This window comes from Rhamphochromis sp. 'chilingali', assembly GCF_963969265.1.
Source record: "Rhamphochromis sp. 'chilingali' genome assembly, chromosome: 22".
Lineage (NCBI taxonomy): Eukaryota > Metazoa > Chordata > Actinopteri > Cichliformes > Cichlidae > Rhamphochromis > Rhamphochromis sp. 'chilingali'.
The window spans coordinates 4497312-4785669 of record NC_137950.1 but is presented as its reverse complement, the minus strand read 5'-3'; the positions used below and the strand labels follow the sequence as shown (position 1 = coordinate 4785669).

The 288358-nt window shown below is 40.9% G+C and overlaps 1 protein-coding gene across 1 annotated transcript; it reads left to right on the top strand.

Annotated features, from left to right (window-relative positions):
• The first annotated feature begins 94568 nt into the window (after positions 1–94568).
• dnah9 (dynein, axonemal, heavy chain 9) lies at positions 94569–280243 on the top strand. The gene is made up of 78 exons (XM_080873050.1): positions 94569–94948; positions 95600–95796; positions 95885–96043; positions 97297–97427; positions 97569–97780; positions 99392–99625; positions 99714–99881; positions 100322–100438; positions 100553–100703; positions 103224–103338; positions 103536–103604; positions 108168–108294; positions 108593–108739; positions 110908–111016; positions 119258–119499; positions 119681–119816; positions 122492–122688; positions 122764–123026; positions 123201–123362; positions 123904–124126; positions 124347–124513; positions 128223–128366; positions 128534–128693; positions 130122–130277; positions 131667–131799; positions 131888–132165; positions 132554–132684; positions 132789–132915; positions 133345–133497; positions 133960–134085; positions 137332–137571; positions 137761–137921; positions 142974–143130; positions 144072–144176; positions 150151–150308; positions 151905–152043; positions 155890–156177; positions 159895–160105; positions 160201–160328; positions 160637–160745; positions 162101–162248; positions 162796–162970; positions 163807–163980; positions 165106–165313; positions 166822–166987; positions 167689–167791; positions 172459–172698; positions 178432–178593; positions 179435–179631; positions 182470–182632; positions 182847–182970; positions 189211–189353; positions 197936–198097; positions 198349–198582; positions 207083–207163; positions 207598–207777; positions 208302–208532; positions 209650–209844; positions 210935–211054; positions 214575–214763; positions 218078–218313; positions 218406–218528; positions 220545–220749; positions 225893–226057; positions 227243–227383; positions 228748–228918; positions 229097–229219; positions 233923–234116; positions 235676–235824; positions 237898–238025; positions 241937–242164; positions 244738–244929; positions 245058–245249; positions 250460–250630; positions 261110–261292; positions 275156–275409; positions 275492–275627; positions 277427–280243. Exons 1-78 carry the CDS (start codon positions 94586–94588, stop codon positions 277652–277654), a joined length of 13407 nt encoding a protein of 4468 aa, XP_080729176.1. The 5' UTR covers positions 94569–94585; the 3' UTR covers positions 277655–280243.
• The last annotated feature ends 8115 nt before the right edge of the window (positions 280244–288358 follow it).

The window sequence follows — 288358 nt, the reverse complement described above, 5'->3', positions numbered from 1 at the left end:
TAAAGTTTTCTGTATATTCTCATCACTTATAATCTCTCTGTAAATGTATTTTTAGAATTTTTATTTTGTGTTATTTATTACATTAGAATGATTTTATAAACATCTGTGTTTGAATTTCATTGAACAGTACAAACCGCTGTCTTACTGTGTTGACCCCTACTTCTAAAGTACTTACTGAATATAAGTTGCAACTATTTCTTCTCATAATATTCACCAGTATATACATATAAACTATTTTATATTTATATAAAAAAAGAAGTCAAATGAAATCAACTCTTCAGCAAGAATGAGAATTCAAAATACTTCCGTCATCCCATATTTGGCAAATTCTTATATTACACTGGATAAAAAGATGACGAAATAGGAATAAATACTTGCTAATATCACGGACACCACAGAGATCATATTAATCTCAGGCTGTGCTTAAACACTTTTTAGAAACGTGTAAAACCACACTCCACAATGAAGCCATCATGACTGAAATGCTTTCAATGATGTCGTCTGTCATTTTTAATACATCAAATCTATGAGAGTTGAGAATTCCTTAACATGTAACTTTAAACCTGAGATCAGTTTTTAATAGATTCTTTTGAATCTTACTCTGACCTGGTGACAAAGACAAACAGATTTATTGTATTTATTGTATTATTTGATCCTGACTGACTGAACATGGAAAAGTTTTTACACATGGAAATTAAACAAATTATTAATGCTCTGAGGAAAGACGGCTCTCTTGGCTAAATATTGCATCCAGAAGTCAAAAATATCATGGAGCATGAGACAGCAATGAGCATTTACATCACGCTTTACCTGAAACCATGATCTTTGCCTAATTTGAACTTTTGTTTAGCTAACCACGTATCATATTCTGAGAGGAAAAAAAATCAAGCATAAGTGGAAACTTTAGCCCAGAAAGACTTTAGATAATTTAAATTAGCAGCAAAAACCTGTAATACACTCAAAAGCAAAACTTTTAAGTAAAATGTCGAGCTTTAGCACCTTCAAAATGTTCCAGCTGTTCAGTTTGACCAGTGTATGAAGAAAGGACTGCTACAGCTGATTGAAAAATTCCAGCTATTATTGGACAGGACTGTGTGCAAACCAGTCATGTACCAGTACGCACTGCTGTAGGTTCTGGGACAATGAAAGTGAAAAGCAACAGTTCTGTGCTTGATTAATGCACTGTTACAATGTTTATTTTCATCGCTTCCCTTCATGAGAACTCTCCCTCTTTTTTTAACCCGAAAATAAATGTGTAATCAAAGCAGTCAGTCTTGATTCAAAGCATACGTCACTCAGAATGTACTAGCTCTTTATCGGCTCAAAAATCAGGAAAAGGAAAACTAAAGATATAGCATGATGGAACATCTGCAAATAGCTCAATAATTGCTCCATTCTGCCGTTCTCCTCTAGCACACTTAAAGCTTTCAAACATTCATTTTCTTTAAATGTACAAAAACAATATAAATATTGTTTCAGAAAACAATCACAAAAACAAACTATGGTAAATAACATTACAAAAGCGATACAAACGATATTGACTGGGAAGCATGAATGATAATTAAACGTTGAAGTACTTTGTTCTTTTTTCATTCATGAGATTCGTCACACAACATTAATGATTCATTCTAAGCCATTAGGAGGCTCTTAATTTGGAACACAAAACAACTAAACTCAGCAACTCTGGCTTTATTTGAGTTCAGATGATGATCTGTTTTCAAATCAATAATCTTTATGTGTGAATTTTGTGGATTTTATTGTTAAAAGACCAATCAGTGCTATGCACTGTGACCCATCCTGTCTGTCTTGTTGACACTGTTAACAATTATCTACCATGCTGACGGAGACCTGCAGAGTCTGAGTTGTGGCTGTTGCGTTTTTCTTAATCCATAAGAGTTAATATGATGTTGACCAACTCTGTGCAGCTAGAACAGCTTCAACTCTTCTCTGAAAGCTTTCCACAAGCTTTAGGAATGTGTTTATGGAAATTTTTGAACATTCTTACAGAAGGGCAATCGTGAGATCACACACTGATGTTGGACGAGAAGACTTGACTCACAGTCTCTGCTCTAATTCCAAAGGTTCTGTCGATTTGAGGTCAGGACTCCGCGCTGCCCAGTCAAGCTCTTCGACACCAACATGGACCTGCTTTTGTGCCCACTGCTTTTGAGTTAATCTGAAGACTGCATGATTTTTGGAGGTCTGTAGTGATTGACTCTACAGAAGATCGGTGGCCTCTGCACACTATGCACGTTACATGCACGTTACATGGCCTACCAATATACTCTGTTATAATACCACTAGGAGCTGACTGCAGAGTTCTTAGCACTGAAGAACTTGTTGTTTCGGTGAGATGAAGATACCACACTGTAATTCACTGAGCTCCTCAGAGCTCCTCATTCTTTCACAAATGTTTGCAGAACCTGCCTGAATGCTTAGGTGCCTGAAGTGATTGGAAAACCTAAATTCAGTGATTTGAATGGGCGAGTGAACACTTTTGGCAATAAAAAGTGTACTTTTCCTCTAACGGTACTTAGTTTTTCACACGCTGCTTTGGCATTTTAACTTAATCTTTGAGGAATAATTAATTAAATGGTGTAATATATTATGTACTGTTTTTCATCTCAGGTTATATTTACCTAATATAAAGACCTGATAAGGACTAGGATCATTTTTATCATATCCAGATTTGTAAAACCTTAAAATTGAAAAAGGGTGTACCCCTGTATGGCATTGCTTTCAATTTCTGTCCAAAAACTATATGAGTAGTATAAAATGTTGACCCTTTAATGGCTAATATTATCCCCATCTGGATGTTTATTTAGAGGGTGTGAGATAATAAGTCCTATAATTAGTGTTAGTAGGTGGTTTTTATTATTTTTTTGCAACCTGCTCTTTGACATGTTAGCCTGATGATGATCATATTAAATATCTACAACCATGCAATGCATTTGGCTTGGTGCAGGTTAATCAGTTTTTAAAAAATTAATTATATTCATGTAACAAAAATCAAGTCTTGCCCGCAAACAGCTATTCACATTTCAACTGTAGACAACTGTAAAAAACAAGGTTCTCAGGATGCTTATTGAAATGCCTGAACATCCTCTTGCAGCACAACAATGGAAAAAAGTAACCAGCAAACCTAAAGACTCAAGCTGTGGCTGACTCAAGTTAATTTGCAGTAGCTTTAATTAATGTGAACTTATATAATTTTCACAGACCTTTAGAAACTAATCACTCACCATTTACAAGGATTACCATTTATTAGGATGAGCCATAGTGTAACATAATTATCCTCAAAATATCTCCAAACATTTCTAGTCAGTTATCAAGCACAACATTTGTTCTTCTGTTGTAAAAAGGTTGCCATAAAAATATTTTACAATAAATTGAAAATTAGGCTTTTTAGAATTGTTGCTGTTAGAGAAAACGACAGGATTTGTAAAAATTAATTCTGTAGTTCTCACTCAATGATGTCATTTTCAGGTTATGATGGTAACTGATTAGAATTAGAAAGCTAACTTATTTTTTCAGTGCATCATTAATTTTAGAACACAGTTAAGCAAAAAATCTAAATTGTATATGGAGGAGAGAAAATGTCCCTTTGTTGCAACCCATCGTGTGACATTTGTGTTTTGAAGGAGTACAACGAAGCCTGTTCATAGGGTAAAGCTAGATTTCCTATGGCACAGCTCTCAGCTTAGCAGAGGGCTTGACTAATAGCTTTCTTTTCAAATGATCGCTTTGCTACACGACTTCAGAAGAAGGCAGAAAGCATGAAATTCAATTATGGCGCACACGCTCCGCAGCCCTGTCCAGAGCTGTCCACTTTAATCCCCCCGTTTGCCCTCAAGGATTTTCAGCCTCTTTCAGTTGGATGTCTTCTCCAAGTTCTCTCCTGTACTTGTGTTGGCCTTATGTGTGCCTTGTACAGTTTGTATTTCCCTTCTGGCTTTGACCTTACCGTGGCCTGCCTCTAACTTTAGAAGTTCCCGCCTGACTCTTATTCCTGATCTTTGGCTAGTGCATCCCTCTTGCTGACCCTTTCCCTCCTAATCCGTCTTCAATTTTACTTTTTTATTGTTAAAGAATGACAAGAATGCCATAAACGATGGGATATGTTACCCATGGGTGAATACCTTTGTGGTAATTAGGATCATAGAAATTATGACTCAGCTGTCAGAAATACAAAACAAAACAAAACACAAGTGGTGTGATTTCATACACCCTAAAAACATTGTAAGAAGGGATTCATGGTGGATGGATGTTTTAACAAAACACTGGACTTCGACATGGGAGACTGCTGTTTGTTTCCTGTTTCCTACCAATGGTCAGCATTTCATCGTCAACCAGTCTCTAACTCTAGCCAAGAAGTTATTCTTTCAACCGTGAAGACTGAAGTCCCCCAACCTTAATGAACCTGATGTTTTTAAACCAAACCACAATTTTCCCTAACCACAACAAGATACTCCTCAGCTTAAATGAATCATAACATTGTGGTGGCAAATCAGGAAAAAAAATAACAAAGCAGTGAAAATGAAAAATGCTGTGCTGCCAAAAGAAGCACGGCATTGGAAATACTACTCATACTCTTGACTTATAATGGATTTAAAATACAAATGATAATTCGATCGAAACGTATTGCTCATTACCTTCTTAAGTTGTGTCCACACAGGAAGTGATTGGCTTTGGTTACCGAGGAAACTGGTAATTGGCCTTTTCACCTGTGGTTGCTTGATGTGACTGAATACCTTCTGTATTCTCTGGCCACCACATGGTGAGTGGAACATCTAACATTTAGGATCAGGTGACTTGAGATTAATGTAAAGTGTTGGTTATTGTTTCAGTTACATGTGATTAGAAGCTGAGGCTGCAATGAAATCATCATGAAATATACTAGAAAAAAACAATGGTGTATGTAGTTCTTCTTTCAACTGGAAATACCTAAAAAAAAATAGAGAATGTATTGACTGACTATGTTAAAAAAATGAAGAGGTTATTCTTAAATGTTGGAAAACAACTAATCAACATTTCTGAAATAAGACTTAATGGGGGACTTGGTCTCTAGGTCTGGGCCGAGGTTTTAAAGCAGGTCAATGCCAGAAACAGAAGGACCGCCAAAAAATGCAGGGGAGGTTTCCTGCCCCAGACCTGGGCTGGGAACACAGCATCCTCAGACCCCCCCCCCCCCCCCCCCCCCCCCCCCCCCCCCCCACCCTTGAGGATGAAAGACAGAGGAGAGAATCATGTCGTGTTCCTACACTCGGCTGTGCTGGCTTCACTCCTGAATGTTTCAGCTGATGGATTTTATATCTTCTTTTTCTGTCTCTATGTGACTTTATGACTGTCTCTTGGTCACTGCCTTGGAGTCTCACTTCATGTATGATTTCTGCCTCATCCTCACTCCCTCCCCTCGTGAGTCCACTTCCTGTCTTCCGTGCATATTAGTCTCAGAGGGATCGACTACAAGCAAAGTTGTGGTCTGGCCTGTGGTCAGGAACTGATTCAATGATTTCCAAAGCGTAATGACATAATAGTAAGATTTGTAGTGCAAATTGTTGAATGGCAATAATATTCCCTAGGGGACAACAATTTTGATATATGTCACAATCTGTGGTCTAGTGCCTTTAGACTGCAACACTCAGCTAAAGCCAAGAGCTCAAACAGAAAAAGAGACAGAAAACTTTCTGACACTTTGTTCCAGACAAAAGCGTATTTGATTATTCTTCTAATAAAATTACATGAGAAACAAGATATGCCATTGATTACAGGCTCCAGTTCACACAACTCTGAAACGGAGGAAGAAGTATTTAAACACTATGGCTGATAAAGTACATTACTATTCTCTTATCAGATATGCTGCTAACACAGCCAGCCATGAACGTATGGGAAATCCCATGCTTTTTGCCTCAATAGACAGTGATTGTGTCACAAGGGGCCAAGAGGCTGGGGACCCACAAATCACTTCTTTGAGTATCAGACCTCTAAATTCAATATGATGTCCAAAGGCTCCACATGAACTTTCACACTGTCTGTTTATTTGGCTCTAGAAGTCATGGGCTCATCCAATTATCTCGCTTAAGATTATATGACAGCTAGTGATGATTAAAAAAAAAAAAAAGAAGCACTTTTGGGCTGATGCCAAGATGAGGGGCTCCCAGGGGGTGCTGGTGTGGGGGTGGAGGGCTGTGGATGGAAATAGCAGTGCAGACTGTGGGGAAAGCCCCTGTACATTCTGGGACAGTAACCACAGGCCTGCCTGATGGACAAACAACTGTAGTAGTGGCGGTTGTCGTACTAGTGACGTTAAGTGAAGGCCCTTTTGGCAGCACTGTGCAACATATCTTGTTTGGTTCTGTTTGTGGCCAAGCAGATGGGAAACAAGCTGATTCCATGTTCTCGGGAGGTCCTGGGGGAGTGGAGGACCAGAGGGAGGAGATTCTGCCAAAATTCCATGTCGGCTTGGCATGACTATGCCGACGACACTCCACAACAATCTACTCTTGCTCAGGGGTAATGGCTTTGTCACTAAAAAAGGTCAATGGAAGGCAAAATGTTGACATCAGAGTCATAGCTTGCACAGCTACATAAGGTCACAGTATCACATGCTGGCCATCAGAACAAATAAACAACAGTAAACCAAGTTTCTGTCACACTGCTGGAACACATCACAAAAGGCATATCTGGTCACATTCATCAGTTAGAATCAAAGAGCCCTTCAATGGAATCAGACCCGTGGGTATTTTCACTTACCCATGGTATTAAAATGCTTGTTTGTTATCCCGACTGCTCACAATTTGATCCAATCGCAATATGCAAATTAGCTAGACAAGGCTGGCTGGCTTGGTGCATCCCAGGTCAAGTGAAGCAATGGTGCTCTATGGACTAATTTGTTTTCTCCATTTCCAAGCTGGCTAAGGTTCTGCTACCGCTAGTAAAGTAAGTCATGTTTTAACTTATGGGACTGAGGCAAATTCATTCTACAAACAAGCTATTTTTGCAACACCTCTACCTCTACATGTCATTTTCTGTCAGTTCGTCACACTGCCATGACGTTCTGATGGCAAAGGCAAAAAAAAAGACTTTACAGGGTTTTTTTGGAGGTGTAGTCGTAGGCTACGTCCACACGTACACGGGTATTTTTGAAAACAGAGATTTTCCGTTTTCGTTTTAAAAAATTATCCCGTCCACACGTAAACGCAGAAATGAAGGAAAACGCTGCTAGGAACATGCCAAAGCAACAGGTGGCGATATATTCCTAGCCGTGCAGAAATGTTGGCCAATCAGAAGTCTAGAAGCGTCGGTGGGAAAAAGTAAACAAAGCTGGGGCATAGAAGCAGAACCGAGTCGTATGTGTGGAGGGACAGTAACTGTGTGTATATATAAGCATTTAAACACTGCAGAGAGTACACTTAGAAGTAACAGTATTGTAGAAATTCATTTCACCGAAACAATAACATGGCGCACAGTGTGACGTCAAAAAATGCGCACACCTTTGACACCACGTAAATGCAAAAATGGAGTTTTCAAAAATATCCACCCTGGCCGGAGTTTTTAAAAATCTCCGTTTTCAGTGACCAAAATTGCCGTTTACGTGTGGACGAAAGGTGCAAACGCATAGAAAAATCTGTGTTTTCAAAAATGTGGACATAGCCCTAATCTTTTGATCATCTGTAAAACAGCTGTTTCAGTTTAAGCGTGGTTTTCAATAAATTGCACACTCAAAAAATGTTTTGTCTCAGTCCCATTTCTTCTTGTTGCACATTTAAGCTCTACTTGGAACCTTGTTAAGATCCAACAATGCAAAATATGATTTTTCACCATTTTCCAAGTGTTCTTAAACTTTTGATTGGGATTGTGTATGATAGTCTTCAGTTGTAATGCAAAGCACATAAATGGGAGTAGACGTACAGTAAAAATATCACATGCTACTCAAAAAATCTAACCAGAAAATAAAGCAGAAAAAAGGAGTCCGGAGACAGAAGCAAATATACAATGATCTCTGTTAACAGACAATTTTCTGGGCTATAACTGTATCTAGGTGCTTGTTATACTAATGCAAGAGCTAATATTCTGCCAGTGTGGACATACGGAGTTTCGATGTTTTCATAGCTGCATTAATTCATGCATAGACTCAGAATTGCTTCTGAAGCTTTCTCAACTTCTAAACGTAACTGTTGTTCAAGATTTATTAACTCCAAGGCCAATATGAACAGCTCAAGTAGAAATACCACTGTGCAAGTGTGAATGCAAAATATAACATTGCACACTATGGTGTAGGCTTTACAGGGACTCAATGAAGCAGTAAGCTTTAGGAGTATGTTCTGGATACAGAACGCATAGTTCCTTAAGTAGAAATAGTATTGACACACAGTAAAATGCAGCTTTTTAGCAGGTATTTTAGACTTGGTTCTATCTTCACCAACCTGAGTGTGATGCTGAAAAGTAAAAAGTTGACTGGAAGCATATGATTACAGCCGTGACTACACTTAACTATCAGTGGGTATCATACCAGTTTAATTAATTTCAGTCACATGAAAAGAAATAAAACTAGGCTCAATATGAGGCCTAGCTGCATTCGCTACTTTTGTTTACCATGAGCAGAGCTGGGTCCGAGCTCTTACACGTGTATGCCAAGTGCACCCGATCCCATGGCAACAGCATGTAAAATAAGTAATTTTTCATATTCTGAGACATTATCTGATAATTCCCACAGTCCTTCACTTACAGGCTACAGACAACATATGCAGAGTGCATTGCAAATGCAATAAACATTAACATGCATGATGGGCAAAATGATGGAAAGCATGTCTGACGCTAATAGGCAAAAGCATATCATGAAAAATTACAGGTCTCATCATAAGAATGTTAAATATCAACACGATCCCTTCGATGTTCTGTAAGATTGAATAAGAGGCGGTGACCCGTGTATTTTGAGTAGCCCGATGCACCACGGTGGTGTCATCTGCAGCTAGTGGTACCATAAGCAAACATGACGCCCTATGAACCATAAGAGGAGGAAGTTTGCAGGCAGAGGCCCTTGTGAATGTGATGGTGTGGATATAGCTCCGGTCACGTCAGACTGTGTGGGAAACACAAAGAGGGCCAGGCCGAGTCACATGGGTCGTCCCGCTCCCAAAGACGGGACTCGCTCTCCTCCTCTCTCTGTTCCTTCAATCTTTCACTCATTCCTTTTTTTTACTGGCAGGCCCACCCTTATGTATCTTTCTCTCACTCACACACACGCACGCACGCACGCACACACACACACACACACACACACACACACACACACACACACACACATACAAATAGGCCTCCATTACATTCTCTATTTATGCTTTACTCCCTTTATGTGAGAGCCTTGCTTGTTTTTCATTTTCCTCTTTCAAAAATGTCAAAATGTATTAGTCCATATATAAGCAAAGAATATAACAGTAATGAGAATGCATTTGGATATAATACAAATCTTTCTCTGTGTGATTTAATGTTTGCGTTGTACGCTGTCATATCAAAAGTTAACATGCATCCAGCTGCATAATGGAACATGTGCTAAGTAGAGCACGTGTGCACACGCAGGGGTATTGTATGGTTAAGTCTGTTTACTTTAGCGTTTATTTATTCAACTATTAACTATTAAAGCTTTATATATACAGATGGCATGCACCTTTCCTTGTTTCTTGTGGGGCTGGAAAAATAAAGTAAGGTCTAAGCCAAGGTGAAGTGCCAAAAACTGCAGTTCCTGTACTGGCCACTTGAGGTTTGCTCTAAAAGCGAGTCAACCCCGATACACAACAGCAGTGAAAGAAAGAAGTCTGGACTCTAATGCAAGAACAAAAATCTTTTCACAAAAGACCTGTCATTTAACAGTGCCATATTATTTATTGGCATAACATAACAAAGTTCTCATAGAGACTCCATGTGGACAAAACTGCTGGCCCCAAAATTTGCACCTGCAGGATCTGATAGGCCATGGAAACCCATGTCATGAAGCTGGCTCGCTGTGGTTTGTAAATGCTTCCACTTTGCAATAAAACCCCTCAGAGCTGATCATGTAATATGTAGGAAGGAGAAATTTTAACTGATTTGTTACAACAGTGGTATCCTAATTGATTGATTTTTATATAGAGCTTTTCTACTCTCCCAGAGTTCTTAAAGCTCTCAATACAACATGCCACATTCACACAAACACTTTCTTCTAAGCTTTTTAGTGCTTCCTAACTAACATTCATACTCCGATGGATGCATCGGAGGGCAACTTGGGGTTAGTATCTTGCCCAAGGATGCTTGGCATGCAGACTGGCAGAGCCAGGGATCAAACCACTAACCTTCCAATCAGTAGATGACCTGCTTTACCTCCTGAGCTACAGCCACCACGAACGTTATCAAGGGAAGCTGTTAGAACGACCCTTTCCTCCAAAAATGTTTGTAAAGCTAGAGTGCATGGCCAGGTGTGACTTTGTACGCCTGAAGCAATGAGACTGAAAACACGTGAATTAAAAAAATTTAGGCACTTGGTCGAATATATTTGTCTACATGTATGTAGTGTATCCTGGTGAAGTGAGAAACAAGACAAAATGTGACTATACAATTTGTCACTGTGTACATTATTCAATTTTACTATACCATATGCATTCCAATGAAACACTGCTCACCTGTTTGTTAATCTTTAAAATGAAAAAGCACTTTTTCTCTGATTAATTATGTTAAGTTTAGAACACAAATTTAATGTAAATCACATCTTTAATAATGTCTCATGGTTACTTACTTATGCTTTATTTTGATATCACAAGATAGGTGTTAAACCCAAGTATTATTGACCATCGTGCCAATCGGATATCAAGAGTGTAGATACATCTATTAGGTCATGTTAGGTCACTCAGCTGTAAATGTAAATCTTTTTGTTTGTGTTTATTGTCTGTAGCTTGATTTATAAAGGTACCGTTACAAAGAACAGGTAAATAATTTATTTTTAAAACATTTATTGAGTCAACTTTTTTATTAGAAAGTGATACTGCACAGCCTATTGTACAGCTGAGAAAACAGAAGAAATGGGCAGATGTAAATAGGATAATGTTTGTGTTGCAGCAGTAATTCCCCTGATATGCATTTAGACTACATTTGATTGATGATTCCAGAGAGAATCCCGTGAAAACCCATCCTCTGTCCTACACACAGAAACAAAAACCAAACAAACAAAGCATATAATAAGCTGTTGGGTACAAACACATGCTATTTTAAAAATGCTTTTGGCCACATTGCACCTGTTAACAAACCACTGGCACTGTTTTCTGAGGCTGACAGGAAAAGGTCTCGAAATAGCTTTCCCATGAGCCTCTGGTCCAAAATAAAATAAAGGGAGCTGGCAGGAACCACCCACTGCAGTAGAGGAACCCTGTCATGGGAACCATGCTGAACTGTCTGTGAAGATTTGAGCTGAAATAAATGAAAGTATCTCGATCTCCTTCGCAAATGCAAGTGCTCATTTATCTTTGGCGAAGAAGAAAACAGGATCCGCCTCTATGTGTGTGTGCGAGCATGTGTATGCGTTTCCATGTGTACCAGTGCTTGCACGCTGGGCGGACACGTGCTGGTGCTTGCGTAGGTGCCTTGTTGACCTGCCTAAGACGCGATCAGTGAGGAGAGGAATAAGCAAATCACATCAGAAGTGTGAGAGTGGAGAGCCAATAAGACCTGTAAACAAAAAAGGGCATGCTAGCCATTATTGCCAAAGTAAACATGTGTGTGCAGCACACTTCAACAAAAACATTTACATTAAACGGCACACAAAAGACCATTTATTAAAAGAAAACAATAATGCTTCACGACTTACAAAGCTGAAGCATCTCTGAAAACCCAAACTGCTCATATCCAAAGAAAAGTGAGGATTCCACTGAAACGAATCAGGTTTTTGGGGGCGCTGAAGCAGAATCGACTTAAGCGAGGCACACCGACCACAGTGTTCACCTTTCTCTGCTTCATTCTCAGACTGCACTGCTATTTTAGGGACCTCTGATGACTCCGTCTTGGCCACATCTCCTTTTTTCCACTGCAGAAAAAAGTTATTCATAATCCTCCCAATAACTCAACACTGTTTGTCCAATGTGATAAAGCAAAGGGAGCGCTCACAATCTAAATTTGCATTCTTCAGAGGTGAATGGCTTTGTCAGCTGGAGTAATACAGCTTGCTGCTTTGCCTTCTCTCGCTACAGGGAGGCTGTTTACATGGGGGACATCGCAGAGATCCAGAGAGGAGACAATGCTTCTGGCTTTCTTCCCGCAAGATAGGTCTCCGTGGGTGGGCAGCGTTTCACCCGCTGATGCTCCAAGATCATCCTTGAGACACACAAGATGAATAAAACTCTTAAAGGATTTGACAGACTTTGTGCCAAATAGTTCATTTTATGACATGGCTCTCCTCTCAAATGCACTTTCTGGACTTCAGAGCCTGTCACTTGAAGGGGAAAGATGAAAAATCTCAATATTCTCAGAAAAGCTACAAAAGAAAAACAAAAAGTTGTCGAAGGGAATCCCCATTAATCTAATTTAATCCCAGCAGTTTGCGGGAACTTTAGAGTGCAGGTCAAGAACTCAAGGCCAAAGGCTAGAGGTGGAGCAACAAACCGATCTAAGGGGTGATGAGAGGAAACCCCAGATCTGCTCTCAGCCATTTTGACTTGAAGTAATCAAAAACTTTCATCGAGGGATCAAGCAGGATTAAATCTGGGAGTAGCTCATTTAACTGAAAATGCTTGCAGATGACGTAAAGACGCTGCCGCAGGTTGGCCCTTCAGATTGATGGACATTTTGGTCTTTGTTTTGCTCTTTGGGGTGGAAGTTTATTATGACTCTACAGTGTTAATTTTAAGCCAAGTGAAAGTACTTTTCACTGAAATGTGGGGGGGGCATAGATAACATGTACCTCAGAGGCCTTAAAGTGCTATCTTTACAGAGTTAGAAAGTACTCTCTATCAGCCACAAGGAGCAGTCACTTAACACTGGGATTTATGGGTACAAGGAGGGAGTTGTTGACACATGATAGCTAGCAGTGAGTACTTAAAGAATTGAATGTCCAAAATGAACTGAGTGTAAACACCAGCTAAAGCCTTTACTAAGCAATTTTCTCCTGTAGTTTTTAAATTACTGCACTGAAACAAAAGTAAAACAAAGATGGTAGAATTAAATGATCAAAACAAAAATAATTCCCAGTTAGTTAATAAATAAAATCAAAGCTAGCAAATCTTACTAAGCTAGCTAACTAAAAAGAGCTAAAATAATTCTTAAAATGTGCAATTAAAGTTCCTTTATTTAGAAATTGTTGTTTGCCCCTAACAACAGTTAAAACTGATTCTTTTTTTATTGTTACACAGTTCTTCTAATATTACGCCAACAGTAACAAAGTTAGTTGTAATTTTTCAGCATATCTCACAGTTTGGAAGCTATGTGACTGAAATGACTCTGGGTTTGTTATTTCGAAGCTCCTAAATAAATGAACTGCAAAAGAACCATGCCTTCAAATTCAGTAATTCAAGAAAACCCTTTCCTGTTTCATGTCAACATGAATAAAACATGAAGCTTACTTTTTAAATTATGGTCATTCTGCAAGAGTTTGAAATGGTCATTATCTGGGGCAAGCGTATTTGTTAGCAAGACGTGCTTGCCAAGTTGTAACCAGTGAGCGTGCAGTTTTCCCAGATCCACATCGCCGCTTGTAATATCCGGTTTTAAAAGGCCAGGATGGCGGTGGCAAAAATATTAAGTGCAACACGACTTCACTAAGCTTCTGAGATTACAAGAGGAGTGGAAGGTTTTTGGTGTTCTTGGCCAATAGTTTTTACTGCCTTATGACAGTTGTTGGGGTGCACAGGCATGAAGGCATGAATGGTGAAGAAACAGCAAATATTGGTATCTAGTAATGAGTCCGTCATCAAAATCCACAAGATGAAAAAAAACCCCATTAACACTTTGATTGCATGCTGAGTGGAGACATATGAGGATCACCTGCCAGTACGATGTCTTATCTCCAGACACAGCCTCACTCAGACTAAGCTGAACTTCTGCATGACTTTTTTTTTTCTTCCAGCAGGGAATTTATGGGCACGAAACTAAAACACTTTGTTCTACACTCAGCCTCCCATTTCTGTTCTCTCCCACAGCCTTGGGGCGGTACAAGAAGCTGAGCTTTATCCTACCACCTGAACTTCATTACTCTGCTCGTTTATGACTAGGTACATCTTGTGTTTTGTCTTTTCTTCTGAAATATCTCATGGGTCACAGAGTCAGGCTTGAACCTATGATTCACCTGAGATTTTGACTGGCACTTGGAGTTGTTGAGGTTTTTTTACAATAAAGAGTAAAAAATAAATAGGATGGATGCCTTTTCCTTGAACAAAAATTTCCCAGAGCAGGGAGCTGTTAGCTGTTACTGCTTTTGACACGGCTCAATCACTTCTTTTTGCAAACTTATATCTTACTGGGTTGACCCAGCGTCTTTTCCAGTGTCTGCTTCCAAAATCCTGCTTTTGATCATAGGAAACATTCTCTGACAATCTTGAAGTTGTGAATCACTATGTCTGACAGGCTGTTTTTCTAATCCAGAAAAAAGCCTTATTTAGGCCAGTGCAGTACACTCCAATCTAAAATCATACAGCTCAATATAACTCAAAAGCAAACATCTCTATAATAGGTTTCTATAATAGAGCCATGCAGATCACCCAGAATTAATGGCCTAATATTTCTGATGTGCAGAGTAAGGATGGGTATTTCAAGCACAAATACAATGCAGAATCCAACTATTCTTCGAAAATCGACCCCCAACCATTCTCAAATTGTTGCTGTAGATGTGTGACATGGTGCCGTTACATGATGGCCATTGCACTGCACCTTTTCTTTCTTCAATTTTAGAAGGTGCTCCATATCAGATTTTTTGATGGCTATGCTAATCCTTTGCACACTGCATCCCAATAGCTTTTCTGACTTTTATAAATTATCTTAATACGGAAATAATATTCTTTGACTGACTTTTATTTAACTATTGTTATTTGCATGGTCAAAATAACTGTTTTTGTTTTTGTTTTTTTTGTGAGTGATATTAACTTAAAGCAATCAAGTAACAACAATGAAAACAATGAAAATTCCACTCCCACCAGTAGGAGGAAGTAGTGCACTGAAATGTCCAATCTGCTGAAAAGAGGAAGAAGAGCAGCTGCGAGGGTGTACTGTCATGCCCAGTACCCCACTTCAAATTTTAACCCTTCCCTGTTCTTAGGGCAGAACACTGGCACAACTGTTAGACAGCTCATAATTAAGACTTTTAATAAATGAATGTTAGGATTGTTTTGGCAGTAAAGACCAGCTATCCTGGCCATTGTTCCTCAGGTGGGCCTCATCTACAAATTTTAACAAAAAAATGTGAGATGTAATTGTCGTACTGTCCTTTATTCTGATACCTGACGTTGCTTCTCTAAGTTTTGAGCATTTTTTAAAGAAATAAAATATTACTTTACTTTGGGCTGTGTTTTTGCTATATGTATGGATGTGACTATTTTATAAGAATGGAGCTGTTTTTTTATTTGTTCCTTTTGATTTCTGAAGCTCTCCAGTGTCACAAGTTACACACTTTATTTGTTTAGAACCATGCAAACCGATCATCTTTAAAAAATGCCATTTTTTACTAACTCAAGAGTACGTCTGAATTTTCTTCCTGTCAAAAGGGAGGTTTTTGTGCTTCTCATTGTTGGGTTTTTCTTTGTATTATTGCAGGGTCTTTACCTTATAATATACAGGACCTGAAGGAAACGGCAGCTGTGATTCAGTGCTATGTAAATACAATTTAAGTGAATAAATTAAGAAATAATGTAAATAATATCAAATATTACTTTACTGGATGTAGGCAAATTTGAAGTTGAAAAAGAATCAGTAAAGATTTTAAGTTAAACTCTAAATCCCATTGCCCAAACTTTTCAGTAATTTCTGAGCCTTTCAACCCATTTGATCTGCCATTAAGCACTTTGCACATGGGCATCGCTGACTACAAAGCCCTTTCTTCCAATAATGGTCAAGCAATTCATCCCAAACATGGGAATTAAGGAAAACAGTGATATCTTTACAGTTTTTGCCCGTTGCTTGAACACTATAAACCCATGCTCAGACTAAAGTAACACAACGTGAAGCTTTTGTTACCATACCTCAAACACATGTACCCATACCTTAAACAAAAGCGCTGCTTTGCACCCCAGTACCAATTATGCAACACTCCTACTCCTTTATGCAACACACCTACCCCTTTATGCAACACACATGGTCCTGCATGCTACACTCTATTTCATACATAAGACACTTCGCTCACAAAATGAAATCTCAGGGTGCCATTCGGAAAACACATGTATCCAAAATACAAAACACATCGGATAATTGCAACCACTCAAATACACACCTGAAGGCACGTACTTGCAAAACCGAACACCAATTAGCCAACTACAAAAAGCCCTCAGCGTAGCCATTTCAAGAACTTTGCAAGCATGGATGGAGGGAGAGCAAGAGGAAGAGGAAGAGGTAGAGGAGGAGGAGGAAGAGGAGGAGAAGGCCGAAGAGGCCATGAACGGACCCATATTTCTGATGAAATAAGAGCAACTTTGGTGGACCATGTCATCAACCATGGCCTGACTATGAGGGAAGCTGGGCAGAGAGTCCACCCACATCTAAGCCGCTTCACAGTGGCATCTGTAATACGAACATTCCGACTAGAAAACAGGTATGTCTTCACCTCCATACCTTCTGCTCTACTCAGATGGTTTCATAGCACTGTTCTACAGTATATCACATTACCATATCAAGTGTACGGGGTGCTAATGCTCCTTTTGCAGCCAAAGTGGCTGATTCCTTATATTGAAGTACAGTGTTGTACAGTGGATGACACAGTACATACAGTAAAGTACTGTAAGAAAAATAAGCAAACCGATGACAATATGTGGTTGTATTCCTCCAGAATGACCCGAAGACCTTCTGGGGGAGGACGGCAACGCCTGTTCACACAACAGCAGGAACTTGCCGTTGTGGACCTAGTGAGGGCAGACAATGCCATCCGTCTCCACCAGCTACGACGGAAAATACTTGCAGACAGGCGAGTGTTCAGCAACATAAACCATGTGAGCATCACCACCATCAGACGCATCTTGGGTAAACACAGCATCACCATGAAGCAGCTCTACAGAGTCCCATTCGAGAGGAACAGTGACAGGGTTTCGACATGCAAGAGGATATTTTCCCCGGTGCCCAGCGGGAGAGGACACTGCTTGCGATGTTGATGAGGTCCTGTGGCCAGACCCCAACAGACGGCGGGATCCATGAGCCCACTTATGCACAATTGTCATGGTTTTTTGTGTTTACAGTATAGTGTTTTTTCTATTGCAGTATTATTGTGTTGTGGGTTTTTTTTTTTTTTTGCTTTATCTGAATTCATGGTACTGCGATGTACACTATTGAGTAGGTCTATTTGCGTTTTTGGTTGTTTGGAAATGTGTCTCCTGTAAATGTGCCTTCTGAATACACAATGGAAATCAAGGACTGCAGTGTTTTATGTAAAGAAGACTAGTGTGTTCCCCCTGATCTGTAAGTGTTTGCATATGATGCAAGTATGTGTCATTTTGTCAACAGAGTTACATTTTGACAGAGGAATGTTAGGTTTTGACAGCAGAGTTTAGGTTTTGGGAGTGGAGTTTCATTTTGGCACAGATGTGTATGGTATATTTCCCAGTGTTGTGTCGTGTTTACTTGTGTTTAGAGTTTTGGCACAATGAGCGACGTTTTGCCAAATGTGTTCAAGCAACGGGCAAAAACTGTAAATGATCGTGTAGCAGATGTGAAATGGTCACAATTCGTACATTATATCTCAGCTACAATCGCACCACTGAGATTTACAGATGTGATCTTGAGACTAGCTGTCTTTAAACGGTTTTAAGCTACTCTTTGAGTTTGTGGCTTTATGGCTTGTTTGGGGTGTAGCGCTGAGAACAGTAACATGACCTATGTTTGACCCCTTGGGTTCACCTTTGACCCAAAGGAAGTTATAAAATGAGTAATCTGCTGTTGGTAAAGGGTTTAAACTGTTCAGAGATCATGAAACAATGCTGGCACAAGATCCAAAGTGTCTCTAAACTGAGGTGCCATGAGATCACGGTAGAGTAGCATGCATACTGTCTGTGTGTGTGTGCGTGTGTGTGTGTGTGTGTGTGTGACAAAGTAAGGTTTCTTATGCATACCTCTTATCGGCAAGGCCTCTTTCCAGGAAAATGAATTGGAAAAATAGCAACATAAAATATGTGAACAGAAACCAGAGGGATGTTTGAGTGACACTAGTTTGATGTTGCAGGTCTCCTGACACAGGCCCTGCTGCTAAGGCCTGACAGTAAAAACGCCCCGTGAGCTCCCCTGTCACAGACTGTAATAAATGTCACAACTGTGAACTCTGTCTCACACAGACAAAAGGCACACCATTAAACAATTAACACACAGTAAGCCTGTAAAATTGCTACTAAGAATTCAACTAAACAAAACAGCTCCTGCAAACTGATATGTACTTTTTTTTTTCCAAAGCTGAAATGTTTATGGGGTGGAAAAAAAACTCACCTTTCATGAAGGCCAGTAATGTTAAAATCCCTAAAGACTATCCATAAAGATATCGTTTTTAGACATGAGTACAATCAGTCTGTATTACTCTGTTAAAGGATATTAAAGGTAAAAATGGTAGCTATAATAACAGGTATGGGAAAATACAATAATCCTTTGGTAATAAAATTGTTTCCACTGACAGTTTAGGCTTTGTCAGTGTAGGGTTTAAGTATAAATTAACCAGAGAAGACTGAGTACTAAAAAACTCCCAGAAACAATCTTGAACATGGTTTTCAAAACATGGTTTTGTTGCAGTTATAATTAACAAAATGAAAGACGTACAGTTTCTGCTGTACAGTTTTACAATATAGAAATTTACAATCTGGAAAGGCACACACCTGTCTATATAAGGTCACATTTTTGACAATGCATGTAAGAACACAAACCATGAAGTCTAAGGAATTGTCTGTAGACCTCAAACCACGGACTAACAGTATCCCACAGCTGTTTATGTTTTTGAACCCATTTTGCACAGAGAGGCATTTTTTGAAAAATGTATTGACAGCAATGTTGAATATTATTACACAGGAAAAAACAACTGCAAGTAAAATAATTCCACTGTTACTGTAACAATAGAAAAGTGTTAATAATCGCACTGAGGCAAACAGCTCCTGTCAAAAATATACGAGACTTAAAGAAAAGAAAGCCTGTATCATTCCTGTATCAAGACAAAGCTTCATGTCCACCACCTGTTCAAGAGACATAATGATAATGGGTAACTCAGCGCTACATCTCTTCAATGCAATGCCATCCAATAGAACTGTTCTGCAAGAAAAGGTGGGTTTAAAACTCAACTGTTTCCAATATTCTAATTCCCTTATATGTCAACCAGAAGGAAGAAATAAGAAATAGAAATTGCTCCTATTTTGTAATTTGTGCAGAATAGTGATCCATAACCAATACAATCAAAATCAACAACTTCATTATTCTGTGAAATAAATGGTCTTTGAACAGACTCCACATGTTTAGTTTGTGACTGACAGATTATCAAAGTATTCAAGCACAAACCCGTCAAACGCTCCAGTGATCTGTGTGGATTATGATGCTTTGACACACTCTCCTCTAGCTCTCCGCAGGGCAACAAAATGCCAAATAAACACGCATATAACCAAGCAGCCAATAAATACACCAGAATAGCATGACAAGAATGTTCACACAGTTAATATGGATTCCACAGAGTGCCAACAGTCTGTGCCAATCCCAGTGGGAATCTGGGAGAGGGTGCAACATCAAAATGGCCACATTCCAAAAGCCAGTGCTTATTATGCAAGAGTGATATTATAGAGTTAAAGTGAGGAAAAACAGGAAGGTCATACCAGCTAAAGTCTAACTTAAAGGCTATGCAAGCCATCTGATTTTAGTATCTTGCATAAGCAAACACAAAAACAGACTCACACACATACAGAATCTCAACAAGCAATCGTTTATGTATCTTGGAAGTATTAACAAGAGGTCAGCAGATATCCATCTTTCAATAAACCCGATGGCTTTGATTAATTAGGAGCTAGAATTTCTTTAATCAGCTGTGTCAGGTATCAAATTACATCACCCTGACTGAATAGCAGAATAATAACCTGTGTTTTATAAAATATAGTACTTCATGAAGTTCCTAAACCAGCGAAGAAAAAAACACAAATCCAGTCTATGTGGTTTAATAGATCCAGTAAACATAATTCTTTCCCATGAGATAAGAGAACTACAAAACCTTTCCAAGGAAATAACGCTGACATGAAGTCATGTTGTTGTTCTCAGCTACACTAATGACAGCATCAAGTATTTTAGTAGAAGAAAGATCCAACAAAAACAGCAGCAGCAATAACCTTTAATACTGATTATCTCTTTACAGGCTCCAAGTGTAAATTTGAGAGCATCTTCTCTAACCTTCGGGGCAGAAGCACATCATTCTTCTGCTTCATTATGAATGTTCACAAGAACGAATGCTGACATGGAATCCATTTTATTTGTGTGTTTTTTTGCAATCATACACATCTTTTTCGCCCCCGAGTGATGGATTTAGTGTAACATCTGTTTCAGGATACGAACAACAAGGCCATAACCCTGTGGAAGCATTCCCAGCCTTGCCCATGTCCATTCATCCAGACCAATGCCCATGCATGACAGTTTTACTTTGGTCTTTTTCAGCCCTGTTATTTTGATCTACGTATGCTCTCTGCTTAAGGTAAAGTTAGACTGAGAGATTCCAAACTAGAAGAACTGGAAGAGCTCTTCTTGTGTACAGTAGACTGATATTACAGGCGCATCAAGTACGCAAACATCACAAGTCTCCCATTACAACAGAGAAATCATACTGTGATACTGAGGGAGCTCTGGTACGTTGTGCTTTTCATATGTGCGTATACCAATGTGTTTTTATGGATGCACAACTCTCTCCTGTGAAGCTTCGCCACAATCCTTGTATGCTTCCGGCAACACCGTGCCAGTTGATTAATTACTAATCATCTTGGCGGTACAGAGAGGCCTGTTTTAACGACATGAGTTTTTTAAAAACAGAGAATCCAAATCAAAGATGCATTCTTTCTAAAGGCCAGGTTAGGTTTTATTGAATATAGTGTGAAGTTCATTTTGTAAAGTATGGTTTTCATTTCAGTTATAAATAATGATTAAGTAGAGTAGTGACAGCAAAAATGCTGTGCTGAAGACTCCACAATAAGAGCGAGCAGTAGGGGATATCACAGTGGTAAAGTTACTACCGTAACATTACCACTGTGACATAATTTAATGTTACCAAGTTATTTTAAAAATACATTATCACAAATTATAATTTTGCCATTTTATTTATTATTTATATTATTTATTATTTATTTTATTTATTTTTACATAATTTGGGAAATTTCTGAAAGTAAAGCTTATGGATCAGATATATCTGGATCCATGAGGAAAATTGCTCGTTGTATCTTAAGCCTGCCCTAAGCACCCAGAAATCATGCACTTGTGCCTTGAGTGACTCAACTTATGTTTGTCCAGGTATGTTCTTTGATCATGAAAGGTTAACCATTTAATATTATATGTGAATAAGGGTCACTGTGATTTATACATGTGACAGTTTTCATCAGCTTTAGGGTGTTTTCAGTGTTTTGCTTGATAGCAGGTAAAAAAGAGCGGTGCTTTAATGAACGGTCAGTTAAATGTTGGTCATTTTAGCAACTAAAAGACAGTCTGGCCACAGGAGGTCAGGTCACACACTATTAGCAGATCTAATCACATGTATCTGATAGCAGGTGGTTCAGAGAGCATATAACCAAATAAGCACTATGAGCCAACCTGGCCAAAGTCTTATTTTTCCTTTTAATAGAAACTGGCAACCACAACAAGCCATCTGACAGCTTCTAATTCATTCTTTCTGTTGAATGTTTCTACGGTGTACTTTTGTTACCAGTAGCAGGTTATGATCACATAACCCGGATAAATGCATACCTATGAAGTGTGTCCCATCCTTAAACTTGAGCTTCTTCATTGATGTTTTTCCCCTCATCATTACCGTGATCAAGATTTCACTGGAAGTAAGGAATTTATTTCTTTTAAAGCAGAAGTGCTTTATAAAGGAAGAAACAGGTGATAGGAAATAAAGGAAAACTTTGAGGTTCTTGGTGGAGAATGATAAGACATGAACATTTTCTTAAGTTTATATACAAAAACCCCACTTACACTGTGCTTCTAGGAAATAATCTCTCATTGTCATTCTCTCCAATGGCACTTTGGGGAAACCCATAATTTCCTCATCACGGTTCATGAACAGTGTCACAAAAGTGTTGCTCAATTACCAGTCTTAACAGCAGTGCAAGCAGCCAACCATGGAGCTGACCACAAAAGAAGCAGGTAGCATTCAACAGGAAATGTCACCTCGGTCAATTACCCATGAGCTTACATGTTGCCAAAACAACCATTAATCCCAGCGGTGAGCACAAGGAGGACTAGTGCAGCTTCCAAACCTTCTGCCAAGACAAAAATGACTTTCAGAGTGAGAGACAAAGGAGAAAGTATGTTATATGACAGACTGATGTGAACAATCAAATATCTATGCTGGCTGCTGAACTTATATGTTCAATTCAATTCAGTTCAATTTTATTTACATAGAACCAAATCAGAGCAACAGTTGCTTCAAGACAAAAAAGGAGAAAACCTTACAATCAGATGGCCCCCTATGAGTAAGTGCTTTGGCGACTGTGGGAAGGAAACAATCCTTTTAAACACAAAGAACGTCCGGCAGAACCAGACTTTCTTACAGGAAAAACATGGACAAGAGGAGAAAATTATTCACGCTTTTGCAAATTTACAACTTTGCCAGAATCTATACTTCTGAAAAACTCCTTTCTACTTTTCCAGAACATGTCACGTGCTGTCATTCTCTAAACTCGTATTAAGACCTAAAGACTAGAAAACAGTTACAAGGAGAGAGCATGATATCTCATATAGCCTGTTACTGTAAACTTTCTAAAGGTATGTGCAAGATGATGAACAGTGAAGGCTCAAACATAAAAATGAACAGTATACACAAGTGAAACCAGACTCATCCCACACTTTGCACTTCAAAAAATCATGAGTTGTGTCACAAATCTCCTGGGAGCCACGTGTCCTGTCATCACAGGGTTCAGCTGGAGAATATAACAACCGGACCAATGAATCAGCTGTGTTGTTGGTATGAAAGGCCACAATGAAATGTATGCTGTAGCTATAGCAACACAGCCTTCTCTAATGTATACTCCATGTGTGTGAGTCATACATACGCATCATTTTCCAGTTACAAGGCATTTCTTACTAAATAACACATTAATCAAGTGTCAGAGGCGCCGGTGAGGTCGGCTGCCGTCACGACTGCTCCGACCACTTTTTCTTTGTCTTTGTTTTTTAAGTTAGTTTTCAGCGTTTCTAAATCGGCAAAATCATCACCATTGGGTACATTAGGTATGACAGTGACACTCTTGTTTCTATTGGTTTACAATGTACTCACAATTCGAAGTTTTTAACTCCGGATCCGAGCTGGCCGAGTGAGATCTCGAGGGAGAACAAAGGGAAGCGGCGGCGGCCTAGAGGGAAGCGAGCCGGCGTCAGGAACAGGCTGAGAGCTCGTGCACACCGCACACCTCTGCCTAGCATCCTGCTCGCCAACGTCCAGTCACTGGAGAACAAGCTTGACGACCTCAGGGCCAGGATAAAGTTCCAGAGAGACATTCGGGACTGCAATCTCCTCTGCTTCACCGAGACATGGCTGAACCCAGCGGTGCCTGACCACGCCATCCAGCCGGCCGAGTTCTTCTCGGTTCACCGCATGGACAGGACACGGGACTCGGGGAAGTCAAGGGGAGGCGGCGTGTGTTTAATGGTGAACAACAACTGGTGCAACAGTGCGAACGTTGTTCCTCTCACACGCTCCTGCACACCAAATCTGGAACTACTGTCCATCATGTGTCGTCCTTTTTATCTACCTCGGGAATTTACATCGGTCATTGTAAGTGCCGTTTATATTCCACCACAAGCGGACACGGTCACCGCCTTATGCGAGCTGCATGAGGCACTCACACAGCACCAGACACAACACCGGGACGCTGCGCTTATTGTGACGGGGGACTTTAATAGCGCCAACCTCAAACGCGCAGCGCCGAACTTTTATCGACACATCACCTGCCCCACCAGGGGTGAAAGGACACTGGACCACTGCTACACTACGGTCAAGGACGGCTACAAGGCACAATCCCGCCCCCCGTTTGGCAAATCTGATCACGCCGCCATCTTCCTCATGCCAAAATACAAACAAAGGCTGAAACAGGAAGTTCCGGTTCAGAGGAAGGTCGCGCGCTGGACGGATCAATCGGTGGCCGCGTTACAGGACGCACTCGATGACGCAGACTGGGGCATGTTCAGAAACAGCTCCGACGATGACGTCAACGTGTTTACGGAAGCGGTTGTGGGATTCATCGGGAAACTAGCGGATGATACCGTGGAGACAAAGACTATCACAACGTTTCCCAACCAGAAGCCGTGGGTGGATAAAACCATCCGCGACGCTCTGAGATCCCGCACCGCTGCCTACAACACGGGACTCATGACGGGGGACATGGACCCGTACAAAGCCGCGTCATATAACGTGCGGAGGGCGGTGAAAGAGGCGAAGCAGCGCTACGGGAGGAAACTAGAGTCACAACTCCAACAGAGTGACTCTAGGAGCCTGTGGCGGGGACTAAGGACAATAACGGACTATAAAGCACCAACAACCGGTATGACGAACGCGGCCGTGACTCTGGCAGACGAGCTGAACACTTTCTATGCTCGCTTCGAGGCTGCAGCTAAGGTCTCCAACAATGCTAGTGTTAGCGGCGCTAACGGCTGCAGACAGGAAGATACTGCCAGCACCGGAAACGTGCTCGTCATCTCCGAGCATGAAGTAAGGAGAGCCTTCAAGAGAGTGAACACCAGGAAAGCAGCAGGACCAGACGGCATCCCAGGTCGTATCCTAAGAGACTGCGCATACCAGCTAGCTCCTGTGTTCACTGAGATATTCAACATCTCTTTATCTCAGTCGGTGATCCCCACATGCTTCAAAGAGTCCATCATTGTTCCTGTCCCGAAGAAACCCCACCCTGCTTCTCTCAATGACTATCGCCCTGTAGCCCTCACCTCAGTAGTGATGAAGTGCTTTGAACGCCTGGTCAGAGACTTCATCATTTCTTCACTACCAGACACACTGGACCCACTACAGTTCGCTTACCGTCCAAATCGTTCCACAGACGATGCCATCTCTCATCTCCTCCACACATCACTCACTCACTTGGACACTAGAAGGGGGAATTATGTTAAAATGCTCTTCATAGACTACAGCTCTGCATTTAACACCATAATTCCCTCCACACTCACCACCAAGCTGGAGCATCTGGGACTCAGCTCATCTATGTGTCAGTGGATCTCCAACTTCCTAACTGGCAGACCACAGGCAGTAAGGATGGGCGGACATGTCTCAGCCTCCACCACTCTCAGCACTGGCGCCCCCCAGGGGTGTGTTCTGAGCCCCCTGCTGTACTCTTTGTACACATATGACTGTGTGGCCACTACCAGCTCCACCACCATCATCAAGTTTGCTGACGACACCGTCGTGGTGGGCCTGATCTCTGATAACAACGAGACGGCCTACGTGAAGGAGATTAGGAATCTGGAGAACTGGTGCCAGAGGAACAACCTCCTTCTAAACGTCAGTAAGACAAAGGAGCTGATAGTGGACTTCAGCACTAAGCAGGAGAGGAACTACCAGACCCCCGTCATCAACGAGTGCCCAGTGGAGAGAGTGGACAGCTTCAAATACCTCGGAGTTCACATCACGCAGGACCTGTCATGGTCCTGTCACATCAACACCGTGGTGAAAAGGCCCGACAGCGTCTACCACCTCAGACGCTTGAGAGACTTCCAACTGCCCTCCAAGGTGCTCAGGAACTTTTACTCGTGCACCATAGAGAGCATCCTGGCGGGAAACATCTTAACCTGGTTCGGGAACAGCACCATGCAGGACAGACGAGCTCTACAGAGGGTTGTGCGGTCAGCTGAGCGCACCATCCGCTCCGAGCTCCCTGACCTGCACTCAATCTACAGCAGGCGGTGCTGGACCAAGGCCAGGAAGATGGTGAAGGACCTCAGCCATCCCAACAACAGACTGTTCTCTCTGTTGAGGTCAGGAAAGCGATTCCGCTCCCTGAAGACCAACACAGAGAGACTGAGGAGGAGCTTCTTCCCGCAGGCGATACGGTCTCTCAATCACACCACCACACAGTACTGACCCACACATACAGTTCTTACACACACACTGGACTTTCTGGACTTTGGTTTTGCACAACACTGGTCACTATATTCTTCATTTCCGGTTAATACTTGTACAGCTGCTGTTATTGTGTATATATTTATTTATATTTAGATTTCTTCATACATTCTTATATAGTTCTATATTGTGTATTGTGTATTTTGTTGTACAGTTATTTTATTTTCAACTTTAATTTATATATTTATCTTTATCTTATTCTTCCCAGTTAAATTTACCCTTCATTCTAATTTGTGTTGTACAGTTATTTCATTTTTAACCTTAATTTATATTTTATTCCTTCCTAGTTAAATTTACCCTTTTTAATTTTTCATATTTATTTCCTATCTTATTCATAGCCTTTTCCTTTTTTGTTTTCTTTAGGTCACGAGCAGTTGTCCAAGCATTTCACTACATATCGTACTGTGTATGACTGTGTACGTGACAAATAAAATTTGAATTTGAATTTGAATTTGAAAGCATGCTATTACCATTATATAGACAAAAGATTAGAGTGTAATATTGAAAACTACTGACATTTAAAGTATAACTAACTAAAAATAAACAAAAAATATAAAAGCAATCAAACTAATGTGCCCAGTAAAATGTATTCATATCAGAATGCCTCTGACACGTTAGCTAACACACTACCCTAAGGAACCATTATTTATAGCACACCACTAGCTAATTACACAGCCAGCAGATTTAGAGCAATTATCCTATTTTACTTGAGTCTACAGGCTATGGACTCTCCGCTTACATCATTTAAAATACCAGAGGTTTCAGCCACAGACAGCCGAGTCTTCAGCTTGGTATGTTTGCCAAGTCTTTTTCAATTATGGCTCAGTCACACTAGAGTAAAAATAAAATGGCAACTTCCTGGTGACCAGGGGAAAAAAATCAGAGGTTATCCAGAGATTGTAATGAATTTCTTTTGCAGTTGTAAGAAATTGCATTGACCAACTGGTCATCCAGAGGTTGCTTCAAATTATGTAGCACCTTGATGCTCACTGAAGCTGTACTGTAAGTTAAACTTACCAGGTGCTACGTATTTACTCAAAGTTTGCTCTTCTGTCAAATAGAGTAGTACACACTGCGTGTAATAGTACTTTAGAAAGACTGCAAAATACGTAGCAGACATTGTCATAGCAGGCAAAGCACAGGTGTAACTAATATCACTAACAATGGCTCTCTTCCATGTGCGTGTCCCACAAAGATATGTCAAAGGAACGGCATGCACAGACTCACGGTCCTGTAGCCAACTCACCTGCATGAAATTCAGCAGTCATTACTTCATGTTATAAGATGCACCTGGACTCTTCCTGCTAAAACATGTGGCTAAGACTTGAATCCTATGGGTCTCAGTTTGGAAACTGTTTATTTAAGTTTTCCATTTTTCAAATCCAAGGTCTAAAAATAGAGAGTGTGGTATGCGTTAAAGACTGGAAAGCTCTCTGACACAAACTTGCTGTTTGAGCTTCATAAATAAATTCTCCTACATTTTTGTATTTTCAGTAGGACTAAAATACCTCAGCACGGACACTTGAGCCAATGAATCTTCATCTAACTCTATTAGGTCAACAGTTACATTTATCTGGATTTGTGACCAAACAGCCAAACCGATGCGATCACCATCAGGACCAGTTATACTTTTTCATGTTAACTAGCAAACATTAGCATGCTTACAATGTAATATCCTGCTTAGAATATAAATGTTACTGTAACTTCCATACCTGTCATGGCGTTCATGTCAGCATCAAAGCCATACTAGTTATTTAATATTTTAAAACACTTTAATAGAACACTCTCATGTCCGAGTCTGCAGCAAAACAAACACCTTTGTTTAATTGTGCTTTTAGTATTTCCTCGGTTAACTAAAATATCAGCTGGTGAGATCAGATACACCTGATGGCAACTGTACTGTTGAGTTGTGAGAATTTTGACAATACGCTCACAAAAAGATCTGTTAAAGCGAAAATAGCTGTCATAAAGACACACTTGACATTACGATCTCTGATTAGATGGCTACTGACTTATTTATTTAAAAGTAATAAATTTAAATAATATTAAAAGTGACAGACAATAAAAAGTGATATACACAAGCAGAGTTGCACAAGTAACTTTGAAAAAGTAATTAATTATAGTTACTAGTTACTTCCTGAAAAAAGTAACTGAGTTAATAACTGTGTTACAAGATTCTAAAAGTAATTAATTACTTGAAAAGTAACGATTGCGTTACTTTAAAAAAAAATGTCTAACCCTCTGTTGTAGAGTATAATTGGCTATTTTTGACTACTTTTGATGTTTCCTCTACATTTTACCTTTAAAAACTATTTACTTTGCCTTGTTTGGTATCATACTTTTCAGCACAACCTCACGTGTCTGAATTTACAGTTATCTTTTCATTTTGACATACTATATTAACAGTATCGATCTAAAATCAGACAAAAAACATAAAATCTGAGTAGAAAAAGTTATCTTTTTTACTGTAACAACCAAAAACATGTTTATTGAATCATATTTCATAACTTTAAATGCAAATATAAATTGTCAATTTTAAAATTATATGCACAAGTTCTGCAAACAACAAAGTTATTTTCAGCCATTTAACTTTTACCCCTTTTATTTATAACCTTTTCAAACTATTTACATAACAATCAGCTGTTCTGCATTTAATGAGATGCAACATAAATTATTTGTGCCACTCCAAATATTTCTGTCCACTATAAAGGAGAACATCACAGCCTGATACCTGCAGGTCTGACAGCAGCAGGTGTATGACTCCTGTTTCTACCTGGAGACAGCAGTCGCCTCATTGTTCTGACACACAACACAAAACTATCCACAACACTGCACACTAACTACACAAGACAACAAATTTACTACACACTTCAAACACGCTAAACGTCACAAATCTCTCACATCTTTCTCTCTTTTTCTGCTGTCTTTCTCTCAAAACTATTGTGACAAAACTATTCAGGAAAAAACGGCTCTGGTTTCACGTGGCCTATCAGCACAATTTAAAAACTGGTATATATCACCTTGTTGCTTTGTCATCTTAAAGTGGTCGTGTGATTGGCTTGCCACGACTACTTTATTCTTCCTCAGTCAAACAGCAGGGCCCTATTTCAGGAAGCCGGTTTAGTGCAAACTCTGAGTAAGTAAACCCTGAGTTAACGAAAACTCTGGGTTTTCAGTTTCACAAGGCGAGTTTAGATTAATTCTGAGTGAGTTACTATGACGACACACTCCGTGAAGCTAACCTGCCCCCTAGCAGGTTTACTTCAACTAACCCTGACGTTCTCCGCCTCTTTGTCGGAAACCTGACTGTAGGAAGTGTCAGACATGGCGTGTCCCTTCCTTGAAGAGCCAGTAGATGTTGAAGCCCAAATTCTCCGCAGAGCTCTCCGCCGGGAGAGAGTGATTAGAGCGCGTTTGGACATTTTATCATTTCCTGATGATTTCCTGTGTGAACGTTACCGTTTTTCAGCACAATCTACAATTTATTTGAATAACATCCTCAGGCCTAATATTGCTCATGTGACACATCGCGGACATTCTCTCAGTTCTGTACATATTATTTGTATTGCACTTCGGTTTTTTGCAAACGGGAGCTTTCTGTATAATATTGGTGACGCTGAGCACGTTTCCAAGGCTACCGTCTGTCGGGCAGTCAGGAATGTTACAGTTGCACTGAAACGTCTCCTGCACTCGTCTGTGGTGTTCCCCGGTCATAGACCCACAAGATTTATCAAAGAGGGATGCCACAAAATTGCAGGTATCAGGATGAACAAAACTTAATTCATGATGTGGTGATACTTGAACTACTACTTAAATTTTACATTTATTTTCACGGTTCCCAGGCGTGATTGGCTGTACAGATGGCACTCACATTCCAATCATTGCTCCTTCAGTAAATGAAGGAGACTATGTGAACAGGAAGTCTTTCCACAGCATTAATGTAAAGGTACATAGTTCCCTGTAGCATTTCAAACTAACAAATTATTTCATTATAGTAATGGATGCTAATTTGTGTTCTCTGCACTGTGAAGATCATGTGTGATGCTGCCAACATTATCACAAATGTGGAAGCCAAGTGGCCAGGCTCTGTGAGTGGTGGTGGTGGAGGACCCCCACCTGTTTTTCGGGCCTCCGCTTTTTTTCTAGTGGCCATAACGGGTCACATTTGAGCATACAGAGTAAGCAAATATGTACTTGTAATGCTCAGATAATTTCAATAAGTGCTTACAGAGGGGAAATTAATGTAGCCTCTAACTGCAATTGATTTACATCGGACAAACAGACCAAGCACTATGGCTCATAATACAATTACACCTCACCTGTTTGGACTATATTTTTATATTTCATTTTTACTTGCTGCCAGGAACATTTGGGGCCTGTTGGGTTGCACCTGCGCTCACATCACATCACAAAATAAAATGTATGAAATTAAAAATAAAATAAAATATAATAAAATAACGTGTTAAATGGGTGGAAATCCCTAGATCAATGTTTAAATTAACACTCACGCATTGACTCTGTCGGCTATGTTTTGCCATGCATGCTCCCTTTCTTTTGTAGCTGAGGCTGTGTTACTTTTTTTCTGCAAAATTTGCATGTTATCGGCATATGCTGCCATCAGAATTTCGGCCTCAAGTGCTGTAAAATACATTGACCGCGCCTTCTTTCCCTCCGTCTCCATGGTGACTCGCTTAATCTGTGCTCCACTAATCAGGGCTTAATGTATCCTCGTGCGCGCGCTTAATTTGGGGTTAAAGCAACTCCGCGTTGATTGAACTAATTGTTATCAGCCTTTCTGAAACCGAATATTCTGAGTTGGACAGTTCGGGGTTACTCAACCCTGAGTATCGTTTTTCACTCTGAGTTTTCTAAACCGGCTTCCTGAAATAGGGCCCAGCATTCATGCGATTGTTTTGCCCCCTTAGCTCCAGGTGTTGTGCCAAAACGTGATCGTTTGCCAGGAAGTGATTGCTGCCTGCGGGAGCGCGCAGCTGCTTAAAGCTGTAGCGCCCAGATTACTTACAGCTGATACAAGATGCGGTAAACTGAAGACAGCTTCAACCGTCGGTTTGTTGAAAAATAGTAACGCAATCACACCGCATTTTCTTATTAGTAACGGTAACGGCGTTGTAATGATAGAAATAGTAATTAGTTAGATTACTTGTTACTGAAAAAAGTAACGCCGTTATTCCCAACACTGTACACAAGTTAATATTCAAAAAGTTAGTCATACCTTTACAGTGTGTAAACGATTACCACTAGATGTCAGTATATTGCAGTGAACAGAATTCTGTTTTTTTACCTCTCATTTGAAGTGCGTAATCTTAGCTATATCGGCTGCTGTCGGACAAACAACTCTCACAACCTCACTTCTGTCTGATGACGGTTATACTAAGGTGAGTTTTTGAGGATATCTTAAACTTTTCTGTTTTGCAGCATTGTAGTATTGTTTTGTTTGGTGGCGTTAGTAAATCCGTTGCTGAAGTGGATCTGTCTGAATGCAACAATGTCAGACAGTTAGTGAATAAACTCATACATGTGAGAATGTAATCGAACTCTTTATCAAAGAGAAAATGTTTAGGGTTTTTTTTTTTTTTTTTTTTTTAGGAAACTCAAGCCTAACATCAGCTGGCATTATGTTAACTTATAGCCAGCTATTTTTATTGTGTAGCGCCAGCTGTCCAGAGATGGTGGCATATCTAATCCAACAATACTTAACTGCAACAATATCTGGAATAAATAAGCATGTTTATGCACGTTTTGTTTGTAAGTGCACTCAGTTCAGGAGATAAAACTTAAACTGAGTAGGAAGTGGATGATGTGGAAATGAGGGAGAAGAGAGAGCAGTGTCTGCGAGGAGAAACTGATGGTATATGTGTACAAATTTAAATGGTCATATATATATATATATATATATATAAAAAACACCCAGCACGCCCCTGCGGGCGGTTTATCCTTCAAGCTCGGGTCCTCTACCAGAGGCCTGGGAGCTTGAGGGTCCTGCGCAGTATCTTAGCTGTTCCCAGGACTGCGCTCTTCTGGACAGAGATCTCCGATGTTATTCCCGGGATCTGCTGGAGCCACTCGCCTAGCTTGGGAGTCACCGCACCTAGTGCTCCGATTACCACGGGGACCACCGTTACCTTCACCCTCCACATCCTCTCCAGCTCTTCTCTGAGCCCTTGGTATTTCTCCAGCTTCTCGTGTTCCTTCTTCCTGATATTGCTGTCATTCGGAACCGCTACATCGATCACTACGGCCGTCTTCTTCTGTTTGTCTACCACCACTATGTCCGGTTGGTTAGCCACCACCATTTTGTCCGTCTGTATCTGGAAGTCCCACAGGATCTTAGCTCGGTCATTCTCCACCACCCTTGGGGGCATCTCCCATTTTGACCTCGGGACTTCTAGGTTATACTCGGCACAGATGTTCCTGTACACTATGCCGGCCACTTGGTTATGGCGTTCCATGTATGCCTTGCCTGCTAGCATCTTGCACCCTGCTGTTATGTGCTGGATTGTCTCTGGGGCATCTTTACACAGCCTGCACCTGGGGTCTTGCCTGGTGTGATAGACCCCAGCCTCTATGGATCTTGTACTCAGAGCTTGTTCTTGTGCTGCCATGATTAGTGCCTCTGTGCTGTCTTTCAGTCCAGCTTTGTCCAGCCACTGGTAGGATTTCTGGATATCAGCCACCTCCTCTATCTGCCGGTGGTACATACCGTGCAGGGGCCTGTCCTTCCATGATGGTTCCTCGTCTCCCTCCTCTTTCTTGGGTTTCTGCTGCCTGAGGTATTCACTGAGCACTCGGTCAGTTGGGGCCATCTTCCCAATGTATTCTTGGATGTTCGTTGTCTCATCCTGGACTGTGGTGCTGACACTCACCAGTCCCCGGCCCCCTTCCTTCCGCTTAGCGTACAGTCTCAGGGTGCTGGACTTGGGGTGAAACCCTCCATGCATGGTCAGGAGCTTTCTTGTCTTTATGTCAGTGGCTTCTATCTCCTCCTTTGGCCAGCCTATTACCCCAGCAGGGTACCTGATCACGGGCAGGGCGTATGTGTTGATGGCCCGGATCTTGTTCTTACCATTCAGCTGACTCCTCAGGACTTGCCTGACCCTCTGCAGGTACTTGGTGGTTGCAGCCTTTCTAGCGGCCTCTTCATGGTTCCCATTTGCCTGCGGGATCCCCAGGTACTTGTAACTGTCCTCTATGTCTGCAATGTTGCCTTCTGGTAGTTCAGTCCCCTCAGTTCTGACTACCTTCCCTCTCTTTGTTACCATCCGACTACACTTCTCCAGTCCGAACGACATTCCAATGTCATTGCTGTATAGCCTGGTAGTGTGGATCAGTGAATCGATGTCTCGTTCACTCTTGGCATACAGCTTGATGTCATCCATGTACAGGAGGTGGCTGACAACTGCTCCGTTCCGTAGTCGGTATCCGTAGCCAGTCTTGTTAATGATCTCACTGAGGGGGTTCAGGCCTATGCAGAACAGCAGTGGGGACAGAGCATCTCCTTGGTAGATCCCGCACTTGATGGTAACTTGTGCTATGGGCTTGGAGTTGGCCTCTAGTGTTGTACGCCACATCCCCATTGAGTTCCTGATGAAGGCTCTTAGGGTCCCATTGATCTTGTACAATTCTAGGCATTCCAGTATCCAGCTGTGGGGCATTGAGTCATAGGCCTTCTTGTAATCAATCCAGGCAGTGCACAGGTTGGTCAGTCTGGTCTTGCAGTCTCGGCTGATTGTTCTGTCTACCAGTAGCTGGTGTTTTGCGCCTCTGGTATTCTTGCCAATTCCTTTCTGTGTCCCGCTCATGTATTGACCCATGTGCCTGTTCATCTTAGCCGATATGATGCCTGACAGGAGCTTCCATGTAGTACTGAGGCAGGTTATTGGTCGGTAGTTGGAGGGGACCGGTCCCTTCTTGGGGTCCTTGGGGATCAGGACCGTCCGGCCTTCAGTTAGCCATTCCGGGTGTCTCTCGTTAACTAGCAGCTGGTTCATTTGTGCTGCCAGACGCTCGTGGAGTGCAGTCAGCTTCTTCAGCCAGTAGGCGTGAACCATGTCGGGCCCTGGTGCTGTCCAACTCTTCATACTGGAGACCCTTTCTTGGATATCTGCCACTGTGATGGTTACTGGACCCTGTTCAGGGAGGTCGCTGTGGTCTGCCCTCAGATCCACTAGCCACTGAGCATTGCCGTTATGGGTTGCATCCTTCTCCCATATGCTCTTCCAGTATTGCTCCGTCTCCAGCCTTGGTGGTGCTGTTCTCTTATTGTTCCCTTGCCACTGAGAGTACACCTTTGCTGGTTCTGTGGAGAACAGCTGGTTTATTCTCCTGCCTTCTATCTCTCTGGTGTACCTCCTCAAGCGGCTGGCCAAGGCTGTGAGTCTTTGCTTGGCAGTTTCCAAGGCCTCAGGTATGGACAGCTTGCTGTATTTCTTAGGCACCTTATTTGTCGCACCTTTCTGCAACTCTGTTAGTTGGCTAACCTCCCTCCGTGCTACTTTGATCTTGCCCTCTAGCCTCCTTCTCCATGGAGGGTACTGCCCCTTGTGGCTGTTCAACTTGTAGCCAAGCATCTCACTGATCACTGCTGCCGTATTGTAGATCAGCTTGTTAGTGTCGGTAATCGTGGTTGTAGGTATTGCCCGTAGTGCTGCATTAACATCATCTAGCAGACCTTCTGAGGGTACTTCACGTAATCTTGGTAACCGGCTACGGGGGATCCAGGTTTCAAGCTTGGCCATGATCCTATTTTTCAGGTCAGTTCCTCTCGCACTCAACGATCCTTCTCCTATCGCACTTGGGGCTATGTACCCAATCTCGGGTGGGGGTGATGATATCTCCCCCCTGACCTGGCGTCCTGACTCCTCCTTGCCGTAGCATTTGTGTTGTACCTCGTCAATCTCTCTCTCTCTCTCTCTATATATATATATATATATATATATATATATATATATATATATATATATATATATATAGAGAGAGAGAGAGAGAGAGAGAGAGAGAGAGAGTTTGAAAGCACTGTTTGTGATCTTTAAATTAAAAACGCAGTAAATTAAACCATGTATGACACGTGGCCGGTCTCTAGCCACATATACTCTATTGCCCAAAGTATTTGATCATCTTCACACACTTAGTTCATAGGTACAGCTATAACAGCCATAACATCTTCAACTCTTCTAGGAATACTTTCCTCATTTTTTAGGAGTGTATTTATGGTTTAGGACTCTGTGCAGACCAGTCAAGCTCTTCCATACCAAACTCACTCATGTGTGCCTATATGTATCTTGCTTGTACACTAGTGTGCATTCATGTTATAACAGGATGGCGCCATCCCCAAACTGTTCTGACAAAGTTGGGACCATGAAATTGTCCAAAATGTCTTGGTATGCTAAAGCATTAAGAGTTCCTTTCACTGAAACTAAGGGACCAACCACAACTCCTGAAAAACAACCCCACATCATATGCCCACCTCTACCAAACTTTGCATTTGGCACAGTACAGTCAGACAAGTACCGTTCTCTTGGTAACTACTAAACTCAGACTCCCCCAGTGGATCACCAGACAAAGAAGCATGTGTCGTCACTCCAGAGAACACGTCTTCACTGCTCTAAAGTCTAACTAGTCAGCCATGGAAACCCAGCCAGCCACTGTTCTTGAGTTAATCTGAAAGCCACCTGAAGTTTGGAGGTCTTTAGACTAATACGACAAGTAGTTGACTGTAGAATGAAACCTTTTGGCAATATGGCGTGCATAAAAGGTGATTAGGTGGAACAACGATGTTCATCTCGGCCACTGTATTCAAGGTGACAGGGCAACATGACGGCTTCCACAAACTGGAGCCTGATCCTGTGTATTTGAATTGATTAATACTAAGGTTACAAGAATTAAATGCACACTAGGAGATGTATATTGATAAGTACAATATTCTTTTTTTTTACCAAACCAACTCACTTGAAAATTGGTGGGAAATTCACTCAGTTATAATGATTTTTATTGTGGACAGACCTCAAGTCTCCCTAAACAAGCATGAGGACATATGGGTGTTATGGTGACTGTAAATTTTTGTGCTCGGTGTAGGAGTGGGAAGGACAGCGATTAACATCCCTGGGCCCCTCCTTTGCATCAGTGGCAGGCTTTGGTAACATTTTATATAGCTCTTGAGAATGTCAGGGAATGTATGCACTTCTATACTTTTCATTCATCAATGGTTCATGTCATGTATTATACAGCAGTACAGAACTGGACACCTTAAATTTCAACACTTCTGCTCAAGCCATCACAGCAGACTAAACATTGAAGTCATTAACAAATGCAGTTGGAAATTTAACAGCCATCTTAATAATGCCTAAAAAACACAACAGAAATATGTAAATTACCAACAGAATAACCACATTATAATTGATCAAGTAAAATAAAAACAGTAAAAATTTTATATGAAGCATTTATTCTTTTTTGTAGCCCTCAATCATCACAGTGGCATTCAGTCATCAAAACTTTGTAAATGTTTCATATAAAATTGCAGGCTTTGGAAACCTGGAGTGTGCTCATACTTTCCTTCCTCATTTCCTTTAATTATTTCACGAGTGAGAACATGCAGCATTTGCTCATCCTGGTCTCCTCGTGTAACAGAGAAATGAAAAAAATTAAATTAAATTAAAATCTTTAAAATTGTCATGTTATTCTGTCATAGCAGTGTTTTTTGATCTAATTATTCTTGCATACATTGTTGTTTTAGGGCTCAGAGAAGATCATATGTATGTGCTGCACAGACACCTCTGTTAAGTGTATTGAGGTACAAAACTGTTCACAAACATTGGGTTTTAAGTCCGATATTGTCAGGGTGCCATATTGGTGAACTTTTACTACCTGGTTCTGCAGTTATTGACTTGGTTCTAATTGGCCACCACAGCAATTAAGACGCTCCAACTTGTATCTAAGCAGTCCTACAAGAAGGAAAAAAATAACTTCTTTTAACATGTCCAAATCATATCTCTCATTAAACACAGTTCAATAGCTTGCTTACATTATTGCAGCATGTCTGCCAAACAAACAGCACCACCACACTGTTGGTTTGCCAGACAAGCAGATAAATGTTTGTTTACTCTGGGTAAGTCATTGGTGGGGAATGCAAGCTGTTAAGGGTGGGTGGTGCTGATATTTTGTTTGCATTTATGTCTCTGTGTGTGGCTACAAATGCAGTATGTGATTGGCTGTATATGCACCGTGTGTTCATGTTTTTACTACGGCCAAACAGAATTTGGACCGAACATGTGTAAGCACTTGAGGACCACTGTATGTAAACGCTGTATGAAAACCAATTTAGTATAGTAAATATGAAATGGCGAAATGTTTATGCAAATGTAATTAACACACTAATGGGCTTTCATATCAACAAATATTGATTGAGAACATCTGCTTGATGTGTGAGATCAGTACATTCCTCAGGAAAGGTTGCATTACAACACCCACGGTTTAATCAGGTGCAGTAAGCACTGCTCTGCCAAGTCAGAAACAAAATAACAAAAAAAGGAACAGAAAATAACAGCTTATCGATGTCTTCTCCGAGAAAATCTAAATCTGGTTAGTGAGATCAGGCATTGCTCTCAGGTGAACTTGCTATCTAATTAAACCCCGTTCTATAAACACTGTATCCTATTGTAAACAGTGCATATGTATCTTCAGCATACCTGATAGTCATCATTACAGGCCATTTAACTATGGCCAGATGGTTAGGTGCATTCCAGTGATGGCAAATTTTAAACACAAGTACAAGTAGAAGTGCATTAGAGTAGAAAGCCTATATCATCACATTGATCTCCTCTTATGTTAAGAAAAAAGCAAAGTCGTTGCTGTTTAATCATTATGCCAAATATGCTTTTAGAAACTATTAAGGCAGCATTACTGTCTGTTTAATTCAAAGTTGCTGCAAGCGATAACAGACACATTTGAAGGAAATATTGTTAGATTTAAGGCACTCTAAACATTTGACAGCTGAACAGCGACGCTGTGTGTATTTTTTCTCTTCTTTTTTTAGAAAGCAATTTAAATTCTATGGGTCATGTTATTTTTACATCCTGGTTGATTTGGAAACCAGATTTTAGACACATCATAGAATCAAATGATGATTAATACATGCCCATCACACAACTGTATAAGTATTTGTAGTATTTCTGGTGGGAGGCAACCTGTCTTTATTCAACAACCGTCCAGCACGAAGTCACTAAAATCATTCTCAGCAAAGTCAACTTTGAGGAAAGCAACTGAGTTTTGTTGTTTGCTGAGATGGTCTCCATGAAAGTCAATGATTTGCAATGAGTTGTAAAATGATTCATTGTCCACTGTCTAACGAAACACATTTCTGGATACTGCAAAAATACAATCAAAAGAAGAACAGAAAATTTTCAGATGACTGTAAAACTATTTTTGCATAGATATTAATACAAGTGTGCAATAACATTTAGGTTTTCCCTCTCAGGTGCGATTGCTACAGAAATGTTTGACTTAAACCAACTGTTAAACAAAAAATAGTCAGAAGTTCAACCTGAGTCTCTGTGGTTTCCATCAAAGGATGGTTTAGAAGGCCAAGCAAAAGTAATGGCGAGACATGATTTTACTTCACCCAGAGTCTTAAGTTTCTTAAATAGCATTAAGGCTATTGAAACAAAAAAAATAGGAATATAGAATTTCGACACAGGAGAAAAATAATAATAATCCAGCAGAAATTTTTATTAAAGCACATTAAATGGAACATAATTCACTTAGTAGAGCCTAACTGTAGAACGGCATAATTATTTAGGCACTTGGCAAACTTGCTGTTTTATAGAAACATAATCAGGCAACCAACCGAATCAGGTTACCTACTGCTAAGCGTCACAGATGAGTTGTGCTCATTAGCACCAATCAATCCAGACTGATTACCTTTGGGTCTGTTTGGGAATCTGTATACATTTATAAATAAGCAGCAACACAATCTGTCTATGCGTTTTTGGAGAAAAGCTACCTCCCACCAGGCAACCTATGTGATGGGCTTTTGTGAAAGTGGCCAGCAGTTAACGGTCTTGCATACTCAACTTCTGACTGACCAGCTGGTCATTGCAACCACGCACAAATTGTTTCTGCCAGTAACAACAGACCACTCTAGAAGCTTGGCTAGATACTGCTGGTGAAGGTGGACGGTGACGGCAAAGCAAACAGGACCCAAGATGCTTGGCAGGTGCCTGTTGACAGCAAAGGAGATAGAACTGCTACAGAGCCTTGGCAGATGGACAAAAAGGCAGGGGAGGAGGCTGGTGACAGTGGAGGAGGAGACTTTCTGGAGGCTTGGCTGGCAGGAAGGAAAAAGGGTTGAGTGCTAGTGGGCGAGATGGAGTCCCTCTGGAATAGGAGGGCAATAAAGCAGGACTGGATCAGGCAGCTCAGGAACCACAGACTCAGTTGGCTCACTGGATTGCAAAAGGTAGATAAACCAAAACTAAGAAACCTAAAGGCTAAATTGAGAAACTAATCATACAGAAACCAACTGGAAATATCTGTTACACAAAGCTAAAAAAAACAAAACAAAAAACAACCAAAAAACTCAAAACACCACAAACACAGGAATCCAACTATTAATACAAAAAGGAGTCTATGACAAGATTGCCTTATTGTGAAGACGCAGCTTTTTCTTTTCTAAAAATTAGATGTAGGAAAGCAGTCGGTAGTGCAAAGCATTTTACTCAGTGAGATTAAATTACAAGCAGAATAGTTGCATGTGTCCAAGGCGAAGTTCTCCAGTAGAAATAAAAACTTTCAGACTGTCAGGTTTATATGCTGCGACTCGTGATGATCAGTGGTTGGATCTTGATAGCAAAAACAAGTTAAGATTTATTCACAAACATGTGAAGTCTTTAGACAAATACCATCTGTTCTTTGTTAATGTGATTGGAGGGTAAATGGGGCTGACTGTATTGATCCTTTTATATAAACGCTGCAGGCTCAACCAATTTGCTTCCTAAACTGAACAGGATTCTGTCATCTACTGCACATATTTACAGGAACATTATTCCACGGCTAAGCCTTTGAAGTTAAAGCAAACGCAAGAGCAAATACCTTGCACAGGTATGAATGTGAAGGCGAGGAACATTGAGCTCTCAATGGAAGGTTAAAGGAGTAGAAAGCCTCACGGATCACATCTCATGAATTCAATCCCTTTAAGCCATGTCACAAACCCACCAAAGTATTAGACAGATTCCGCTCCAGGAATTCATGATGACATCTTAAAACCATTTTGTGCACAGCAGCAGAATAAACTCATTAAAGTTCGCAAAGGTGTTGCTTAACCAGCCAGATTTGTCTGTATCTTTTTCTCAGAGGCTTTTTGATCCTTCATTCCAATTCCATTTTTTTCATGGGACTTTATTAGAGGTTGATGCCAGTATTAGGCAGTAGAAGACCGCAGCTCATCTTCAGAAAAGTTTTAATATAAAGACTTTTAATTGCAAAACCAAGTCAATTAGCTGAAGAAACACGCGCTACCAGATTATCTCTTTAATAGTGTCTCTCTCTTTATCTTTCCTGCTGTTGAATTCCTAAATGTAATGCTAGAACGTACACCTCTTATGCACCTCTTATTAGTCGTCCCACTGTTGATCATGAGAATCATCCCATTTCCCCCTGATGTTTTTATTCAACTGGGCATTCTGTTGAATATATCCTCTATCTGTGAGGCATGTAAAGGAAAAAAAATTGATGACAGTATGCTAACTCAGAAAGAAATCTAAAGGCTTCATCTCTCTTAACAGCCTCAATGCTATTAGTACAATAATGCTACTGTGTGACTCCTTCCTGCCAACGTGCCAAAAGCACTCACTGCTTTACATACACAATGCAATTGATTTCACTTTGAATTTACAATATGTATGGAAGGTAGATGAGCGATGTGGCTCATAGCACACGCATACACTCATACAGCCCAGAATTTACATAACAGATCTGAACGAACTTGACAGAAGCTTTTATTATAGCATGTAAAGTAAGAAAAAAAGTGCAACTGCAGGATCAAAACAGATGTTTTACATCTGGACTGACTTCTGCATAAGCTAAACACATTACTTATTATTGCAATTACTCGTGTCTTACAATGTAATTAGACATCATAGGAAACCCATAGGCAGCATTTCAGCAACCCAAATAATGTAGGATGTGTGTGCCAAGTCAGTTTACTGGAAGTCTAATTGGACACATGTGATGAGAAGTACTAATACATGTGCAAACCGGTAACGTGCGGCTAGTATGGCATTCAGCTGTGTTAACTGTCAAGGGAGGTGAAATAGAGGGCGTGAAACTCAAAGCCCGACTTAACCACAGTTTCACTAACTAAATGTTGTTCATACTCAATGAATCTGTGGTGCATGAAGCACAAAATTTGTGTTTGACTGTCAGAAGCATTATTCCACTGCTAACGTGGAAAAAACATGCTCTGTTTAATTTATTCCATATTAGTGGTCAGGCTTTAGGGATCATGTTGGTTCAGCTGCTCCAGAAATGCTTGCAAACCTAAAGATATTACTGTATGCTGAAACCTTTGTTCTAATTAGTTAATATAGGCAGGGTAATTTTAGCATCCCTGGTAAACATCACAGTGGAAAAATATTCGGTAAAATGAAAATGAATGGGCACAACAGTTTGCTCATGTTATTATGGATGTAAACTGAAAATCATCCTGAATAGTATTTTTTTTTATCAGCTTCCTCTTATAATAATTTACTTCAAAATGTGCTTGGTAGCACAATAGTTTAAACTTTGTTTTTTATCAAGGTCTGCAGGCCTGAAAACCTGAAAAGAACTTATGGTGTCACGAAAAAAGCATTGAGTCTGGTATGTAAGCCCATCCTTTTTCACCTATTTGTTGGTAAGATTTATTATAGTGGATACAACTGATGAGTTTCAAAGATTTAGATGCTTTTGTTAATGATGGTCAGATTGTTTCGTCAGAGATGGATTACCTAAATGTGGGCAAATATAATACAGATTGTTCTTATTCCTAGAGGTATAAAGAATTACCTGAACAGTGTTGATTCAGAAAGAGTTGAACATTTTATTTTTTGTAGGTAAAATTTACAAATGTCCCCTAAATCCCCAAATTGTATGTGTTAATGATGGCAGTAGACGGTGCTGATGCAACATGCTAGTTCAAAACCTCCCAAAGAAGTTTTTTCTGTGTTGAAATCTAGTGAATGTGAATCCCACAGGATATGGTTTACATATTTTTTATACAACATCTGCCTTATGGAGCTGTGTAAGGATAAAAATGTTTAATCATGGGATAGAGAGAATCTCTCAGACCATCTTTGTATTGATTTGCAGCAACCAAACTATTCCAATAAAATATCCAACACACTAAAACAGAACCAATTCCCTCAATTTAAATTTTTTATCTGTATAGCATCCTGGCCTAGACATTACAATAAGGCAGTCTGACTAACTGCACCAATTATTCATATAACATTACCATGTTGTTTGCATGCCAAGCTGGTGAGGTTATGCTTATCTATACTTTAGTATATTGCATGACCTATTACACAGGTCTTAGGAGAAGAAGAAAGGAAACGTCATTGCACGTGAGTGTTAAGTGAATATGAGTGTTTCTTGAGGGAAATCAAGGAGATCAGTATCAGAGGGACATAACAGGAAACGCTGTAGGGCTTGTGGCAAAAAAGAAAAACAAAAAAAGCTCTAAAGAGACCTATTAGAATAATTAACAGCGATATATGAGCAAGTAAATAAATAATTACTTAGCAGGTTAAGGTGACCAACAGGCCACAAAGATAGTGATTATATGAGCTCTTTGAAACACGAGCACAGCATTCTTCTGAAGCCTTAACAACTGAACATATCCCCAAGTCCATTTAAATGATTTGTCTCCTGCCACTTGGAGGATCTCCCACGAAATTCAACACCATGATTGCTTCATGTTTTTATGTTTTATGTTTTTTCACAAGAGAAATGTAAGAAGAAACTAACACAGCAGGTTTCAATGCTATAAAAACTGCTAATGAAGATGATAGAAGTGTCTCCCACTCCCTTGTATTTGAGGAGAGAAACATGAAGCACAACAATATTATTACTCCAGGTAAAAGGAATTCAAAGGCACTTAATCAGAAGGACAAACTCCTTTCGGGAGTCAGTCATGAAGGTTCTTATTGCAATCAAAGGCAAGACAACACCAACCTGTCTTTATAGGCACATCTCCTGTTTAAGTAGAAGCAAACTTTGATACTCGCAAATTTCTTAAATCATAATGACGACATACAAGTTGGAATAAAACCCTAGATCTCTCTAGAAAGGTTTTTTGTTTGAAAGAAATAATAGCGTTTGTGTGTTTTTCATAAGAAAGTCTCAGTTTAACATTAGGCAGATGTTCTCAAATCAACCAGATTGTGGTGATTTCTTGCAACTCCCTAAGAGACATATTTTTACATTTGAAATGGAAGTTGTGGCAAAATGCTCTTATTCCATGGCAACACATGGTCTATTGCTATTTTCATAGATGCTGCAATTACTACAAAGTTGTAGGTATGTACCACAACAAAGCAGTCAGACAATCCAATACAAAAAGCACCCAAAGCAGACACACAATTAAGTGAATCATTCCAACTATTCAAAGTAGGGAATGAGGCCAAGTAAATGCTACAGAATCATCAGGACATCTGTCAATCAACAGTTAACTCAGTTATCCTAATGGATGAGTTTTTAAAAATTCCCCAAAGTTCACAGGGTGAAACTATCAAAAGAGGCCAAAACCATTTTTGCACCAGGCTGTAAAATGTTTTGTAACATTTGTTGGCTGTTGGAGGGACTCCAGATTTTGCAACTTGGCTTAATTTTTAAGTTCGGGGGGTTTCCTCTTGTTTGAACCAGGTTTTAACTTCCTTTAGCTCCCTCGCTGTATTAGAGTCTTTACCTTACAATATAAAGTGCCTTGAGGCAAGTGTTGTTGTTATTTGATGCAGTATAAATAAAACTGAATTTAATTTAATTCCCAATCATTTTAATCTAGATTTCTTCTGATTGGCTGCCCCTCATGAGCAGAGTTATGTGCTTGAGATGATCATATTAGGGATATCTGCATTTGTTGACATCAAACACCATTAGTGTTTTACTTGTTGCCTAAATGAAACCCAGGCTGTGGCCATTATTCAGTGAGTACTGTTTCTTAAGCTGCTGCTCAGAACAAAACACGTCTCCTATTTAGCATGAATGACCATGAGCAGTTCTCTCAAAGTTTGGGAGTGAGCTGTAGTAACAAAATAAAATCAATGCTTAGAGTAAGAAAATTGACTATTATATGAGACTGAAATGTTGGTTTTGATTAAAACAATAATTAAAGTTTTCATTTTCCCTAAAGCTCAAAAAGCTCCAGACAAAACTGTCATTCAGAAGAGGAGAAAAACACTTCTTAAGTTTGTCGAGTACATCAGTTTTTGCACAAGGCCTTAATCATATAAATAGTGTTTCATACTCCATCGTGTTTTATCTGTAAAACAACACACTTCTGTGGTTCTATGTTTCCTTAATGTACAGCGCGTTTGCTATCAGTCACACAAAAGCTTTGGCCCGCTTCCTCTTCCTCGTGTCAACTGCACTGACCTGCAAAAGACCGAAGCAAGTGAGAATTCTTTTATTCTGGAAAAGTCACACGGGTAATGTTTGTTTTTCAAGCTGTGGAAGCAGGACACTTCCTCGCAGAGATCTTTTAAAACTCCAAAACGTAAACTGTGTCATTACTCTAAATCGTGTTTTGCCCCATGCCCATAATAAGTAAGTAAACAAGGCCTAAATCCATGAAAATATATGAAAATGCTGCAGCCTTAGCTCGCTCTGCCATGCTGCAATCATGTTATTAATGGAAGAAACCAGATTGTTTGGATATCATATCCCCATGATAATTAAATCCAAATGTTTTGAAACGAAAGCTTATCCAGTACATGACTGTTGGCTGTATCACAGATGAATTGATGCAGTGTAGGTAAATAAACACACGGATAAGAGGGTTTGTTCATGACTGAAAGCAAACGCTAACCTTGTTTTTTGTAAATCCATTGAGGCAAGTTATCATGGTGTTATGACATCACAATACACTCATGGAGCATGAGTTAAGCAAGATTAAAAAAAAAAGACAACTGGCCTCACCTCTTCAGACATCGGCCTATAATTTTGCAAGTTCTATGCAACACAGGTTTTTCAAACATCTTTTAGCTTGTCATCATGCACAAATGAAACACTCAAATAGCCATCATGTTATACAGACAAGCAGAGCACTAACCTCAACATTAGTCTCATAGTTTCACTCACCAGCATATGCTGCTCGGACAGCTGCTTTCCATAAACAGTAATTGGATTCACTTGTTTTAATTTACTTCAGTACTGTCGGCTCCATCCATAACTCACTTCAGATACATGATTATTCAAACATTTTACGTTCAATTTCCTGTATAGTAATTACCCAGAGGAGAGAAGTGAGTAGTGTCCTCACACCCGCTCATGCCTGCTCCCATATCCAAGAACTGGACAGCATGCAAAGCACAGAGTCTGCCACCACACTCATTTGCATAATGCAGATCTGACAGTGACTTCCTTCCTGCTGCTAACATCACTGTCAGTGGAAATAGCTGAATAGCTGTCTCTTCTTCTCTTAACAATGGTGATCAATAGGGATATATTAGCATTTAGGCACGTTATAAGTATGTGCATACATTGGTTGCAATTTAGGACATTTTCAATATATAACTAGCACTTAACACAGTGGATTGGTTCTGTCCCCGTCTCTCTTTCCTTAACTTCCTGCAGGCTTCTAATCAATCTGCTGCCACTGGTCTCTACTGTTTATTTGTCTCTCTTTTCTTTAACAATGCATCAAAGTGTCCACTGTATCGTATACAGTGTTACTGCTTAGCTTTGGAATAAGTTTGCCTAAAATTACACTCACACAAACACAGATATATGTTGATAACAATTTAGAGATTCACATTCCATTATCAATATCACTCATTTATTCAGTTCTTGTTGTATTCCCACTGGCTCACCACTAGTCACCAGTTAGGCTACAGTCCCACACACCAACACAAATCCATATCCTAATGAGAACAAAGACATGAGCGTTCTCTTGCTATTTAGGTATGAACACAAAACCAACAACAAAAAGCAAAGATGAAAACCAGCACAAAGACACTTGAAACCATTGTCACAGTGACTGCACTGTAGAAACATGCACAGGTAGAAACACAGGCTACAGCCTCACTGCTTTTGTTACCTGTTAAAGTTCAGGGTCTGGCTGCAGGGCTTGGGTCAGCATTCACTCAGATTTAAGGTCACTCTGGGTTCTTGGCTAGCTTAACGTTAGCATGCTGTCTGTGGAGAGGTTGCAAAGAGCTGAAGTTGTGTTAGCAGCATAATGCAGTTGTTTCTGTCGTTGATGCAGTTTCTACTTTACCACCATGCTGTTGTCCTTTTGTGCTATAAAAATAAAAGTAATGTCTACATCCATGCACAACTGAAAACAGCTGATTGTAACAAGTGCAAGTGATAGGGAGGCAGACAACAGTTCCAAGGAACTGAACTACTGGGAACAGGTTCTCTACAAGACCCTGTTCTCTAACTATGGGTGACATGGATTTGTTTGGGGTAGCAGATTACAATACAATACAATACAACTTTATTTGTATAGCACATTTAAAACCAGAGGTAGCTAAATTGCTTCACATAATCCAATAAAACAGTAGTAAAGTACAAAGGCAGATAAGATAGCAGGTGGGAGGCATTGATTAACCAAGCATACAAGTATACAAGTACGCAGATAAGCAAGCAAGACTTAACGATAAAAACAATAAACCAATATAACCAAAAGAGAGAGAAGGGGAGGGCAAGAAAGTGCACTTAAAAGGCATGCTCTAGGAGGCCAGGAAGGCTAAGCTAAAACGGTGGGTTTTCAATCAAGACTTGAAGGTCTGGATCGAGGTTAGCCCATTTTTGCACATTTGTCACACTGAGGTATTTTCTTAATATGGAAGATGGACCTACACATTGCCATGGTTTAAATGTAGAGACATTTATGATAGATCACATTGCTAATAGGTACACACTGCGGTTTTGCTATTGGCCTTTTCAAACTGTGTACTATTTATTCAGCTCAAGCTGTTTTTTAAAAAGAAATTGTTTTCGATTGTTATAAAAGAAGAACACAGCCTAACTTTTCTTAAACCTTTTCTCCTGAAATATGTGCAATGTAATGTTTTTACACCATTTTCTTTCTCTTTTTTTCTGAAAGGATGTTGTCAGTTTGTTATGTTGTTATCGGACTGGTTTTACCTTGATTTACTTTCCACTTTCAGGTGTTTTTGCCTTTATTGGTTGCCACTGTTATTGTTATAAAAGCTATCTGTACTTCTTATTTTTTTATTAGAAAAATTAATTCAAACTATTCAAAAGTGACATGCGACACAGAATATGAGGGGCAGAGGTTAGAGTGGTTTTTTTTCCCCTTGTCGCCATGAGCTGTTAAAAAAACAAATCACAAAGAGGAATACAACAGAACATTTATTTCTCTAACAGAATTGTTTAAACAAAGCAATAGACAGTGACTTTTCATTCCTATTATGGTCTGCCTTGTAATAGATACAGTGAGCTTTATGTGTAAAATTGGTAGACAGCACCACTACAGATCCATTTCCAATGGGTTTTGGCTTATTTCAAAGAAGATCATACAGTACGCACCATACTACTAATTGCCAATGAAAGGCCTCAGTGGTTGAGGATGATCCCATGTTTGCTGCTGTATTCAATGACAACATGATTGTGTCCTAATTTTTCAGTAAGTACAGCATCATCACTGTACTTAAATTATGTGGAACTATATATAAAAATTGAAGTATAGAGAAAACCTTTATGCAGTCAGTAATCAGAAAAACCTGTTTTAGTTCTGGCGGACATTAAAATACATAAAGATGATGAAGTGGAAAGATGAGAAGCTACGATACAAGATACAGGAAAATCTTTTCAAGCATTTAGTGAACACTGGAGAATCCCTTGGACTGCACTTTTGCTACACTGTTAAATTAATGTTAACAAACCTTATTATCAAAGGATGAGTAAAAATATTTCAGCTGATATGGGCGGCTCATCTTGTGACTATAAATAGTCATTTTTGATTTGCCGTTGTTTCCATTAGAGGCCAGTGGTTTCATTGGAAACTGCATAATGCTGCTGGAATGAGAGCAGCAGATGCAGCCTTCAAGTGTTGTCAGGACTACTGTGTTATTCAGAGTTTCACTCATGCTTTGTCTATGACCAAGAGTAACATATCCAAATAAGCTTTTGTTTTTGTCTTTGTAAGGCATCGTGTGAGCAGATGGTATGTTTCTGCAGCACCATTAATTTCAAATTCGGTTTTGAAATTATACGTTGTTTGCAAATAGGTGACAAAAAAGTAGCACAAAGTGTGGATAATTTAACCCGAACGTAAAAACACAGTATTTTCTTATAGTGTAGCAGGAGAATAAAGCAGAAGTGGAGAAAAAAACCAACTTCCCTACAAAGTCACTCATAACTAATAAAAAAAGTTCAGTATTTTCTGCAATTTTTTCTCAGGTTTTTAAATAATTCATCTTATATATTTGTATGTTTTCTTTTTTACATTTTTGTTGTAATTATTTAACATTATGAATTGCGTGTGTTTGTCTACATCAATAATGATAAATTAGGGGCCCTTAAACTGTCATTGTTTCCAGAGGCATCAATTCATGCATACAAGACACACTAGAACAGCACCTACCTAGCAATGCAAACCTTTGTCAAGCATTAATCTATCACATCTGTGCCTACATATTTGAGATAATTCAGCCCTTTTTTACTAAGGTTGTCAGCGATCGGTAGGAGCCATTATCTAATTAGAAAACACTTTGTTTTTAAAGAGGACATTAAATACTAAACATATAAGGGCTAATTTACATCAAGGAGCAGGGAAAAAACAAATAATTAAAAGATAGCTCCACGTTACAGTCTCCTTCACTTACATTTGTGCTTCGCTTTTTCCCATTCTAATATGAAGTCATCCAATCAGTGAGATGATGTAAAGAAAAAAAAAGGTCTTGAAAAAGTGTGGCGTCTCTTCCTTTTTTTCCCCACACATTGACCTATTTTTCCTGCAGACATCCTGCTGATGGGATTCCTGGTTGTAGTGGGGTAAGAAACTTTGTTGTGTTTGTGGTGTAGTTATGTATGTAGTAAACTGTTTGGGCATAAAATATTGCTGTTTTGGTCTACTTATTTAAGACAGCATATCAGGACAGTGATCCTAAACATATATTATTTTTAATGGTGATCGGTTTACTCCAAGAGTCATTTTACTGGCCTCAAACATAGTTCTTATTCCAGGCAAAAAGTCAGCATAACTGTTCTATGTCACTTTACAGTTGGATAAAGTTAAATGTGAACCTCTTGTTATGCTGATAATCTCCACTTTATGTTAGTAAATGATGCTGTCATTAATATACAGCAGACATCTTGTCCACTGCTCTCTGGCCTCTGTGACAGCCAGCTTCTCGCCCACAGCTTTTTCAACATTGCAGGCAGCATTTAGTCCAACTTTATTTCTATAAATGGTAGTTAGATTGGCTGTTGTTGTCCCAATGCAACAATGCAACCTCAGTTTGGAATGTAAGATTATATATATATATGTATATGTATTTTTATGTATTTTTTTCACAACTTGGATGAAATGTAACTTGACTAATCACAAAGAAAGCTTGTGTCTAATATTACTTTAAATGGTCTTTCCTTTTGTTGATGTTACTGATGTGTGACCAGTGGTTTCGTTGTAAAAATAATAATAGGGGAAGGGGAGGTCAATTTATATCATCAAATGCTTTCACAAATAGTAAGACCACCCCTGTTCTCTGTTTGCCATCTGGGGTGGGGAGAAGTTGGCCGTCTGGTTGGTTTCTGTGATACGAATCTTCCCTGCTCCTGCAGGAACGGGGGCGGTATGCTCATCTTCACCCCAGAAACATCTCTTGGGTCTGGGGGTGGATGGCCCCAGAGGCGATGGTGCCTGGAACTGGGAGTGTAGAGTATGTACGGGGAGTGTGTGTAACGTGTTCATTTCTGTTTGTTTCTGTGTTGGGCGAGTGCTGAGCATTTGTATGTGTGTCCATGAGGGTGGGAATGCATGTATGTATCTGTGTGTGTCTGCCTGTCTTTGTCTATATAAGATAAGATAAGATAAGATAAGATAAGATAAGATAAGATAAGATAAGATAAGATAAGATAGAACTTTATTAATCCCTCGGGTGGGTTCCTCTGGGAAATTCGACTTCCAAAAAAAAAGCACAGCAACGACCGAAGTTACAGTTACAGAATTGTTATATATATATATATATATATATACACACACACACACACACACACACACACACACACACACACACACACACACACACACACACACACACACACACACACACACATATATAAATACAGAGACAATATAAATAAAATATACAAAGGGGATAAATAGAATAAATAGGAATAAAAAAATAAAAATACAAGTGAATTGCACATTTCAAGTATTGAGTCTATTGCACTGTTGACTATTTACAAAAAGTATTGCACAAGGTATTGTACAGTGAGGTGAAGGGGCACTACAGCTTAGTTGTTCCCCCCTCCTTTGTCCTCCTGTTTCCCCTCCCTCTCCCCTCCAGAGAGGAGTCAGATCGGGTCCGACTCCACCTCTCTCCATGCCTGCTTCATGTTCTGGGGGGCAGGGCTATGGCTACTATTATGGCTACTACACCTATAATTAGATTGTTATATGGAGAAACCTTTTGAATTCAAGCACGGTCACACACACATGTGTGCACACGGGTGTTCACAGACACACACTATCTTCCTTGGCAGCTGCCTCTAAGCATACCACACATTGCCGGTCTTGTGTGCTACTCAGTAACATTCAGTATTTGTTATTGACTGTTACATATGCTTATTTTGGTTGTAGAGGTTTCCCTACTGTGTTGTTCTCTTATTCTCGTCTTCTTCTTTTTTTTTTCAAGCAGGTGATCTAGTGCAGCGGTCCCCAACCCCCGGGCCTTGGACCGGTACCGGTCCGTGAGTTGTTTGGTACCGGGCCAGGAGAGTTGAGGCTCAGGTGTGAAATGTATGGTTTTCAGGGTTTTTATCGGTTTTCAGCGTTATTTTGTTATCGTTTTTATCGTTAACTTGGTTTTCCTGGGTCTTTTCACGTGTGTTATGAATAAATCTTCTTTTTTTCGGTACCGGTACTACTTTTATTTTGTTGTATTTATCCGCGACACCTTAAAGGCCGGTCCGTGAAAATATTGTCGGGCATAAACCGGTCCGTGGCGCAAAAAAGGTTGGGGACCGCTGATCTAGTGGATTTTACTGTCTTTTCTCTCTGTCCCTTTTGTCCTCTGTTTTTTTCCCTCTCCTTTTCTTGAACTTCTCTTGTCTACATCTTTCCCTTTCCTATCCCCCAGCCATGTCTGTTCTGATTGTAATAATTTAAAAGTAAAATAAATAAATAAATAATTAAAGAATAAAGATTAATCAAACGGACCAGTATGGCAAAGCCTTAATGGTCCACTTGGAAAAATAAAATCTTTTGCGCATTTTATTGGCCGTCAGACAATAATTTTGATTGCTACAGTGCCAGACAATGTAACTCTGCCTGTGAAGAAACTTATGTTTGTGGTGTGGAAATATGTGTACACACACATATATATATATATATATATATATATATATATATATATGTGTGTGTGTACACATATATATATATATATATATATATATATATATATATATATATATATATATATATATATATATATATATTCTTTACAACTTGGATGAAATGTCACTTGACATATCGCCAGAAAAGCTTCTGTTTAATATTACTTTAAATGGTCTTTGCTTTTGCTGATGTGTGACCAGTGGTTTCACTGGAAAAATATTAATAGGGGCAGGGGAGTTCAATTGATATCATCAAATGCTTTCAGAAACAGTAAGAATATTTGTTAGAACACCCCCGTTCTCTGTTTGCCATCTGGGGCATGGGGCCAGGAGGAGAAGTTGGCCGTCTGGTTGGGGTCTGTGATGCTAATCTTCCCTGCTGCAGCAGGAACGGGGGCTGTATGGTCATCTCCACCCCAGAGCAAAGGGAAACATCTCCTGGGTCTGGGGGCGGATGGCCCCTCTGGCGATGGTGCCTGGACTGGGAGTGTAGAGTATGTATGGGGAGTGTGAGTGTGTGTACAGTGGTCATTTCTGTTTGTTTCCTTGTTGGGCGAGTGCTGAGTATTTGTATATGTGTACATGAGGGTGAAAATGCATGTCTGTATCTGTGTGTGCCTGTCTGTCTATGTGTCAGGTCGGGTCTTAGACTCCACCTCTCTGGGAACCCCCCTATATGTATTTTTGATTTCATGTCTTCATCAGATCCTGACAGAAGTAAATTTGCTCTTTAACTGCTAAATGTTCTATTTTGTTCGCTAGCTAGTCGATTTCTGAGAATTGTCAAATTTTGTCACTGCTGCAAATGGAAACTCCCACAATGAGAACTCGAGAATGAACTAGTCAGAAAACTTTCCTTTAAAAATACAAATTGCAAAACATAGATAAATAGATAATATGCAAATTAAAGAAGCTCCGTGGACCGACTTGCAGACAGTGAAGGACACTGTGACGTTGACTTAAAGTCAACACATTAAGGTAAAAAAGGAGATACCAAAAACAACTTAACCAGACGTCTACTATTAACACATTATTATATTACTATTACAGTATTTTTTGGACTATAAGGTGCACTTAAAATCCTTTAATTTTCTCAAAAATTTACAGTGCGCCTTATGTATTAATTCTGGTTGTGCTTACTGCCCTCGAACCGATTTTATGTGGTACACGGCACTCAAAAATCTGTCGGAAAATATTTTAGTACGACTTTGGTAACCTTCGAAGCCGCACCGCTTGATGGATTGTTGGAGCATCACAGCTACCATAGTCAGGAGCCTCGCAGAGTAATCCGGGTCCAAACTCAGCTTCAGGTCACAAAGTCAAACAAATCACTTAAAAACTGTCTAAATTGTTTCATCTTGAAGAAAATGATCAGTGTTGCTGCATTACCAGGTGTAACAACTAAGTTTAAAATCCAGGCAAACAAAATTTAATAAATTTAACAAAGTTAGAAATTAGCAGGAAGTTAGCTAACTAGTTTCCACCTAAATATGATATAGCATGTTCTGATTGAGGGATTTCTTAAATTAAAATCTCTGCTATAACTTCCAACATAAATGAAGACAGAAAACTAAACAGCAGTGACTTTTGTAGCATTACTGAAGTTGGACTAGCTGATACATAGTGATATACTACGTCACACCTTCCCAAAGTGTGGGGCCCGCCCCCTAGGGGGGGTGCAGAGCCATGGCAGGGGGGGCGCGGGATGAAAAGGGGGAAAAGAAAACAAAATGCTTGGACACTGTTAGCACGGGGCGCCTACAGAAACGCAAAGCAGGAGATGAAGCATCGCTGAATATGTTTCCAAACCAACTTCATTCTAAGCCAAAGACTAGAAAATATGGTGAAGCAAATCTTCCCTTTGGCTTCACCTCCACAAGTGCCGAGGTAGGTCTCCCCTGCAGAATTGGTTTTCCCTTAGTGGGAGCAGCGCTGGGCTCTTCAAATCATGGACAAACAGTATCCTATATTCGTGATTTTTAGTTCACAAACATTTCTTGTAATGACTAACGACTCCTGACATTTTGGAGATATACATACTATATACAATGGAGATATACAATGAAAATAATGATAATATGAAATAATATCAGGCTCATCAGGCCACGATTTGTTCCCCCGGTTCAAATCACGGACAAACAGTATCCCACAGCTGTTTATGTTTTTAAACCTATTTTGCCCAGAGAGGCATTTTTTGAAAAATGTATTGATAGCAATGTTGAATATTATTACACAGGAAAAAAAACAACTACATGTAAAATAATCACACCGTGATGCCTCTGCCTTTCTAACTGCGTGTGTGTATGTAAGCGTGTAAAACCTGCAGATAGTCAGATTAACAGTAACAGTATTTTGTCTCTATCTGCCATTCATGTAAACAATAACGTGGCGCACAGCGTGACGTGAAAAAAAGGCACATACCTTTGATGTTGCGTAACGAACTTTGTATTCCTCGTCCACACGTAAACGCAAAAAAGGAGTTTTAAAAAAAATCTCAGTTTTCGGTGATTCCGAGGGGGGTGCAACATTTTTCTTGTAAAACAAAGGGGGACGCAACAAAAAAAGTTTGGGAACCACTGTACTACGTGATCGCTAGCGACACAGCTATGTTAGCATAACATAAACACTGGGAAGCTGGAGGATGAATGCTAGCTTTTTTCCACTCAACAAAAGTTAATGCGAGGGTTCCTGATAGTTAGGAACAAATGCAATCGCATGGCAGGATGCTGTAAATGGACCAAACTTCAGTCAGGAGAACAACTGAGATAATCCATCCACAATATGAGGTTAGTCATTAATATACTGCAACAACATGGGAATAGAGCAGCTGTGATAGAATACAGCATTAATGAATCAATGGTACGGAAGTGGAGGAAGCAAGAAGAATGAGTTTAATAAAGTTTGACTTATCTGACTGTTTTGTTTTCGCTTAATGCGCCTTATGGTAGAGTTAGGTCCATATACAGTGGGGCAAAAAAATATTTAGTCAGCCACCGATTGTGCAAGTTCCCCCACCTAAAATGATGACAGAGGTCAGTAATTTGCACCAGAGGTACACTTCAACTGTGAGAGACAGAATGTGAAAAAAAAAATCCATGAATCCACATGGTAGGATTTGTAAAGAATTTATTCGTAAATTAGGGTGGAAAATAAGTATTTGGTCACCTCAAACAAGGAAAATCTCTGGCTCTCACAGACCTGTAACGTCTTCTGTAAGAAGCTTTTCTGTCCCCCACTCGTTACCTGTATGAATGGCACCTGTTTGAACTCATCATCTGTATAAAAGACACCTGTCCACAGCCTCAAACAGTCAGACTCCAAACTCCGCCATGGCCAAGACCAAAGAGCTTTCGAAGGACACCAGGAAAAGTATTGTAGACCTGCACCAGACTGGGAAGAGTGAATCTACAATAGGCAAGCAGCTTGGTGTGAAAAAATCAACTGTGGGAGCAATCATCAGAAAATGGAAGACATACAAGACCACTGATAATCTCCCTCGATCTGGGGCTCCACGCAAGATCTCATCCCGTGGGGTCAAAATGATCATGAGAACGGTGAGCAAAGATCCCAGAACCACACGGGGGGACCTGGTGAATGACCTGCAGAGAGCTGGGACCAAAGTAACAAAGGTCACCATCAGTAACACACTACAACGGCAGGGAATCAAATCCCGCAGTGCCAGACGTGTTCCGCTGCTGAAGCCAGTGCATGTCCAGGCCCGTCTGAAGTTTGCCAGAGAGCACATGGATGATACAGCAGAGGATTGGGAGAATGTCATGTGGTCAGATGAAACCAAAGTAGAACTTTTTGGTATAAACTCAACTCGTCGTGTTTGGAGGAAGAAGAATACTGAGTTGCATCCCAAGAACACCATACCTACTGTGAAGCATGGGGGTGGAAACATCATGCTATGGGGCTGTTTTTCTGCCAAGGGGACAGGACGACTGATCCGTGTTAAGGACAGAATGAATGGGGCCATGTATCGTGAGATTTTGAGCCAAAACCTCCTTCCATCAGTGAGAACTTTGAAGATGAAACGAGGCTGGGTCTTCCAACATGACAATGATCCAAAACACACCGCCCGGGCAACAAAGGAGTGGCTCCGTAAGAAGCATTTGAAAGTCCTGGAGTGGCCTAGCCAGTCTCCAGACCTCAACCCCATAGAAAATCTGTGGCGGGAGTTGAAAGTCCGTGTTGCTCGGCGACAGCCCCAAAACATCACTGCTCTCGAGAAGATCTGCATGGAGGAATGGGCCAAAATACCAGCTACTGTGTGTGCAAACCTGGTAAAGACCTATAGTAAACGTTTGACCTCTGTTATTGCCAACAAAGGTTATGTTACAAAGTATTGAGTTGTATTTTTGTTATTGACCAAATACTTATTTTCCACCCTGATTTACGAATAAATTCTTTACAAATCCTACCATGTGGATTCATGGATTTTTTTTTCACATTCTGTCTCTCACAGTTGAAGTGTACCTCTGGTGCAAATTACTGACCTCTGTCATCATTTTAGGTGGGGGAACTTGCACAATCGGTGGCTGACTAAATACTTTTTTGCCCCACTGTATATTTGGACAGTTTTGTTCTTGTTTTGTTTTACCTGTTTTCTGAAACATTCCCATTATAGTTATATAATGGATATGGATATAATGTGTAGACTTTCAGCTTTCATTTGAGGTTATCCACATTCAAACTGGATGAAGTGTTTCCAAGGTGAAGAGAAACCCATTCACAACAGCCAACCACCAACCAACACAGTCACCAACACTCTCCAGGAGTAGATGTATTGATATCCAAGTCAGCCATAAAGAGAAGACTACCATGAAAGTAAATACAGCACAGTTCTGGAAAAACATCTTTTGGACAGATGAAACCAAGATCAACTTCTACTAGAATGTAGGCAAGAAAAAAGTATACAGGGAGTGCAGAATTATTAGGCAAATGAGTATTTTGTCCACATCATCCTCTTCATGCATGTTGTCTTACTCCAAGCTGTATAGGCTCGAAAGCCTACTACCAATTAAGCATATTAGGTGATGTGCATCTCTGTAATGAGAAGGGGTGTGGTCTAATGACATCAACACCCTATATCAGGTGTGCATAATTATTAGGCAACTTCCTTTCCTTTGGCAAAATGGGTCAAAAGAACGACTTGACAGGCTCAGAAAAGTCAAAAATAGTGAGATATCTTGCAGAGGGATGCAGCAGTCTCAAAATTGCAAAGCTTCTGAAACGTGATCATCGAACAATCAAGCGTTTCATTCAAAATAGTCAACAGGGTCGCAAGAAGCGTGTGGAAAAACCAATCTGAACCCCATTGAGAACCTGTGGTCCATCATCAAATGTGAGATTTACAAGGAGGGAAAACAGTACACCTCTCTGAACAGTGTCAGTGGCTGTGGTTGCTGCTGCACGCAATGTTGATGGTGAACAGATCAAAACACTGACAGAATCCATGGATGGCAGGCTTTTGAGTGTCCTTGCAAAGAAAGGTGGCTATATTGGTCGCTGATTTGTTTTTGTTTTGTTTTTGAATGTCAGAAATGTATATTTGTGAATGTGGAGATGTTATATTGGTTTCACTGGTAAAAATAAATCATTGAAATGGGTATATATTTGTTTTTTGTTAAGTTGCCTAATAATTATGCACAGTAATAGTCACCTGCACACACAGATATCCCCCTAAAATAGCTAAAACTAAAAACAAACTAAAACCTACTTCCAAAAACATTCAGCTTTGATATTAATGAGTTTTTTGGGTTCATTGAGAACATGGTTGTTGTTCAATAATAAAATTATTCCTCAAAAATACAACTTGCCTAATAATTCTGCACTCCCTGTAGAGAAGGCGTGGAAGAGCTCATAGCTTATCGCTCAAAGCATACCACATCATCTATAGAACACGACGGAGGCAGTGTGATGGCTTGGGTGTGCATGGTTGCCAGTGGCACTGGGACACTAGTGTTTATTGATGATGCACACAGGACAGAAGCAGCCAAATGAATTCTGAGGTGTTCAGGACATATTGTCTGTTCAAATCCAGCTAAATGCAGTCAAATTGATTGGGTGGCATTTCAGAATACAGATGGACAATGACCCAAAACATACAGCCAAAGCAACCCAGGAGTTTATTTAAGCAAAGAAGTGAAAAATTCTTGAAGGGTCAAGTCAGTCACCTGATCTTAGCCCAATTAAGCATCCATTTCACTTGTTAAAGATTAAACTTCACACAGAAAGGCCCACAAACAACCCACAACTGAAAGCTACTGGTAGAAGGCCTGGCAGAGCATTAAAAAGGAGGAAACCCAGCTTTTGTTGATGTCCACGAGTTCAAGACTTCAGGCTGTCAGAGGGTTTTGAACAAAGTAAACGAAATGAACATTTTATTTTCAGTTTCAGTTGTCTCTGTCCAAATATTTATGGCCCTAACTGTATTTTTCTTTCTTGTAGTAAAATTTGTCTTAAGCCGGTCTTTATACTACAGTATCCCAGTACTGTTCATATTAGGTTTTGAACTAATCCTCCCTAAAACCTTAAATCTTATTCATTACGAGCTATTTTAAGTTGGATTTACTCTTGTGATTGAGATCCCGGTATAACTTAGTTGCACTTGATTCTTAAGTCACTGACTGATAAACTGCATACTCTGTTGTTGCCAGAACTGAAGCAGTACAACACGACCTCAGACTAATTCAACTGTATTTTTCTATTTGAGGAATTCTGTGTCTGGCTTAAAACAGATGCAATGTGATCTTCAAACTTACACTTTCAACTTATCAGTTCTAGAACATTCTCTCTTTCGGGGTCATCAAGATGAGTTATGACTAAATTCTTAGTTCTTCATTATCTATTGGATACTGAAGTTATGAAAACTGAAACCTGGAAGTTTAGAGGTGAGTTAGGGGGAACCACTGTCTTCCAGCATCATATAGTTGTGGTTCGAACATGAAATAAAACATATTTGGAAAGTAGCCCAGCTGTCATAGAGGTGGGATACACTCTTGGTTGTCCAATACAAACAGACAGCCACACGCTAATATCCATGACATGATCCATGACAAAATTGCAAGCTAATCTAACAAACATGCCTTTGGACTATGGAAGGACCCCAGTGTAGGTACAGAGAGAACATGCAAGCCCCACACAGAAAGTATTAGTAGTTTTATGTAGATGTTTTTAGTTTTGGCGTGTTTGCTCCTGGTAAGGTCTTTGAGACACTTTGTGCTTTGGAAAAATATCTATTTTAAGTAGTGATTGAAAGAGTTGTAATAGAGTACAGCACTAAAAGACAAAGTAGAGCTGAGCAGGAATCAAATGATTTTTTAAAGGCTTTAATCATAAACACTGAGAATTAATGATTCATCCTAAGGGAAACATGAATGCAAGAACTAGATTCAATTATTTCAACAGACAAAAGCATGAGGCGTCAGGAACTTCAAGAGGGGACATCTTTTCAAACACATTTTATAGTCTTTCTTTTAATTGTAATATCTTTCATCTCATCTTACTTAACATATAATTTGTAAACATTTGATCTTTTTTCTTTGATTCTTTGAAGTTTTTGTTTGAAAAAATAAATAAAAACTAGGATTTTTGAGATATACTATGACAATAAAATTCAACATTAAGTGAATGTGGTCGTCAGCCTTTGTTATCCTGTTTATTAATGATCGTCTGCTTCGTGCCTCAGCAGCCAAGGCTGGGAGATTACCCACCTTTTCATTCCCAACTACATCACTGGTTGGAAGAAACACTGAGGTGAGTAAGAAATTGGAAGCATGTGTTTTTCACATGTTTCATTATGCCTTGGCCTGGCATCCCAACAGCGGCATTATGCTCTCGCATGTTTGTTCTGCATTTCATTCACATACTACAAACAAATGTTATGATGTGCAGTCAAATGCTAGAGGGGCACTGGTCCATGGACGGGAAACATAAAACAAACCAATCTTAACTAAACAGATTAAGCACCCTGATCAGAATGCTCGGTGTTACCTGTGTGATGATAATATCAAGCTATATGTTTAAACTAGAACCAGATCTGTGTGCATCTTACGAGTCACCCACCTTTGACTGAATCGGGGCAATGAGCTGATGATCAAATTTTTTGACCAGAAGACTGAGGCGAATAGTTTGGGGTAACGTCACCGCATACTTTGGTGAGTCATAGATCTGGAGGTCTAGTGGGTGAGGTGGGGGTGGAGGGGTACAGAGTGATCTTATGATGTTGTAATTTAATGTAGAGTGTGTCACATTTTCTAAAAATAACAACCTTTTCAGACTGAAATAGTAGCTCTATTTCTGTTTCGCTGTTTCTTTTGGACGCGTCTGATGCTCTCTCTACGGGGTGTGCATGCTAGCAAGAGAGAGTGGGAGGAAGGGAGAGAATGTGTTGTTTTGTTTTTCATTCTTTCCCCCTTTAAAGAGGAGGGGGGGAAGATGAGGGGAGCAGCCAAAACCCTTTCAATCATCCATGCAAACTACCCACAGTTGTCCAAACCATTAAAACTTGCAATGAGTCCACTCTTACAGTGGCAAACACTGAGTGCATTCCTTTGTGGGAAAGCTGGTCACTTGATTTAGGACTGGGGTCTGAGCTAGATTGGCTCTACAATATGTCCTTCTAGTCAACAATGTGCTCTAATGACTGGAAGCAAATTGATAACATTTGTTTCAGAAAGCTCTTGTCGGACTGGAACACCAGGTTTAAGCTTACAGCTAAGCCCACGATGTGTTACACGATTACGATGGAGGTAAAGAATTATATCATTTTTCACTGTAATTCTTTCAGCGCAGTCCAGTTGGAGAAGGTGAGCTATGAATCATTGGAGCCTGAATATATTACTCATTCTCCTTAAACCGATGGTTATAGCCTCTCCAGCCTCACTCCATTCACCCTGGTCAACATGCTCCCTCTCTACTCTACATACAGTTGATGTGCTGTACTTAAAGGCACCTCTGTTTGGGTTGACTTGCCTTTAAAAGCCTTGCAGCTAAAACAACTTCCTAAAGGCTTTTTCTATCCCAAACACAGACGAAGGAATGTGTGTTTTACACAAACAGGCCATGCAGGATATTAGCACACAGCACAGGCTGACAGTGATGTGTGTTTGGGGAATACAACAACAAAGCTGCAAGTATAGTGACAAACTAGAGCTGCCATTAGTAGCTTGGAAGCACTTTTCAACCGTGTCTCCTTCAAGTACATTAAAAGATGGTACTTTAGTGCTTGGATCTAACCGCAACCCCAATATAACTCTTTGTGTGTGGTTGTGTCAACCAGTCACAGAACATATTATCTCTGTCTCTAGCAACCAGTGTTTACCATGGGGTCACTGACTAGTCTCTAGCCCTGTTTAACATGGTCTGTTACAGACACATTCACAGAAATGATGATATCGCCTGAAAATGGCGAATTTATTGGGAAACACAAATCCAGTGCCCCCTGACCAACATTAGCATTTATTTGAAGTCATAGTTTTGGTTTACTGACATTTTAAATAGGTTTTATTGCCATTCCAGGAGCCAGAGTTTCTAAGAATTTAAAAGGTTCTATGGAGCCAATGACCTGATTATTCTCACTGCCGAAATCATTATATACAATTCAGGTCCTTTTGGTTTTATAACAATTTGTTTGTGGACCTTTATTTTTCTAGTTTTGCATGTAGGGTTCTGCAGTGTTGAAATATAGCGCTCTATTGTTGTTGGGTTTTTTTTTATCTTTATGTATCTTGTTCATTACATGTTCCTTATAGTGTTATCATTCATTCCTTCAGTACCTGATGGCCCTAGGTTCATTTTGTTAATTCCCCCTTTGTGTTGCTCTTCTGTTCCTCGAGTTTTGTCTCTGCATTTGTCATGTTGTACAGTGTGTGTGTGTTGTCTGAGTCATCCCTTGTTCTTTATTGTGTTGTCTCTCATTTCCCGGTGTTTTCCCAAGATTTCTGGAATTTGGATTTCCTAGAAAGTTGTGTTTTCATGGATTTAGCTGTCTTGGTGTGGGAACAGATTGAGAACAGTCTCATATCACTTCTGTTTTGGGCTGGATTAACTCTTCCATTTCCTCTAGACTTGTCCCTAAATGGTTTAAGCTGCCAAAATATGACCACCACCTCTTTGACAGTATGTTATTATTTGGGTTGTTGCTACTTGCAAGCCCCACCATATGTTAATTTGCTACTAACCAAAGGAAAAGGAGTGAGAGTGACTTCATCGCCACCTTTCCACATTAGTTCAGCTTTAGCCAAGTTTTACACAAGTCTGACAGTAACACATCCTTTCACTTTATGCCAAATTATTCCCAGTCAGAATTTTCACCTGGACGCTCCCTTAACTCAGATTTCCAACTCGGAAGGTCAAAGAAGTCCATGAGGTAACAATCCAAGATGGTGGAAGTGAATGCAAACGCTAGTAAAAGTTTTTATTTGTACAGCCACTCTTGTATATTTGTGACTCACTAAATAAGAGAACTGACTGAGCTCTGTCTGTGAATATGCTGCATTCACAGATAGAGCTTTGAAGTGCAGTTACGCTGTATTACTAGTGCTCTGCCATGCTAAGCAAAAAACTTTTCTGACTTGTGAGCAGTGTTAGGTGTAACATGTTACTGTAATCACATTACGTTTTACCTTTTGCAGTAATGTAACCTTCTACTGTACTAAATTCAGAAGTTACAGTTACATTATCACTTGCGCTACAAAAGTTCTTCAGTTATCTGCTCAAACAAACAACAAAATCATCAAGCAAACGTGTTTTTTCTTTCTGCTGTCTGCTAGCCAACATAAAGCTCTGTAGGAAATCAGAGGGATGAACCCCGGTTCAACAACCAGAGCCTGAACTTCAACAAGTAGCAAAGGCAGCGAGGAGCAACCAGGCTTGGTAGCATCCATTTCTGCTTGTTCGTGTTTCTAGAATAGAATTGCTTTGTTAACTCCCATGAAGTCTCCTTGGGTCAATTTTTATCTTTGCTTTGTATGCTGCCTTTGTGTTAATATGTAAATATTAAAAGAAAGATCTTGCGTGTGTTATTAGGAAAGGGATTTGTGTTTTGTGTGATTAAATGACAATGCATTTCAGGTTATTGCAGCATAAGGCTTCTTAGATTGGATAGGATAATATTGGGGTTTGTGTAAATTATTGGAGTTATGGTTGCAATGCTGTCAGATTAGCTCAGTAGTCAATAGTGAGGAGTTTATTTGCAGTAGTTAGTTGATTCATGAGCCAAATAACCAGAAAGTGTCTGGTTTGAAGATCAACACATCTTTTATGCAGTCACAGTCTTTACACACACTACCTGCCAGCAGCCCTTTCTCAGAGTCTCTCATTCTCTCTATCAACATATTTCTGTAGAAACTGCACCATTAATAAGGCTTTCAGAGATTAAATAAGGCTTATTTGTTAGCAGTAATATCATCTTCAGTAAAAAAAAATCAACAAGAAGTCAGCTATGTGATTATTTTATCTATATTATGAGAAACTGACATGAAACTCAATATTTATGACGAGGTTTAGATGGTTTGGAAAGGTGCAGAGGAAGGAAAGCAGATATATTGGACAAAGGATGTTGAATATGGAGTTAAAAAGGGAGACGTCAGAAGAGGTTCATGGATGTCATAAAAGAGGACAAGCAAAAGGTTGGCATGAAAGTCGAGGATGCTTGGGATAGGATGAGCAGGAGCAAGATAATCCACTGTGGCGACCCCTAAAGGGAGCAGTCAATAGCAGATTGACATGAAACTCTATCACCTGGTTCAAATATGAGCGCCTGCCTCTGCCAATGCTTGTCTGAAAGGCAACATTCAGATGCCAGTTGAATGAGGAACTCCCAGTAAAGATGGCCTGATGACAGGATAAGACTGACTTGAACACTCAGAAGGTTCACGTCTGGGTTCATATATGCCAAATCATGATATTGCCAGATGTGTAATCATTGTATGGATGGCGCACTACGGCCGAATTTATGCTGCACAAAAGGTCAGTATTTCATAGTTGGATTCAAAGAACTCGGCAGTGGCACTTTTTGTTCTGGAGCATGATCTCATTGCTAATGATAACTGACTCAACTCCAAACACGAGAGGGGTGAGAAATTAAAACACTACGAGGCACCTACAGTGCAGCTACAGTAAAGCAGGTCCATGACGTAATGTTTCTCAAAAGCAACAGGGCGAGGTCTAAACACATGAAAGCCCTGTTTCCAATTGGAAACAGATTTGACCTGACAAGTGTGATTGTAGCCTGTTGTTTCAAGACAAGACTTTGGAGATACTCTGTGTGTGTGTGTGTGTGTGTGTGTGTGTGTGTGTGTGTGTGTGTGTGTGTGTGTGTGTGTGTGTGTGTGTGTGTGTGTGTGTGTGTGTGTGTGTGTGTGTGTGTGTGTGTGCAGGGAGAGTAGAGATAACGCTGGAGAGTTAGGTGGCTGGCTTTAAATTTCTTTTTACCATACATGAAATCCACAAACACCATGCAGCCAGGGGGAACTTAAGAGATGGAGATGAGCCTCGAGGTGCAGCTGATGAATGCACGAGACCAGCCAAGCAACATAAAAAGAGATCTGTGTAGCCATTGAAGTGAATTTCAAGCAGTTGTTTCTAATTAGGTCCGGCTCCTGGGATCATCCCAGAAGATACGTTCCTCCTGAACGTCTCTGCTTCTATAAACAATCCTCCTTTGCTTCTTGAGCTGACTGGGCCTCAGACCTGGACCCCAACATTCACCTAAGCCAATATGTCTACACAGACTCACTGCTCGACTTACTTTTGACTAATAATAATCAGATTTGGAATATTTGTCCAGTGCGTTTTGGACAATTTAAATTCTGTACATCAGCATTTAAATGTGTAGTCCACTGGAAACTATTTCTCTAAGGTGAATTATACCATTACCTTCCTTTGTTGGCTGTTTTAATTCAGTCCAGAGTGTCCTGGTAACTTTTAATCACGTCCATAAATTTGAAAGGTAACAAAGGTATTTTTGCCAGAATAAAGATCTTTTTCATTTCTTTTCATTTTTAAGTTCACCACCATTTATCAGCTGACTATAAATTTACCTTTTTTAAAACATGATTTTTTTTAATGGTATTTGCACACTTGTGACAAATACATCAGCTGAAAGAAATAAAAGCTAGAAAAGCTTCATACTGTATTCTGTATAACGTATTCTACGCTAGATTCGACACAGCGAACACCATGAGACCGGACAGTGTGCGCACCGCGGATGACGTCAGTGCGCACACTGTGTCTGAGGAGGATGTGCGGAAGTGCTTCAGGAAGGTGAACGCACGCAAAGCTACTGGTCCGGACGGGATTCCCGGCCGCGTCCTCAGGTCATGCGCGGCTCAGCTGGCTGGAGTGTTCACGCACATCTTCAACCTTTCCCTCTCTCTGTCTGTAGTCCCAGCCTGCTTCAAAATGGCCACCATCGTCCCTGTACCCAAATCCTCCACCATCTCCTCATTGAACGACTGGCGACCTGTAGCCCTGACCCCCATCGTAAGCAAATGCTTCGAGAAGCTGGTCAGGGACTTCATCTGCTCTGCACTACCCGACTCACTGGACCCTCTACAGTTCGCATACCGCCACAACAGGTCCACTGATGATGCCATAGCCCTGACACTACACACTGCCCTGTCACACCTGGAGAAGAGAGACACGTATGTGAGGATGCTGTTTGTAGATTACAGCTCAGCATTCAATACCATCGTTCCCTCGAAGCTGGACAGGAAACTGCAGGATCTAGGACTGAGCAGCTCCCTCTGCAGCTGGATCCTTAGCTTCCTGTCTGACAGACGCCAGGTGGTCAGACTGGGCAGCATCACCTCATCCCCCATCACACTGAACACTGGTGCTCCACAGGGGTGTGTACTGAGCCCTCTCCTATACTCACTCTACACCTACGACTGCACAGCCACTAACAGCTCCAACATCATTGTGAAGTTTGCGGACGACACTACAGTGGTGGGTCTTATCACCAACGGTGATGAGACGGCTTACAGGGAGGAGGTCAGCGCCCTGACCCACTGGTGTCAAGACAACCATCTCACCCTCAACGTCGCAAAGACAAAGGAGTTGATAGTGGACTTCCGGAGGTGCAGAGAAGTACACACCCCCATCACCATCAACGGCGCTGCTGTGGAGAGAGTGAGCAGCTTCCGGTTCCTTGGCGTACATCTGACTGAGGATCTTACGTGGTCAGTACACACAAACAAAACAGTGAAGAAGGCGCAGCAGCGCCTCTTCTTTCTCAGGAGACTGAAAAGATTCGGCATGAGCCCCCGCATCCTCAGGACCTTCTATCGCTGTGCCATTGAGAGCATCCTCACTGGATGCATCACCACCTGGTATGGCAACAGCACCGCCTACAACTGCAAAGCTCTCCAGCGAGTAGTGCGGTGCTCTGAACGGATAATTGGAGGTGAGCTTCCCTCCCTCCAAGACATCTACAGGAAGCGGTGCCTGAGGAAAGCGGGGAGGATCATCAAGGACTCCAGTCACCCCAGCCATAAACTGTTCAGACTGCTTCCATCAGGAAGGAGGTTCTGCAGCATCCGGTCCCGTACCAGCAGACTGAGAGACAGCTTTTTCCATCAGGCCATCAGACTGCTGAACACGTCATAGACACCTTAGCTTCACTACTGGAACTTTAACATTATGCACTCCACACTGTATATAAATGCCACTTGTTTTGCACATATTCAACTCTGTATATTTTATATATTTTTTATTATTATTATTATTATTATTATTTTATTTTTATTTTTTTACTATTTAATTTGTAAAAATTAAATAGTAACACACACACACACACACACACACACACACACACGTAGGAAAATATTTAGTATACACATCCAGAAATGCATACACTATTATATATTGTACATAATTAGTTTCAGGTTGGCCATTCTTGTATTTTGCTCGTTTGTGTTGTTGTGTTTGCACATCTCTGTTGCTTGTGGGGCTCGCACACAAGAATTTCACTCGCATGTGCTGTGCCAGTGTGCCTGCACATGTGATGTGACAATAAAAAGTGATTTGATTTGATTTGATTTACTGGCTAATGTTTAGCCATCGCTTGTGTCCATTATATCAAATTTGTTCCCATTATATGAGGTGAGCTTCCTCTTGTTAACTAAGTTGCCCAACATGTGAGATGTAGACACAGGGTTTGAAAAAGCTGCTAATAACTCAACATTAGCAAGGAAAGCTCTGACAATGTTGAAGAAGGGACAGCAACTCTGACCAGTTTAATAAAACAGGCAAGTTGAGGAAATGCAGGCTCTGCAGCACTTTTAGCATCTATGAGAATGGCTGAATGTGAAGTTCAACCAACTGCTTTGCCAATACTTGACATTTATTTCTCATTTATATTTAATCCCCCCTTGTAGATATAAACAGTTGAACATGTCACACACTGTTCTTTTAATTTGACAGCTTTTGTTTTGTTATTAATATAATTTAATATACTTTAAAAATGAAGATGTAGGCCTTTGTTTCTGAGTTCATGAATAACAGCTGGTTGTTTAATTGTTTAATATGCACATTTTTTCAAAAGGTTTAAAAATAAGAAAAAAATTAAAGCCTGAGATACGGTTATTACTGAAAATCAATTTATTCAGTTTGATTATTGAACTTTAATTGTTTTTTCTTCTTTGTCTTTTTGCTTTTTTTGTTTTTTGGTAAAATGTGATTTTAAAGGTGTTGATGCTACAAAAATACTACACTGGAAGGAGTTCCAAGCAGTTAATTCAATTATTTGTTGTCTGTGTAAGTTTTCGCTTTCTCTTTATTATTATACACGTACATACAAGTGCGTATATAAGTTGCTGTTGTTGTTTTTTAAAGTTAATAATGACCAAAATAAAGAATTCGAATTGTTTTGAAGTCGCCATCTTGGCTGTGTACAGCCAGAAATAAGTTTCTGCTGAAATTGAGCAGAAAGATGGAGCTGACACCCGTAAAGGCACCTCACCTTTCATTCTTCACTTTTATTTGATTAATAATGGAAGTTTTCCTGTCGATGTAATTGTTGTTTTAAAAACAAACAAACATTGGGGATGCAATAGCATTAGCTAGGGGAGAGCTAACAGCTAAAATGTATAATTGAGCTTATTTTTATTTATTCTTTAGCAACATGATATTAACAACACATACAGGGCAATAATAAAATTTTCTCCTCACCTCTGTCTGGACAATGTTAAGATTAGCATACATTTTATTTATATTACCTGCAGACCATCTTCTAATGGTTTGACCCGGATGGTTGATATCCACTTCTTGCAATATTTTTAGTTGAAGTAGATTTACTTCATCTTTGTTTTCCTTAAATAGGTAAAATCAGTAACATTAAAGCTGGAAAGTTACAGAAAGAAATGAATCTATCGTTGCTCAATTCCATAGTTTAGTTCCTGGTTAGTTCATTTTATCTCATTTTATATAATGGCAACAAAGATAATCAAGCAGTATTTTACTTCAGGAAGGCCTTTGGAGCATATGTTGGATGCTCAGTTGATTTTCTCATAGTTTCTTTAGTTTCAGCATTATCTTCTCCATGACTAATAACTGAACTTATAATTGCCTGTACTGTTAGAACAAGTTCATCTTTGCATCCTCACTTTAAATGCTTGCTGAGGTTATTATCTTTTTTCGCTCCATCAGACGCTTACAGTTATGAATCTTAACTCCATGCCTTTGAAGCCACTATCACAATGCATACTTCAGTGAAGTATCTTCATCCTTTTCTATCATACTTTGATCACAAAGTAGGAGTCAGACACAAAAACTGTTAAAAGAACTTGAATTTGGACGAGTCAAGCAGAGGACAGGTGAGGTTTGCAATTCTTTCTGAATGACACAGCACAATATTATTTCACTATTATTTATGCTTTAGCTTTGTTATTCCAGATTGCTTCGCTTTATAAAACTTGTGTCCTGAATAAAAGGAAGCCAGATTTTTTTCAGAATGCCAATTCTCTTATAAATTCGCTTTACTATGCGGCAAACAAAGACGATGAGAAGATATATTGCATAACTCACACTGACTTGTCGGTGGAGGTTTGATACAGCGGCGGGGTAATCCTGATCCACCAAAAGGGTTGTCCTCACCCGGCCCTGTTGCTGCTCCACATGTACTTCGACAGTATGTGTGTTTGTGTGTGAAGCAACGTGTTCTCTCCTCCCAGCAGTCTGAAGCTCTCTTTAGAGCTATTTATAATCAGGGTTCTTGTTTGCAGACTGGGTTGTTACCTCTGCAAGCTTATCTCTGACTTATTTGATAGAGTAGTGAGGTCATTGGATAAAAGTGATTTCTATAAAACAGTCATGCAACAACTGGAAATGAATGCGTTCCAGTAGCTAATTAGTTCAATCACTTAGACTGAAAGACTGCTTTATTTTCAAAACTATCCTCGCAGTGCTTGTGTCAACACATTTACACGACATGACACTCAAAATCAATCTTTGACGTTTATTATAATTATAATTTTCTGTTTACATCTACGAGTGTTAAACTGTTCATCTTCATGTTCACGACTGGTAAACTGGACCAAATAGTGACACATGTCTGAGCTTGGTGTTCCCATGGTTACAACATGATCAAATCTGAAGTAAAATACAGTCCACCCCAACCTGACTTTAACTTTGACAGATCAGAATTAAATGTGCATCAGTTTTCTTCAGTTTGGATTTTTTGCATGGAAAGAACTGCACTAGATTTCGTGTGTCTTTTTTCTAACCACTTTAGTGGTGCAAGTTCAAACCAAAATCGAGTTAAACAATTAAAAGACACTGTGGAAAACTGGAGTACCAGTATTGCTAGCCATTTGGCACATGGGTCGTACAAAATATCCACCAGTACAGCTTCAAAAGTGGGAGGAAAAGCTGGTTTGTATGTCCATAGCCTTATATTTTAAATTTAGTGAACATTATAGTGGCACATTTGAAAAATAACAAGCCCAAAAGCCTTGACACAGCTAGCCACACTTTAACTACAGTTTGGACACTTGTCCAAAGTGTACCTCTTCACATAACTGTATGATTAAACAGTATAGCCAAGTTTCTGTCATGTCAATTCTCTTTCTCATCAGTTTGACAGACAGTCCAGCGCCTGGGAAAAGTGGCATTGCGGCTGAATGGAAAGCATTAAGAGCTTTCAGCGATGCCCCAAGGCAGGCTCATATGATACCCTGTAAGAGAGGGGCTAATATTTTACAGTCAGCTTGGTATTTACCAGAAGCTTGTAGCGTTTACCGCAGATCAAGACCAAAGTATCAAAACATTCAGAGGATGAGCGATGAACCTGCCTCTCAGCTCTCTTCCGTCTATTACAGACAAGGGGTTCAGTTGTTGGTCATGAACAGTGAACAGAGAAAAATGCACCATGTCAAAGTTTGGGGGATAAAAGTTAGACGCCAAACATGACGTCGATGTCAGGCATCTAAAATGTGACACCGAAGAACTCATAGCCTGTGAGGCACAGCCGTGACGTAATCCATGATACATAGCAATAAAATGTAGAAAATCCTCTTTTGTAAAACATGAGAGGGAGAAGTTAGACTGTTTGATTGATGGAATTGTTACAGAGTCTACTTAACAAACCTCTAAATTTAGATCTGATTTCGTATCCCTGTTCTGAGTATGAATTTCTGGCCTCCAACCCAGGCATTACCTCAGCCATGGAGCTTTGAGTGAGTGCGGTGTGCTTGAAGACTGGGCAGAAAGGCTGCTGTCATCCAGTCGTAATAGCAACTATTGGTATGTTGAACCGAACCCAGCCTGGAGTGTAATGGCAAAACAAGCACAATTGTTCACATCCAGATATATTATTCCTGCTGCTGCAAACTGAAAACATGCTCATGTTTGTGCCGGGCCTCTTCACGCAGGGAGGTAATGAGGGCCAGAGGGGCCAGGTGGTCTGGGTTTCCTCAAAGCTTTCACTCGTATACCTTTATTTGCATTTTGACAAATGTTCCCGCTGTGAATAATCACAGTGCATCAAGTCCACCTTATGAGCTGTAGGCTGATGTAAGAGAAGAAAGAAAGAGGAGAAGATGACATGCACCTCTGTTGAGCTCTGGCCTTCCGTGGGATTAAGGAAGTACTTCATTTGCATTAGAAAAACATAAATTCGTTGTCAAGGCCAGTTGTTCAGCATGTAACATGGATAAACTCAATGAGCTTGGGCTGGATACAAATACGAGTGATCAATTTGTCACACAATAACTTAGACTCCAGCACAGTGTGTATTTACCCATATGGAAAAGATATATATAAATCTTATAAAGTTTGTATCTGTCTTGTGTGAAACTTGTATGAAAAGCATATAAGAGTGAAAACAGATATAAGATCCCTTGAAAAATTATATAATGAAACTTGTATGTTTTGGATACTTACTAAAACAATGTATGAAAGTAATGCGAAAGTGGCCACTTTCATGAGTAAATCATGTAAGCCTTATATGATTTACTCATGAAAGTGGCCACTTTCATGAGTAATCACATATAAGTTTTTACTATTTCTTTTCCGTATGGGTACTCTACTCACATACCAGACTGCTTTAAGCTGCTGTCTATTTGAAACAGGCTGATTTTAGTAATGGACCTAAAAAAGAAGTAATAATTATATTTGTACTCTTTTACTTCTTCAAAGTGCTAATGAGCAGCTTAGCATCTTTCAGCCTGCTGTTTTATTTTTAAGGCCCTTAGCTTTTTTCTTTAACTTTCTTTATCTTAATTTGCTGCTTTTTCTTTGCAAATGGCAAAAATGCAAAGTTAACAACAATTCAAGAAAAAAAATCAGCTCTTAAACTTACCACTTTAAGAAAGATACATTCAGGAGCTGGTGTATATATTGTGTTCACTGGGTCATTTACAGTGACACAAGTCAGTACAATGATGACTAAATGCTAGACGATAAAAGATTAACTGCTTTAACATATTCCAGTACCACCTTTACAACTTTACCTTTTCTTTGGTGTCTGGTTATGGTTGGTTCTATACAGAGCCTAAGCTTAGCTTTACAGACTGTTTTAGTTGTTTACTGTTCCCACGGGGAAGCTCTGCATTTGCCTATGAAGAGCCTATAGCGAGGGTACCTACTCAAATATGCAGTCCTCCCCCCAAAAAACCCCAAAACAACAAAAGCATTTAGCTCTATGTTGATGCTACGTGTGGGTCAAAATGTGATTGGTTGGAAGGGAGTAGCAGCACCACTGCCTTCCAAGGGAGAAAGGAAATGTCATCTTAAGCAGCATGAAAGCCACAGACAGTGACTTCAGTTGACAAAGTGGACAGCTTTTTTAACAGTAGGTTTCACTTCAGATCTTTGCATATTTTAACTTTGCTCTACTCTGTGGTTGTTTGAAGGCCCAATGACCTCATCAAGACTGTCATTTGTGACAGTATACAAGCTATAACTCATAGATGATGGCCTGCAAAGCTGTCCTTAATATCTGAGCAGGACAAATACAAAAGTATAAAAAAAGACATAAAAAATAGTGACTTAATCTAAGATGCCCATTTTGGGGACGTGGAAGGAATTTAATCCGGAAGGCAATGGAGGCAATTCCACACAATGAGGTCCAAAAACCAGGAGCTCCCAACCCAGCGTCTTGCTGTGAGCTAACTAAGTACTCCTAACCACTGCACCAGTGCAAGTATGTGCAGCCTCTGCTGAGAAGTAGCATACTTAACGTGACTGTTTCTGGGGACATGAGCTGTGAGGGTAAATGAAATCTGCAGAATAATTTGATTTGGAGGTTGTAACTATTTTTGCATTTTGAACTGACAGACAGAATAAAAGCTGTCTCTGCATTCCCAGATCTTAGTGGTTCCTTTCCCGAGTACAGTGTTACAATAACTGATGGAAAAAGCCAAAACTGTGTAAATAGGACTAATGATAAATCACAAATTTATTTTAACTTGTGGATTTGGAGCTCTGATGTTCCCCCTTACAATGACTGAACCATATAACCATAAGTTCGACCCAAACCCACTAACTAAACACATATGCCTCCATGATCTGCATTAATATCTTCAGCAGGGACTGTAACCACCTCGTAAATGACATTGGCAGCACAGGCAAGGACATTAGTGAACTTCCAAGTTTAAAAAAAAAATCCTACCAGAGTAGAAGGACTGTATTTAAGACGACTGTTTTCTGATTTTCTTTTTCAGTTTAATCCCACCCTTCTTGTGGCCCCTTCAAGGAAGTGTACTCCAAACGCTGCTCTGACCTCTTTTTGTTAAACATCTATTAATGTTGCACTGAATCCTCCTTTGAAAAATTTTCTTCTGTTAAAATGAAGGAGCACAGAAAATGGCTCACTTAATTCGTATGTAAAATATTAATATCAATGATCATCAATGAAAACATGATGTGAACATTTCTTTTCCAGGCATGAAATAAGATTTAGGAATGTGGTAATTAAAGCGCTGTCAACGTCAATGATTTTCTCCATATGAGGTCTTGTTCTGAAAAGCATGACACTGTATTTCACACTTTAAATGGCATGAAAGAATTCACAGCGAACATGTAAGGAGACGTCATGTTTATGTTAAGGGTATTTCTTTCCGCAACCTGTGCAATGTGCACATTTCAAGCTGTTTCGTTTCAATAATCTCACGAGTGAATTTTGAGCAAAACACAGAGAAATCTTTTATTTATAGAAGACTTGCAAACATGCTGATCGCATGTTACGCAAATGACATGAATATTTCATGACATAACTCGTATAATGAGCATTCAAAACAGATTTCCTCACACTTCGTGGCCTGAGTCGCAGATGGAACAGAAGAGGCGTAGTGTGATACCCGCAACAGGCATGACTTTCAAAATAAGCACACTGTTTTCCTTCAAATTTGGTTTGGGGCTCAGAGAGCAATGAAAGGATTTCTACTGGGTTATCTATCATCAATACTGCTATCAATACAGTCCGCCAGATGATTACTCACTCGAATTTTGCCGATACCGAAAGAAAAAAATATCAGTTACTAATGAATTAGATTAATGTTTTAGCTGAGAATTTATGTGACGCAGTCTTGTTGGGCTGCTCTGTTTTATAACATTCACTTGACCTTTCACCACATGCTCGAGTAGCTGCAAGGCTCCATGGGAAATTGAAAGTCAAAATGGTAGGAATTCATCCACATGCTGTCAAACATTTTTGCACAAATTTTCCAGCGAAATATCCAAAATACATGAAAGCACACAGTGATTCCATGAACCCCCAAAGTCCAAACTCTTATCTGGTTTTAAGATTGATTTTGGCCTTCAAAGTCCTGACATCAAACAGGGAGAAAATAGGATTTCATCTCCCAAGCTTTCACCTGCGTGTGTAAACAACGTCCAGGAGTGTCTTTAATACATCAAATGAAGTTTGATGCATATTCTCTTGCAGCCAACATAAACATTACGCTGTTGCTTTTAAATCTAGGAGGACATCTTGGGACAGCCAGCCAGGGCTTAGCGATTACAAGAGAAACTAATTTATGATTCCTTTCTTGTCTGACTTGGTAGGCTAGTTTCAGGAGTGAGGAGAAACACTGCAAAGGTTTCAGCCAGCTGGTCATTGCAGCTAGTGTTTCTTCACAGTTAAATTATGCTTAAATAGTACATTACTGATATACTTATATCCATATATTTCAATATAATAATGCATTATATTACAGCTCTTGCTACAAGCAGGCTTCCTACTTTCACACCTGTGATGAAATAACCTGAACACCTATATTATATCAAAATAACCAAAGTATCTTCACTTGCACTTCTCTCAACGAGCTTGAAACAGAATATGTGGCTTCATCCATGAAATTGGCTCCAGTTTTTGTGAATTATGTTAAATATTTCAACTTATAAAGTTTAGGGTGAAAAAGAATAACAAGTTTTCCTTAAGAATAATATTCATTTTCAATTGAAAAATAACCATGCACCCATTTATGTAATAATAATAATAATGATAATGGATTGGATTTATATAGCGCTTTTCAAGGCACCCAAAGCGCTTTACAATGCCACTATTCATTCACTCTCACATTCACACACTGGTGGAGGCAGCTACGGTTGTAGCCACAGCTGCCCTGGGGCAGACTGACAGAAGCCAGGCTGCCATTTTGCGCCATCAGCCCCTCTGGCCATCACCAGTAGGCGGTAGGTGAAGTGTCTTGCCCAAGGACACAACGACCAGGACAGAGAGCCTGGGGATCGAACCGGCGACCTGGTTACAGATACGCTTCCCAACCACCTGAGCCACGGTCGTAAACAAAAGGTATGGCTAAGTGAACATATTAATTAAGTTATTAATTATTAATTGAATATATCTTCATAAAGGGTCATCTCCCTATCTGCAAAGCGATACTTCTGAATGAGGGAAGAATCAACGGTGGCCCCGAAGTGTCAAATGCACTGCAACTTAAGAAATCCCCAGCAAAAAGAAAAACATTGCAAAAACACAATAAAAAGTTGAATAAAACACAATGGAAATAGAACAAAACTGAGTCTCATGAAACAGAACAGAGTTGTTTTTGCAGACAGAATAGCTGCAGAAGTGACAGAAACCAAACCATGTGACTGTCTTGATGCATGCTCAATCATCCAGGTAAGAGAAGCCCAGGAAGTTCATTCTGTTCATCTGGACGTAGCCTTTACAATGGGAGAAACGTAAGTGACTTCCTCAGTTTCAGCAGACTGCAGGTTTTTAATATGCAAATTGCTATGACCATTCACAGAGAGTTGGGGAATGGCTCCAATCACAGCATTGTAAGATGGTGAAAGATGTACCCTTAGGTCCCCCTCCTCAATTCACAGATGGTCTTTCCCTTTTCACATAAATGGAATCCTTGACTCCCCCCCTTTCTTTTTTATCCTCCTCCCTGTCCACGATGTGTACATCTTTATCACAGAAACAGTGACCTCTGGCCTGTCGGTGTAAATATTGGACTGAGGCAAACTTGGTGGTTGCATCGTTGCTGGCAGAGGTTGGACCAAACACAGGACTCAGAACCTCAAGCAGTAAAATAATAGGTGGTTAATAAAAATAAAATGAAATACACTAATCTAGACAAATGAGACAAGGGAAGAAAACTGGATATATTATGCACGACGCTCCAGACTATCAAAATAAGACAGGAAGTAACGCACACTGAGACTCAGACTAAGATATGTGGGCGCGACACTAGAACTGGGGAGAAACAGACATGGAGACATGACTGGGAAGGATAACAAAACATGGAGATGAAACTTGGGCAGACATGAACAGCCCAGAACTATAACTGCAAACTCAGAGGCACTGGAAAGTGGCATGTTCAGAAACTAGAACATGATTAACTTGTGCTTTCAAAGAAGTAAAAAGGAAATCCAAAACAAAACTCAAACAGTGGATGGAAGACCCGAGACGATGGCAAGTGGAGGGTTCATCGATGTTGTGAGGGGGAAAAGAAGCTAATGTGTGTTTCTATCACATGATTTATACAGGGAGTGCAGAATTATTAGGCAAGTTGTATTTTTGAGGAATAATTTTATTATTGAACAACAACCATGTTCTCAATGAACCCAAAAAACTCATTAATATCAAAGCTGAATGTTTTTGGAAGTAGTTTTTAGTTTGTTTTTAGTTTTAGCTATTTTAGGGGGATATCTGTGTGTGCAGGTGACTATTACTGTGCATAATTATTAGGCAACTTAACAAAAAACAAATATATACCCATTTCAATGATTTATTTTTACCAGTGAAACCAATATAACATCTCCACATTCACAAATATACATTTCTGACATTCAAAAACAAAACAAAAACAAATCAGCGACCAATATAGCCACCTTTCTTTGCAAGGACACTCAAAAGCCTGCCATCCATGGATTCTGTCAGTGTTTTGATCTGTTTACCATCAACATTGCGTGCAGCAGCAACCACAGCCTCCCAGACACTGTTCAGAGAGGTGTTCTGTTTTCCCTCCTTGTAAATCTCACATTTGATGATGGACCACAGGTTCTCAATGGGGTTCAGATCAGGTGAACAAGGAGGCCATGTCATTAGTTTTTCTTCTTTTATACCCTTTCTTGCCAGCCAAGCTGTGGAGTACTTGGAAGCTGATGGAGCATTGTCCTGCATGAAAATCATGTTTTTCTTGAAGGATGCAGACTTCTTCCTGTACCACTGCTTGAAGAAGGTGTCTTCCAGAAACTGGCAGTAGGACTGGGAGTTGAGCTTGACTCCATCCTCAACCCGAAAAGGCCCCACAAGCTCATCTTTGATGATACCAGCCCAAACCAGTACTCCACCTCCACCTTGCTGGCGTCTGAGTCGGACTGGAGCTCTCTGCCCTTTACCAATCCAGCCACGGGCCCATCCATCTGGCCCATCAAGACTCACTCTCATTTCATCAGTCCATAAAACCTTAGAAAAACCAGTCTTGAGATATTTCTTGGCCCAGTCTTGACGTTTCAGCTTGTGTGTCTTGTTCAGTGGTGGTCGTCTTTCAGCCTTTCTTACCTTGGCCATGTCTCTGAGTATTGCACACCTTGTGCTTTTGGGCACTCCAGTGATGTTGCAGCTCTGAAATACGGCCAAACTGGTGGCAAGTGGCATCTTGGCAGCTGCACGCTTGACTTTTCTCAGTTCATGGGCAGTTATTTTGCGCCTTGGTTTTTCCACACGCTTCTTGCGACCCTGTTGACTATTTTGAATGAAACGCTTGATTGTTCGATGATCACGCTTCAGAAGCTTTGCAATTTTGAGACTGCTGCATCCCTCTGCAAGATATCTCACTATTTTTGACTTTTCTGAGCCTGTCAAGTCCTTCTTTTGACCCATTTTGCCAAAGGAAAGGAAGTTGCCTAATAATTATGCACACCTGATATAGAGTGTTGATGTCATTAGACCACACCCCTTCTCATTACAGAGATGCACATCACCTAATATGCTTAATTGGTAGTAGGCTTTCGAGCCTATAAAGCTTGGGGTAAGACAACATGCATGAAGAGGATGATGTGGACAAAATACTAATTTGCCTAATAATTCTGCACTCCCTGTATAATACAGTAGATACATATGTGTTTGCTATTAGCCATTTACTGTTAGCTTGTCACTCCCTGAACTGTTGTTCATGCCAAACGCAGTGGGCAAGATATTAACCCTTATGTTGCTCTCTGATGCATCCATCTGGATATGAATATGTGTGAAAGGTTTAATGAGGCAAGTTGTGTAAAGTGCTTTGAGTGCTCAGGTAGACAAGTCCAGTGGGACTTTCATATTAACTCTGGAAGAACATTTAGACTATATAGTCTATATTTAAAAAATGAAAGAGCAATACATCTTTGTTTCAATAAAAACATCAAAATTATTCCTATGTAACATTCAGATGTAACTGAAATATTAAAAGGGAACCTAATCTAAAAAAAAAAAAAAAAAAGAGCTAAAACTGTTGAAGTCAGAGTGTTGGGGATTTTGAATGGACTGGGGTTCATTTCTGTTGCTCTAACCAGGAATATGATTTTGATCAAAAGTGAGGAAGCTTAGCTGGAGTAATGTCAGATGAAAACTGTAAGGCTAACAGCCCTGTTTTTAATATCAGTCCGTCATTATAACTACATTAGTTGCTATTCATATATCTAGTTGCAGTATTTGGAGTGTCTATAAATTTTCCAGCCTGCCTAGAAAATATATGTAATATTATGCTGTAGTATAACCAAGAGGAGACCGATGATGAGTGACGAGTAATGGTATTGAATACGGCGTACTATGAGACCAATGTTCAATTTAGAGGATGGTGGAAAAGAAGCATCATGTTTCAGTTTCTGAAGAACTTTACCTGTTAAACACATCTGACAAACAGAACATGGCTCTGCGTGCCCTCATGTTTTTGGTGTACTTTGGTGTAAGGTGTCACACTCGGACTCTGAGACATAGACTGATGAAGTAACAACTGAAGTGAGAAGCAAATTTGTTCAGCATTCAACTGATCTACCCACCAGTTTTTGACAATGGTAGGAATCTTTTATTGATTTTTAAGGGTTATTTGATTTACAGAAATTTCCCTGTGGAACACTGACCAGTGTTTTTATTCTCTGCAAGCATTTTTTTTACAGCGTATAATAATTGTTTAATGCTTTTTTTAAACTCTTCGATCTGTTTGATGTGTTGCTAATATGGTAAGTTACTATTCCCAACTACTGTTCCCTGAACATTTTAATTACACCTCACACAGTACTAAAATGAAATCAGCACCCCAGCACATGACCTGACCCACTCCACTCAGCAGTATGGTGTCCAGAGACCTCAGGATGTGCAAGACATTAAGCAAGTACAGGTTCTTCTGTGACAACATTTGCAATGCTGTTTTCAGAACTATGCCACAATCTCTGGGCTTGAAACTGAACTCGGAATGCTGAAGGAAAAAGAGAGAGAAGAGAGCCTCTACAGACAAGCTGCCACAACTCTTGGGGACCCAGAGGCAGAGAAAACCCAAGTTCAATTATGTCAAGGATGATGCCTCTTTAGAAAACCAGATTATGTCAATGATGTGGAACCAATGGCAGCAGGAGGTGAACCAGCTTAAAGAGGAGATCAGCCTCAGAGACGATGAAATCCAGAAACTGCAGAAGGGGAATGGATGTCTCTTTGAAGTTCACCAACACCAAGAAACAGCTGTCAGGCAAAGAAGCCAAAGACCTCCAGAGAGAAAAGGACTACCGGTAGTAAACACAGCTCTGTGGAGCAAAAACTCCACCTTTTTCTCTCGCTGCCACTTGTTAGAGAGGGACATGAAGGAACTGCAGGAGTAGAAGAAAAAACTTGAAGGAAGAAGATATAGAAATGTGGTAAAAATACAGAGAAACTGAAAATGAGAATAAGAAACAGGAAGCGTGTGTGGAGAGTATTCTGGAAATGGAGATGACAATACTAGGAGCAGCTACTTTGCAACACGGTAATGGCTTTTGTTCAAAACAGCAAGGCAAGGCTACTGTCTGTTATTATCTCACTACTAAGTCAGGAAAACAGCACTCATGTCTTAGAGCATATTTTGTTAAGGATGTCTGCACTATTTTTCCTTATTTTATGTTTACACTATTAAAAGGTGACTGTTCATATAAATCATGATTTCCAAATACTGAGGTCGGTGTATGTGCCAGTAATTACTGCGAGTCACAAGCTCAGACTTGAAACAGTTTTTTCTACTCTTGGCCCTGTATGATGTCATTTCCTATGTTGACACTAATATGGTCAACATAAGCACAGATCTACTGTCCATACCACCTGTTTATAAAGGTTAGCCAATCAGAAGACAGTTGGCAATAAAGGATGTTGTTCTTAAAGGTAGTTGAACTAACATAGGTTGTTTTAGACCGAGGGGACCAAGACCCAGCATAAGAAAAAAGGGACTACTGTAAGCTGAATCAAGCAGAGTTCAGGAGTTGAGGAGACCTGTTATCTTTTTAGGGGTTCACATAGATTAGACAGCTGAGCTTTCTAACACTGACCAGGTAGTTCTGCTGGATAAACCTAATCAAAGGGTTCTCATATGTCGGTTTTATCCTAATGCAGACTCCACTGTCAGACTTAAACCAGTTCCCATTCAGTTCTATACTATATTATTATACTGTAAAGTAATTAGTAGTCAGAAGGAGAATAAGCAGCTCAATGTTTCACTGTGTTTTAGGAAAAGTTGTTGGATCTTCTTTTTATTTTAGTACCTGTTCACTATACCCAGCAGAATCTGGCATTAGCCACAATGTTAACAGTGATTCAGATTTTGACATTGCACTTGCTTTGTAAACGACTTCAAGTGACACGAGCATCTTAGAGGAACATTAAACCCAGTATACCTCCGTGCTGCTGTGGAAATACATTTAACAGTTGGGAGCGAGATGCTTTAAGTTCATCCTCTGTTTTTTTTCTCAGCTAGTCACAGCACTGATTGCATAGGTGTTGTCTAATGAAATAAGACATCTGCAATGCACTCTGGGCACCATTATTTCCACACATACGCATATACAGATCTGCACCTTTAGGACCAGTGAGCACCATCCAACAGGTTTTTTGGTGAGTGGAGAGAGATGAAGGAAATGATCCATCACTCAGAGTAAACTCTAAACAGCCTAATGACACGTAGCAATATAAAATGGAAAATTCAAATAAACACCAGTGGGGCTGTTTGGAGGCACTCCTGGTACAATAGGCCAAACACTAGGCATTTGAGTAATCATTACTCGTCATAACTCAGCACGCTGGCGATGTTAAATAAACAGTATACTTCTGTAAGGCATATACAACAAGGCCCAAATTTACTTTAGCTGTATCACAGGAATCTGTGAGGTAAAGGACACTCACCAGCCATGCCAGACAGTGCCTTTTAATGTCATGTCATGTCTTTTCATCAACACCGGAGCCTTTCTGTTAGGCTGTTAGAAAAACTTACTACTGTATGCCTTGGTGGCCTCGGAGCTGATTTGTGGCTGCTGTATGACATAACAAGAAACCCAAACTGTTTCAGGAACTTCAAATCTCAGTCTATACATAGTCTGTCTGATTTATAACACATCTGTGGCTCCAAGAGTGCTGTTGGACATGTGGGATCACCATTAACTAGTGTTCTTCTCCTGCCAGCGATACCTCTGTGTTTTAGTTCAACTGGAGAAAAAAAAATCCTTTTCATTGTTGCTCAAGCACGTTGTTGTTATAAGCGCAGAAATTATTTATAAAAGTATAAGCAGGCGAGCATCTAGGAATAATGTTGACCTCATAGGTGAAGCCCTGCCTCTAATTGGCTCCTAATTGGGGCTTGATTACACAGTTATTAGGAAGAGTGCTCCACACAGAGCCAGGCCAAGCCTCATCGCGGAGGTTAACACCACTGCCAGACACTGTTATGAAGCCCAGGTAAGGTGTCACCGCGGGGCTAAAACCCAGTGGGCCTTTGTTTGGAAATAGAAATAGGGGCTATTACATTATTGCTATTCCAGAACATAATTTCATGCAATTTAATAGCAGACAAAGAAGAAAAGGCAATTCATAAATAAAGTTCTTATAGTATTACAGAGTGGTCCCTGGAATCTACCTCATGCTGTTGAACAGTAGTCGGTAACACTATAAGCTAACTTGCTTTAATTTTGTCCAGCATTCCCATTCTTACTGCTCTGTTTTTGCCTCCAACTCCTGCAGGAGACATTTGGCTCTTTAGATGCTAAATGCTAAATGCTCCACTACTTCTATCAGTTAGTTTGTATCTGCCGTTTGGTTGTGAACAGTCAGTCAAAAACAAATGAAGAATGAAACATTCATCCATTCTCCTCCGCTTATCTTTGTCCCTCAGGTGGGGGGGTGGAGTCTATACCAGCTATCATAGGGCAAGAGGCTGGGTACACCCTGGACAGGTGTCTGTCGCAGGGCTAACAAATAGAGACAGACACCTAATTATCCATTAACCTAACCCTGCTAACTGCATGTCTCTGGACTGTGGGAGGGTGCCTGGAGAGAACCCACACAAACATGGGGAGAACACGCAGACTCCACACAGAAAGGATCTTCTTGCTGTGAGGCAACAGTGCTAATCACCATGAAGAATGAAACATTTCAGTTAAAACCGAACTGAGCCATGAAGCTTTGTGAGCTGCATGGAAATTAAGATTTAGTTGGTTTATTATCTTTTTTAATACTGTGTCTCGCCATTATAGAATGGCTCCTGCCTTTAAAGTGAAGTCAAAGTAAAAATTGACTTAGACCTGCGTTTTTTATAATGACCAGCAGGTAACATCTTCCCTGGTTGCAAAAAGACGTGATTGTGTAATAGTCGATGAAAAATAAAACATATTGCTCACTTTTATGGCCTCAGTAAACACTCCTTCAAGTCTTATTGATTAGAACACAATCATTTTGTAAATTAAACTCCCATTTAGAGTAAATAGACAATATGGTATCCTGTAGGGCGTGGCTACTCTGCGACAAGTTACTCAAGCAAGTTTTTAAACTGAGGGGCAGCACTAAGGCTGACTATGATATAAATAAAAGCTATTTTGAACTGTGAATCATGCTAAGCTGCTTTAGTTTAGTCCAATACTAAAAATATGAATTTCAAACAGGAAAATAAATAATAGTAGTTCCCCTTGAAGTAATCCTGTTATGTCCTCTTCTTCTGCATGCGTTAATGATGTTGAAGAATTTGTGCCACCAAGTGTTTAATTTGCTTAATTTGTCATATATTTAAGTAGAATGTAGATTTAATGGGATATTTTAATGACAGAATGGACAATAATTTTAATTCCGTTTTGTTTTTGTTTTTAATATTTGATTTCTAATTACTTTGTCATCAAATCATTTAAAGGCAGTTTGATAGCCTGCAAGCTTTAATATGACCCAAATTTGGAGCCATTTTCCAGGTATCTATACAAGATGTTCCTGACCACACTGTATTAAATGAGAGTCATAGATGCAAAGACTTCTGTTAGTTTTCAGTAATATGTACGAAAAAAGCCTCACATTTATGTCATTCTGCTGGTCCCCTGACAGCCATTAATAGCCTAATATCCTGTTTCAGAGAGAGTGAGCCTCCAGCATGTTGCTTTTGGCCCCAAACCAAATCGCAAAAGTATGAAAATTACCCATCCAGTTGTGGCCTGAAGCTCTTTAAAAGTCATCAGTGTTCCTTTTGACAAATCTCCACATGGCTCAGAGGCCAGACCTGACTGGCAGAAGGCAACTCTGCCCTCCGCCACCGTAGACCATAAAACCTCTCACCTCCTTCCCCTTAGAGGAACAAAGTAACCAGCATTGTTTCAAGCTATTTGTATAATTCACTGACCGCACGGCCTGGCAATTATAGCTATGCAGAAAGCCCAGATAAACAGCATCGGCTTCCTCTCAGCTTGTTATCAGCTTTCCATACACTCTCTGGCCTGTGCTTTACCCCTGCCTCGCTCAACGTGTCATATGCCTCTGCAGTGTAAATAGCATGACATGCTGTCACTGGGTGTGCTCTCCTTTTTTTCGTGAGCAGGCTAGTAGCATGCACTTCTTTCTCTGCAGCGGGTTCCAAATGTGTAAACTAAGGACAGTGCTGGGAGGACCACTTGTACTTTGAGTGCTGCACAATAATGTGTTGTCAGTGAAGTTTGATGAGGCTTTCAGAAAAGCACCATTGCCTCATTACTGATAAATACAAGGAAACACTGCCAGAGATTGGGTACAAAAGCCAAATATCTGAATAGTTCATCCTCAGATTTTACTAAAAGAAAAAGTTTTCTTTCAGTCAAACCAAGTCAAGTATGATTAATGCTGCTGCTCTTGACATGAAGTGAACAAATGAATCAAGCTCCATCCAAACCGTGAAGGAAAAGCATCATTCAGAAGCATTCAGGATTACTGGCATTCCCAAGAGGCTGAGGTATTCGCCAGATTCCTCAAACACATTCATGCACAAACAGCATCAGGTGTCAGGTGCTGTTCTCAGTCCTGCCAGTGTCAGGGCATGATCATTAAAAACGTCAAGCCTGGCAACGTGAGCGGTTTGAGCAGCAACTGGCAACTCCCCAGGAACCAGACTTTTACTGAAACAGATGCTTGCCTTTATGAATTGTGGCATATCCTCAGGACTAGACTTTGCGCCACATTTCTCGGTTAACCAGCTTTGCCAGGAATGCCTTGGAATCAGTGTCCAAAAGCTAACCCGCAACATGACTCAATGTGAAATGTGTGCTGGTGAGCAGAGCAGAATGCGGATAGGGAGAACGGATGCAAAATGAATCCTATTTTCGATGTCTATTTGCGGTCTCTGCGCGGTCTGGTGTTCAACGTCTGGTTATTGGAATTGCATCCATTGAAATCAATGAGTTCTTTTAGCTCTGTGTGTCGAACTGTTATTGAGGGAGCTGGCTTTGCCTGGCATTTCCCCTCAACCGTGTATGAGGTCATTGTCAGGCGCACAGGCATTAAACTTCTGTTTATCTCACAGATGTGTGTGAGGGTTTGCGAGGGCACGTGTGTTAAAAAGAGCTGTCGTTGTGTTATACTCCAGCCCCCTCCTGTGGTAATTGACAATGCTATTAATGTGGTTTACACATCATCTAGCACATGTTCGCGCAGTGGTTCGGCACCCACACGCAGGTTTGTGTGAACGTGTTAACGTCTTTGCACTCTAGAAAGGCATTTTGCAGATGGTCAGCACCGTATAGGTCGAGTGGCTCTGTGTTCCACTGTGACCCACCACAGTGTGCCGATCATTCCACTTCATTAGTTCTTTGTTCTGGACATCATTCCTATCACCGTAGCTGGCAATCTGATCATGTTGTTAGGGCTGCTAATGGCTTGTTCTTTCCTCCAGAGATGGTGGTTTTGATTTTTGGCCCTTTAACAATGCAAGACCACACATACATTTTCCTCTGCTATTTTTAAACCTGTCTACAGAATTACAGAATTTGGTAAACTGATCTCAGTTGAGGAACTATTGGAGTACGTTTTGTAGCCTCAACAAGCACAGCTAACCAATGAAAGACAACCATATGTCAAACTATGCAGGTGCACATCTTTCAGAGACCACAGAGGCGATGCCAAGAAGCACATCTGGGTCTCACAGTGCTGAGAAAGCTGCATTTACCATTAAATAGATAGACTGTGACTTAGCTTGTTAAAGACAAAGACTTTATAATATAAAGCTTATTCCATTTAATTAGTTCGATTTAGTTCAGGATGTTTTAAACTAGGAAATAAATCACTATTGTTTTTAAAAGACATGCATGCATGTTTTATTAATGCTGACATTGAGCATTTTGATAGTGACAATATTTTCACTCATTTCAGAAGCAAAATGTTGTCACATTTTCAGCACTGTAAAGCACTCTTTTCCATAAACATGTTGGCAAGTATGGCTGGTTGATAGCATACCAGACTCTGCTTGCTCATAGAAATGCACACTGATTTGACTGATAGATAAGATTTGGTGTAAATTCAAACAAAGCAATGCATCTAACATTTTGAGGTCGAACTGTCATCTCAGTAGAACATGTCTATGTGTGTTTCAATGGTGTTTTTGACCTGTGTTGCAAATTTGCTTAAAATATTAACGTTACAATCTACTACAGGGGTGTCGAACTCTCAAGGGCCGGTGTCCTACAGGTTTTAGACGTTTCCTTGATCCAACACAACTGATTTAAATGGCCAAATGACCTCCTCAACATGTCTTGGAGTTCTCCAGAGGCCTGGTAATGAACTAATCATTTGATTCAGGTGCATTGACCCAGGGTGATCTCTAAAACCTGCAGGACACCGGCTCTCGAGGCCTGGAGTTGGACATCCCTGATCTACTGTTTTCTTCACTGTACTTTTGTCGATGATGCTGTGGATTTTATTTGACATGCTTACCACTGAACATTCTGAGTGGGTTAATTCATATCTCAGGAAACTTTTCTTATTGATAATTTTATGAAAGAAGAAAGCACATGATGTCAATCAGTTCTTGAAGGATTTTATGGAAGAGGTTGTCCAGCTGTTGCCCAACAATGGTTTACACTGTTTTTCACTTGCTTACATAGCTGCCCTGCAACAGTAAAGCAAAGGCTGTTCACTAACCAGTATGACTTTATGGATGGTGACTCAATTTGCTTTGTGCTATACACCCAGCATGCCCTGGTAGCACAAAAAGGAAATGAAGAACCAAACATCAAAATGTCAAAGATACATATCATCTGATTTAGATCATTAGAAATCCATGTAGTTGTTTATGTTCCAGTCTACTGAACATTTGACCCTTTTTACTGTGTATGTGCCTTCCCTTTTGAGAATTTTATGTCCCACTTAAAGCAATTTGCCAGAAAATCTCAACACATTCTCAAACAGATTTCAAGTGTACAAAAGTAACACAAAAGTGTCTGAACCTCAATACAAAAGCAACAAAATGGTGTGCTCTGCACGTAAGGACCTGTTGGAGTACGAATGACTGTTGCAATTTCAGGCTCGGAAACTAAAAAACGGCCCCTAAATCAATTTGTTTTCTTGTTATACAGGGTGGGCCATTTATATGGATACACCGTAATAACATGGGAATGGTTGGTGATATTAAAGTCCTATTTGTGGCACATTAGTATATGTGAGGGGGCAAACTCCTCAAGATGAGTGGTGACCATGGTGGCCATTTGGAAGTCGGCCATCTTGGATACAACTTTTGTTTTTTCAATAGGAAGAGGGTCATGTGACACATCAAACTTATTGGTAATGTCACAAGAAAAACAATGGTGTGCTTGGTTTCATCGTAACTTTATTCTTTCATGAGTTATTTACAAGTTTCTCTTTGTCCACAGCCATTGACATGTCGAAGAGGTTAACACGTGAGGAGCGGATCAAAATTGTGTTGATATCTGGTGAACGCAGTAACCGGGTCATTGCAGCCGATTTCAATGCAAGACACCCTACGAGACCACCCATCTCCCATGCTACAGTTAGCAAACTGCTCGCTAAGTTTCGTGAAACTGGTTCAGTGTTGGATTTGCCAAAATGTGGACGCAAGAAAACTGTCACTAATGAAGAAACATCAGTGGCTGTCCTAGCTTCATTCAGCAAGAGCCCACAGCGTAGCACTCGCCACATGTCACTGGAGAGTGGCATTAGTCGAACATCCCTTCGGCGAATATTAGCTACTCACAAATGGCACCCTTACAAACTCCAGCTACTGCAGCATCTCAACGAGGATGACCCAGATCGGCGCACAGAATTTGGAGAATGGGCAAAAAAAGTAGAGTAGCAGAAGATTTTGTTCAGTGATGAGGCAAACTTTTATGTGAATGGTGAAGTTAACAAAAAAAACCCACCACTATTGGTCTGACACTAACCCACATTGGATGGATCCCTCCAAGACTGTTGGAACAACAAAAGTGATGGTTTGGTGTGGTATATGGGGTACAACGATAGTGGGTCCATTCTTCATCAATGGAAACCTCAAGGCCACTGGATATTTGAAATTGCTACATGATGATGTGTTTCCCTCTTTATGCACTGAAGCTAGCACGTTCCTTGAGTTTTTCCAGCAAGATGGTGCACCACCACATTATGGGTGCCAGGTCCAAGCATTCCTAGATGAACAGTTTCCTGGAAAGTGGATTGGTCGTCGTGGGCCAGTTGAATGGCCCCCAAGGTCTCCTGATCTGACCCCCTTGGACTTTTATCTTTGGGGTCATCTGAAGGCAATAGACTATGGTGTGACGATACGAGATGTGCAGCACCTGAAACTACGGATACTGGATGCCTGTGCTGGCATTTCTCCTGCGGTGTTGCTATCAGTGTGTGAAGAGTGGGAGAAGAGGGTTGCATTGACAATCCAACACAATGGGCAGCACACTGAACACATTTTATAAGTGGTCAGAAACTTGTAAATAACTTATGAAAGAATAAGGTTACGTTGAAACCAAGCACACCATTGTTTTTCTTGTGACATTACCAATAAGTTTGATGTGTCACATGGCCCTCTTCCTATTGAAAAAACAAAAGTTGTATCCCAGATGGCCGACTTCTAAATGGCCACCATGGTCACCACCCATCTTGAGGAGTTTGCCCCCTCACACATACTAATGTGCCACAAACAGGACTTTAAGGACTTCTATTAAATAACACCAACCATTCCCATGTTATTACGGTGTATCCATATAAATGGCTCACCCTGTAGATTCGGTGTCATGTTGTGCTAGCCTCACTTGAGTGAAAAGTTGTGTGTTGCATTGCTGATTGACAGGCTAACTTTAGTTGTTGTCCAATAAAAAGTGGGTGGGCAGTTGGACAGTTTTACTATGAATCACGTCTTTGCTCTGTTTAGTTACTTTACAATAAACTACAATTGTTTTGACTTTATTTATCCAACGCATCACAATTGGCCCATTGACACATAGAATATGGATATAAAAGATTCTGGCCTCCACATTTTCACCCACCATTGTTGGCATTGTAGCACTGCCACATTATTATTATTATTTTTAACTATTTATTTATTTTTCAGAACAAGAAGTAATCACCGGTGTATGAGCTAAGTTCTCAACTGTTGTTAGAAAGCTATGTCCATACACTACCAAACTATGAAAATACCAGACATTAACTCACTAAAAATAAAGCACAAGCGTCATGGATGAGCTGTTCCACACAGTAAGACATTATTGCCAAGATAATTCCATTAAAAATGTTTCTAAAGAGACCAACAGCACAGCTGATGACTTTCAGTGGCTAAATGCCTGATTGGAAGATACCAAACCAATTCCAAAGTGGAATAGAATGTTCTACTATAAACTGACATTTCAGATACAGACTCTGAGACTGTTTCAAAGACGCACGCTGAATTTTTCTTGTGTAACACTAAATCATTTGTAATCTTATACAATCCAGGTAAACGTGGCAGGCTTACTACAAGAGACACACAAAAATCCTTTCTTGATACTTGTTTTAATTTCAATTGTTAATAATAAAAAGAGAATCTACCCATAGCTAATGACGATGTCTGGACACCTGGACTGTGTGTGTGCATACATTTTTTACATCAACTAAGGCTTACAGATGACCATGCACTCGTGAATCAGCACAGAGATTTGGAGTCGGGACCAGACGTCCTGGTCATGTGTCAAGAAGAAGTCATCTAAAAGCTAAAGTACGAAAATGAGGAATGTCTGCAAAGTCCTGCATTGTTAATATTGTATGAGTAAGATAACATGCGTGGTAATACATAAAAAAAAACAGTGACTCACAATTGTGAACATACTTGCTCTTCAGACACTTGGCCACATTTCAGTCTGTGAACTCAGTTTAGCTTTATTTCAGAGGAATGAGGATGTGTCGATGGATCGTTTAGGACAAATACCAAAAGTGTTATTTCTCCTGAATTTCATCCAGCAGGGCTCTCTCATACTGATGCTGATACACATCTGAAAGCAATAAAACAAGGAAGAAAGAGGGACCGGCAAATTATAGATGATGAAAGAAGAATTTTAACAAGTTCATAAAGGCGGTTTTTTTACTGTACCTGTTTACAAGGCTTTATGTGAAGCTGAACAAGGTAAGTTTAAACAGCCAACTGATGCCAACGCAACACAACAAAGCTTCAAACTCATAGCATAGGTTTACATATCCCCCCGCACTGGTTTATTAATCTGTATTTATGCTTGGAGCTTAAGCTAACATGAACACAGATGTTATCGGAGTGTGCCAAAAGACCTTAGGACGAGCGTGTGCCTTATTCATACAGTTGTCTATGATATTTTCTGTGGAAGTCTATATAACTTTATTAGTGAGTGTTGATTATTCCTGCTTGGCTGCAAGCATTTACATGATTTAATCTAAGGATTTTACTGACCTCTACTGGTCTACTGTGTTTACAACAACAGTTTCATATCTAAAATTAAGAAAGTGTAATAGAAATGCCTGAGCGCCCTTTCAAACTGCTTCAAAGGATTTTTTTTTGTACTCATCTGAAAAAATAAGCTCCAAAAACAGCAACGGCAGCACAAAGTAACACCTTTTTATAAAGCATGGAGTGAAGATGTGTGTATGCAGTTATTGTGTATCACTTCTGTACAGATTCAAGTGCTGCAGTAACAAAACTGAAGCTTCTGTCTTGCAAAATACCAAAGACAAGTTGTGAGCTGCTTGTATGATGGCAGCAATAAGCTGAAACTGGCAATCTTCTTTTTTTTTTTTTAAACATATCTCTCATTATTGAGAGCAAGCCATCAAAAGTGTGTGTGATGGGTTGCATAAAGACTGCCAGAGTCTTCCCAGCTGTGTGATACTGATTTTGATGGCTCAACTCAGAATATTGCCAACCTAAACCTTTCCAGAGTCTGTATATCTAACATTGAATGACTTGGAATCAGTTTTGTGTCACATGAGACCAGAAATTGTTGAATTACCCCCCCCCCCAAAAAAAAAAAAACTACACGCATTGCTGTCTGATGAATGACAGCAGTTTATAACTATATTGACTGAAGCGACCTCATGTAGTAGCATAAAGATGCCAATTTGAAGAGACATACCACAGATGAACTGTCAAAAATCTGGAAAAACCTGGACTTTCACTGCCTGTTGTGGCCCTGATCCTTTCCCCATATTTCTGCTCTGTGTTTACTTTTGCTCTTTAACTCACAAATATCGCAAATAATCCATTGAATTTTTTTTCAACCACTGAAATACAGCAATCTTCTATTTTAAAGTTGATAGAATCCTTCTACCCTAACCGTCTTTGTGTCAACTTTGTGTCTGTTTAACAATGCATCCTATGCAAAACTGATCCAGCTGATCCAGGGGTCTGCAACCTTTAACACCCAAAGAGCCATTTGGACCTGGTTTCCACGCAAAAGAAAACACTGGCAGCCGCAAATACTTTTTGACGTCTAAAATGAAGATAACACTGTATATATTGTTTGCTTTTTTTTACCTTTACCTTTATGCTTTGTGTGAACAACTAAAGTGTGTTGCTTATAAAATCCATGAAGTGCTAATGAGAAAGTTACATTTTATTTATGTAATTAACACATTTTGAACTCTTAAAGAAATATAACAAAAGGAAAGACACCCCCAGCTGAACTAAAATGATCCATGTAGCAAACAAAAACTGTTGTGAGCCGCCACCCTTATATCGCCTTTGGGCTTTTGGAGCCTTGACCTGACTTTTTAAAAAATAATTGGGAAAAAAAGCACTATGCTGCTAAAAAATGAAAAGTAGATAGTTGCAAAATTCTGTCTAAATATGTATTTTACCTGGTTAATGTGTGTGGCGGGGCGTGGTCTGCAGCGTCGCTGCAGGGGAGGCGGACGCACCTGAGCGGCACCCGCAATCACGCCTCGCCACCTTAAAGTCTGTGCTCTCTCTGCTGTTGTTGGTGTGTGTCGGGCTGTGAGCTGAAAAGCTACAGCCGGCTGTATGTGTCAGCAACCGTGTGTGAAAAGTGGTCAATAAAGAGATGCTGAAAAGCGTGTTCATGGAAACATCGTCGGGTCTGCCGTGATATGTTTACAATGGGACTTCTGCTCCTGAACCTCTGCGCACAGCGTCTGCAAATCGGGGCTGTACCAAGTCACTTTCATCTTTACGCAGGACTGTAAGCTTTCATCTGTGAGGCGTGAGCGGTGTTTGTTTTTAACTTAGTTCACGGTTGAGAATAGCTGCTGACATAATGAGGATCAGAACATCCATAATTGGCCTACCTGGGGTTGAAAGTCTTGATAAATGCGCGGCGTTTTGGTGGGTATACCGGCTTCCGCGAGTGTGACGCTTATTTTGAGCGATGAAAAATAAAAAAATACAATTTTATTTTTATATTTTAATATCACAATAATCTTCCAATTTAGAACTACAAGTTAAAAAAAAGAACTAAGCACAAATAAAATACACTTCAGCTAAATACTTCTAATTTATTTTCCCAAACCACCCGGAGCCGCAGTATAAGGACAAAAAAGAGCCGCAGGTTGCCGACCCCTGAGCTGCCAACCTCTAAATGCAAAGTAGACTTTCTCTGAAGCTTGCAAGACTGTCAGATAAATGAATGTTAATTAGTATGTATTAGATTAATGTGTAAATATGAATGTTCTTTGTCTTTCCACTCTGATCCCTTCTTGATAACCAGAAACAAATAGTAACTGATTAGCAACATTAGGGATTTTTTACTGTAACAGACTCACTTTCATCCTCCTCGCTGATATAAAGATGCAGTTGAAGGAAACATTCCTGGTTTATGTATCCCAGTGTCCAGCCACCCAAGTGGATGTAGCAAGCAGCTCCATCATATCAGGGACCAGGCGGTTCATGTGATTCTGAAATGGAAAGTCTGGCTTCTGCAGTTCTTTTTGCTCTGTCATAAGAAGCGAAACTCCTTAGTTGCTGCTTCTGGACAGTCTGAGTGACTCACAATTGGTCACACACATGCATATTTATTCATACACGTACACACAAACTCACACCTAAACACGCCTACACACACACTGTGCTTGAAGGTGGCCCAGCATAAAATGCACCTACATAGGATAAAAGACGTCAGAGGCGGTGTTTGATGTCATTTTGCTGCTAATCCTGTTCCACATCCCACATGAGAATAATGAACAGAGCACACACTCATTTCCTCTGCTGGCCAGTTCACATCCTGTCAAACAGCAGCACGATGGTTCACGTTCAGTCTGTGAGGTTTGATCATATCCCACAAACAGAGGACACACAGAAAGACCACTTCCAAGAAACCAGTACAGTAGTGACGTTTGGATTTCCTCATATCAGACCTGCAGTCTGTTCAGATGGCAGGATGTCAGATTTTTGCTCAGGAATGCACAAAGTGTGGAGCATCGAGTAAACATAAAGACAAAATCAGAAGCTTCTTGGAACAGGCCTCTGACTAGTAAGTGCAGTGTTGCCACCTTGTGGTTAGCTGTGGCAATCGCATCTTTCCTAATAAACGAAAGGGCAAAGACAAAAACGAGAGTTTTCACAAAACCATCAGCATTTACATCATTTAGATTAAAGGGTTAATAAATAGTAACTTTCATACAGGTTACTTATGGATTCATATTTCGTCCGAACATATCCAGTGTGCTGATAATCGTGATGATTTTTCGAGAAGGTAAACATCCTGTATCCTCTGCATGTAATCAATTAAAGAAGACTTCACGTAGAAAAGTAATGGTGCTCATCACAGCTTAACCCTACAGGGCGCAGCTTGAACATCCACTCCAGAGTCTTTGATGACCCCGAAGGAAGATGCCCTTCGAATACTAATAGGTATGCGAAGTGTTTTAACATACAGGACACATTAGCTACAACTACAGAACTTATGAATCTGCAAACGTGTTTCATTTTAAACACCAGTTATCTCTTCCATCACACGCATACCGCTCGGGTTTACTACATCACATTTGTTTAAAGAGTAACTCTACAAGAAGTTTGAATGTTTTACGCAGTAAATTTATTTTGGTTCTGATACCTTTTTGCTATGTTTAAACATGTTACCTAAAATGAAGACGCTTTCGTCTGTGCGCCCTTGTTGGTTTATACTTTATCATGGCCATTTTTCTATAACTATTCACTATCTTTAGTGAATAGTTATTTACTGACATGATTTTGTGACATGTATCAGATGCATTTATCTCAGGTGTGTTGCTTGTCGTTGCCACAGTCAGAGAAACTTTCCACTGAAATCCTGTCAGGGAAAATGGGTGTCAATCAGCAACTGGATGGACTGAGGGATGTTCTGGGTCAGCTCCAAGTCGCTCATGTTCCCCAAGCAACGGCCTGATGCAAAACACGGCGTTACTATGGTTGCCGAGACACAATCAGTGCATACAGTCAACGTGACTGACCCGGGCACATGGAGGACCTGAGGGAGTCACCTGCTGCTGAGGACGAGAGACTGGACTATATAGCGGAATGCGTCCTGAGGACTCTTAAACTGAAACAGGACAAATGGCAGAAATGCGTGTCCAGCGAGGACAACAGGCAGGTGCTGCAGGAGTTTCTGGACAAAGCCGAGCAGAGGACTCTGGTGGTGTCTGTGACTGCAGGAGGACAGCTACAGACCGCCTCCTCCTTCACTGGCGACTCCAAGAACAAGGCGGTGTACTTCATAAAGCGAACCACAACCACACTGAGTCCCGAATCCATGAAAGAGAATTTGTTTTACGGGGACCTGTCTTATGCTCCACTTGACCAGTTTTCTGCTCTAGTTGAGGAGGTAAGCCACAGAGCAGGGTACGTTAATGATTGTTAGGTGCATGAAGCCCTACTTACCACGACCGAGTACATTAACCTCCTACCTAGACTGCAGTAAGCATGCAGAGCTGCGAGTGAGGGTTCAAATTAAATGACCGCTTTCATCGTGGTCCAAAAACAAAGCACTATTCCTTTTTTATGCTTAAAACAGTACATATTTCAGTACTAGGTACAAGTACTTAGGTATTTCTAGGGAAAACCAGCAAGCAAACCTCGCCAAGCAAAACAGCCAAATTATTGAAATAGTAAAAAGTCAGTGTTATTAAAAATGATGCTTAAATTAAAAATGTAATTTAAAATCTGTAATTGAAAATATTAGTTAATACGTTGCCAAAACTAATATTGTACCTAAATGGTTGACATTGTTTGCTAAAAGTAATTGTTTAACAGTGATATGCATAACACTAATGACCTGAAAGTTTTGTCACAAGTAACGGTTAATAATTGACGGGGTTAAAATAATTGCTAATGTCAGTCTATAGTTAACTTACATGCCACACTTGAGAAAAATGAGTACTTTTAAAACTTTAAGTCCTTTTCCTAATACTGCTGTCACTCTGTACTTTAAAAGTTTAGTCCATAACATTTTTCCAATTTCTTTAAACTCCTTCAGGTTATAGCTCCACTGCTCTCCAACAGCAACAACTACATTCAGTGGCCACAAGTTGTGGTACAGGATATCAAGTGTCATGTCCACTCCCTTAAGAACAGTGTGTTTGTGGTGTCTGGCCAAATCCAAGGCAAGACTCTGTTGCCTCTTCCCGCAGGCTCGGAGCGAATAGACCGAGCCGCCCTCGAGACGGACAAAAGGTAAGCAGACCGCTGTGACAGGATCGTGTCAATGCATCATTTGTCCAACTCATACATTCTAAAATGCTTTACTTGTGAAACATCACAGGGGGGAAATAGTGGATAAAAGCATCATCCACTCCTTGGAGTCTGCAGTGATAGAGTGGAGCCATCAAATCCGTGATATCCTCAAAAAAGACTCCTCTGAGGCTCTGCTGGAAGGCAGAAACCCCACACCTCACACCGAGTTGCTCTTCTGGAAGAACAGGTCAGCACCTCTGTTATTACACACACAAAGTAGCCAGTGGCAGCTTCTGAGAAGTGCTTGTTTCAGTGTCACAAGTGTGAGAAAATAACACAGAAAATAATACAACTTTGAATTACTGAAGGGACCTAAGTTTTTGCTAGTGCTTCTAATTTCAGTTTCAAAGTGCCTGTGCTGTCGAGTGAACAATGTAATTTGCAGCCCAGTACTTTCTTTATTTCTTTGCTGAAACAAATCTGCTTATGTAACAGAATTACATCTTATGAGAATTACATGCTAGCAGTCCAGTATGCTCTATTTTTACCATTTGTTTTTCCACTGAAGAAATTAGACAAAAATGAAAAACAACAAAAGTTGTTCCTTTTTCTTAAATACATACTCTAATGCCACCAGCCTTTGGTACATTTTTTATGTTATTCATATGAACAAATTAATGCCAACACATATGGTAGTTCATATTGTGCAGTCTGTAGCTACAAAATTAACACTGACCCTGCGTTAATTGAATTCAGTTTATTTATTTATTTATGTAGCACCAAATCACAACAATAGTTGCCCCAAGGCGCTTTATATTGTAAGGTAAAGACTGCAGTAATACAAATGAAAAAGAAAGAAGAACAGAGAATCTGCATTTCTTTTTGATGGTGCAACCCCTTTGGCTTTTTAAAGAATCTTTAAGGAAAATATATGAGAAAATGTTTTGATTTGTTCCTTCAGTTCCAATCTATGTAAAAATTTCTGGATGAATTTCGGGTCTCAGTCTGTAATTCAAATATTTTATAATGTATATTTTATGAATTATAGTCCCAGTAAATGTGGAATAAATTATAAAGCCTGGAATGCTGAAGGTGATTGACATTAGCATATAAATGTGCAGTGAACCAGGTTTTGCTAATGTCTGGTTTCCAAATGGTCCAGAATGGTTTTTGTAATTGTCATTTCTCAGATAAGATTTGTCCAACATTCGAGGCATAAATTAGTAAAACATTTTGGTTGTGTTAGGCTAATCAGATGTTTACCTTTCACTTGTAACCGCATTAATAATAGTTTCTTTTCTGTGATTTTTCTTCTTCACCTCTGCTGCGATTGCTGTTGCAGTAACCTGCTGTTAACACAGCTGACCGGGCAATGCTTCCAGGTTTTTAAGAACAGTTTTACACTTTCTGAGTCATTCTTTGCAGTCTTTCAGAAGTGATTCAGGCCCCTGGGAAGCTGCAGTTAAATAGATCCATAAACGTCCCTTGTTTTTCTTTAAGATATGCAGATTTTAAGTGCATCCACTCCCAGTTAAAATCATGCAAGGTGAATAAGATGGCAGCGTTGTTGGAGGCTGTGGAGAGCTGCTACCATGCTGCTTTTATGAACATGCAGCAGGATGTCCTTGCAGGTAATCTAACAACAGACAATAAACTTAATGAAGTTTGCTTTCTGAGATGCAATATGTTTTTGTTCTTTAAGGGCCAAAGAACAAGATGCTTTATCTTTTTACTTGTGGTCAAATTGACTTTGATCACATCTTCATTTGCAGCTCTCGAGGAGGCAGAAGACATCTGCACCTACCTGAGACCCCTGCAGCCTCTGTTTACTGACATGGAGAATGTGGAGATTCCTGCTGTCAAGGGTCTAATCGGCCCTTTAATGCACACAGTATGTCTGGTGTGGGCAAACTCAAGATACTACAACACTCCAGCACGGCTGATTGTTCTCCTGCAGGAGACATGTAACCTCCTCATACAGCAGGTCAGCTGCAGTTTCTGCTCTTTGTCTGCATGTTTTGTTGAAATGACTTTTGTCTTCACAATTCAATTCAGTTCAGTTTAAATCCAATTCAGTTTTATTTCTATAATGCCAATTCACAACAACTTTTGCCTCAAGGCACTTTATATTACCAGGTAAACACAATATTAGAAAGAAACCCTAACAATCAAACAAAACCGTGTCACACTATCCCCTATAGACAGGCAAGTGAATGTGTTTTACAGCTAGGTTACAGTTGGGCAGTCGGTGTTGCTAAGTAGTCATACTGCAGTGTTTCTGAACTGCGCTTTCAGGGATCACCTGTCACTGCGAAGTGGGTGGGTGATTTTCTTCTTAGAGTTTTTTTTCCTGTTTGTAGGTGGAACTTTTTTCTTTGTCTGCTCAGCCATGAAAGTTCATGCTCTCAAACTGTTCTGTTTTATTGTGTTAAGTTTATTGGAAGCAAGTCCCTGTTTTTGCAGCCAAAAATATATAATGTACCAGAAACTCCTTCCCAGGAAAGACCTGGCAGCCACCAGCGTTTACCTGCTGGGCTGTGCATTGGGAAACACTGAGCTGTAGGCTGTCTTTAGATTGCCACTGTGTCCCATGGCATTTAAGTGCCCACACTGCACATGGCAGTTTCAAACTTGGCCTAGATCCCAGAGACCAACCAATGCTTCTGTCTGGGCTATCTTCTTGTTTGCTGTTGCATATTTTTCTTATCACCACCTGAAACAATATTCACCATATAATGATTATAATATTAAAACTCAGTAGTGAAATTTGGCCATTAAACAACCCAGATTTTCAAGATTTGGTGAAAATACACTATTATTTAATGGCCTAACATTGCGGGGAACAGGCTTATTTGCTTTCTTCTCAGAGTTAGATGAAAGGGTCGATATCACATAAAATGCAGGAAAGTCACTTTTCTTGCTTTCATTGCAGCAAACTCAGCAGTAAGAGCTGTGTAATTCATCTTAGATGCAGCATCCTTTTCAATGGATAGAACAGCAGGTCTGCACAGTCTGCCCCGAGAATATGCTGTGCTCAGATAGCTGACGATTTGTTTCAACTTAGAGAAGCTCTTCTCTCCTGATGCTCCATTTACCGTGATAGGCACAAGAATTCTGAACACATCTTGCAGCTGAGAAATGTTTATCTAATGCCTTTGAGGAAAGAAAAGGTTTGAAGTGCTGTAGTTTTCTTTGGAATTGTAGATCTGAGTATCCTCAGCTCTATAAAAGGGTCTCTGTGTTTATGTCCTCAGATGCTCTGTGCATATGTAGATGCATTTCTACGTCAGTACATTGCAGTTCTTTAATTAATGCTTTCAATGGCAACTGGTGGTTTAATATATATATTTAAACTATTGGTTGATAAACATGTATATTTATTCATAACTGTTTGATGACAGTTGACTGTAGAGCAGAAGACAAGGAATAAATAAGGAGGTCCATCTGGATTCCTCCGTTTGCAGGAAGTTGCACTCCCCGTACTCGCCTATTAAACAAAACCACTGATGCCACTAAACACAAACGCTAATTACCCATCACATATTTTTTTAATCTTATTTTTAAAAAAAGATAATTCTTGTTTCTCCTTTATCAGGCCCGCATCTATCTAGTACCAGAAGATATTCTGAGAGGAGAGGTTTCTGAGACTCTCCAGAAAATACAGACCACCCTGGAGGTCCTGATTCTCTTCAAGAGCACCTATGAGGACCGGCGGGCCAATCTGAGGCAGTACCAGAAGAACGGGAGCTTGGTTAGGCCCTGGGACTTTTCCCCTCTTTTGATTTTCTCCGGACTTGACCGATTTGTTAACAGAGTCAAAATCATTAAGGTGAGTATGGAAATACGTTCTCAGCACCTCTTGGAGAAATGCCAGCATTTTTGGTATGACAGTTGACTGGAGCTTGCCTTCTCTGCAGGATATCTTGTTAACAGCTGTCGACCTGCTGAAGCTTGAGAAACTGGAGATTGGAGGCGTCCGAGGTCGAGCCCTCAGCCAGCAAGTCCAACAGCTCCAGCAGGAATTTACTGACACGTATAAGTTCTTCACAGAGAAGCCCTATGACTGCTTGGATGTAAACAACATGGTACGAATGATTATGATCATAGGATATATGGGGCTCTAGTTCACTTGCCTGCTCTCTTATTTTACTGAGCATTGTCAAGGTGACTTCCTTTTAAAAGGGCTTTATGAAATATGAAAGGCTACAGGCCCAGCAGAGCTTTTATACCTTCTTCTTATCCTGGCTAACAGCACAGTAGCGTGGTCGCCCAGCATCGGTGGAGCAAATTGCTTTTCTGCCAATAAAGTATTTTATTTGTAAATGTCATCTGTTTGCTTATCCAAGGTTTTTGAGACCTATAAGCAAATATAAATTGACTTAACTTGAATATCTCGAATCGCAAATTGTTGAATGGCTTTGAGTCAGTGAATTGTGAAAAGGAATATGCTTTGCTGGCTTTGCATTACATCACACTGCTGTTTGGTATTTTGGCTGTTGGTGTAGCTGAGCTATTTCCTCTGCAGGAGTTTGAAGAAGACGTGAGGCAGTTTAAACTGAAGGTGGATGACATAGACCGAAGACTCGGAGCTATCTTCTGTCAGGCCTTTGATGACGCCTTCGGTCTGGAGCACGCCTTTAAGGTCTGGGATCTTTTTCTCAGACACACACACATGCATACACCCACCCGCCCAAACTCACACACGTGCACACACACACATAATCATTAAGCCCTTTGGCATATCTGTTGTCTGCAGGTTCTGGACATGTTTGGCAGCCTGCTGGAGCGCCCGCTAGTGGCTACAGATGCTCTGGACAAATACCCTTTGCTTGTGTCTATGTTTGACAAGGAGCTGGACTGCTGTAAAATTCTCTACAACAAACACATTCAAGCTGCTGAGGAGTGGGGTGAGATTCACGACAAAGTCTTTATTTCACAAAAGTCTAATTATAAACAACATTATGATGGTGTTTATTTAAAGAATATGCCACTTTTTAGTCTCACAAACTTGCAAAGAAAGACACAGTCAGCAGTTAATGTTGGTGTCCATGATAACTCTATATTTAAGGTGCATTTATACACCTAAATATACTTCATTTTGTAGTTTAGCTGTAAACACCGTTTAAATTTGAGTCTCAAGGGGAACTTGTCTTTCCCTGTTGAAAAACATCATAAAACTGCTTTTGCTTGGGGTTGGAAAAAAGGTTGAGATCAGTGAAGAGTGAGATCCATTACAACCCCTCAAGGATGTTGTCAAAGTTTCTAAAGGAATTAAACGTGGAGTGTTCTTGATTTAAAAACTTCTTAATTGAAACGACCAAGCTCTTTGGAAATTTGCTGAGTTTAAACCCTTAAAACCCCCACACACCCATAGTCCACCCACACAGATGATTTTCCTGTGTGTGGGTGTGTACATACTGAGCTTAATTAGGGCAGCTGAATCACCCTGTAATTGTTCATCATGTAATCCCCAGTGTAGCTCCTCCCAGCTGCTGATATGAGGTCACGAGGAAACAGCAGTCTTTTGAAATTTGCACTTTAAAGATAATCTTGATAGATTATAGTGTACTGACAAATCTAGCATATGGAAACTATACGACGAGGACATGAGGGGATCTCACATTATTGGGTGGTCGTTGCTCAGTTATGTGCCTTTTTAGTTCAGCTTTTCTCTGAATTTTGGGAGTATCTAAAATTTGGGAAAATTACATATTTAGTACATTTTTTGTTGTTGTTGTTGTTGGTAAAGCAAACAATTTTACAGTTCAACCTTGGAATTTTTGCTGTCTGGAATGAGCTATGGTGATGCAACGTCTGGATCAGCCAGACTGGTGATCAGGAAGTCCAAAATTACTGATTAAGTTCAAAATCATGTGTTAGCGGAAATAAAAGGAGGTGAGGTTGGGACTGGCGGTAAGGGTACTCTGGTTTGTTGACCGTCTGTGGCTGGGTTAGAGAAAGGAAAAAATGGATTGAACTAAAAAGCTATCTGTGAAATCTCTATGCAGAAATCTTGAAATTGAAATCGGACAGGCTTGTGGTAATGATGCAAAGTACCAATTCAATTCAGTTTTATTCATACAGCGCCATATCACAAGAACAGTCGCCGCAAGGCACTTTATATTGTAAGGTAGACCCTACAAACAGCACTTTGGTGACAGTGGGAAAGAAAAACTCCCTTTTAACAGAAGGAAACCGGCAGAACCAGGCTCAGGCAGGGGCGGCTGTCTGCCGTGACCGGTTGGGGTGAGAGAAGGGAGACAGGATAAAAGACATGCTGTGAAAGGGAGGCAGAGACTAATAATCAATGCAGAGAGGTCTATTAACACATAGTGAGTGAAGAAATGCTCAATGCATCACAGGACTACCCCAGCAGCCTACAACTATTGCAGCATAACTAAGGGAGGATTCAGGGTCACCTGGTCCAGCCCTAACTATATGCTTTAGCAAAAAGGAAAGTTTGAAGCCTAATCTTGAAAGTAGAGATAGTGTCTGTCTCCTGAATCCAAACTGGAAGCTGGTTCCACAGAAGAGGAGCCTGAAAACTGAAGGCTCTTCCTCCCATTCTACTTTTAAATACTCTAGGAACAACAAGTAGGCCTGCAGAGCGAGAGCGAAGTGCTCTAATGGGGTGATATGGTACTACAAGTAAAGTAAGATGGGGCCTGATTATTTAAGGTCTTGTATGTGAGGAGCAGGATTTTGATTTCAACTCTGGATTTAACAGGAAGCCAATGAAGGGAAGCCAATATAGGAGAAATCTGCTCTCTCTTTTACCAGCATCAGTTACTTCCTAAAAGAAAAACTTTTGAGGTGTCTTTTGCAGATTTTAATCACACATGTAGCTGTGTTCTTGTGCTCAGGATTTCCACCGATGAAGCCTAATCATGTACATGTATATCCAGTTGCTGGTACTTGCTGAGGTAATTGAGCCATCAACATGCAGGGATGAGTGTGAAAATATAGGTAATCTAAGGTTCACCATTAAACACTTACTATAATCAGAGATAACTAATAAAACTGAATGAAACTCATTTATGTATTCAGAGCAAGGAGGTCTATAACGGTCTTGAGCTTGTATAAACTTGAAGTCATCTGTGAGGAGCAGTGGATGAGAAAAAGTTTTGGTGCTAAAAAAACAAAGCTGCCAAAAGGTAGTACTGACTTGGCAGTGTACCGTGAGTTTGGCACATGTCACAGTTGCTCTTCGTCCCTCCATGAAATAAAAAGAAACTGTGAATTAAATGTTAATTCACAGTTCAAAAAGCTCATTTTAATGTGTGTTTGCTGCAGAGGCTGTATTTATTTACTTCTTCATAAATGACCAGAATATGTAATTTGCCTAAGGGTGCTCAAACTTTGCATAAAACCGCCTATAACCGTAATTCTATGTGATGATTCTATGTGATGATGTTTGACCTCCTCAGGTTCAGCTCCAGTGAATAAGAATATGCCAGCAGTAGCTGGAGGGCTGAGATGGGCCCAGGAGGTGGAGCAGCGCATCCAGACCCCCTTCTTCAAATTCAGACACCTCACCTATCCGTGAGTCTCACTTCAAATAAAGCAGATTAAAAAATGAAAGTTGATGTGGCCGTGCATTTCCAGTGGTCTCAGTATGAATTAATCACTCTGTGAGCAGTTTTAGAGGCCTCATAAAAATGAGGCTTCAGAATATTGGACCCTGGAAAGATATTGGCTCTACCCTTTGCATGGCTTGTAAAGCTTCATCTTCTCTGCAGGTGCTTGGAGACTGCAGAAGGAGCCAGGGTCATCCAGAAGTATGAGGAGATGATGCAACTGCTGGACAGGTGTGTGCCGCACTTATCTCAGCGTGTTACACTGTGTGTCATCATGCTGAGATGTATGTATTACTGAATAAAAGAACAGAAAGGAAGATTAAACAGAATAGACAGTGAAAGAATATGACACCATTTTATTGGAGTGCATAATAATACTATAAAGGCAGATATTAAATATTAGCTTTAGTCTTTGAAATGTAAATGTTTCCTTGTAATTTCATGCCAACCTTTCTTAAACCCAGCGCTTGTGATTTTGTTAGTTGAGTGTAGAAAATTTATGAAGCAGCCCCTGTGGAATAACATGTAGACATGCAGCTCTGGGCATGATTTATGTTCTCATTACTGTGGCGCTGCTCTGCAGATTATTTTGCAGGACTCCCATAATCCCATATGCCCTGTCACTGCTTACTGATGCCAAGTGAGAAATGGCCTTATAGACCGCATCCAACATCAAACCCTGCAAGATAAAGCATCCCACTGGGAAGGATATGTTGGGGTTTTTTGTTTGTTTGTTTGTTAGTTTTTTGTTTTGTTTTTTGTTTTGTTTTGTTTTTTTTTTGGGGGGGGGGGGGGGGGGGGGGGGCTTGTTTCCTTTTAATCCTGTCCTGTGTTCTGGCAGATTTCGCAATCACAATTATGATTTAAATACACCGTTGTGCCAAACACATTTCGCTTTTCCTCTTGTTCCGGGTTTATCTGTTTATTTCTTTATTTCTATTCATGTTATTTCACTTACTACACTGTATATGTGGTCTATAGTATGACAATGTCTGAGGCAGTACAGGCAGAAAAAAATAACAAAAGAGAGGGAAAGGATTAGGGAATTTAAAATAGTAATGCACAATGTATTGCCAACTGCTACACCTGTAAGAACAAACAAACATACAACAGGCATTCGAAAATGCACAGGTACATAAGCCGACAAACTTCTTGTGGTGTGTGTGTGTGAGTGTGAGAGAGAGAAACTGAGAGAGTGTGAGTGCATTTGTGTCTTTGTCACGAAATATATTTTAAAATGAGGGTTGGAAGCCAGAATACCACCCTCCCAGGAGTCAAAGGGAGGCAGAGAGCTAACTGAAGACCTAAAGCCACACATCTCAGAGAGAGGTCCTAGATGGGGCGCCCATGTCCACGGCAACAGGCAGTTGATCCCCTAGAGGACGGACACCCCATTGCAAGCCGAGATCAGGGTCCCAGGGTTTCAGGCTCCCAACAACCACCTGGTACCCGGCAGGAAATGCTGTTTGGATGGAATCAAACTGAGCTACACCAGTCAAAGAAACATCACAGAGATAAAAATAATAATAATTGCAAACCATCAACATGTTTTCTCTCGTTTTACTGTTGCCAGGTTAGTTAGCTTAGCTAATGCAGTTGAATTGGATTGTGTTACTCTAAATTTCTGTTTAATTTCCTGTTATTTTATCTACCTGATAAGATACACTTTAACACTTTAACATAACACATTTGAGCAAAAGACTTCTCTTGAACAGTTTAACACATTGAAATTTTCATGAAGGGAGCATTTATTGCAGGATTTGTTAGACTGCATGAGTGTAAATCATTAGACACTTTGTTAATAGCAGCCTATCACAATAACACACAAAATCCCATTTCTTTAGCTGAATCTACAAAAAATGATAAGTTTGAGGAAAGTGAAATGGTGAAAGTGGAGGACAAAAGAAGAAGAAGCTACCTACAGCATCTGATAGAGGAAAGTCATGTCCTCAAGAAATAGGAGGGAAAATCCAGAAAAGATGACCTAAGAGATGAATCTTGACCTTCATTTGATCCATCCACCTTTTCCCAAAACCTCATCAGAAATGGTCATAGTGGAAAGGTGGCTGTCAAGAAACCGTTCTTAATAAGAAAGTACAACATGATGAAGAGACAAATCACACAAGGACTGGTTTAAAAATCAGTGGGAACAGCTCTTATGGAGTAATAAATTCACATTTTTGTTTTAAATCTTTGTCAGTAGGAGGTCAGAGGAGACTTTCAGCAGTGAGTGCGGCGACTCTGTCATGATTTGGGGCTGCATTTCAGCTGCTCGGGTGGTTCTTATCAAAACTGATGGGATTGTGAACACACTACAATCAAATAAAACAATCAGACTTTGATCCAATACCATCTGAAAATCAGCGGTACGTTAACCTCAACAGGGGTTGGGAATGGCTTCATTGCATGACAATGATTGCAAATACAGTGAGAATACAGTAAAAGCATACTTAGATAGAAAAAGACACCATGAAACATGAAGTCGGTCTCCCCAGAGCCTGAACTTCAACATTACTGAGGCAGCAAAAGTCAGCCAACATCAAAAGAAGAGCTTTGGAATGTCCTTCAAGAAGCCTAGAAACTATTTCTGAAGACTACTTAAATAATTACGAGAAAGTTTGTAAAGCTTTCTTTACAAGAAATTAATTACAAGAAAGCTTGAGTTCGGGTTGTGTTGAAGGATAAAGATAGTCATACCAATTATGAACTTTCAAGGTTGTTCGAATTATACAGACTCAGTTTCTCCCTTATGTGCCGTATTTCCATATATGTTTACCCATTGCTGCACCTTTAGTTTTCCTAACATTTTGTTAGGAATGCTTGTTAGATGTAAAGAAATGAGGGGTGGCTCAAGATTTTTGCCCAGTACTGTAAGTGCAAGTGAGTAAGTGAGGTCTAATTATGCAGGATAATTGAAAGCACCTGTGTCGGCTTACAGGACCTTTAAACCTGTATTCATGAACATTTTCCACAGCAGACGTTTGGATATGCTGCAATAGCATTAGTGTGATTAATATTAAAGAGTGACTTCTTTTGCATACTAACTCAGTGGGACTGAGTCATCATGATTCTCAGTTTGCTTTTAATTAAATTTACTGCTGTGACAACTCAGTGTCTGCCACAAAAAGGTTTCATTATGCAGCAAAACAGCATTAGCTTCTTTTAAAATTAACACAACTAACATGTTAGTGAACTGCACCCTGTGTTGTTAATAAGTTAATATACATTAAAACTAACAGATGCTAAAACTAACAATTTCACTTATTTTTATTTTTTCAAAAGTTGAGTTTTTATTTTTATTTTAGTGAAGTAAAATATTTTCTTTAACAATTATGTTCACATCTTTTTTCAGAGGTTTGGTATATTGTACCTACGAAGACCTCCGTCTTTATAGTGACGCTTTCCATCGTTTCATCAGAGCCCCTCCGTGCGTTTAGTACTTCCTAAGTATTTATGTAGACTACATAGATTGGAATTCTGCTGCTACATGCTTGTTAAAGATAGTCTGCAGATAGTGCCTATGGCTCCAGTATCTTTGAATCGGGGAGCTTTAGCCTGCTATATGAAGGTGGGCCACCATAAAGGATCATCTTTCTGTTTACTGTTGGGCTACAATGTAAGACTACTGCTTACAATAGCAGCAGTTACTGAGCGCAGTAAAGGTTAACCATACAGCAACAGACAAAACAGGCTAAAAGGTTCCACCCATTTGTGTGTTAGCTTAAAATACACTGAAAAACATTTGTCTATCAAAGTATTATTTGAACAAATTCATTAAAGAGCCACATGTTTGTTCTCAAATTTGTGTTTTTCCACTTTGAATTGGTGAAGGATAAAAAATGATCACAGCAGGGTTGGAAACGTTCGAAAAGGTGGAATGAATAGTCAGCCCTTACTGCTCCGGAAGTGTAGATGCGTGTGTGCACGTGTATGCGTGGTAGTACGTGAATGAAATCCACACACACTTACAGATTCCCATGCAGAAGCCCATTCCTTATGCCTCACAGACTTAATATCACTCCTTCACTTCATGTCCCTGCAACCACAGTAATGAGATGATGAACAACACCAGTTCTTTGCCCTCAATTTACTCCCATCAGAAATTAGAGCCCTTGTTATGCTGTAATAATCATCGCCGTTGCCTCCGATGAATGCCACCGTTATTATACACATTCTAGTCAGGAACAGAATGGGCATCCTCACTCATTACCCCCACAGACAAAATGTAGTGTGATTTATGACCATGACCAAAGCATTTGATTGCCTCTGCGTCTGCGGTGCCACTATCAGGAAATGAAGCTCACAGCTGAAATCCAATAAGGAGCACACAGCGCGCACTGAAGTTCTCATCATAATCGTAGCTATTTACAGATTGATATAGCTGTACAGAGCCCTGACATATTGTCTGTTCCCTGCCTCTTGCAGATGAATCAGCGTTTATCCTCATATTACCTCCCCGCACGCCTGGATCTAACCCTCCTCACTCCTCTCCCTTTATCCTTATTGTGTGCTTGATGCAGATGAGCGATTCGCGCCTCTCATTCTGTTTACAACCATGGAGAAATGGGAGAATGGCTCAATCATATGCCTTTTAGCCTCTTGTTTTGCTGTTTATGTTAATTTCCATGATATGAGATATTTTTGTGCCAGTGGCCTTAAATTAAAAACCTGGCCCTGGTAATGGGAATTTGAAACAATGTTATACTCTGATGGTAAAAGTGCAAATTGTTTTTCTGTTGTAATAACTTTTGCTCGATTGTCATCGCGCGTCTGCTTTTTTGTTTGCTGTTTTAGATATTCCACCAGCTTGTTTGAGACATGGACAGAGACTGTTGGTGAGAGTTCTCAGTACAACCTCAGCCTGCCGTTAATCAAACGGGACCCGGACACTCAGCTGATCACAGTCAACTTTAACCCACAGGTCTACATTAGCTCCCACACAGTTTGAAAAGCTGATGGGCTTGTGCTTTTTGTAATGAGATATATTAGAGTGGTGATATATCAAGCTAATTTATTTTCATCTTCCTCATTAGTATGGTCAGTATTTCAGTTTTTAATTGAAATGATATAATGGGTTATAATTATGGGCCAAAGTGATTTTATCTTTTCTAACATCGTGAATTTTAAAAAAATTATCAGCGGCTTGTACTGATCAGACCAATTTTAATGTCTTGATATATGTTTCAGTGCTTCTAATGTACTTTTTAATCTCTTCCTAGCTGGCGGCTGTGCTTAGAGAGGTGAAGTACTTAGTGGCAAGACAGACTGAAGCCATCCCTGAAACTGCAGTGCAGATCTACACCATCAGGGGGCAGCTGTGGCAGTATGTGGCTAACCTTGAACTCACTGTGGACCGATATAATAAGGTTGGATCAGATTAGGTTGCAAGTTTTCAAACTGTGATGTGGAAATTTATCGTCAAAAAACTGCAAAAAAATAAATATATTCTGATGAGCTTTAAAGTGACCACCGTTATTCTTCAACAAAGCCTGAACTCTTCTAAGCCTTCGTGTGATTTCTTTAGGAATAGTTCTGATTTTTGAAGACCACTGTGCTTTACATTCTCTGTTATACCTCGCTCCTGACCTCTGATACTAACCAAAAACCTCAAATTTGGATTCATCATTGCTATTAACCTTTTAAGCACCCACGCACCCAAAGATGGGCGCAAAAGGGAGGAGTCGTGGAGATCAGAAAACCACTGGGGGCTTAATAGGTTATGTCCAGTTTTTGTGTAATATGGCTTAGCTCAGTTATTTCTCCTCCTTATACTTCCGTCAATTTTGACAAGAGCTCCAAGACCTGAAATGCAGTCCCCGAACATGAATCCTGTCATGTGCTGTAGAACATTTTCCAGGCCTGAGGAGCCCATGTCCAAAGAAAGCTTTTTAGCATCTTCAGGAGTCCTAGAGAACTGGACCACTTTAAAAAACAAAGAAGCTCCTTGAAAGCAGAATAGAAAAAACAGTATAGCTTCTCGCTCCGTGACAGGAAGTAAGCAAGTAAGGTGGGAGGAACGAGGAGACGACAGCTTGGTGAACCAGTACGCGTCTGCTTTAATTTAAACAGTTAACAGCTGTATATTTGCTTGTCTCCTGACACTTCAGATTAGTCTGATAAGGTCTGTGACTGCTGTGCATAGAGCAAAATGCCACTCATTTGCAGCTCTGAAGTGCCTCCCATAATTTAAATTTTCTCCAGCATAAATATTCAGTATATTAGTTGCCAGTAACAGCCCTGGTCTAAACCCTGGCACCAAGTCAGGGTTTGTTTGTTCGTGAATCACTGCTAGCAGGTACTCAACTCAGTTTACCACACGAGCTTTGCTTTTGTAGAAATGCTCCAGCAAAAGTTTCCAGTCAGATTTGACCTTCATCAAAGTCACTCAGAGGAAACTGCATGATAGAGGGTGACACTGAAGAAGGCGCTAGAAATCTTAAGGAAACATCTAGAGGAACATGATTTTCAAGCACAATGTCAAAGAATAGAATTTACAATAACTTGTTAATAACTACAATAGAAATTATGAATGCATATATAATATATAATAGAATAGAAATATAAGGCTGACATGATGCCATCAAGGCTGGATATGATGAGAAGTTATCCTCTCAAATTATTTAACATATAAATTATTTAACACAGTAAAATAATCTATGAGGACAGGACAGTGTGCCTGGGTGGAGCACTATCAGATAATGGAGAAGAATAGCTCTGTGACATGCACATTGCAATTAGACATGTCCTTATCTTTTTGGAGACTAGCACTATTAAAAATATACAGAATTATTTACCATGTGCAAAAGTCGTGAGCCACAGTTCTGAGGTTTAGCTGAATCTATGATAAAAGCCAAAGATAACAAACTCTGGCAGGGAAAAGTCGTGTTTTTGCACCAACAAGGTGATTCCCAAAGAGCTATTAGCAAAGACTTTGGCACATCTTGACACAGTGTGCAGCGTGTCTTTTAAAAACATGGCCAAGTGGAGGACAAAAGAATTGGCAAATGCACAGAATCTGAAAGTCACGTCCTTAAGACACAGGAAAAAAATCCCACAAAACACTGACACAGGCCTTTGCTGGATTATTTCAGAAATGTATTTATTAGCTGAATTACTGAGTACATAGTCTGTATTTATCAAAGACACCTTCACAGTTTTAATAAGAACTAAGCATTAGGGCAAAATAGCAGTTTCAGTAATGCGCCATGAAACAGTATACAGTTTCGTTGTGTAATTAATTCAGCCACACAAAGCTCAACTACACGTATTACAGCCACCTCAACGACATGATTACATTTTTAAAAATGTAGAAATCCAGTGCTTCAGGTAGGCAAAAGTTCAAGTCCAATTAAGTCATGACAGCATGGAACAATGCAGAAATAGTGACTATAATGAGGACGACATGCCGTGTTGACGCTCTGGGCTTGTGCTTGGCCTTTTTGTAGAAATGATATTTAAAAGATTTTTCTGTACTCACTTAGTGGGAGCAGAAAATCAGGTCTCTCTCTTTTTTTCCTCTGCTGTTTGGCTGCAGGTGGTGCACTCCGTGCTTGATGTGGAACGTCCTCTGATTCAGGGCCAGCTCAGCGACATCGACGCTCAGCTCAGAAAGGCAGAGGACAGTCTGAACTGGAACAGCCAAGGTCTGCACATTTACTGATTAGTAGCCAATACAGCTCCGGACAAATGACACATTTAAATATGTCAATTTCTGCTGTCAGTCTAGTGACATTAGTTACGACAGTACTCAACTGACAGCACAGTACAATGGAGATGGCATCACTTTGCTGAAGAAATTATGTAAAACCAGTACTTTTATTTCTTTAAGTGTTCTGTGAGTATTGAGATTGACAGAGTTCAGTGCTGATAACATCCCTGCATGTCACGGTCTGCGGAGGCAGACCGTGCGGAAATGTGTGTGGTGGACCCAGGAGCGAACACAAGCGAGGATGCAGGAGTGGAGTTAAACAAAAGCGAGCCTTTTATTCTGGCTGATGAAAGGAACAAAACAGAGTGAGGGCAGCATAAGAGTAATAGTTAAACAGAAACCTAAACTGGACATAAACTAAGGAAAAGCTATGGCTGGAGATACAGAACACAGGGGGTGGTAACACAGACGACGCGACACAGACTACATGAAACACAGAGACTAAATACACAAGAGGGATGATCAGGGGAAGTGGCCACACATGGGAACACAGCTGACACAGATAAACATAACAAGACAAGGCAGGAGTAAACAACACTGACGGGAGACTGTCAAAGTAAAACAGGAAGTACACAGAGGTGCAAACAGGAGGAGAGAGAGAGCACTGGCATAGTGGGCTGGGGAAACATGGAATGAAACACAAGGAGGGGAGATGAGGGCTCACAGATACATAGAGGGGCACACAGGGGATAAGAGTCACAAGGGGAAGTCAAATAAGGAACAACATAACAGGACAACTCAGGAAACATGACCTAAATAAGGTACGAAATACAAAAATACAAGAAACTAAGAATACTGGGCCCACATGGCCCAGGACCATGACACTGCAACACTAAATGGACATCACGTCTATGATTGAACTGTGTTTTCCATTCTTTTACCGACACTTTGCAGCAATGATACGGCTTCCTTCTTTCATTGTTACAGCATGTTGGATCATTTTGACATTTCATTACTTATCTACTTTAATTTAACCCAGAAGACAAATGTGTAGAAATACTGTGAAGTGGCAATGTTTTTATTTATGTCTTAAAGAAAAGCAGCAGATTTCTTTGTATTTAAGCCGGTGCTGACCAATCACAGCTCTTTGCATCTTTGCAAACACAGATTTTTAAGTAGATGTCTGCTACTGAGCTTTGTTCAAACAAAACAAAAGAGAAACAATGCAGTACTCAGTGTTATATAATATCTCAGGCTGATCGCTGCGGAAATTTATTGAAAATTAAGCACAAAGCTAGTCAAATATTTCCATCTGACTTGTTCAAAAATAAAACAAAAAAACAGCATGTACGTTTCTGATGGAGAAACTGTGTTTTCAAGTACATTTAATATAATTCAGGTATTAAAAAGCGTTTTTTATTCCTCATCTTAACAACATACTCTGTATTTAACGTAGAGTGGAAACAGTGGCAGTAAATGAGGAATGAGATTCCTGAGGGGAACCAAAAACTGCACAGCATTTTATAGAGTTAACCGAAGAGCAGGGGGTCTGGCTTAGCTCTGTCCAAAGTCACTTGATTCACTTCATATACATTTGTAGTTATGCTGGTGTTACTCTTGGCAAGCAGTGCTTTCCTTGATTTTGTTGACAGTGTGGTTGCCAGGTTGGTTACTATGCCTGCACACAGACTTTAATAATTTACACTGTGTTCACATCTTGATTGCTAAGCAGTGATATTAATTCTTGCCGTGTGATATTTCCTTTATTCTGTTTATAAAGTCCTGTAAAGAATTTATCACCACCGCCAAAGCGGTTATGTTTTTAGGTAGTTTTTGTTTTGGGTACTTGTGTATCATCATCCTGTCTGAATTAATTTTAAATGAAAAGTTTTAAATTAATTATAAGATAAAATGTTTTAGAGATGTAGAGTGGGGTCATGTTAACAGTCTATTAAAATCTGGCTTATATTTGGCTTCGCAAATTGATAATTTAGCATACTTGAAAGAAGTTTTGCCTTCACCCTCTACATCTTCCTGAGTGCCTCTCTCAGCCTTTGGTATTTCTTGAGGTTCTCGTACTCCTTCTTCCTGATATATCAACATCTATCACTGTGGCCATCGTCCACTGTTTGTCCACCACCACTATATTGGAGGTTAACCAGTCACCAGTTTGTCCATCAGTGTCTGGAAGTCCCACAGAATTTTAGCTCCATCATTCTCAACCATCCTGGGGGGATTGTGTTCTATTTTGACCTCGGGAGTTCCAGGCCATACTCGACAGAGATGTTCTTGTATATTATGCTGGCCACTTGGTTATGGCGTTCCATGTATGCCCTGCCTGGTAGCATGTTGCACCCTGCTGTTATGTGCTGGATTGACTCCAGGGCATCTTTACACAGCCTGCACCTGGGGTCTCGCCTGGTGTGATAGACCGCAGCAAATATTTTCTGGCACAACTTCACCTACTTCCGAGGTGCATGGAGACGATGAGAAACTCACAACGCAGGGGCTCCAGCAACACTTAAAAGTAAAGAGGAACAACTTTATTAACTGACCAACGCGTTTCAGCTTGTGGCCTTTGTCAGGGTCATCATCTGGTGTGGTAGACCCCAGCCTCTAAGATAAGATAAGATAAAATCTTTTTGTCTTTTGCCCTTCTCCCCCGTCCCTCTTCTCAGCTGTTTCTCTTTCCCTCTTTCTTTCTCCCCTTCTTTCCCCCAGTCAAGTCTGTCCCATATTCAGTAAGTGAAAATAAAATAAACAATAAAAGGTGAATCAAATGGACCATTACGGCAAGGCTGGGATGGTCAATTTGGTAAAGTAAATCCGTTGGGCATCTTTCTTTGCCTTTAGACAACAATTCTGATGCAAAAGAGCCAAACGGGACAGGCAAAAAGAAGAAGAAGAAAAAAAAAGATAAGATAAAATCACCTTTATTAGTCCCACAGTCCCACGTGTAAAAGTTATATAGCAAAGATTAGAATACAATACGAATAATATACTGTACACAACTGTACAGAATAGAATAGAATAAAATAAAATACTATATACAGTAGAATAAAATAGAATAAAATATACAATAGGATAAAAATAGAATAGAAATTCTATATACAACTGAGTAAAAATACAACTTTGTCAGAAAGGAGTAGTGCACTTAGTCTTATTGCACATGTGTGGGTTTGTGTGTGTGTTTGAACAGCCGCAAAAGTCTTTGTTGTGGAGTCTGACAGCACCGGGGAGGAAAGACCTGCGAAATCTCTCCATCCCACACCATGGGCGCTGCTGCAGCCACTGAAGGAGCTGCTCAGTGCTGTCAGAGTCTCCTGCATGGGGTGGGAGATGTTGTCCAACAGGGATGACAGCTTAGCCGCCATCCTCCTGTCACTCACCACCTCCACTGGGTCCAGGGGGCATCCTAGAACAGAGCTGGCTTCTGATCAGCCTGTTCAGTCTCTTCCTATCCCCGGCAGAGATGTTGCCGCCCCAGCAGACCACACCATAGAAGATGGCTGAGGCCACCACAGAGTCATAGAAGGTCTTCAGGAGTGGGCCCTTCACTCCAAAAGACCTGAGTCTCCACAGCAGGTACAGCCTGCTCTGTCCTTTCCTGTAGTCTGAATTATGAGTCCAGTCCAGTTTGTTGTTCAGATGAACACCAAGGTACCTGTAGCTGTCTACAGCCTCAATGTCCATACCCTGGATGTTCAGTGGTTGCAGTGGAGATTGTTTGTGCCTGCGGAAGTCTACCACCAGCTCCTTGGTTTTATTAGTGTTGATCTGGAGGTAGTTCTGCTGGCACCAGTCCACAAAGTCTTGGGTCAGTCCTCTGTACTCCTTGTCGTTCCCATCAGTGATGAGGCCGACTATTGCAGAGTCATCAGAGAACTTCTGCAGGAAGCACTGGGTGGAGTTGTGGGAGAAGTCTGCAGTTTAGATGGTGAAGAGGAACGGAGCCAGAACCGTTCCCTGTGGGGCCCCCGTACTGCAGACGACCCTGTCCGACACACAGCCCTGAGTCCTCACATACTGTGGTCGGTCGGTGAGGTAGTCCAGGATCCAGGTAGTGAGGTGATGGTCCACTCTGTGGATCTTGTGCTCAGAGCTTTTTAAAAAAATTTAAAAGGAAAACTAAATACAAAACACAAGAGACAGGACACTACCAAAATAATAATAATAATGAATAAGAAATATATAAATAAATAAGAAATAAAACAGGTAAACCTAAAGTACCTGACACAGACATGGAGACACAGGGAACATAGGGGAGGCAGGTATTTTGTCTTGTAAAGAGCTATATGTTTAGTATATCTGGCTAATCATTTGTGCCTCTGTGCATAGCCAGGCATTTTATGTATCTGTGCTCTTGATTTGCCCACAGCTCAGACCGATGACAATGAAATTGCTTTACTTTTGCAGCAAAAGAGTTTCGCTTGAATCGCTCTGAATCATCTCTATGCTTTCTACCTGCTAATTTTATGAACACACACACACACACACACACACACACACACACACACACACACACACACACACACACACACACACTCATGAAATTGAATTTTCCAATTAAATATATTAAAATAGCAGCGATGAATGTTTTTTAACCCCGTGAACCAAAGCTGAAAGTCCTGACTGTAAGTCACAGGACTGCAAACTGAATATATTAAACAGCAAAAATAACAGAAATATTTTGTGTCCTAAAAATATGACCCTGACTCAATGTTTGCTGTATTACAGTAGATGCATGATTACAAACAGCAATGCAGAGTGATCAGGCAGTTATCATTTCTATGAATATTGACAGATGATGAGATAAACATGCTTTCCTCATTCCTCCCGTCATGGCCCTCTGTGCCATTTCCAGAGCAGAGCCGTGTGCTCTGACACGCAACGTGAACAGAGAGGCTTTGCTTTTTGAAAAGCGCATGAAATAAGAATAGGAGAGGTTTTTAATCATTGATTAGCTTTGACTGACTCAGAGCAGGCAGGCTCGTTGATAGTTTCTTCGACTTCGGGATTCCCTGAGGAATGTAGCACAAATGAGAGGACTGTTGATGGTACGAGCCAATGCACTCGAAGGTGTTTGGGGACAAAGTCACCGTTCCTCTGCAGACCATACACTACATTCACTTATCTGCCTTATGTTAATATCTGTGTGTGTGTGTGTGTGTGTGTGTGTGTGTGTGTGTGTGTGTGTGTGTGTGTGTGTGTGTGTGTGTGTGTGTGTGTGTGTGCGTGCATAGGTCCCGAAACTCATGTTTACACCATGAGACTTACATTTTTCATCTGTGTGGTTGACCCAGGCAGGATTATTCAATGACAAATGTATCTGTGTGAATACATTTTGAAAAGTGATAAAGTGACTGTCCCAAGTCTGACAACAATAGGATTTATTCTCTGTTTGGCCCATAGAAGTCTAAAAGAAGGACACATTTAGTGCTAAATAACAGAATTATTATTATTACCACCAAAACTGAACCATAAGCCTCTTGAATGGTTTGTATTACACACATCTGTAATATTAGTCTGATAATCTGAGATAGATGCTCAAAAAGACACCATCAGCAAAGAGTAAAGAGTCCAGTTTAAATAAATGGAAAATGGACTGTCCTTAAATTGTGCTTTTCTACTCTACTGGAGCATTGCATGTATGTGTTCTAACTGTCCTGTTGGCATTTAATTGTATTTTACAGAAAACAAACCCCGCCTTATTAAAATGACTGAGTACAACTTCTTAAAAATCCATATGTACAGAATAAGCTCCTCTAAGGATATTTTCTTTAAAAGTTCAAAAGTGATTGTTTCTCCCTGACTGATAATTCTGGTAAAAGCCAGTAAGTTCTCAGGAAATATAGCAGTATTTTTGACAACCAGGATACTATAAATGTGACTCCCTGTTCGTTCTTATGAAACTTTCATGAGCTTCTTTTGGCTTCTGCATTTTGAGGGCACAGAGCGTGCACATGAGATTTCCTCTGTCTAAGCGAATGGCTTCCTTTTAGCTCCCTGAATACATGTATATAAACTGAATAAGATAAATTAATCATACAGATTTGTCAGACTTGCTTAATTATAGCAGACCTAACAGGTCAAACTCTGATAAGAAAGACAGTCATTAAATGGTTGGTGACACGAAGTGAATTCATTATTTTACAGCAGCACCTTTTTTTAATCATATTCTTTGGGACGTACAGTTAAAGAATGTGATGATATATAACCTTACACTGTATGTCCTGAAAAGCAGGAAGGGCTACTTTTGTTAAAAGTTAAGCCTTTTTCTGCATTTATTTACAGGTCAAATGCACTTTTGTGCCATGCAGAGGTTGTGCAGTTTTTAAAAATCTCATTAAAATGTTCTTGCAACCACAGAGCCACAAAGAGAAAACTACGAAATGCTGAAGTTATTTAGTTACCCTTATTAGTGTTTATTTTAAATGAAGTCAGCTTAAAAATGAGCCTCTAGTTTCATTCAGGTAATACTTAATTCAGAAGTGCAACTACAAAAATCAATTAAAAAAGAAAATGAGTATACATACAGTACTTATCAAAGGCCTTAGGATCTGAAAATAAAGGAAGGATACTTTCAAACCTCATGCAGTGAGATTTGTTTTTCAATTAAGTTAACCCACTGCGAAGAGAAAAATATTTACATTTAACTGTAATTGTTGTGAGCACAAATTGCCTTTACAGCAGCACCAGTTCCTTAGTTTTTAAGGTACTTGGCAGGTGGGATGGTGTAAGTATTTTACAGAACTCACTGTCTTGTCTCTATTCATGTAGCTGTTTAGACCATGTCATCTGTTGCACGACTCCTTATTCTTGTGTCTTGAAGTTAGTTATTTATGACTCCGACTGCATGCTAGGGCTTGTTGTATCAAGCCACAGAATACATTTGGGGCTGATTGTTAGATGAAAAAGGTATCGAAGAACTGTATACAATCACAAAATCACAAAATGCAATCACAACGGTGTGGTGTAGTAAGTCATGAGATTCAGTCGTGAGCTGAGTATGGACAGCTGTGTGCAGTACTTCTTAGATTAGACTTTAGTGAAAGCAGGTAATATATGGACCTGTAACTGTCTGTGGTGGCCCACAATTCCTTCTGTATCCTTGTACATTTTCTTTGGCTCAGAGCAGTATTAAGAGTAGTTGTACTAAGCCTGATCACTGCATACAGTAAAGACAATGAGACAGTTATGACAGAAGTTTGAATAAACAAGATGTATTTTGCACTTTAGTAAGGAAATTCCAAGTTTAAAAAAATAGTTAATATTAGAAAATAGTCTCATTATGACATTAGAAAGAAGACTTTCTCTTGTGGAGCTCGCTAAAATCTCTTTGGGGGGCATCGGTAAGTTTTTCTTTATATCAAACTCTGTATTGTTTTAGCTGGACAAAGTCATGTTTGTAAGAAAACCTTTTGTATCTGTGTTCAACCAAAGGATGAACCACATTTATATGAAAGGATCATAAAAATCATACAACCTTTGAACTTCAGTTTTCATTTTCAGTATATTTACAGACTTTTACAGACACTGAATGTGTATTTTGTTAAATATTGGCAAAATATGATAGTGTGGTTTGGAGCTTAGATTCTGTCAAACCTTTTTAAGACACCCACAGCTGGGAGCTCCCTGTCAATCAGCAGGGAAAATCATATGCTGATTATACCTGTGCCTTAGTGCAGATATTTTAATACAGCCTCAACTTTAGGCTTGATTTATCCATCCATCCACCTGTCCATCAGTTTTCTGCTGCATATCTAGATGTGGGCTGTGGAGGAAGCAATGTAAGTAGAGAAGCCCAGTGCTTATTATTACTGCTACCTTAATGATAATGTAAATGTGGTTCATGCAGCTGTCAGGTAATTGCTGCTAATTAAACAGCACCAACCAGTTTAATGCTGAAAAGCTGTTGAAACTGGAGCTTTAGTGAAATCTCAAAATTCTCATGTGCTTGTAAGGGCTGTGTGCCGGTCTGTTACTGTTGCAGACGACTCTCTAAACCACTGCTAATTTTGTTGGTATTAATTCTTATGTGAGTATCTCATGTAGTAGCTCATGGTTAAAAATATCTTAAAAATAGAAAAAATCCCAGATTTTTGCATATCCCTGTGTTGTGTCTCTACATCCTGGAATCAGCAAATTTTTTGATGTTTTGAAATTTATTTCAAAACATCAAAGAATGATATTGAAACATTTTTTTTAACCTATTTGACCTTTTAACCTCTTTCAGGTGTTTGGGAGTATATCCAGGAGGCGCGAGACCTGGTGTGTGACCTGGAAAGTCGGCTCCAGAGGGCCAAAGACAACGTAGAGGAGATTCTGAGCTGCATGAGGTCCTGGTCCACCCCCATATTTGACAGGAAGGAGGGGAAAAAAGACGCTCTGCTCAGTTTGGAGGACAGGACTGAGAGGCTCGACAGATTTTACAGTCTGATTCGGTCTTCCGGGGAAAAAATCCACTTCCTAGTTAAGGTGCTTTGCTCATTGTTATGTGAAATGTCAGATGGGCTTTAAGTTTCACTCACATTTCATCATTTTAAGCAGTTATAATGGAGTCAGCAATTTCGGATTTGAACTTCATTTCTGCAGGACTTTTCAAATGCAGTAAAGATGGTGATTCATTATGAGTGTCACACTCTGTTATGTCTCTTAGTGCAATCGGGCGCTGTTAAAGGCTGAGCCGTCCTCTGAGGAGTGGAAGGCCTATGTGGAGTACATTGATGACACGATCATAGATGGCTTCTTCAACAGCATTGAGTGCTCTCTCAGGTTTTTCCTCGATAACACTGGTATGATTTTCATGAACAAATAATACTCTAAATAAGGAAGAAAACATAAAATAAGTACTTATTTACTGTTTGTTGTGCCTCAGTCATGTTGATGGTGTTACTACTTGCTGTCTCAAAGCCAGAATGTTGCTGGCAATCCTGAAATTAATATGAAAAAAATGCAGCGCTTCTCAGTACTCTGATCCAACAGCACCCTTCAGCCAGCACTGAATTGGACAGCTTCTTAGCAACACGTCCTCGGGGTTTTTGATGTCAATTGGGTGTCCGCCTCTATTGGCTGTGGACATAAAATAATTCTGGACTTGTTAGCTGGCATGAGTTTTGTCAGCCAGTTTAGATGGACTGGGATGTGGTTCAATATGTGATGGATCGCTGCCAGAATGCTACTGTGACCAAACCTTCTACTCCTTGTTCCGCTTCTTCGTCTTTTCCTTTCCCTCTCCTTGTTTGGCTTCAAAAACTCTTAAACTCTTTAATAAATGATGTGACCCAGGGGTAGCTACGATAACAGTAGGTCCAGCATCTAAAAGCTCTGGAATTTAGCTGTTCTTTCCTTAATGCAGTGTCTTGTTTAATGTAAGAACCACAAGTGTCCATTAAAATAAAAGGAAAAGCAGAGCGAGAGTTTTAAAGCAGCACTAATCCCAAATTTTACATCATAAGCTGATCAAATGAAAAGCTTATAGTGACAAATTCACATGGAAATATCAGTGATGAGGGGGCAGTTGAGGAGGCTCAGTCCTTTCAACTTGATTAGGTCCTTTTAAAATTAAGCACTGAATTAGAACGCTAATAAGAACCCAGTGTCAAATCTCATTCACTTAAATATGAACATCAACATGTATCAGGAGCGAATGGTAGTTGTTGATTCTGATTTTCTGTTTTCATTATATTGTAATTAATTACAAATAAACTGAACTTTAGAAAAAAGCTAAACCACAAAACTAAAATGATATTATAATATATGTTGAATGTCCTTAGTCTAAAAAGGCAGTGCATGTGTTTATTGAGTATGTCCATGTAACCGCCAAATGTTGCTTAACAACAACATTTGAACGAGTTATAGTATTATTATTGTTCTGGATTTCTGAGACTTATAATCTGAAAAATACCACACAACACTAAATACATCTAAACATTTCATTCTGGATCCAGTCTTGAAACTGGAATCAGTTCTGAGTAGTTACTACTGAAAGAATGAGGTCACGGACACAAGCATCAGAAATGAGCTTCCTCGAAGCCGGTGGCCCTTAGCGATAGCAGGAAGGACTCTGAATAGAGCTGCGTAATAGAGTCTGTGCTTAGACTGCTACCCTTGTGACCTGGACATGGATAAGTAGCAAAAAAGGCTGGCAGGCATATTTCAAAATATCAAAGCTCTTTGAATGTCGAAACATTTTGAATGATTATATAGGTTTACTGTTTAGAACCAGTAGACTTAAGGAATAGTTGTACACAAAGTACACGTGACAGATGTGTATAGAGGTTGTGGCAAATGTTATGTGGCGTGCAACATCATCTATGAAGAGTTCAGTACTCCTGTTATCTGGTGAATACCAGGTCACACGTTGGGATGTTGAGCCCTCATGCCAACATCATGGACTCAGTTTCTGACACTTTGGTCTGAAACGTGCAAATGAGGAGCCCGTTATAAGTTTTGCAAGGCTCTGCCAGTGCGCCTCCTGTTCATCCTTGCACAAGGAAGCACATGCTGGCACTGCTGCTAGGTTGATGCCCATGTTCTGAGATCTTCTCCACACTGTTGAGACTGTGCTGGGAGACACACCAATCCTTCTTGCATAAGCATTCATGGATGTGTTATACTGTGATGGTCAAGTGTTCGTTTCTTCCATTAATATACAGTAAACTTATTTTAAACCTAAGCTTGAATAAATAGTAATAAGGAATAAGCCGGTTAGGTTAATTCTCATTTAGGTTTCAGTTTTTTATTTGACCAAAGAACAGAAGTCACATTTAAACCTTGGAGGAAGTTTTATATGGTAGGTAATGTTCACAGTGCAGTCTCTTTTATAATTCCATAATAAACTGAAACACAAACATACAAAGTGCAAAACACAAACAATAAATCAAAAGCAATTCAAATGAAAAAGTAAAAACATCCTTAAAAACATCCAACTGGATTATAAAATTAGAGGCCATAAAAATGTAAAAGTATTCATATAAAGGATAATGTTAATGTTATATTATTTGATTTAAAAGATTGGGCCAACTCTGATTTTCAAAGGTTGAGTATTTATTAGAATAGAATAGAATAGAATAGAATAGAATTCAACTTTATTGTCATTGCACATGCACAGGTACAGGGCAACGAAATGCAGTTTGCATCCATCTAGAAGTGCTTTAGCTCTTAACTCAAACAGCAAGAAAAAAACAGCCTGAAAAATCCACGAGAGCCCAATCTGCTAGGAGGCACGACCACATACAGAGTCATGAAGTGTGTGATATGTTTTGGAATAATTCCAAACAGGGGAAGTGTAAAATGTATCTGTAAAAACCTTACAAGGAGCCAATAAATGGATCAACACGGAGCTTTTATAATAACATCTCAAGTGGCAGTGTTCTGCACCAGGTAGAGCTATAAAACTGTGCTCACAAGTAGCATCTTAACACTTATTCAAATCATAAAATGTCTGTTGCATTTCCTTTCACTTCAGACCAAAGAGCTGTCATTGCCCCCCTGTTTGAGGCTCAGCTGGATCTGAGGGTTCCTGACATGGTGTTCACTCCCTCTCTGGAGGTTGGGACTAGAGAAAGTTTGTTTGAGCTGGTGGAAGGCCTCATCAATGATGTGTTTGGAATTTCTTCACTGGTGCCACGCCTCGCCCAGCATAGCCCCTTTCCAAACTACCAGGTACAACTAGTTTCATGCAACTCCAACACATGTAGCTGGTCACATTAAGATTTAATCTGGACATTTTTCACTCAGACTGACATGGAGGACATGGCTGACCTGGCAGACATGCGTAATCTCATCATGGAGCGGATCCAGGCGGCCATGGCAACGTGCTGCGAGTTTCGCAACTCTCTGGAGCGTTACAGCTACCTGTATGTGGAAGACAGGAAGGAGTTCATGCGTCAGTTCCTTTTGTACGGCCAGATTCTCACCAACCAGGAGATGGAGATTTATCCTGACAATAGTGTCTCTGAGAGTCCACCAAGTCTGGGGAACTTTAGAGAGCAGGTTAACAGGTAGGCATTACTCAAGAGGAAAGTGGTGTATGTTGAATTTTCATCTGAGGACATTTTTAAGTCATATCTTAAAGCAATTCATCTAAAATTTGGATTAAGGTTTTGTTTTCAGTTGAGCATAAACGTAATAGCTTGTTTTTGCTAAACTGCCATCGGTTTGTCTTTGTCCTGTAGTTATGAGAAGATATATGAAGAGGTGCAGGCTCTGGAGCCGGTGCATGTGTTCCACAGGTGGATGAGGGTGGATGGCCGTAGCATGAAGAGTGCTTTGCTCAACATAATCAAAAAGTGGAGCTACATGTTCAAACAGCACCTCGTTGACCTTGTTACCAACAGGTATGGCACCCAAACAACGAAAAAAGTTACAATTTTAGCTTCCATCCATTCTCTTCCACTTATCCTTATCAGGGGAAGCCTGGAGACTATCCCAGCTACCGTAGGGTGAGAGGCAGGGCACACCCTGCACAGGTGACTAGTGTTTCACATGGCTAACACAGAGAGACAGATAGCCAGTGCCACTAACTGTATGTCTGGACTGTGGGTGGAAGCTGGAGTACCCGGAGAGAACCCACACAAACACAAGGAGAACATGAAAACTCCTCAAAACTAGGCCCCATGTGGTGAAGTCGAACCCAGGACCTTCTTGCTGTGAGGCAACAGTGCAAACAACAGCGCCACCGTGCTCCCAAATGAGCATTTTCAATAAATATGATAAAATGCAACTGTGTCCAATCCAGGTAGACAGGCTAATATTACAGGACTTGTTTTACTAGCTTATGGCTCAAGATAAGATAGATATTAGTGTAAATTAAAATAGAAATGCTGATGTTTGAAACTGGTGGCTCATTAAAGTCCTGTTCCCCTGTCCTGTCTCCAGTCTGTTAGACTTGGAGAAGTTTATCACAGTGGTTCAGGCTGGGTTGAGCCAGCAGGTGGAGGAGGGTGATTACGATGGCCTGGTGGAGGTCATGGGTAACCTGCTGGCTGTTAAGGAAAGACAAAATACTACAGACACCATGTTTGAGCCTCTGCAGCAAACCATCGCTCTTCTGAAGGAGTATGAGCAGGAGCTGCCCGATGTGGTTTACAAACAGTTAGAGGTAAGGAGCGATGTTCAGTCATCTCCTATTATTTTCAAGCCCAGATTGTTTAGTCTGTTTCTTCCAACTGAGACAGAGCAATTTTTCTTCCTTTTTCTTTGCTTTTTTAAATCTCTGTTTCATGCACTTCCTTCTGGCAATCCATCATCTGTCAATCCTGCCCTCCTCGCTTTTCTCCCCCTCTCTGTATCTATCTCTGCATCTGTCTGTCTGTCTGCAGGAGCTGCCAGACAAGTGGGACAATGTGAAAAAGCAGGCAGTGTTGGTCAAGCAGCAGGTGGCACCACTGCAGGCTGTCGAGGTGTCCGGTCTTCGTCGAAAGTGTGCTGCTTTTGATGTTGAGCAACACACATTCAGGGAGCACTTTCGCAAAAGCAAGCTCTTCAGGTAGAGAATCTCTGCTGTGTATAACATGGTGATTAGAAATATGAATGAATATTCTTTATTGTCATTGTCACAGGTACAATGAAATTGAAAGATGTCTCTGGTCAGTGCAACATCACAAAAGATAAATACTTAAAAACTATAATTAAATACTTAAAAACTATAATGATAGGATATAAAAGATAGAAATACATATAAAATACAGTATACTCATACCGTAGATACACCCAAGCAATCCAGGCCTAAGGCCCCATACAGACACTCAACATACGACCTAGTTGATATATCACTCAAACAATCAATCACTCAGTCAATTTGTTAGCGCATCCAACAAAACATGTCTGAAAGCATTCCAACATCAAGGGCACAAATGACAACAGGGGCAATGAAAGTCATCTGCTTTTAGTAGCATTGAGACATGATATTGCAATTGGGTAGAAACTGTGTTTGAGTCTGTTAGTCCTTGTGTATGTTGTTCTATACCGTTTACCTGAAGGCAGCAGTTCGAACATGGAGTGTCCAGGGTGTGAGGTGTCCTTTATGATGTTATGGGCTCTTTTGAGGCAGCGGGAACTGTGTAGGTCTTTCAGTTTGAGGAGAGGGCAGCCGATTGTCCTTTGGGCAGCGTTGATTACTCCCTGGAGTGCTTTCCTCTGAGCCACTGTGCAGCTAGCGTACCATATGCCTATGCAGTACGTTAGTATGCTTTCGATGGAGGCTCTGTAGAAAGACACCAGCAGTCTCTGTGTGATGTTGTTCTTCCTAAGCACTCTCAGAAAGTACAGTCTCTGTTGTGTCTTTTTCAGTAGCTCAGAGGTATTCACACTCCAGGATAGGTTTCCCTCTATGCTGACTCCCAAGAAGCGGAAGTCTGCCACCCTCTCCACACAGTCGTCGCTGATGATTAGTGGTTGGATTTCTGTCTTGTGTCTTCTGTAGTCAATTATGAGTTCTTTGGTCTTTTTCGTGTTTAGGAGAAGGTTGTTATCCTTGCACCATGAAGACAGCCGCTCCACCTCATCTCTGTAGGCAGACTCATCTCCCCCAGATATGAGCCCCACCACAGTAGTGTCATCTGCGAACTTTACAATGGCGTTGCTCTGGTGGGCGGGGGTGCAGTCGTGTGTATAAAGCGAGTAGAGCAGTGGACTAAGCACGCAGCCCTGTGGCGACCCAGTGCTTAGATTTAGGGCTGGAGATGTGTAACGTCCCACTCTCACTCTCTGTCTGCGGTCGGTGAGGAAGCTATTGATCCACTTACAGGTGCTGTGAGGAAGCCCTAGGTCTTTTAGCTTGGCGTCCAGTTTGTATGGAAGAATGGTGTTAAATGCCGAGCTATAATCCACAAGGAGCATACGCACATAGCTTCCTTGCCTCTCCAGATGTGTTAATGCTACATTGAGTGCTGTTGCTATGGCGTCCTCTGTCGATCGGTTTGCTCTGTAGGCAAACTGGTGTGGGTCAAGGCTGCTGGGTAGGGCTGCTGTAATGTGGTAACGCACAAGTTTCTCAAAGCACTTCATCACCACCGGGGTTAGTGCCACTGGTCTATAGTCATTTAGGCTAGAGATATGAGATTTCTTGGGCAAGGGTATTATGGTGGAGGTCTTGAGGCAGGGTGGGACGTTTGACTGTTCAAGGGATTGGTTAAAAATCCTGGTGAAAATATAGGCAAGCTGGTCTGCGCAGTCTCTCAGCACACGTCCTGGTACGCCATCTGGGCCGGCTGCCTTCCTCGGGTTAACAGCCCGCAGGGTGCGCCTCACTTCATGCTCCTCCAGAGTGATGATGGAGGAGCAATAATGTGTCTAATCACACATGAAGAAATGTCAAAGTGTTTCGCATGCTTAAAACTTACTTGAAAGAGAAAGATTGAGCTTAGCAATTTCACAAAAAACAAAACCAAAAAACGTTGAAATTATATTTGTATTCTGATGTAGCTTGCTTTAGCAGCAAACAAAGTGTTACAATTTTATGTACGCTAGAGCTTGGACATTTTTCTGTATGCAAGCAACGCCGTAATTTTCCTGAACATAGATATCTTTCTGGAGGTGGAATACAGAGAGAAAAGTAGTACACAATCCTGCAGTTACAGTGTTGTTTTTTCAAACCTGGGTTCCTCATCCCTTTCAGATTTTTTTTGCCATGCTTGAGTTTTTTAACACAAGCCCCTATAGGATCAAGGGTAGTATTACAGGAATGCAGTCAAGCTCAAATAAAGTATCCAGAATCCCATTGGATCTGGGGTCAGTTCAGTTGTCTCGCTGCAGCGGCTGTGAATCTCCTCTATCGGTTAAAAAACAAACAAAAGATACATAACAACTTTGCTGAAATTTTAATATTACAATTACATTTATTACATATTATCCTGCCATTATTGTCAATGTGTTCATATTTATATTGCTAAAGATACATTAAAGTTACATTAAAAGGACAATGTAACACTCTGGGTTACTTGTAATCTCTGGTTCTTTGGACAAAATGTTTGACTACTGGAGTTGCATTGGGTGACTAAAGCTCCAAAAACACCATGTTTGTCTATGATAGAGCATGTGTGTTCATGACAGACCTTTTGAGCCTTCCTTGGGACCAGAGATGCCCCCCTTGTAAAACTTAACACCAGAGATTGATGTTCCTGGTTCCTTATGGCAGCTGCTGCAAAGGAATGTTTGCCAAACTGGTTTTCTGCTTTGGCTTGCTGAGCATATTGTGGGAGTGTTTGAGTGTCTGTTTTAGTGCCACTTTGCCAGCAAATGTGCCAGTGATTAGCAGAAGTCTGCAGTTGCAGACCTTGCAATGCAGAATTAGAGTTGGCCTTCGGTTCTGACCTTTTGGCAGGGCTGATAGCCATAGCTATAGCTGTTGGGTAGGGGTGAAACTCATCATGTCTCAGTCATGACAGTAGCTGAGTTCTCTTAGTTGAGTCAGCTGACAAGCTAATGGTAGTTTAACAGCTAATTGCGGCCTGCTAACAAGCTAATGCTAGTTAGATACTGAAAAGGATTTGTGTTCACGCATTAACCCAAGTTACAGAGTTGTTACAATTTCCCAGATTTATTTATTTATGAGAAAAAAGTGGATATTCTCTTAAAATACTGTTGTGCACTACTATTTATTTTATGTAGAATCTAATGTAACTGAAGGCACAAAGATGACAGATGAGCTTATTTCTTCCAATTATTACTCTATTGTCTGCTTCTGCTAGTGCTAAATAAGGGGATGTTGAAGTATAATGTGCCATCTCATTAGAGTTTTCCAGAACATTTCCTGTTTAACTTTCCTTTGGTGATGAAGTTGAGGGAGGACCTTTGAATGTTTAAGAATGTCACCTTCCTAACCTTCTGACTAGATAATAGAGAAGCGTTATCTCGAGGCTCTCACATCCGACAAGGCTAATTGAATCCTAACATAATGATAATTAATTCATAGGTGGAGATGCTTCGTCATAATGTATAATTGTCAGATTACTTATGTGTGTAATTGGTCTCTTAATAACCTGGTGATTATTTTCCCATTAATGTCATGGAAGTCATTGTTAACTGTCACAGCACTGGGACTCTCCTCTGGTTATCCTGCAGAGGGTAAAAGATGAGTTTGGCGAAAACTGGAGCCTTTCATTACCTAAACACGGCGTGATTTATACTGAGTTTGTACAAATGTTTGTGTGTGTGTGTTTTGATGGGTGCCTGTGTGCGTTCATGCATTTGTCCAGGTTTGAAAGTGAAAGCCCCTACCAGATGTTGGATGCATTCCACCGGCAGATCCAGGAACGGGAGGCAATTATGGCCTCTCTGGTGGAGTCTGCCAGCCTGTTTGAGGTCACTGTGTCAGAGTACAGACAGCTCCGACAATGCAGGTAAAGCCCAACGATGGAATAAGAAAAAAATAAACAAACATCACAAGACACTGATACATTTAAAACTAATTTAGAGTCGTTAATTTAACATAGATGCTTTCTTGCATTCAGTATCTGAGCTGTTTCATGTTAGATTAATCAACTTTGTGCTCTGTTTCATTCTCAAGGCATGAGGTGGTTCTCTTGAAGGAGCTGTGGGACATGATCACCATGGTGGAATCCACCATGACAGCATGGAGGACAACTTCCTGGAGAGAGATCAACGTGGAGGACATGGAACTGGAATGTAAACGTTTTTCCAAAGAGATTCGCATTTTGGATAAAGAGGTGAGAGGAGAGACGTGAAGTCAAAATACTTATGATCCACAAAATCTCTTTTTCAAACATCCAATATGGGAATTTTACTGATGCTGAATTGGAAACAATCTTTGCATACTTCACATACTAATTTAAGCCTTGTATTTAATAAACAGAATTTTTTCAGTGCTCAACTGTGATCAAATTTTCCACCTCACACAGTATGATGCTGCAAACAGCAGTGAAACATTTGGTGACCTTACTGACAAGTTCAGCTCTTCATCTAACATATCGCTCTGACTCCCTGCTCAAACCAGCGTGGTATGTCCTGAGATTTGATTTTCACCGGGTGTAATCCATATGCTTGAACCAATGACTTGGTGGTGTTCCAGGGTAGGATAACAGAGCCCTCTTTTCCAGTTCTTCCATGTATAAGTTGGCCACAATGGATCAAACTGACCGTTGTATGTGAAATATGTGGAATGACGACACAGATCCAATAGCAGACACATTGGTCGGTGCTGAGAGTGATCCCGTTGCTGAGGCTGGGGTCATCCTGTAATCTCTTACAAACTGCCTCAGTGACTGGAGCACAAGTTGAACATCATACTCTCACTTTTCAAAAACAAAATCCAAGGTGTTCTGGATGTGGTGTTCAGAGCTGCCAACCAACACGTTGAGGATCGAAGTGAGAAACTTTGAGATGAATTAGGTGACTGAGTTACAGATATGTGTGTAAACCATACAGACTTGGTGTAGCTTACCCCTGGGTATAACCTGTGGTATCAGGTCCAGTCAATAGCATTGTCTTGTTCTGACTGCCTCAGACATTCTGTCGTCTTGCATTGTATTTCTTGTAACTATTTCCTAATGAAAGTGGACTTTGGATTGGTGGGTGCTTTTAATATGAAGATGCAGTAGTAAGAAATCCTCAGGCTGTGGTAATGTCACAGCAGATGCCGTGTTCATCCATTCATCTCTTTCCTTAACCAGTCATTCAAATAACAGTTGCGGGGGGCAGGAGCCTATCCCAGCTAACAAAGAGCGGGAGTTGCGGTTCTTCTAGCACCGATCATCAGTCAGTAACACATTATAAACTTGGCCAACACATTCATCCTCACATTCACACCTACAGATAATTTAAGATCTCCACAGGAAATATATAGATGTGTTGTACGTAGCAATTGAATATATACTTACAGTGCTGTTGTATCCATGTCCATAGAGTTTTCTTTAGCATAATACTGTAAGGACACAGTAAATAATAATACTGTTAATGTAAATTTGTACATTAGGCCCACAGGAATATAAAGCAGCAATAAAGAATGGAGTGAAATCAGGCATTTAAGGATTTCAATGTCTTGCTCAAAGTAAAAAAAGTACAATTCAGAATAAATCCTGAACTGCTGTTTAAAGCTGCTTTCCTCTGTCCTAAACATGTGGCCTTGTGTGTGGCAGGTTAGAGCGTGGGAGGCCTTCACAGGGTTGGAGAGCAGGGTGAGGAACCTCCTCACCTCCCTCCGGGCTGTGGCAGAGCTCCAGAATCCAGCCATACGATCCAGACATTGGCATCAGTTAATGGCCGCTACTGGAGTCCGCTTCACCATGGACCAGGTTTACAGCTTATTCTAATTTGTAAAAAACCCAACATGTTGTGGAGTTTCATTTAGAGTATTTTAACATTATTATCACACTAGCTGCAGTATTTTTTTTATTCAGGTCCAAGCAGATGTGGTAATATTTTAATGGAGGTTCAAAAGGGGGTTCTTACACACATAAGCAAATTCATTTTTCAGCTCCTCTTTGGGGTAGTTTGTGCTGCAGAAGTTAAGATGATAGGTTTTTACAGCTTTTAAGTCTGTACAAAAATGTATCACAGAGGCTAACTGATCTGCTTTGATCTTTTTTTAATATATAGATTTATATAGCGCTAGCTTTGTAAGGCTCTGACAGATTCCTCTCTCATACACATTCAGCTGGCTACAGCAGGGATTTGCTCGACTACCATCAGAGATGGTCTACAGCTGCTAATCTATTCTGACAAAGTAGCATCAGCAGCATCACCACTGCACCTGCACTTTTATCCCTGCACTTTTTTAAATGAAACACTTTTTTTTTTGCATAAACATTTGTCAGTGTCATCTGTCACATATTAAAAACTGACCAAATGTGCCATCTCATTTGTTTTTTCATACTATTACTTATTTAATAAATTAATCCAGATTTAATTGTATAGTATGATTTTAGAGCAACAGTCACCTCAATACCCTTTATATTGAAAGATAAAGACCCTGCAATATTAGATAGAATAACCTATCATAACTATGACATAATCCTCCATGAGCAGCACGAGCAGCAAGAAGCCAACGAATACTACCGAAGCAAAACTAACATTTTCTTCACTTTTTTTAAAGAAAATTCTAGCAGCTATTCTTGAGGTACTGCTGACAAAAGAACTGCGGGCAGCTCAGTTCCTGGTCCGTGGCTCTGTTGTACAGTGGCTAGGCTCGGCACTCAGCACGGAGCTTCCTGTTTTAAACCTTAAATGGGGCCTTTCTGTGTGGAGTTTCTGTGTTCTCACTGGGGTTTCCCAGTGTTTCCTTCGGGTACTCCAGTGTCCGATCCAAAAGCATGTTAATTTAATTTGTGATTCTAAATGAGCTGTGGCTGTGAGTTAGATGCAGTCCTTTAAATAGGTCTAAAGTGATTTTTAGTGGTCAGTGAGACTAAAAAAGGCTGTGGGTGATAAGAGGTCAACATTACAGTCTGTGAGTAACTAAGTAACCTTTGCTTACAGGTAACATACATGTCTACTTGTAGGTGACAGAGTTTGTGCAGTTAACCCTTGTTCATTATAAAAAAATGGATGTCTGCTTTTGATAAATATGTATGTCCATGTTACTCTGAAACTAGCTAGTATTCACTGTTACTATGACTTTAATATCACCAGATTTGAGTTCTGGGTATTGTGACATAAGCAGTGACATGGCTGTCTGTGAGCAGGAGACCACTCTGGCTGATCTGCTGCAGCTCAACCTGCACTGCTTTGAAGACGAGGTGAGAGGGATCGTAGACAAGGCTGTTAAAGAGATGGGGATGGAGAAAGTCCTGTCTGAGCTCAACTCCACATGGACAGGTACAGAAACATGAATTTTTAACTTCTAACAGTGAATTTTAATTGTTTTTTTTACCTGCTTATGATGTTCTGATGGACTTTATTGCAGGTATGCAATTCCAGTATGAGCCCCACCACAGGACCAAGCTCCCTCTGCTCCGTGCAAATGAGGAGCTGATTGAGACGCTGGAAGACAACCAGGTCCAGCTGCAGAACCTTATGTCATCCAAGTATATCGCACACTTCCTGGATGAAGTATCTTCATGGCAAAGCAAGCTATCTGTGGTCGACTCCGTCATCTCCATCTGGTTTGTGGTTCAGCGGACTTGGAGTCACCTGGAAAGCATCTTCCTTGGCTCTGAGGACATTCGCTCACAGCTGCCTGAGGTTACACACCACACACACACACACACACACACACACACACACACACACACACACACACACACACACACACACACACACACACACACACACAGTTCATACAGTTATATATTTCAGGTATCCGTCAGTGTCAAGCTTATATACATGCAAGCCTCAACCTGCGCCCCAGTTGTTGCCATATGAACCTAGGCAGCATAACTGTAATAGCTGTTAATTAAGAATCCATTAATTAGCCTTACTTAGTTTAAGAGCTGAGATTACACAACTTTTTAATTGCTCCCGTGATGTTCAGGCTGTGCTTAAGCCCAGATGTTTGCTATTAAACCTCTGATTCTCCCTCTTTCTTGTGGGAATCAACGCCTGCCGGGCTCCCTCATGAAATCCTCTGCAGGACTCCAGGCGCTTTGAGGGGATTGATGCCGATTTCAAAGAGCTGGCAAACGCTATGCACGAGACGCCCAACGTAGTGGAGGCCACCAACAAACCAGGCCTGTTTCGTAAACTGGAGGACATCCAGAGCAGGTGAAAGTTCAGCCAAGATCAGCGGTTCTCTGTTTCTTCCCCATACGTCTCACACAAACACACACACACATACTGACTCTGCATGTGCTGTGCTATTTCTACAGGCTTTCTCTGTGTGAAAAGGCTCTGGCAGAATACCTGGACACCAAGCGTCTGGCCTTTCCCAGATTTTACTTCATCTCTTCAGCTGATCTGCTGGACATCCTGTCTAATGGGACCAACCCACACCAGGTGGCTTCACAAATTTATGCCCAAGGGATGGCAGTGAATTTAATGCTTCAGTCTGTTCACACAGATGAGAAAAAAACAGTACTAACGTTTTCAGCTCTTTCTACAATTTACTTTACTAACAGTTTTCTAAAACTATGCTCCATCGTGTCATTAGGCTTTTGACTCACTGCTGCTGAATTTTGTAGTACATTTAGTGCCCACACAGGGGCAATGGTGCTTATAGTTTTGTATGTTACTCCAACCTCCATCATGAGTGCACTGGGTTTTTTTTGTCCTCAGAAAAATAAATAACTGTTAAAAACAACTCGCCATCAAAATCTCTTTCATCAGAAGCTAGCAGAGGTGTAGCAGAACACTGGTCCTGAAAAGCAACACTGTAACGTTTCAAACCGTGAGTGTAAATTGATCCCGAGCTGTGCGTTTGCTCAGGTCCAGAAGCATCTGTCCAAGCTGTTTGACAACATGGCTAAGATGCGATTTGAAACCGATGGAGAGGGGAATCCTTCGAAGATTGGTCAAGGCATGTACAGCAAGGAGGAAGAGTATGTCCCTTTCAATCAGTCCTGTGACTGCAGTGGACAGGTAAAAAGAGCCTTGGATATCACCATTTCTAGATGGATCCAAATGCTGAAGACGTTAATGGTGTTTATCTTTGTGACTTACTGCTGACATTGACAATTTTTCGAACCAGTCCTCTGTAATGATAGGAAACACACACACACACACACACACACACACACACACACACACACACACACACACACACACACACACACACACACACACACACACACATTTAAAAAAATATATATAGAAAGAATCTGTTTTGCCCCTGGAGGTTTTGCATTTAAAGCTCATCAATTCATTCATTTTCCATTATATCCCGTAGTGTTTGCCTGACTCCACTTCCACTTTAATGCTTATTAATGGCCTCATTAGGGTCCACTGATAAGAGAGTACATCGGCGCTCATGTGACACACATTGCAATATTTTTTTGGTTTTTGTATTCAGGGATTTGCCTGTTTTTGTGTTTTCTCTGTAAGGTGGAGATGTGGTTAAACCGGGTGCTCGACACCATGCGCTCCACAGTTCGCCACGAGATGACCGAGGCAGTAATAGCCTATGAGGAAAAGCCTAGGGAGCAGTGGCTGTTTGACTATTCAGCTCAGGTAAATAGGTTTGGTTTGATGTATGATGCTGTGAAAAATATTTTCCCCCTTCCTGTGTTCTGTAACTCAAGCTTTCAAAATTTTCAAGTCTCTCAGATCACTGTGGATGAATGCCCCACTATTCTTTGCAGAATTGTTTCAATTCAGCCTCACTGGAAGGTTTCCAGACATGAAAGACCTGTTTTAAGATCATGCCAAAGCATCCCAATCGAATTTAAGTTCGGACTTACAACCAACCCAAAGCCATGGAAGTGCTCTCAAGCAAAGCAAGAGAAAATAACCCCTCAACCCCCATTCCTACACACTACAATCCTAATCTGATGAAGCCGAAAAAGGGACGTCACTACCGCCTGCAAAGGATAACGCTGCTCATCCACGTTGTTCAAGCGCTGAAGCAGAAAAGCAGGCCCAGACCGTGACACTACCTCCACTATGTTTGAATTGTAGTATGATGTTCTTGTTATAATATGCTGTGTTAGTTTTACACCAATCGTAATGGGACGCAAACCTTCCAGAAAGTTTGTTTTTTTTCTTCTCAGCCCAGAGAATAAATATTCTCTGGATCCTCATTCTGCCAATCCTGATTGCCTAGTGATTGCAGTGACCACGTCGGACATAACATCTCACCCTTAAGTCACCTGTGCTACCACACAGACATAATTAAAACACCTTTTCTCACTTCAGAGCAAATCTAAACCTGTATATGGGTTATAGAGTCTCAATTTCTCATAGTGAGACATCAAAAGAAATGCTAGGAATGAAAACTTTAGGTTACTTGCATCATCCCAGTTCTTAGAGAAATTTAAAAACTAGTAGTTTTGTTATGTATTTAATCTGGTTATCTCTCTAAAAAGTAAAATTTGTTTGATGATCTGAAACATGTAAGTGAGAAATATACAAGTAAAAAAAACAGAAATTGAAAAGGGGACAAATATGTTTTCACAGATTTAACTGCTGACATCTATTATTTGGACTGGTACCAAATTCCTGTCTGGGCCTCTCATAGTTACTTTCACAAGCTTAAAAATCCTTTACATAGCCAATGTGTGACTGTGATAATGGACCACTTATTCTTACCTGAAAATGCTACATACCAGGTATCACTGATTCATGTGTGGCTACAGATGGAAGTTAGAGTGGTCACTTCCTACCTCTTTTCACTTGGTCTGATTTAGGGTTGGATGATCTGCTCATTGTTTTGATTATACTAATGCTGGGAAGTTCAACATGCACAGCAGTGCTATAAGTGTGTAACTCATACACATACATGCCTAGACACCTATGACATTTATCTATGTCATAGGTCTCAGTTATATGCAGAGAGATGAATTGAAACTACAGCAATGTAGATTAATTTTTTATGAATCTCATAAAAATGATCATATTAATTGAATGCATCATTGATTAGTTATTGTCAATAACTTTGGTAATCTTCGATCCTAGATATCATCATCACAGCCTTAGTGTGATTATTGTTCACATGATAATTTCTTTTATTTGTTATTTTCAATTGAGTCCTGTTATATGAAGCAAATTCCACATTTCTGGGATATTCTGTTATCTGGCTTCACTTACTCTAACATCAGCAGTGTTGCTAAGCAGTCCGCAAAGATGGTTATGAACTGAGACATGAATTCGATGAGGCCAACCCGGGGTTTCCACATCTGACTTTGAGGGCGTTCACAAATATGCTTCATAAACAACCTTAACTGCCCCTCAAACTGGGTGGTGGTACCAAATCTACAGAGAATAGCAATTAAAAAAAAAAAGTTAGGCCTTTATAGCAAAGTTAAAATCAATTCCATGATCAATAGTGTTTATGAAAGCAAGGATAAAAATATATTTAGCTTAAATTATTCCAGAAGTAACTGACAAAGACTGAAGGTCAATCTTTTAGTAATCCAAATAAATTTTTTGGGCAGGCTTTAAATTAAAAACTTAAAGTTAGCAATAAAAGCAGAACGGTCAAAATCAAAGCAGCAAAGCAGCAGAGACATAGAAATCTTGCCTTTTGAAAACAGCCTCTTCTAGAATTCCCACATACTCATTAGCATTTATTGTTAGATGCTATTGAGTTGTTTGATCTTCTAGCTCTTTCAGTCTTCATCCCCAAAGTTTGCAACACAAGCCCTTTGTCATTTTCACAGACTTTTGAAAGCTCACTTCAGAAAACTGCAAACTTCAGAGTGACAGAAAACGTTTTTCATTTTCTTACTTTTCAGTACGATTAGAAGGTCCTAAACAAGTGAAGTGCCCTATTACAATTAGATGCAACTGTTTAGCTGCTGAATAGTTTTGGATGTGTACAACAAGCTACTCCTGAAGTCGTTTGGCACAAAAAAAGCTGTATTTTTTTGTGACACCAGCTGTGCACTACATCATCGGGTGTTCTTCAACCAATAAATAAATGAAAAACTGACTTTTTTGCAAAAAATACATTATAGTGAAATTGTTTATTTTACAAGTATAACAGGTGTTACATAAACCATACAACAGTGTATTTATAGCCTGAGATAGTTTGTAATGCCTGTATATCTGTATATTTGTATGGTGCGAACTTATCAGTCACACAGTAAATCACACACAGCTTTATTCTCCCTTTTGACACTAAAGAGGACCATGAATTACAAAATGAACATGATGCTCTTTCATTAACAGTAACTAGTGCTTGAGACCATAAGTTTATCAGAAAAGTATTTACTGAGGTCATAGGTTAGGAGAACCCAAGGATGTTTGTCTTGTAGACTCTCTTTGTAACCAGTGGAGATGCTCCTTGTTGGGCATAGATAGAATGCTTTCTTTTGGCTTGCATCACTCAGAAGCTAAGCTCATCTTTATTAGCTCATCTGTATACCTGATTTCTGTATACCCTCCAACCTTACCCTTTCCAGTTGCAAAGGTATTAGAAGGCTTCAACTGGAATTATTTTTAAATGCCAAGTCCATTAATACCCAGACAAAACAACACCTGCTCAGTCCATGTAGTGTTCCTTAAAGATGACTCTCCACATTTGTCAGGAACAACAGCCAAAACAAATCTGTTTTTCAGTTCAAATATTCCTTTACATCTCTTTCCAGTGGTGGGGTTTTTTATGCAAAAACATATAGGGCCATATGTTTTGTGTGCCTTTGTTGGCACAATTCCTAGATTTGTTTTACATTTAGATGATGTTTTAGCTCAAAGTGAATACAAGTAAACTACCAGAGAGAATCAGAGTGGTTTCAATGTCTCTGACTCCCTTTTCAGGTGGCTTTGACCTGCACACAGATCTGGTGGACGTCTGACGTCACTATGGCTTTTGCACGTCTGGAGGAGGGCTACGACAACGCCATGAAGGAGTACTACAAAAAACAGGTCTCCCAGCTCAACACTCTTATCTCAATGCTGATTGGCCAACTTACACCGGGTGATCGGCAGAAGGTCATGACTATCTGCACCATCGATGTCCATGCCAGAGACGTCGTGGCCAAGATGATCACTCAGAAGGTGAGAGGGTCACGAGGGATACGTCTGCCAGAGCCAGTGCTCAAAAAATCTTATGCAGCTGCTGTATTTTTTGTGATGCTGTTACCAGTGAGTAATGAACTAAAGATATTCCAGCAAGTATGTCATTATCATAATTAGAAGGTGACAAAGCATATATTATTTTGGATTGTATCTCACTGTTTTTTTTAGGTGGAGAATTCTCAGGCCTTTGTGTGGCTGTCACAGCTGAGACACCGTTGGGATGAAAAGGAGAAGCATTGTCTTACTAACATCTGTGATGCCCAGTTTCTCTACTCCTACGAATACCTGGGAAACACACCGCGATTAGTCATCACTCCTCTAACAGATAGGTATGGAGGGCTTGGACAATTTTTTGTCTCTTTTTTCCCAGACAAAGAGGCAATGAAAAAAAGTGTCATGTCTATAACTTCTGTTCTCTGAATTTGATATACAAAACATATGGGATGGGGGATATCACACCCCGTGTATCCTGCCTGAAGACACCTCTATTCAAGCCTTTACGACAGATGACCTCTAATGATGTATTTGTGGTCCTGCCTAGACATATACACACCATCACAGTCATCCCTCTCTTTCAGGGAGCAGAAGTTGTAGACATAAGAGTTTGTTTCCTTTTAGCCAGTTCACTCAGTATAACACATACAGTATGGGACATATATGTTCTCTGCAGAACAGCCACTGAACTGGAGTCGGAGCACCAGCAGCCTAGTCCTTGGTAGACCCAAGAGAAGGGACACAATGATCCACCAAAGAGGCTGTCATGTCTAAATGATGGAACTCAGATTATTTTTGCCACAATACTCAACGACTTTGCTAGAAATGCCAGGATAACCAGTGGATATTCATAAAGTGCATACAGCCAACCTGGATGTTTGGTAGATTTGAGTGGGAACCTTAGCTTGTGGGTCCTTTATTCAAAAGGGCTAGGCTTGTTACTATGGCTCTTTAGGTTGTCAACGTTTTTTTAAACACTGTATTAAAGGTATTTCAGATTTGTACATTATTTGCTTTAAAACAAGAACCATACTGCTGGGGTTTGATTACACATCGATGCAGACAGTGTGTGAAAAAAACTATAACTGAAACCACAGGATTTATACAAAGGTTGAAAAAGCTTTGTAAAAATCTTGAGTTAAAGCCTAGAAAAGTGTCTTTCTGTTGGAGACTGCCACTCATAAGACCAGGCAACATTTTTCTCTGTGAACTGTTCTTACAGGAGTGTGGCTTTCTGCTGCTGTAGCCCTTCTGCTTTAAAGGTTGACATGTTGTGGATTGAAAGCTGCTTTTCTTTTTTTTTCTCAGTTGTTACAACTGGATACTTGAGTTACTGTTGTTCTGTCAGCTTGAAGCAGTCTGACCATTTATCTCTCATCTCTGATATCAACCGGGCATTTTGGCCAAGAGAGCGGACACTGGCTGGATAGGATCAGTCCTAGAAAGCAAAGGTCTTAAAATGAAGCCACTCTCTGAATTCTTATGTATGTAGAAGAATCCAAAGATTAACTGGCCTGCTGTGTTGAGGAGAGGAAGTTTAGCAGTAAATAAAAAAGTAAATGAAAAACAACCAAGAATACTTACTGTGTAGTACTCTACAGGTGCTGTTTTGCAGGAAACTTGAGTGCTTTTCAAAAATCCATTTGTACTAATAGTCTTCTTCCCTTGTCACTGAGAAGAAAATGGAGGTTTCTCATCTGATAATCACCATCTGATGCTTTGGAAGCATCTTCATTTGAATCATTATGCACACCCACCACAAGTAAAATCTTTCAGCTCAACTCTGCATGGTCACTGTGCCAGCTGCTGGTTTGTTCGTGCCCACATGTTTTTGCAGGGTTAGTTAAGCTACAGAGAGTTGAATACCTGCCTCTCAGAGTCCTTTTGCGAACCGCAGTGTTTGACTGTATGGTTTTCCAAGCTGACCAGTATTCCCTTTGAAGCTTGAACAAAGCATAAACAATGGGCTTTGATGGCATCATCAGCGGCCGTGGAGCAAGGCTTCACCATATGGTGCATGCCCTCGCTGTGACTCACACAGTTTGCCACTGGCTTTCATTGAAACAATGGACCATAGACCAGGGGGCGAGGTGTCAAATCCTTTAATCCATGACTTGAGAAAATGGCTAAAATAGTGTTTGCTACATGAATTGTTACACAATTCTTCACATCAGAGTCAACAAGAGAAAAACACAACCTGACATCCACAGGCACCACAGTAGCATAGAGTAAAATCCACGTTTTTATCTTAACACTACATGCAGATTTCTGTGTATACTAACATATCTTAAATGGTTAGTTTATCTAAAGTATGAAACCATTATCTTTATCAAAGTTCAGCAAGTTTATATTATATGACATCAATTTTGCAATTCAGAAGAACTTTGTTAGAGATGGAACAAAGCTGTGAGATACGATGCAAGAGGATGACAAGGCAATACAAAAAAACCTATAAATATGATTTAGACTAAATCAGCAGCACTGTTGTAGTGCAGTGCAAGCTATGAAAATCAGTCCTTGGACACACAAGAAACCAATGCACCCTGAGAACTGGAGCAATACTGAAAAGATGTCTAAACAGTATTTAGATTTCCTTTAAAAGTGAGGGAGGAGGCCCCGGGGCAGACCCAGGACACACTGGAGAGATTATATCTCTCGGCTGGCCTGGGAACGCCTTGGTGTTCCCCCGGACAAGCTGGAGGAGGTGGCTGGAGAGAGGGAGGTCTGGGCTTTTCTGCCTGGACTGCTGCCCCTGCGACCCGGTCCTGGATAAGCAGAAGAAAATGGATGGATGGATGGTGAAAGATGGAAATATATTTTTCTGTAATTATGGCAAAAAAGAAAAATACATCTCAGAGTTTACTACAGAATCATTTATTTATACTGGCTATCGTCAGGCTTGACTTAGCACCACATGAACCTCTACCTGCTGAAGGGTTCTGGTCAGAGTAACCCGCAACTTTGCAGAATAATAAAAATTTAAACAAAAAAAATGTCACAATGAGACGGGTGGTCCATGAGGTAAAATGTATGGAAGTGGGATCACTCCATCCATTTGTCTGTAAGACCTCTGCGAACTCTTCAGGCAGCCAGTAGTAGCTGTAGCTTGTAGCTTTTCCTAGCATGTAGGAACAATAATTCTTGATTTCAAATAAAGGGCACACTGGATGTTGCATTAATTCACTTCACCATCTTGTGGTTAAAACTGGTACTACAGAAAAGTACAACCGGGCCCTATTTCAGCTTAAGTTGATATATCTTTAACACGGCATATTTTGGACATAAGGTCATACCAGATATTTTTTCATATACTGTTGATAGCCTTAGTTAATTTTGAAAGTTTTTAAGCAATCTTTCAATGCTGCGATTTACAAGTCCATTTAAAAGACACTATTAATTTATTAATTACCCTCTCATGACAAATCAGAATGCTTTCTGTGACAAGGCTCTACAGCATCGGTTTACATGAAAGCAGGCAAACAGAATTTCTTAATTACTGACATTGCTGCGTTTATCAAAGCCTTTGTCACTTAAGATTTTAAACATTAATATTGTCTAGAAGAAATGTGAATTCTTAAGCAGTATGTGAATTCGTTCACATGACCTCTGTGTGATTATGTACCACAAGGTGGCTATTTTCAATCTGTTGTGCTCACTTTCTGCAGCAGGATAATTAGGCTAAAGGAAGTGACTCTAATCTATAACAGCGTGTATGTTATCAGCGTAATGTTTGCACTCACTCAATACTCCAAAGCTGCACCATTATGCAAAATGTCAACCCCCACCCCATACACACACGCACGCACGCACGCACACACACACACACACACACACACACACACACACACACACACACACACACACACACACACACACACACACACACACACACACACACAGGAGTGGAGGGAGAATGAGTCAGACAGGTAGGCTGATATATAGCTGTTCTTCTTAAAGACACTGTAATAAAATAAGTCACCTTATCGCAACCCTGTTTAGTTTCACTCTTTCCTATCTTGCTTTAGTTATTCAGTGCAGACCATCCTTATCCAGCCTCCTTGATGACTTAGTGTGAGATTTCTGGCCGTATTTTAGCGAAGAGTCGTGAAGCTGATTGGCTCTGATACACTGTATACAGATGGCATCATTTGTCTTCTCTGACTTCTATCTCTCGTTACGCTTCCCGATATTTTCCCCTTCCATACATCATCTATTAACCAGCAGCTTATTAAAACAACTGCTGTGTTGATATTTAAGGCAAACCAGCGTGTTCACTGCTGTGATCAATGGAGTCCTGATTGTCAGTTCACATTCGCAGTGCTTCTGCTTTTTATTGACACTAGCTGGGCAGACTGCTTGCTAGTCCTGACAGGTTGTGGAGCAGAAGCAATCAATGGTGTCACTAATCAGCCTGTGTCATAATCAAAGCACAGGAACAGATTATATTATCATATAATAAAATTATGTACAGTGACAGCTGAGACAACACCAAGACATTGTCAGTGCTGGTTATAGGACAACGCAGGGTTGTTTTTTGTCATGTTAATAGCTGCGTGCAGTTCTTGTAATGCGGTGGCAGAAACCCAAGCTTTTTTCTCCTATTGTGCATTTATTATAAGAGAGTGTGGATGATTTAACAGGATTGTATTGTTGCAGTGACCGGGGAAGAAAGTCCTCTGCATTCAGCTCTTTCGCTGCGTGCTGGTTCAGCTGTGTGAGGGACAGGAGCATTGTTCTTAAGTGAATTGGTGTAATGTCATGCTGATCACTGATGCCACTTTGTATTTTGATTTGACACGGAGGACTTCAGTGTCTCATTAAGCCACCTGTAAATCATGCACTCAGTCCAAATTTTGGTTTTCAGGCTTTGAAGACAATGTCTTTATTCAAATCCTTATTATGGTCCTCAGACACACAGGCAGCAACGTGCAGGTTCCCACACAGAATAGTATGTTTTTGTTTTCTTATATCAGTATTTACAGCAGAAGTAGTGCTGGTAGCTGGTAGCACCTATACAGTCGCCCTAAAGCAAACAGTGGCAAACACATTTGTTCAGTTTACTGTTTACTGAAAAGCATGTTCATGCACACTGACATACCCATGCTAAAAACCTTGGGCTCCTGCATGTGTTTTCACAGAGTTTTGGCCAGAATTAGCAACTGTGAAATTTCAGTTCCTCAGCATTCATTGTTTTGACACATAAAAATATAGAGAGTGTTCTGGGTTTAAACTTGCACAGAAGCAAGAGCCTTCTGTAGAGACGTTTTACTCCCGAAACTGTGATTTCATGTTTAAGTTTCCTATCTTTGTGCTCAACCAGAGAACCGACTTATATGGATGTGCGTGGACTGTAGTAATGCAACTAGAAATATCTCCACTATGTTTAGATGCTACATCACACTGACTCAGTCCCTCCACCTGACAATGAGTGGAGCTCCAGCTGGGCCTGCAGGCACGGGGAAGACTGAGACTACCAAAGACTTGGGACGGGCCCTGGGAATCATGGTGTACGTGTTTAACTGCTCCGAGCAGATGGACTACAAGGTGAGCAAGCGTGCATGAGCACAAGCTTCTGTGTTTGAGCCCACGCACAGAGCCAATGTGCGTTCGCAGCATGTGTGTTTCTTTTCATCTTTGCCTTTGTCAGCGATATGGTATGCATTTGTCATTAAAGTTGTCAACCTACCTTTATGCCCTTCTCTTTTCATCTTTGTTCTTTTCATCTTCTGTTTGCTTTCCCCTTGAAAGAATAGCTGATTAAGTAAACCCCCATTGTTATGGCTTTACCAAACCTTGTCAAAAACCCTTCTCTGTATTCAGCCTCCGCCTGCCTTTATTATGCTTTTATATTTCACTCATATTTTCTGCATATTGAGGGGTCAACGGAGACATAAACGCAATCTTACAATCCAGCTTGCTCCTGCTTCCACTAGACAGGGGAATCATTATATTATAGAGGTGTCCGGCACACCTATAAACTCCAAAGCTCTTGTGTACAGATAGATGTGCTAATACACATGTGCGCTTCAACATTTCGCAGAGCCCTGCATTGTTAGTCATATTGAGTTACGCACATACACAAGTTAAATCAATCCTCCGGTCAGCTCCAGTCCACGTCAAGGAGGCTTCGCTCTTTCTGCTTGTAATTGGAGTCAACGGCCTGCTTCATCTTGGTCTCAGGGGGGCTGTTCACCTGCTCTCGAGCCAGTGTTAAGGGTAGCTGTAATGTGTGCAGGCAATATTTTAGCCTTCTTTTTGTTGCCATCAGCCCCTGTTTTTACTAGTGTGACGCTTTGTTTGTGTTATTATTCACAAACTTGCATGTCTCTGTAGTAGCTATGACAAAACTGTTTTTTCATATATCTTCTGTGTAATTGCTGATACATATGCGTCTCCCTTTCCACGTCTTACCAGTCAGACTGGATCTGAATCTGACTGGCTTCCTGCCCCAATGTGTCTGAATATTTGTCTCTTCGTGTCCACAGTCCTGTGGGAACATCTACAAAGGCCTGGCTCAGACAGGAGCTTGGGGCTGCTTTGACGAGTTTAACAGGATATCTGTGGAGGTGCTTTCTGTGGTGGCTGTACAGGTACGATTCCCTCCCCCTCCCCCTCAGGTATTTGCAGGTGGAGTTGATTGAGAGCACCGTGTGTGCATTTTATTTGTGGTCCAACTCAATCAAGCTCTAGTGAAAAGCCCTTGAAAACACTGCTGTTCGAGGAAACGGCCTCTTCATAACCAATTCCAAGTATAATCTTTTCAGCTATAACACTAATCTACCAAGGCTGCCACCTTTGCACCCCAGAGCTTCTTTATAATTGGAGCCTTCTGTGATCTGATTTGAGAGTTGAAGAGGGAAAACTGCCTCCCCAGCTTAACTTTGCAAGCAACATTAGTAGCAATCTTTGCAACTCAGATGGACTGACATGAAACACTCAGAGAACAGATAGCAAAATATTCTTTATTTGCCAACAAAATGTAGAAAAATCATCTTACAGTTTTTCCTGATACAACTGACCCCCTACAAGTCAGTCAGAACCTTCAACCTGGCCTTTTGTCATCCATAAATTAAAAACAGAACAAAACAAAAAACACCATAATATTTTTTAACCTTCTAATGATTTTTTTTTTACATAATTTTCAGTTTTCCTATAATTCAGTTATAAATCACATGATACCCACCCAAATGCAGGCTCTCAGGGAGGCAGAAGTTTCAAAAAACTAACCTTTATTTCAGCAAAAGCAAAGCCAAGCAGTGATGAGCAGTGGAAGTTAATGGAAACTAAAATACAAAACAACTGGCTGAAAGAACCCGAGGTGAGATAACAGACACCGTGACGAGGACTAAAGTGAACACACGGGACTACCTCTACACAAGATGGGTAATGAGACTCAGCTGATAGTGATCAAAGACAAGTCAGGAGGGTAAATAATACTAAATGCAAGACACTAGAGATAAATAACTCCCAAAATCAACAGGAAGCGAGGCGTGGGAAGCACATGAATGAACTTAATATGAGGGAACTGACAGAAGAGGATAGAAAAAGAAACACTGAGGTTAGAGCTAAACTTGGATACAAACTGGAAATAAGAACTCAAGACTCAAGGAAATACATACAAGCATACCAGAAGCAAATATAAACACTAAGTATGCTGAGAATAAAAATGAAAATAATTTAAATTTTTAAAAAACGACATAAATTCAGGTACACTGTGTCAAAGACCAAGGATGATTGACACGCCGTTCCTCATTAAAATCTGTGTATTTTTATGCTTGACGTTGCATTGTCTTGAAAGTTTCTGTATTCATTTTATGGTACATGCATAAGGTGGTTCCAACCTGAGCTGAACAGCTAAAACCAGTGCAAAATTTACTGTAGCCCCTCCAGAGACCACAACGACAACAACAGTTGGACAGAAACATAAGCGCAAATGAATGTTCCTCTTAATAATATAGTGCCATAGGGCAAACATGCTAGTTGTGTCACTGTTGTGTTTACAGTACAATTGCGAAATTGGACAAATATGTTGTGATTGGTTGGTAAACAACGACCCATTACAGCACAATTCAAAGTGTTCACTAATAGGAACTGGTAGGTCGTTGGACTGCTTTCCATCTTTTACAAAACAGAGGATAAAGATGTTAATCTTTATGTTAACATAAAGATTAACATCTTTATGTTTACTGTATGTTTACTTGTCTGATTAATTGGTTTGAAAAACAAACAGTACTTCATAAATGTATGTGGGGAACCTGACAGCTGTGCACGTATTGTACCCATAATTTTGGGCAGTATATTACAACCTCAGTGATCCACCAGGCCTAAAAATGGTGGAACTGCTATTTACACATATGCAGCCTGAAAAACTATAAGGCAGTTAAAAAATGGACTATAAAAAACTAGGGAAATTTAAATTAGTAGTACTGTTTTACCTGTTTTGCTGATGCCCATCCACTTATGTCCACTAATAAAGGTAAGCTATCATTCATATATCAAAAAGGTCTACTTTGATTTGGTATTTTCCCAGAATTGGAAAACATATAAAGTCCTTGCTGCTTCTCGCTTTGTATTTCCAGAGCTGCACATACAAAGCTCCTCTGTTCTCTCTGTGCCACTGCACAATCACTAATTAGTGTAAAGGAAGTGGGTTGCGCTACATTACTCGAGTGCATGAATCGAGTGCACCATTAAATTGTATTGAATCACCCCACCCCCACAGTTGCAGCATCCACTGGGTATAACAACATTTTCTTGAAAGAAGCCCTTGGGTAAAGTGGTCACATAGTGGCCAAACCTGGTTTTCAGTTGGTCTTACTGATCTCAAGTGGCCTAAAATTGATTGGTGAATTAACGTTTGTGCTTCACAGTAGGGTTAATTATTTCCCCAGAAGAAGCTGGGATAGTGCTCTTTTTTTACTACATGGAGCTCTGTGAATGACCTGAACTGATCATTCTTTATAGTTATGCTCCTTTTCTCTCTTCACTTCATGCAAAATGACACATGTGGAGAAAAAAAAAGACTCTACACCGAGCATCGTATACTCTGTGTGACCTACAGTAGCTAACCCTCTGAGAACAGCACTCTTTTGAGAAATCAGCCATACTCTGCGTGTTTCAGCTGATTCTAGCTTTTCAGCTATCTTCCATTCTGTTATCCACGATCAAAGAGATCCTCTCTCTGTGGTTTCACAAGTCCCTGTGCTGTACTCCAATCCTGCCTACCGTTGGTCCTGACTCTATCTTCATGCATGTACACTACTGTCAAAGCAAAATGTACACAGTTGATAAGGATGCTGATTGCGATCATGATGATAATGGAGATAGAGCTCCTCAAAGGATCATTATTCACCCCTAGACTTAGCAGTCACTCCTCTGCCCTTCTCCCTGTAGCAGAAATGAAAGTCAAGCAGTCTTCCTTCATAAGCCATAGAAGTCTACAGTACTTAGAGAATTTTAAAGTGCCAGAAGAATGAATTGGTGTTGCGTGGTGTAATGAATAATAAATCACGGTGGCTCCTACGTGGAGAAGTAGACCCAGAGAATGGAGGAGCGTCAAACTCCTGCTGTGAGAGCTGGCAGCCCACTCCAGCGCTCAGCCTTCCTGAGAGGAGCCAACACAGAGCCATCTCCCACCATACCACATGCACCTAATCCATCTTCTTACAGATGGATTAGGTGCGCGTGGCATTGCACAGTGACAAACGTGGCTGAGGCCTGGGCCTGGACCAGTTCTACATTAAATAAAGCTGAAACCAACCAAAGGCCTGCAGTTGTTATAACATGGAGATGGCTTGGTGGGGTTCTGCCTCGGTTACATCAAACACTGAATGTGTTTTATTTTGTTTTATTGAAGCCACTAGCTCCAGAGAGGAAAAAAGAATGGAGCTGGACCTCTCTGGATCATACCTCTTTTCTTGAGCTTCTTTTAAATGTGATTTTTGTGTTTTACTTCCCTTCCTATCCCTGTAGGATAGCAGTGGTGAGCTGCTGCCATTTCATATAAAACACAAGCTCCTCTGATGTTGTCCTAAAAACTTTTATTTCTTCTTTTTTTTTGTCTGATGCAGCTTCCCTGTTTGTTTTTGCATTCCCCCCTCCTGCCTCTCCCCGTTGCGTTAGTATGACTGAGTGATCTGTAGCCGAGTACTCATCCATGAAGAGATGTTCCTCCTCTTTCCAGCTGTCGACTCGCTGTTCTACCGCTCGCATGTTAAATTCATAAAGCTTCTTACAGGCTGGGATTCAGAGTTTTAGGCCGAGACACACACATGCATGCACGTATACACACTCACAGAAAGTTCATTTCTGATATCTCATTCCCTCATAATGTAGACAAGCAGGGCTTTGGTAGTTCATCCATCCAGTGAACCCTGGCTGATAACATGCTCATACTATTGATGAAATTGCGTCCCTTTGCAAAAAAAGTTGCATGCTGCATAACAATTTGACAGGCTGTTGCAAATCGACTCTGCTGTGTGCTTGGTGATATTAATAATATGTTAATGAGAGTTGCACTTGATATCAACTGTGTTTCAGATAGTTTCGGCTTGGCGTGGTTTGGTAGGGAGCCGGTGGCAATCATAGCTATTACCCGCATGTAGATGCCACATTGGTTGGAATTTTTATTACAAAGGTGTGTCAGTGAGGCCGCCATATTGGATGAGCGAGCCTGTATATTTCTCAAGGCAGACTAGAGATGGACCGATCCGATATTACGTATCGGTATCGGTCTGATACTGACGTGAATTACTGGATCGGATATCGGAGAGAAATAAAGCTCAAAGACATACTTTTCTTTCTTATTCTCATTTAAAATGTCTAGCTTTTTATAAATAATTATCTGAATCTTACACCCAAAGTTTTAATCTTATGTAAAATATATAGAAGTCCATTACTGTATATAGTAACTGTTAAGTCTAATATACCCTAGTAAGCTAGTTCTTTTTCCTTTGTGAAGATACCATCTGTGCAGTCTGCAATTCTGTAGAAGAAAGATGTTGAATCTATTTAATTATTCTTGAAAAATAATTTATTTCTGTGCATTTTTTTTCACGCTGCATCAAATTAAAGTTGACTACGTCAATTAAGCATCATGAGGTGGAGGGTGGGGGGTAGTTCCCTATTTTTTTTTTCTGGGAGTTTGCAACCCTATTAGTTAGGTTGCTTAATTTTTCTGCTAAGTACTCTTTAAAATACCAGAATAGGGAGGATGGAGTAGGTTTAAGTTTATTAGATTGATCAGTTTTGCTGAACTATGAAATATTTTGGGTGCAGTATATTTTTTACATACAGGTATAACAGAATAGCTTTAGTGTTGTTGTTTATTTAAACTTGAGTATGAACTTATACAAAATGCAGCAAGATATTAAAAAAACAGTTTTATTGATTAAAAAACACTATATCAGATTCATATTGGTATCGGCCGATATCCAAATTTATGATATCGGTATCGGACATAAAAAAGTGGTATCGTGCCATCTCTAAGGCAGACATGCTGAATTTTCATCCAGCTTACCAGCTGTTAGGTTTGTTACAAATGCTATAACTGTATCCATTCATCAAAAGTTGATTTTCAGTGTTCCAAAATAGAATGTTAAAATGACTGTAAAGACATGTCCACACCGCAAGAGATTTATAGCGACACGGTAACCAGAAACCAAAGAGAGTGAATATTTGGTGAGTTCCAGATGTGTGACTGAAGAAACTACCAATGAAAGTGAGAAATACTGTTGAATGAAAAATCATGGCACCATGGACCCAAGTCCTGCAGGGATAGCACTGTTGGGAGAGTAGTTGGCCAAAGACTTTTTGACAACTATTGGATGGATTTCTATAAAATTCTGTACAAACAGTTTTGGTGCCTAGAGGATGGATTATGGAAAGTTTGGTCACCCTCGAAATTTCATTAGTGCCTTGAACATGTAGGAACCTGACGGTATTGAATTGGAATAACTGTGCAAAGATTGCATATTAGCACTTCTGATTCAACACATTATGTATGTAATGACTTGATTATATATCCGTGTTATGCTTTGGCATGTATGTAGTTGGTGCATTGTCATGTAAATCCTCCGTGGACAAGTCCAATGTCTGTTGGCCACAATAGACAGACACAGACACTCTGTCAGTTTACCAAATGTCATGGCTCTGACCCAAGCGGGCACTAGCAGACACTGATGCAAAAAGTATACAGTAACCAATGCTGTACTAAGTAAAAGTGAGTATTAGCAGTTTAACATTCTCATTGTATTTTTTCATTATTATTCATTAATTAGCTTAAAAATAATTTTAACATGCCGTTTTTTAAACTGTGACCAAAAAAGCCGAGCAACACCATGTAATTTGTCACAATGTATCACATGATTTTGACTTAAATGATGATTAAAAACACATTTTTGTATTTGTTTTTTTTAAATTGTGGTAGACAGAGTGTGCCCTTTTTACTGCTTGGGAACATACACTATATACCCCTTTAATCCTCAAAAATGGGGCTAAAAAATGTTTGTGTGTTGGCATCCAGTTGCGACAGTTAATTCCATTTTGTATTATCTTTGAAATTAGGTCAAAAGCATCCAAGATGCCATCCGCGATAAGAAGCAGAGATTTAACTTCATGGGAGAGGAAGTGAATCTTTGTCCCTCTGTTGGAATCTTCATCACAATGAATCCAGGCTACGCTGGCAGGACCGAGCTTCCTGAGAATCTCAAAGCTCTGTTCAGGTAGGCCAAAAGATCTTCATAATGTGTACGCTTATTTGGATCATTCAGCTTGATCCTTTCATTTATTTCAGCTGGGTTAAATGGTAAAATGGTAAATGGCCTGTGTTTATATAGCGCTTTACTAGTCCCTAAGGACCCCAAAGCGCTTTACATATCCAGTCATCCACCCATTCACGCACACATTCACACACTGGTGATGGCAAGCTACATTGTAGCCACAGCCACCCTGGGGCGCACTGACAGAGGCGAGGCTGCCGGACACTGGCGCCACCTGGGTTAATCCATCTGTTAATATTTAATCCTGGGTTTACTCATGCATCAAGAGTACAAGTCATACCAAAATTCTGGAAAGAGTCCAGACCCCGAGCCACTAAAGTGGTTCAGACTCCCTAAGTCTATTTACTCAAATTACCAAAATTGATACGTAGGGACTGTTTCTTCAGCATAATGTAGGCCTAATGAAAAGTGCCAACTGTGTTTTCTGTGGATTATCAGGAGAACATGTTTGTATGGACAAATGCAACTTTTGTACATTCAGGTGATGATTCTGTGTCATTAAACGGGTTTAATTTAAAATATCACATAACTGATCCTTCTTTTAGGCTGACTAAATATTAAATAACTGTTTAAATAACATAAAGGTAAAAAACAACAAAAAAGTTGAACATTGTAATATCTCAGGTTAATGTTGGAGTGGACATTCACTGATAAGCTGTGTTTGCATACGTGTTACTGGAGAAGAGCTGTGCCGCTTTTCTTAAATAATTGTAATGGATTCAGACCTGTATGTTGACATTGTTCTATTTTTTGCAGTGTATGAACAATATCCCTATAGTGCAGTGAAAAAATGTTTGTCCCGTTCCAAGTAAACACAGAGTACAGTTTTTGAATGATGATTTCATTTGTTAAGAGAAAAGGGTATACAACCTGTGTGCCTCCCTTAAACTAACTGGCTTTGCCACCCTTAGCAGCAAAAACTGCAATTAGGCATTTGCGATAACTGGCAACGAGTCTGTCTTTCAGATCACTGTGAAGACAATACTTAACAGAATAGTTTTAATTCAGGGTTTCGAGTGTGTGAACGGGACTCAAACCTTCCATAAAGTTCAGCTTTTCAATCAATCAATCAATCAATCAATCAAGGCTTTTTTCTCATTAGTCTGCAGGGCTGTATGACTGTAGCCCAGGTAGTAGACCAGGACACCTATTTATCGGAAGGTTGGCGGTTTGATCCCTGTCTGCTCAAGTTTGCATGCTAAATATCCTTGGGGAAGATACTAACACCGAGTTGCTGTCCGATGCATCCATCGTAGTATGAATGTGTGTGAATGGTAGATAGAAGCACTTACATAGAGCACAGAAAAAAGTGCTCGTATGGATGGGTGAATGAAGCGAGTTGTGCAAGGTGAGTGCTCAAATAGAGTAGAAAAGAGCTACATAAGAACCATCCATGATGTACTGTAGTGCAGGTGACAAAGGATTTCTCCATATGGCAGCCATATGGAAATTAACTGCAGTGGTTTTTTTTTCTCTTTTTTTCCATATGGGTATGAACAAACAACTTAAAGTCACTGCCTTCTTTACATTTGTACACAGACCTTGTGCCATGGTGGTGCCGGACTTTGAGCTCATCTGTGAAATCATGCTGGTGGCTGAAGGCTTCCTTAATGCCCGGGTCCTTGCTAGGAAGTTTATCACCCTCTATACGCTGTGCAAAGAGCTGCTGTCTAAACAGGTATTGCTTGCTTCATTCGATGTAACGCAGCCAATGTGGTTAGTAAAACCCAGATCCATTGCCATTTATAAACTGAGCAGCTGACACAAAGTTCTTTTTATAATTGCGGCTTCTGATAAAGGAATGACTCAGAGGCTCCATACAAGAGCTAACCTTGTGACCAACCGTTCGGGTGAAGTATCACATGCATATAAATAAGAAGCTGCAGGGGGATTGGATGTTATTTCATCAACATTTTTCTTTAATCTATTTTACCCTGCTCCTGTTTTACATGTTATGCCATCATTTACGTTTTTTAAAAAAAGCAATAAAACCACTCACAGTGCTGACTAATAGCTACACAGGTGCTCCTTAGCTTAGGTAAGTGATTTTATGAGCCCTCAATTCTGGATGAATTTCCCATGACCACAGGCCTGTTTAAGTGTCATAGCACACTAATTTCTTTTTATGGCTGTTTTATGAATCTCTAGTTCTTCAGAAATGTTTTAAAATTACCTTTTTAGGTTTTCTTTGCCTGGGTTTTCCAACATTAGCAACTTAGGCAATGAAATGAAAAGATAATGAACAGACTGCTTCTCTAAGCTAAATTCATATAAGGGCTGAAACTGCAAATCAATGAAAAGTGCAGATTCAGAAAACAACTTTCTAAAGCTTAACAAGTGCCTCATAATTATGGCTTTAATATTACAGAAGTTCTGCTCCATGGGCTTGTGACTGGCCATGAAAGTGGTTTTAAATGATTGTATTTTCATTTACTGCTTTCTCAATTTCCTCTTGACTCCTTTGTTCCTCTGTCCTTTGTGCTCACTCTTAGATATTCTTCATGTTTCTGTTAGTTTCTTTTTTTTCCTTTCCACTTCTTGGGGACTGTGGCTCAGGAGGTAAAGCAGGTCATTTAGTTGGGCAGGTTGGTGATTGAATCCCTGACTGCTCCAGTCTGCATGTCAAAGTATCCTTGGACAAGCTCCTGCTGTGCTCATTGGAGTGTGAATATTTTCATATTGCATTCACTTGACACGTATTCCTTCATTCATTTGTTTACCAGAGTGATGGTGGAAGGACGTGTCACTCATATCTCATTTTTGCGTCAGCGCTTTTTGCCAGATCCATCCATGCTGTACACGGCAGCATCATTAATTTCCAAGGCATCCAGATACCAGCAGTTGTTTTTGTTTTCATATCGTCCTACTGTATTATCATCAGAATCTATGATAGACGCATTTAAAATATAGGCAATATCACAGCACAGTTACTATCTTTTACTTGTATTCTACTTTATTTTATCACATTTATTCAGAGTAACTTGGGACACAGGGCTTTGTACAAAACATTTGATCACCTTCAATTTACTGTTGAATCACGAATAGCTGTTAGATTGCTGGGTTCTCAATTTTAAATACACTTAGTCATTGAGGGTTAGCAGGAGGGACTATGCGCTTACCTGCTGCTCCTTGGCAGGTAGCTCCATGCCCTCCTGGGTTTTAATTGCACCTTAGAACACATATGCATCAACACTACAATGAGCGGGTGGAGGGAGGTTTGGAGTCTTCTCCCACCCCCATTCTCTGCGGCCTGCTGGAGCGGGAGGGCTAGTAGGAGGAGTTGGCCGTCCGACTGCGGTCTGGGGTGTGGGGCCTCCCTGCTGCTGCGGAGTCGGGGTGGTCTGCCTCTCCCCACCGCAGGGAAAAGGGTAACACCACCTGGGTCTGGGTGCAATTCCCCCCTCCAGGGGCAAGGGTACCTAGACCCGGTTTGTAGAGTACGCTTGGGGAGTGTGATTGTGTGTACAGCGTCTCTTTATGTCTGTCTCCACGTTGGTTGAGTGTGGAGTGAGTGCATATGAGAGCATGAGGGTGGGAATGGATGTTTGTGTCTGTGTGTGCCTGTATGTCTGTGTCTATATGTCAGGTTGGGTATCAGACGCCACCTCTCTGGGGACACCTCAGGCCCTCCAAGGTTTGGAGGCCTATCTCCACCCACCACCACTTCCCCTGCCGGTGGCGGACTCCCTCAGGTGTCGGTGTGTTGGTGGTTCTTTGTGTCTGGGGGTGGGCGTCCGGGTGCACACCGGCTCACTCCTTGGCGGCCGCTTGTCGGGGCCTGGGGCCTGGGGCCTGGGGCTCGCTCGGGCCCCTTTGGAGGTGGGGTGCCCCCGGCCTCTCGGCCTAGGGCTCGGTCACTCAGGCGCAGCTGGGGGCCGGCGGAGCTCACGGGCGCGTCACTGCAACTCCCCCTGACTTCTGCTCCGCGGCTGCTGGGCGAGCCCTCATCTGGGACTCTCCTCAGCTCTTACTGGGACAGTGGCGCGGCTGCCCCTCTGTTGATCTTCCATGGTCTCTTGTGTTCTGGGGGCCTCTGGATGTCTGGAGTTTTGATCTCCTCCATACCCGCTTCACACCCTGGAGGACGGGGCTGTGGCCCCCCCCACACTCCCTAGCAGATCATTACATGGAGAAACCTTTGGAATGCAAGCATGCTGATCCACACAGGTATGCACACATGGGTATTCACAGACGCGGACTAAAGCTTTCTTGGCTGCTGCCTCAAAGCACACTGTGCGCTGTCTATCTTGCGTGCTGCACAATATCGTTTATTACTTAGTAAATACTGATATCTATGACTAGCTAGTTTATTGTGATGGTGCTTTGTTTTCTCTATTATTATGTTGCTCTTTGTTGTTTGCTGTCTCCTCTGTTTGTTTTTGTTTGTTTGTTTTTTTTTTTGTTTTTTTTCTCCATACAGGTGACCCAGGAGTTTTTTTTTTTTTCTCTCTCTCTTCCCCCCCCCTTCTCACCGTCTCTTCTCCCCTTTGGTTTTCTTTCTTTCTCTCCCCCTCTCTCTCTCATTCATTCCCCCTGTCCTATTTATTAAAAAAAAAAAAAAAAAAAATGACAAAGGATGAACTGAAGCTCTGCCATCACGTAATGTCGCATACTGCTGTTTCTGATGTCATTTAAAAAAAAAAAAAAAAAAAAAGATTGCTGGGTACCAACAGCCCAGCTGATATGATAAGACTAAACACTTCAAGTGCTGATCAACAAAATATGAAGCAGCAGCAGATCTGATAGCTCCATGACAAAAAATCTATGGCTTTATCTTTTCCTTCATTGTGAAAACAAGGGGGGTTAACAGTTAATCACAGCACATATTGATGTGATGTGAACCTGGTGGTTTCTTTCTATATTTAAGTGTGTTTTTCTGTGTGTTTGTGTGTGTGTGTGTGTGCGTTTATTAATATCTTTGTGGGGACCAAAAATTGGAAATTTACTATACTCGTGGGGACCAACAGCCCTTATGGGGACCAAAATCCCGGTCCCCACAAGTTTGAAGGCATTTTTGAGGCTCAAAATGTGGTTTTAGTGTCAAGGTTACAGTTAGGTTATGGTTAGCTTTAAGCTAAGGGTTAGAGTTAGGCATTCATTTTTGATGGTTAGGCTTAGGAAAAGCGGCTAGGGAAAGCATTATGTCAATTAGATGTCCTCACAAAGATATGAAAACGAGTGTGTGTGTATGTGTGTGTGTTGCCTTACTCTCCCATGTTATTTGGAGAGCCTCTGGATGGAAGTCAAAAACTGTGTGATATTATACTTCTGCCATTATGCAAATGCCTTTAGATACAGTCATCCAACACAGGTGGCAGCTTTAGATATGTTCTAAATTGAACCTGAAGTAGTATAGGTTTTTACACAAAGTCAGAAATGATCAAGTAAATAGAGTTGCATATTTAGTCTTGTTATTTCTCTAAGATTGAATTGCTTAATTATCCTCCATAAAAACATTTTTTAAAAGGTGATGAGCTTGTCGATGAAAAAGGTTCTAATAAGAGCGGTGTGTATATTTCTGTAGGACCACTATGACTGGGGTCTCCGAGCCATCAAGTCAGTCCTGGTGGTGGCCGGCTCTCTGAAGCGAGGAGACCCCGGCAGAGCTGAGGACCAGGTGCTAATGCGAGCTCTCAGAGACTTCAACATTCCGAAGATCGTGACCGATGACATGCCTGTTTTCATGGGACTAATAGGAGACTTGTTCCCTGCCTTGGACGTCCCCAGGAAGAGAGACCTGGACTTTGAGAAGGGCGTGAGGGAGTCCATCCTGGACTTGAAGCTGCAAGCCGAGGACAATTTTGTACTAAAGGTGTGGTTACTCCCTGACAGTCTTCAGGGTTATCTGCTGCAGTTTATCCAATTGTATTTTCATTACAGCTGAATAAATGAAGGACCCGTATGAGTGTAAGTCAGTTGCAAAGCTCAGGATGAAAGCAAACATAATCACAAGTTGTCTGAGAAGCATGAGCCAGGTCCCCAGATGGGGGGTTTCATCTTTAACAATTTAGATAGATATTACAGTTGTAGCACTTTCATTTAGATTTATCTTAGTTCTTTCCAAAAGCTGTTTACCTCATGTCATAATGTTCCACTGGGAAATACACATTAGTGTCAAACAAGACACCAGCATCTGGATGAATTGGGCAAATATTGCTGAAAACGAATGAGAGTTCAGGTGCCCAAGCTGATGACCTAATTCTAGTCATTATATTACACACAGATACACACATACAGACTCTCAATAGAAGGCATTGTATGTCAGAGACAGATGTACGCAGGACCAGGGGAAATAAGTGCAATCTGCCTCAGGTCAAATAGACACGGAACCATATAATAACACTCCATCAATGGAGGCTTGCGCTGCACCATGCCACTTAACCCTGACATTGTGAGAGCCAGCCACAGAAATAAACAAAGAGGAGGAGAAACAGAGCAAGAGAGGGAGAGAATTGCAGAGCGGTCAATAACAACCGTCCACACCCAGAGCCTGAACTTTTACTTCTATGTTTGTGTAGCAAACCTTTTGATTTCAGACCGTTAAGGGGGGAGGGCAAGAGCATACCTTTAGTGTTAGCCTGTGCTAGCATTAGTCCTCCGCACATCAAAGCGGTAATCAGCCAGGGTCTTTGAGAGTGCAAAGCTGTCTGTGCTCTGGCTGAATGGATGTGGAGAAGGAGCCCCAAGAAGCCGGGTCGATGGCATTGATTGGGTGTATGTTACAACGGAAATGGGGAGGAAATATCTTTCTCTCTTTTTTTTGTCTCTGTCACTCTTTTTTTAAATCACTCTGTGGTGTCCACTCATACTGAATATGTTAACCCAGAAATGAAGAAGTCTGAACCCACAAAGGAATTTTGGAGCCAGTTAATTTGCAGTTCTAAAAATCAAGAAATGCTGCAGTTTCTGTGGTGAAAGAAAAGCAAACTGTTTAGATATTTTATTTCTAGTTTGCCATTTAGGTTAATTGACAACATTTTCAACAGCACATTGTATTTAAAAGCAGTGTATTGCTGAAACATTAAGCTAAAAAGCATTGTGTGTTTAGGATCTTGTGATCCTAAAAGAGCACTCCTGCAAACTTAATTAGAAAAACAATTAAAAAATAGAATTTTTAAGTCTCCTCTCTCTTTATGTACACAAAAGAATATACACAGATCATCCACAACACTGATACTTCAATTCAATTCAGTTCAGTTGTATTTATATAGAGCCAAATCACAGCAATACACATTAGTGTTAAACAATTAAAATACACATTTAGCAAAATATGTAATTATCAGTGCAGATTCTTTAGCACTTCTATCATCTGACAGATGACGTTGATCATCTCATTGTGAGCTGCAGGGACAGAAACCTTGGATCCTAAAATTCACTTAGGTGTTACTTTTATTCATACCATCTACAGGGCAACCCCAGTGGCCCAGTGTGTCAAACAGCGGTGCTTTTGTTATAAGAGGTGAGTATTGCAGATATATGTACAAGGTGCCCATTGGCACTGGTGCCTCAATGCATCAGTGCACAGCAATATTGAGAACCGGGCTAATGGTCCTGTTTTAAAGAGTCTCGATAAGGAGGCAGGAAGGGTGGCGGTGTAATAAACAAGTTTCTCAGCCAGGCTACAGTTCATATCCCAATTTGAGAGTTTTGTGTTCTGCTTTCTTGTTTCATTTTAAAGTTACTCCCTCATTTTTACTCACTTTGTACTTTTTCCTTTGTGACTTTGGTTTAGGTACCAATAACTTCATGGCCTGGGATAAAATAGTGATACACATTAGCAGTGCGCTCACCCTGGATTTTAAAGAGCACGAGAGGACTGTGCTTCATGATAGTTATAAAAAGTACTAAAAATAGTACAGACAACTTTCTATACTGCATATATTATGATTGATTAAATCTATAAAGTACTATACAGCTTTAATGTTATGGTTAACCAGTGTAGGTACACATTACTGTGGGGAAAAAAGTATCCTTTTAATGCCATAAACAGATTTGAATGGGGGTTTTTTTTATACAAAAGATGAGAGAAAAAGCTAAAACAAATAAATGTGTTATAAAAGTGGGGAAAGTGAGGGGTTACAGTAAATAAGGTTTATTTGTGGCTTGAAAGTTGTGTTTTTTATTGGCTAGGTGCTGTTGAATCAAATGTTTGGCTGGGGAACAAGTCAGCTAGTGTCTTGAGGTTGAGAGCAAGTCAGACTGGTGAGAGAGCTGGAAGCAAGGTGTGTGTGGTGCTGGTAGCTTAACTGAGACACAGGGAGACAAATAGTGTCTTTCACTAATGAGGGCCATCTAAACAAGACAAGTAAACTACAACCTGACATATAATGTTTTGTGTCCAGTCTTTAGTAACAATCTTCAATCGTTCAATAAGAGCTGGATTATAGTAACTTGATTAGGTACATGGTTGTTTAATGGGGTATTTAATGACGCCCTGCCAGAAACATACAGAGAAACACGGGGCCAACAACAAGACTTTTACTGTGAATTTCTAAGTTAATTTGTAAATTTTGTAGTAACCTGTAAATTGTAAATACTGTAAAACTTTTTTCTGTCATTTAATGGTTGGGCATTGTACAGCTACAAGCATTTCACCCCCATGTCATACTGTGTATGGTTGTGTGTGTGTGACAAATAAAATTTGAATTTGAATTTGACCTGAAAAGAGCGAGGAAAATAGAAAGACTGTAAAAAGATGGTTGGGCAGAGACAACCTAATATTGACCTAATATTTACATTCAAAGCAGCATCACTTCTCCTTATGCACTGCTGCTTTAGACAATCTTGGAGAACCTCCCACTGTTCTTTTGTAGATTTAGTCTGCTTCAGTTTCTTCTGTATTTTCAAAGTAAACCCAGACTGACTCCATAGTGCTGAGATCAGGGCTCTTTGGGCCCATACCATCTGTTAGGGACATCTTTGCTCTTGTTGCAACAGAAAATAGTTCTGGATTTCACAAAACTAGCAAACCGAGCACCATAAAACGAGAGGCGAGGTGGAGCGTATGAAAAGGAAACAAAGGAGATCCAAATAACATCAAAACTTGGTCTTAGTGGAGACTGACCAAATGCCCTTCTCTATCAGTTCTGTTTAATTGTCTGCATATTTGTTTGCCTGCATTTATTAATGCTATCTTAAAATGTCTTTTTAATTCATTAAATTGTTTGGTTTTCAGAGGAGGACACATAATTATACTGTGTAAAATAGATTGGGTGGCATTTTGATTATGCAGACATAGTAGTATGTGCAGAGATCTGTCCTCCCTGAAAACAACTGCTGTCATTTATCGTGGTCTGTGAACAGTGTACTAAGCTGCTGTGCTGCACTGCAATGCATCACACTCCTGTCATTCTGCATATATATTATAGCAGAATAACAAGGAGGAGTTGCACTAGACTGAGCACCACAGGGTACACAGAAAGCTACATATTTGCATATTTTGTAAGGGAATTTAGTCCTCAGTGTTATGTTTTCTTTGTGTCTATATACAAAAAAGAATTTCTAATGTTAAACTGTGTCTGTCTATTAGGTGGTGCAGCTGGATGAACTGCTGGCAGTGCGTCACTCTGTGTTTGTGATAGGGAATGCAGGCACTGGGAAGAGCCAGGTGATGAGATCACTCCACAGGACCTATCAGAACATGAAGTGTCGGCCCGTGTGGGCAGACCTCAACCCTAAGGCTGTGACCAATGACGAGCTCTTTGGCATCATCAACCCAGCAACCCGAGAGTGGAAAGATGGTGATTACAGAGTCCTTCACAGATACAATGTGATCAGTGCAAAGTGTTTAGTGACCTGTCTCAAACATCCAAAATGTCTCATGTCCTTCCTGCAGGTCTGTTCTCCAATATAATGCGCGAATTGGCCAACATTAGTCACGGCGGACCAAAGTGGATTGTTGTGGATGGAGACATTGACCCAATGTGGATTGAGTCACTCAATACAGTCATGGATGACAACAAGGTGCTATTGAATTAAACACATGCGAGTGTGTGCTTGTATTGATTTAAAGAAAATGTCAGTTTGACACAGAATAAAAGACTGTCTGTTGTTCACTGAACGAGCATTCAGATATGAAAAGGGAACGTGGTTGACTCATCACTGATACGAAAGGATAGTAAACTGTTTGTACTCTCTGAATGAGAGAGTGAATAACGGTGTCTGCATGTAAAAAGAGGCTTGGACTGTGTGCCAGGCACAAAAAGAACACATTCTGTTTAAGTTATTTCTGTTATTTCTGTGTGTGAAAATCTGCTTTCCCCTCTTGTTAGGTGCTGACTCTGGCCAGTAATGAGCGGATCCCTTTGAACCCCACCATGAGGCTGGTGTTTGAGATCAGCCACCTTCGCACTGCCACCCCTGCTACTGTATCCAGAGCGGGTAGTTCTTGTTATTCCTCTTTTCTCACTGTTTTACTTTTGCTCTTCTGATAAGTGTTTAACCCTTTAAAGCTGGTCTTAGCAGGCACGCTCCGTTTTGAGTAACTATTTTTAAATCCCGGTAGCACTGCAACCACGTAAGCTAGCTCAATAATTTTTTTTGGATATGAAACCGGAGGAGTTGTACTTACATCTTATGCCATCAGCTTGTCCTAGGTCACGGTTTCCTTCCACATATAGCTTTGCAAAAACTGCATAAAAATCACTTGCAGCAACAAAAACATAATATTCCAGAAACACGCTTTGCCGATCCGATCAGCTGTTCGTAACACTTCCTACGTCCATCAGCGCAAACTATCACATGTCCGCCATGACCTGCCCAAAACCGGAAGTGATGTCATTTTGCGGAAATGTAGTTTTTTACCATCAGGGCCTTATGAGCCTATACTGGTGTTTTTAAAAGTTATGTTTGACTTTATGACTTTCTGGATTCATATTGCACTGCTGGAAATAGTTTATTTTGATGCATATGCTGCTTTTTTGCAAATTTGCACTATAATATTTATTTTCGTTTTTCCTGCAGTATATAAAAATTGGTGTATTTCAAAAATAAAACTATGAAGACACTCAAAATAAATTTCCTGTGGTGGGAAACTATTTTGTGCAACTTTTTCGTATTCACAGTTTTGAGGGATAAGCCTCTTAAATTTCTCTAACTAGAAATATATGTTAAAAAACAAAAATTATTTTCAATTGTTTTGTAGTTTATTGCACTTTTTTGCAATTTATGTAATTACTATGCACTTAATGCATACATATTATTAAAATTTGGACTATAATGGTTGTATTGATGTATAGCAACTTGAAATGCTCCCAAAAATGGCACTACAACATGTAAAAATATAATATAAGCTCTGGCGGACTTGATTCTATGATAGGTCTTAAAGGGTTAAAAAGGACCAAATTCACTGTGGGCCACTAAGTTAAATATGATTTAATTCTTTTGTGTGTCTGTCACATAGCTCTAATTAGCAATATGTGTGTTTGTGAACTTGTGAACCAAGCTGGGTAGCGTTAGCTAATAGCTTAGCACTCCACCCTCTCGTTCAGGTATGGTCACTTCTAGCTCCAAAAAATGAAGTTGCAGTGGCCAAAAGGTGCAAAAGCTCCAAAATCAGTGGCTGATGTCATAGTGGTTCCATCCATCTTTTATATACGGCATGCTTGGTGCATGGAAGGTAGGGTGGGGGGGTTCAGCAGAAGTCCAAAAAATATCGTTGCCCAAATCCAGCCCTGTTATAAACACTGTAAACCTGAATGTGATAAATTTAAATCTTACTCTATGTTTTTTTTCAGGCATCCTTTACATAAACCCAGCAGACCTTGGGTGGAATCCACCAGTGTCAAGCTGGATCGACAAGAGGAAAGTCCAGTCAGAGAAGGCCAACCTGACCATTCTCTTTGACAAGTATATCCCACCTTGCCTGGAAGCACTCAGGTCGAGGTAACGCAGCTCCTCTGTGGCTTTGTGCCACTGTAACAGGAAGTGCATGGAGTCATATATTGACGCAGGATGTTGGGGTGTGACATAACACGTAACAAATGGTACTAAGTGGGCGTGTTAGACGAGCAAACACGGACTGAGTCAGCAGAATTGGATGGTGCTTTCTATACAGGACCACTCGCCTCTTCCAACACCTCCATCACTGCTCCTATTAGAGCACACAGCAAAAACAGGAAGCAGAGGAGGGCAAATTTGTTCACAATGTGAGACAGTGTGTATGGAACCACTGTGCCACAGCTCATAAATATGTCATCTCTTTTCTTGGACTTCAACATAATTCAGTGTGTTCAATTGAAAGAAGCTGTGTTTGTTCTGTTAAATGAGGAAAAGAAACATGTGATCCAATTCAAAACTGCAGATTGTAACACCAGAGTTTAACATTTTATTGTTTGCTGTGTACACAGTTATTCCTTTATGTACTGAATGAGCAACATGAGACGACTACAATGCTTGAATCGTGTGATGTAATGCATCTATCTTTGTTCAGGTTTAAGAAAATCATCCCTATCCCTGAGCAGAGTCTGGTCCAGATGCTGTGCTACTTGCTGGAATGTCTTCTGACTCCAGAAAACACCCCGGCAGACTGTGCCAAAGAACTTTATGAGCTCTATTTTGTCTTTGCTGCGGTCTGGGCCTTTGGAGGGGCCATGTTTCAAGACCAGGTAATGCAAAGGGCTCTAGGCGTGTGAGATAAGTACTAAGTGGTTGCATAAAGAAGGAAAAGAATGGGAAATAACTGAAACAGCTGAATAATTTTTCTCCCCATAACCCCTTCCTGAAAGAGTTTCTTGCACTTGGTATTTCTTGGTATTATTCCATCCGTGATGGCTCTTATGCAACTCAACTCTGTGTCTCTATTTGTGAAAAGTCATTTCAATGTTATTTTCAGTTGATGAAATGGCAGGGGTTTTAAAAGGGAGAGATCTTCATCTGAAAATGAAGTGGACTCCATTCCCCCTGAACAACACACAGACTGGCTGAATTTAAATCAGCAGGAGAGCCATGGCGAACAGTTGCTAAGCAATCCAGTTAGTGCCGTACAGTAAGCGCGTCCGTCTAAGTTATGGGATAAAACTGCTTTCCCCTTGGTACAAATGTACTCCACTTTATTTTCCCATCACAGATGCATTTAAATGCTAAGTGGTTTTATTGACTGGAGAGTTGGTAGTGAATAGAGAAGACAGGTAGGAAGGAGTGGGGAGGCAGAGAGGAAGGCGAGGAGCTGCCAGCCAGCAGGTGATGAGGCTACTTCACCGTCTGAATCGCAGAGATGCATAGATACGCCTGCCATCTCTTATTTTCCACCCTTCATCTGCTGTAGCTGGATCACTATATTGCTGCCATTTATTTGTCCTCTGGTTTGCATTCGCACCAGTATAAATCAAACACATAGATCCATCGCTACTGTACAGAAAAGAAGCAGAGGGGAAGTCATTTTAGAGTATTGACCGCTCGCCTACCCTCTGTGTCTCTGCATGTGTGCTCTGTGTGAGCACAGCTGGTTGACTACAGAGTGGAGTTCAGCAAGTGGTGGGTGACCGAGTTCAAAACCATCAAGTTCCCTACCCAGGGCACCGTGTTTGATTACTACATCGACCCCAAGAGTAAGAAGTTTGAACCCTGGTCCAAGATGGTGCCCAAGTTTGAGATGGATGCAGACACACCACTTCAGGTACAACAAAGGTTTTAGATTAGATGCTTTTTTGTGTGTTTTCTTTCATTCTTTGCTTTCTTAGGTTTTATGTGCTATTTACGTGACTAAATGTTCCAACCAGCCAATCAGTAGCCATCTTGAAAAACCTCAAGGCGTTAATGTTGGCAGTTATTATTAAACATTTGAACTAACATTAATTTGTATGATCCAAAGCTTATTCCTTTAAATAAAAACTACTGTTAAAAATTGCTCCAAAAGGGTTTGAAAAAAATTCATTTCTTTGGAAGTTCTAACAGAATATTTACTGTTTTAAAGTATAGACTATCACAATGTCAGCCGACAAATTTGACACATTGGACAACTTTGAGCAAAAGTTAACACCAAGGCATGTTCACCAAGGGTTTGTGAAAACTGTCACAGAATTAGGATTACATTCTGCAGGTGCCTGTAACGTAACTCCAAATGCTCTAGATGTGTGAATAGACAAGCGCTTGTCTTTATGTCAACCATAGCTAATATTTTAAAGACCTGTCCACATGAGAAAAAGTGATCAGAATAATACACCTAGAATTTAAAGTAGCTACAGTAGTTCTTCCTGTTGTGCATAGCAGCAGGATGGGGACTCAATTGGAGATAAAGTATCTGAATTTCAGGAGCTGGACCACACCTCCAAACACGCTCCTTCCGGTTCTCATCTATATAGGTTCCCCCAGTTCTACAAGCCATTCATTCTCATTTACGTGCCCCACCCTCCATCCCCTTTTCACTTCTTTAACTTCTTTACTTCTATGGGGATCTGCCAGGCCCAGGAGCCGCTGTCAAACCTAAAATGAGGACGTGGGCCCAGCGAGTGAAAAACAGGATAGAGGCAGAGTAAAAGTTAATACCGTAATCCAACTCTTGAATACAAGCTGATCTTGTACATTGGTGGGCACTCACAATGCAAATCAGGTAACAAACACACAAAGGACAAAGGAGCGGCTTTGCAATATTACACGATTTAGACAATTAGGAATACGAGGAAACAAAACGGTATAGAATAACAAGGAATGTATGAGGTATAATAACGACACTGAACAGTCTTACTAGTGTTCCCATCAGACAATGTGTATCAAATATTTGTGAATGATTCCCATGTTGCAGGCATGCCTGGTCCACACTACAGAGACCATTCGAGTTCGTTACTTCTTGGACCATCTGCTGGAGTACCGAAGGCCTGTCATGCTGGTTGGAAACGCTGGCACCGGGAAGTCTGTTCTGGTTGGGGAAAAACTGGGATCACTGGACGCAGAGAAATATATGATCAAAAATGTCCCTTTTAATTATTATACCACATCTGCTATGCTTCAAGGTAGGAATGATTTAAAATGGCAAATGGCACACCTCTCTGTTTAAGCTGTGCATCTGAAGGACTGTAATTGATTAAATAACTGTGCTAAGCTGTTGCATGAGGTCATAGTACTGATGGAGTTTGCTTTTTTACCCCTCATTCATAAAAGACTGATAGAGTATTGATTTCACCAAGCCGGCTATGCAGGCAGTTCGTGACTTTGATACCATCGTGTATCTACTAAAAATCTGCGATGATTTTGAATCTTAGTGGCTTCGACCTCAAGGTCAAGGTCAGAGGTCAAGTTTTGTGAATGTGATAACTTAAGAATGTGGCAACAGAGGATTTTTATCCCATAAATGTGTTTACTTGGAGACTGAGGGGTAGCACTGGAAGTCACCAGTATTTCTTCTACTGATGCTGACCAACTCACAGTGATCCTTACAGAGAGACATATGAAATCATGATTGCATGATTTATATAGCCATAGCTGTGTTTCTGTAAGGTTACTCAAAAAATTTGAAAACATCAACATTAATATAAAAGTTATTTTACATAATTTTACAGTTTGTTTTACATAAATATTGTTAAAAAAAAAAAAAAGAAAGGAAAAAAAAGTAGAATATTTTTATGTTAAAGGATATGTATATTATAGAGCCCCGCAGGGGACATGGGAGAAAAAAAAATTAAGACGGACTTTTGCGAGATCTCGCAAAACTATCTCGGGATCTCGCAAAAGTTTTGCGAGATCTCGCAAAAGTCCGTCTTAATTTTTTTTTCTCCCATGTCCCCTGCGGGGCTCCGTAGTATATGATCTTTAATCAGGGATACTCGGTCTTTTCTGTGTTGGGGTCTCTGTCAGGACACAGAGTCCCAGAACAGAGCAGCCAAATGTAAATTACTGCAAATATAAATAACAAATCTGTGTTTGTCTTTAGCTGCTGGTTAACCCTGTGAAGTCTAAGTCATCAGAGACAATTGCCTTTGAGTTAGTGTCAGAGTCGTCATGACAACTTGGGCCTCCGAAGGTTGAAGATACAGTTTATCAAAAGAAATACATACGTACATCCATGCAAATGTAGCATGGGTAATGCTGCTGATCCGAATCTTTATTTTCCATATTGGGACACCTCAGACTGCTTTAGTGCCTGTACCCTGTGTCCTTGTGTCTTTTTCTTGTCAGTGCTTAACACACAGAAATGTCTAACTGCTCTTTGCATGTTGCAGCTCACTTGAAATGTCAATTAATATTTTTCTTTTTTTTCTTCTTTTATTGTAAATCACACTGAGACCTAAAAAGTTAAAAATACTAAAACAGCAAAAAGAGAATAATAGAAAATTATATTTCGTATAGTGGAATAATTTTTCTTACATATTAGTTATCATTGCCTTGGGTGTTCTTCTAAAGTCAAAATGACCCCAACTCCCAGATTCGAAGCTACTCTGTAAATGCTGTTTTTCAGTTACAGTTTCCTCTGTGCTGATTTTCCTCTTTCTGCTGTCTGCTCTTTCATTCATCTCCCGCACAGCTGTGTTAGAAAAACCCCTTGAGAAGAAAGCAGGGCGCAACTACGGACCCCCAGGCAGCAGAAGACTGATCTACTTCATAGACGACATGAACATGCCTGAGGTGGATGCATATGGCACGGTTCAGCCTCACACACTAATACGCCAACACATGGACTACAACCACTGGTAAGGCGCTGTCATTTATCATGTAGCTGTGCAGTATCCACACATGTATGGGAGAGAATATACACGTGCTGCTTGAAAGAGGAACATTATACTTATAGGTTGTGCTGTCAGAGGTGATTTTCAGAAAATGCTACATCAGCACCGCTTTAATTGCTCAAATGATGGACAGTTTTGACAATTTCTCCCTGTATTAACAGATAAAGGGATCATTCAGATAATTGAGTGCCAGTAGCTGATAGCTGTGAAATGTTAATAATTCGCAGCTTTCCTCTGAAAACTCCCTCATTTTAGTATTCACAGAAATCCCTGCCTTAGTATCAATATGCTACAACTTTTATGAGTGTCAAAAGTCAAATGTGGGAGCAGGCTTGTGTGATTCGCCTTAAAAGGATTTTGTTGCTCATCTCTCTGACACAGTGAAGCCATTCTGAACATGGTTCCACTGCGTCAGACACAGGCTAACTGGCTTAGACACGGTCAGCCCATTAGAGATATGCTAGGAGGATTTCAGGTATGAAAATTTAGAGGAAGGAGGATGCTGCTGTGCCACGCCAGCTTAAGTGGGAGCTGAGGCGTCCATATCTGCAAAAGTGTGTGTGGGTGTGTGTGTGTGTGTATTAGAGACAGGGGGCATGAGTATTTTTCTGCAGGCAAGACTGTTAAAGAGTGATTTTTTTCTGCATGTGTGTGTGGACTCCCAGGTATGAGCGTAATAAGCTGCTTCTGAAGGAAATACACAACGTTCAATATGTGTCCTGCATGAACCCCACAGCTGGCAGCTTCACCATAAATCCACGGTTACAGGTACACACACACACACACACATTCGGCCTCCCAGCACGCTGTGATCCACTGGTTATGCAACTCGCTGCTGAGGTTTCACGTGCACTACATCCCACACGTTATTAGTTTTTCTTTAAATTTGCTTTCTGAGTTTGAATTCAGAACCATTATCGACAAGTTTAGCAGATGTGAATTTAGCCCAGTCCTAAACCCTTTTCACTGACCTTTACTTTTAGTCTAGGACTAAGTTAATCTAAATATGCTGTTTTACAGTCATTTATTTCTTCCTTGTGAATTTGCCAAATTGTTTGTTTCTCTCTTTGTTAATTTGTCTGTTCCTTCATGCAGAGTTGATTAGATTTTGACAAAACTTTCAGGAAGCGTTAATTCCATCATTTCTCAACATTATAATTCAGCATTTAGAAAATTAGACTGGTTTGCCTGAGGGTGGTGCCGCATTTATTCTTGCCTATTTGTGTGGCTTTGCGTTATCACACACACAACTAATCTAATGTAAGAAATTAGAAAAGAAAAAAAGAAAATATCCCAATATACATTCATGTGGCTTTCTGCCGTACAGAGGGGCTATACTACAGAAGATTTCAGGGTCAGAGTTAAAGAAGTTGCAAACAACTTCTGCAAATATATAGTATTAGAAACATAACAAGCCAGTGTGCAGCATGATGAGGACTTTGTAATGTGATATTACAAGTCACCATTCAGTACTGATTCACAGATATAGCAGAAGTGTAGGCATATTGTTTGGTATTTTTAATATACAATACAGAAAAACGATGTGGGTAATTTTAAAAACCATATCATCACATAGTTTTTCCAGCAGAGCAGCTCCAATTCCATTATTTACAGTATATCCAGCCAGCGTGTCTATTACATGCTTTGCTGTGATGTCAGGTTTATCCAGCCCTGTCTCCAACAAATGTAGCAGGGCAACATCACAGCTGGGTCACATCAAGCTGCTAGTTTTTAAAATACATTGGTTTCAGTCTAAAGTAAAAGAAAATGCACACCCCATTCAGTAGCTTAGGTGCAGTAATAATGTTCTGTATAACTTTATTAATGGCATCGTTATGGCGAAACTTTTGTTTATTGAGGTCCTACCGACTGATTCCACATGGATTAAGATGTAGGCTTGACTGGGCCACTGCAACACCTTGCTTCTATTTTGGCCTCTCTTTCGTTAACTTGCTGGTGTGCTTGGGTTCATTGTTTGACTATAGAATATTTTCTGTCAGCATTTGTGATCAACTCGACAACTGCAAAGTGCCTAGGTCTATTTACTACAACACTAGTCAAATTTATTCGTGTAGCACTATTCAGACACAAGGTAATTTATAATGCTTTACAAAGGGATGTAAAGATGACTTCAAAGAGGCATTTATAACATTTATGTAAAGCATGCACAAACAGTCGTGATAGAAATGTTTTACAACCATTAGAAAAACTAACTCGTTTGATGCTTTGAAGAGTTGTTTTCCATGTTCACAGTTGTCTATCTGTCTCTGCTGTATGAATCTAGTTGTTTCAGTTACAGTCTCAGTAAAAGCAATGTCAAAAGAGCAGTAAAACTGTGGGAGGACAGAGTCCTCTATGTTATGTCCCAGGGAAAGCTGTTTGACTCTGCACTGCCATGCCTAATCTGAGACCATATGTAAAACGGGGAACCATCCACTAGAAAATAATAGAGATGAAAGGTTAAGAAGGAGGTTGCAGCCAGAGTGGAATGAAAGACAATAGATGTATTATTGGGAAGGGACGCAAGGCCAAGAGCGTTGGAGGTAGATTCAAACTGTTCTGTCATGGTGTAGATATGAAGTTGAGTAGGAATAGTGTGAATAGTGTTATAAAGGTAAAGAGTGCCAAACAGGATCAGAAGTTAGAAGCTGGAAATTGAAGGGTGAATGTTGTCACTGGATGTGCCCTGTGAGTTAGATGTCAGTTAGAAGAGAAAGAGGACTCCTGGAGTAAGTTGAATGAAGTGGTAGAGAGTATCACTAGTGGACTGAGAGTGGTGACTGGACCAGACTTCAGTGGACATGAAGTGAACAAAGATGACGAGGAGCTGTTGGGTAGGTTAAGGAGAGGAATGTAAACAGGCCGATAGCAGTGGATTTTGCTAAAAGGATGGAAATGGCTGTGTTGGACACATATTTCAGAAAGAGTGTGGAAAACAGGATAACATATAAGAGTGGTGGGAGGTAAACTACATCCTCTGCAGAAGGTGCAGTGTAAAAAAGATAGGAGACTGCAAGGTGGTGTCAGAGGAGAGTGTAGCTAGGCAACCTCGGATGTTGGCTTTGGAAATCAAGAAGAGGAAGCGAGGGAAAGTAGACGCAATGATTAAAGGGTGGTAGTTGAAAAATAAATATTTATTTATGTGATTTTAATGCTCTGGCTCGGTTGTGAAGCACTTTATGAGCTTTGTCTCGAAAGGTGCTATAAAAATAAAATTTTATTCTACTTGCTTTACTGTTACTAATATTGTGCAGAGTTCAGGGAGGAGCTGAGACGGGCTCTGGGTGGTAGGGAAAAGTTATCAGAAGACTGTGAAAGTACAGCTGAAGTGGTGAGGGAACCTGCCAAGAAGGTGTTTAGTGTATTTTCTGCACAGAGAAAATAGGACAGGAGACTTGGAATGGAATTGGTGGAATAAGGAAGTAAAGGATTATTTAAAAGAAGATGCTGGCAAATAAAAAGTGGAACAAGCAGAGATGAAGAAAGTAGACAGGACTACTGGGAGGCTTGGTATACGGCAAAGAGAGAGGTGGTTAAAGGATTATGGCGAGTTATATGTGAGGCTGGACATAAGGAAAGAGAAAAGGACCTGTAACAATTGGTGAGGCACAGAAACTGAGCTGGAAAAGATATGCAGCTGGCCAGGAAGATTAAGGATACAGATGGAAATGTACATATGAAAGAGTGGAGCTGAATAAAGAAAATGTTCAGAGGATTAGTAAGCAGAAGTGAGGGCAGCTTTGAAGTGCATGAAGAACAGAAAGGGGGCTGGTCCAGTTGATATAATGTTTGCTTTCAGTGTGTTGATGAAGGTGGAGGCATGCTTTGGAGAGAAGAGCGGAATCAAGACAGAATACATATGTGAGAATGAGAGGATAGACAGGTGTACCAGTAAAGCTGTAAAGAGTAAATGTGGTAAAACAAACATCTGTCAAAGATCAAGAATTTAATAAGTGAAAGAATCAAAACAGAGTGAGACTGACATCAATTAGTTGTCGTTTGAGCATTGTTTGCCATATTGTCACTAAATGATTTTGTGGCTAGCATCATATCTAACATCTGAAGGAGTAGATCAACAGCTGCAGGGCTTAGATAAGAGAACAATGCTGCAGACTCCAATTTAAAAGGACTTTAACATGAACATCAAAACGTTCTCACAGAACATTCAGGTCCAGAGTGTAATGCTCAACTGTAGGAAGATTGTTGGACTGAATTCTTTTCGATACTGTTGCGATTGCTTCCTCTGGTAGAAAAAGAACAGATGACGGTAGGTCAGGGTGCCGCTTGTCATTACACTGAAACAGCTTGTAGAAAAGTTAGTGAGACATGCCTGCAATGAAGAGGTTGGGGGACAAACTTTGGTACATGGCTACAGCGTTAAAGAAGAGAGAGATCAACGATCTGAAGGTATTTAGTGTACTTTATTAGGGGCAGGAGGAGGTGATTCAGCAGGAGAGATTTCCAGCAGTTGTACTATCAGTGCTGCAGACATGATAGGTAGGAGAGTAAAACACTCCGTCTGTCTCTGATGTTTTTTAAAAACGAACTTTGTGGAATGAGAGAGCAGGTGTAAATACTAATGTTTCTAGGGACTGTTTTTTAACTGTGGAGTAAAATACACTTGCTGCTCCAGGAAATATTTCAATTTATTAAGTGGGGAAAAAAGCTTTACAAACCTAGCAGGCCCTATGGGAAAATGTAATTGTCCTATAAACCTAATTACTGGTTGTGTCACCCTTGGCAGCGAATTGCAATCAAGCATTTGCGATAACTGGCAATGAGTCTTTCACATTGCTGTGGGGGAACTTTGGCCCACTCTTCTTTGCAGAATTGTCTTATTTCAACCACAGGAGGATTTTTGAGCATGAAGGGCCTGTTTAAGGTCATGACAACACATCTCTATCAGATTTAAGTCTGGACTTTGATTACTTGTGTTTGATTACACGCTTGTTTTCCCTCCTTATAAATGAAATTATTTACCAACTGCATTTAGTATTCATTTGGGTTATCTTTGTCTAATATTAAAATTTGAGTGACGATAATTTCTCACAGCACTTAATTTTCTTTATCTTGTTGTGGAGCAGCAGACATCCAATAGAATGAGGGACATTTTTGTTTAATAAATGAAAGTTTTGGTACTTGGCTAAATGCAGATTATTTCTGACCTTGTCCTCTGCAGTTAGATTAAAAATGACTTTTGTTTACAGACACAAACTCTGACTGACCTGGAGTCACACACTTTGTACACCCAGACATTCACCCTGTCATATTTAAATTCTAAAGTCATTCTTGACTGAGTGACAGCCTTTCTTCACTTATTGCTGCAAACACCCACAAGGTGACCCTTGGTTTCATTCTGGAAACAAACCGACTGCATAATAAGTGACAAACATGTGTTTACTCTTGCCTCCTTTATGCTCTGCCCCCCTCTATAGCGCCACTTCTCAGTTTTTGCCCTGTCGTTTCCCGGAGCCGAGGCCCTGAGCACCATCTACACCTCCATTCTGTCTCAGCACCTGAGAGGAGAGGGTTTCAGTGCTGCCCTGCAGAAAAGCTGCTCCACCCTTGTGCAGTTAGCCCTGGCCTTGCACCAGCGCGTCTCCTCCGCCTTCCTCCCCACCGCAGTCAAGTTCCACTACATCTTTAACTTGCGAGACCTCTCCAACATTTTCCAGGTACTGAACACATACACCAGAAGGATTTATCCATGCAGAAATGATTTGAGAGGTATGACCTCAAGCTAAACTTCTCACAACGAAAGGCAAGAAGTTACCTCCATAAAGTTGGGAGCTTTTTTCCACATCACTCCTTTTAACTTGCTCCTTTCTGTTTCTACGGCTCTGCTTCCCATGCGGGTAGAGCCAGGCTTCTATCACTAATTTCTCATCTAAATGATTATTGATTTAAGAGCTGAGTCTGAAAGCCAGAAATAAGTCTGAAATAAGTGTAACAGAAAATAGAATGGATTTGCACTTCCACGGGTGTTAGTGATGATTTAATGTATTTAAATGAATATAATATCAGAGCGCTGTAGCTGTCAGGGGAGAAGCTTTTGGGGCAATATTTCTGTCAGAATCCTCCACGGTTTCATGGAGGGCAGGCTCTCATTTAACACCCTCCGTTGTATAATTAATGCTTTAAGCCACTGAGCTATAGGAACTAGATTTTTCATAATTTTAGCTTGGAGTTTACAGAGGACCAACTGAGGTCCAACTGAGTTTTTCACTGTGCAGAATATATAGGTGTGAAACTATGCTAGTTTAGATTCTTTTCTAATCCTGATTTTTTTTTTCATATAGGCTGAAATTTCACTCCAGAGTTTGGGCAAGCAAAACTCACAAACATGACAAACAAAGCCGGTCAGTTAAAAGCAAAAACTGCCCAAAAATACCAGCAATCAAAATCAAAATAGCAGCTGAATCCAAAAAGGCCATTAGCAAAAGCTTAAAAGGACAGCAATCATCTGCCTGTGGTCTGCCAAGCACGTCGTGTGGTTCAGAATGACTGGTACATGATGGACCTCAAGTGACAACTTTCACTGCCCCAGAAGAATGTAGACAAGTTCAAATTCATTGAGCACAAAATGTAAGTGCAGGGAGGCAGCAGGAGAGTCTCCAAGTGTAACTGTATAAAAGCATACAAAAAGGAACGCAGCTATGTGCAATATTGTTATTTGTGCATATTTGTCACAATATCAAGATTTTCCTTTAAGTGGTGATGCAGTGCTTACGATTCACAGTGAGGTTTGAACCTGGTGACCAGCTGAGTTTGCAGTTCCTCTGTGTGCTTGTGTGGGTCTGCTTTAGGAATTCTGGTTTTCACAATCCAAAGACTTTCATGTTACATGTGATTCTAAATTAGCCGTAGGTGAATGTTAATGAATGGGTGTCCAGGGTGTATCCTGTCTTTTGTCTTATTACAACCGGGAAAGGCTTCAGCACCCTCATGTGCTGTTCATTTATGGGTGGATGGAAAGTTATTATTCCCGTTTATTGTGACCCACGCCAAGGATGGTGTGGATCGAAGAACAGCAAAACCAGTGGGGACACCACTGTGATGTGGAGATGTGGGAGTGTCTTTAGTTATCTCACCAGAAACAAGAATGGTAAAGACAGCTCTGTGCTGCACACTGGAGGGCTCGAAACAGCAACTCAAGAAGCTAGAATAGCTAGACCTTCAGGCATTGATAAAATACCAACACTTAGTGAATAGACAAGTACACAGTACAAAAATATTTTAGCATTGCCAAACACTGAAGAGAGCAATATTAGATGCCAAAATTCATACAGTCCTACATCACTGGGTTACGGTACTTTTCTATAACAGATAATGTGGTAGGCCTCACTGAGTTTAAGGAAAGAAAGAAAAGAGAGAGCCAGATAAAGTTTTTAAACCATCCCACCACACCTGGCAAATCACTGCATGATGTAGATGCAATGTCAGTGTTCAGCCGTCACAAGGAGAGACTCTTTTTAGACCAGATTGTCAGATGAAGTATGCTGAGCCTTCTGCACTTTAAGATTAAAGCCTACTTATCGTCCTTGCCAATGCACTCGCCCTGACCACCTAAAGACTTAGCTTCTAGGTCCTAGATCACACACATCACTGCCGTCAAAAAGTTGGGAATTAAATTGCACCACAACACTTTGAAGCTAGTGTTTAAATAAGCCATTCTGCCTCTTTCATCAAAATCTTTTTTTTTTAATTGGTCTGCACAGCGAGATCGGACATCTAATAACCACAAAGAGGAAACAATGTCAAAGCTGTCTCCTCTCCCCATCCTGAGAGGAAATGTAAAGAAAGCCAGAAAATGGACTCCTGGAGCTTATTTGAAGTTTTTTTTTTTACTCAGTTCTCGCCGCAAAGACCCGAGGACAGGTGGGTAGAGGCGAGAAACCTCTTAGCTTACAGCTCTGCCTCGGCAGTATTTTCCCAGCCATACCTCTGTGCTTTTACACCTTCAAAAGTGGGAAAGTATTTGGCTTGACAGTACAAACGTTTCCTCTCATTTCAGCTATGAGGCCTAAATAGTTGTCAGTCAGTATTTACTAGCTTGATGTTTCAGATGTTTGCCTCAGCTGAGATAATTGGAGGACTTTTTTTGTAATTGATTTTTTCCTCTTTTCTTCAAAACTTGGAGATGTAGCCAGAGGAAGCTGTCTCATTATAATCAACACTAATGAGGCAGAAAGCCAAGCTTAGAAGCTCTGTGGGAGCTTGCAGTGGTCTGTGTAAAGGTGTTTTTGAAAATGACAAAAGGAGCGGGTCCACAAAACAGTCAAGGCTGCATCTTGAGAAGATTGTTGCTGTTTGCTGGCAAAGTTCTAAGGTTAGTGGAGGTTGCTGAATAGTTAACAGGAGCTAATACTTTCTAAACTTTACCTTCCTTTACTCGCCAACTTTTTAAAGTACCCTGTCCTTAAAAAAGTTGGCGAGTAGACAGAGAGCAGACACATTGTCTCCATAAATCTTCAGTTTTCCTGGGCTTTAGTTTGATCATTCCACCCTGCGGATGTTAAATTAAACGCACTATAAGTGAAGTACAGTAGCCAAATTCCACTAATAGGGCTAGACAAACAGTTTGCCGTCCGACTGGGAGCATTGTCAAAGAGCTCCGTTTGCCAGCGTTCGTTCTCTGCCATGACCAGCGGGCATATCCATGGGCTTGTCTTCTCCACGTCAGCCTAAATGAGCTCCTCGACGCTCGAGAGGCGAGGGAGGAGACGGGGGGAAAGATGGATGTGGAGTGAAAGAGGAGGACAGAGACTAGGGAGAGAAAGAGAATACACGATGGTGCAGAGAGACCAAAGCCAAACTGTACTGACTACACAATATGTCTGCATGATGTTCTGTAGATAGTCAGCTGGGTGCATTTGTTAGCAGGGGAAGCATTGTTTGGGGCTTGGAGCAGCTGTCAGGCTACGAGAAAAGCGAGCATGCTGCAGACAGAACGACAGACAGATACATGCCGACACCAAGTGCTCTCTAATCCCTCTCCTCTGAGTTGAACAAAGCAATGAAAGATCAGGGGCACGGAGGATGAGATAGTATGCCAAAGTCAGCTGGATAGAAGAAAAACAAAGTTCTGTCTGCTCTCAGTTTGTTCAAGTGATACTGCTAACAGCTAAGGCTGTGATTATTACTGTTATATAGAGTTAGGTGCCATATGGTGTTTTGTTTTGCTCAAGCACACTTGTACACAATGAATGCGGGGAGTCGTGATTGACACCATTAAACAAAGAAATGAAGTAGAAAGAGCTGGATCTATTAAAAGTCAAAAATATGACATCATTCACACATTCTCGTGGAAAACATCTTAACTTTGGTAGAGCCGGAGTGGTGTCCATTACTCAGGCTAGGTTTGCATCTTAAGAACACTCATCCACACCCAGAGCACACCTCCCATCTGCACAATTACACGGTGGATTTAGCAGCCAGTTGTCTCATTCAGCCGGCTCAGATATGGAGTCAGATCAGACTCAGCTGGCTTTACCCCCGGAGATGATTCTGTTGATTAGAATAAGTTCTGGGGCTGGAAACACACAGCATCTGCTTGCCTCTGCCGCTGCCTCCTGGGTAACGCTGTGCAGAGGGGAACAAACAGTGCCTGGGCGCCTCTCCAGCCTGTTCTCATCCTATACGGCACCTGTTATGTGACGCGGTGAGACTGTTACGAGATCCGCCTGGCTTCATCGTCAGCGTCCCCGTGGGAAAGCCGTCGCATCACACTGGCTTTCTCTAGAGATGCATTAATCATCAATCATCCACCAAACACTCATCTGCTCATTGTCGTGACTTTTTTGTTTTAATCTAAGGGATGAAAAGAAAAACCCACAAAAACAATAAATTAAAAAAACACATTCATGTTCAGCCATGCTGGCTCAGTTGTTTTATAGATATTGTTGAGTGCAATTACTGCTTCTGGCCAAACTCAGAAGAAGATGAATCTTGATGATAGCCAGAAATAAGCTCTCACTTTTCCTTAAACACCACCATGGGGTTTATATTTTTAGTTGTCTCCAATTGCCATAAAATTTAAAACAGATATGCATCACAGCTTACTGTTAATAGGGACTAATTCTGCTCATTTCCATTTCCTCCATGTTTTTATTCCTGGACCTCGAGTAGCTTTTCATGATTCACATTTCAAAATAATCCTTGTTTTCTTGCCTTTGTGTAGCTTCTCAGTTCATCGCCTCTTAAAGAAGTTTAAGCTTTCTTCCTCCTCTCTAAGCTAACTTTCTTGTGATTGGCTGCCTCTCATAAACACATGCCCTAGATAATCATAGCATGATACCCCTCAGTGATATCAGAAGGAGCCAAGAATAGAAAAAAAGCTGTCTGATTCAGCATTTAGAGCAATCTGATTGCTCAGTTTTAGGCTAACACTTCATTCGCATGTCATTATTTGAAATCTTGGCTACTTGACTCATCAGCCTGTCAAAATTTTCATTCATCAAATAGCTTTGTATTTACATGTTGAATTGACACAGGTTTTGCTCAAAATATTCACAGTCCAAAGAAGATGAATCAGACTGATCCCCCCCCAGTTTTGAGGTGGGGGGGGGTTCTTTGATTTTAACCTGACTTTTTCGTGTCTGCAATGGATTAAATATTCAGTTTATCTACTAAAGTTTTATTTTTAAGACTCTTAACACTTCCTGCAAAGTCTTCAGTGTGCATATGTGTCTGCGCAGGTAAAATATGTAAATTGCAGCAAGGCAGTAATTATAGCTCAGTTAGTACCATTATGGTCCAAAAGGACTAAAATTTCCATATGCAGTTAGTTTCTAGCTCTGTTGAGCACGACTCCCTCTCCTTGAGACGTGCTTTCTTAGAAACCCAGCAGTGGAGACAGTAGAAGCAAGCCCTCCAGTGCATTCCAGAGCTGGTATCAATAAGAACAGACATAACACTGATCAGGTCAGTATTACATTACCGTAAATAGGAGCTGGAGTGGAGCTGGATTGCAGTGTGGCTTGTATTAAATTCTTCTTTGCTGTCATACCTTGGAGGTCATGTATGAAATCTGAAATTCTTTGTTAACCAGCACATATCTGAAAAAGTGCATTAAACTTATAATAAATGACTGATATCCAATTAAAATGTAGGTTAGAGCATAAGATTTGTGTTTAAAGCCTCTGTGGGAATGATGTGTGGAGTCTGTGCCTGATTTATTTATTTCTTTTTTTGGTCACTCTTCCATCTCTGCACGCAGCAATACCTTTGAGACTACACGCTGAAAGAAAAGTGATCCCATATTTCTTAGTTTTATCTGACACACCTCCTAACAGCTTGTCCACTCAATATCCATTGATTTACCTGCAGTGAGTGTGCTGTGTTTCCCTCCTCGTTGTGGAATAAACGGAATGAAACTTGAAACCTTCCTCCCTCCTTTCCCTGCTCAGGGCATTCTCTTCTGTACCGGTGAGTGTCTGAAAGCCCCCCTAGACCTGCTGAAAATCTACCTGCATGAGTCGAACCGGGTCTACAGAGACAAGCTGGTGGAGGAGCAGGACTTCCAGCTTTTTGATAGGCTGCAGGCAGACACAGTAAAGAAGTTCTATGAGGTGAGAGTTTTACAAAGTTCAGCGAAGGAAGACAAGAGCGGGAGGCTGGAGGCTGGGGAGGGAGGGAAGTGCGGGATCATTAGGCTGCCTGCTCTGTGTCTGGACCTGGACATCAGTGGCCAACACAGCGAGGAGAGGAGAAAAAGGAATGTTGGGGGAGAATATTAATCAGTGTGGTGTGGGGGTCTGCCTGTCATGTCCGTGCTGTCAGCCTGGCAAATTGGAAAACATTTTAATGGTTTTCTGTCCACTGCTCCCTCACTGCACTCCCTAGCTCTATCACATGCACACTAGTCATCCCACAATGAAGAACCTGACAAGTGTATGTGTACATACACACACAGAAGGAGAAGGGAGAGAATAACCCTGCTCATGTATAGTTTTCACAGCTGGCAGCTAAGGTAAACTTATGACATTTTGCCCCTGTGCCACAGAGCAATATGCAGCATGGTTTACTGCTATATTTTTACATGCAAACAAGACAATGTTTAGAGACTTTTATAGTCTCTTTAAATACTACAGCTGAACGTGATAAATATGTAAGCTTGCAAAAAAGTAGAAAAATAGTCTAATTCATCACATCTACTGCAGCTATTTGTTTTCCGAGGAAACCAGCGTGCTGAACAGACACACAGTCTTTCCAGTCAAATGTTTGGGGCCTAACACTTGCCAGAGTGAAAATGAACTAGGTCACCCTCTGCGCAGCTGTGATATTCAGCTGTGTCCCTGTCCAGACTGTTTAGGCTTAACACTAATGTTATGCTGACAGGGGTAGTGTGTGGGTCTGTATGTATGTTTATCGCTGAAATGTGTGTGTGTGTTTGCGTGTGTGCCTCCTGAGGACATGGAGGAGACTCTGGAGCAGACCAGAGAGATGAACCTGTACTGCCACTTCGCCCATGGTCAGGGGGAGGCCAGATACATGGCCGTAGAGTCCTGGAGCAGCCTAAGTAAAACTCTGCTGGAGGTGCTGGATAGCTACAATGAGGTCAACGCCACCCTAAACCTCGTGCTGTTTGAGGACGCCATGGCTCACATGTGAGTGGAAGTTTGAAACCCCGGGGAGGAGGAGGACTACAGATAGAGTTAAAAAAAATGTATCTGTTTTTTTATTGTCTGTCAAGACAGTCGGCTGGCTTCCAAGGTATTTTAGGATTACCGCTTCCATTTTATAGACTGTCAAACATAGAGACAGGTGAATCTGTGAAAAAATAAAAAATAGCATATATCATGACAATTTAATCCAGACTGGATGCTCAGTCTAAAAGTATTTTGGTTGCAAGATTCAGAATCAAAAAATCTGTCGTCATTAAAGTTGATTTTTACAAACAGTCAACAAATTCCACAAATAGCCAAATACACCAGTCCTCTGTGCCACAGTTCCTGTCGTCCAGAACGTTTGATCAGCGTTTTCTATTCCTAGAAATAACATCCAGATTGGTTACATTAACATGTAGCTAATATTTCTTCCATATTTGGTTTAAAATCTCAAACTGAATAAAAATGCCTTATTTAAACACCTTGTTAAGAAAACAAACCTAAACTGATTGACGCTTCAATCAGGTCTCCGGGGGTAGAATTAGACTGATTAGAACGGGATGTGCTGCTTTTCTCTTCCCCAAAACAGCAGCTTCCTGAGCTGCTCCTCCTTGGAGAGTTTCTTTAACTAAGAAGTCTTTAAGACTAAAAGAATTTAGAGAAGTAACAGCAGCCACTTCACCGAGTAGATAAGCAGATGAAATAAATGCTAAAGAAATTCAACGTTTTTCAATAAAAAATTTTAATTAAAAAAAAAAAAGTCTGCATGTCACCCCGGCCTCTGTAGCATATTTTTTGTTTTTTATTTTACCAGTTTCCTGTCTTAAAGTCTTCTAAAATGTGTAATTATAAGACTTTTATTTATACGGCACATCTAAACTAACAGCAGATGACCCAAAGTTCTTTGCAGTCTAGGCAGATAGATTAACATTCAGTATACAAAGTAATTAGTGATCAGTGGGTTCGTAGTAAGGAAAATAGCATGACTACATCTTACTGATTTTGGTCTTTTTGTGGGATAATTAACAACATATAAGAACAACAATACTTGGGCAATATTCAGTGGATTTAAAATAACATTCTTAAAAACTAACGTGGACAAGTTTTTAGTAAAGGAGGTGATGACTGGTTAGAAAATGTGTGCGAGCAAAAGATTGAGTTCTGCCTGCTTATTCAATGCACTTTTTCAAAGTGATGTCATAATGCCACCACAAAGTTCTTGTTCTGTAAAGGTCAGCTCTTTTGTCTATCTAATGTCTGACACCTGTTATCAGCCAGCATAGATTTATGTCCTGAAATGTTAGCATGGAGTAAGATTATCTGTCAGACAGATACAGAAACTGTTTCTCATCATTTTATAGATAAGTTAACCAATGAAAAGAGAAAAGTGTGCTTTCTTACATTTATGGCTTTAGCTACTGTAAATAGTTCATCTCTAACTGTGATATCATATCTGATCTGTTTTTGGTATGAGATGTGGAGCTAATTTTAAATTCACTGCGACTGTAAGCCGGGCGCACTCACATTAGGTTTGAAGCACTGATTGGATCTTAGGTGGAAGCTAAAAGTAGATGAGTTGAAGTATGGCATCTCAAAGGAGGAAAACTTTCAAGTTAAGCCTTGCAGGAAGTAGAGTCAGCAGTTTGTGTACTATCACTGAAAACAGCTGAGTTAGCAGCTGCAAGTAGTCAAACTTTTACCTGAGTATGAAAAGTGTCACTTGATTTTTGAACCGTGGAAACAACTGCCAAAGCAGTGAAAGCAATTAAAGTGAAAGAGAAAAAAGCAACCGAGTTGTTAATTGGGGAGATTTCAGTTCACTTGAATTTTAAAAGATCTAAATTGAAGCACTTAAGTGAGTTTACAGCATCAGAGAACTGACTCTCAGGTGTCAGGTTAAGTGAAAGCATTTATTGTAGATAGAAAAAGTCAGATGTGAAAAGCTAAAGTATCGTCATCTCCAGCCCAGGACTGACACGGAAAGCATTTAAAGTGAAAAAGATAAAAGCATTTGAAGAGATTTAAGTGAAAATGGGTGAAGTTTTAGAACTGACAGCAGCTGCAAAACGAAGCCGTACTGTTGACGAACACAGTTCAAGAAGTTGGGAGCTTTACACAACGACAGTTAAAATTGAATCTAAAGCTTTCAAAAGCTGCTAAACTGTGATTTGAAGCACTCTCAGCAACTAAGTCGACATTTACAGGTAAGAGCTTAATGCACTTAACTGTAATGTAAAAGATGCAAATGGATAAAGTGGAAATTGACATGGTGAAGTAGATGCAGTTTGAAGTGTAATAAATCTTAGTCGATGTGTCAGTTGAGTTTAATTTACATTAAACAACTTAGAAGTGAAAGCATAGAAGCAGAAGATGTATCTATGACTTGCTAATGTGGATGTGCAAGCTCGAAAAGTTGCTGAATCATAATTAGAAGTGTAAGAAAAGGAAGCAACTGAACTGTCAGAGATTACATTTACCAGGCCAGCTGAAGTGAGTGTCTTTTGGCACAAACGGAGCAACAGAAGCGATAATGAAGTAATTTCATCGACAACAGCAGCACACGTCTTGTGTTACTAAAATCATAAAGATTCTCCGGAGCACAGTGCAGCTGAGTGTAATGTTTGATATATTTCATTGCTGTACGTGTCAGTGGAACAGTCTGGAGTAGATGGTGGTGACAGTTAGCATTAGAACAGAGAGAGCAGGAGACAAACCTTTTTGTCTTCTGCTATTTGTTGTATGAGTCAGACATTTTTATCCGGCTCTCTTGTCTCACCCTTTCATTCATTCCTCCCCCACACCTCTCCCACCCCTGGCTGTCTGCTCCTCCACATAAAGCTGCCGGATAAACCGAATCCTGGAGTCTCCACGGGGTAATGTGCTGCTGGTCGGAGTGGGCGGCAGCGGCAAGCAGAGTCTGACCCGGCTGGCTGCTTTCATCTCCAATCTGGAGGTCTTCCAGATCACCTTGAGGAAAGGCTACAGTATCGCTGACCTAAAGGTTTGAAGAGGAGTACTTGACAAACAGATCATCCTGTAAAAGCATGTTTCATTTAAAATCTAACAAAGTTTATTATGTGCATGCACTTTTGCCAAACATAATCCTCACAGTATATAAATTTAAAGCACTCGGGCATGTATCGCTGCAAAATAACAAATCTTATTATGGGTGCCACTTTTCCCACTCCAACCCTCTCACTCTCCCTGTCATCCAGAGTGACCTGGCGTCCCTCTACGTGAAAGCTGGCGTAAAGAATATTGGCACTGTGTTCCTAATGACTGATGCCCAAGTGGCAGATGAGAAGTTCCTCGTTCTGGTCAACGATCTGCTGGCATCGGGTAACAGCAGGTTTTGCTAATTACTGCATGTCATGTTTAGCAAGAGAGAAATGCTTTCATTGCACAACAGCAACACATCACTGTGGTGCCATTTTCGGCACCATTACTCATGTGCTACCAACACATTATTGTGAAAAATTGCAGAGGAGGCTCAGACTCACAGCTACATTTAAACGGGGCATTTTAATAATCTAATGAATGGAAATTACTGTTAATAGAAAATTACTGCAAAGCAATCTGTGCTAATGTTGGCTTGCAATAGTTTTGTGAGTGTACCGTATCACTTTAAGTAGGAAGATATTTAGGATATGAGGCGTGTGCCAGCAGATGTCGATGCATTATTTAGTGAAACACTGCTGCCTGCCTGAAAAGAAAAGAACAAAAAGAACAACTACACAGTTACCCGGGGTGCTGTCATATGTGCGTTACTGACACAATATTTCAAAATATATTTACTTACTGTCAATAATATAAACGAATAAAAGAGCAGCTTGTGAGGCGTGCATGGACAGTAGTGCGAACGACCGAACCTGGCAACACCATTACATGTTTATCATGAAACGCTTTGTTTGGTGTTCTGATGTTTATGGCAACAAATATAAGCAAACACAAGCTGGAATTACATATTTTTACTCCAGTATACTGTTAGTAGCTGGTTTCGCTTAAATGGGAAATAGAATGATTTGTGTATAGCTTTATTTGGTGCATCATTCATCCATTAATACAACCACTTTTTGCTGCACCCAAGTGCTTTCTTTCTAACACTCCAGAGTAACTAGCAGTTCAGCATGCTCAGATCGATATTCACATATTTTGGCACACAGCCTGGAGTAGCCAGGGATTGAGCCACCAGCCTTATGTTTAGCCTCCTCTATCTAGTGAGCTACAGCCAACTGTGAGCTTATTGAAGGCGTTAGAGGTACATACTATGATACACATACTACATACTTTTTACTCATTTCATCAAAGCTGTCTAAAACAAAATTAATGTGGCTTTAATCCAAGGAGAACATGACACTGCATTTGCAGGGAGGATGATGAAATATAATATATACGGAAATCCAAAGAATTAGAATTTATATGAAAGGCTTTTTAAAAACATATAGATGTTAATAATTGCCTTGTGTGTGATGATGTTCATGTTTTGTTCAGACTGGCCCACCTGTTATAGGGAGGAGAAGGGATCCAGACACAATAAAGTAACATTTCTGGGGCAGTGCTGCAATGTATGTGCATCCCAGGAATGTAGTAGTCATTTACAGTATTTGAAGTAAAACGCTGATCCAGTTGAATATTTCAATTTTGGAGGTCGAGTGTTTTCTCAATATGTGCACAAAGGCAGGAAATCTCTCATCAACGGAACCACCCAACCCTCCCATCAGGTCCCTTACTTCCATTTTTCATTGGCATTAAACACTCATACAGTGTCCGCGTGAACTTGGAATAATTAAAGGAATGTGGGAAAGCATATTTACGTTTTTAAATGTAAAAGCTATAATAATGGAAGTTCATCATATGATGAAGTCATCAGCTGCCGGAAAACATGATTGGAGATTTTTCAATGCAGAGTGCTACTCTGTCAGAAACATGTCCTCCACGGTGCAGGGTGTATAGATAGATAGATAGATATCTATCTATCTCTCTCTATATCTATCTCAAGGCTCTGTGTGCGGGCAGGCGGAGAGGAGGATCCAAACGCAGGACTCGAACATAGATTTGAGACTCAAAACCACAGCTTTATTGCTGGCCAGAAAACAAAACATAAACCAAACATGAAAACACAAGCTGGAACACACAGGCACGGTCTGAGGGTGAACAGACGTTAACGACGCGACACTGACATAAAAACACACTGGGTTTAAATACACTGAGGGAGTCATCAAGGAATTAGAGACAGAAGGGGGACACAGCTGGGAGAAATAAGACCTAACGAGACAGGGAGAGCGAAGCCGGAATACTGACATCAGACAGGAACAAGAACCTTCAAAGTAAAACAGGAAACAAAACACACTTTACTAAGACACAGACTAGACAGAGGCAGACTAGACGCTGACCAAAGTCTACTAAATAATAATCATAATCAGAACAGTATCAGATCATAATATAAAAAAAAACACCAAGATAACAGAAACACCACGTACCAGAGAAACATAAAGGAAAATCCATGATGCAAAAGTACCAAAACATAATGAACTCAAAATACTGGGTCCAACGGACCCAGAACCGTGACAGTACCCCCCCTCTAAGGGCTGGCTCCCGACAGCCCAAAACGAAAAAGCACAGAGCACCAGGCCAGGGCGGGCGGAGGGGGCCCAGGACGGAGGGTCCGAAACAAAAAGGAGCACAAGAGTCCAAACACACAAGAAGGCACATCAAAAACAAAATGAAACAAAAGCTCAAGAGTCCATGAAGAGGTCAGGAGACCGACCGTGCACACGGCAACGGCGGCGACAGGCAAAACAGTTCTGGAGGCCGACCGTGCACACAGCAACGGCGGCAACGGGCAAACAGTTCCGGAGGCCGACCACTTGGAAGGCAGTGGCGGCCACTGAGCAGGTCCGGAGGGCGGCCGCGATGCCAGCGGCGGCGACAAACCTTTTCCGGAGGCCGTCCCCGAAGGCCATGACGCCACCTTAGAGGCCTGGAAAACGGCCGGCAGAGGCGAGGCGGAACGGATCGAGCTGGCTCCGATGGCGGCGTGGCAACCGCAGGACCAGACGAAGGCGAAGGCGGAGCTGAGGCCGGACCAGACGAAGACGAAGGCGGAGCAGAGGCCGGACCAGACGAAGACGAAGCTAAAGCCGAAGCCGGACCAGACGAGGCTGAAGCGGAGGCCGGACCAGGCGAGGCTGAAGCGGAGGCCGAAGCCGGACCAAGCGTGGATGAAGAAGCGGAGGCTGGACCAGGCGAGGCTGAAGCGGAGGCCGAAGCCGGACCAAGCGTGGATGAAGAAGCGGAGGCTGGACCAGGCGACGGCGTGGGCGGAGCTGAAGCCGGACCAGGCGTGGATGACGGCAGCGGGACGGCTGCGGAACCTGACGGCAGCGGGACGGCTGCGGAACCTGACGGCAGCGGGACGGCTGCGGAACCTGACGGCAGCGGGACGGCTGCGGAACCTGACGGCAGCGACGCTGCAGGCGGTGATGCAAATGGTGATGATGTGAATGCCGTAGGCGGTGGCGTGAATGCTGCAGGCGGTGATGTAGGAGTCACAGGGGATGTTTCAGCAGATGGTAGCTGAACAAACTTCCCCGGACCGCCAGCAGATGTGAGGATGTGCTGGCTGGGTCCTCCAGGACCCTCAGCTAATGAGGCGTGGTGCTGGGCGGGCTCCTCGGACCCTCCAGCAGACGTGGCTTGAGGCTGGACGGGCTCCTCGGGCCCTCCAGCAGACGTGGCTTGAGGCTGGACGGGCTCCTCGGGCCCTCCAGCAGACGTGGCTTGAGGCTGGACGGGCTCCTCGGGCCCTCCAGCAGACGTGGCTTGAGGCTGGCTGGGTTCCCCCAAATCCCCAGCAGACGAAACATGAGGCTGGCTGGGTTCCCCCAAACCCCCAGCAGACGACACTTGAGGCTGGACGGGCTCCTCAGGCCCTTCAGCTGACGACACTTGAGGCTGGACGGGCTCCTCAGGCCCTCCAGCTGACGACACTTGAGGCTGGACGGGCTCCTCAGGCCCTCCAGCTGGAGCAGATGCAGGGCCAGAGGCAATAGGGACCCCTGACTGAGGGTGGAGATGAGAGGCTGATTTAGCAGAAGACAAAGCTAACGATTCCTGCACTAGCTGCGCTACTGACTGGGCCATGGACCGTAATAAAGTCTGCAAAAAGTCTGATTGAGGTAGCGACTGAGCCATGGATAACTGAACTTGAGGTGATAGTGGGGGTGGTGGTGGAGTTGGTGACTGGGCTACAGACGGCTGCTGACCAGGTGACACTGGAAACTGTGCTACAGACGGCTGCTGACCGGAAAACTGAGCTGAAGGTGGCTGCTGACCGGAAAACTGAGCTGAAGGTGGCTGCTGATCGGAAAACTGAGCTGAAGGTGGCTGCTGATCGGAAAACTGAGCTGAAGGTGGCTGCTGATCGGAAAACTGAGCTGAAGGTGGCTGCTGATCGGAAAGCTGAGCTGAAGGTGGCTGCTGATCGGAAAGCTGAGCTGGGAACTGCCATAAAGGTTGTAGTGATGGTGGTTGTGATGGTGACTGAGCTAATCCTCCTGAGCCTTCTGAACACGACAAAAACTGCTGGAAGGGCTCACCTGAGCCTCCAGCTGACACAGGAACGGGTGCCGGCACCAGCTGAACACCAAACCCTTCCACCCGAGGAACTGAAATGGGTGGAGGGGAACGCTGGGCCCGAGCTACCCTAGGAACAGAAACAGGAGGAGCGAGAAGCTCAGGAATGGTCTCAAAATGCCCAATATTGCCAACTGGGTCTGGGCATATAGTCTTAGCAGAGTGGGCAACCTCAGAAACATTCAACCGGGACACAGAACAGTCCCTGGGAAGAGCCACGGTCTTAATAGACTGTAGAGAGGTGCAACTAGAGTCCTTAAATGTCCTTGGGGAACAGACAGCCCCTTCCTTCAGAGAGCCTGAGTTACAGCCTGCAATTTCTGTCCCTACCAACTGCCTGCGCCCTTGCTGAACAGTACATGGTTGAAAGGCTGGCTTAGAAACATTAACCACCCCCCTTTCAGCTGACTTGAAAACAGAACTTGAAGCCTCCGGAAATTTCACAGCAGTTCGAACATTTCTCCCCCCAGATTTAAGTGGAGTAGTCTTATTCATTTTAACACTAGGTTCAGATTGGGCAGAATGAAAACCGGTTCTTAAATCCTCAGAGCAGGGGTTCACAGGGTTAACAAACACAGACTCAACTACCTTTAAGTTAGTGGATTTAGATTCACTTGAATGGCAGGTAGTCTTCAGAATCTTAGGGGTGGATTTATTGTTTGTTATGTTCATGAGTTCAGGAGGTGCATGAGATAGACAGTCTTTGTTGCTCACCACTGCTGACTGTCCAGAGGAAGCGGAGCGACGGCTGCGTGAGCGTCGCTCACTCTGGGAAGAGGGAGATAAGCCAGACTGCGAATCCTCCTGCAGACCGGGCCGAAAGTCTTTCGGTGGGCCGGGCTGGGACGAAGAGGCGGGAAGTTTGTGTAGCTCCGAACGTGGAAGTCCCAAAAACAAAGCAAAGGATTGCAGTGGAGTAAGCCCAGTGTCTTCCACCACATAATCCTTCTTTCGTCGCTGCTTGCCCCTCCTGCAGGGCCTGAATTCTGAGAGCAGCGGTGGAGTGACGCCAGAAAACGGAGGAGCTACTGCCGTCGAGGGAGAGCGCTTGGCCCCTCGCATCCCTGACGGAACAGCTGATGGAACGGCGGTAGCCATCGCAGTTTGGAAGCTGCGGGACCCACCCAGAGCCAAACGAGACCCATCGAATGGTGACTCGTGCTCCCAGGCACACCTAGCCCCCTGCCTCTCCCTCTCCTTGAGGAAGGTGGAGACTGCGGGTCGCCGATACCATACAGAGTCTGCTGGATCCATTACTGGTCGCGTCGTTCTGTCAAGGCTCTGTGTGCGGGCAGGCGGAGAGGAGGATCCAAACGCAGGACTCGAACATAGATTTGAGAATCAAAACCACAGCTTTATTGCTGGCCAGAAAACAAAACATAAACCAAACATGAAAACACAAGCTGGAACACACAGGCACGGTCTGAGGGTGAACAGACGTTAACGACGCGACACTGACATAAAGACACACTGGGTTTAAATACACTGAGGGAGTCATCAAGGAATTAGAGACAGAAGGGGGACACAGCTGGGAGAAATAAGACCTAACGAGACAGGGAGAGCGAAGCCGGAATACTGACATCAGACAGGAACAAGAACCTTCAAAGTAAAACAGGAAACAAAACACACTTTACTAAGACACAGACTAGACAGAGGCAGACTAGACGCTGACCAAAGTCTACTAAATAATAATCATAATCACAACAGCATCAGATCATAATATAAAAAAAACACCAAGATAACAGAAACACCAAGTACCAGAGAAACATAAAGGAAAATCCATGATGCAAAAGTACCAAAACATAATGAACTCAAAATACTGGGTCCAACGGACCCAGAACCGTGACACATATATATATATACACACACACACACACACAATCACTGCTGTTTGCACGCTCGGTGGTCTCCTGGTAGCAGAGTGAATTATTTTATTCATTTCAGGAGAGATCCCTGACCTGTTCCCAGATGACGAGGTGGAGAACGTCATTGGCAGTGTGCGGCCAGAGGTCCGTGGCTCTGGGTTGATGGATACGAAGGAAAACTGCTGGAAGTTCTTCATCAGTCGGGTTCGCCGACAGCTCAAGGTGAAGCAGTCCGACGCTTAGACATGCACAGGAGTGAAAGCTGTGTTTTTTGCTATTTTGAATTTTACTTGTTATTATCAAGTTGCTTTCAGGGGCTCTCTTCAAGGGGGAACTTTTCCATTAATCTTTCCCACACAACTGCATCTGTATTTTATCTCCATCCGCTCTTAATAGAGCAATAACTTGCCGCCTCACACTCTAATTTACTATTCCTAAATAAGAAACCCCTCATACTTGGATAAACATCCAGTTTTAGGATGAAGCCTCTTCCCAAACAATTTTCTATACTTTCAGATGAACTTGAGTACAATGGGAGGTGTTGGATGTCGTTATAAATCACAGACACGGGCAGAAAAGCCGGCGTTTAGCTGAAGTTAATTTCACCATCGCGTAGCTGCTTTGTTCCCCCTAGAGAGGGACAGATTCCAAAGCATTGCTTATTCTGTCATTATTACAAGCATGCGCCACCGACACCACCCACATCATCCTCCACTTCTGTCTCGCTAACAGCTCAAGCCTCCCTGGGTTGGCAAGTGGATAAATAAAGAAGGCAATCCCAAGGGCACAGACATATCAAGAGTGCATTTCTAACTATGCAGTTATGTGTCTCAAAATTGTCTGAATAGAAAGGATGTTTTCCCGAAGAATTACCTAATCTTGTTCATAGAGTTTGTGTGACATTTGCTGAGGCTGTGTCTCTGAGCTGAGTGAAGACCTAACAGCATTATTACTTTATCACTGCCACAGATTAAAATGCTTTTAGATCAGTGGTTCCAGGCTTACAATATGTGGAGAAGGAAGTAACGGCATGATATCACAGTATCCAGTGATGCAGGCCTAGGACGTGCTCTGGATTGTCTTGAAGCCCATGTTTGCTGAAATACACTCAACAAAAATATAAACGCAACACCTTTGTTACTGCTCCCATTCCCCATGGGATGGACGTAGAGACCTAAAATTCATTCCAGATACACAATATAACCATCCCTCCCAAACAGTGGTCACAAATCAGTCCAAATGTGTGGTAGTGGGCACATCTGCCATATTGAGATAATCCATCCCACCTCACAGGTGTGCCACATCAGGATGCTGATCTGACATCATGAGTAGTGCACAGGTGTACCTCAGACTGCCCACAACAAAAGGCCACCCTGGAATGTGCAGTTTTGTCTCACAGCAAAATGCCACAGATGCCACAAGCGATGAGGGAGCGTGCAATTGGCATGCTGACAGCAGGAATGTCAACCAGATCTGTCGCCCGTGCATTGAATGTTCATTTCTCAACCATAAGCCGTCTCCACAGGCGTTTCAGAGAATATGGCAGCACATCCAACCGGCCTCACAACCGCAGACCTCGTGTAACCACACCAGCCCAGGACCTCCACATCCAGCAGGTTCACCTCCAAGATCGTCTGAGACCAGCCACCCAGACAGCTGCTGGAACAATTGGTTTGCACAACCAAACAATTTCTGCACAAACTGTCAGAAACCGTCTCAGGGACGCTCAACTGCATGCCCGTCGTCCTCATCGGGGTCTTGACCTGACTCCAGCTCGTCGCCGTAACAGACTTGTGTGGGCAAATGCTCACATTCGATGGCGTCTGGCACGTTGGAGAGGTGTGCGCTTCACGGATGAATCATGGTTCACATTGTTCAGGGCAGATGGCAGCTGAGAATGTCCCAGTTCTTGCATGGCCAGCATACTCACCGGACATGTCACCCATTGAGCATGTTCGGGATGTGCTTGACCGGCGTATACGACAGCGTGTACCAGTTCCCACGAATATCCAACAACCTCGCACAGCCATTGAAGCGGAGTGGACCAACATTCCACAGGCCACAATTGACAATCTGATAGACTCCATGCGACGATGTGTTGCACTGCATGAGGCAAATGGTGGTCACACCAGATACTGACCGGTTCTGGGTCCCCAGACCCCCAATAGCGCAAAAAACTGCACATTCCAGGGTGGCCTTTTGTTGTGGGCAGTCTGAGGTACACCTGTGCACTACTCATGATGTCAGATCAGCATCCTGATGTGGCACACCTGTGAGGTGGGATGGATTATCTCAATATGGCAGATGTGCCCACTACCACACATTTGGACTGATTTGTGACCACTGTTTGGGAGGGATGGTTATATTGTGTATCTGGAATGAATTTTAGGTCTCTACGTCCATCCCATGGGGAATGGGAGCAGTAACAAAGGTGTTGCGTTTATATTTTTGTTGAGTGTATATAGTGGCTGTCCTGTTTGTAGCAGGTGTGACTTTATTCAAATATTTTGATCAGTCTGCCAGTTATTCTTGGCCAAGTCATTATAGTATTTTACTGTTTGAGACAGAAAATAGTGAAAGAATTTCTGGGTCAAAAATCTAACTGAGAGCATTTTTAAGCAGTCTGCTGTTCAGAAACTATGCAACATACCAGAGTTTAGAGTTATTTTATTGCAAACACACAACACTACATGCATGATAAATGTTGTGACAAATACTTTGTGGCAGGAAAGTATTTTGAATAGTGTGTATTTTATTTATGAACTGAAAATCAGAGCATATCCTCTCCTACCTCACAGACTCTAGAGAGGATTTATCAGAATCAGATGTATCAGTGCAGAATACGACACTATTTTTTACCCTTACTGTTTTAAAGAGCAAATATTATGCTCGTTTATAGGCTCATAACCTTGTTTTTGGGATCGACAGTAATACGGCTGAGTGGTTAATACCACTGTGTGCCAAGTGACTGTGACTGTTTTGGTCCCATACTGGACCATGTCATACCACATTACCTCTATTAATGTTAACCATTGTTCTTGTACCTGACCATTTACAGTGTTTGTTTGGGGGGTTGTATCATTTGATAAGCCACGTAACACTGACCGTTATTCATTTAAGCATAAAAAAGGCACCAGACTTCAATGATGAATCAGTGTTGCATCTACACATAACAGACACCTTAGCAAAGAACCAATTTTAAATTATGTCTTTAGGCACTTTGTCACTAGCAGTATCAAACAAACAAATGAGGTGTTCCCATTTCTTTAATCAAATCTGCAACAAATGGTTAAAATAACACAGTTTGACTGGAATAAAATTGTATTTTTCCACCAACAAGATGATTTGCAAAGACCTATAAGCAGAACACTTACCTCAGCCATATCTCAGGGGTTCCCAAAGCCTCATCAGAAATGCTCTGAGTAGAAGGATGTCTGTCAAGAAATCATCCTCAAGAAATAGAAACACAAAGAAAAGTCTGAGGCATGCCAAATTACATTACATTTTATGCCATATTGCTTAATCCCCTGATGAACATTAAGCATCTCAAAAGGGAGATATTTGAATAACCTCCAACAAAAGGACGGTACTTTGCAAAATATGCAAGAAAAATGTTCAAGCTAAAGGTGGAAACAACGATGCTGTTTCACCACTTTTGCCAAAAAACACAGTTTTGGTATTATTCCTCTGGCTCTGACTGTTCAGCCTGATGTGGAACAGCCATGTTTCATGCAGTCTTGAAAAAAGAAAAAACATGAAATTATTATTTCTGTTGACATCATCATTAGTAATCAGTGTTGGGAAGGTTACTTTATTCCACTACAGATTACAGAATTCATGCCCCAAAATGTATTTTGTAACGTATTCTGTTACGTTACTCAATGAGAGTATACGCGCGAATATAAAACAGGTCCGCGGCTCCGAACCGTAGTAAAGGGACCTCTGGCTAATACGTCGGGTTCCGTGTCGGGCTCGTAGCCGAAATCTAGCTTTACTTTGTTGTCTGGGTCAACTTTGTGTGTGTGTGTGTGTGTGTGTGTGTGTGTGTGTGTGTGTGTGTGTGTATATATATATATATATATATATATATATATATATATAAATATAAATAAACCCTTCGTGGTTTCCAGAGCAGCTGGATAGCGTAGTGGTTAGACTACACGCCTTTGGAACAGAGGATCGCAAGTTCGATTCCTGCCTGGGGCGTCTGTATCCAGTAAGGGTCCTAAGGCTAGACCCCCTATGCTAAGCGAGCCTACCGCAGACATGAGCGAGACAAATAAATATGAAGGCATGCCGGCTCGGACGTCGCCCGGATCAACAAGGTCCGCGTCAGGTGTTGAGGAACCAGGGCACCCTGACGAAAAGTGGGCTACTGGAACAAGAAGGCATCGGTGGGCAAGAGACGAAAACAGGGCGTTGTTGGAATGCTACTACGCAAGTAACCCCGGCGGAAGGGGCTACATGAATAGGATGAGGGACCTATGGATTCTTCGATACCCAACATCCACAATGACGGCGAAACAACTAGTTCAGTGTTCCAACATTCAAAAGAAGGGACTGCTCTCACAGCTAGAGAGTGACGAGGTACAACACAAATGCTACGGCAAGGAGGAGTCAGGACGCCAGGTCAGGGGGGCGATATCATCACCCCCACCCGAGATTGGGTACATAGCCCCAAGTGTGATAGGAGAAGGATCGTTGAGTGCGAGAGGATCATGGCCAAGCTTGAAACCTCGATCCCCCGTAGCCGGTTACCAAGATTACGTGAAGTACCCTCAGAAGGTCTGCTAGATGATGTTAATGCAGCACTACAACCACGATTACTAACAAGCTGATCTACAATACGGCAGCAGTGATCAGTGAGATGCTTGGCTACACGTTGAACAGCGACAAGGGGCAGTACCCTCCATGGAGAAGGAGGCTAGAGGGCAAGATCAAAGTAGCACGGAGGGAGGTTAGCCAACTAACGGAGTTGCAGAAAGGTGCGACAAATAAGGTGCCTAAGAAATACAGCAAGCTGTCCATACCTGAGGCCTTGGAAACTGCCAAGCAAAGACTCACAGCCTTGGCCAGCCGCTTGAGGAGGTACACCAGAGAGATAGAAGGCAGGAGAATAAACCAGCTGTTCTCCACAGAACCAGCAAAGGTGTACTCTCAGTGGCAAGGGAACAATAAGAGAACAGCACCACCAAGGCTGGAGACGGAGCAATACTGGAAGAGCATATGGGAGAAGGATGCAACCCATAACGGCAATGCTCAGTGGCTAGAGGATCTGAGGGCAGACCACAGCGACCTCCCTGAACAGGGTCCAGTAACCATCACAGTGGCAGATATCCAAGAAAGGGTCTCCAGTATGAAGAGTTGGACAGCACCAGGGCCCGACATGGTTCACGCCTACTAGCTGAAGAAGCTGACTGCACTCCACGAGCGTCTGGCAGCACAAATGAACCAGCTGCTAGTTAACGAGAGACACCCGGAATGGCTAACTGAAGGCCGGACGGTCCTGATCCCCAAGGACCCCAAGAAGGGACCGGTCCCCTCCAACTACCGACCAATAACCTGCCTCAGTACTACATGGAAGCTCCTGTCAGGCATCATATCGGCTAAGATGAACAGGCACATGGGTCAATACATGAGCGGGACACAGAAAGGAATTGGCAAGAATACAAGAGGCGCAAAACACCAGCTACTGGTAGACAGAACAATCAGCCGAGACTGCAAGACCAGACTGACCAACCTGTGCACTGCCTGGATTGATTACAAGAAGGCCTATGACTCAATGCCCCACAGCTGGATACTGGAATGCCTAGAATTGTACAAGATCAATGGGACCCTAAGAGCCTTCATCAGGAACTCAATGGGGATGTGGCGTACAACACTAGAGGCCAACTCCAAGCCCATAGCACAAGTCACCATCAAGTGCGGGATCTACCAAGGAGATGCTCTGTCCCCACTGCTGTTCTGCATAGGCCTGAACCCCCTCAGTGAGATCATTAACAAGACTGGCTACGGATACCGACTACGGAACGGAGCAGTTGTCAGCCACCTCCTGTACATGGATGACATCAAGCTGTATGCCAAGAGTGAACGAGACATCGATTCACTGATCCACACTACCAGGCTATACAGCAATGACATTGGAATGTCGTTCGGACTGGAGAAGTGTAGTCGGATGGTATCAAAGAGAGGGAAGGTAGTCAGAACTGAGGGGATTGAACTACCAGAAGGCAACATTGCAGACATAGAGGACAGTTACAAGTACCTGGGGATCCCGCAGGCAAATGGGAACCATGAAGAGGCCGCTAGAAAGGCTGCAACCACCAAGTACCTGCAGAGGGTCAGGCAAGTCCTGAGGAGTCAGCTGAATGGTAAGAACAAGATCCGGGCCATCAACACGTACACCCTGCCCGTGATCAGGTACCCTGCTGGGGTAATAGGCTGGCCAAAGGAGGAGATAGAAGCCACTGACATAAAGACAAGAAAGCTCCTTACCATGCATGGAGGGTTTCACCCCAAGTCCAGCACCCTGAGGCTGTACGCTAAGCGGAAGGAAGGGGGCCGGGGACTGGTGAGTGTCAGCACCACAGTCCAGGATGAGACAACGAACATCCAAGAATACATTGGGAAGATGGCCCCAACTGACCGAGTGCTCAGTGAATACCTCAGGCAGCAGAAACCCAAGAAAGAGGAGGGAAACGAGGAACCATCATGGAAGGACAGGCCCCTGCACGGTATGTACCACCGGCAGATAGAGGAGGTGGCTGATATCCAGAAATCCTACCAGTGGCTGGACAAAGCTGGACTGAAAGACAGCACAGAGGCACTAATCATGGCAGCACAAGAACAAGCTCTGAGTACAAGATCCATAGAGGCTGGGGTCTATCACACCAGGCAAGACCCCAGGTGCAGGCTGTGTAAAGATGCCCCAGAGACAATCCAGCACATAACAGCAGGGTGCAAGATGCTAGCAGGCAAGGCATACATGGAACGCCATAACCAAGTGGCCGGCATAGTGTACAGGAACATCTGTGCCGAGTATAACCTGGAAGTCCCGAGGTCAAAATGGGAGATGCCCCCAAGGGTGGTGAAGAATGACCGAGCTAAGATCCTGTGGGACTTCCAGATACAGACGGACAAAATGGTGGTGGCTAACCAACCGGACATAGTGGTGGTAGACAAACAGAAGAAGACGGCCGTAGTGATCGATGTAGCGGTTCCGAATGACAGCAATATCAGGAAGAAGGAACACGAGAAGCTGGAGAAATACCAAGGGCTCAGAGAAGAGCTCGAGAGGATGTGGAGGGTGAAGGTAATGGTGGTCCCCGTGGTAATCGGAGCACTAGGTGCGGTGACTCCCAAGCTAGGCGAGTGGCTCCAGCAGATCCCGGGAACAACATCGGAGATCTCTGTCCAGAAGAGCGCAGTCCTGGGAACAGCTAAGATACTGCGCAGGACCCTCAAGCTCCCAGGCCTCTGGTAGAGGACCCGAGCTTGAAGGATAAACCGCCCGCAGGGGCGTGCTGGGTGTTTTTTTTTTTTATATATATATATATATATACATATATATATAAAATATATTTACATGCTTCCATCTCCCGTTTCTGGTCGGTGACATCTCTTACTTTTCTACTCTTTTTCTCCCTCCCTGGCTCACAGACACATAACGGGTACAGCAGTCCGTTCTCCCTGCAGCATGGACTACACTGCCCATGAGGCTACATTCTTTAGGGCGAAGCCTGTAACACACTGCCTATTGCCATCATATTAAATCATTTTTGTGAATAATTTTTTTAAATATTTCTTCACGTCATTATGTGGGCCGCAAGTAGGTGACATGGGCCGCGTGATTGAGACACAGACATGAGCGCCTCTTAATGCGTGTTTTGTTTGGGTTTCCACCGGTGTGGACACCAAAAATATAGAGTTCATAGCCTTATGAAACAGGAAAATACCGCCGTGTAATCCATTCATTTCAACAAAGTAACTGTATTCTGAATACCACCTTTTAAAACGGTAACTGTAATGGAATACAGTTACTCATATTTTGTATTTTAAATACGTAACAGCGGTACATTATTCCGTTACTCCCCAACACTCTTAGTAATTCAGATCAAATAAATGTGACCTGATAAAATAACAGAAAAACTGATGGGTGGAGAATAAAGAGCTGCTGTAAATAAGAGGAGAAAGAAAGGGGCCACAATGTTCACTGTTATGTGAATCCTGCTCAGAATGGTAGATGCAACTGTTTGTCATTGTAAGATAAATTAACTTAGTGATGTGGCATTACGACATCTTTTACAGTAAGTAAATCCTCAGTCGATAGAATATCAGTCAATATTCTACTAGTAAATAGAATATCACAGTGATTGTGAGGTAGATGTGTGGTGTTTTCTTTCTCCAGAGTTAATTATAATCAGAAGTGTCTTTGGGAATGCCTCCTGCATGTTTGTTTCTTCTGTCTAATGCATCGAACATCTGGCTGAGCTTCTCAACAAGCCAGCTGTTCATTTCCAACAGTGAATCTCAGTCTGACGTAGCCCACAGCTCAGCATATTGTTTGATTCACATCTTTGCTGGAGGCTTTGTGTGTTTAATGATGGAACTGCAGATAATTAATTCACAGTGTTCCGCTCCCTCTCTTGACCATGAAGGATAAGTCTGAGCAGAAGTGCTCACTGTGGCTCCAATCAGAAGGAAGCGAAATTAATTTGATCGACTGTGTTTGACTTGACACTCGATTCTATTTGACCTCAGTGTGCCCGTCTGTCTCTTTGGATGTGTGTGTGCATGTATTGCAGGTGGCTTTGTGTTTTTCTCCAGTTGGCAGTAAACTGAGGGTTCGCAGCAGGAAGTTCCCAGCAGTAGTCAACTGCACAGCAATCAACTGGTTCCACGAGTGGCCACAGGAGGCTCTGGAGTCGGTCAGCTTCAGGTTCCTGGAGGAGGTTGAGAATATCAATGTGAGAACAGTTCATAATCTAATACAGTGAGGTGAAGCTACTCACCTAAATGATTTTCACACTCTGATGATATAATTTCAAATGTCAACCACCATGACAGACTGAATGTGATATTCATTTAAGAGTACCAGAGGCCCCTGAAAATTAAATTCCAAGCCCGAGCCTCAAGAAATATTACTCTATATCTACATCTGCCCAGTTATCTGCTTTTAATGGGAACTAAACAGTTGTAGGACTTTTCATTCCCGCAGCCCCAAGTGAAGGAGTCGATCAGTAAATTCATGGCTTATGTCCACATGAGTGTCAATCAAATGTCGAAGGAGTACCTAGCCAATGAGCGGCGCTACAACTACACCACGCCCAAGTCTTTCCTGGAGCAGATCAAGCTGTATCGCAGTCTGCTGGGCCAGAAGAGCAAAGACCTCACCAACAAGATGGAGCGGCTGGAGAACGGTCTCCAGAAGCTCAACAGCACCTCTGCTCAGGTATTCATCCACACTGTGTTTTGCTCAGTGTTCACCTAGCTGTTTGAACTTCACTGTGCGAAGTGAGACATGTTCACAGTTTGACACTCAGGGGGGTTTTAGGTTCATGTGCTGAATTACGGGGTCTGTGACATGTAAGCTGATATGGTTTAAAAGGTAACTTACAAAAGTGTGATGTAGAAACTGGAAGCACGAGTTCACAAAATAATCTTACCACAATCCTCATTTAGTAAATGGTGTTATTAAACTTGGATATCAGCTTGTAAAATACCTCTTTAATGTAAGCATTGTGTATAGATTGTTTCATATATTAACGGAAATAGAATATCTAATAGTTAGAACAACAATCCAAAGTGTTCTTTATCATTTCTCTCTGATTTCAAGTACATATTTATTTATACAAAGGCAAAGAAAAAAAACAACCTTTTTATCATTTAGACGTGTTACTCTTACTAGAACTATGTGTATCATGCTGCAAAGAATAATTTTAAATTTTGAAACAGATGGTGATACCAAGGTCATAAACTGTATATAAAGGTCACACTTTCATTTTCAAGTCTCGACTGGTAGTTTTGGCTCTTGCCATCTTTTTTTAAAACCAGATATGATTGTATTTAGATAGGATGGTAGCGCTGGGGAGTTACTGGATTATGCAAGGTCAAGGTGCAGGCACAGTGAAATATTAAACTGGAAAACTTTGGTCGGGAAAACCAGCATTACAAAATACTTTCCAAAAATAAAGAATAAGCACAACTGTTGTTCATTTTATGACTATATATATATATATATATATATATATATAAACTTTTTTTTAGATAAACACACAATGCACATATCAAAACAGGCCAAGCAGCATCAATTAAAATAAGATACAGTGTGACTGTATAGTAAATAAAAAGAAAAAAATAAAGTTAAAATAAAATTGAAAAGTTCTAAACAATAAAACTGTGATAAGCTGAGAATGTTAAAGATATAAAATGTTTAATAAAATTTACAAGAAAGCTGTACATTGAAAATTAAGTCTAAAATTAAGGGAAAAATTAGCTATCGATAGACACTTTTCCTGATTTCTTTATGGGCTCTAGTGGTAGTTTAAAGTCTTCACTAAATACAGCAGGACATTTGGACTTTGTAAAGTATGGTCCAAATTTGAGCCAGAAAGGAATTTAAACAAATATATCCTTACTTACTTGCTCACGACTTGTGATTAACAAGTCATTAATCAATAGTGGCTTCATGTATTTTATGAATGGTACACCAGGACTCCAACACTAGGCTGGATTGAGTACAAGAAAGCCTACAACCCAATGCCCCACACATGGATATTGGAGTGTATAAACACAGTATAAAGCCAATGCATTAATGCACGACTCCAAAGCAATCACGTAAGTCACATAAGTGTGGCATATACCAAAATGATGCACTGTCCCCACTGTTGTTATGCATAGGCCTCAAACCCCTTAAGCCAACTCAATGCAAAGAGTGGATACTGATATAGATTTAGGAGTGGAGTGACTTCCAGCCACTTCCTATACGCTGGCTCTGATCCATAATGCAAAAGTGTACCACAGCTGACAGGGCCTAAGTTGCTGTCTGTGCAGAGATGCTACAAAGACAGACAAGGTGCCCCAGCTACCAACCACCAACCTATATCTGGTTGGTGGTTGACAAGGAACAGAAGTCTGTAAATGTGGGATAAATGTGACAACCCCAGCCAACAGTAGCATCATAAAGAAGGAGCACAAAGAAGTACCAGAGGCTAAAGGCACAACTGCAGCAGATGTGGAAAATAAAGTCCAAATTCTCTTTCTCTCTCTCCCTCTCTTACTCACACACAGACACACGCACTTATATAGGTGTGTGTCTGTGTGTGTGTGTCAACAATACCTTATTGCACTGCTTTCATGCCCGAGCTGTAGCTCATCATTAGTTTGTGCAGACTCGTGCATCCTGGATACTGACAACGACCAGATGCTCCCACATCAGTATCATCATAACTTCTCTGCACTTGTGATTTTTTTTTGAGAATCCATGTCAAAGTATCTTTAATTACATATGAGACTTTACATAACAAGGCACCAGATTTCATCAGTCAGCTCTATGCTGTTAAAAAGGGCTTTGGTGGGTAAGGCCATTTAGCTGCTTCAAGGTCCAGGTTAAAGTCAAAGAGGCTTCTTTTGTTTTGTCTTGCATCTCCTCTTGTTACAATTTAGTATTCAGTCTCTAAAAAAGAATCAATGTCCTGACTAACTAATATTGTGAATATTTTATTTTGTCAAATATAGCTCATAGTTACCACTAGACTCCATGTTAACTATTTAAAATACTCTTTTATGCCTTGTACTATGTTTTTTCTGTATGAAAATATGAGCTTGTTTCTGTTTTTGCCTTCAACATTTCTCTGCCTCTTAAGCATTTTTTTAATGCTTTATTCTAATTTTCTTGGTTTTTGTTGTTATTATAGCAATTTCTTTTCTTCCATAGGTCATAGTTAAAGCTATGACAGTGTTTGTGCTGTAAGTGAAGCATTATTTCTGACCTAAAATGGCCAATATGCCATTTGACCTTTGAAAGCCAGGCAGAAAGAAGCTCCCAGAACATGTTTCAAAAGTATCTCCTTCATCAAAGACGGCATCAGGGTCAAAGACAGGTGGGTAGGAAAATAGATAAGTACTTAGGAGAAGAGAAGAGTGGTGCACTGAAAATCTGAGCAACCTAGCAGTAGTCTCCTTAACAGCGTGACTCTGGATGTCTGCTGGGTTGAAACTACAATAGGCAGAAGATGGACTACAAAATACATCTAATCCACCACAAGTTGTTCTTAGCTTGTTGTTTTATTCAGGTCAATTAAACGATAAGAGCCTGTGAAAAATACCTCTGCATTACAAGTCTAAAGAAGGAGGAGCATTTAGGGAAAGGTTTACTATGACAGTACAAAACCTTTTGCTGTTAAAAAAAAACTACTGGATTTACCTAAGATGTCAATTTTGTGAGTGAAAGTTGTGGACAGGATTATCTTTGCAGCTAGCCTTATGGTATATGTAGTTGTAAGAGTTTCCCTTCCAGGAGGATATTCACATGAGCCATGCAAATGTGTTTTACAGAGTTTGCAGCACACAGTTTACTGCAAGTTGCAAAATCCAATTCCAAAAAAAGCATGTCTTATGCCTAAGGTGGCTGTGATGGTTGCTACTAGGGTTGTCTTTTTTAAGAGGGGGAAATGTTATCAGAATGAGTGTAATTGGCACTTTGTGTATGCGCAAATCTGTGAGAGTAGGGCCAAAACTTTGAGCTGTCTTTTTCTCAGCAGTGCGCACACGGCAGGCAACGTCTCTGAGGTTGAATCTGTAATGATTAAAAGTGAAATGTCTAGGAAAATTCATCTATTAATAAATATGTGTAAGTGTGTTAGATTTATGCCTGAATGTTGCTGTGTGCTACAAAAAAATGTGAATGTGGCACAGTAACATAGTAACAGTGATCACTCATAATCCTCTTTGGCGTTGTTCTACATATCATACAGGTCAGCTGTTGTTCAGGTTCACAGGGTGGAACAGTTTGTAATAGAGCAGCTTTCCTTTGACTAAATCCAGCACTCCACCTGACTCTCAATCCTCAGAACCCTATGCACTGTGCACTCTCAGAGAGAGTTGCCTTACACTAGATTATTTTGGTTAGTAGCGATTCCACTCTCTCCTTCCCGCTCCCTCAGTGGGTCTGCAGATTTTTGACTCTCTAATTTGCGCTGACCTTGGTAGAATGTTGGTTATTACTTAAGTGAACTAGTTACATCATTGTGGATTGTGGGGCATTGCAAACGCTGCAACTGCATCATTGCACTTATTTCCACCATTTAATAAATTGTCCAGAAGCCCATAAAATTAAATACATCTTATTTTCTTATATTTTCCAACTGGCTAGTGATCTAGTCTGACTTCTTTACTCCTCCCTGTTTAGGATTTATGTGACTAAAATAAAATTTCCTCCATCCATCACTTATCCCTGCAGACCTAATATTTTTGGTATGTTGATATTCACTAACATTCGTTGCCCTTGTTAAATAAATACATAATGAAATAAAGGCTCATGTGGCTGCGTAAGGACTTTTAATTTTGTAATATATGGGAAAATGACTCTTGAATCTTTTCCTCTGTGACCTCAGTAAGACTTGATTCGAGTGATTAAGCCTATGAACTCATCATAAAAATGTTTACTGAATGCAACATGAAGTTCTAGTTATTGAATCAGAGTCAGACAAGAGAATAAAGCAGGATAATTTAATGGCTAATTCCTCATGATGGACAAGTTGCCAACTAATTAGTGTGCTGTATCCTTAAGTTTCACATTTAGCTTTCTTAAGCCAGATGCCAAATATATGGAGTGGCTCTAATATAGTGACAGGGTCAATGCTGACTTTAAGGCCTTTTAATTAGACTTCATTTACTTGGATGTCACAGTAGCATAGAGGTAGTAGAGCTAGCATTTATAATATTAGCAATGACAATTGAAGAAGTAGTGCTTTCTCATTATGGGTATGACATTATAATAAATACAGATATATGATTTTTACTAGCAGGGATGTAGTTGAAGTGATAGCTGTACATGGTGTAACAGTAACAGATGGATAAACATATCTGTATTTATGAATGACATACTAAGGTGTATGATTAGTTAAGCACTTGCTAATACCTTACAAATGCTCAATAGTGTGACATCAATTATAAAGAGCTAGGGTTAGCAGTAGTAGAAGTGATATATATAATTAACATAGTGGTGGAAGTAGCACAAGTGGCAAGAGTAAAGGCAGTATTAATGGTAGTAATAGTTAAGTTGTATTAGTAACAGCAGTGGATTTAGACTGCTACTGTGGCCATTTGTTCTGTGTGCCATAGACAGCCTGTTAATCTTACTAAACCGTAGGTAGAGCAGACAAATACCTGGCTAATTTTTGTTTTTTCATTTGTATTACAAAATGTTTATCCGAATCATTTAATGTTTCCCTCTTTAATACATACACCTGGATCAATTTGTTTAAATGTTTCCCATCTCTAAACCTTTTCAGAAGAGCAATATGGAATATGAATAATGTAACAGAAAGTCTGCGTGTGAGGCAGCCCTAATGATAGTGGGTATACTAAACCTGTTGAGTAAAAGCAAAGCCTCACATACACACACAGCCCTGCACACACAGTGTCACTGTTACATACCATGCATCTCCAGTGCTTTGCATAAACAGGCCCACACATTTCCACCCGCACAAGATCACACATACATAAACACCCCATAAACAAGTGACGTTAGTGTTGAAAGCTGCAGAGCGAAGTTTTGTTTCCCGTCTCCCATTTACTGTAGGAACAGACTAGCACACACACATGTATGCACACACGCAGCCACACAGACACATACATGAAATATACGGGGGGGGGGGGGGGGGGTATGATAATTGAGGAGCCTTCTAATTAGAGAGCATACCCTTTACAGCAGCAAGCCACCATTAGTGCAACCTGTATTTGTTAGTGCATTCACAATGATGGCTGCCCTATTATAAGTACTGTTATTTAACATTCTGTGCAAGGGAAACTGTGGCTCACCAGGGGCTGCGGCGGTCATGATAAACAACGACCGGAAGGGTTCAAGCAAGGGATCTTTGTCTGTGTGTGTGTGTGTGTGTGTGTGTGTGTGTACAGTATGTGGGTATGTGTGTGTGTATGAGTCATCTGCTCCCCAGAGAACACATTAGTTTCATGTTTTTTTTCCCTCTTCAGTTTTACAGAGGTGGATTTCTACCTTTGGTTAGTTTGCATTGTGACATATTTGTGCATGTGCTGTGGTGCTACCAGCTGAAGTACTATTGCATGCTAACTGTAGTACTACTTCTAGGATAAGTAGTACTAATACAAGTAGTAGATGTACTTTGAGTTCTAGTAGAAGCAGTTGTAGAAGTATTACTAGAATGTGTACGAGTTGCAGTAGGAAGTAGTAGTTCTGATACATTAGCAGCTGTAATAGTAGGTTTTGCTAAAGTAGATTAAAGACATTAATTTATTTTGTCTCGCTTACTAATAAGGGGCCAGAGCATTCCTTGTGAACAACTAAATGACTTGTGGTATACACGACGGCCAGTATTTTATCAAAAATGTATGACAATAGGTAATTTATCCTAATCTGTTACGTTCTAATTGCATGATAGCATTCAAGTTCACCCTTTTTTAATATTTACTAGTCTATATACAGACCATCTGTATTGGTCTGGAAGCCAGCATACAGTCTCTCGTGTTGAAGAATTTAATCAATATTCTGATACAGTGACCATATAGAGTAGCATCATATAGTTCCTGCAAGACCATTAGTAGTACAAGCAGTAGTACAGATAGATAAGTAGGTGTATAGTTAGAGAAATAGTGGTCAATTTAGTAATAACAGCAGAATGAAAAATAAAAGGTGTAGTATGACTAATCACTGCTGTAGCAATAAGTACGTCTTTGCAGTAATTCTCCTGTTCAAATCAGTGTGGAGGTGTTTCATGTAATCGCTCTAAACTTAGCTCCTACCAAAAGAGGCTAACTCCTGACAGCTATTTGCACTGGGGAAAAGAAACGGGAGGGTTTTCTCTTATATGGATAATAACTGGAAACATTAGACACCCCGTTCCCTTAACACACAAACGGCCAGATGTCTTTTTGTTGCATGAATGAAGCTATACTTAGTCCACACGGCAATGTAAGCAAACACTGGAATCCCAAACTCTGTTGAATTTAAACGTGTGTTTTGAGTGCATAAGCCATCGCATTTGAATGAATGGGTATAGTCTTTTGGTTTTGTATTGAATTTTCTCTCGCCTTAAGAAATGGTTGTTCCAATTTACATTTCCAGCTGCAGGGAGTGAGAGTGGGCTGTTTTATACAGGCAGTCCCCCCAGTGCAATGTTTTGATGGAGTCGGACGTTAATGTAGAGCCCTAGTTGTCAGGGAGTTATGAGGAGTTTGTAACAGCTTTAATTTCTCTTTATGATCGTCTTTGGTCTATTCATTTATGTGTGTGTGTGTGTGTGTGTGTGTGTGTGTGTGTGTGTGTGTGTGTGTGTGTGTGTGTGTGTGTGTGTGTGTGCGCGCGCGCGCTGATAGCAGCTCCAGTCCTAAAGCTTTTATATTTTCAAACTATGCATGCCGTTCATCTCTTATTTCTCCCTTTATCTGCTTGGACAGGTTACAGTTTTTTTACAGTAATGCTAAAAGGTCACATGCATGACCCATGGCACAATCCTATAGGGCACAAAATAGTATCTGCAAATGTTTAGTGTCCTTTATGAAGCGTATTTTTTTGACTCTCATAAGACACAGAATCATATTTATTGCCTTGAAGAACTGAGATGTTTACCTTTCAGTTGAGATGCTTTTGAGCTCAATCAGCAGTCGTATTAATAATGAAGATCCAACAATGATGCAAACGACAAAACAAAATGATCAGTCCTTCAAAACTACTTGAGAGATTCAGTTAGGTGATAGTGGCAGATTCATTAGTCTTAATGATATGCACACTGATTGCAAGACCATTTAACAAAACAGAAATAGATTATTGTCAGTAGCCCGCCTCTGCGCTCAAGTCATTGTTCCCTTCATCTTAATCTTTGTGTTACTTTTTTCCTTTCAACTTATGTAAACTGGAGACTGTTTCATGTTTTAATTAAATGTACAGTTCAACATCTGAGCAGTGACTCTTTTTTTGGAGAAATAGACTGATGCTAGTATCATGTTTGTGATGTTAGGATGTCTATTTTAACGTTAAAAAAAGCTGAAGCTGGTGAACTGGATGGATCAATAACTGGATGATCTGAGGGGGGACCTTTGCAATATTAAGCTGATGGTGGTTGATACATTTTATATCTCTGCAGGTCAGAGGTGTTTCAGTATTCACTGCAGTGACTCTGTCTATTTGTAATCACAGCCAGGTTGTAGTATTGGGTGCGAATCCTGTACAGGCCTATACTAAAAGCTTTCCTCACAGATTTAAACTATTCAGTTCAATTTAATTTATTGAGAGCGAAATGAAAACAAAAGTTGCCTCAAGGCTCTTTATATTGTAAGGTCAACATCCTACAATAATACAAAGAAAACAGAGAAAACCCCAACAACCAGACAATCACAGTGCTTTGGTGACAGCAGGAAGGAAAAACTCCCTTTTAACAGGAACAAACCTCTTTGGGTTGAGGGGAGGAAGACAGGACAAAGACACGCTGTGGAAGAGAGCAATACAGAGATCAGTGGTCAGTAAGAATAGAGAAACTCCATATAAATGCTGGTCTGTTCACTTAAAAAAATCTCGTTTCTTGCCTACAGATTTGCTGGTAGGCACTCATCTCTTTGTAACTCTTAGCATATACTACTGTCAGAAATTTGTTGTACTGCTCCATTGAACAAGGATTTGACTGGCTGAAGATCTCATTTATCCAGATCTTCATCCAGGCAAATCCTCCTGACCTCCCGCTCTCATCTTCCGATAGGTGGATGACCTCAAGGCCAAGCTGGCTGCTCAAGAAGTGGAACTCAAGCAGAAGAATGAGGATGCTGACAAACTTATACAGGCAAGAACATATATAACACCAGCACCTCAAGAAAAACAAAACAAAACACGTACCTGTGTTTTGGGGCATATTTCTCTGGCAGTGCTTAAAGAAATGAAGTATGATGTTAAATAAATCTTAATTAAGCACTAGGCTGTCATATCAGAAGCAGCGTCCCTATCTACGGATGGATTTCTAGTCTTGGCTGGAACTGCTCAGTAAAATATTAGATATTCAGAGAAAGTTAGGCTTAAACCTCAGTGTCAAATTAGTCGGAAGAAAAAACGCCTGCATTTTGTTTCTCAGAGCATTCTTTGTTCTCAGTCTTATACCTTGGAATTTTGATTTGTCTTTTTACAGTTTAAAATACCAGTTTTGCTTAATTAAAGAGTAGTTGTGTTTATTAAGCCACTTTACATGTTAACCTAGCAATAAATTCTGTGTGCTGGCCCCAGGAGGTTGGGATAGAAACTGAGAAAGTGTCCAAAGAGAAGGCGGTGGCTGATGAAGAAGAAGAAAAAGTGGCTGCCATTGCTGTGGTAGTCAGCGGCAAACAGAGAGACTGTGAAGAAGACTTAGCTAAAGCCGAGCCAGCCCTGCTTGCTGCTCAGGATGCCCTTAACACTCTCAATAAGGTCAGTTACTCTCTTGTCCCATGCTGTAACTTATTGATTTACTTCATACTTTATACTTTTCTTGCTTGGTTTTGATTTCATTTTCCCAGCTTCAGTGGAATAACTTACGTGCACACAAGCCTTGAATTGTATAGGAGATTATTTAGTCATAGGATTCAGCAGGTCTTCCCCAAAATAATGTCTTCTCTGTGTTCTGCAGACATTTTACTTTATCCTTGCATCCCATGTAGGTTTATGAGCATCCTGGGGGATATTCAAAAACACCCTCTGTGTTTAAAGGTGCTCTCTGTTCAAACAAGCAGAACAGACAGTTCAATCACTGCTTAGAGCTCTCTAAAGATGCCCTAATTAGAATTCTCTGTTGTCTTCTCAGAGTCAGCACAGGTTCTTCTGTCTTTATTCTAATCCTTTCCATTTTCTCTCTTTTCCCCTCAGAAGACCACAGACAAGTACTTTTATACAAACTCAATTCGATCACAGCTTTCATTTTTCATTAGTGACTCTGTCTGTCTTCCCTACATCAGAACAACTTGACTGAGCTGAAGTCATTTGGCTCTCCAGTGGCAGCAGTGACCAACATCACAGCAGCAGTCATGGTCCTGATGGCACCTGGTGGCAAAGTCCCAAAGGATCGCAGCTGGAAGGCTGCAAAGGTAATGATGGCCAAAGTGGACACATTCCTGGACTCTTTGATTAACTTCAACAAGGAAAAGATCCCAGAGGCTTGCCTTAAGGCCATTCAGCCTTACCTGCAGGTAAGTGTTCAATTAGCCCTTACTCATTGAAGTCCTTGCTAACACTGTTCAGAGTGCAATGTCTGCCGCATGGCAAGCTCAACTAATAAGTCATAAATTTAGTAGGGGTGTGATTATAATGACAATGGCACATTATGGCTGCCAAGTGTTGAAATGACAGAGAGAGAGAATCAGCTAGTAAATTAAGCATTACAAATTTAACAGCCGTCCTGATGATGAAGTTCAGTGAAGCAAACATGAGGAATGTCAGTGTGGCCAATAAAGGTAAAGTGCAGCTTAAGTTCACTATGTAGGAACTGTTGAACTGAAATTAATCTCTGTACCTTGTGAAAAAAAGAACTATTTTGGAAAAACAGGTAAAATAGTTCAAACTGAGAACTATTTGCCAACTGCCTGTGCACCAAATGATTTTACTTTCATTATCACTGATTTGCTTTTGACACTGTGTGTTTGAGAATCCAGTAATATCCTGTATCCTTTAGCCAAAATAGCTGCTGCAGATCAAATTACACAGGATAACATGAAAGGACTGTGCCAAAGCAATATAATAAACAAAAATATGTCAGCATTCGTTTTGCAATAACAAACTCATTTGTAAATTGATATTCATTCTTGGTGTACATTTAATGGACAGAGGTAGCAGCTATATCAAAAGATTTTCCAAGAAAAGAAACAGCTAGCTATATCCTTGTTAGCCTCTCATGCTTATGAGTTGGATCATGAATTTTTTACCATCATTACCACGTAGTTGCTGATGAATTATTTCAGGCCCAAACTGATGTTGATGTAGAACTGTGTGTCTTCGCCTGTATGTTTTGCAGACAAAGTTACAAAAGTTAAGCTAGCTAATGTATGTGAGAAGCCTGCTAATGTCCAAGCGTTGTAAATCATTTATTACTCTCTCTCACTTCACATCAGCAACAGTGTTAAGCCTGCAACTTTACCACACAGCTCTCCTGACGTTATTACACAGAAAGACATTTTATACTGCATTTTAACCATAATTTAATATGAATTTTATGTTCATTTTCAGGATATTTGCTGACAGCCTGAGAAATTATTAACGCATTTTGAATTTGGAAGCAGGATGTGACAGCATGTGTATCCTTTTCTCCAGGATCCAGAATTCCAGCCAGACCTGGTGGCATCCAAGTCATATGCAGCAGCGGGTCTGTGCTCCTGGGTTTTAAACATCGTCAAGTTCTACGAGGTTTACTGCGAGGTGGAGCCGAAGCGTCAGGCTCTAAGCAAGGCCAATGCAGAGCTGGCGGCTGCACAAGAGAAGCTCGCTGCCATCAAAAGCAAAATCAATGTAAGCCACTGCACTGAACTGAGACTACAGGAAATGAAAAGTTTATTTGTTGCCTGACAAGTATCTGTTTCAAAAGAAGACAATTTCAATATCTAAAATCCAAAGGATATATTCTTTGAAATTGCATTACCATTTTATTAAAGAAAGGAGTACTGTTCTTTGAAGGCATGTTCTTGTCTTCTTCTTATCATTTCTTTGACACAAACGCAGTGACACGCACAAAAAAGTATTAAAACTTAAAAGAGACTGAGAGTTGAAAAATGACTTATAAAAGTCAGAAATCCTCAGCACCTCACTATAAAAGATTCGTGAGACATCAGTGAGGATCAACAACTCCATCACCTGAAGATATGTAGTTATAATAAGATTTTGGTGCTACAGAAATAAAATAGAAACAACTGGAAGCCATAAGCAAAAGTTCAGAATTATTTTTCCAACACTTGAGTGACAGTTGACACATGCGTTCTTCCAGCAATGATCTACCAACAGCATTTCATCAATGCTAAGCTGTTGCAAGTGCTTTTAAAAGCTTTTGCAGTTAATTAATCTAAAACCAAATCTGTCAGCCTGAAAACCCTATTGATAAAAGCAGCTGTAAATAATTGTTTCTCAGTGGCGTTTGGCATTCAGCGCATCAGACAGCCCCAGCAGAGCACTGGGTTCGGTACGCTGCAGCAGCTTTTGCTGCTTACATCAAAACCTGCAGAGTGCAGAGTGACGACTATTAATAAGATCCAGCATGACTTCTCGCTGTCATTTTTCAAGCCCTCAGTCAGATCGCTTGAGTGGAGAGTGGCTTCGGAGCCAAGGGGAATTAGCAATCCTCAAACTAATCTACTGAACCTGTGTGCCTCTCCACCGATTAATCCTGTTTGTCCTTGCGCTAATTGCTTCCATATGCCAAATAAATCCATAGTGGGACTAATGATAAGTTTTACCCAACTTTCTACACACTCCTAAATTTCTTTCATAGAAACACTTTGACTGTCTTTAATCTCTGTCTCTTAGGATTCGTTATGACCACACTGTACTTTAACAAGTGCCAATTTTTTCTCTGTTTTTGTGTGCGTGTGTGTTTGTGGCCTATCAGCACCTTAATGAGAACCTGGCCAAGCTCACAGCCAAGTTTGAGAAGGCCACTGCAGACAAGCTCAAGTGCCAACAGGAAGCAGAATCAACCGCGCACACCATTTCCCTGGCTAACCGTCTGGTGAGGAGGCTAGCCACTACCACAGACAAATACACTCTGTTTCCTGTCACAGCATGCTTACATAGTTACAGATGTGTGCACACTGCAATACTGCATTTTAAATCTGATGTTGATTTTGTCTTATCTTTGATTAGTAGCATTTAGACTAAGACACTTTCAATCAATTAAGCATTATTTGTGTCATATTTTTTATTTTGAGGTTACAACTGTCAGCACCTTTCTTGCTGGGTACCTGGGTTACCGATTCTTTCTTGTCTGTGGTGTAGGAAAGATTTTATGCCTAACACACATAAAATGATATCAGAAGCGCTGACTGAAGAAGCCAGCCACATCCTCTTCACCATCAATTATCGGGAGGAAATAGATTTAAAATGAAATAAAAGAAATGACAGGTGACGCATAATGTCTATATCAAAAGTTTCTTAATCTGATAATACAATCAAAAGAGGAGCTGATGCCATATGAGATAGCACAGAAGCTATTTGGGCCAGAAATGAATGAAGGCCTGAAATTTTTGCTATTTCATGCTGTAGTTATTCTGCCAACTGCATATACAGACTTGGGAAAAAATAGGATTGCTACAGAGTACATACAGAGTATTAATGTCATGAATTTCAATTTATATGTGACTTTTTGTGCTGTTTTATGATTTAATAATAACACATGATTGACAGAAATCCCCATTGTGGTCCCACTGGTATAAATAAATGGAAAAGATATGTTACTTTTTCAGACAACCAACACTGTCCATCAAGGTCGTAAATATTTAACAAAATAAGATTAAAAACTAGATTTTTGTTTTCCCCAAGATAACTAACATAAAATAAAATTATACAGAAATGTTCTGAGTGTCTCAGTTGGTGATCCTGTTTCTCAAAAGAATCACTAGTTTGATCAGAACTTGAGCAGAGATGAAAATCTCTCTTGGAAGCCTGACCCTGCTTCCTGGGCCCAAACAAAGGAGACTTTTGAGGAGAAGTCTGGCAAGGGTGTGGCTTTAGTCACATATAAAGCATCGGCAAAAAGTTGGAGTGGGGCAATCAGCTACTGCATTGATTTTCTTTGGGTCAGCCTTCATATGTCCACCTTCGCTGACGTACCCTCGGAAGGTTACAGATGGAACTCAAAATCACACTTTTTTGTGATAACAATGAGGCTTTGAAGCACTCAAGAGACTTGTCAGCGATGCTCTCTAATGGTTTTGAACAGATAGAAACCCATTCCATAAAGCTCTCTGTGCTTTTGTGCCACTGTTCTTGAGCTAATCTGAAGGCCACATGAAATTTAAAGGTCTGTAGCAAATTGGTGAATTCTGCACCAGTTTTCGTGGCTGAGTTGCTGATATTCCGCTTCTAGTTTGTTATGATACCGCCAACAGCTGACTATAGAATGGTAACACTCCTGAGCTCCTAAAACAACCCATTCTGCCCTAATGCTCAATTATACATTTTATACACCTGTGGTGATGGAAGTGCTTGGAACACCTGAATGTAATGATTTGGCTTGGTGAGTGAATACTCACCAATAAAAGAAAACATCTGTGCCTACTGCTCAGCACCGAAGTCCACCAAAGCTTGTAAAGACAGAGAATCTTTTTTAACACACATGCATCAGGTAATAGCATGTGAGGTGAGGTGGAGCTGCTTGGGAGGGAAGCATGGATGACAACCAATCATGGACTGACTGTATCATATTGAACATTTGCTCCCGGCACTGTTGTTCAGTCATTAACTAGAGGGCTTGATAGTCTGGGCCCAGAAAGGCACCTTGCACAGTTTGGCCTGTTGAAATTAGATTTGAGTCATGTAATGACACTTTCCAGTAAAAAGAGTAATTTCTTTATTTGACCATATTACCATCATTTATCCTGCTGATTTGTCATGCAGCACAACTGCTTTTCTGAGTCATTACAGACAACCTGCTTTTAAGGCTTCATCAGAAGATTCTGACATTTCCTTCTGTCTTAGGAGCAATTCACATGATACTTATCTAAGTACTGCAAAATTAAACTGCTAGAAGCTAAGGCTTTATTCAGTAATGGAGACACAACTTACTGACAGGCTAAAAAAACGCTAGACATCTTTATCCTTATAAATAACGTTTCATCCAGTCTTCTGCAAAGGTTTTGTGCACTGCAGAATAAGAAAAATGGTCTGATATTGCACAGGTGTCTACTCCATGATTTGATATGAAAAGCTGCCATCTTGAATAATACACAAGATAGGGACCGTCTCAAATGTGTATTCAAAATAGTCTGCAGACAAAGAGCCTCCTTTAAAAATCTGTCACTATATATCGTGCTGCTTGTTTAATAAGGGTGGTTAAAATGGCTAAAGTGATTAATAGTAGTTCAAATATAAGAGCTGAGTCATTATAGGTGGTGACAATAACTTGATATTTTGGATAAGGTCAACCAGACTTTTTATAAATAAATTTAACTTTGTAACTCAGTAATTATTATTTTCTTTGTTCCTAGATTGCCAACAGTTTGGAGGATAATTTAATCAAATCGTCCCCAATGATGACAGAACTTAAAGTGCTAACTGGAACTTTATTCCAGTTAGTTTTTGGAAAAACTGCCAGGACAAACGTTAATTAACACAGTGTGAAAGTGTGTTTATTTATATTTATATATGTAAATATATATATGTGTGTATGTGTATATATATGTGTGTGTATATATCTATATATATCTATATATATCTATATATATATATATATATATATATATATATATATATATATATATATATATATATATATATATATATATATATATAAGTATATGTATATATATAGATATCTTTAAATATAGATATATTTGCCCCATGTTAGTGTGGTTGTCTCTGCCTTTAGGTCCACAATACATTTACATACACACACACATATATATATACATATTCACATATACACATAAATCCTGTAATCATCTTTTGGTTTGTAAATCTCCTGCTTACAGCAGCAAAATGCAAAGATGAATGTTGACAATGCTAGTATGATAATCTAAATTATTCAGAGAAAGCTTCTAAAAGACCTGACAGAAGCAACAAACAGAGGTTGAGGTTGTGCTTATTGCCTAGTCAATCCAAAATGTCAGTGCAAATGCAGTCAACTTGCTGAAGTGCACGGTATTTCTGTGATGTGCACTGAGAAGTTGCAGTCTGTGTTAGTGCGTGCGCCCTCTGAAGTTTAGAGGACATAAGATATTGAGGGGAACTTTATTGATCCCTGGAGGGACACTGGGTCATTGCTAAAAAGTAAAAAGTAGTGGTGTCGGTGCACAAGCAGAGTGTTTAAACCTAAAAATGGTAATAAAAAAAAACAACTCAAAGGTATTAAGGCATTGTTGTGGAGATTTCCTTAAATTATGGTTTAGCACCTTGGCAGCAGCAGCCATCATTTGATTTTGATTCTTTCCACAATGGCTTTGGGGAAGATGATGGAATGACGGTATTTCATTGGGAAAAATGAAAAAAAAAACAACAACTTTAAAAGTGGTCTGCTGCTATTTTCTGTTTAGGTGGGTGGTCTAGCATCAGAGAATGTTCGCTGGGCAGAGGCTGTAGAGAACTTCAAGAACCAGGAAAGGACTCTGTGTGGAGATGTTCTCCTCATCACCACCTTCATCTCCTACCTAGGATATTTTACCAAGCGCTACAGGGTCCAGCTTATGGACAGCACGTGGAGGCCTTATCTCAGTCAGCTGAAGGTGGGTTCATTATGTGTTATTTCAACTTGAATTAGCCACACTGCAAGAATTGTGAAAAGTCTTTGAAAACCTTTACTTGTAAATCTGACTGAAATGTAACACAGAAATGAATCTGCAACCGGCCCTGTTGGTCTTTCTCTATCTCTGCATGTAATTATTGTTTGCTAGTGATGTCAGGACTTTAGGAATTTTGCCCACAGCTAAATGTACAGTGGAAAAAACAATAATCTGTTCAGAAAACCTTATATATATTTTATAAAATGGTTCAAATTTAAATGATTAATAATATAACTTGAGTAAATATAAGTAGCTTTTGTAAAAAAAAATAGACTTAAGGGATATTAATGCTTACTCAGCAGTTACAACGGGTTTGTATTACGCAAAACATTTAGAATACTTTATGAATTAATTAGGTCATGTATCATGGCTGATAGGACACATTAACAACTGCAGTTATAAAATGTTATGTAGTGTTGTTTATCTATTTTTTATTGCTTGCAAATTGTAATGCTACTGGTAAATGTTCCATTACTGGGCAGCTGCTGGCCTTTTGGGCCACTAATAGTGTTTCCATGATTTGAGTCCACCTGTGAAGCAAACTGGCTGAAATGAACCCTCACCAACAAGCAGTGTTTTGTTACAATTTTCCCATTAAAATGTCAGTAAAAGTCCTGCGTTGAGCTACCTGTTTGGATTGTTAAAATGCGAAGGAAAGCAGCCCACCTCTCTTGCAGTGTGGTTGAGGCTGCAAATCTGCAAAGTATTTTGCAGATTTATATAATTAATGTAAATCTGCTAATATGCTCTATAATTTAATCTATTAAAATAAATTAGGTTGGCTTTATTTGGAGGTCAGTAAAATTTTACCCCTGAAACTTTAACTAAAGTTTAATTTGCGATCAATCGTTTTATTCATAATGGTTGTTAAAGAGATTGTACCTGTTTGGACATTTGTTTGCCTGGAGGCCCAACTGAGAAAACGTTATGTTGTACATTGCTGGTCTAATTCCCACAGCACTAAACACTGCTGTTTAGTCAAACTCTATGGCATCTCAGAGATAAATACAAGGTGTCCTCTGACACTGGTGTCATGAATCACCCATCACGATGACAGATGGGTCTCACAACCAGGCAGGAACATCACATTTTGACACAACAGGCACCTTAAGCATCCTTTTTTAAAGTGAAGGATTAAAAGATATATTTTAATCCAGAACACGATCATTTTGCAAGCCTAACTACGTAGTTTTGGTGGTTAAATCAAAACGCAAATGGAAATAAATGGCAATAGAGAAAAAAAAACTAAACTGGAATGTCACTGTGATGTCACTGTCTCAACTGTAGTCAGAATCAGAAAATCAGGGAAAAACGGGCTAGGAAGGTAGAGACATTCATTCATTACTAGCAATATAATGCCTGTTTTCTGTGCTTGAAAATACCACGGCCGAATGTTCACAGAAGTCCTGAGGCACAAATACAAAACAGTGGTAGCACAGATAACAAGTTGCATTGCTTTTTATCACTACCACCGTCAGCTTCTCTGACTGAGACATGTCTGTTATGTTCACTGTTCACTGATGGTTTAGCTCTTCTATTAATATTATTAAACATTAATTTTCTTGTTTTAATTTTTTAGTATTTAGAATAGATTAGAATAATCCTTTAATTGTCCCACAAGGGGAAATTTGGTTGTAACAGCAGCCAGAAAGACACATATACAAACAAAGAGTACACAGGACACAACAGAAACAGGGATAGCTCAGTAGGTAGAGTGGTTGCCCATGATCGGAAGGTCGGGGGTTCGATTCCCCTGAACAGCTACCCTGAGGTACCCCTGAGCAAGGTACCGTCCCTACACACTGCTCCCCGGGCGCCCAATGGCTGCCCACTGCTTCACCGAGTGAATGGGTTAAATGCAGAGAGGAATTTCCACATTGGGATCAATAAAGTACTCTTTCTTTCATACACAATTTTTCTTACATATTTACATTAAGGACAATGGTTACTATATACAGAGTATTGTACAGTTATTAAATTAAATAAAAATAGCTACAGATACGAGGCAAACCAGGTTGTAGTGCGAATCGGTTAATTAACTTATTGCAGTTACAGCGCAGATGTAAACATCTCTGATTGTTGGGAGCAGTTCTGATTGTACAGTCTGACAGCTGCAGGGAGGAAGGACCTGCAGAAACGCTCCTTCGTGCATCTAGGATGCAGCAGTCTGTCACTGAAGGAGCTCTGCAGTTCAGCAACATTTACATGCATGGGGTGGGAGACTCTGTCCATCAGAGATGTTGGCCAGAGTCCTTCTGTCTCCCACCACCTGCACTGGGTCCAGGGTGCATCCCAGAACAGAGCTGGCCTTCCTAATGAGTTTGTCCAACCTCTTCTTCCCGGCTGCAGATAAACTGCTGCTCTAACATACCACACTGTAAAAAATGACAGATGCCACCACAGAGTCATAGAAGGTCTTTAAAAGCGCTCCCTGTACTCCAAATGACCTCAGCAGCCACAGCAGGTAGCGTCTGCTCTGACACTTGTAAAGAGCATCAGTGTTGTGGCTCCAGTCCAGTTTATTAGGTGAACACCCAGGTACCTATAAGAGTCCACTATCTCAATGTCCACTCCCTGGATGTTTACCGGTGTCAGTGTGGTGGGTCTGCGTCTCCAGAAGTCCACCACCAACTCCTTCGTTTCCCGCCGTTGATCAGCAGGTGGTTCTGCTGACACCAGTCTACAAAGTCCAGAGTCCACTGTCTGTACTCTGAGTCGTCCTCACCTGTGATGAGGCCGACTATGGCAGAGTCGTCAGAGAACTTCTGTAGGTGGCAGCGTGGGGAGTTGATGGAAAAGTCTGCAGTGTAGAGGGTGAAGAGGAACGGTGCCAGCACAGTTCCCTGTGGGGCCCCCGTACTGCAGACCAGCGTATCAGAGACACAGCCCTGTGTCCTCACATACTGTGGACGTTCTGTGAGATAGTCCAGTATCCACTTTGCGCTATTAACCAAAGTTTAATGCAAATCACATACAATAATGATCCAAAGAAAGGATTACCAATTTGGGCATTTATTTGCAGATGTAAATAGTCCCAAATGTAATCCTGCTCTACATGGAAACCACAATGTTTTTTATTCTAACAGCAGTTGCCAGTCGACTTTTGATGAACATAGATTTAAATACTAAAGGGAAAAGTTTATCTGTTCCTTTTTAACAACGCACCATTGCTGTGACTTGTGACCTGTCAGTCATCATGAAGAAGAATTGAAACAGTTCACTGGGAAAAACTAATTAAAATGCAAATCACGTGTAAGGTTCCTATCCCAGTGACGCATGACCTGGACCCTTTGACACTGCTGACTGACGACGCTGACGTTGCTACATGGCAGAATGAGGGGCTACCTGCTGACAGGATGTCCACGGAGAATGCTACCATTCTTACTTCTTGCCAACGCTGGCCCCTTATGGTGGACCCCCAGCTGCAGGGCATCAAGTGGATCAAAAATAAATATGGTGAAGACCTGCAAGTCATCCGCATCGGACAGCGAGGGTAAGAGCCTCATAGAAAACTGCAGTACTGAGGTTTTTTGGGCATTTAATAACCAGAATTTTGACAGATTCATTGTTATTTGTACCTTAAAGGTACCTAGATGCCATAGAGAGAGCGCTGGCAGCAGGTGATGTGGTTCTGATAGAGAACTTGGAAGAAACGCTAGATCCTGTTCTTGGACCTCTGCTTGGCAGAGAAACCATCAAGAAGGGAAGGTAAGGCTCATGCTGAAAGGTGTCTTAATACTTGTAGCACTGAATGAAGCATTGTAAGGCACTGCTTCAGACAATGATCTAATTCAGGAAACTTTCTACTCATATGTAACACCGCAACAAGCACTTTCTTTTCACTGCCTTTTTTAATTATTGACACCACATGACAAATTAAAAATAGACACTATAAATGTAAATCTTTGAGAAACTATTGTTAGTTAAAGCCTAGCAGAACTTTCCAAATAAACCATTTTAGTATGTCTGTGGTTTCCACACAAAAACATTTTAAATACATTTAACTTCATTAGATTCAATACATGAGCTCTATCAGTGATTACACTATATAACATTTCTTTTTAATGAAGATGGACAGTGGCATTTATTAACTTGGTAATGTGTTAGCAATGAAAGGATATTGTTTGATGGAATTGATGGAAATGAAAACTATCAACTTACAGAGAGCTGAATTGAAGGACCTCCTGAAATCATGTAAAAATTATGCAGCAGGTCAAAATTTCATTGCAGCAACTTAAAATGGTACTCAGTAGAAGAGCCCCACATGCCCGACAACATCAGGGCATGCTTCTAATGAGACAACGTGCGCTTTCCTGGGAAATCTCCACACAGATCTGGACCAGGGTTACACTGACCCCCCTGGAGAGTCTGAGGTGTAATCTGACAGTGTTGGATGGACCAAAATATAATATGCCACAGATGTTCTATTGGATTTAGGTCTGGCAGATGTGGGGGCAAAGTCAGTGGTATCAATTCCTTCATCTTCCAAGAACTCCCTGCCTCCAATCCTGCCAATGCCTCATAGAGTAACTACCTGTCTGCTGGAATCTCCTCCATGCTATTGAGACTGTGCTGGGAGACACAGCAAACCTTCTGGCAATGACACATATTTGGTTGGACTACCTGTGCAACCTCTATGGGTTCCAGACATTGGTCCATGCTATCAGTAGTGACAGTGACCCTAGCCATTTATATATATACAAACAAACACATATATATATATATATATATATATATATATATATATATATATATATATTGATTCCCAGATCCTCCAGTCCATGTGTTGAAGTATCCTTGGGCAAGTAACTGAGCCCTGAGTTGCTCCCGATACATCCGTCGGTGTGTGAGTGTACAAGTGAATGTTGGATAAAATTGATTATGTTGAGATAAATCCCTCTGTGGATGTGTATGTGATTGGGTGAAGGAGAGCTTTAGTAGAAAATGCTTTGAATGCTCAAAATTAACAGAAAGGTGCTACATAAGTGCAAGTCCATTTACCACTAGGAAGTAGGAAAAGCAACTTACCTAGCAACAAGAAGTGTTTTACAGTGTATTGAAGGAACTTTAGGATTTAAACAGCTGTTCATGATTTTAGTTAGTTATATAAAAAAAGCTTATGATAGAGTGTGTGTGGTGTTCCTCCTTGTGCCTAAATAAGCCAGTGAAAAGAGTGAGTGAACCACATGACAAAATAACAAAATAAAAGCCTGGTCTGGTGACACCCTGATGTAAGTAATGGTCTCAGCATAGCCACACCTATAAATATTGTCTGGTTCAGTCACTGTTAAATACACATAGAGGGTCACAGGACATGTAGTACTGACAATTCAGGCTTACTAGAGCGTCATATGTGTCCCTAACAGTTTCCTAAGTTTCTGCAGTTTAAATGTGCAGCATTTTCAGGAAATGACTGTAATACATTTGAGAGTATTTTTTTTTAAACTATATCTGTCATGAAGAAAAATCAGTTGGTTTGGCATTGTCAAAAACTATCATCCTTGCAGAAAGGTTGTGTGACATTTTTGACAGGTTCTCATTACAAACAAGTGTCCCAGTTTGAAGATATTTGTTTGTATTAAACATATGAAAGACAGAAAAGACAGATGTTTAGATCTTTGCCAATAATGACATTGTCCACTATTATATGTGCTGTTTCAGAATCTCTACTTTCACTAAGAAACCCTCACTGATCAAACGTTTCTGTTCCTGATTTACAAACAGGTACATAAAGATTGGAGACAAGGAGTGTGAGTACAATCCCAGTTTCCGTCTCATTTTACACACCAAGCTTGCCAGCCCTCATTATCAGCCAGAGCTGCAGGCCCAGTGCACCTTAATAAATTTCACAGTGACCAGAGACGGTCTGGAGGACCAGCTGCTGACTGCCGTGGTCAGCATGGAGAGACCTGATCTGGAACAGCTGAAGGTGAGAAAGTCAGTGTAGGCAAGGAGCAACCCTGCCTGATACAACTATTTGACAACAAAGGGGAGTTTTGACAGATTCGTTTTCATCCAATATGTTACAGGAATGTAAAAGTGAACCTGAGCAGACATGAAAGGAGCATCTGTCACACTGCTCGGATGTTATCAGAGAACAAACAAGCATTCCACGATGGACTCTTTGAGTTTCTCTCTTAACATCTTTTCTGAGCAGGTGTAATTAAAAGTCACAGTCAGAGGAGTCAGGGGCCTCCTAGAGCTGCACATAACACTCTTGCTCGTCATTATCAATCCTTAATGGTTCTCGTCAGCAAGAAAAGATCGTCTGTCTTTAAACATCACAAGGTCCGGGCTCTTTGATTCCAAAACAATCAGCTAGCATCTTTGATTAATGGCTGGTGGATGTGGGATAATTATGAGGCTTAGTATGGCGCACTTATGGAGACTGGGAACCTGCACGGCTGTGAACGTGCACATCGGCACCTGTGTTTTCACGTGGCATGTGTGTGAGCATGAAGTCGTCTAAATGAAACATTTTTAAATGTACACCAAATGGTGGTTTTAAATTCAAAGTGTAATAACGTCCATCCTCAGGTATGGTGATGTTCACAGTTTCCCAGCAGTGTTCCAATAGTGTTTTCTTAGGGGAGTTGTTGAAATTAATGTGACACACAAGCATTTGCCCAGAGCTAATTCCCAATTACAGGACATTTGCATATTGCTCCGAGAGCACAAATAATATTGAAACGGTTCATTTTAAATGCAGAAATCAATCGGAGTTGTATCATCGCACTATTTCTCATTCTCTGTCAGTACCTTCTTGTGACAGAGGGGTTCTGTCTGTCTGTGCAGGCTGTCTCGTAAGCACACTGCACATTCACTCATTTTTTAATCTTCACCGCGATCATGCAGCTACCATTATCCTTCTCTGATACGAGGGTCGCACATCAAAGCAGCAGTGTGTGTCGTTTGGACTGATTGCATTTCTGCAACATGTTAGCAAATAGTTGCCTACTGAGTTTCCTCAAACAGAAACCAGTAATCAGTTAAATACCTGGTCTCTGGTGTGTTTCTGATTGGACACAATGAAATACACGGATTAAGTGCTGATTTTGTTTTGTGACTGGGCATCTGCGTTATTTTATATTTAGCAGTGCTGTTGTGTTCTGCTACTTCCATCCCTTTCCATGTGTGCACCCAAAAACCTGAAGGTGTGGAGAAAGGAGAAACCATAACAGCAAATATGACAACGATTAAACAGGATGGCTGTAGCTCAGGAGTTAGTAGGAGGAGGTCAGCGAGGTTGGTGGTTTGATTCCCGGCTACTCCAGTCTGCCAAGAGCAGGATATTCTTGGGCAGATAGAAACACTTAAGTTGAAAAGCATATAAAAAAGTGCTTGTGTGAATGGGTGAATGAGGCAAGTTGTGTAAAGTGCTTTGAGTGTTCAGGTAGAGTAGTAAAGCACTATACAAGAATCAGTCCATTTACCATTAGGTCAGAATGAGAGGGGGGAGTGAAGGTGGGTTGCAAAGCAGGTTGCAGATGTGGGTTTGTTTTGAATTAACTATTACTAAACTTGATTCGACAATTACTTTAACAGAGATCTTTTCCACGAATAAAAAATATCCTTTTTATTGTGGAAAAGATCAGTTGAGTTGAACTATGATTGCACCAAAACTGCAAAGTCATGTTCCATGTAACCAGAAAAGGGAGCTGACCCACACTTCAAGCCAACCCTTTGTAATACATGCAGTTATTCAATCTGTTTGCTGTATATAGGAAAAATCATGTAAATTGCTGACACATCAAAGAGATATGGCTGTAATGGTCAGATGTAAAGCCTGCTTTGACTCCGACAGTGGCAGATATTTTATCGTATAGTGAGCATCACATTGAGCCTATCACAGTGTTCTCTGCTCCTATTGAAACGGTGCAGATTGTCACCTTTTATGCAAACATTGATCCTAAGGACATTACAGAACAGTAATCATTATATGTTACCTCACGCTTTCCTTTTCTTTCTTTGATTTTCACCTTTTGTTTGAGTAAAACAGTCTTTTCATTGCTGGAAACATTGCTTTGATGCAAGGTCAAACAGAAATAAATGCTTTCATAAGCTCAAGCTACCATCTTAAATCATTTGATGATAGACAATATCAGAAAAAGCCCTTGAAGCACTGCCCAGCTAAACAGTTAATCCTAAATCAAAAAATCCTATTCACTTTTGAAGCACTGACATGTGCTAATTTACCATTGTGTTGCAGTCACCCTGGGTACTGTTCCTTTGACGTGCTGCCGTTTATCACCAAACTTTGAGAATTATGTAATCCTGTCTTGATGCTCCCCGTAAGGAGCTTTAAGCTTTTTTAAGCGTTTTACTTTGGTAGCCTCATTTATGTTCACACATCTCCAAAATCAAGGGAGATGCAGATAGACGACGCTTTAAGGTGTATTTCCCTTTTTAATGTAAATGGCTGCCTTTGTTCTGTAGAGCTATTCTATTTCAGGCAGCAAGGATTAGAAAGCTGCTGTTCCACTCTGTTGATCAGCAGCTGCAGCTGTCCGGCTCAGTACTCAGTACTGTGAGCAATTTACTGCAAGTTGCTGGCAGCTCTGTAGACAACTTTTGAGAAGTAATGAGCAGCTCTTAGTTCCAATATCCATAGTATGGGCTGATGTTTATATTTAACCCAAAATTCACTTGATCAAAGCTGCAGTGCATATCAGCTGCTTGAAACTGATTGGCCGATAGCGTTACTGTACCACAGTAATTAGACGACACATTGACACACTTTCACTGTTCCTTAAATGCAGCTCTTGTTAGTTGAGGAGTGAAGGGGAAATAAGAAATTCCTTCTTGAGTACAAGTGTAGCTGACGGCAGCGACTCAGAGAGATCAGAACGGAAGATACTGTTGGAACTCTGTTAATGGGTGAGGCAGATTTACTCTAACACAATCCTATTTGCATTTTGATGGTTTCTTGAGGTGCCTTTGTTTGTGTTGGGTCTCCGTGGGCAGCTCTTTACTCCAACCTGTGGGCTTCCATCCAAAGTCAAATCAGCATTTTTAATAAATGAAAATGGGAAAAGAGAAGTTAAAAAAGCCAAAATGCCAGAGTTATTTTAAGCCTTATGCCCCCTCAGCAAAATCCAATCGAGAAGAAATAAAGTTTGATTTAATGAAGCTTGTTTAATTAGCATTTCACTGAGATTGGAGGATGACAAAAAAAAACAAGATCTAGAGCTCACTTATCATTTTAATTAACGCTGAAAGTTGAAGGTGGGTGGTGGTTGGGGTGAGGGTGGGGGTGAGCTGTTGCTGGCTGTGTTCACTCCCGAACCCCCTCCTATCAAAACGTGGCCGACAGAATGAAGTGCTGAATGGCTCTTTGTTGTCAGTAAACAACCCGGAGTGATAACAATCATCAGATTGATGAGGGAGTGCAAATTGGCTGTACCTGTTTATATTCTTCGAATGACTCTGTGCCATTATACCTTTAATGAGGTTAGCGCTGCTACTGAGCCGTAAGATGACTGCTGGGTGAAAGCGCTCTCATTTAAGCAAAGCCAAAGATGGAGCTAAGGAGCTTAAAATGTCAAGTTGCCTTTTTGGAGAGTGCACAGGGGGATGAGTCTACAACCTTTTACCACAATAACTACGTCGTCTGGTCCTCCCTAAGCACATGCAAGTGTGTTTGTGTGCACATGTGTGCATGCTTGCGTATTCGCTCCGGCGCAGGCCTTTCGGTATTAATGAGAGCTAAAATGCTCCACTTCTTAAATTACCTTAACAGGGCTGCTTGCTGGCTCTCGCTAATCATTTGCCTAAAAAAATGATAGATGTAATATCTTATTTTAATCCCAATTAGAGTGTTCTGCTGACTGGTTAATTGTTTGTTTTTCCAAAGCAAGGGTAATTACAAGTACAATGTGCCAGAGGAAAGCTAATCGTTAAAAACTGACTCATTACTGGATCCAGTTGGGAATGTTTTAGCTTGGATAGCTTTTCCCCGCAAGAGCAGAGAGTGCAGGCAAGTAGAAGGTCCCAGTTGAGTCACTCCAGTTAAATGTCTACCACTCAAACCAGGCTTTTTTCTTTTCTTTTCCAACCACACACACATGTCAGGTTTTTCCTTAAAATGCCACGATTCATTCTCTGTGTGCAACTTTTCTGCTACAGAGTTGGTAATAACATACAATTTAAAGCATCTGGGATTCAACAAAACAGAGGCTCAATTAGTTCTAACAATGGTGTGAAATACCTCTCATCACAGCAGTAGGAAATACTGTCATAAAGAGAACAATTAAGCATTGTGATCTCTTAAACTATCTGCTCCCCTGGCGCGATCGAAGCCAAGTACGTCTTTTGTCATGTGTGAGTTTTGCCAGAGGGAGGAGGAACAGTTCCACCCCCACCCCATCAGCATCTTCTGTGATTACACGTGGGCAGAAACAGCACTGCCAGAAACGTATTACCAGCCGCCTGTCAGGGACCACGCCACTCAAAAAACCCCTGTGCTATTATCCGTCCCCGACAACCCTCCAAGTAGGCAAATCTCACAACAGCCCACCCTCCAGTAATTACAACAATTCAAAGGTCGCAGAGGCTTCTATTAAGGGAAACTTCAATAAAGCAAAGTCATTAACGGGCAGAAACAAGGAGCTGCAACAGAATATAATGAAGGACAGGGCAGGATGAAGCTCTGTCTACTTTGTTCTCCTGTCAAACACCAGGCTTTGAAAAAAAGTGAAAGTTTCTCTCAGGTAATTTTTTTTAAGCCGAAAGCTTTGTTAGAAGACGGACTGCTCTAATGCATTTGGGGAGGTAATAACCCCATTATTGCACTGCATGATGCCTGCATTGGTACATAATTGTAAACACGGCATCTCGTAAAAGCTCATTCAGAAAAGATGTGTGTGTAATTCCCCATCAAAGCGCCCTCCCATCTTATTCAAATCGACGGCCTCATCACACCAAGGGTTAGGTGACTCTGAAAAAGTTTGATGTTGGCAACCAAACAGAAGCTGGTTAATCCATCCCAGAAAACCCCCTCCATGTGTCCGGACAACTGATGCAGACTGTATTGATTAGTTCTGTCTTTGAGGTTCTTTTTTTTCTGTTTAAAGTTTGACCTGACGAAGCAACAGAACGACTTTAAGATTACTCTGAAGACGTTGGAGGACAACTTGCTATCCCGTTTGTCTTCAGCTTCAGGAAATTTCCTCAGTGACACGGAGCTGGTGGAAAACTTGGAGACAACCAAACGCACAGCTGCTGAGATCGAAGAAAAGGTTTTTGTCTTCTATTTGCTTTAATCTTTTCTCACACTTTAGATCACAGCCTTCAAGTGACAGTGTTACTACTGACTACAAGCTCTCGTTAGAGCACTTACCATTGACACCATCTGAAGTCTTCCTCTTTTCCTACTGCCTGGCAACTCCATCTTCAACATCCCTTGTCCACTATCCCTCCTCTGCTCACGTTCAGACCACCTCAACATTGGCTGTCTAACTGTTCAACCTAAACTGTTCCTCTCATGTACTCATTTCTAATCTTGTTCATCCTGCTTGCTCCTAATAAAACTCCTAATATCTTCAACGGTGCCGCGTCGGCGTCCTGTCAGTGCCGCTGTCTCCATGCATAATAGCAGTTCTCACTACCATCTTGTAAAACTTCTCTTTCGCTCTTGCTCCTTCCTTCTGTTGCAAATCACACCTGAAACTTGTGTACTCTCTTCTTCACATCTCTTGTGCACTCTCTGTACTTGACCCATGTAGTCTGTCTTGCTTCTGTTTGATTTTCATTCAAACAGAAGCATACCTCTACCTCCCCAGGTTCCATTTCATCTATGAACATCATAGTCCACAGAGCATGTTGCCTGATTGCATCTGCCAACCTGTCTCTGCACACTTTTGCATCAGTGCAGTTTGTTTCTAATGTTATCCTAAATGAAATGTAGAATGCAGTATCCTTTTTAGACTGTACTTCTTCAATAATTCCCATTTGCAGGTGCAGAATAACTGTCACCTAAAGTGTTGCCATACTCTCAGCTCTGCTTCCCTTGCTTTGTTTCTTTATTTCTTGTGGTCAGATTACAAGATCACATCAGCTCAGCGTATGATGTCTGCCAAAGATGAATTAGTTTAGAGCACTTCTTAAAAGCTCTGTGTTTTTTTTAATCTTAGAGTGTGCCTTCTGTCTGTGAGGAGATGAGCGCTTCCTTTGCAGATGTTCATCCTTAACATAATTGCACAGGCGTTTGCTGGTTATTAAAACAAAAAAAAAGCATGATTGTCATGATCCACAGAATGTGAGGACATTTTGAAGCGTGAAATTGCAACAGGACTGCTCTTCACTGGAGTATGTTTTATTGGATTGTGCACAAGTTCATCATTAACTGATTGATGGACCTTGAGTATATCCTCGTCTGTGCTGATGTATATGAGTGTGATTCCGTTTGCACTACTTTACTGCAGGTAAAAGAAGCCAAGGTGACAGAGACCAAAATCAATGAGGCTCGAGAGCACTTCCGACCAGCAGCAGCACGGGCTTCCTTATTGTACTTCACAATGAACGACCTCAATAAAATCCACCCCATGTATCAGTTCTCTCTAAAGGTACCCTGTCTATTGACCCACCATGTTACCGACCCTTGTCATGGGCCCCCAGTGAGACCCTTCTTTACACTCACTTCTCTGTTGTTTCCCTCCTCCTTCCATTTGCTCACCGTATTTTATGCTCTTTGCCCTGCTTTTATTGTGTTTGTGGCTCCCTAATGTGGTTATGTAGAGCATAATGTCTTTCATATTGTCAGCCAGGCAGTGCTGAGAGAAGGCAGCCTGAGATATTGTTTGCAATCTCTTCCGACTCCGCAGGTAGTTGCCTCGGCCCGTCTTATTTCCCAACATAATAAAATGAAAACACATTCAGTGTTTATGTACCTTTGACCTTGTGAATGAAATGAAATACATTATAATATGTGTTCTGTATACAACCTCAGAGCTAAGTGTGAATCTGCTAAATGAACAGAAATGACAGCACATTTCCTACAGTGAAAGAGGACAATTATTGTATTTCTGTGGTAATAAGTTATTTTAGAGTCGCTGCAAAAAGTGCAAACAAACTGTTTCTCCAGTACTTCAAACTCTGCATGGTTCAGTATGTTGAAGGATCACAGTATGACGTGATATTGGAATCAGAAGTCAGATCCAGTGCAGCAACAATTATTAGAAAGTTAGAAAAGCTCCCTAAAACAATGAACGTCCCTTAGTGCTATAGGCTCAGGTTGCTGTGCGATCACAATGCACTGAGAACCTTTCACTCCTTATGTGGTATATGTTTATGTGCTATTTCTGCATGTTATTAACTGTCTACTCTCACTTTGCTTTGTCCTTGTCTCTCTATGATTTTTTTTGCCTCTTTGATATTTATCTGGTTGTTGGGTTTTTCTAGCTAATACTTTAGGGTCTTTACCTTATAGCAAAAAGAGCTTTGAGCTGTAATTAAAAAATTGGAGCTCTGTAGCACAGATGACCAGATTTTGAAAACATCCTACTTATTAATGAGGTCCATTGCAAAAGATTTTTATTTTGTTTATTTTTGTGTTTAGAAATAATTTAAAATTGTCTATGTCCATTAAAGTTTTTCATTCAAGCTTACCACATTGATAAAATATTTATACATACATAAACGTTGTAATCAATTACAGCTGTCGGCTTTCCTTATAGAGCCAAAGTAGTATTGATCAGTTCATTCTTAGAACACTGCATCATATCCATCAAGTCAGCTGTAAATGACAAAGACTGATGATATCTAATTTATACTTAAAGATCAGTATGAACACAATCCAATTGCTGGGTTATCATTTGCTTTATTGGATTACCTTATGAGTTTGTATCTAACAGTACTGTTATTCTTGTGCTTTTAACACTTTGATGTCAGACACTGTTTCTGTATTGTACCTGCTCCTGTGCGTCCTCAGGCGTTTAGTGTGGTCTTCCAGAAAGCAGTTCTGAAGGCTGAGCCTGCAGAAGGTCTAAAGCAGCGGGTGTCCAACCTAATTGACAGCATCACCTCCTCAGTCTTCCAGTACACCACCAGAGGCCTATTTGAGTGTGACAAGCTCACATACATCGCTCAGCTCGCTTTCCAGGTAGGAAGGTGCATCCGGTTTCATCCTCTGCACGGTTTGTTTTTGAGCACACGTTTGCTGCTGAACAGGCTTCTCCGGAGACCGGCGGCCCTGTTTGGGTTTAATCAAGTAGAAAGGAGATGTGCTCTGTACCGAAAACGCATCATTGTAAAGTTATTCCTGTTTGTTTTGTGCCCAGATACTCCTGATGAATAAAGATATAAACCCTGTAGAGCTAGACTTCCTCCTGAGGTACCCTGTCCAACCAGGTGTAACATCACCAGTGGAGTTCCTATCTAACCACTCCTGGGGGGGGATCAAGGTATGAAAAGAGGCTGCGTGAAAGGGCACAACTCGATCTTTTTTTCACAGTCCCTGAGCAAACCAGAGATATGTGATGTTGTGTCTTAAAGTAACTGTCCCAACACACACACACACACACACACACACACACACACACACACACACACACACACACACACACACACACACACACACACACACACACACACAAAATGGCTAAACTTCCTGTGTCAAAGATTTCCTCCACCTCTGTGAGTTAACTGTCCCTCATTTTCAACCATTTTTTAAAATTAAAAACACGTTGTGTGTAACATGTATAGTTGGGGAAATAATTATTTGATCTAATGCTGAATTTGTACATTTGCTCACTTACAAGAAAATCAACAATCTCTAATTTTTATGGTAGTTTTGTTTAAATGAAGACAGAAGGATCTCAACCATAAATCAGGAAAAAACACATTACACAAAAATTAGAAACTGACTACTCTATGACCCATCCAGAAGTCTGGTTCCCACAGATTGCCTGTGCGCCCATGTGGTTCACAGATTACAATCAATCACAGATACTCCTGATCTGAACTTCTTATGTGTATAAAGCACACCTGTCCACAGAATCATTTTCTTCCATTCCAACCTCTCCACCATCATGGTCAAGACCAAAGAGCTGTCGAAGAACATCAAGGACAAGACTGTAGATCTGCACAAGGCTGGAATAGGGTACTAGAGCATCAGCAAGAAGCTTTGTGAGAGGCTGTTGGTGCAATTATTCAAAAATGAAAGAAATACAATATATAATATGCATCAATCTTCCATGGAGTGTGGATGATCACAAGAAAGGTGGTGGATCAGCCCCAAACATGGGAGGAGCTTGTTAATGATCTGAAGGCAGTTGGGACCACAGTCGCTAAGAACACTATTGGTAACACACGCTGTAAATTATTGAAATTTTGCAGTGGCCTCAAGGTCCCCTGGCTTAAGGCACATATACAGACCCGTCTGGGATCAAATAATTATTTCCCCCAGTATATACCATTAAAACATTAACACAGAGAGAGAAATATAGTTATATATGGATACATATTTGATTTATCAGTGTGTTCTTATTCAGACTCGCATCAAAGGTAATTTTTTTTCACTTACGAACACTTTTGTTCTGTTTCTCAGAAATAATTAAGCCCAGTCCCAGACTTTAACCTTTTTTCCGTAGCTATCTTCATGGTTTTGTTTTTTGTGTTTTTTTTTTCAGTCTGTGGCTAAGAAACGTGCTGACTTTGCATTATATGAAACTCTTGTAAAATTGGAGGTCCTTGATGAAAACAAGTTTGTGTTTTTACTAGTAATCATTATCATTCTGTGTTTGTAGGGGACTCCTGTAACTTTTGGTGGCCCAAAGATATTTAAAAGCAATTTTGATTTTCCGAACCTTTCGGTCTCTACTTGTTGAAAAGCCTGGAGGATTCCTGGAATACGCGCGAATGGATTGCACCCTTAGTTGTGCAGCCTATACTCAGTCCTTTCTTGGACTCCTTAAATGCCGGTGTGACAACATCTGACCATATTTTTCCATCTATATTTTGTTTTCTTTGCTTTTTCCACTACGTTACTGAAATTACAAAATTTCATTCATAGTCTGTAATCACCCTAATATGTTTTCATTTTCCAGTATGATTTTTACTACTCGAAAAAGTGGTTGCAGCTCAACTGCATTTACACCTGGTTAATAATAATATCTACGAGAGATTTCAATCTGGTTTTCGCTCATGTCACAGTACAGAAACTGCTTTACTTAAAGTCACTAACGATCTTCTTATCGGAGCTGACTCTGGTCTTTTCACCATTCTCGTCCTTTTAGATCTGAGTTCAGCCTTCGACACCATTTCTCACTCTGTACTTCTAAGCAGACTTTCCTCTCTCGCATCTCTGACACACCCCTCGCCTGGTTTCAGTCATATCTCCTTGACCGTTCCCAGTTTATTCAACTAAGATCATTCCGCTCTCGTCTATTCCCCGTCACATCTGGTGTACCTCAAGGCTCAGTTTTAGGCCCTCTTCATAATATACATCCTCCCTCTAGGTACCATTTTCTGCAAAGTTGATCTTCAGTTTCACTGTTTTGCTGATGACACCCAGTTATATCTCTCTTGCAAACCCGATTCCTCCCTCCCACCTTCTTCCCTTTCAGAATGTCTATCCGAGTTAAAATCCTGGTTTACCTCTAATCTAAAGCTCAATGAGGATAAAACTGAGATCCTCCTTATTGGCACCAAATCCAACCTTTTGAAGGTGAACCATTTCTAACTCACCATCGATAACTCCACAGTTTTCCCTTCTCCTCAGGTTAAGAGCCTTGGTGTCATCCTAGACAGTTCACTTTCCTATAAATCTCACATCAGTAATGTCACCCGTTCTGCCTACTTCCATCTACGTAACATTAACAGATTGCTTCCTTCTCTTTCCACCCAGTCTACGTCCATTCTTGTCCACAGTCTTGTTACCTCTCGTATTGACTACTGCAATTCTCTTCTGCATGGTCTCCCCCAAAAATCCCTCCATAAGCTTCAACTGGTTCAGAACTTTGCTGCTCGCATTATCACCAGAACCCCCTCCTACCAGCACATCACCCCTGTTCTTCAGGAACTTCACTGGCTCCCTGTGAAATTCCAGATAATATTCAAACTTTCAACAGTAGAAACCTTCTTGGCTGTAGGTCTGTGAAGGGTCTCCGTCATCCAGGTCATCGTAGTCTAAGGAGCTTGGAAAGAAAAGTGTCTGGACTTCTTTCAGTTGCTTGAAGACTTTTTACCTCTCATCCGAGAAGCTTCTTCAGTTCTAAGGTCAAATGGTGGAGACACCCAGATTTAAGCCCTATAGGAATGTCCCCCCGAGAGGGACATGGACCCCCTAATGATCCTTTACCTAATCACATGAGCCAAGGTGTGAAAATGGGAGTAGGTCACAATAGGCCTTTTGATCTCTGGAAATCACATGATAGGGTTTTTAAATAAATATATTATTTATTTCTCTTAAAATAAATATTTTTTCACTCCTTGGCTCACGTGATTAGGTAGAGGATCATTAGGGGGATCCATGTCCCTTTTGGGGGGAAAGTCTGGGACTCTCCACCATTCGACCTTAGAACTGAAGAAGCTTCTCGGATGAGAGGTGAAACGTCTTCAAGCAACTTAAAGAAGCCCAGATGCTTTTCTTTCCAAGTTCCTTAGACCTTCTTGGCTGTAATGGTACAAAGCTACACTGTGAAGTGTGAATTTGATGAATTCATCAAAATAAGCTGTTCTTTCAGAAAGCTAGAGCTCCGTCTTGAACTTCATAAAGATGCAATAACTTGTAGATCAGCCCTATTTTTCGAATTCCATCCTATATGTTGAAATCTCTAAAAGATAATAAAAAATAATTCACCTCTATTTCTTTCTAAATTTTGTTGTCCTCCACCTTGTCATCTGCGAGATTCAAGGCTAATATCTTCCGGTTCCTTTATCGGCTCCACACAGTGCGCAGTATGTACAGTGGATTTTCCCAACAAGTAAGCACTAAAGTGAATGCACATAATTGGAGTGTATATCTCTGTATCACCCAAAACTCCAGTCTGACAGCATGCAGTCTCCAGGGTCCCACTGTGCTATGTGACCCTGCTAGATTCTAACACTGAAGGGTGCTAGAAGAAAAACTCAGTCTCTCTGTTTGTGTCTCAGAGAACGCAGTGCTGTGGACAGCAGAGGTTTCTTATCTTGTCAGATGAGTTTAACAGCAAGGTAAACCCTAACTGCAGCATGTCTTTTAGCCCCTCGTGCTCATGAATATTTCACTCTATATCGCCTTCAATATTAACTTAACCTAAAACCCCTCTGAGGATTAAGAGATGGCCTTTCTGTAACTGCTCTCAACCTGCTGTGGATGTTTAAGTCCCTGCTAATCAAATTCTGTCACTTGATTTTTCTTATCGTAGTTGGAAACATAATCAGTTGGAAAGATTTAAAGGAGGATAACGTCCTCTGATTGCTTGCCCCAGTTGATGATATTAGCAGAGCTGGAATCCCTCGGGACCCAGTGTTTCTCATTACACTGGGGCTGATCGGTCGCCAACCACCTGTAGTAATTAAACTGAGTCACAGTGAAGGTGATGTGTGCCGAGCCGCTCCTTCTCACTCTGCTCTATGTCTTCCCCTCATGGCTTGTGTCGAGGGGTTGGTTTCATAGAGTGACACGGGATGTTTTTGCCTTGACACCTTGTATTCTGTGTCTCTGCTGAGAGAAGATTTCAGCATCCTGCTCATAGTTTGCACAGTGCGGGAGACAGCAGAGCTGCTTGAGGCTGCACTGCGTGACACTGCTGTTCTCTGCAGATGAGATGAGGTGTCTGTCATCTGGGGCATCACAATGAAGCCCTCACTGGTTCTGCAAGAGATGCATATTTAGTGCTCCCCTACCCCCTGTCCCGTTATGAAAGCTTTGTGTTTACTCAGCATTTCTGTTTGAATAAATATTATTTATAAGGACATGAGGAAAGATAAGCATTCTGTTTTTTTATGACTCTCCATATTTTGCAAACAGACTCTCTTTTTTTTTTTTTTTTACCTGTGCATTGTGAAAAATATCTCTGGTCAAGAACTTTAATGTGTATCATTGATCGCAGTGCAGCAGCTCTTTTAACAACATGCACTATGTTTCACTCCACAAATCCTATTTCTTTTCCAAAACCTCCAGGCTCTTTGCTCCATGGAGGAGTTCAGAAACCTGGACAGAGACATTGAAGGCTCAGCCAAACGCTGGAAGAAGTTTGTAGAGTCCGAGTGTCCGGAAAAAGAGAAATTCCCACAGGAATGGAAGAGCAAAAGCTCACTCCAGAGACTGTGCATTATGAGAGCCCTGAGGCCTGACCGCATGACGTACGCTGTCAGGTAAGAGGTGGTATCATTTCCCTTTGCTCTGTGATCTGTGAAAGCTCCTACTTGACCTGTTCTGGTTACTGAAAAGGTAAAAAAGTTGAACAACAGAACCTTTGGCTTCTATCCTGAGATGACAGTTGACTGAGTCACACAGATTTTCAGGGACAATCATCAAACCTAAGTATTAAAAGAGAACGTCTGTGTCCACTTGTACCAAATCCAGACCCCAGTTACACTCTGAATTAACATACATTAGGTGTGAGATGCAGTATTTTAGTTCTATTAAGATGCCTGTGTCTGTGGGGTTTCTTAGATATTAGGCTTTGGAGATATTAATTAAACAGATTATGTGGTTTTTTGTTTGGTCTGAAGGGCACTAATGGCTCCGAAACAAACATTTCACAAGTTCGATTTCTAATAAACTGGGCACAAATCACTCCAGTATGTGAGTGAAATTTTAACCAGAAGGCTAAAAGTGGGGAATTAAAGCTGACTCATCTAATGATTGTGATTTAAAGTGCATATTACGAGTCTTATGAAGATTGTGCTTGGTTTAATCTGTGTCCATAGTTCTTTAGCGAGAGGAGGAACTGAGTCATTTTGCTCAGTTCATTACGCAGATTCATACCTGTAGCCAATAACTATGTAGCTTGTTCATATTTTTTTATAAGCAATGCGATTACATTAATTTTGAAATGAATAAGTGAACAGCTAGATCACTACTCATAATACATTATAATGCAGTTTATCACTCTTGGTAATTTGTTAAGACTGGCAGTATAATAACCAGCACCACATTGCAATTTAACATCTCAGAGTTCATGAATTTGTTTTTAATGTGCTGCAGCTTTAGATGGTTAAAACCCAGACTGATTACAAAATATGGATGTAGCTTCTAGATGTAGCTTAATTATTCAGCATGCTGTGTCACACAGTTTCATAGTTAGTTCTACCCTGCACTCACAATGTCGGGTTTTAAAAAATATGAGATGGATGACATCATGTTGGCTTTCCAAGGTGGAGACCAAAAGAGAGCTAAAAGTAGAGCAAATGGTGGAGTTTAGAACTGCAAAGGTCTCCACATCTGCCAGGAAATTCTTGGAGTTGTGGTCAATGCGCAACAGCTGGACAACTTATTGGCACACTGCAGAACAAATACACAGAATTCACATTTTGCTGCTTTCTGTGTTTTCATTTCTTCACTATCGGTTCTGCACATGTATGTTTGTATTTTCAGAAACCTTAAGTGGAGGCGGAACTAAGGTTATAGGACAAAATACAACATATGTACAAAATATATTTTGTTAAAAAGTGAATTCTTGATTTATTTAAGACTGTGATTTGGTTGAAACTGAAGCAAGAAAAGCATAATGTTTGAAAGACCAAAGCATTTAATCCAGAGAGGGTGAAAAGAGCTACTGACAGCTGAGTCGTGACTAGAGTTTATAGTTTTGAAGCAGCTGTCTGTCTAATGCACTGTAATACAGACAATTCCGGTTCTTCAAGTTCTTCAGCTTGTTGTCAAAGATAATAAAGTCTTAAGGAGAACTGAGTCACACTCTCCTTTACAGAGACTTTGTAGAGGAGAAACTGGGAAGCAAGTATGTGATTGGCAGATCACTGGACTTTGCCGTCTCCTTTGAAGAGTCAGGTCCAGCTACGCCCATGTTCTTCATCCTCTCTCCCGGAGTTGACCCTTTGAAGGATGTGGAAAAACATGGTAAGGCTTCTGCTTGTTTTATCTTTAAAAAAGCTTTTAAATCCTGCTTAAAAGTGTGTTCAGGACTTTTATAAGAGCGAACACATTGCCAGTCTATCGTTTCTTTTAGCTGTGTAGGGTTTTGGGTTAGTTATTAAGAGGAAATGCCTTGTCTACCTGCATGCATGATTTCATTTTAGTTCTGTTGCATAGGATTATCAGTCAGAACAACACATTTGTAATGTGTATCTGCTGTAATATCAGCCATCACTGCCGATGCACAACCAGCTCTGGATAGACTGAAAGGATTATACTAAAGGTCAGAAATATGTGAGATGACACCACTGGTGTATTAGGGGCAACAGAAAGTAAATGTCATTGGTTTTAGAGTTACTTTACATTCCTTTATGAATAATGGGTGGCGAGATGATTTTTACTAGAAATATGGAAAAAGTTGAAGCTTTTGTTCTGACCTAGGCATTAATTCAGTTTTTGGGTATTTGAAATCAGCTGTATGAAATATTCAGATTGCAGGAATTGTTTCAATTAACTGGAACAGATTTCCTCATTATTTCTCTTCTACCCAAGCATATGCATCAGCATTTTTGCATTCAAGTAATGAATGATTTGTTAGGGTTTTTGTTGTTTTGTTTGTTTTGCCTTACTTGGGTTTCAGTTTCTCCTTTGTCGTCCTTTTATCCTCGGATTAATTTATCACACAGACCCATTTCAGCGTGTTGAAGTGTTGGTTTATGCCCAACACACTGCATTATTTGTGACTATTTTTAGATGCTTCATTTTTATAGGCATCGCCAGGTGGTTAAATCAACCATGGAGCTACTATAGGCTCAGAAACCCCCTGTAAAATCCTCCATCCTCTCCTAATGGGGATCAATAAAGTATCCATTATTATTATTATTATTATTATTATTATTATTAATACCATACCAAATAGCACTCCTGCTGAAATTGCCTCTAAGGGCTCTGATTATTGATTAGCAACACCCTCATCCTGACCATAGCCAATCACATCAAAGTTAAAGGTAACCAGCTGCTCCTGTGCTGATGAAAAGCAGCAGAACATGTTTTTTCCCCATTATATTTGTGTCTGTGGGGTTTCTTAGATATTAGGCTTTGGTGAGATTTTCATTAGACAGATTATGTGATTTTTGTTTGGTCTGAAGCGCACTAATGGCTCCGAAACAAACATTTCACAAGTTTGATTTCTAACAAACTGAGCACAAATCACTCCAGTGTTTGTGTGAAATTTTAACCAGAAGGCTTAAAGTGGGGAACTAAAGCTGACTCATCTAATGATTAGGATTTAAAGTGCATATTAGTTAGTTTAGCCTGCGTCCAAGGCATGGATAGTGCTTTAGCCAGAGGAGGAGATATTGTGGAATTGAGTCATTTTATTCAGTTCATTACACAGATTCATATCCAATAACTATGTAGCTTGTTCATATTTTTCTAAGCTATGCAGTTAGATTACATTTGAATAAGTGAGCAACTAGATCACTACTCTTAATACTGATTATAATACTGTTTATCACACTTAGTGATTTGTGACTCCCACCTAAGAACCATTTGTGACGCTCAGTCATAGACTGTACATTTAAAAATGGACTTCACCCACTGTTTTTCACTGTGTTTCTGTTTTTGTGTTTCTGTTTTCTGTGCGAGGTTCTGTGTGAAATTTTGGTTTTCAAACTGATCGCTTTTAGTTTTGCAACATTTAGCCTCAATTAGCATCGATTGGAACTAAAAGAGACATCTAGCATTACTTTTAAGAGGAGACTAATAAGATATTAAACATATAAATAACACAGTTTGTTTATTACTTTCTTGGCTTATTTCTTTAACAGTTAATCAGAGCTTGGTCTGTACCATTATTTTGTTAATCTAGGCTAAGCACATTTCAGAGCTACCTCTCTGTAGTGCAGAGAGGTAGTAAAGATGCAGATGGATGCTAAATGGAGTTTAATAGACTAGCAAATAGCAGTCCAGTTCAATAGACTGCATTTATCATTTTAGTCTTTGCAACTGTTTCTGCAACCAAAGTTTTATTGAAACAATTACTTTTTTTTCTTTCAGGGAGGAAGCTGGGCTACACATTTGACAACAAAAACCTCCATAATGTCTCTCTGGGTCAAGGTCAGGAAGTTATCGCTGAACAAGCCCTCAACTTGGCAGCTAAAAACGGCCATTGGGTCATATTACAGGTACAGCAAATATACTTTTGAAATAGGGACTGTGATGTTATTTGTAAATATGAGTATCAACACAAATTCAGTGAGTTCACACTCCAACCAATATGTTTTCTGAAGATTATTGCAACAATCACTGGTGGTGGTCAGAGGGCCCGGTGGCGCCTGTGTCCGGCAGCCTCGCCTCTGTCAGTGCGCCCAGGGTGGCTGTGGCTACAATGTAGCTTGCTATCGCCAGTGTGTGAATGTGTGTGTGAATGGGTGAATGACTGAATGTACTGTAAAGCGCTTTGGGGTCCTATGGACTAGAAAAGCGCTATACAAATGCAGGCCATTTACCATTTAATCATATCAAGTAGATCCAATTATAGTTTGTGGTGTTTGAACACTAACACAAAAGGTATAAAATGACAATTCATTATAATTGTTAGAACATTTTGTCTTTCACTGAGTTGTCCCATGTGGTAAACTCATCCACATCACATAAAACGTGCCAAATTACAAAAAAATATGTCTGTTATCAAATGTAATATATACAATGCTGTAGGCACTCGGAAAACTGAAACAAACACTCTTTGGAAATTGAATACAGGGTTCATTTATGTCAAGGATTTTCTATTCAAGGGGTGATTTTATGTGGCATTTCCTTTATCTGTACGTGTTCTGAATGAGGCACATTATCACTTTGTTTTTCATTGCATACTCAGTGGGATGTTTGCTTTCCTCCAAGGTTCGTCTCTGTGGAAAAGCGAATTTAATTTTCAAGGGAAATTTCCTAACTGAAAGGGCCACGGCATTATACAGTACAATATCTACAGCCACGGTGTCTGTTCTCCTCTTATCTGGAGGGCAAGGCTGGCTTTTGCATTTTAAGTGGAAACCTTGGTGGAATTCTAATGTGAAGTATCGACAGATATGAACCACAGACCAGGCACTGTGGGACACCCATTTCTTTTAATTCACACAGCTTGTTGGATTTCAAAAAAAGAGAGAGAAGGTTGCGACAGCATCACTCTCCTCTCCTGACCCAGGATAGCACAGACAAGCAGTTGTTTAATTACCTTTGCATAAGAATCCCGATCGATACGCTTAAAAAGGCCTTGTCCCCCTGGCAACAAACCTCCTACTCGCTTTATCTGTCTGTTTGTCTGCCTACCAAGTGCCACCCCTATGGTACTGGCCAGGGAGGGAAAGAAAAAAAGAGGGGAGGGGAAGGGAGGGGAGGGGAGGTAACATATTCCCATCTATCTCCTGCTTAAACCATCCGTATCTTCTCCATCTTCTCTTTTCTATTCCTCTGCCCACTCTCTCATTCTGTGAAGTAACTTTGATACTTTGGTTTTATCATTTTCTCCACCACATCTAACATCCTATCAATCCTCCCACTTTTCCTGCTAACCTGCTATCTCTTCATTCCCCCTCTTTGACCTTCTTGTCTCAGTTCTCCTCCTACCTATTCACCACTCCACCTTTATTAAGCCTGGCTCCATCAGTCCAGGATCATGTTAATGGCAGATTCCCTTTTGCTGCTGGGTAATTATATTGGAGAGCAGCATCTTCTTTTCAGATGGGCACAAGAGACAAAATAGCAGAAACTTCAAAGCAGTCCAATGCATTTGGTGGGAGTATGTGTTTGCAGATTGGAGTTGAAGATCTCACATTGGCCAGGAGGCCAAAATCGAGTGGCCAGAACTTGCTGGTCTGTTTCGAATGCCACTTTTAATCTTAAAACCACCCATTTTGAGCTAGTGACAGAAAAACGTCTCTGGAGGGCAGACAGTTGGATGAAACGATTTCATCACGATGTCCTCCCCTCACTTCTGAAAGAAATGATTCATAAATCCCACAATGACAAATTTCTCATATTACAGTCATGAAGTCTTACAAAGATGGCAATAAATAAAAAACAATTACAGCTACATTTAGAATATGATGCATGCATGTTTTTTTAAGTTAAGGGTGACACATCTAAAGTGACATTTTGTAGTCTTTACAATACAGTGGCAAACTGGAAGGAGCTGCTGGCTGCAGAAGGGTTTTTTCCGGTGAATATTGCACCTTCAAAGATTTCATAGATAGAAATCCATGTCTAGAAATTGATCATTTTTTTCAGTAGTTATGGGTATACAGATCCTGTACGATGACAAATTCTTATAAGGTTTAACATGCAGCTTTAATTGTCCTGCAGGAAAAAGGCAGCATAATAACATTTGTGTCAGGTGAAATAAGTACATTTGCAGGAATTCTCATTCTGCAAGTTGTGGACATATCACATGACCTCTACAAATTACTCTACAGTGTATAATAGCAGTGGCATAAAAATAGACCATTTATGAACCTTTAAAGACCTCCAAACCCTACACTAAATAAATATGTATCTTTTGGCATTGGTGGATGTATGCCTTTATTTTTAAATTTAGTCTCAAGGGCGTGTCATGCTGTCAGTGCCTGCAGTGTGTCGACAGTCCTGCTTGTCCCTCCATCCTGTTCACGATGTTCCAGTGTCACTCAGAGTCTGCTGTGATACCGCAGGGCCGCCTCCTCAGTGTGGAGCCCGGCAGTGCTGCAGCTCCTTGACCAACAGGGTTTTTTTTACGTGTAAAATAGAAAGATTATGTGTGGGCACCTGCTCGTGTTTCTGTTTGCTTGTCTGTGAGCCAGCGTGTGCAGTTGGACGTGCCATTGTGCCTTCCCTCAGGTTGTGTTTGGTAGCAATGCATCAAAGACCTTGCCAGTGGTGTCTTCTAATGGGTTTTGGATTCAACTTTTATATTATTATGTAAATAGGTGACTCTCTGATGTAGTATCAGCGTAGGGCTGGGAGGCCCTTATCGAGAAGACGTTGAGGGAACAAAAAATGTCGCACCTGAAAGTTAATTAAAAAGCCATAAAAACGCGTCTGCCCCTCTGTCTTGTTTGTTTGTCTGTCGGTCTCTTCGCCCCCTTCCTTTCCCCTTGCAGCCAGAGGATGAATGGTTTCATTACAGTGACAAGTTCTGAGGCAGTCTCTCACTTCTTCTGTTGGCTCTCTTTATTGCCAAACTATTTACATGCCAAGAGGAAAGGTTGTACTCTGGCTTGATGAAAAAGTGCTTGAATTTAGACTTTTAATTTGTATACCATTCATTATTCTCTAAGGCACTGAGAAGAAAACTAGCTTATCCCCTTCTCAGCTCCCAGCTCATTCTGGACACTTGCTCACAGAATGTAAAAGTTTCTTCTCCTGTATTTTTCAATGACTCCCCCTAAAATCGACGTTCCGCTCCCTTCTGTGTCCCATCGTTTGGAAACTTCAGCCATCGTAAGGAAGATTAAATGTGGAGTGCAAAGGGAAATGAGAAAGTAAAGAGGCTTATGAATTAATGACTGGAGTTATTAGTGCTGTAATTAGATTTAGGGAATGGGCAGTGCTGCGTGGTGAGATCTGGGGGGTTTGGCTGACTCCTTATCATTCACGGGATATCCTGTAAGTGTCAGGACAGTTGAGATGGAAAATTGAGCTCATCCATGCTTGTGTGATAGTACAAGTCAGCCCTGCTGCCCGCACCGCACCGAGCGATGATATTGCAGAAACGTCATGGTAAAGTAAAGCCAGAGAATGGTCGTTCAATGTCAGCAACCTAGAAATGGGTTTCATGTGCTATGTACCATTTAATTTGGTGCCACATCAAAGTCACGGTGAAGCGAGAGGAATATGAAACATATTAATTGGTCCTTTTGCTAGTTGTTATTACAACAAATATACATAAATAGGCAATATTTGATGCATTAGCATCAAGCAGAGTATTAAAGTATTGTGTACACTCCATTAAAGCCCAGACTTTTGTAGTCTTCACCTCTGTGTAGATTGCGTTTTCTACACTTAAAAAAGCAAAACTGATTTGCATAAAAATGAGCCAGATTAACAGCAGGCTTTGCCCTTGTAGAACATCCACCTCGTGGCTCGTTGGCTGGGCACCCTTGAGAAACTTCTGGAGCAGTACGGAGATGGAAGCAATGAAAATTTCAGAGTGTTTATTAGTGCGGAGCCCTCATCAACCCGCGAGGGCCACATCATCCCCCAGGGTATCCTGGAGACCTCCATCAAGATCACCAATGAACCACCTACTGGCATGCACGCAAACCTGCACAAGGCCCTCGACAACTTCAACCAGGTAACACACTTACAGGTTTAATACCTGCTCTACCTTTATTACCTACCTACGCTTCACCACTGGAAAGCAACTTAGCACAAAAGGTTTTTATATGGTTACATTGTGTGTAATTATGTGAAATCTTCTTTAGCTTCTTTTTCTATGAACTTTTATTTCAGAAGCAGCAGACTGTGGTTTTAAGCATAGTTACCCTAAAAAATCCACATTTACAGCAGAGAAGCAAAGGTAGTAGCTAAAGGAAGGCTAGATAAGACTAATGTTGGTGTAGGGCAGCTGGATGTGCCAATTAAAATTGGACTGATTCTTATATAGCACTTTATACAACGTACCACATTCACCCAATCACTTTCTTCTAAGCTTTTAGTGCTTCCTAGCTAACATTCATACTCTGATGGATGCATCGGAGAGCAGCTTGGGGTTAGTATCTTGCCCACAGATACTTGGCATGCAGACTGGAGGAGCTAGGGATCAAACCGCTAACCTTACAATCAGTAGATGACCTGCTCTACCTCCTGAGATACAGCCACCCCAAATGTAGACCTGTTTAACTTTACTTCAGCTAAATAAGCATACATGATAAGAATGAAATGAATGAAGAAAGATTCCTTTGTGCTGTGTCTGGAATGATTTAAAGGGCTGCATCGTAATACTGTGTTTTTAATGTGAGTATTTCTGGCTTAAATCTGGGTCATAAACCAGTAGAGAGAAAGAAAATGTGATTTGATTGAAACTTGGCAAAGAAAGCTGAGAGATCTGTGACCATTTTATTAATTAACTTTTTAGTTACACCCGCTAGTGCAGCATGAGGTTACAACTAAGGAAAAGAAAGCTATTTTTTTGTAGCAGTTCAAGTGCCCGTTCCACAGGATCTTAGTAGGCTATTCTTTTGAGGATTCTCTTGATTCTCTAGGATTTTACATGCTACCTACCTCTGAATGCTCATTTTCCTTTTAGCTGTGAGTGGCAGTTGAAACAAAGCATGTCAGTTCCCGATTTCTCATCAAGTTGCCAATTTGCAGAAGTCTTGCAGCGAGCAGATGGCAGCTTCACCTTTCACTCACCCTGGAATTGCTTCTGACCTGAAGAGGACAGATGTGATCATCGCACATGCTAACGCTAAAAGTTTGGTTACATTCTGCTGTGAGAAAGAGGGATTACTTGAGCACAGACCTCAGCAAAGTCCATTTGCTGATGTTTGTGTGAGTTATTGGAACACATCCAGACAATATCACTTACCCAGACTATTCTCCAGCCCCATAATTAGAATGGATCAGGGTGCTACAGTGGCCTCTCCTAGCTTTACTTTACCTTATCAGTTCTTAGTCTCTATCTAAGCTTTACCATTACCTCTGTGCTTTGCTGCTAATGCATCTTCCTTTGCACCATTACCTGAGTGCTCAGTTTCCTCCCGGTCCATTTCCATGATCCTTAGTTTGCCGATGTGTATCTGTCTGATAAGAGCATCATGCTTGTGAGCCCTGCCTTATGCAGAGCTACAGGGAGGTCCACTGAGGGGAAGATGAGAGAATATTCCAATCATGTGTACTCAGTGAAAGTTAATCAATATTTGGCTAACTCTCAGTAATGGCCCATCTACACGGCAAAAGGCAGAGAAGTGACATTTCTTTTCTTTTGGTCTATTCGCTGGCAAATGCATACAGCATCACAGCTTTTAAACAGCCTCTGCTAGAGTAGTAATATCAGCACGGTGGTACAACTAAGCTGTTGTGAATTTACTGTTTGTCTAAGCTAATCATTTAAATGATGAAATCATTTTAACAGTGTCAGACTACACAGCTTTTTCAGACTCTTGCATACCCAGATGTTAATCTTGAAACTGTTGTCAAATCATAAATATCAAAGTTTGTGTTCCCTTGCATGTGCGAGGACTTCGACATGTGTTTATGCGTCTTTGTCTCTCTGCGATCGGACAGCATGCCGATTTTCTCCAGTCCACGGGTCATGAATAGAGGGGCTATGCATCTCTTTCAGCTGTGTTGAGCAGAGGAGTACCATACAGAATACTAACTAAATCTCCAAAAGGGTGCGTGCATGTGTTTGTGAGTGTGGTAGTCAGCCTGCGCTCTGCTTGTGCAATCTACACGTGCATCGTCAGAGTCAGCTCCCCTGGGCACTGCAGTAGCGGAAGCGAAAAGGCCTTCACCGTAGCACTCGGTGACACATGTTAGAATAAAGAGAATTTAGCCTTCCTATTTCCATAGGGGTTATTGGCAAGCTTATTTAACTATCTCTCCCCCCTGAGATTACAGTGCCATTTATGTCCACTTTTTTATTTGCCTGTCTTGAATAATGAGCCCATGAGATAGTTGAAGGCTGAAAGCGCTTGACAAGTTGTGACAATTAAAAAAGGGAATCTCATCGTTGGTTTTATTGCCATCTAGTCTTCTCATTGTCTGTCTTTTACCATGAAGCACTGCTGGGATCTGACAAAATATTGCAGATCACAGGGCTACCTGCCACAACTTTTTACCCATAACATGCAGATATAACTCCAGTGCGAACAGTTCGAGATGCCCTTTGAACATGCCGCTTTTTGTTCTTTTGCGTTTCAGGATACGCTGGAAATGTGCGCAAGGGAGAATGAGTTTAAGAGTATTTTGTTTGCCCTTTGCTACTTCCATGCGGTGGTGGCAGAGAGGAGGAAATTTGGTCCTCAAGGTTGGAACAGATCATACCCCTTTAACACCGGAGACCTCACCATTTCTGTCAACGTCCTCTACAACTATCTGGAGGCAAATCCAAAGGTACACATGTTTCTTTACAAAGCCTGCTGTTTGTTATCTTAATTGGAAATCCGAACACGGGTGACCTCAGCTAAACACCAAAGGCCACTTTCCAGCAAAACAACATCCCCGTGCTCTGTAATCCCCAGGTGCCGTACGATGATTTGCGCTACCTATTCGGTGAGATCATGTATGGTGGTCACATCACAGACGACTGGGACCGGCGTCTGTGTCGCACATACCTGGAGGAGTTTGTTAAGCCCGAGATGATGGAGGGGGAGCTGTACCTAGCACCTGGTTTCCCCTTGCCTGGAAACATGGACTACAACAGCTACCACCAGGTGAGGCAGATAAGACTGGACTCATTTAGGCCATGAAACATTAAATAAAGATAATGTAGCCACAAAAAGGACACGACAGAAAATTAAAAGCAGAAGCTCCTAGTGGAATCAGCCATGTAAAAGCATAGTATCTCCCACTTACAGTGCAAGAAAAATATTAAGATTGTATTCTTCAATGTGTCCCCAAGGGGCGTCTATGTGGCCTCCAGTAAATTAATGGTGGATTAATGTGGCCATAACTGAATTACTGTAATTAAAAGGTTTTCACCATCATTATTCCCCATGTACAGTGTGGAGTAGTACAATCCAATGCTAAATCAATAACAATAAAATGCTTCCCATATGGGTCCCTGGGACATAACAGATTGTTGTTTGAGTTACATAAATATTTCTCTGAGGTGGAGCTGCTCTGTGGGTGGAAACTGTTTGCCAGTAAGTCTAACTGGCAAAGTTAAATGTGAGCAAACCAAGAAACATAAAATGTATGCAAGTCAGAATAAATAAAACCAGTTGGGTCATTGAGCTTACAGTATAAAGCAGGTTTCCAAACAACAAAATAGTAAAAATAAGAAAACAGTCGGTGACAGCAGCTACAGCTGTGTGCTGCTAGACTTTGGGAAAATAGCATTTTGTAGGGTTTTTGTCAGTAATTGCAGCTCCTGTAAAAGAACACAATATGAATGGATGTCCTACAAGCATGCCTTTGATGATGGTAGACTTAATTTGACCATCGGTCCGTTCCCAGCACTTATTTCTCAAACCTCTGTGGCTTCAGTAGAGGATAGGCTGTTCATGTGTTGCTTAAATGATCCAAGATCCACTGGGTGATCTGCATTCAACTAATGCTGAGCCAGTTTATTTGGTTCTTTAAAGCCATGGGAAAATTGGATTTGAATCCAATAATTCGAGGTGACTGCACAGTCTGGTGGTCACTGACTACTGGAAACACAATAATACTGGAAACCATTTATAGCAACTGTTTGACTTTTTAACTTTAGAACAAATAATTACAATAAAGGTGAGTAAAGTCCTGAAGGTCACATTTAAAAAAAAAAAAGCAAAAACAAGAAAGTGGTGGGGACAATAGCACACCAAAGGGATGACAGAAGCACTAATACTAAGGTTTGTTCATTAGAATGCACTTTTATACTAGAATAGAATAGAAATATTATTTTTTGTCACTCAGTTCACGAGCTGCAACAAAACAGTAGAGAAACGGAGTTTAGGAGTAAAATTCAAAGAAATGAGAAATGGTAGCTTTATTGAATTACAGTTTGTTTGTATACACATTGTCTTTTGGGGACCCACTCAGGGAGGCTCAGGGAGGGACACCCACTCACGACAGATGGCTGCCCCTCCCTGAACCTGGTTCTTCCAGAGGTTTCTTCCTAAAAGGGAGTTTTTCCTTCCCATTGTCGACAATTGCTTGCTCATAGTGGGTCAACCAATTGTTGTTGTTTTTTTCTCTATTATTGTAGTATGTTTACAATATGTATGTTTAGAATAAAAAGCATCTTAAGGTAACCTTGAGATGCTATGTGAATGCATTAAATTGAACTGAATACACCTACACTGAATAAACCTGCCCACGAGCATTCTTGGGCGTGATACGTGTAATCACCTTCCATTTTTCAGTAACACAGTAATATTATGTATAAATCACATGGTAGTTATGTTATTTCTTGGGTTGTACAAGGTCTTGAATTATCTAAATGGTGATTAATTTCACTGAAGGATAGAAACACAAACCGTAAACTGTAAATGGGCCATAAAGCAGTTGTTCATAGGCTGAACTATAACAGATAACATAACACATAACATCTTTCATGAGACAAATCACAAGCTGCCTCACATCAAATAAAACCAACAAAATGCAGACATAAGACCAAAAAGGTTAAATCAGCACATCAGATAGAAAATGAAGCTGAAATAAACACATTTTAAAAAGTTTAAATAAAGTAAAAATGCTACATTAAATATGCCAGTTTAAAAAGATAATTCTTCAATCTATTTTCAAACAGGCCCAGTGAACTCACAGATCATAGACTGGAGGCCAGAGAGTTCCACAGTGTGGAAGCTACACCTGCAAAGGTTCTGTCACCTTTGCTTTTTAGTTTGGATAACGAGCCTCTGATCAGAAGGCCATAGAGTCGTGCTGGTGACATATGGCTGTCAGAGTTCATTGGTGATTCACCATGCAGAGGCCATGCAGGTGAAAACCACAACTTTAAATTGAATTTTGAATTTGATGGGGAGCCAGTGCAGTGACATCAGTGGAGGTGTGACATGGGAGGTAATCTAAGGAGCTTGGAAATAAAAACCAACTGGACTTGTCAAGTTTCTTGAATAAATTTCACCTCTTATCCGAGAGGCTTCATCTGTTAATGGTGTAGAGTCCCAGATATTTTGGCCCTAGCAGGAGTTGTCTGTTAAGAGAGTCGTTGACCCTCATCACATGAGCTGACATGTGAAAAAGGGTGTGGCTCTTTAGATTACCAGGACCTGGGTGACTGAGAACCTGCACAGACATCCAGGGAGGTTTTATTGTGACAAGTTAAAATTGAGTTACAGCAATCAAGGCAAGATGAAATAAAATCATGAATAACAATCTCAATCTCAGATTTTGATGCAATAAATCAGAGTTTACTGATGTTTCTCCAATGATTAAAACAGGAACCAAACCTCTGTCCTGCAAATCCAATAATAAAAGACACTCCTGTGTTTGCAACAGTTTCCAAAGATCTGGAGGACCAAGCTGAAAATGATCTGATATCCAAGACTGTATGCAGACCAAACAGTTTTGTATATTTTCAACTTCAGAAACACATTTGAGGTTTAAAGTTTGATGTAAAATCACCATCATAACAACCACAAAACTAAGAGCGATCATGGCCACAGATCTGTGTGTTGTTGCTTTTTTAATTTTGCGCTTGGCTTTGTGTTATAGGAAATATTGAAAAAGCAGTTATTTTGATTGTTGTCGCCTGAACTCACTGAATATCGTTGATCTTCTATAGCCTCCGGTCACTTCTAATAGCGTCCTTTGTGGGCTGCTCTTAAGGTTTATAATGTAAACGTATTATTTTACAAAGTATCCCAGGCCATGCTGTGGAATAACACAAACACAACTTAACAAGCAACATAAATAACAGATATTGTACATTCCGTTCTTTTATTTTATTTTTGGAGTTACAATCCAAATGCTAGGTTTAACTCCACGAATCCAAACAATCCAACCTTGTTCTGAAAAATCAGAAGTTTAACAATTTGATGACATTATAGTGTTAATCCGCATACAGAGAAAATGGTAAGCTTTGGAAAACTGTAATGATGTTAATATTCTTCAGTCAAATTCTTTATATGACTCAGATTAAACCCAGGAATTCTTTTACTGGGTCACTGCAGTGCTATCTTAGTTACACATTTAAGACTCTTCGAATAAACCTGCAACATATTGTACATTTGCCCATTCCCTGTGTGATCACCGTTAATAATGTTGACATGGACATGATGAAACCAGACTGTGACAGCTCCAAGCATTATCACGTTACTGCTTCCCCTCACTTGACCTCACCGTGTTTCCTGTCTGTTACTTGTCATTTAACACTAAACTCTATTGATAGGGTAAAATCCTACAGACTTCACAAGCAAGGCCAAGTATGTTCAGGTTGCTTTAGAATTTATCTTCAGTCTTTGACGGCACAAACCAGCGTGACATTTCCCTTCAGCATTTATGCAGTTCACATTTACTGCATGTGAACCACGAATTGTCATTGCTCTTGTGAGCACAAGAGCACAGGGGAGCACAGGGGACTCCCACAGGGAGTGGAGAGTTTTTTTGCAGTTAGCCTGACTAGGTGGTGGTAACTGAGTTTTTAGCTGTTTAAATTTGTCCAAAGAACAAAGGCTTTAAAGACCTTTGTGTTGTTGGAGGTCTGTTGGGCCATCTCCTACCATCTAAAACAAACCTACTGTATAAGAGAGGAGACAGGTGGACCAAGCACAAAGAAAAAGCCAGCGAGTCAGCAGTTCTCCTCCACTTTCAACAACATACAGGTGTACTCGGTGAGTAAATGTTAGCCAAAAAGTACTGAGGCTATCTCAAAACAGCTGACTACAAAGTGTTTCTGTATTAAAGGCCAGTATATTTTCCATCAAGACTTTCATCAGGACTTGATTAGAAGAACTTTTTTTTTTATTTAAGTGCCCCACAAAAGCCCCCCTTTTCAGTTGAGTTTTCACTTTCATCTGTACTGACTTAAAAGCATATTGATATTCATTATGGACCAGCAGATGGAAAATGTCACATTTCCTTTCCCTTGTTATGGTCATTAACAGTCTGTCAATTGATCCAGAGTGTTTGAATCTCCCCCAGAAATATCTCACCATTTATATGGCTCCATTCTTGTCCTTTGTCAGCAGTACTTCAAACGAAACACCAGAGTGGAGAAAAAAGTGATGGTACTTTCTAGACAGGAAGCAATTGAGTTGCAAATTTCCATTTTGTTATATACAAAAGAATGAAAAGGAATCTAAGTGTAAATTAGGGTTAGTCAAAGGAGCTTGCAAAGAAAAGCGTCTGGACTTCTTTAGGTTACTTGAAGACGTTTCACCTCTCATCCGAGAAGCTTCTTCAGTTCTAAGGTCAAATGGTGGAGAGTCCCAGATATAAACCCAGTGGGAGTTTCCCCCCACAGAGGGACAAACGGACCCCCTGATGATCCTCTAATCGCCTGAGCCAAGGTGTGAAACTGGGTGTGGGTCCCAATCAGCCAGAGTTTCGGGTGAGTTCATTGTGAAACCTGGCCCCACCTTATCATGCGAATTCCTGAAATCAGATGGCCCAGGATGTGAGTGGGCGTTAAGGCGTCTGGGAAGGGATCTCAAAACTGGATTATAGATGGCAGAGAGTTGGTGTCGTAAACCACCGCCTCTGTTCAAAGATGGTCGCTCACAGTGGACAAGAAGCCATCTATGTCCACTGTGAGCGACCATCTTTGAACAGAGATGAACCTCTCATCTCGGATGAGAGGTGAAACGTCTTCAAGTAACCTAAAGAAGTCCAGACGCTTTTCTTTGCAAGCTCCTTTGACTACGATGACCTGGATGACTGAGAACCTTCACAGACATAAATTAGGGTTAGTTAATCTTAAAAGAAAACAATACTTTCTGACTGATTCTGATAAAGTTCTGACTTTTTCCTGCTCCAGTACATCGATGACAACCTTCCTCCTGAGTCCCCTTATTTGTATGGCCTTCACCCCAATGCTGAGATTGGCTTCCTTACACAAACCTCAGAGACACTTTTCCGCACTATCCTGGAAATGCAGCCGAGGGACAGAGGAGTGGGTGAGGGAAGCGGGACGACGCGTGAAGAGAAGGTAAATGCTTAATTTGTTTTTTACAGTTTAGTAAGATAGGCAAAGTTTGCAAAGTACCTTGTATTTAAATGTAGTTATTAGTAATTAGGTTGCATTGGGAACCATAAGATAGTGCTCTGAAAATCCACTGTCAGCTTGACGCATCGCAGTCCTATTGAACCATCGGCAAATTAAGCTAATAAATAAAAGTCAAGGACTGTCACTAGTGAGCTCTAATTACAGCGTGTCTAAGAATCCATTTGTGTAGTACATAGATTGTATACAAAGATCGTCACCCATTGGTTTTAACTGGGCTGAACTGAAATCTTGAGAACCCCTCTACAGTTGATCCCATCTTTATCCAGCTGGAGCCAGAAATATAGAAAGCACTTTGGACCAGAGGTAGTGACACCGCAAACATCATTAGGGCTCTGTCAGGACGTAACTTTCTTTGAGGATCAATATCTATCAAATGATTAAAATTATTTTTTTAAAATGACCACTAGCATACAGATCATAAAGAGTGGATTTATCTAATAGTTACTGACCTCATGTCAGGATCCATCCATCCACTTATCCAATTCAGGGCCATGGGAGGGCTGGAACCTATCCCAGCTGCCATAGGGTAAGAGGCAGGGTGCACTCTTAACTGTCAAAGGGCTAACACAGAGGCACAGACAACCTTTCACACCTATGGTCCATTTAAAATCCCCAACAAACCCAAACTCACTAACAGTCTTTGGACTGTGGGAGGAAGCCAGAACACCTGGACAGAACCCACAGAGGCACGGGGAGAACATGCAAACTCCACACAGAAATGCCTCAGCATTCAAACCCAGGACCTTCTTGCTGTCAGGCAACAGTGTGAAGATGTCATAGGGTAAAAAAAATTTGGTGAGATGTTGTGTTTTGTCAGAACCGAGCGAAAAACAGCTCTGGTGCTGAAAAATGAAGCTAAACATAAAGTGACAAATTTCAGATACTTTAATGGTTACTTGAGTCTAAGGCTCCGAAAGTGAGTCAGTCCCAGAGTTTTACAACCTGGTGCAAAAAATCGGCTTTGATTGTATAGATAACATACAACCTAAACCTGTATCAACTGTATGGTGGTTTATTTGTGAGTTGTTGGTTTTTTTTTATTAATAACTCAACCATTTGGTATTGTTGTTAAAGGCTGTGTTGTGTTTGTATAGCATTATGGAAATTTTAGTGGATTTTCCTAACAAATAATATGCCTCGTGTCTTATACCGTCCTTAGATGTTTCTGCCCATGTGACCACTATTATATAATATAATATATGACATAATAAGAAATGGGGAAACCAGGTTTTCCACATGCAGAAACAATATTTCAGGAAATGTAGATATAAGTTTACGATATTTTATATTTATTGTATGTAAATAGAATGATCCCATTAATAAAAATATTAGTTCATTTTGAAAACATTTAAATGAAACCACCAAACAGGGGCCCTGAGGTCACCCACAGCATAAGCTCATCCCCTCACAGAAAAGGGGCTCCGCTGTTTATCATGTCTTGAGACGTGACCAGATACTCTGAAAATCCAGAAATCTCATAGTAATGAAATATTATTTGCAGTAGCAGTAAGATTTTATTTCATTTGAACTATAGGAGCTGGCAACACCCAAGAAAAACCAGACCAATGTATTTGTTTTGAAAATGTAACATCCCGCCTCTACTTTCCCAAAGCTGATGTATCCTGATTCTTTGGCAACTGATAATCATATCTGATAAACTAACCAGCACCATTTTTCTTGCAGTGAGATATGAAATAGTTGCAAATTAATTTTGTGATGATTAACTAGTTGAATAATGGACTAAGAAATTGAGCTCTGATGGGGAAGTACTTTAGGCTGTATAAAATCTCTTTAATTGGCACACAAGGACTTGCAGAAAGATTTGATCTGATTTCAGCATGTTTTTTCCTACTTGCTGATTAATGCTCTGGCATTTTTAGGAGTTTCTTACTTATACTCATTGCTTAGTTTGACTTGCTTTAACTTCCTCCAAAGATTTTCTTTACTTTTGTCATTTCTCCTGATCTTCTGCCAAAAATTGATGTTCTTAGTCTGAACTGACAGATTCATTTTCACCTGGTATTACTTTTGATTTTAAAATTAGGAAACAGCCTGGATCTGTTCTGTGATGACCTTTGTGATCAGGGCAGGGAGGAAGGAATACACATATTCATTAACTCTAGTGACCTGTACTAGCAAGTTCAACATACCAAACATACCCAAGATATCCATTATTTTTCTTCAATTACATCATATTACACTGACATCAGGCTAAGCGGGCACAAGAAGATGGTGTTCAGCCGGATAGACCAACCACGAGTTTTCAAGTCTATCTGTGAGTACATTTACATGAAACGGGGGGTATTGTGGGTATTTGATCAATCAGAAAATGGGCAGGTGTGCTGGCAAGGGAGTGATGTAAGAAATAATGATAAAAACTATGCTGTGAAAAGATAAAGAAGTTACACACAAGCTGAAAGCAACTCAAACAGCAGAGTGTGACTGTGTGTAAGAGGAAAAGACTGTACAATATTTTAATATTGAAAGCTTTAAACGACAGAGTTAGCCCTCAAGTTTTGCTCAAATCCTGCTTCAAACTACAGGGCTCTGTTGTCTGTCAGAAAGTGTCCATACCATATAAACATCATATACATATATTCAGCTAAATATTAACAGATCCTCATGAGGTGAGGAGGATCGTTGGAGTGGTGGTGGATGAGCCCAAAACTACATGGGAGAAGCTTGTTAATGATCTGAGGGCACTTTGGAGCACAGTCACCAAGAACGCAACTGGTAACACACTATGGCTTAATGCAGCGATTCCCAACTCTTTGTAGTTTTGTGTCTTATTTTGAAAGAAATATTTACACGTTACCATAGCAACCAGAGAGCATTAAGGGGCAGAGAGGAGGATGTCACTCTCAATGTTGTTGGCGCATTTCAGGAGGACGGTGCTAATAAAGTTGCACAGTTACACAGTGAATTTGCGTTTATTATTATTATATTTACAAAATACCACAGTTTTTGTCTTGTCTTGTCTTGTCATTTCATTTTGTTGTGTTTATCTGTGACATTTTAAAGGCCAGTCCGTAAAAATATTGTCTGATATTAAACCAGTTGGTGGTGCAAAGAAGGTTGGGGACCGCTGCCTTAATGGATCGGGCAATGTACTGCAAAATCTTGGATGAGAACCTTCTTTGCTGAGCCAAAATACTGAATATGCCTTGTGCATGTGTAACCCATTTGTGTGTGTTATGCCTATTGATGTGTTGTGGTCTGGCGAATGAATAAGAGGCAGGAGACAGCACTGGATCTCTGGGCTCTTTACTGCAAATTGCTGTAACATCTGCAATCTCCCGCCATGCTGAAAGGAGCTGTGACTGGGGTACACATGCACGCACCTACGTCATCACGCAGCGCACAAGCACACAAACACACACGGGCTCGAAACACATAGACAGGAGATTAAATGAAGTATTTAATTTTAAAAAAGGGTGTTTTGGGGAAATTCAAAAGCATTTAACACATATCCTACACAGGATCTTCCAGGATGAAAATAACCCAAAACATATTGTTCAGGCAACAAAGACGTGACTGCAGAAAAAGCATATGAAGGTCAATGAGTGGCCTTAGCTGGTCTCCAGACCTCAGTTTCCAAGCAGCACCCAAGAAACCTAAATAATCTAGAGTTTCTGTAAAGAGTGGGCCAAAATACTTCATGAGATGTGTGCAAACCCAGTGAACAACTGCAGGAAACCTCTTGCCGCTGTGCTTGGCAACAATGTTTTCTCAATCAAGTACTAAGTTTTGTTTTGTTTGGAGATCAAATACAGATTTTTCTGTTTGTTGGCTGATTTTGTGTCTCGCCATTTGAAGTATGTTAAAAATTAGAAACTGTTCATTTCTTTGTAAGTGAGCAAATTTAGAAATTCAGCAGAGAATCAAAAACTGGTTTCCCCTTCCTGTGTGGTGCCTACGAAAATTATTTCATTTTAATATTCCATGTGTTTTGTGCCTGCACCATATCTCCAGTTTTATTATTTGACACACATTCTCCCTCAAAGACTGGCCTGACATATTTGGTACCATTACCATCTTCAGTAAAAATGTGAATTAGGTTTAAGCAGTGTTTTTCTGCATAGTGAATATTTGTTATGACAACGCTACAAGCAGGTCAGTTATATTCATGGGTATATGGGAATGGTAGCATTTAAACTCAGATTTTGATTTTGATGTGATTTTCTGCCCTTGTGTACGATAGATATCCCAGGCAGATATATGAACCAGGGCCTTAGTAAGTCTCACACGAAATTCTAAGCGAGATCCTTAAAACTTAAATGTGTGATGACAACGGGTGACATTTTCTGTGGCTCCTGCATGGCCAATTGAAAATAAATTGTGACCAACTGTTTGGGGCTTTGAAAACACCTAGGGTGAGTTTTACAAGGATGGCATTTTGTGGTGCATTTTTTGGTTCAGTACTGCTGTGAAATAAAGTTTATATGACTGTAAATGGCCCGTAGCAATGGGCCAGACACCCCATATTCCCGCAACACCTCCCACAGGACACCCCGAGGGACACGGTCGAATGCCTTCTCCAAGTCCACAAAACACACGTAGACTGGTTGGGCAAACTCCCATGCACCCTCAAGTATCCTGGAGAGGATAAAGAGCTGGTCCAGTGTTCCGCGACCAGGACGAAAACCGCATTGTTCCTCCTGTATCCGAGGTTCGACTAACGGACGAACTCTCCTTTCCAGCACCCTGGCATAGACTTTCCCAGGGAGGCTGAGGAGTGTGATCCCCCTGTAGTTGGAACACACCCTCCGGTCCCCTTTCTTAAAGATGGGGACCACCACCCCGGTCTGCCAGTCCACAGGTACTGCCCCTGATCTCCACGCAACATTGCAGAGGCGTGTGAACCAGGACAGCCCTACAACGTCCAGAGCCTTCAGGAACTCGGGGCGGACCTCATCAACACCAGGGGCTCTGCCACCAAGGAGTTGTTTAACTGCCTCAGTGACCTCGCCCCCGGAAATTGGCGGGTCATTCCCCTCATCCCCAGACTCTGCTTCCTCCTCGGAAGACGTGTCAGTGGGATTAAGGAGGTCCTCGAAGTATTCCTTCCACCACCTGACAATTTTCTCAGTCGACGTCAGCAGCGCTCCGCCAGCACTATACACAGTGCAGGTAGAGCACCGCTTTCCCCTCCTGAGACGTCTGACGGTTTGCCAGAATCTCTTCGAGGCAGTCCGAAAGTCTTTTTCCATGGCCTCTCCGAACTCCTCCCACACCCGAGTTTTTGCTTCAGCCACTGCCCGAGCCGCATTCCGCTTGGCCTGTCGATACCTGTCGGCTGCCTCCGGAGTCCCACAGGCTAACCAAGCCCGATAGGACTCCTTCTTCAGCCTGGTGGCTCCCTTCACCTCTGGTGTCCACCATTTGGTTCGGGGATTACCACCACGGCAGGCACCCACCACCTTGCGGCCGCAGCTCAATGCAGCAGCTTCGGCAATGGAGACGCTGAACATGGTCCATTCGGACTCAATGTCCCCAGTCTCCCTCGGAATGCTGTTGAAGCTCTGCCGGAGGTGTGCATTGAAGATCTCGCGGACTGGGGCCTCTGCTAGACGTTCCCAGCACACCCACACTACGCGTTTAGGTGCACCAGGTCTGTCCAGCGTCCTCCCCCACCACCTGATCCAACTCACCACCAGGTGGTGATCAGTTGACAGCTCAGCCCCTCTCTTTACCCGAGTGTCCAGAACATATGGTCGCAGGTCTGCTGATACGATTACAAAATCGATCATCGACCTACGGCCTAGAGCGTCCTGGTGCCACGTGCACTTATGGACACTCTTATGTTCGAACAGGGTGTTCGTTATGGCCAAACTGTGGTTAGCACAGAAGTCCAATAACAGAGCACCGCTCGGGTTCAGATCAGGGAGGCCGTTCCTCCCAATCACGCCCCTCCAGGTCTCGCTGTCGTTACCCACGTGAGCATTGAAGTCTCCCAGCAGGACAACAGAGTCTCCAGGTGGAGCACCCTCCAGCACCCCCCCCCCCCCCCCAGGGACTCTAAGAAGGCTGGGTACTCTGAACTGCCACTCGGCGCATAAGCGCAGATGACAGTCAGGACCCGTTCCCCGACCCTAAGGCGCAGGGAACAAACCCTCTCGTCCACCGGGAAAAACCCCAACGTACCGGCAGCAAGCCGAGGGGATATTAGGATACCCACCCCAGCCCGCCGCCTCTCACCAGGGGCAACTCCAGACTGAGACAGAGTCCAGCCCCTCTCCAGGAGACTGGTTCCAGAGCCCAAGCCATGTGTAGAGGTGAGCCCGACTATATCTAGCCGGTACCTCTCAACCTCACGCACTAACTCAGGCTCCTTCCCCACCAGAGAGGTGACATTCCATGTCCCTATTGCCAGTCTTGGCAGCCGGGGGTCAGTCCGCCAGGGCCTCCGCTCCTGGCCGCCACCCGGCACACAATGCACCCGACCCCTATGGCGCCTCCTGCGGGTGGTGGGCCTGCGGGAGGATGGGCCCATGTCTCCTCTTCGGGCTGTGCCCGGCCGGGCCCCATGGACTAAGGCCCGGCCACCAGACGCTCGCCCTCGGGCACCCTCCCCGGGCCTGGCTCCAGGGCGGGGCCCCGGTAACCCGGGTAAACTGTTCCCTCGGTGTCCTTTTCATAAGGGTCTTATGAATCGCTCTTTGTCTGGTCCCTCACCCAGGGCCAATTTGCCATGGGAGACCCTACCAGGGGGCAAAAGCCCCCAGACAACATAGCCCCTGGGATCCCTGGGACACACAAACCCCTCCACCACGATAAGGTAGCGATTCAAGGAGGGACACGCCTTTGGCTGGAAACTTCACCTTCGCACTTCGCTTCCTCCCCGAGACCTTCCACCCACATGCCCCTTTTTAATTTGTCATTTATTAAAATTATAAATATAGATTTTAACTCAAAAGTACAGTTTTTAAATTTAATCCTAACCCTTGTGCGTGTTTTTTATTTTGACAGCGAATGCGCACCTGTGGACCACTTATGTGCACCCCTGGTTATTTAGCTCATCATATCCAGCCACAGAAATTATTTTGTCCATGAAACCATAAAGCTGCACTTTCTTTTTGCCTTATAGTCTGATTTGTCATAACTTTTCCGTTTTGCGGTAAGCTTTTCTTTGGCTGTCACTTCTTCACCCTGACCTGTCTTATTTGGCTCAGCAGAACTAAAATATATATCCTGCTGCTTTTACACAGGCACTCACATAAGCTCAGCGATTCTCTGCGCGATCAACCACTCACATGTTTAAGCTTGCTGCGGGAGATTTCACTTGTCATGTTTGCATAGTAAGCTAACGATTGATAAGACGATGTCAGAGGAATTGGTGCACAAATTATCATCACTCACAGATCAGTGCTGTCACTCTCTATACACAGTTCACGCGATTGCAAAGTGAAAGCAAAAAAACAAGCGCAAATTCAAACGCGATTTCAATATGTCACATATTGACAGTGGCTCACCGATGCCAATGACATAATTACCCAGCTACATTTCCGAAAGAATGCAAAAGCATTGACATATATTTTTCCTTCCTACAATAGCCGGACGGGCAGGGCAGAGATAGATTTTGGTAGCCCGACTGGAAAAATCGCTAGCCCCAGGACGTCGGGCTAGCGATTTTGCGAGCCCTGTATCTGATTGAGGAATCATGCATCTTTGGAAAAGAGAGTTTATTACAGAGAAATGGCTCTTTCCAAAATAAAAGCTATACTATACGCTTCTTCTGGGCTATATTCTCAGCAGCATATTAAACATATCAGGTCCCCATAAGGAGAATCATGTGCTAACGGCTGTCTAAATGACTCGGGTAAAGTTTGTAGCATGCATGCTTGTTGTTTTTGTCTTTGCACTAGGATGATGTCGGCGTAAATGTGCAGTCATATTCGTTATGTTCCCACTAGTGCTTTCAGGTTAACCTCGTTAAAATGACCTTAACGCCACAACACGGCAAATCTCCGTTAACACGTTAACGAGCTAACTGCGCTAACACACTAGCTCCCACCCATGTAATGACCAAAGTTGTTGCAACTGTGTGCAATGAACTTGTGATTTTGTTGCCTTTGATATGGTTGCTTTGAAGACGGGGGACAGATCCTTGACCACTCAGTCAGCTGCTATCTTCAAAGTGATTTTGGTGACTCACAACAGCAATTAAATGACAGTAAAACAGAATCAGTCTCATTAGATGTTATCTGTTTATGATAACACAGCAGTTACTGTAATAAATAGGCAAAAAGTACAAATCCAGCTACTGCAAATGTGTTGCTTTTTACATACACGGAAATTCACATTAAAAAGGAATTCACATTAACTGCTTACATTTAGAATCCCAGAAGATTAGAATCAGAAATTCATTCACAGATAGTGACATAGTTGGTGCTTAAAAATCGCATTCCAACTTTTATATAGGAATATAATGAGAAGACGAGTTGGCAACCGGCTTACTCAAGTCCCCTACTGCAAAAAGGCATGTCACAGACAGGTTCAGCTCATCGGTTCAGACTGACTTAATTGCGAAGTTTTGGAAAATAAATGCCAATTATTTGTTGACCTTGACTAATCTGTCTAAGAATGATTACAGTTAGTCCAAGATGGACTATTTGAAGATTGTTTAAAGATAACTTAGAAGTGACTACCCCAAGGTTAAGCATGAAAAGGCCTTAGTTGGTTGACTCAACTACTTGTGGTCAGATGTACAATGCAAAAAGTTCAATTTATTAATCTGATATGCATAAATCTTTCCTATTCACAAAGAGACTCTCATCCTATTTTTGCTCTAATATGACTGAGAAAAGTAAAAGCTTAAATTAATTGCTTTAAATAAAAGTGCCCTGTAAAGTACGTGGTTATGGAAGCTATTTATAAACTAAACTATAGCTAAATAAGCCACACAGCCCAGAGAGTGGTCAGCAACCATCTGACAACCATGGATTGCAAAGGAAAAACAGGTATTCCCCAACCAAACAATTGACTGCTGGCAGTTGTTGTGAAATTGATCAATAAAGCCCCATTCACATGTGTATTGTCCATTATTCAGTCGAGTAAACTGTGTGTTGACAATGTTAAAAATGGGAGTAGTTAATGACATTGGACAGAAAGACAAAACTGGAAAGTTCATCACAGTAACTGTGAACAGATTATGAACAAGCTCCTCCTGTGTAGTTTTGGGCTCATCCACATTCCAGCTCCCGATCAAGGATGATTAATGGACAGTCTACAGGTCTACAGTCTTGTCCCTGACATCTTTAGACAGCTCTTTGGTCCATGTTGGTGGAGGAATTGGTGTGCTTTTTACTCATAATGGGTTGAGATCAGATGTATCTATAATTGACTGATTAATTGACTGTAATCTGCGTGTCACATGGGAACACAGTCAGTCATCTGTGGGAGTCAGAATTCTGGTTGGGTAAGACTTTCATGTAATGTGTTTTTCTGGATTTTTGTTGATATCCTGTCTCTCTCCTTTAAAGTAAAACTATGGTAAAAATTAGAGACTGTTCTTTTCTTTGTAAGTGAGCAAATCTATGAATTCTGCAGGGGATCAAATAATTATTTCCACCACTTTATGATTACAATTTGATAATTGCAACAACCCCTTTCTAACAGAAAACATTAATTTGATTTCACCGCTGACCATTAGGGAAGTTTGCTCAGCATGTTTCATTCATGTTTAATTCATATGCGCATGCTTTTAACTGGGATTGATTTACTTATGTTTGCTCTCATCTGTATTTTTAAGTCGATGATTAGTTGACCTTAAAATGTCTAAAAACATATATGTAAGGTTGATTTGTGACTTTACATTTGCCGTGTGTGTGTGTTTCCGTGTTTCCATTGGTCATTTAATATATTATGATTTGGAATCTTTCTGGCTTACTGAAGAGGCCCACTTTGTATTCTGGGTGTTCAGTAGCTGCCAAAGTCAAGTCAGATATTCAGAATCATCAGGAATAAAAAATCCATAGATACGATGACCTGATATCCTTAGTTTGGTACCTAATCCTTTGATTGATCTCTCTTGCTGGTTGTCTTGGGAAAGTTTGGACACAGACATTAGCTTTCACCCCTTGTCCACAAAAATACGATGTGAGCATTGATTTTCTGAAGGAATAATACTGTTATTGAAAACAAAAAGCTGGTGTTGCAAAAATGTGTCTTCATGAATATTTATGGAACAATTTCAAACAGTTTCTCAGACTGTCAGCATTGACAGGACTGAGTTTATGTGACTCAGATGAACCCATCTCTTTCAGATGTTTGCTTAGGATAGTATTGTCTTACCATTGGTGTTTCTTGTCCTACTTAGCTTTAATATTGACAAGCATAATGGGCTACTTTACTGGGAAACACTCCTCTCACTTTTTTCTACATTCCTATCCATGTTATCAGGTGCATGCAGTGCTGGAAGAGATACTGGAGAAACTCCCAGAGGAGTTCAACATGGCTGAGCTTCTAGGGAAAGCAGAGGAGAGGACTCCCTATCAGGTCGTGGCGCTGCAGGAGTGTGAGCGTATGAACATTCTCACCCAGGAGATCAGATGCTCTCTTCACGAGCTAAGCCTTGGACTTAAGGTGAGTAGTGGCTTTGAAGTGTTAATGGGAGGCTATGCACTGTTATGAGACTGGAGATGGAAGTGTTTTGCCTTGCAAAAACATTTACATTGTACATGTCCTGTGGACAAAGCCTGAGTTTTATTATGATACAGTATTCAGTAGCTACCAAGTCAAATAAGATCCATCCATTGATTCCTCCACTCATCCATCTTCTTTCACCTATCCTGTGCTGGGTCACATGAGCAACCTAAGCAAGGAAGCCCAGAAGTCCCTCACTGAGGTGTTCCCAGGCCAGCAGAGAGACCTATTTGACATGGGTCTACTCCTGGGCCTCCTGCTGGTAGGAGATAGCAACTGGTCACACTATTTCAGTCACTACCCAAAGCCCATATCCATACGTGAGGATAGGGACGTTGATCGACCAGTCTAGTCTAAGGTTCTAGTTCTCATTCCCACTGCTTCAGACTTGCAAACCACTCCAGTGCAAGCTGGAGGCCACTACCTGATGTTCATCCTAATAGAGATATCTCCAAATGGAGCAACCTTTGAACGACAGTCAGGACCAATTTTCCAAGCCGAAGGTGCGGGGAAGCAACCGTCTTTTCCTGTAATAAAAACTCCAATGGTGATACGTAGGATATCCAGGCCTCCCCACCTCCTTCCACCAAAGGCAACTCCAGAATGGAAAAGAGTCCATCCCTTCTCCAAGAGACTGGTTCCAGAGCTCAAACCAACTCAAATGCATTGAATTTAGCCGTTTAAATTTATATAACACAAATGACACAGCAAGTGGAAGCCAGAACGACAAGTCTGGGGGGGAGAGATCATCACCCCCACCCGAGATTGGATACCAAGCCCCAAATGCAATGGAAGAAGGATTGTTGAGTGCAAGAGGAACTGACCTAAAAGACAGGATCATAGCGAAGCTTGAAACCTGGACCTTCTGTAGCCGGTTACCAAGATTACAAGTTCCCTCTGAAGGCCTACTGTCGATCAGAATCAGAATACTTTAATAATACCTAAGTAAATTATGTAATTATGTGAATGCAGTACTACAGACAATACCTACTGCAACCATTACCAAGACAAATCAGCTGATCTACACCACGGCTATAGTGATCAGTGAGATGTTTGGCTAGGAGTTGAGCGACCATAAGAAGTATAGAGAACATTCGAGATCTCTGTCCAGACGAGTGCAGTCCGAGGAACAGCCAAGATACTGCACAGGACCCTCAACGACTAAAAACCTGCAACGCAAAACAGTGAACTGTGACTTGAATCCCCACCATAAAAAGCTTCAGTTATTCTCAACACCTATGATTCACTTTACATAGGCTTCTCTACTGTTGACATCAACAGACTGCTTAGTTAGTATTCCTGCACAACTAAATCTTTTCCTTTGTTGTTTGTCAGAAGCACGGTTGTAAGAGTGACTCAGAGATCTGGCTTACAGAGTAGCAGAAAGGAATGAGATGTCGGCATTCTCTGTGTCAAGCCTGACTGAGTCATGTGTTAACAACAAATGAAAAGAGAAAGAAAGGGGGAAAAATATGTCAATGCATTTGTCAGGAGTTATGAGGCTTCGATCTCCCCGCCCTACAAGCCCCAATAAATCGGCTCAGTGATTTAAAAGCCATGTACACTGTTGTACCAGCAAATGGAATCATATGTTGCCTCTATAGTTCAATAAATAGGAACTATCAGAATGTTATCCTGGTTGAGGTGTTGGAGCTTCATAGTGCTATGAGGTTGAGTATGAAATGGCTGAACTGATGGATTATTTTGAGGAGTGGTTAATGATAAAGTCACTTATCTAGATAAACCCACAGAACCTTATCACCCTCATAAAGAATTCTTATGTCAGAAATGGGTATCTATACATCAGCGATACATCAGCTACACTATCAGCAGGTGAAGGACACTACTGTTTTCACTCGCATGCTGTCTCATTACTCATCAGTGCCATCTTCTCTTGGCTATCTTACAGCATGTTTCCTTATCTGGCATGGCTTGCTTATTCCCATGTTTACTGATTTCTAAAGGGCTTGTTACCATTCAACACCTTAAGTAGCTGGAAGGTCTCACCTCCAGTGTTTAGCTAGACAAGCAGGAACTTTTTTCCCTTCCTGTAAATAGCATTCAAAAACCAGCAAGAAGTTTTTTGCACAGACACAGCATTTGTCAGCACTGAGAGCACTCGCCCTAATTAAAATGGGTATTTCCAGATGATCAAGAAGAGCATGAAAGCCAAATTATACAACAGATTTTTCATATCCACAAGCAGCCTGTTCAATAAAGTACAGCAAACAATGGCAATAGAACTAATATTAGCATTTATGGTGACATCACCAGCCTAGCAAGCTCTGGTGATTATACTGCAACAAATCCGCACTATATCAACATAATGTTATCTGAAAGATTTTTTTTTTCAAAAATGAAGTTAGAAATTGGATAAATTAGATTTATCTATTTTCTATGGCAAAGGGACAGAACTTGCCGATACCCGTGTAGATGTTGCAGTTTCGTGTTTCATGACCTGCCTATCAAACACTGGTCGGGTCACACCAGCAGTTCATATTGCAATATCTAACATTTTAATGGAATCCTCACATTCTAACAAGTAAATCCATACTTTTCTATTGCATCATATTCATGTTTGTTTTAAAGCAAAATGTCTTGAAATTACTGAACTTCAAAGGAATACCAAGGGAGTATCCAAAACAGAGGAAAATGTTGTAGCTTATGAACACAATCAAATGTTATTTTCCTTTTCTGTTGGCTTCCACACATATAAGTCTCAGAATTCTGCATGTGGGATAACCTATTGTTATTGTAATGCCGACATAGAAGTGTTCTTTAATTTATTATAGTGGTAGATTTATGAAGTCAGGCCTAGACCTCAGTTTGCACCCACTATGCAACAGCAAGTCGTTGGTCTTCCTTGGTCTCTTGTGCTCTGGGGGTCTCTGGATGTCTGGAGCCTGGATCTCCTCCATACCTGCTTCATGCCCTGGAGGACGGGGCTGTGGCTCCCCACACCCTCTAGCAGATCATTACATGAAGGAACCTTTTGAATACAAGCGCGCTCATGCTCACAGGTGTACACACGGGTGCTCACAGACACAAATTACACCTTACCTTCCTACCTCAAAGCACACTGTGAGCTGATGATCTTATGTGCTGCACAATAATATTCAATATTTAGTATTTACTTTTATATTCACACAGGTTATCGTGATGTTGTTGTTTATTATATTGCTCTTTTTTTTGCTTGTTTTCTCTTTTTTCTTTCTCAACCGGTGATCCAGGTGATGATTATGTATTTTTTGTCTGTTTGTTTTGTTTGTTTTTGTTTTGTGCCCTTTATCACCGTTCCTCTTCCCCGCTGTTTTTGTTTCCCTACCTCTCTTTCTTTCTCCCTTTTCTTTCCCCCAGTCATGTCTGTCCCATGTGTAGCAAGTGAAAATAAAATAAAATAAACAATAAAAACAAAGGTCAATCAAATGAACCAATACGGCAAGGCCGGGATGGTCCATTTGGTAAAGTAAATCCGTTGGGCATCTTTCTTGGCCTTTAGACAATAATTCTGATGGCAAAAGAACCAAACGTGACAGGTGGGGAAGAAAAAAAGGCACAACTTCGCATCACACTTTCTTAATTTTCACTATGGCTGAGTGGTTAGTTAGCATACTCTGTGTTAGCTAGCAAGTGTTTGCAGGCAAGGCAGCATCTTCCACACAATCTACAGGCAACCACAGCAGTCTCCTACCTACCAAAGCAATCACAGGAAGGTTTTTCGTATACCACTGTCTTTGAGGCCAACCTCACCCAGCAACAGCCTCTAGTAACCACACACCAGCTGGTCAGGAAATACACCACTGTCAACCATTCTCTAGGTCTGTGTGACAGAGGCCTTAGCTATCCAGCTATCTGCAGTCCTTTTTGTCTAGTAACACCACTTTGTACCTCTTTCCTGACTGTCCTCAGCCATGCACAACAGGAAGAAATAGTTTTGCTATGCTCATAGAAAGATATTTACTGAAAACGCTGCAGAATTAATAGGATAAACAGGATATAAAGAGTGGCTAGTGTAGGAGCCATAATTGAATGTATTGGATTTTGATGATCACTGGGTTTTTTATTTGTTTGGTTGTTATGGGAGTCACGTGGGTGCTAGCGGTGACATAAATGGGCGTTGTCAGTCTGTCATTCACTGGTTTTGATTTTGACAGAGAGGAGGGCTGGGTAGCCGTAGTTTTTGTTGACCGCTGCACGACATGTTCGCTTCGTTATATTAGAGCCTGTGATGTTGTAAGAGTTTGAATCAGGAGCCGATGATACTACTCTGTAAAAATCGCAAAGCACTTTAATTAAACGAGCAAACAATTCCATCTCTTGCATTATTGCGTAACTGACAGCGCGTCAGGCAAATAGGCAGGCTCCATCCCCGGCCTGTAGCGACTGTGGAAGTCGCTACATCTTTAGTCAACAAAAAACGGCATTCTGGAGAAGCCAGCCGCGAGCAGGATCAAAGAAATCAGATCAAGGAACCTGAAAGACGCCAAGTAAGTGCAGCGCATCTGAATGAGTGAGCCCAGCAACACCGACACACCTGACGCAATTCTGAGGAGCGCAGGTAAGAATACCTGTGCATGTCTGGTTGTGGAAAAGGAAGCCACATTGGATTAGCGCTGAGATGTTTCAAGAAGAGACACTGAATGGAATGAATGTTGGTTAAATGTGCAACGTTTTTGGCTGCGCTCTTGGAATGATGTCTGCGCTGCGTCTTATTACCGTAATTATGCTGCTTGGATGACGTTCAAATGGACAATTAAAGTGCCGTTACGTTGAAAGGATTTTATGGTCAAAGTCTATTGTGGCTTCCAGTGGATATATGTTTTAATGGATGATCACTGAAGATTAAAATAAATAAATAAAAAATCGAACAAACAAACGGGAAAATCATGAGTCAAACAGCTGGTGATGATTGTTCCTCTAATCATTTGAGGGGAAAGAGAGAAAGAAAATTGACTGGAAAGGCATTGTTGAATAAAATCGAAAAATTACAAAATGAATGCAAAATATATGTCAATAAAATGAAAGGACTAATACAAAAAATGAAAGCGCTCATGCAACACACTGAAAATCTTTCTCAAATTAAGCAGTATTTGGTGGATTTAAAGGCACTGTGTGAAAAGGCTTCAAGTTCACATGTTGAGGTGTTGTCTTTGGTGCCAGAGGAAGAAGTAATAAAACAAGAGGAATGGTTTTCAAGTATCATGAAATACACCAATGTGTTTTTAAATGAAATTCAAAACTGGATAAATCAAAGAGAACAAAATCCTGCTGTTCGTCCAAAGCAAATCAATTTATTGGAAAACAATGTTGCATCAAATACTGAGACAGAAGTGGAGGATGATATCAAGCCAAGTGATAGTGTTTCAAATGTTGAAAGCCACAAAACTTCTTCATCAAGATCTTCAACTTCATCTGTTCGTATGAAAGCTGAGGCAGAGTTGGCAGCTTTAATGATAAAGCAGAAATTATTGAATGAGAAACATGTACTGGAAGAAGAGGAGGAACGTCTTCGTAAAAGAAAGGAAAGGCTAAAATTGGACACTGAAATTGCGGAAAAAATGGCTACAATAAATGTCCTTAAAGCTCAAAGTATAACAAGCAAAAAAGGCTCTTTAAAAGTTTCAGATGGAATGAATTCATACATTTCCCATGAAAGATCTAAACAAACCCTTAATGTTGATGCATTGGAATTTATACCTCACATTTCTGCAAAACAAAATTCATTGACTAATGCTGAAACTCAAAACAGGAGAAAAGATAAAACCCAGGAATGTGTCATGCAACAAGCCGTGCTGACTGAATCTTCTCAAAATAAGCATCCTCGACAATATTCAGTTATTCCTTCAAACCCATCTGATGCAAATGGACAAAATGACTGTCATACAAATGGTATGGTGGAACTGGAACCACAAAATGATGTTATTGGAATAATGACTAAACAAAATGAAATAACAACACTCTTAATCCAACAACAAAGACTCTTTTCTTTACCAAAGAGAGAAATACCTCATTTTGATGGAGATCCACTTCAATATTATTCATTTATTAAAGCATTTGAGAATGCAGTTGAGTGCAATACGAAAAATAACAGCGATCGTTTATATTTTTTGGAACAGTACACAAGAGGCCATGCAAAGGAATTGGTGAGAAGCTGTCAACAAATGAACTCGGATCGTGGTTATCACAAGGCAAAATCACTGTTAAAGGAACACTATGGCGATGAACAGAAGGTCGCAGCTGCATATCTGGACAAGGCACTTTCATGGCCATCAATTAAAACGGAGGAAGTAAAAGCTCTTCAGAACTACAGTTTGTTCCTCAGGGGATGCTGTAATGCAATGGAGGAGGTGCAGCATCTGAGTGATTTGGACATGCCTTCTAATATGGTGAACATTATTAAAAAATTGCCGTATAAATTTAGGGACAAATGGAGAAGCCATGTTTGTGACCTGCAAGAAAGGCATAAAAGAAGAGCCAAATTTATGGATATTGCAGACTTTTTGGAGAAGCAAATAAGAATATTAACTGATCCTGTATTCGGTAATATTCAAGATTCTCCGCTTTCTTTACCAATAAAAGGAATGAGTAAAGCCAAGTATCAAGGCAGACCTGGAAATAAAGGAACAAGCTTTGCCACCACTATGCAAGTTGTGGAGAGTACACCTAAGCCTGCGGAAATGGAAATGAAAATTAATCAGGTTGGAAGGAACGTCTGTATTTGTTGTGGAGGAAGACACATGTTGGACGTCTGTGCACAGTTGGGAAAAATGGCTCATGAGAAGAAGATAACCTTCTTAAAGGAAAATGGCATCTGTTTTGGCTGCTTGTGTATAGGACACATCAGTAAAGATTGCCGTAAGAGGATTTCCTGTTCCAATTGCAGCCGGAAACATCCCACCATCCTGCACAAAGAAAGTTCACCTTCTGAAAAGACCGACAGGAACATGCAGCCGCATGTGAGCACACTGGTGTCGAGTGGTCTTACAGGGGCTGGAGACCAGGACTGTAAACTGCCCATTATGCCTGTCCAAGTAAAGTCAAAGAAAGGAAGCAACATTATTACAACATATGCTTTTTTGGACCAAGGGAGCACACTAGTTTTCTGCACTGAGAGTCTGATGCGCAGACTTCACCTTGAGGGAAGGAAAGGAAACATCCTCCTCAGAACCATGGGCCAGGAAAGAGTTGTGAGCAGCAACACTTTATCAGGACTGGAGGTTGCCGCTCTTTGTGGTGATGAATTTCTGGAACTGCCAAAAGTGTACACACAGGAGTCCATGCCTGTACATAAAGGAAATATTACAACACCAAGAGATATTGAAGGATGGGCACATTTAAAACGCATAACCTTGCCTCAAATAAATGCAGGAATCGAACTTCTGATTGGAACAAACATTCCCAAAGCCTTGGAACCTCTGGAAGTGGTGTGTAGTGTTGATGGAGGACCGTATGCCGTAAGGACAAGGCTTGGCTGGACCATCAATGGACCACTTTCAGGAAACTGTGAAGCTACAAGTGATCAGAAGCATCCACAAGTTACAGTCAACAGAATTTCTGTTGTCACGCTGGAGGAGCTTTGGCAGCAACAGTTCAAGAATGACTTTCCTGAGAGCAAAGTTGATGAGCAGGTTGGATTGTCAAGAGAGGATCAGAGATTTCTGGAAATAGTGACTAACTCTGCCAAATATGTGGGTGGTCATATCCAGATAGCATTACCTTTTCGGAATGCCAGTATCAGTATGCCAAACAATAAGAAAGTTGTTCAACAACGTCTGTGCTTTCTATAAAAGAGATTTGAGAGAGACACAGTGTTTCATACTGAGTACAAAGTCTTCATGAATGAGCTTCTGGCTAAAGGTTATGCTGAAAAGGTCCCGGAAGAGGAGATCAATCGCAATGATGGCAAGCTGTGGTATATACCACACCATGGTGTTTACCATCCGACCAAGAAGAAACTCAGAGTTGTGTTTGACTGTGGAGTGAGTTATCATGGAACATCTTTAAACTCCCAACTCTTACAAGGACCTGATCTTACAAGCTCTTTAATGGGAGTGATCACAAGATTCAGGAAGGAGCCAGTTGTAATTATGGGAGATATTGAATCCATGTTCCATCAAGTCATGGTTCCAGCTGAAGATAAAGATCTATTGAGATTTCTCTGGTGGCCTAAAGGTGATCTGGAACGACCAACATCTGAATACAGGATGAATGTACATCTCTTCGGGGCAACTTCGTCACCAAGTTGTGCCAAGTTTGCACTCAGAAAGTGTGCGGATGACTTTGGACATCTCTACAGTGAGGAAGCTGTGAAGAAGTTGTTGCACTGTTTTTATGTGGACGATTGTCTTGTGTCCGTTGAAACTGATGAGGAAGCAGTGTTAATGTACCACGAGTTGGTTTCTTTGTGTGCCAAAGGAGGATTTTTGCTCAAAAAGTGGATCACCACCAAGCCTGGAGTGCTGGAATCAATTCCTGAAAGTCACAGAGCCACAGGAATGAAAGAGTTGAACATGGAATTGGATTCCTCAATGATCGAGCGAGTTTTGGGCGTGGAGTGGTGCATAAAATCAGACTCTTTTAAGTTCAAGATTGTGCTCAAGGACAGACCGCTCACCAGAAGAGGAATCCTTTCAATTGTCAGTTCTATCTATGATCCTCTTGGAATGCTAAGTCCTGTGGTCTTAACTGCTAAGAAAATCCTAAGAGATCTATGCCAGGAAGGAATCGGCTGGGACGATAACGTACCAGAGCTGTTTTCCAAAAGATGGTTAACATGGCTCCAGCAGCTCCAGCTATTGAGCAAGTTTGAAGTGAGTCGTTGTCTGAAACCTGATGGATTTGGAGAAATCACGAGTGCTCAGTTGCACCATTTCTGTGATGCCAGTGAGGATGGGTATGGAACAGTGACCTACCTGCTGATTGAAAACATTTGTTCAGAACGACACTGTGCGTTTGTTATGGGAAAAGCTCGTGTCGCTCCTCTTAAATCCTTTACCGTCCCGAGAATGGAGCTCATTGCAGCAACCATGGCCAGTCGATTGGATGTACTCTGGAGGAAAGAGCTGCAGATGGAACTTCTGGATTCTGTGTTTTGGACAGATAGTGCTTCTGTTCTTAAATACATCAGGAGTGAAACTTCAAGATTCAAGGTTTTTGTGGCCAACCGAGTTTCACAAATCTTAAGAGTTTCATCTTCCTCGCAATGGAGATATGTGGACACTGCCAGTAATCCAGCAGATATGGCCTCAAGAGGAGTGAAAGTCGATGTTTTTATGAAGAATACAAAATGGTTGTCTGGGCCTCAGTATCTTCTACAATCTAGAAGTGAATGGCCTGTCTACCCAGATGACATCAGTCTGCTTGCATCTGATGATCCTGAGGTAAAAACAGTTGCCACAGTGAGTGTTGAGCAAGCTGGAGAAAATTCTGTTACTCGCTTGTTTAAACATTTTTCCACCTGGACACGTCTTAAGAAGTCAGTGGCATGGCTGTTAAAATTTAAGGACTTGCTTCTGTCCTTTGTGAAGAAAAGGAGAGAATTGTGTTCAAGTTTACCACAGTCAGAGGTCACCAAAGAGCAACAGAAATCATTTGTGGAAGAAAAGCTGAGGAACTTTAAGAGGACATCTGTGATTAAGAATCTTACAGTGGAAGATCTGGACAAAGCTGAGGTTGTCATTATCAAGTTCTGTCAGAGGAGGAGATTTTCCTTGGAGCTTGTGAATCTGGAGAAGGGACAACCCATTATAAAATCAAGTCCTCTAAGAAGAAGGAAGAAGGAAGCTTCGCCCCAGAAAGGCAGCAGGCCCAGACAAGGTGTGTCCTAGGATGCTTAAGGCGTGTGCTGCTGAACTTGGGGAGCCGCTACAACGAGTCTTCAACCTCAGTCTGCGACTGGGGAGAGTGCCCGCCCTATGGAAGACATCCTGCATCGTCCCGGTCCCTAAAAGGAACCGGCCCAATGAGCTGAATGACTTCCGACCGGTGGCACTGACGTCACATCTTATGAAGACTCTAGAGCGGCTCTTCCTCAACCTCCTCCGACCACAGGTACAACATGCCCAGGACCCACTACAGTTTGCATACAAGGCGGGTGTCGGAGTGGAGGATGCCATCCTGTACCTCCTACACAGAGCCCACTCACACCTGGATGGGGGAAAAGGCACGGTCAGGATACGGTTTCTTGACTTTTCCAGTGCCTTTAATACCATCCGGCCCTGTATGCTTCAGGAAAAACTGAACAGGATGGAGGTGGACCCCTGCCTGGTGGCTTGGATCTCCGACTACCTCACCGACAGACCACAGTACGTCAGGCTGAAGGACATCACGTCTGACACTGTGGTCAGCAGCACAGGAGCACCACAGGGAACTGTGCTGTCCCCTCTTCTCTTCACCCTGTACACCTCTGACTTCTGCTACAACTCTGAATTATGCCATATTCAGAAGTTTGCAGATGACACAGCCATCATGGGGTGTATCTGGGATGATCAGGAAGAGGAGTACAGAAGTCTGGTGAGGAACTTTGTCGCATGGAGTCACACAAACCACCTGCAACTCAACACCTCAAAGACTAAGGAACTGGTTGTGGACTTCGGGAGGTCCAGAGAAGGTCCACTGCCGGTTCAGATAGAGGGGGAGGAGGTGGAGGTGGTCAACAAGTACAAGTACCTCGGGCTGTGGGTGGACAATAAACTGGACTGGTCATGCAACACAGAGCACCTGTATAAAAAAGCCCAAAGCCGACTGTACTTCCTCAGGAGGCTGAGGTCTTTTAACATCTGCAGGAAGCTCCTGAGGATGTTTTACCAGTCGGTGGTTGCTGGAGTACTTTTCTATGCTGTGGTGTGCTGGGGGAGCAGCACAGCAAAGAGGGACTCATCCAGGCTGGAGAAACTGATCAGGAAGGCTAGCTCTGTGGTCGGCATGAAGCTGGACACTCTGGTGACAGTGGCAGAGAAAAGGACATTAAAGAAACTGATGGACATTATGGACAATGCTGGGCATCCTCTGCACACGGCCATAAACAATCAGAAGAGTCTGTTCAGTGACAGGTTGCTTCTCCCCAAGACAAGAACTAACAGACTTAAAAACTCCTTTGTCCCACACGCCATCAGACTGTTTAACTCCTCTCTGGAGGGGAGAGGGAGGGGAAACAGGAAACAGGAGGACAAAGGAGGGGGGAACAACTAAGCTGTAGTGCCTCTTCACCTCACTGTACAATACCTTGTGCAATACTTTTTGTAAATAGTCAACAGTGCAATAGACTCAATACTTGAAATGTGCAATTCACTTGTATTTTTATTTTTTATTCCTATTTATTCTATTTATCCCCTTTGTATACTTTATTTATATTTGTCTCTGTATTTATATATGTGTGTGTGTGTGTGTGTGTGTGTGTGTGTGTGTGTGTGTGTGTGTGTGTGTGTGTGTGTGTGTGTGTGTGTATATATATATATATATATATATATATATATATATATATATATATATATATATATAACAATTCTGTAACTGTAACTTCGGTCGTTGCTGTGCTTTTTTTGGAAGTCGAATTTCCCAGAGGAACCCACCCGAGGGATTAATAAAGTTCTATCTTATCTTATCTTATCTTATCTTATCTTATCTTATCTTATCTTATCTTATCTTATCTTATCTTAAGACTCTGCCCACAGCTGCAAGATGGAATTCTCAGAGTAGGTGGGAGACTTGGTAGATCATCAATGCCGGTTGAGGTGAAACATCCCATAATACTAGCAAAGGATCAACACATTTCCGAGCTCTTGCTTAGACACATACATCAGGAAGTTGGACATGGTGGTCGTAACCACATGCTGTCTAAGCTAAGAGAAAAGTACTGGTTGATTGGAGCTAGTACAGCAATAAGAAAAGTGTTATCTAAATGTGTCATCTGTCGACGTCTTAATGCTCCACCGGTGAATCAACAGATGGCGGATTTGCCCAATGAAAGAATCATTCCAGATGAACCTCCATTCACGCGGGTGGGAGTGGATTACTTCGGACCCTTCAGTGTAAAAAGTAGGAGGAGCGTGGTGAAGAGATACGGTGTTATGTTCACCTGCCTTGCTATCCGTGCTGTTCACATTGAGGTTGCTCCATCATTGGATACTGACTCTTTCATTAATGCGTTCAGACGTTTCAATGCAAGAAGAGGTCAGGTTCGAGAACTGCGTTCTGACAACGGAACCAATTTTGTAGGTGCTGAACGTGAACTTAGAACTGCCATTGAACATTGGAACCAGGTAAAAATCAATGACGTCTTTCTGCAAAAGGGAGTTAAATGGACCTTTAATCCACCTGGAGGTTCACATCACGGAGGAACCTGGGAGCGACTGATAAGACTGGTTCGCAAAGTACTTAATTCCATAATGAAAGTACAAAACCTGGATGAAGAAGGTCTTCATACTGTACTTTGTGAGGTTGAAGCCATCATTAACAGCCGCCCAATTACCAAAGCCTCAATGGATCCTAACGACCTGGAAGCTTTGACCCCTAATCATCTTCTTCTGTTAAAGACCTCACCAATATTACCACCAGGAGTATTCCATTCCACTGATATGTACACACACAGAAGATGGAAACAAGTCCAATACATGTCTGATTTGTTTTGGAAAAGATGGGTGAAGGAATACCTACTACAGCAACAGGAACGTCAGCGATGGATTGGAGTAAAAAGGAACCTCATCGTGGGAGATCTGGTTCTCATCATGGACAGTTCGGCACCTCGAAACTCTTGGCCAATGGGACGTGTGATAAAGACTTTTCCTGACCGAAGAGGATTCGTTCGTCAAGTTCGGATTAAAACTCAGACTAGTTGCCTGGATCGACCTATTACCAAACTGTGTCTACTGCTGGAGGCAGATCACAGTTAAAGACTTCTGGGTCCAATTATCAGACTTTGATTGTATTTGGATATAAAATGTCTCTCATTTTTCTTTATAGATAGACTTTAAGATTACCTATAGGATTCCTGCGGGTAATATTGAAATACAGTAAATGCTTGACTTTTCTCTGCATGTTTTATGTCTCCTACTTGGTTAATTATGGGTAATTATTAGAAGGGATCCTAATAATTAGGGGCTGGTGTGTAGGAGCCATAATTGAATGTATTGGATTTTGATGATCACTGGGTTTTTTATTTGTTTGGTTGTTATGGGAGTCACGTTGGTGCTAGCGGTGACATAAATGGGCGTTGTCAGTCTGTCATTCACGGGTTTTGATTTTGACAGAGAGGAGGGCTGGGTAGCCGTAGTTTTTGTTGACCGCTGCACGACATGTTCGCTTCGTTATATTAGAGCCTGTGATGTTGTAAGAGTTTGAATCAGGAGCCGATGATACTACTCTGTAAAAATCGCAAAGCACTTTAATTAAACGAGCAAACAATTCCATCTCTCGCATTATTGCGTAACTGACAGCGCGTCAGGCAAATAGGCAGGCTCCATCCCCGGCCTGTAGCGACTGTGGAAGTCGCTACAGCTAGTATTTCGTTTAGCCTTGTTCCTTCCCTCTCTGCTGGTGGTAAGGTGCAATCCAGAGGACACTGCCTAAAGCCCAAATCAAGCAGATTATCCAGCAGATCATCATGCAGGTTGTTTGTTGGAAGGTGTCAATGTTGTATCAGTGGGATTGTAGCTTAAAACACCAGGTGCTCTACTGTCAGTGTGTTGCAGAAATTAATGAAAGGAGAAATAAGAAACAAGAATTTTTTTTATTACTCCGTTAACGTGTAGCAGTATATATTTTTTTATCTCATCTGTTCTCTCTCCTTTAACCCTCGCTCATCAGGGAGAGCTGACCATGACCAGTGACATGGAAAACCTTCAGAATGCTATCTTCCTGGACATGGTGCCAGAGAGTTGGACCAAACGGGCATATCCCTCCATGTCTGGCCTGGCCCTGTGGTTCACTGACCTGCTGGCCAGGATCAGGGAGCTGGAAGCTTGGTCAGCTGATTTCAGCTTACCTTCTGCAGTGTGGCTGGCTGGCTTCTTTAACCCTCAGTCCTTTCTCACAGCCATCATGCAGGCTATGGCGAGAAGGTAGGGCTACTCAGCATTAAGATATAAGAAAATGATGGAAACCACATGGCTTGTTAACAGGAAATTTGTGGTTATGCGGCAGAAACGAGTGGCCCCTGGACAGTATGTGTCTGCAGTGTGATGTCACAAAGAAGAATCGCGAGGACTTCAGCTCTCCACCTCGTGAAGGGGCCTACATACACGGGTTGTACATGGAGGGTGCACGCTGGGACACACAGGTACATGAGTTTTTATTGATTTCCTTGTTTAGCTGAGTGCCGCAAAGTTGCTACAGAAAGTTGATACAACAAACACAACACGCTTTCACTTGCAAGCTCCTCAGACTATATATCTAAATGAGGTGAGCTGACCCTCACCTCATTTAAGCTCACAAAAAAAGCACCTTCACATTTCCTTAGTGGCTTCATTTTCTGCTTTGCAACCTGCTTGTGTTCAGCTGTTGGGGCATAGCACATTACTCAGCTTCCCAAAGCTCTTTCTATCTCTATACATTCAAGCTCTGCATATGTGCCCAGCTTTCAAGGTGCATCCCACTAGACTTCTTAATTAGGGAATGTGCAGAGTGTGCACTTGAGCACTGAGATCACCCTTTGGAGGAGTGGTTCCTTTTTTCTTCATTAAAGTTGGAGGCGCAGGCAAATAGACAGGCAGCCCTACAGGCTGGGTGGCTTCCACTCACACAACTCTTCTCCTCCTACCCATTCTCCTCTCAGCCCCAGGGCCAGTTCTGTGCCACTGGCAGGGAGTAGCAGAGTGTGAATAGGCGAGTATGCAGCGCTCCGTTTGGACAATGCTCTGTGCAGCCATTAAAGTCAAAGATTTATATTAAACCTAATCTATATTAATGAACCTTACATTTTATTCAGAGATGGTTCAGACATCATGTATTGCATGTGGAATCACAGAATATGCAGATATGTCCTTTGAAATGATTTGTGTTTGTGATGGACACTACTTATTGATGTCCTGCTTTGTGATGTACTTGATTCTTTCAATATGTTGTGTGAGCACACGATCAAAATGGATATTCGCTAGTGTAGTAAGAGTGTAGACACAGCATCATTAGGACAATTTATAATTGGGCGATCGTGGCTCAAGAGTTGGCAGGTCGTCTTGTAATTGGAAGGTTGCCGGTTCGAGCCCCGGCTCGGACAGTCTGGGTCGTTGTGTCCTTGGGCAAGACGCTTCACCCTTTGCCTACTGGTGGTGGTCAGAGGGCCCGGTGGCGCCAGTGTCTGGCAGCCTCGCCTCTGTCAGTGCGCCCCAGGGCAGCTGTGGCTACAATGTAGCTTGCCATCACCAGTGTGTGTGAATGTAGTGTAAAGTGCTTTGGGGTCCTCAGGGACTAAGTAAAGCGTTATACAAATACAGGCCATTTACCATTTTTACCATAATGACTTGCTCACTTTAGGATCCTCATCATTGTTATTTACCCGAAACAGATATAAGGTTATTGGTACTTAGCAACTCTTTAAAGTGTTGTAGGAATTGCAGATGCAGTCCGGGCTTTGTCCTCTTTGCTTTCCAAAGTCATCAGGATTTACATTCATTCCTGAAAGTCACTGTGCATGCATGGAGAAACTTCTGTTTGTCAGGAGCTAATTGTAGGAGGATTAATTAGCGAGACAGACCACTCTGTTTCCGACTGTTTAGAGAGTGTGTATACTAAGACAGGGTAGCTCGACTTCAGCTCAGACTCTCTTGACTTTCACCACTTTTCAAGGGTGCCACAAAACTGTGTTTAACAAACTCTAACTCTGCTTGTGCCATCCAAGATTAGTCAGACAGCTTCTTTTCTTTTCTTTTCTTTTCTTTGGCACAAAATGATTATTAAATGGAGGCTCAATGGCAAGCACAGCATCTGAGCAAAGCTTCCTCAAACCTCAAACTAATTTATAACTTCTACAGTTCTGTGAAATGTTCCTGTCTGGGGTTGATTGGCTTGTCATTCCTCCTTCACACCCTCCCTCTCCTTCCCATCTCCCCGACTTTCCTTCTTTATTTCTTTTTCTTTCAGACTGGCTTGATTGTGGATGCCCGTCTCAAAGAGCTCACCCCAACCATGCCAGTCATGTTCATCAAGGCTATCCCAGTGGACAAATGGGACAACAGAAACCTCTACCAGTGCCCTGTTTATAAGACTCGTCAGAGGGGACCCACATACGTATGGACCTTTAACCTGAAGACCAAAGAAAACCCCTCCAAGTGGACCTTAGCTGGCGTGGCTCTTCTTCTACAGATCTAGAATGGTTTAAGATGAACGCGCTAATGATCCTGAAAGAGGGAATGGTTCAAATGTCAATGGACATATATGAGATGTGTTAGTATTTGGGAATAACAAATGAAAAGGTAGATTTATTGGTCAAAGCACTCAGGGAATTCTTGCTATAGCCTCTGTTGGTTTTACTCTAGATAGTTTCAGAAAGCTAAGTTAGACCGTTCTTACTTTTCCACCTACATATAAACATTTCAAAAGTTTTGCAAAAATAGAAACTGACTCAAAATTAAACACCTTACCCCGCCTAAATAACTCTAAGACCCAATGTTTTTAGCATTGCTTTAACAGGAACCCCATATTATAGCATTTGTTAAAGGTAACTTGGCGTCATTGATTGTGCCATTATTGTTATAGTGGGACTTGTGGCCACAGTGGTTGCTGTTCTGATTATGGGACACCCGTGATTATAGGACTTCATTTCCAATCTTGTGCTTCTGAGCATAGGACTCTTTGATGATAAGAACCACTCTGACACTTGTCCTGTGGGGAAAGTTTCTATAAGAAACCTTTGATCTAAGAAGAGATTTCTCATCTTTGAAGGCCTGTCTCTCAAGTAAGTGACACATGAAAAATGGCAACATGTAAAACCCACATTAGTGTATTTTGTAAATCAGTCACACTCTTACATTTTCTCCTGTCAGGCTGTTGAAGAGCTCCAAATCATTTTCTGAGACACTGAGCTTTATTTTATTTTTTTCTGTCATCATTTACGGCAACTATAATTCCGGACCTTCCCTATCAGGAGAGCGTCACATACATTTCACATAAATCATGAATTTATTACCTCTGTAACAGCAGAATTCATTTGAGCTTCTGTGGTAACTACAAACAGTCCATTTTCTTGACTCAGTCTGGTTCATTACATATTATTTAGCCCAGACAAACCAAGACTTGTTCCAAACTTAGCACATGAACATCTGCTTTGGAAGACCTGTACCCCTAAAGAAAATAGGATCACGTTCCATCTGACAAAAATGTGAAGAGTTGGTAAAGAGATATCAAAAAAGTCCCTTTTAAAGATCCCAACAACTTAAAAGGGTTGAGAAAGGTGAACCATCATCTTTTTTCAGTCTATTACAAAGAATTCAACCAATTTGACTAAAAGAATTCTAAGTGGCACATTGGCAGGAAAGTGGAAAAACTAAAACTAAGCTAAAATTTAGAGCAACTCAACTCCAAATTTACAAAGTTTCACTGAAACTAAACACACAAATGAAGCGTCCCATTATTTATTTGTAATTTGTTTTTAAAAACATTTGATTGACTTTATTTGGTTATACAAATCTCTGAACAGTCAAAACTTATTGTTCCCACATGTAAAGGAGGCACTTTAGTATGAGTGGTAAGCAATGTCCCCTCCAGTCGTTGGAGGTCGTGACTCAAAAAAAAGAACACATTACTGGTTACTGTAATGCAGTATGTTACTTAACTACCAGAGTAATGTGTTAAACTGCTTGTTACATTACTTTCTCGCAAGGCCATAAATGGACCTAAAACTCATTGTCACATAATTACCAGTTGACAGTATAAATCCATGCACCAACACATATCCCTGAACTCTAGTGTTTACGTGTGAACACAAAGCCCACAACAAAAAGCAAAGATTAAAACCAGCCCAAAGAGACCTCAAAGCACTCGCCACAGCAGCTCTGCTGTAGAAACATGAAGAAATGGAGGCTGCAGTGCTGCAAACACTCAAAGCAAGTCCTACTCACCCAATCACATAGACAGTGTACAGCACTTTTACATTTATACACACACATTCCAGTGCATGCACTGAGGGCAGTTATTTGCCCAAAGATATTTCAACAGAAACATGGAGAAGCCAGGGACTGATCCACCAGCCTTTCAATCTTTAGACTCCCCATGCTCACACATGCTCCACAGCTGTCTGAAGTGAAGGTGAAAAGGCTAAAAACTGCATTTTTTCCCACTTGAGGCTGGTTCCATACATTCCCATGTTAAAACGTCCAGTTTTACAGGGCTAAAATCATGCTTACAGTCCTGTACAATAGTGTTCTTGTCTAAGAACAGTTTTCCCCTGCATAACAACTATGCAGTGGGCACTTTTAAAATTAGGAGTATGCCTACATTTTTTTAACTGTTTTTCCGAGACAGTCACCACCAGGAAGTGGCAAAAACTTCCTGTTGGTGATTTTATATAGGACTATATAGAAGTGTCACAAAGAGCAATGTTGGATCTTTTGCATGATGTACCTTTAAATGTAACTTTGTGAAGCTTGAAGCGTTTTAATTACTGGTCATCTGTGTGTGGAGAAATTCTGCAAATATGTATCTGTGAGTCACTGTATGAGGAGGTGTTGTAAAAGATGTGGCTGGTTGGAAAATATCACAGAATAAATTTAACTATTGGGTGATTTAACACTTTCTTACTGAATTCACATCAGTAGAGCTACCTACACTATGCACACATAATCTCATAATCATATCTTAACTAACCACATACAAAATATATGTTTGAAATATATTTATATGTGTAAATATTTTATTCATTTGTACTTTCTTCCAGAAAAGTTGCAGAATAAAAATGCTTTATCTTGCCTCTCCAGATTGCACATGTGGTTTTATTTTCATATACTCCATGATATATCCCATTTGAGTGCCAATATGCAGTCATTTCGCCTATCTCATGTTTCCAGTTCCCCACTCCTGCCTCTTCTCTTCCAGCTCTTTAGACCTACTCTCTCCCCCTCTCCTCCTCCTCCTTCCTTCACCCCTTTCTTCCTCTCTCCTCCCCATTTGAGATAATAAAAAAAACATCTCCAAAGCAGAAAGTGCGCAATCTCCCAGATACACCCACGCACACACACACGTACTATGATATAACCCAACTTTAAAACTCTGTCTTCCTTTCTTTTTTCTTGTTCTGCTGCTGTCTAAGCCCAGGTTCCCCAGCGTCATCTTTATCTGGTTATTTGAGAGCCTTAACAATGCTCTGAGAGACAGAGGCACGAGGAGCACGTGAGGGGAAATAGGAAGAGAAAAGTAGCGATAGTAGCACATTGAGGAAATGCATCCAGTGATTACAAAGGACTTTGTAATTATTAAGCCTAACATTTGAACTTTGAAGAAGTTTTGTTCTCCTAAATGGTTAATGCTACATTAGATTTCCTCGATATTGTTTCACATATGTGTGCTTTTTCTTCGGTTTCTTTTCTTTCATTATCCCTCCTACATTCATTTTCAGGTTACCTTAAAAAAGTCAACCACTCCTCCACTGTTTTAGATGATAACAGGACAGTTTCCAAACTCACATTTATTACTACTACCTTAGTTGAAGGAAACAATATCCTTAATAAATTCCAATCTTGTTACAGACAAAACCACATCACTGAAACAGCTGTATTAAAAAATAAGTGCTGACATAAGATGAGCCTTCCTAGATTTATTGGCAGGCTACGCTTATCAACAGATTACAAAACTGGTGGGCATCATTGGTACTGCGCTCAAATGGTTTTCATCCAACAGTTCAGAATTCATATTAACCAATGTGTGTCCTCATCTGCAACCCTCATATGTGGAGTTCTCATGGCACAGGTCTTGGACCAATTGTGTTTTGATTTTTAATATATATATATTACCTCTGGGTAATCTAATTAATAGTTTTAATCTCCTGTCACTGGTATGCAGATGATACACGGCTGTACTTTTCTGTTAAGCCAAAAACCCTCAACAGCCTCTCTAAAATTACTAATTGGATGTATTCAAATGTCCTCCATCAACTGGCCCTGACTGACCTTCTCTGACAAAAGTACACACATTCTGTACTTAAGTGGAAGTATAGATATGTGTTAAAAAAAAATACTCTGGTAAAAGTTAGAGCGGATTGTAGGAAAAGCTGACTCAACTTCTTTATTCAAGTGAAAGTGAAAAAGAAGAGACTAAAATGCACTCAAAGTAAGAAATTTAAAAGTAGATCTTCGGTGGATATTTCTAGCAGCTATTTTTGTGCAAAGATGACTAAAAGCTGTGCAATATTAATGGAATAATAAGCAATACTGATAGATAGGATTACATTGGACATTATAATACATTTTTTTACATGATTTCCTCTGGGATTAGAGTATTCTAATTCTAATCCTACTGACTTTTAGTGTGATTTGGTAGGTGGGGAACCACCTGGCTCACTGTGGGGAAAAGAATCACAACTCACAATAATTTCTGTTCAGAGCTCCACTAAAATTTGCTAAAAATCCACACACAGCCCAGTACTTACTCTTTGACTCCCATCACCCACCCAGGGGATTATTACCTGTGACTCTACACCAATTGTTCTAGACCTGAAGAAGCCTCTCAGAGAGATGAAATGTCTTGAAAACCAAGAAGTCCAACTGTTTTATTTTTAATCTCTGAAGATGAGCAGGACAGAGTGTATCGGAATGAATTGGAATTTCAATAAGAATAAATCAAATGAAAAATGTAGTCAGCTTATGACTATTTTTTGAAAGCAACTAACAGCTTTTTTAGACACAAACATCAATAATCCCTTCATGGTTATAGTTTTGGAAAGGCTAACAGCCAAAATATAAATGCTGAGTTGTGTGTTATTTATTTGCAGTGCAGACTAATAATATGAGCTTCAAAATGCCCCTGCAGATCAGCACTATCCTGGTGTGTCATGAAAAGCCAGATGTATCAGCTCTTAAGAGCAGTTAATGATGCGGCTTTGCCTGCTACGCCAGCTACAGACCCCTGGTCTCAAAAGGCTAAAAAAAGCATGACGATTCATATTTCATATTTGTAGGTTATATGAGTGTTCTTGGCATGCTACTGAGGAGAATGCTGGAGTCGAAGTAGTGGGCGGGGGGGATCTATCAAAGGCTCCATGCTCAGAATGGAAAAGAAGGTACCTTTAATCATCTGCTTGTGTGAGATGTCACACGGTTGCTAGGTTACAGGTCAGCCCAGAGAAGCTCCTGAGTGTTATAGAGATGCCTTAGTGTGTATAATGTGTAAGCATGTCAAATTCTAATTACAGTCATACGTGATGATTTAATTCCAGAGCTCGACATTAGCAAATGATCGTGGAGATGTCTTGATGACGTCTTCCCATTTCTGTTTGTTACTGTGCTGCAAACATTCCGCACAAGTCCAGCATATGCAAAAATCATCAAGATGGTCATCTGACTAGAGGGTCAGTAATCCTGCGATCATGTGGCGATTGCTGTCGCTGCTCACTGGTCACGTCTGTGCTGTTTTCACACTATACACCTCTCAGGAACCACTTGGCAGCCAGACTGTGTCCACTGCCCATCCTAAAAACTCACATCCCACTCCTTCTGACTGCTGAGAAACGTGCTGCTGAGATATATCACTAGCAGTAATTTCCATGACAGGCGTGTTACAAGCTGATAAATAGTACAATGTTTTCTCAGCCTGTAATTCTATTTAACCCATTCTTTCCACTTCTCTGACCTGCAACTCTCAGCCATGGCAGAATGGCTGGATTAGCCACTCTGATTCCTGCTACAGCACTGCAAGCCGGTCTTGTCTCCTCGCAGCCTCTGGCTCCTCATATCCTGTCACAGCCAGCAGACTCAGCTGTTATGCAAACCAACTGCGAGAGGAGCAGTTTTTGGCTTTGGCTGGAAACTGGGGTAATTAGCTTTGACAGAGCTGATGAGTTGCTAATTAAATGTTTATCTGAATCTGGCATCTGTCGTAAAACAAATGTCTGTTAGCTGCCTACAATTTGTGGATTATCAGAAATAACTGGGGTTGGGTCCTGCATCCAGGCAGATAAGCAGAGAGGACGGTGTTTTGAGCAGTCAGGCGGAAACTAGTCACAACAACAGCACCTACTGTGTACATGTTAGGAGCTTAAACTCACCCGTAATGGTTAGATGATTCTGTCAGTCCACATTCAAGCTGGCACTTGTGTACCAACAAATGTTGTTACAAGTACTGACTAATATCAATTTGAAAATCTGTTATCAAAGCTAATTTTTGACTTTTTAATACATTAGTTAAGAGTTATACATCTTTGTTTGTTTTCGTGACAGGGCATTATCTTTAAAGGGAAACCTTGACCTTTGACGATATTTTATTTTTGCAGTTGTTTGTGTTTTCTGGTGTGACACTGGATGCAGATGTTCACTTTTCTTGGCATTCCTCATAAATTCAAGGTTTCTTAATGTGATAAATGTTTGAGTTAAGACTAGGTTTTTGTACTACACTATATGCACTATGGGTAAATACAGAATGTGGGGTTGCTAGTTTTGCAATTAACAGAAATTACATCTGGCATATAATAATGAAGAACAATTTAACATGCATGAACACCAAATAATAATAAAACACATGTAATTGCAATGCATAGAAAAAGATAATGCTATGTTAGCTTGGTAGCAAAGCAGTGGCTCAAGCAAACACATTCCAAAAACAGTAGTTTCGAGGGCTGCATGGCTCCAAAACCCAGACTCTAGTGTTAAAATGCCCAGCTGTACACCTTTAAACAGGACGTTTACAACCTGGTCCAAACTCTTTTAAGCTCTATGGATAGTTTTCAACTTCTTAATCACTGCACGTTTGATTTTTTCAAATCACTTGGTTACAATTTGTTCATACATTGTAAGTTTACAAATGCTGCTTGCTAACAATTTGCTAGTGGTAGGTAATAACTTAGCACTCCAAACAATGCTAATCGTGAGGGTTCAAAATGTGTGGTCCAGAAACCGGTGCGTGATGTCATGGCAGCTGTGTCCATTTGTTAGCTACACAATGATATTGTCACCATAAGTGAATCTTCTTTTAACAAGCTAAAAATTATTTCAAAAAATTTCACACTCAACCTTTTGACCATTACGGGTGTTTGTTTAATATTGTAGAATCTGTAGTCTACAATTTAAAGCACCTTGAGGTGACAGTTGTCGTGAATTTGGGACATATAAAAGCCTCAGACTTGTCATCGTGGCTGCACATATACAGCACGTATGCGATTTGAGACACCCTAATCTTTTTTTAAAGATGCTATCACCTGAAATCCTCCTGCTGAACTGTATAACTTTTGTTTAATTATGTAGTTATTAAGATAAAGATCTCTGATAATGCAGATCTTGTACACAAACAGAATCAGGAACAAACAAACTTTTATCCAGTGTAATGAAGGAAGTTTTAAAGTCTTTGGGGATATAATGACACGTTTTTTGTAGGAGTACAAAATAAAAGTTTTGTGGCTTTCTTGTTTTTGTCTCAGTTATTTGTAAAATACTGCGTTCCACCAAACAGCTTCACATGTCCAGAGTAGAGAAGATCAGAGCTGATCATCATGCAGATACAGTCAGTTGTTGCTATGATTTCACAATGACAAACTTCATGAGGTGAGAGTGAGAGTGAGAGATGTGGCGCTTTGAGGTTTTTCAGAGCTGGGTACTGCTTTGTCAGGAGAGTTGGTTGTTGCTACATACATCACAAGAAGACTTGCAAATCATTTTTAGGGCTGAAAATATTTTATTAAGCCTGTTATGTTCAACATTATGCACTCCACACTGTATATAAATGCCACTTGTTTTGCACATATTCAACTCTGTATATTTTATATATTTTATTATTATTATTATTATTATTATTATTTTATTTTATTTTTTTACTATTTAATTTGTAAAAATGTGTATACACACACACACACACACACACACACACACACACACACACACACACACACGTAGGAAAATATTTAGTATACACATCCAGAAATGCATACACTATTATATATTGTACATATATTTATTAGTTTCAGGTTGGCCATTCTTGTATTTTGCTCGTTTGTGTTGTTGTGTTTGCACATCTCTGTTGCTTGTGGGGCTCGCACACAAGAATTTCACTCGCATGTGCTGTGCCAGTGTGCCTGCACATGTGATGTGACAATAAAAAGTGATTTGATTTGATTTGATTTGATGTCTTTGGGACAAAACTGTTGTTGTGTCAGTATTTATGAATATTTTATTATGGCTGAAAAAAGAACTGAACATCAGACTCTTTATACAAGGCACTGCATAGCAAATGTTTTGTTTTGTTGTAATTTTTTTAAATTGTCTTCGACCACCCGTGTAGTCACAGACTGAAGTGGTTTCAGTTTACAGACAACAGATGTTTCTTGGAAACGGTAAAACAAAGTGTCTTTTATTTTGGCTTTTCTTTGGATCTGAAGTTTAAAGTCGCTCTAACCCACCCATCCAGTCTGGTTTCATTGATTAGCTTTTGTTGAATTCATTAGTCTGTCATTCAGATTTGTTTTCCATCCAACATTATGAGTGCTGAATTATATATGCAATATGTACATTTAATGTAATGGAATTTATATAGCCCCTTCTGACTGACTGACCGGAGAAAATGCTTTTAGACTACGAGTTATATTTAATCACACATACATCACTTTTTATTCTGTGCAATTAAAATGGACAAGAGGAATACAATGATTTATGTGATCTTAGTTACAAGAGGTTGTGTAAGTTCATAGTTGTCGAAGATCTGCATATATTTGAATTAGATGGTCATTATTGTGGTTAAAGTATTCATGTTAACAATATCATTATGAAATGTTTGAATAACTATAATGCTACTAGTGAAACTCATCAACAATTTGGTAATTGCTTCATCTTTTTTTTTAATTTAACCTCTTAGGACCTGACATCCACATATGGTGACATCACATTTTGGGTTGTCTAGACCACAGTACTAAACTTTCCTCTTTCAAATGAGCCATATTGCTCAAAAGGGCGCAATTGTTGTTTCTCATTTTGTTTTGTACTCAGGAGAAATGTTGTGTTCAGACACCAAATAAAGAGTTTTGCACATCATTACTCAGTTCTATCGGACACTATAAAGCCAAATAGCAAAGAGAAATGAAAAATGCATGCCATGAAAGACTTCAGGTCTTAGGAGTTTACAACAAAATAGTTTTTGTAGTATTTATGATTGTATTACATTTTTGACAGAGGATGCATTACTTTATGTGACAAATGCAAATATATGTATTTTTTGTATTTGTCCAGGGGTTGTGCTGAGCAGCAGCTCCTGTTTTTGCTTTTTGCTTATTTCATTTTAGTGACTTGATCACTTGATGAAACTGATATTTCTTGCTTATTGTGACTCATACGAAGGTGAAATAGCAACTTTTTGTTTTGGATGTCCACAGCTTTTCCCCCCTTCTTGACAGCAGATAATCTTCACCAGCTGATTGTGCCAACAGTTCTGCTGAATGTAAGGTCTGTAATTATGGAGGAGACACAGAGGAAACAACGGCAGTTCAGAGTGGGACCTGTTTCATGTGTTTCATGGAGCATTGCAGCGTTGAAGTGAGACACTGCCGAACTCTTACTTCCCAGACCACAGTGTTACCATACCTGGCTTTGTGGCTTTTCAGACAGAGAGGATGTTATTCTGGTGAGAAGAGAAGTGGTGCAATCCTGCTAGCTGTTGGAATGCGTCCACATGACTCACCGAGGAAAGTCGTCTTTGGTGTTGCTGTTTGAATCCAGTTTGAATCGACACTGTTTGGATTCTGCTGCCAGCAGAGGTCATCCGAATGACTGTGGCTGTGGTGAATGGATGTGAATAATTAGTGGATCCTGAATACTCTGTGCATTACTTACTGGACATGCACATGAACAGCTTCTCTAACAACTGTTTCAATTCTGCTGAATCACCTCACACAAGCATATCTGCATTCATGTTTAAATTGAAGCTACTTATTTTCTCATATTTAGATTTTTGGTTTATTGAACACTTCATTGTTTTGTATTTTATGCTTAACTGAGCTCTTTGATTAGTGGAAATATTTACCTTTATGAACTATTTTATTCCATATTTGTTGTTTTTTTTGTATGCAGTGCATGTATTTTAATACTAGCAAATCTAAGTTGTTTTTCATGCTATGACTGCTTTAATTCTTTAATTTTCCAAGTTTTAGGATAAATATATTTCTTATGTTTTTTCTTACGTACATTTGTTTCCATTCACTTTAGTTATATATGTTTTGCATATTTAAGTGTACTTTATTTTGCTGTGTTTTTTATGCGACACTCTGCACGACTGATGATTTGACAGTCTAGTCACCTTTACCGCTGCATGATGAATCTGGGCTGTGTGCTCTGTCATGTGTGGTGCTAAACATTGAAAATTAGCGTGCTTTGCCTCGAGGAGATGAAGATTTCCTCGAAGGCATTCTGAAGGGCAGTAGTCAGATTGTAAGTATTTGAGGAAAAGAAAATAAAGAGCAATTATGACTTGAAATAGCTGGCTTGAACATATCGCCACAATGTATTACACGTTGGCTCGACACAGTGAGTGTTTTGGCAGGTGCCGGGCCACTGTCATGTTCTTTTGACCTTTTTCAAGATATCCACGGCAGCTTAAAAAATATCAAATAAAATAACATAAGTCATTCCCTCTATTGTCATCACTGAGGGCAGTAGAAGGCGTTTCATTTTACAGGATTTCAGTTTCGTACCTGTCATCGTGTTTGCTGTATATAAAAAAAAAAAAGCATTTTCCCCACAGCGGACTAAAATTGCAGCTTTCTATAAGGAAGATGAAACCCAGAAAAGAGCCCACTGCCTTTTTTTGTATTTTTTATATGTCTAAACTACATCCTCTGAATGTCACAGGGAAACTGAAAATGTCTTTCTGTTTCAAATCCAGACATGACAG

Coding starts and splice junctions, on each gene's coding strand:
- dnah9 (XM_080873050.1), top strand. CDS start 94,586: ATGGAGGACCTGAGGGAGTCACCTGCTGCTGAGGACGAGAGACTGGAC. Junction 150,309..151,904: donor AATCTCAAAGCTCTGTTCAG/GTAGGCCAAAAG, acceptor ATTTGTACACAG/ACCTTGTGCCATGGTGGTGC. Junction 178,594..179,434: donor CAGTAAAGAAGTTCTATGAG/GTGAGAGTTTTA, acceptor GTGCCTCCTGAG/GACATGGAGGAGACTCTGGA.